Raw genomic sequence first — 264,100 nt, forward strand, 5'->3', positions numbered from 1 at the left:
GGGAAGCCAAGCAGGCAGATTACCTAAGGTCAGGAGTTTGAGACCAGCCTGGCTAACGTGGTGAAACCCCGCCTCTACTAGAAATACAAAATTAGCCAGGCATGGTGGTGCACACCTGTAGTCCCAGCTACTCGGGAGGCTGAGGCACAAGAATCACTTAAGCCTGGGAGGCAGAGGTTGAAGTGAGCCGAGATCGCACCATTGCACTCTAGCCTGGGCCAAAAGAGTAACACTCCATCTCAAAAAAAAAAAAAAAAAAATATATATATATATATATAAAAACAATGTATACCCCATGTATACTGTATATATTATATATGGAAGGGTATTTGTTTTAAATTTCCCTTTCTTTTACAGAAACCTGAAATATCCAGGCATTATATGATTCACTGACAATATCTGAAACCCATCTAGATTTCGCCAGTATACTTGGTAGTCTGTGCAGGAATGTGCTCCAATCTGTGCAAATCCACCCTCATTCCACTGTTTTTCCTATCATTGCTATTCAAAGTCCTATGCCGTGGAAAAGACAGAGGAGGAAATCACATAACTTTTTATGAACATATATATAGATATAAATACAATCTGTGGGTGAGGTGACAAACAGTAGTAGGGGGTCCGGTCTGCATACATAGTAAGAAAATAAAATAAATGTATCTCCCCCTCACCCCATCCTTTAATGTGCAGGATTCTGCTCCAAGGTTCCAAGAGACCAGCTAAAGCAATGAGGTATACAAGAAAAATATTCCCAGCTGACTCATCCAAGCGTCTTCGTGTGGAACTTGAGGATGGAGCTGCAAAGTGCCCTGGACAGAGGTCAGTGTCTAGGAGAACCCATTGATCATATACCAATGAGGCCTTTGGACAGAAGGAGATGTGAGGCTCAGAAGGCGTGTTCCAAGGAGATGCTGATGTAATCAATGTCACATCAATCAATCTATGTTATCACAGAGTTCCTGGCAGGCAGGGCAAGCACTGGGATCTTCTTGCTCCTCCCTTTTTATAGTTGCATATCATCTTCTGGGGAATTTCTACCCCTCTCCCTTGCTGGAGGCTCCTCAGCTGATTCTATTTTTATCTCAAGTCCAAAGGTGGAATTTATCCTTTCAGGGGAATAGTCATTTCTTTTTAAATCTGCAAGGAGGACAAGTAAAAAGGTTATAGTGGATCCCCAAGAACCTACTGCTCATGAAGACAAATGGGACTTTAGACTGCCAAGTGTTCAGAGAGATCTCCTCTTCCTCAGACCATAGATATGTGGAACTCAAACCCTCGACCATGTCTAAATTAAGCCTCCTTTCCCACCCCAATATCCCCTCTCCCTTCCCTATGCTGTTTGGGCGCTGTTTATGGGGGCAGGGAAGAAAGACTTGGTTGCTTGCTTCAATACACAGTGCCCTATAAGGCATAATCTGGCCAGAGTTAAGTGAGACCAAATGGGAAATGGGGCATTTTACTGTTGAATGACAGGCAGAGGCAGAGAGGTCAGCCAAGAAGGCTGACTCCTCATCTCAGTGGTCAGCTTTCTGTGACAAAACCTGCACCTCAGGTTTGGTACAGCCAGTAAAAGTTCTATCCAGTTATCAGATCCTATGCTTCCTAAGCCCTCCTTCCATTTGAAAAGAAAAAAGTTAAAAGAAAATATTAAGAGGCATAACCTTTGTAAGATAGGTATGGAGGAAAATGGGGTTAAAATGTTTGTGACCTTTTTGTGCTATACTGATTGTATTTGCTAGCCTAGAACATGAATTTCTTATAGTATTTTTAATGCTAAATGAGGATTATGTGGACATAAAACTAATACATATTATATATTAATAATAAAACAATCAACATTTATTGAACATGTATGTTGATATGGTTTGGCTGTGTCCCCTCCCCAAATTTCGTCTTGACTTGTAACTCCCACAATTCCCACGTCATGGGGGGAATCCAGTGGGAGGTGACTGAATTATGGGGATGGATATTTCCTGCACTCTTTTCGTGATAGTGAATGAGTCTCACAAGATCTGATAGTTTTAAAAACGAGAGGTTCCCTACACAAGCTCTCTTTGCCTGCTGCCATCCATGTGAGAAGTGACTTGTTCCTCCTTGTCTTCTGCCATGATTGTGAGGCCTCCTAGCCATGTGAAACTGTAAGCTCATTAAACCTCTTTCTCTTATAAATTGCCCAGTCTCAGGTATTTTCTTTATCAACAGCATAAAAACAGACTAATACGTATACTACATAATTCAATCTTCACACAAACTTTATGAAACAGGTGCTCTTATGCCTGTTTTACAGAAGAGGAAACTGAAGCCCAAGGTCATATAGCTGGTAAAAAGCAGAACTGAAATGTGAGTTCAGTCTCTCTGACTACAGAGCCTATGCCCTTTATACTATCCTAAACTGCCTCTCATATAAAAAAAAAAAATGAAGGGAAATGTAATCAAACAAAAATGAAAAATTACCTCTAATCCTATTTTCCAGACAAAACTCTTTTTTTATTTAGATTACCGAATGTCTGAATAAACAAGGATATTTCTTATTTCCACTTAAATGTCGGTCAAAAACTAAGGTTTTGAAAGAAAAGATGAATTAGGACTAGAGATGGTGGAATTGCTGAATTACTCAAAACCTACCAGTCTATCACGCCTGTAATCCCAGCACTTTGGGAGGCCGAGGCAGGTGGATAACCTGATGTCAAGAGTTCGAGACAAGCCTGGCCAACATGGTGAAACCCCATCTCTACTAAAAATACAAAAATTAACTGGGCGTGGCGACAGGCACCTGTAATCCCAGCTACTCGGAAGGCTGAGGCAGGAGAATCACTTGAACCCGGGAGGCGGAGGTTGCAGTGAGCCAAGATTGCCCCACTATACTCCAGCCTGGGCGACAAGAGCAAAACTCTGTTTCAAACAAACAAACAAAACACCTACCAGTGTAATGCAAAAAAAATTATCTCAAGCTTAATCCTACAGGACTACTAACTGAGCTCAAGGATTGGAAGCAGTGAGTTCTGTCTCAAGTCTCCCTGTGTCCTGGCTCCTTGGATGTAGTCCTACATCTCCTTAGATGTAGAATGCAGGCTACCCTTCCAGGGTAAGAATGAATCAGACCTGGGAAAAGGACAGTACTGGAGGATGCTGAGTGAATGAGCCGGACTCCAGCCTGCCATCAAGGAATGACTCTGATCGTTGTCAGCTCCTGCCTTCCAGAGGGCCCTTACCTAGAGGTCCTGATGACTCTCAGTCCATTCCCAGCCCCTTCCTGAGCTCCTTTTGACCAGAGAAGCCAGTGGGCAGCTCGGTTGTGCACAATCTCTTTGCCACGTCAGGTATGTGATTTGTGAGAGTGAGTCCTGGCCAGTTGTGAGAGTTATGGCCCTCCCCTCTCTGACTGCTGCATTTTGATCTCCCCATTGCTGACTGACCACTATATTCCCAGTGGAACTGGAAGCCTGCTCCAGCTCTGTCTCTCTATGCCTTCACCACAGAAGCTCCCCCTACCTCTAACTCTAACAAGATTGGAAATCACCCTTGTGGCTGGGCGCGGTGGCTCATACCTGTAATCCCAGCACTTTGGGGGAGGCTGAGGTGAGCGAATCACGAGGTCAGGAGTTTGAGACCATCCTGGCCAACATGATGAAACCCCATCTCTACTAAAAATACAAAAAATTAGCTGGGCGTGGTGATGAGCGCCTGTAGTCCCAGCTACTCAGGAAGCTGAGGCAGGAGAATCGCTTGAACCCAGGAGGCGGAGGTTGCAGTGAGCCGAGACTGCGACACTGCACTCCAGCCTGGGCGACATAGTGAGACTCCGTCTCAAAAAAAAAAAAATCACCTTTGTTTGTTGTAAATTTACACCTGTCCCATCCCAGGTTACGATGGATGGTGCTCTTTCACTGACTTCAAATTCAGGGTATGATCATTTATTATAAGGTAAGAAGAGCTAATCGCTTAAGATATATGAAATCCCACTGTAAGGACAAGTTTGGTGTGAGCAAAAGTAGTAGGCAAGCTGAGGTACACATGATGCTTCCCTTCTGGGACAAAAAAAGGAATGCAACAGGGCTGGGACTGCCCATTTGGAGGGCACAGGCCTCCAGCTGCTTGCTTTTATAGTAGGAATTTTTAAGTATGTCATGTTATCAAATCAGATTTTTAAAAATACATGTTGCAATGTGTGTTTAAAGTAGCAGATTTTTACAGTAAAAAGCACTACTTTGATTGAAGGTGTCATTTCCCTCCATACCACACCCTCCCAAGTACCCAGTGGGTAAATTAGAATAGAATAGAAATAGAAAAGCTGTGGACAACACCCTGAGGCCATCGGCAGCTGGCAGGACCCAAAGTGGGGGGTGGGGAGGGCAAAGACCTGCCTCGGTCAGATTTCATCCCATTTAAAGTCAGTGGAACTTTTCCTTTGGAGTGACTGTGACAACTATTGGGCCCCATGTTGTTTTATCACATTTTGGCAGAACCCAAAGTAAATCCCTGTCCTTTTAATCCCTTTAGAGACTTGAAAATTTTGCAGTCAGAAAGTCAGGCCCTGCGAATGACTGTGAATGAGATAAAAATGTGATTACAATTCTCTACTTTATCCCAGGTTACAAAGGATGTTGTTCTATGAGAGATTTACTTAGAGAAAAACAGAACTGTTAGTGGCATACCCGGGAGTTTGAGCTTCCGGCAGCAGGAGTTACAATTATGTTTTGCAATGAAGTTTCTAATTGCATCTTCCCCCAAATTGGCCGGTCCAAACACCATTCCTCTTGATCTAGAGGAAATATCAGAATATCAATTAGATCACAGCTAAGAAAAAGGAGCTCAACTAGGATTCTCTGAGATACCGAACAGTATCCCATAGTAACCCAGTAAACTTGAAGGAGCCAACAAAGAACAGAGCACTTTGGGGAAACAACAATGTTAGGTTTGCAAATTTAAAATTCAAATGCACTTAAATCTTTGTTCCCAACTCCAAGACCTACTGTGAAACGCATTTCAACGCTAATCTGATAGAAGAGTGAATTTTCTATGTACCACATTAAAACAAAATACAGTGAAATCCTTTTTAATGCATATGGGGTGAAAGAGTGGCATTCATTACCAAATGTTCTACTAGAATACCCCAAAGGTAAGATATAAAGTAAAATACATTTGCTTTTGGGACACGCCTTCTAAAACGATGCATAGACATTGCTTCCAACCCAAATACTTTTCTGAAAATAACCATCCTCAAAAACAAATACCCGACTAAACCCTAGATCCGTACTCATGGCTCTTTCAAAGCCACTTGCTCTCCGGCAAACTGCTCTAGCTGGGCTTTTTGTGGAAAGACAAGACTATGACACAATGTGTTGGTGGAAGTAAAGTACATATGCTCGATGTAGGTGACAGAGTTACAAATAGAATCAGTATATATAAGGCACCTTTTGAATACTCTATAATCATAACAAATCCCCAGCAGATTCTAAGATCAGTGTTCATCCGTTATCATATCAAAGGCGACCATCATTCTTTGGATGTTGACACAGCACACCACAGAGCAGAGCACACCAGAAACATTTCCCAAGAAACTTTATGAAAGCTAATATTTTATTTTAATGACATGCAGAGTGGAAACAGCACATTTTAAAATCTGAACTCAATTACCGCTCTTAAATACCACGTCTTAAGAAAAAAGAAAAGCAAACTATCACAAAAGGAAACAATAAACTTCGCTTCTAAGGAATGCGGTTTTTCAAAAGGGACGTGGTGTAAAAATGGACTTTTTTCCATCCAAGGATTGAAACATTTATCTCAATTTCCACTTCCTTTTGGCAGAATAACAGTAGCTGCTCTGAAGATGTGCCAAGCTCAGAATGAGGGCTGATGTCAATTTGATCTCAGATCGCCTCTTTGCTCCGAGGCGAGTAGGTGGAGGAAATCTCTCGGGAAGACCAAGTGAACAGACACCCAGGATTAACTTTCCTGGCCACTCAATCGCTCTTACAGAGCACAGCTCTGGTGGTATTTACCCGGCTGCATAAGCTGCCTCTTGTTAACTATTCCTCTCTCTCTGTCCATCTGGTAAGGTACCACTTCAATAAGGTGAAACTGAAGGTGGCCAAAAAGTCAAAGCACTCAGCATTTAGACTGGGATTCTACGATGCCAATAAAGTGAAACAGTGTTATTTTAGTCGTTTACATTGAAGAATGCCTTTTCATAGTCTCTCCAACATGACCCTGTTAGAATATTTCATTCATTTGCTTTCAATACCTGCCATTTCTTTCTCCCAGTAACACACAAAAATCCCCAACTTAGAGATGCAACGCTAAATCTCAGATAAAAGCTGTAAGTTACATGATTTCCCTCTATGAGCTCTGGGAAAGTTAAGACAAAAGAATCAAAATTACTACAAAATGCATATAGCAGGAGTTCGACCACTCCCAGTGCAGGGGAGAATGAAGGGGAGTCGTAGGGAAATTCATTTGCATCTACCCGCTACAGCACGCCTAGAGCCTTGCAGTCTTAGATAACCAGGTTTTAAAAAAAATACAAGTAGCTGTTTTCCAGATTTTTCACAACACAGGAAAAGCAGGTGGTAGCTTGGTTCCACATGCGAGGAAACGCTAATTAGTGCCATCTATACATAGATTTACTAAAGAACATCTCATCATCATTTCATACTTGTCAAATGCCCAAAACTATCAAAGCAGCAAGCTAAAAAACTGTAATCCCAAATGACCAATAACCAAGGCAGAAGGTTAGGGAAAGTTAAGAGACAATAAGCACTTGAAACGATATGAGAATTTCCACCACAAGAATATCTTCTCTTTTGGTAGAGGGTTGTCCTTTCATTGACCCCTTCTCCTCATAGGAAAGTTACCATCTTCACTGAGCCTAAGTTTTCTCATTTGTGAACTGGGATTGAAAATGCTTCCTTTCATTGTTGTTGCAAAAGTTAAAATAAATAACGTGTGAAAGCACTTGCTTAAATCAGTGCTTCCCCAACTTTAATTCACACCGGATCACCTGAGGATCTTGTGGAAGTTCAGATTTTGATTCAGTATGTCTGGGCAGGGTCCTGAGATACTGCATGTCTAACCCTCTTCCCGATGATGCTGACCTTGTTGGTCCATGTCCCGTGCTTCGTGTAGCAAGTGCTTCAGACACGTAAGGCATTCGAAATGTGAGCCCCATGGAACTAATCGGACATAATTCCTCATGAGCATGAGAAAATAGTAGTTCTTGTTATCTTGACCATGAAGGCCAACTGCATCCAAAATTGGGTCACCCCACAAAACCAGGCAGGCCACAACGAAGCCGTCCTATCAGTTTCCAGAGTTACTATCCTTAAGTCATAAAAAAATAAAGTTGCCAGAAGACAGAGTTTCTCAACCCTGGTTGCCCGTGGAATCACATGAGGAACTTAAAAAAAATACAGACATCAGAGCCCTATCTTCAGAGATTCTAATTTGATGCCAATCCTTGGCAATTTTTTTTAAGTTCCCCAGGTGACTTTAATAGAAATTGAGGCCCACTGGCCTATAGCATGCAATTAAATACCTACCTGTCAAGGGGGATAATATAATCTTAGAATTCTAAATGATAGAATATTCAGGTCATATTAAGTGACATATGCCAAGGTCAAAATTTAATAAATGATAGATGGGATATACATAAACTTCGTTCATTATATATGCAAAAAATTTCCACTGCAAAATTATAAAGTACTTTTAGTATAAGATTCCTACTACTAACCCTTAGGCATACAGGGCTACTGAAGAAATAATATTCTTAGCTAAAACACTTTAGCAGAGCTTAAGTGAAAAATAATAAAGTCTTTATGTACCTAAGCGTGGTAACATGGATGCCACAGTCAAATAAATATCATAGGAATTAGATGTGTATGTTCAATACGGATCACCTTTATTTTCTCTAGTTCACCTAGTCCAATTAAATATCTAATACACTTTTAGATGGGCCTCTTTGCATAGAAGCCTACATATTTAGATTAAATCACTCAGTAAAATAACAGAGCACTAAAGCAGTGAATATTTATGAGTTCTTGGGGAGGGAAAGTAAAAATTTCAGATTTTATTGATTGCCCACTTATGTAGTTATATACATATAACTACTACCCAGGGGCCAAGTGTACACAATTATGACAACTAAGAAGTAAAAATGTATGCTGGCAGTTCTCAAGAGTGGTCTCTGGACCAGCAGCATCATAATTCCCTGGGAACTTGTAAGAAATGCAGATTATTTGGCCCTACCCCAAACCTACTGAAGCAGAAACTCTGGGAGTGGGGCCCAGCAATCTGTGTTTTCACAGGCTCTCCTGGTGACTGTGATGTAAACTCTTATTTGAGAACCATTGTTGCCTGCCATATTGATCAGTGTTTAACCCTCACCATCACTTCTTTCTACCCCACCTTTAATACAAGAATACAACCTGAGATCCTTTACTGCCAAGTCTTCCCAAAAGCCTGCTTCTGGGATAAAATTCCATGGGAATTCAAGGGACAGGTTGAGTCATCTCTCTATAGAATTTAAAATTCAGATCTTAATTAAGTCAGATTATCTGATGGTTCATATTTAAACTCCATTGTTTTGTCCTCTCGTAAGATTTGCTGTTACTAAATAGCACACTTTATGCCCTCAGCTTTCATTTTATAAGCATATGATGGAAGATGCTGCCCATGATAAGATGCAATGACTCCATTGTGAAGACAACAAAGGAAACTGTGCTTCGGCTATGACATTGTTCTCACATCAAACCCGCAGAAGCTAAACTTACACATTGGAAACCCAGTCGAATTTGCATTAGTCCTTATAATTTCCATTTATGTGTACAAATCTAACTGCAGATTTAATATCATTTTACATATTTCTGTATTTTCTTTTTACCCCCATTTCCTAACCTATGCTTTTTTATAATCATATTGTTTTTGGTCTATATACATAAGCTACCTAAAAACCTTTCTAGAATCTAGGCAGGGAACATATATGTTTGTAAATTATTTTTAAAACCATTTACTATGTGTTAAATGCAATTTTCTAAATGATAACACATAACTTACTGTTTGACTTCAGGTTTTATAACAGATGGATCTGTCAAATTTTCTCCAACACCTCAAAAGAAGAAACAAAATTCATTTAGCAAATGGAGATTTCATTTTCTTAGAAATTCAAGAAAATAATAATTAAATTCTAATTTCTTAATTTAAAACTCACAGTCACTCTGTAGTAAATCAAACATCATGAGCCCATACTTCACCACTAAGCAATACTGGCATGTAAGAAATTTGGCTGGGCACGGTGGCTCACACCTGTAATCCCAGCTCTTTGGGAGGTGGAGGCAGGCAGATGACCTGAGATTAAGAGTTCAAGACCAGCCTGGCCAACATGGTGAAACCCCATCTCTACTAAAAGTACAAAAATTAGCCAGGTTTGGTGGCGCTTGCCTGTAATCTCAGCTACTTGGGAGGCTGAGGCAGAAGAATCATTTGAACCAGAGAGGCAGAGGTTGCAGTGAGTTGAGATCACGCCACTGCACTCAAGCCTGGGCAGCAGAGCTTAACTCCACCTCAAAGAAAAAAAAAAAAAGCATGTAAAAAAAATCTGTACTTGTACCCCCTAAACATATAACGATATATAAAAACTAAATATAAAAAAATTAAATATTTTAATTCTCAAAAAAATCATGTAAATTAAATGCACTATAAAAATTGTTCAGAAATGTTTGAAAATTTTAGTTAATGCGCTGTTTCCCACAAACCCTCTGTTATAATAAACTTCTAGGCCGTAAATGATTGTTTTAGTGGTGTGTTCACAGTTACTAATAGTGGCATCTGTCATTCATTTACCACTTGCATATATCAGATATTCTAATTTTATTTTCTCTAATTCTCAGCAATTATAAAAGAAAAGTGTTATCCTCATAGCCTCATTTTACATTTTATCCTCATTTACATCAATGAGTACACCGATGTCCAAACCAATTATGTCATCTGTCAGAGGTTGCACAGTCCATACATGGTCATAACAGGATTAACACTGAGCCAAAGTTTGTGTTCCTAACACTGGTCTATGGTCTCCTTGGATGGATTCCATCAGTGCTCAGCAAGGTGCATGGTGCTGCGTGGTTTTGCAGGTACAACCTCTGCTCCATCAAAGAGACACACACTTACACTTTTTTTTTTTTTTTTTTTTGAGATGGAGTTTCGCTTTTGTTGCCCAGGCTGGAGTGCAGTAGCACGATCTCGGCTCATCACAACCTCCGCCTCCGGGGTTCAAGCAATTCTCCTGCCTCAGCCTCCTGAGTAGCTGGACTACAGGCATGTGCCACCATGCCCAGCTAATTTTGTATTTTTAATAGAGACAGGGCTTCTCCATGTTGGTCAAACTGGTCTTGATCTCCCGACCTTAGATGATCTGCCCACCTTGACCTTCCAAAGTGCTGGGATTACAAGCCTGAGCCACCACGCCTGGTCACATACTTATACTTTTATTCTACTCATAAACAGTAGAATAGAAACCGCTAAATTATTGATCTCGGTGATGATTACAACTGTGTATTCAGTTGTGAAAATTCTTTGAGATGTATGCTTATGCTATGTGAATTTTCTAAATGTATATAAGTCTTCAATAAAATTTACCTTTGAAAAAAAGATGACACTAAAGCCTAAAAAGGTAACATAGGTGCAATGTAAAGTTAAAATTTATCAAAACAGGAATCAGCACCTAAAGTGAATATCTTATAAAATACTAGTGGTGAGGAGGCTGATTTCCACTGGTGGAAATGTTCCAAGCCAGCCAGTAAGATTTGGGCACAATCCAGTGATTTCTGAGATCATTCTCTAATCAGCCCTGCTTCTCTTTGCTTGAAAGCAACTAATCTTGTGGGAAGATTATTTTAACATTATATAAAATTTGTAAATTTTAGTGTATTTCTACTTGTTGAGAAAACTCATGTTTTCTAGCCAGTATGTTTTAAAAAGATTTTTGCTATTGTCTGTATGTTTTACAATATACTAAACCTTTCATAAGAAAATGTAATCCTTATAGACTTTTACCGTATGAAACTGACTTCCTTAGAAAAATAACCTAGAGCTTGAAATTGGGTGACCTGGATAGCTCCCTTAATCTCTCTGAACCTCAGTTTTGTCATCTGAAATTGTGAATAATAATGGGCCTTATCTTACAGGGTTACTGAGAGGATTAAATGAACTACTGGACACAAACTGTTTAGCAAAGTGTCTGCCCCTAGGAAGCTGAAAAAATGTTCACTGTTACTCGTATTATTTTTCTCCTATCAAGAACTTCTTGTGAAGTGAAATTTTATTTCCTTACCACTAGTAAAATCACGTTTCTGATTGATTATCTCATTTCCCTAAAGTACTATGTTCCCAGAGGAACAGAACTCCTTATAAGAATGAGGGTAAAGAGTATCCACAAACCTTTATACCCCTAAACCCAATCTGACAGTCCAAAGATTAATATATACATAGTTTGGGGCACACAAATGGCAGAAGGACCTTTCAATGTGTGAAAATAGAGAATAGACCAATAGAGAATAGGCCAGGCACGGTGGCTCACACCTGTAATCCCAGCACTTGGGGAGGCAGAGGCAGGCAGATCTCTTGAGCCCAGGAGTTTGAGACTGGCCTGGCCAACATAGTGAAACCCCATCACTACACATACAAAAATTGGCCAGGTGTGGCAGCACACGCCTGTGGTCCCAGCTACTCGCGAAGCTGAGGTGGAGTATTGTTTGAGCCCAGGAAGGCTGAGGCTGCAGTGAGCCATGATTGTCCGACTGCACTCCAGCCAGCCTTGGCTACGCAGGGAGACCTTGTCCCCCCGCCAAAAAAAAAAAAAAAAAAAAGAAAGAAAGAAAGAAAAAAGAAAAGAAAAGAAGGTAAGGGAAAAGAAGGGAAGAGAAGAGAAAAAAGAAAAGAGAAGGAAAAAGAAAAGAAATGAAAAGAAAAGAAAAAAGAGCAGCCCCAAATACCCAAATACTGACTTCAAGAGAGTAAATGCTCATGTCAGGTAATATGCGGCATGCCTTTATGAGGAACTCAGAGATTGACATTCTGATCCCAACCACCTTTGAGTACATCAATGAACTTGTACATTGGTGGAAAGGAGCTACCTTTTTTGTAGTAGCAGAATTTATGATGATGACGACGTGGATGCCAATGCTGCCGTTCTGGAAACTGCTTTGTTGAATAGAAAATTAATAACTCTAAAACAATATTAATATCTCCAAATTAATGTTGAAAAATACAGTGAGCTAAAAAATGCTATAAACCACTGGAATTTGAAATATAATTGTTTTCAATTTCTGTTGCTGGGAACTAAATGTTGGATTTTAATGATGATGATTCAGGCCCTCACATGTAGGATTTTTTAAGTGGAGAGAGACCAAAAAACTTCAGCATAATTACAAGTGATTGGAAATTGGTCAAGTCTCTCCTTAGAGTACAGTTTCTGGCCTGGTGTGGCAGCTTCTGGGGTTAGTTATTGGTACTCCCTTGGAAGAAAGCAAAGAGGAGAAGAAAAGAAACTGAAAGAATAAACTCCTCAAGTGTTTTACACTCCTTCTCTCTGAAAGCGGTAGGGAACCACAGCACCCCGAGCAGGGCCTTCTTCTATAGAAGCAGAGGCTGCAGTCTCTCGGCAGCACCAACAGGACCACACAGCTAAGGGCAGACTGCCTGCAACTGCAGATCAACCTCCACATTAAAGAGTCACACAGAGACTAATGCTAACAGCAACAATTACTAACATTTACTGAAGGCTGTGTATCAGGAACTTATCTCAATTCTTGCCCTTAACAACTCTGTGGCTTAAGTGCCTAATATTATTTTCCCCATTTACAAATGAGGGAAGTGGGACTCAAAGTGGTTGCTCCGTGTTATGCAGCTAATTCACAGTGGAGCCAGAAGTCAGACTCTGGCATTGCAACTCCAGAGCTCCTCCTCCTAACTGCTGCTGGTGAGCCTCTGTCTCCACTTACACCACCCAGACAAGGTGCATCATCTCTCCAAAGACTAGAAATACAAATAAATTAAAGACAATATAAAACTGAACCAAAAACCATTAAGAGATTTTAAAAATTACATTCTATTTTCCCTTTTCAACCTGGTTTGGATTAAATATAATAATGCACATAAGCCTTTAGCCAAGTGCCTGGCACAAACATAGTAAATATTAGCTAGTAGTAGTAGTGTAACTGTTCATAATTACTATTATAGGATTCACATTCTTCCATAAATCCAGGTCTAACCAATTGACCAAAACTCTCCGATAAGTATCTCAAATTTCATCACACTCATTCTATGATGTCCACTCCTCCCTTCTTTGAAGGTCAGTGTTTTGACATCGTTTATTTGGAGTGGCCTATTTCTGCAATTCACATAATTGCCCAGTAAAAGAATAAAGTTAATTCTCTTTTTCCCTCAAGACTGTCAACACAGCATTTGTTCTGTTTAATGTTACTTCGGATTACTAAGAGACATAAAAATCCCCAAACATAAACATCATTAAACAAAAACCTATTCAAGTGGAATACAAAACACACTGAAGAGTCATCATTAATTCCTTAAAGTTTTTCTTTGGTTGTTTTGTTTTGTGTTTCTGTTTTTCTTTTTTAAACAACTCCACCCAAAACTCAAAGCACAGTCAAACACAGATGAAAACAATCAACCTCTCTCCAATTTGAGCTACAAAAATAGATGCCTTGGGCATCAATGCTCTGGGTTTATATGGATCAAGTACTTGCTGGTTTAAAAGCTGAATCAACTTGGTCATTTTAACTCTGTTTATATTGCTTCCTAAAATATTGGGTTTGAATTGAATTAGAAATATAATTCAACTCTGTGAGCAGCATCAATCTGAAAGGACAGAAGCACTTATATGTCATTTAAAAAATGCACTTGTATGTAGTTTAAAAATTTGTGTCCCATCCTTGAGCATGTGACACAAGTTTCAATCAAAGTGACTTTGCAGTCTTAGCAGACGTGGCTCACGATGCCCCAGGACTGTCTGCTTATCTCTACACTCTCCAACCTCCAAGAACCCAGAACCCGAGAGCTGGGAAAGTCAGACAGGACAAGAAAAAGGCCCAAGTTGTTCAAAGAAACCATAAGATGGTTATACCCTCTACATATGAAACTCTTGAAAGAAATAAAAGAGCAGTGAAAAGAAAAGAACAGGGATGTCTTAAGAATAGCTTAAGTCTGCATCCTGGCTCCCCCTTAAGTAGCTGTGCAACTCTGGGCAAGTCATTAAGGTTTCTGGGCCTAAATTCCCATAATATTTACCTCAAGGTGCTGCTTCTAGGATTAAATGAGGTAACTTCTAGGAAACTTCCTGGACTAAATCTCTTATTTAAAACCAAAGCCCCAGTCAGTGAGCCTAAGGACTAAACTTTGACCTCAATACATATTTTGTTCTGTCCCTGCTAGGAAAGCCTGCTGGAGATACTCTGTTTTGTAACGCAGGATTATAAGTCACATGTGAGGTGTTGATAGTCAGGAGATGTGCTGATCAAAGGCTTCCATTAAATAAGAGTGTGCTGCGTTGCCTCTCTCAGTCTGTGTATTTTCATGAACAGTTATAACAAGGGACACAGCAAAGAGAGCAAGCTAAATTATATATTGCTAAAGCAATAAGCTCAAAATCATGAAAAACACTCAGAATTTAAAAGTTCCTATGCGTATAAATGCATGCCTAAATATTAACATAAGACTAAGGTGAAGTCATAAAACTGAAAAATTTGTTACAAAAATCATTTCTCATTTTGCTCAAAAATTTAGATGTCTTTACATTTTAAACAGATAATCATCTGCCTACATTTTTTCCTCTACCTAAGTGGGAAATAACATAGCAGATTCCATGATTATCACTTTACAATGTCTCGAAATAAATGTGCCCACCTCCCTTCAAAGCTAAACAGAGCAACTCCATATATTACCCATCCTGGCTCTTGCAACATCTCTTTACACTTTGCCTCATGCTTGTTGTATCAAATCCTACATCATCAATCACCTTGCAAATCTAAAACCAGCAGCTCTCCCCGAGTGTACTCATAGGTCCAGTGAGAGAAAGCCAACATCAGCTCCTCCAGGGTGCTTGTGGGGGTGATTTCATCACCGTTGTTGTTGTTGTACTTCCGGAACTCCCCTGTCATATATTTCTCAATGGTCAACCACTGGTTGGCTGAATGGCAGTAGATTAAGAAAACTTCCAGGAACCTGTTAGGGAAAAAGAGGCCATTGATCCCCACAATACAGCAAAAGTGGGACTTACCTTACTGAGCAGTCATCAGCAGGAAAGATTACCTAACCCTGGTATGATGCAGCCTCAATGCACATGCCCTTGCCCTTTCTATGGAAGGGATAGGATGCAAATATTGTTAATTTTTTTTTCCATGCTTACCCATCTCCCTTCACTTTGAGGAAACTTTCCAACTCTTTCATGAGTACCAGACCCAACTTTTCTTGCTGTGCTCTATAAAGTTCCTTGTAAATGAAAGAATGAAGCTTTACTCTAAGTCCAGCACCAAATTATGATCTGTGTCTCAATAAATGAATCCAAGCGTATAAAGACACTCAAGTGAAAGTAACAAGAGTTTATTCTTACAAAATTCCTACTTTTATAAGATATTGGGGGAAGAACCATGCTTACAATAAGAATAATTTTTCTGCCATAATGCCCCTGGACATTAATAATAACACCCAAGATCTGTCTGTTTCCCATAACTGAAATCTTAGTTATAGCCTCTGAATCTCTTTTCCACTCATGTTTATGTCCATTGATCAACACCAAGGTATCTCTGGGGTCTCTAATTCTCCTTTTGTCAGTCTCCGAAATTATGGAAGAAAGAATCCAAAAATAAGATCACGGGGAATTTCCCCATGGATAAGATTTCTCATGAGTAATGGGCTGAGAAGAGATAGACAGAAATTCCTACATAAAATAAAGGGCCAAGATGCCAAGATTTTCTTACCTTGGTGTGTAGGGAATGGTTTGTGGTTTCACTTGGTTGAAGGTATAGATCAATTTTTGAGCAGCTCTTTGTTGTTGAATTTCCTACAAAATAGGGAGCACTGATAAAAATACTGGTTTACTGTGGTACAGCTATGATCATGAAATTAGGACAGGCTACCCAAATGTGATTTTTAGCCTTATTCAACTCCCACCACTGCCTGTCCCAAAAGCAAAAGTCCTACAAAACAATACCACCTCTAAAAAATAATAGGCTCCCCTTTGGGTGGAAGATAACGGCCTCAGATAAGGATGTAACCAGATCTCTTTTCTTTGACCTGTCCCTCTGGGCTATGGGTCTCTGAGTTTCAGACTTACCCTGAGGCAAAGATGAAGCACAGTACTCTCCTGGAAGATTTTATGCCACGTCCGCACAACCTCAGGAAGAAAGGACTTGACAATGAAAACCTGTCCCGGCTTGAGAATGTCATCCTCAGACCAAGTGCTGACGACTCTCATAGCTTTACGGAGGCCCCCATCCATCTCTTCTCGGGACAACACCTGTATCATCGCAGCTCTCCCACGCTGAGACCAAGAGGACACGCTTTTATCAAGGTTTAAAGGGGAACTCTCCTCCAACCTGTAAACAGTTATTTCTTCTCCTGCTGCAAAGAGAAGTGAAGGCAAGGAATTCAGTAAGATTGCCATGTCTGTGACATGGATAGTATCCTAAATATCAATGCAGAATCAGTTCAGTTACCCAAACAACCAGAGGAAGATGGGACTAGCAGGGAACAGAACAGAATAAGGACATGGATCTGGCCATGTTTCCACGTTATTTATTGTCTAGTAGATGTGGGGAAGGGGAGAAGGGACAAGTATCAGAGGATACAAAAGAATTAAGCTGTTCATACTGCAGACTATAACTGGACAAAAGCAAAGTAGTAAGGATATGCTTCTTCTGTTAAAGATAAATCCTTCTAAAGAGACGGTTTAACCTGATGGTGTTGCTCATTATCATCCCCCTAAGGAGCCTAATTAGACATTCTTTTCTAATTGTTCTTCTCGTGACCCATTAATACAGGTTGCATATCCCTTATCCAAAATGCTTAGGACCAGAAGTGTTTCAAATTTCAGGTTTTTTCAGATTTTTGGAATATGTGTGTATACATAATGACATATCTTGGGGATGGGACCCAAGCCCAAACACAAAATTCATTTGTTTCATATACACTTTATACATATAGCCTCATAGTAATGGTATACAGTATTTTTAATAATCTTGTGCATGAAACAAAGTTTCGAAAGTGTCTTGACTCTGACCTGTCACAGGAGGTCAGGTGTGGGAGTTTTCCACTTGTGGCATGACATTAGCACTCAAAAAGTTTCAGACTTTGGAGCATTTTAGATTTCAGATGCATTTCAGCTTGAATTTAATACAAGCTCAACTTGTATTAAAAATATTCTGCATATCTGCTTATGTGTACTCTATGTAGATCTGTGCTTTATATCATTAAAAAAAAACCTTATTTTTTTCTAGGGGTGGTAATACTCCATTGAAAATGCATGGTTTAACTCAGCTGGAGTCAAATAGTACCAACGTCATATCTCAGAGCCTCTCCTTCCTTCCTTTGTGCCTTTGGACAAGTTACTTAAAACCTCAATTTCCCCATCAGAAAAATGGGAATGAAAATACTGTTTTCATTGGGCTGTTGTAAAGGTTAAGTAGGCTAACATGGCCAAAGTGAATTACAACCTCAGATACAAACTCAATCCCACTTAAAGGATTTTAGACACAAAATACTACTTAACTGCTACATAGCTTCCACTTTTAGGCTGTTGAAGAGCGAAAAATTCCTATTGAACCTAAATGCTACCAAGTCAGTGTTTAATGTTTCTTAACAGAGCCACATACTCTATACACAACTTCTGTCCAGTTTCAGCTGGTGTTTCACTTCCCCCTTACACCTTTGCTTCATTTTTTTTTTTTTTATGAACACGGTACTGGTTTACCAAGGAATCCAATCCCTCACTCTTGCATCTAATTCCTCACCAATAAACACATCTAGGTAATGCTCAGTAACAACTTTTCAAACCTTCAAATATTTATTCTTGGTGCCCAGATAAATGCCACTGAAGATCTCTTTGAAATTCTAAATCCTTAGAGGCTTTAGAGCAGAGCTATTGATTTGCAAAGCCAGCCATGGGCCAAATGGAAGGGGAAGGCATCTGCATTAACAGTCAGAAGCCAGGCCGGGTGTGGTGGCTCAAGCCTGTAATCCCAGCACTTTAGGAGGCTGGGCCAGGTGGATCACCTGAGGTTAGGAGTTGAGACCAGCCTGACTAACATGGTGAAACCCCGTCTCTACTAAAAATACAAAAAGTAGCCGGGCATGGTGGTGCATGCCTGTAATCCCAGCTGCATGGGAGGCTGAATCACTCCTGTATCAAGTGATACAGGAGAATCACTTGAACCCAGGAGGCAGAGGTTGCAGTGAACCGAGATCCCGCCATTGCACTCCAGCCTGGGCAACGAGAGCGAAACTCCATCTCAAAAAAAATACAAAAATAAAAATAAAAAAATAAATACAAACAATCAGAAGTCAACCTGGTCTGTGCCCATGTGAACAGTGTGAGAAGAATCAAGCTCAAGGACACTTTGGGGACCCTTGCTATATTGTCAACTTGCTCATGCCTTATCCTGCCAGACAGAGAAATTTTGGTAGGCTTCGCCAGTGTGAGCTTGTTTTTCTTTACTACTCCAGACTTTTAAAATGACATTTGCAGTCTGAGGTAAGAGCAATTAGTGTACACAAAACAAAATAAACAAAAAAAATACACAAAACATTTCTCTTCAGATGCCTGTTGGCTTTCACCATATTGACATTTATCACTTTCTCCTGTGCTTATTATAAATGGTTGGTTTGTTCTTTTCTTCCCTACTTACTTCCAGTCTTGAGTCAGTGAATGCCAGGTGCAATATTATTGCTTTCTTCCCAACTGCTGCTCATTATAGGTCTTATTCCCATAGTATTAGATTTTGTCCCTGAATGCTGGCCATGACAGTTAACAAGAGTTTCCATTTTAGGAAATGAATCTCACTAAACTACAACCATCGACAAAATGAAATGTTCAACTAAAATAATTGCAATGTAGACCTTTGATTCACTCAGATTTTATGCCTCTGTCCTGGCATAACCTCAAGAAGGTAGAAATGCTACTCACCAAACAGTTGGATTGGTGTAAATGGTATGGTCTGAGAAAGCCTCATTAAATTATTCCTTTCAATGGCTGCAAACAAAAACAGATTTTCTATTTTAAGTATGCATCAGTGGGCTGAATTTACAGAAAGCCTCTCCACATCAATATATTCATATAATGCTATTTAATTTCAAAGACCTCTTATTTCTGCCATTATCAAAAATATAATCTACAATACAGTCTAAAAAATAAACCATGCCTTAAACAGGAAAGAAATCCCAATTTTAGAGGCATTTAATGTGAGATTATGTCACATGGTCTGAGGTAGGACTGTCACCTCCACTCTCCTGAATACCAAATCACATACTAATCCATACATACGTGGAACTTTCTTTTAAATGGCATTTTAATCTGTGAACTTTGGTTTTCCTTTCCAAAGCAAATCCAAAGCACAGTGGACTGTGGGGACACCTATTGTTCACTTTGCACAGTTCATCTTCTTTTTCCAGAGAGAGCTGAAGTCCGATTTTAATTAGAAGCGAGTGATCTGCATTTTCCTGTTAAGAGCTATAGCCTAACAGATCAGAGTCAACATGAGTTACAGTATTCCTCACTAGAGACTTTCTTAAGTTGACGGCTGGAGTCAAAATAATAGATTACTGCCGAGCTGAAAGACTCAGTTGTAAGAGCCCGGATTGAGGAGTCTGGAATCCACTGCAAGTCTATTCACCACAAAGGAGAATTCAGGATAAGGCAATCTATTACTAGACCCTGAACAAACAACCTCATATAATTATAATAATTATCGCACCAATAAGTTCTTACTCATGTATTGAGCTTTAGATTTGTAAAAGGCTTACCCATGTATTATCTCGTCCAACGCTGAGAGCAATGACTCCCAAGAAACCACCCAATGGCACCAGTCCAGTTGGTTTTTATATTGCTTTGCATTTCAAAGTGTTTTCCTCTTAATTCTCAACTAGCCCTTTGGCAGACTGTTCCTCAGGAAGGGCAAGTACAATTATTCCCACTTTGAAAGAAAGACAACTGAAGCACTGTGAAGGGATGTTGCTTAAGAGAGTCAAGACCCTTGACATCTTTGTTTAATAACATCTTTGTTGAACTCACTCCGTGGGGTTGGCATTCATTCAGTGATCATACTCACTGAGGCCCCATTGAGGGTACAAAACCCTCCCTCAAGGAACTACTTTCAGGTCTGCCTTTTCCCCAGTCCAAAACATTGAGATCTCTGGTTTGGGGCTGGCTTTGAGCTTGCAAAGAATTTTTAGATCTCAAGGTCATCTTTCGACTTCGCAATCTGGGACTTGAGAATGCAAACATTTTGCAAAAATCCAAATTCTCTTAAATTCTGAAAACTTGTTTTCCCAAGTCAATGGCAAAGTTAGACATTGCAACGTTCTTCCCCTCAAAGCAAACAATAACTTTTCAAGTTGGGAGCCATGTCAGTAACACGGAATTTGTCAGTGTTTCTGTTTACAAATGCAGAAGCACAGACATTTAGCTCAGCTGACATGTCTATGTGCACATGCATCCTACCTGAATAATGATGGTGAGGCTCTTGAGGGCTTTTTAAGGAGGCTGAGATCTCTGAAATTAGAGAGAAGATTGGCATTTTAATTACGTGGCTGGAGATAAATACATGCTTATGAATATACTGCCTTCAAAGTTATTATTGAACAGTTAATCAGAATGGCTTCTCAGTATTCGAAAAAGCTTGCCTAATATCTTTTAACCACATTATTGCGTGTGGCATCCTGACAGCTTCCAATCATCAATGTAATATCTCCAAACATATTTATATAGGGAATTGAAGAAAGACAGGTAATATTAGCCTCAAAGATGTATTTCCTCTGAACCAATTACACCTCTGGGTTGCAGAAGGCACTCAGCTGCCCATCATACTTCACGACATCCCAGAAGCATGATTCTCCGAGCTCCCTACCAAGATGCAGTACCCGTAGAAAGACAGTATTAATACCAAGTTATTAACAGACTACTTCACTGACCTAAAATAACAACAAAATGCTGAAAACACATTAAGAGCTATATAGTGGAAACAAAGAAGAGGGTGGATAATATAGCACCAAGAGATTGGTTACACAAGGACTATGTGTTGGGAACACCTCTTCCAAGTTTAACTCATTCTCTTCTGTCTGCTTCAGTCCTAAATTACAAGGCTCTAGAGAAATCCCTTGCAACAGTTTTGCTATTTCATAAAATCAAAATTAAAGTGGAGAACTTTGGTCTCATGATGGCAACTGCTTTATACCTAGTAGAGTAAGCAGCATAATGAGCCCAATTTTGCACATCTCTCTGGGTTTTTGTTGCTGGATAAGGAAAGGAACGAAAATCACTTCCTTTGGGGAGTGTTGGCAAAAAGTAAGATCAGCAGAAAAGACGGCTCCTTTCTGAAGTCATCAATAAAAACAAAAAGTATTCCACTCCCACTATGGATCATATTAGGCGTGAGAGACATGGGTAAGATGTGGTTCCCACCCTACAGAAAAGCAAATGTATTAGGACAGAGAGACAGGTAACTATAATCACAATACAGTTAAAGTAATATACGTAATCAAGGTATATACAGAGGTTTATGGAACACATTAATTCCACCTGGAAGGTAGGGCCTTCATAAACAGTGTGAAATGCTTAAAGTGTATGGGCATCTGAGTCTGATAAAACTGAGTTTCAGTCTTGGCTTCACTACTTAAGGAGTTGTGAGACCATATTCATATTTACTCATTATACATTTATTGAGTACCTACTATGTGCCAGGCACTGGTCTATGCTCAAGAGGAAGAGCGGTAATTAAAACAGATAAAGTCTCTAGTTACATTCCAGTAAAAGGAAATAGAAAATAAATATATAGTACATATAGTATAGTATTGTGTGTGTGTGTGTGTGTGTGTGTGTGTGTGTGTGTGTGTGTATGCATCAACTTAAGAGTTAGAAAGCATGGGGAATAGGAAAGTTCCTGTTTTATATAGGATGGTTAGGCAAAGCCTCTCTCATAAGGTGAAATTTGAGCACAGAGTTGAAGGAAGAGAGGGGCAGCAATATGAATAAATGAAGACTATTCCAGTGATAGGTAACAGCAAGTGCAAATGTCCTGGGGCAGGTCCATGCTTGTCATGTTTAAGGAGGAGGGTGTACCCACAGTGAAATGCACTGAGAGAAATGAGGTTGGGGGGTGGCTGGAAAGCAGAACAGGGTGTTGTAGACTCTGTTTGGACTTTGCTTTTGCAAAGTGAGGAGGAATGCCATTTAAGCAAGAGGGACTCAGTTCAACTTTCAGTTTAAAAGGATTATTCTGGCTGTTTCTGGAAAAAGACTACTAGAGAGCAATAGTTTGGAGGCCATACTATAATCCAAGGAAGAGATTATGATTGCTTAAAAACGGTGTTATGTGGAAGTAGCAAAACATGATCAAAGTCTTGATATATTTTAAAAGATTTACTGATAGATGGGATGTAGGGATGTGAAAAAATGGAGGACAAGTATTGCAAGACTTTAGCCTCAGGAACTGGGAGGACAGAGTTGCCATTTCCTGAGATGAGAGAGGACAGTGTTGGAACATTTTGTTTGAGACACGTCTTAGACCTCCACACGGAGGTGTTACTATGCGGTCAGTCATATTCTGCAAGGCAGAAATAGTGAATGAAAGAGATCATGCCTATGGGCCTGGAAATTTGAATTGAGATCCAGCTTTCAAGAGCATTGAGGAAAAACTCAGGGGTTTGCAGTCTGTCTTTGGGTAACAGGAAGTCATTGAAGGCTTCTACCTGAGTGATGATTTAGCATTCATAAAGATAATTCTGATAGAAACATAGGAAAGTTTAAAAGGAGACAAACCAATCAGAATGCTAAGACAAACTCAAGGGCAAATGAAAGTATACACTTTTGTTTTGGAAAATAAATAATGGTGGTTTTAAGGTAGGAGCAGTAGGCTAGACCAAACAGATCGCTTTGAAGATGTGGGGGTGGGGAATGGCTGGGGAGGGACGGAGTTAGAAGGCAAGGTTAATAATAGCTAAGAGCAATGGGGTGGGAAGGAGATTGTAAATGACTAAGATTTCCAGCTTGCATGAAGGAACAAGAGGCTCTCAGAAAGACCAAAAGTAAGTCAACAAAGAAGTAGAACAGCCAAAGAAGAGCCTCAAGGAAACATAGAAAAGAGAGGGTGCCATGAAGGAAAAATGGTCAATATCAAATGCCACGAGTTCAGCGAGAACTGAGAAGAGTCAAGAGAGTTAGCAGTTGTAGTGGAGTTTCAGGAAAGTGATAGGGTACACTCCACGGGCTGAAGATCAAATGTTAATTGCTCTTTCAATTAATCTGGAGGTGAAGGGTTGGAGTGGCAGCTTGAAAGCTAGGCAAATCAAGAAAAAGACGATTTGTTTCTTTTGTATAGAAAACAACCTAAATTTGTTAGTAGGCTGAGGAGAAGGAATCAACTGCAAAGCAGGTGGGGGAGTACTGGAAACCCAAGAAAGTGTGATGGAACAAGAATACAGAAGATGAAGGTGCCTTTACATCAAGGAGTCAAGAATATGGAAAGGAGTTTGTAAATTGTAGTCAAGTTTGAGAGTAACTATAGTGGCTTTACCAGGGAGCTATCTCACATGACCTAGTTCTATTTAGCCATGTGGGGCCCCAGATCTTACTAAAACCCTACAGGAAAAGGCACCCATATAACAATCTTATAAATGGCTCTGAATGAGTAATGTGTGAAAAAACAAAAGGACAGTAAGAGTTGGTGAGCAAAATGAGCTCAGTGCTTACACTCTCATTCACACAGAAAATGGGGAAATGACAGTCAGAAACAGGTCATTCAAAAAGTTTTAAACCAGACATCAATCCCAATTTGTCTGAAGAAAGATATTCAAATTTCTACTCTTCTACTGAACTTTCTACATTGCATGGTGGACAAAAATCATAAACACAATTTCAAGAATGACAAAAGTATCAGCAGGACAGTGAACCCCAGCATTAAAAAGATGAAAAAATAAAAAATAAAATGTTTAAATAGAAAAACTTACTGTCAACTCCATTTGAACTTTTCAGCCTGTTTGAAAAAACAATGAAGCTGTTTAGATAATGCTGCCTTAAATCTTACAATTATGAAAAAAGAAGGAAACAGCACGTGAAACAGTAACAACACAGAGTGTATATTTTATACACATGTAAAATACATATACAGTCAAGCACTGCATAATGATGTTTTGGTCAATGACAGACAGCATATATCACAATGGTCCCATAGATTATAATGGAGCTGAAAAATTCCCAACACCTAGTGACATCTTAGCCAACGTAATGTCACAGCGCAATGCATTACTTACGTGTTTGTGATTATGCTGGTGTAAATAAGCCTGCTGTGCTGCCAGTCATATAAAAATAAGTACATGCAACTGTGTACAGCACATATTACTTGATGATCATGATGGATGACTATGTTACTGGTTCATGTATTTATTGTATTATGCTCTTTTTCATTCTTTTAGCATGTACTCCTTCTACTTGTGTGTTTTTTTTTTAAGTTAACTGTAAACAGCCTCTGGCAGGTCCTTCAGGAGGTATCCAGAAGAAGGCATTGTTATCATAGAAGGTGATAGCTCCATGCATGTTATTGCCCTGAAGACCTTCCAGTGGGACAAGATGAGGAGGTAGGAGACAGTGACACTGATGATCCTAATCCTGTGTAGGTCTAGGCTAATGCGTGTATTTGTGTCTTCATATTTTTAAAAACTTTAAGAAGTAAAACTAACTAAATAAATAATTTAAAAACAGAAAATGGCTTCTAGAATAAGGATATAAAAAAAGAAGATATTTTTGTACAGCTGTACAATGGATTTGTGTTTTAAGCTAAGTGTTATTGTAAAAGAGTCAAAAAGATTTTTAAATTTTTTAAAGTTATAAAGTGACAGTAAAGCTAAGGTTAATTGATTATTTAAAAAAGAAAAAAAACTTGTATAAATTTAGTGTAGCCTAAGTGTATGCATAAAGTCTCCGGTCATGTAGAGCAATGTCCGAGGCCTTCACATTCTCTCACCACTCATTCACTCTGACACCCAGAGCAAGCTTCCAGTCCTGCAAGCTCCATTCATTGTAAGCATCCTATACAGGTGTACCATTTTCTATCTTTTATACTGTATTTTTACTGTACCTTTTTTGTGTTTAGATACACAAATACCATAGTTTACAGTAGTCAGTACAGTACCATACTGTACAGGTTTGTAGCCTAGGAACAATAAGCCAGACCATATAGCCTAGGTGTGTAGTAGGCTAGACCATCTAGGTTTGTGTAAATGCACTCTATGATGTTTGTACAAGGATGAAATCACCTAATGACACATTTCTCAGAATGTATCCTGTCGTTAATTGATGCATGACTGTATATATATTTGAAAGAGAAGTATTAGTTACATCAAATCCTTATTGTATCAATAAAGAAATAAGTTTTCAGCGCTGCAAGTGTTTTTATAGAAAAATGAGCACCAGATCTGTATGTAAGTCATTTACTGTGTACACCCTCAGCTAATTGAAAAGCAGTTGTTTTTTAATTAGCTTTGTGATCACACAATATATATAAGATATAACTGTGTTTGTATTCTTCTGGATCAATTAAACTAAAAGGTTCCTGAACTACGCAAAGCAGATGCCGACAAATGAGTCTGTGAATGTCTCTGGACAAGCCTACAAATCAGTTTCATTAGCCCACGTGGCCCCTAAATGTTCACAGGCTGAAATTAGTTCTCTTTAAATTGTTACTTGCCCTGCTCAAATGCACAAGTGGCCACAGGCGAGTCTGAATAAATACATTCAAATAATATCTTCAGTATTTAAGGTCCTTAGGAAAGAAAGTACAATTACGATTATTGTTCAATTTCATGCTGCAATAACCCACTACTCTGCATGAGCACAAACTACTGAACCTTTGGGAGAAGAAAGTCACGTGTCCTTTAAGTCTGGAGGCAGGCTTGCACAGGGTCCATGACAGGAGGCCTAGAGAAAGACCATCTCTAAACAGAGCTGACTGCAAACGGAAAGTCACCTTCTACCTGCTGGGTATCAATCGGCACTTCAACAGAGTAGATGGTTTTGAATTCTACCTGTATGAATAGTTAATTTGATGATGCAACTAGGAAAGTCCAGAAAATACTACAAATAAAATAGGATAATGTTTGCTTGGTTGGTTTACAACTTTCCTTTCTCTAAATATATACTAATAAAATTCCAGGAAGATACTCAAGTCTACAACCACGTGAGTTCTCTATATTCTTTCTCCCTCCATCCAAACTTCCTCTCCCTGTCTGTCTCCACCTTTCTCAGAGTTATTGCTTTGGTGATTAGGATGTTACTGAGAAACCAAAAACAAAAAAGATATGCCTTATAAACTAAAAGGAAAAAAATAATTATTTTAAAAATTAAAGAATAAACGTAATCAGGTGTTCAGTCTAAGTCTGTTTCTTGAAGCAAGACAGATTTATTTCTACTCCTTTAGGCAAATTCACAATCTTATCTATCCAAAAAGATACGATAATCATTATTCCATGTGTGTTTTGACACTGAAAAGGCAAACGTTTAATTTGTTACAGGAGTGTGTGTTTCGTTATATTCTTAAAAGGCACTCAGGTGAGATCTTGTTGCCAGAGACAGGAACACTTGGAGAAGAAATCATTTTCATTCTGCTAACAAAAGAACAATATTGTCATTTGACACACACTTCTTTTTTCTCCCTTTCTGACTAAATTAAACCTTTGTTTCTAACCAAGTTAAAAAAAAAAAAAATAGAAGCCAAAGACTCTCAAAGATAAACATTTAGAAATACTCACAGGGAGTTCCTATTGAGGTTGGTGCTCCTGGAATTCCACAAAGCATTTTTGCTGAGATCCTGAGCAGAAGGAAAGGCCATTACGTGTGTGCTCAACATAATCCCACCCCAAGTTTCTAGGAATGATCTGCCAAACACGCTCCTTGGAGAATCTTTCTTTTTTCTTCATCTACCTGAATATTCTTCTTTTAAAAAACATACTAAACCCAAGCCAGAAAGATGCATAATGTTAGGGCAATGTCAGAGAACTCAGTGTGTTGATGGACTTTAACAGAATGAAATTACCTTTAAGGAGATATCAAAGAGAAAATGTAATATATGAAATTTTTTACAGACCAAACACAGAAAATCAGGACTAAACATACACAGTTAATGAGGATTGAACATACACAATCAGCTAATGACATGGAGAAAAATGAAAGTACAAGTTGACAGACGACACGGATCGTCACATTGTTATGTCTTATGAAAAGATTCTCATCTCAGGTCATGATGATTATTTAAAATAACATTACCTTGGATTTATCTCATTTGATTTCCTACTCAAATTCAATTATTTCCCGAGACCTAGTAAACTCCAGGCATTACTCTAGGTAGCCCTTTTCATAGTTGTTATTTTTGCTGTCCGTTAGCAATAATCTCATAAGGATGGCATTAGTCCCACTTTAGAGATACAGCCAATGAAGCTTGTAGGTTAACTGATATACATAGCTTTGAAACGTAGAAAGTGGCAGAACCAGAATTTGAACACAGGTCCCTGCTTCCAATTATCCTCAAGTATTCTGACATTTTACTTTGAAAATCTTTCACAGATCCTATTCCTACAAGAATATCTAAGGTTGTTAGTATACAGTCATGTCCCAACAGTTCTCAAGTTCAAACAGGTAATATTCAAACAAAGACTTAAAATTAGGTTTCTTGGGTTAAGCTAATTATTCACACTTCCCACATGGCGGATGGCACAAAACAAGGCCCATATTTTTAGACAGCAAGAAAAACAGACTGCAAAACCAGAGAATCTCAGCACTGAAGAAACACTAAGGGTCCTTTACCCCGCAAGGCTTGAATCCCCTCCATCATGCCTGCGAAGAGGTTTGTTCAGCCTATGCTTGACTGATCGCACTAGTGAGGGACTCACTACTTCCAGAAATAAATCATTCCATGCTTGGAAAGCTCCAATTGCTAAAAATTTCTCCTCAGATTGGGCTGAAATCTGTCTCCCAGTAGCTTCTATATGTTGATTCTAGATCTACCTCTTAAAATCATATAGAAAATAGCTTATTTTTCTTCCACACGACAACTTTCATATATTTGAAAACAGTTTCAAAAACTGAATTCTTTCATGCTAAACATCCCCAGGATACATTACTGAGCGGACAGGTAAATTGCATAAAGAAGAATGTCAAAGAAAGAATAACGTGTAGGGGATTGAAAAAATAGAACAGGAATTCAACTGAGCATAGCTTCAAAACAAAGATTAAACAGACTGTCAATAAAAAGTAGAAGCCAGTTAAGGGACATAAAGGTAAACTGGGCATAGTCAAGAGAAGCACTGCATGCTCAAATGTTTTTTTTAACTCCTAAAATATTTTTTACCTCTTGAGACTGCTTTAGATAATCGCTGACTTGTACAGCACATTGCCCAATGTCTTTAGTTTTCGTTTTCTGATGTATGTAAGGTTTTACACCTTGTAAAGAGGAAGAGAAAGATTAGAAAATACATGAAAATGTGTTACATTCAAATCACAGTTCCCAAATAGAAAAATCTGAACACAGTACATTCATTTAAACTTGGATATAGTTTTCTCTTTCTGTTTTTAGCAAGTTTTACCAAGTTTCCTTTATCCTTTTTTTCCTCAAGAGGTTGAAAACTATATATTCTATTTCTATTCTTCTATAGTTACTTTCGCATTTATAACAACTTACACTTCTCTATCGAAGTCGAGAATTAAATGATCCATAAACTGTCCTCTTACAAGACCACACCTTTAGTAATTTTTATATCTACCTTGTCCCTGCACACTATTGCACATGTTTTATTTAAAATATATGAAATTTAATTCCATTCCTAGTCTAATTAGGAGTCCTTCCTTAGCAACTGCATCAAACATCATAGTAGGCTACTTAAAAACAACAACAACAAAAGAATGATACAGGCCAGGTGCCGTGGCTCACGCCTGTCATCCCAACACTTTGGGAGGCCAAGGTGGGTGGATCACCTGAGGTCAGGAGTTCAAGACCAGCCTGACCAACATGGAGAAACCCTGTCTCTACTAAAAATATAAAAAGGAGCCAGGTGTGGTGGCACATAACTGTAATCCCAGCTACTCAGGAGGCTGAGGCAAGAGAATCGCTTGAACCTGGGAGGCAGAGGTTGCAGTGAGCCAAGATTGTACCACTGCTCTCCAGCCTGGGCAACAGAATGAGACTGTCTCAAAAAAAAAAAAAAAAAAAAAAAAGAAAGGAATGCCATCAAATAAACAGATTTAATTTTTAGCCTTTTATTAAAAAGGATGATGAGGATCATTACTGTTATTCTTTTTGTAGCTGGTACCTACAGAGTTACTACATACAGTAGATGCATAATAAATATTTAATGAATACTTGGTTGGATTAATTCTGAGAATAATACTTATTAGGAGTCCTGACTAAAAATAGGAGATAACGGTTGCATTTTTCCCTAATGATTTTGTGCTGGAAAAAAAAAAAAAAAAGTATACAAGAAGTGTAAAAAATACTATTTGAAGGCCAAGTGTAGTAACTGGCACATGCCTGTAATCCTAGTACTTTAGGAAGCCAAGACAGGAGCATTGCTTGAGGACAGGAGTTTGAGACCCGCCTGGGTAACATAGCGAGACCCCCATCTCTACAAAAAATAAACAAAATTAGCCAAGCATGGTGGCACACGCTATAGTCCCAGCTACTCGGGCGGCTGAGGTGGAAGGATCGCTTGAGCCCAGGAGGTCAAGGCTGCAGTGAGCTGTGATCACGTAACTATACTCCAGCTTGGGTGATAGAGCCAGAACCTGTCTTTAAAAAAAAAAAAAAAAAACAGAGAGAGAGAGAAGGCTACCTGACAGGGCATCTGCCTATCCACAAACTGTTATTTTTCAAATTCTTTTTCAATTAATTATTAAGTCAGACACGTTTCAAAAAAATAAGGCTCCCAACTCCGGATGTGGTTCAAGGAAGACAGTGGCCCTCGATACTCACTCAGATTAGCCGGGCACTCGGATCAACCTATTTCCCTAGCCTTACCTCCCCGTCTGATCATCTGACTTAATGAGATTCTTTCCCAGAAACCTCCTGCCATTTGCATCTCTCTACGTTTGAAATTCATTGGAAAGAACTTAAATGATTTAAGAATGATATAAAATATCCTAAACATAAATTATACTATTTATTTAAAAATACCTAATATATATATAATATAAATATATGACATTTATAAATAAAATGAATCTATTTATAATTGGTCCTGGAGTCATGTCTTTAGGTGTGGGATTTGATTTATTCAAACTTATGGTCTCTAGTAAACGGTATGATTAAAGTCAAGGCAAATTAAGCTCTCAAGCTAATCTATAAATCGAGGGGGTGCTGACTAATTTAATTTCTAAATGTCTCTGTCAGCTTAGAGTCCACTTGATTCTCAGTGATTTAACAGACAAGTGAGTATTTTTAACATAAAATCAGGGTTTCTCCACCTTAGCAATGACATTTTGGCCTGGATAATTGTCAGGAGGACCTATCTATCCCGTTCATTGTAAGATGTTTAACAGTATCCCTGTCCTCTACTCACTGGGTGGCAAAAGCATTCCCCCCCATTTTAGTTACGAAACAAAAATATCTCCAGACATTCCCAAGTGTCCTGTGGGGAAAGTGAGGGGAACGTGTAAAATTACCCCTTGGTTGAGAACCATTTACCATACGAACAAGCAGATTTTTAGAAAAGTCTGACAGCATAAATTTCAATACAATGTCTACTTGTACCTTAAGTTTAGTATTTTAAATATTTTTAAAACCTATGACTCCTTAATCACTTAGTCCTTTCTGTTTATTGGTAAAGGTCTCTTATCTAATGTAAGAAGTCCAAAGTTCTGATCATTGCTATCTTTTCTGTTCACAATCCGCCCTCATCTTACCTGTCCAGACTTATTTCACTGTCCAGGCCTAGCCCATAGTATTCATTCTTGGCTGGTTGATCCATCTTCTCTCCTCTACAAGCACCATTATTAAGCTTAAGAGATAATTTCAGTGTCACATGTACTTTAAGAATTTATAAAATTAAACAATCGCCTATCCATAAATCAGACTAAATGAATACTGTCTGGATAAAACACTCTGAGTAAGGTTCAACAGCTTTGAATACAAGACACTATCTAAATCTTAATTTTTCTTTTCTGGAGTCCTTTAGGCAAAAAAAAATTTTGTCCCTTTCATAAAGATTAAAAGCAGAAAAATGCTATTTTCCTTACAGAGTGTAACTACCTTCTCTTTCCCTCATCTCCATGTGAAAGAACAGGAGGGACCGCCAATGGTCTAAAGACTGGACCCTGAGAAAACTCCACCAGGTATTTTGGGATCCAAGAGTGTAGATGTTACATACTTGTCTGACTGCATTTGGACACTGTGAACCAGTTCTTGCTGTACTCCTCCTCGGAGATGCTGTTTTCTCCTGGCTCTGGATTCAACTGGTCACTCTGAGAGCAGGCATTAACTGTTATGATCTGGAGATAAAGACACTTGTTGGAACACAGTGACATTAATTCAAAAGCACAGTGAGTCACACTAATAGAAGAACCATGGTGAAGGGCGGTGTCTGTTAACACTGGCTGCATATTACAATTGCCTGGGAAGTGCTGACAAATCCCATCACTTAGGCTGGCAGGACACAAGCATCCACGTGACTTCTCTTTGCAGTCATGACTGAGAACCCCTGCTCCACACCTTAGTTCTTAATCTTGAGTGCACATCAGAATCACCCAGGGCTTAGGGGCTGGTTTAAGCCACAGGTCACTGGATCCCACCCCTGGAATCTCTAATGCAACAGGTCTGGAAGGAGGGAGAATTTGAATCTCTAATTCCCAGGTGATGCTCATGCTGCTAATAGGAGATCATATTTTGAGAAAATATTTGAATCCAAAGAATTTGTGTTGGAATTCTAGCTCTGTCATTTAGAAGCCATGTGAATTTGGGAAAATCATGTAATGTCTCTAGCCCCTTTTCCTTCATTACTAAAACAATAGATAGCCAATAATATGACTGTTCTATATATTTCCGAGCTGCAGAACAAACGGGGTAAATTGGTAACTCAAAAGCAATAAATAAATAAATGCAAGCTTGAATTACTGAACTTAGTTGCAATTTCTAGTTGAACACTGGACATGTGAACTATTCCAAAAATAAATCTACTTAAGTGCATATTTCTTGGGATTGCAGAAACTCATGGCATTTTCCCTGAAAGAATGGCCTTCCTTATCTCTCCCCTAAAAGGTGCTTTCACATAATTGTCTCAATACTAATCTCGTTGCTTCTGCTTCTCATTCTAAAAAAAGGCTAAGGTTTTTTTTAATGCATCCAGATTATTATTTAGAAAAATAAGTGTAAAATATTTTTAAATAAGGCAGAGCATTAAGATCATGAAAGGTGAATTCTTACAGAATTGCTACTTGAGATCTAAAACTTCCTAATAATATATAAAAAGACTCACTGAATGAAAATAAAAACAACACATCAAAATTTGTAGGAAAGAGCTCAAACAGTGCTTAGAGGGAATTTCATAACACTAAATGACTACATTAGAAAAGAAGGCCGGGCACAGTGGCTCACACCTGTAATCCCAGCACTTTGGGAGGCTGAGGCAGGTGAATAGCTTGAGTTTAGGAGTTTAACAAACAGCCTGGGTAACATGAAGAAACCCCATCTCTACAAAAAAAAAAAAAAAAAAATTAGCCGGGTGTGGTGGCACACCTGTGGGCCCAGGTACTCGAGGGCCTGGGGTGAGAGGATCACTTGAGACTGGGAGACAGAGGTCGCAATGAGCCGAAACGACAACTGCACTCCAGCCCGTGTCAAGAGTGAAACCCTGTCTCAGAAAAAAAAAATTTAAGAAGGAAGTCTCAAATCAATGACCAAAGTTTCTACCTGAACAAACTAGAGGCCAGGCGTGGTGGTTCACACCTGTAATCTCAGTACTTTGGGAGGCCGAGGCAGCAGATCACCTGAGGTCAGGAGTTCGAGACTAGCCTGGCCAAAATGGCAAAACCCCGTCTCTACTGAAAACACAAAAGCTAGCCGAGCATGGTGGTGTGTGCCTATAGTCCCAGCTACTTGGGAGGCTGAGGCAGGAGAATCACTTGAACTCGGGAGGTGGAGGATGCAGTGAGCCAGTATCGTGCCACTGCACTCCAGCCTGCGCTACAGAGAGAGACTTTGTCTGAAAGACAAACAAACAAACAAAAAACCTAGAAAGAGAAGAGCAAAGTTAGACCCAAAGTAAATAGAACAAAAGAAATAATAAAGATAAGAGCAAGCATGAATGAAACAGAAATCAGAGGCTGGGCGTGGTGGCTCATGCCTGTAATCCCAGCACTTTGGGAGGCTGAGGCAGGCGGATCAATTGAGGCCGGCCTGGTCAACGTGTTGAAAACCTGTCTCTACTAAAAATACAAACATCTCTACTAAAAATACAAAACCTGTCTCTACTAAAAATACAAAAACCCGTCTCTACTAAAAAAAGGTGGCACAGGCCTGTAATCCCAGCTACTCAGTAGGCTGAGGCAAAAGAATTGCTTGACCCTGGGAGATAGAGTTTGCAGTGAGCTGAGATTGCGCCACTGCACTCCAGCCTGGGCGACAGAGAAAGACCCTGTCTCAAAAAAAAGGGGTGGGGGGGTGCAGAGGAAGGGAATCAGAGAAAAATCAATGAAAACAAGAGCTGGTTCTTTGAGATGATCAATAAAACAGATAAACCTGTAGCCAGACTGATTATGAAACAATGAGAGAAAATCCAAATTTAAAATGTTAGGAACGGGCCGGCCAGCATGGTGGCTCGCCCCTGTAATCCCAGCACTTGGGAAACCAAGGTGGGCAGGTCACCTGAGGTCAGGAGTTTGAGACCAGGCTGGTCAACATGGTCAAACTCCATCTCTACTAAAAATACAAAAATTAGCCAGGTGTGGTGGTAGGCACCTGTAATCCCAGCTACTTGGGAGGCTGAGGTGGAAGAATCGCTTGAACCTGAGGCAGAGGTTGCAGTAAGCCAAGATCAAGCCATTGCACTCCAGCCTGGGCGACAGAGCAAGATTCCATCTCAAAAATAAATAAACGACTAAACAAAATAAAATGTTAGGAACAAAACAAGTGATGTCACTACCCACAGATCTCAAAGATAATAAATGAATAATAAGAGAAAATTATGAACATTATGCCAATACATTAAACAACTTAAACAAAATGAATAAACTCTTTGACACACACAAAAAAAGCTCATTCAAGAAGAATTACATAACCTAAATAGCTCTATATCTATTACAGAAACTGAATTTGTAGTTAAAAGCTTTCCTACAAAGATGGTTTCATTGGTTAATTCTACCGAATACTTCAGACTGAAATTATATCAATTCCTTACAAATTCACCCAGAAAACTGAAGAGGAGGGAATACTTCCCAAATCACTAAATAAACCAAGCATCATCCTGATACCAAAACCAGACAAAGATATTACAATAAAAGTGAACTAAAGACAACTATCCCTCAGTAATTGATGCAAAAAAACTAATGAAAATTTTAGCAAAATGAAACAATATGGGGAAAAAAAAAAAATCATGACCAAGTGGGATTCATCCCAGCAAGGTAATTTAATATTCTAAGAATTCTAACATTATAAAATTAATTAATGAAATTCACTGTAAAATAACACAATCAAAAGGAGAAATATCTGATCACCTAAGTAGATACAGAAAAAGCGTTTGACAAAGGCTAATATCCATGAATGATAAAAATTCTCTGAAAACTAAAAACAGAAGGAAAGTTTTCAGCCTGATAAAGTGCATCTATAGAAAAACCTCTAACTCACCTCATTCTTAATGGTAAAGGATTAAATGCTTTTCCCCTAAGAACAGATACAGGAAAAGCTATCTGCTTTTATCACTTCTAGTCAATATTATGCCAGAGGTTCTGGTCAGTGTAATCAGGCAAGAAAAGGAAATACAATGTGTCCAGATTGAAAGGAAGAAGTAAAACTATCTATGTTTGTACATAAAATGGTCATGTATATAGAAAATTCTTAAAAAGCTACACAAGAACTACTCAAGTAAGGAAGCTTAGTAAGGTTGCAAAATATAAGACCAGTATCAAAAAACTTCTATATACCACAAACAAATAATCAGATATTAAAATTGTTAACTAATTGCAGTTATAATAAAATAAAAAATATGAAATAGGGATGCATTTAACAAAATATGTGCAAGATCTGTACTCTAAAAACTATAAAATATTACTTCAAGAAATCAAAGAAGACCTAAATGGAGAAATATATCATGTTCGTGAATCAGAAGATTCATTATTGTTAAGATGTCAACTTTCCCCACATTGACATATAGATTTATGGCAATTCCATTCATAATCCCAGCCCACTTCTCTATAAAAATTGACAAGCTGATTCTAAATTTATAAGGAAATGCAAAGAACACAAAATAGCCAAACTTCTTAAAAAAGAAAAAAATTGACCTTTAATATATGACTCAAAAATTATCATAAAGTTGTATTCAAGATAGGATAATATTGGCATAGAGATAGAAATTGATCCATATATATTGTGATCTATATGGTCAACTAATTTTTGACAAGGATGTCAAGGCAACTCAATAGAAAAAAGATATCTTCTATTATTGCTAATATGGTCAAGAACAGAATTGAAAAAGATATCTTTTTACCCAAAAGTAGTAGAAAATTTTGATATTCATATTCAAGAAAGAGGAAAGAAGAAACTCAATTCTTAGCTATCTTCATATACAAAAAATTACCTCAAAATGGACTATAGACCTACATGCAAGAGCTAAAACTATAAAATTCCTAGAAGAAAACATGAGAATAAGTCTTAGTGATCCTGGCAAAAATATTTTAAATGTGATACAAAAATCATAGACTATAACAGAAAAGAATCAAACACTTCATCAAAAAAAATATGACTTCAAAAGACATTTACGAAAATTAAAAGGCAAACCACTGAGACAAAATATTTGCAAAAACGTCTACTCAAAAAAGGATTTGATCATATATTTTAAAATGCTCACAACTTTATAATAAGACAACAACCCAATTTTTTAAATGGGCAAAGATCTGAACAAACATGTCACCAAAAAAGATATACCGCCATGCCCCTCATAACAATATTTCAGCCAATGACAGACCACTAATACAATGGTGGTCCTATAAGATTATAACGGGACTGAAAAATGCCTGTCACCTAGTGACACTACAGCTGTGATAACATGTAGCACATTTTTTAAAAATAAATTTAGTGTAGCCTAAGTGTATAGTGTTTATAAAGTCTACAGTAGTGTACAGTAATGTCCTAGGCCTTTGCATTCACTCACTGCTCACTCACTGACACTCCTAGAGCAACCTCCAAGTCCTGCACGTAAGTGCCCTATGCAGGTGTACCAATTTTTATATTTTATACTGTACTTTTACTGACTCTTTCTATGTTTAGATACGCTTAGATACACAAATACCATTGCGTTACAATTACCTAAAGTGTTGAGTACAGTAACATGCTGTACAAGTTTATAACCTAGGAGCAACAGACTACATGGGACAGCCTAGGCATGTGGTAGCTTAGACCATCTAGGTTTGTGTAAGTACATTCCATGATGTTTGTGCCATGATGAAATCACCTAACGACACCTTTCTCAGAAAGTATCCCCATCATTAAGCAATGCAAGACTGTACAGAAAGCAAATAAACACATGAAAAGATGTCTAGTAGCATTCGTCACTATGGAAATACAAAGGAAATCGTACCATGAGATACCACTACACATTCACTAATATGGCTAAAATTTAAAAGATTGAGTATGCTGAATTGGTGAGTGCTATGATTTGAATGTTTTTTCCTTCCAAAACTCATGTTAAAACTTACTTCCCAGTGGAATCGTATGAAGAGACGGAGCCTTTAAGAGGTGACTGGATCATGAGGGCTCTGGCTCACGAATAGATTAATTCATTCATGAGTTAATGGATTATGGAGGGGATGGGTTATTTATCATGAGAATGGATCTGTTATAAAAGCCTGTTTGGCTCTCTCAGGAGCCCCCCTCGCCATGTGCCACCTAGGATTCTGCAGAGAGTCTCTACCAGCAAGAAGTCCCTACCAGATGTGTTCCCTCCACCTTGGACTACCCGGCCTCCAGAACTGTAAAAATAAACTTCTTTTCTTTATTAACCATGCAGTCTTGGGTTTCTATTATAGCAACACAAAACAAACTAAGATAGTGAGGATGTGGAACAGCTGAAATGCTCACAAATTACTGGTGGGCATGTAAAATATTATGATTACCTTGGAAAGCAGTTTGGAAGTTTCTTCAAAAATTAAAAAACACTTACCATATGACTCTGACATTCCATTCCTAAGTATTTACCAAGGAGAAATTAAAACATATGTCCACAAAAAGACTTGTACACAAATGTTCGTGATAGTTTTTTTGGAATAGCCAAAAATTGAAAACAACCCAAATGTCCTTCAACATGTTAGCAGATAAATAAATTGCAGTATATCCCCTCTAATGACTCTTAAATTTATATCTGGGTGTGATTGTGTACACCTGTAGTCCCAGTTACTTGGAAGGCTGAGGTGGAAGGATTAATTGTGCCTAGTCGTTCAAGATCAGCCTGGACAACATAGCAAGACCCCATCTCTTAAAAAGAGGAACAAATTATATCTTCAAACCTTTCAATACAATGTTATTTTGTGTAGATGACACTTTACAATAAAGATAAATCAAACTAAGACCACTACCTTGACTGCCCAAAACCTAAAAGATGGAATAACAGTACACTTACTGGCACCTGGAGTCCTTGAGTATTCTTCTTTTTCTTTGACAGTCTCCTGTCTTTGGTTAGCATTTTTGCTTTGACCCATGCTCCCTGCCCTATTTCTGAAGAGCTTGAAAGATCTGTAAGGGAAATGGTCTACATGAGAAAGTTGACAACAGTAAGGGGGGGCCATTTTGTTTTACAGAAAAAGCTGACAGAACGGGGAGAATGACAATGTGGTTAAGAGTCATAGATTAAAAAAAAAAAAAAACAAAAACTGGTAGCAATGCAAAGGACTTAATGCTGTTTTTTTAATGTTTATTCCTTACTTTTAATCTTACAGATCTTCATCAATTTCTCCTCCTTATGGAATCTAAAACTATGACTCCTAGCGAAGGGCCTGTCTCTGCGGAGAGGATTGATCCAAAAGGATGTGTTTGGCTGAAGCCATGGTCCCACCTCTGAGCATTCACTACTCTGGGCCGATCTCGTTGAGTTATCAGATAGGGAGCTGCCCTGGGTCTGCTTCTGGTGCTGTTCACTCCGAGTGGAATCACTGTCACAAGTGGAAGGCAAGGAGGTTTGCCATTTTTTCTTGATGCTAAACACACCAGTTTCATCGCCTTCTGAAAATGCCCAGTTTACATATCCACCTTCAGTTTGCATGCTCTTGGCTTGGGAAAGAGGGGAGGTTACTGTCATGGGTTCAGGTGTGCAACTCAAAGTGGGTAGCACTTGCTCCGATTTGTCTTGTCCATCCACTAAGTGAGCAATTGGCTCGTGCTGTTCCTTGGGTTCATCCACTGATGCCTGGTCAGAGACACCTGGGGTCTGCCCAGTCAGATGAACAAGAACCTCAGGATGGATGTCCTGTTCATTTGCCAGCACATCTGTATCTGCTTCCACAGAGGGTCTGGATAGAGGCAAGACAGTTTCTGCTGAAAAAGGAACTCGCTTTAGATTAGAAGGGACCAGAAGAAACTGGCCATACTTTGAGTGTGCTTGCTTGTTAGGAGACCCCCCAGAAGCCACTATACTACTTTCTGTTTTTTGCTTTTCCTGGTCATTTCTTACATTTGCAGCGTCTCTTTTACTGTCTGTAATCTCAAGAAGCGCCCCCCTCTGCACTCTTGGGGGATGCCGGCCTCCAGCCAGGCTCCTCAGCAAAGAAGAGGGCATGCTATAATACTGGCATTTCTTCTCTCCAGCGATCTCCATGCTGCCTAGAACCTCTGCACAGATGACATTGCTCCAGCTGTGGGGAAGTTTTTTGCAAGTAGAATGCTTTCTCTTGGCCAGGAGAGCCTCATCCTCTTGCAAGGTGTCAACAGCAGAAAGGACTTTTAGGGTATCCACAGTCAGGGCAGAGAGATCCTGCAGGTGTCCCACCTGGCTATCCAAAGACAGTAAGGAGTCCTTTATAAAAGACACCTTTTCATTCATTTCTTTCAGTTGGAAGTACATCTCTGTAACCCTAGTGGTGAAGGGAGGGAGAAAACCAACAAGCACATTAAGCCAGTGGGAATTTGCTCTCTTCCTACCCTACTTCCATCCTTAAATGGCTCCTGAGTCTCAGCTGCTTCCCTAGGTTAAGTCTGTCTTTTGCCTTCTTCTTCCCCCAATACATAACTCTCATCTCAGGTGATCTCATCCACTCCTATAATGCCCACTGCTACCCATAGGAGAGGACAAATCACAAATCTACATTTCTAGCCCTTCTTTCTTTTTAATATTTCAGAGCCACATTTCCAGTTCCAGCTAATGATTCCTTCAATTGTGAGCAATCATCCCATTTTTATTCATTAATATATTTATTCATTTACATAACAAATACTTGAATACTTCCTAATAGCAAGCATTGTACAATTTTAATGTGTATAGGAGATCCTGAGGAAGAAAGAAGAATGATAGAAACAGAATCAATAATCAAATATGTAATTAAGAAGAAAAAAACACGGATCTTTAAAATTAAAAAAAAAAAAATCTCTAACTCTACTGTTCAAACAGGCTTCCCAAGTTTCAAACAAAATCCATTTTAGAAGACCTATATTCAGAAAAAGCCTAATGCAAATTTTTAAAGTTGTTTGAATACTTTAACTGAAGATTATGATGTTCATTCACTGATTCATGTAAAAGCAACACAAGGCATCTTCACCTATTCAAATGTAAATATAAGTTGCGAGCAAATTGAATTAAATGTAACAATTAGTTCAGGTGCAATGGCTCAGGCCTGTAATCCTAGCACTGTGGGAGGCGGGTGGATCACTTGAAGTCAAGAGTTTGCGACCAGCCTGGCCAACATGGTAAAACCGCATCTCTACTAAAAATACAAAAATTAGCTTGGCATGGTGGCGGGCACCTATAATCCCTGCTACTCAGGAGACTGAGGCGGAGGTTGCAGTGAGCCCAGATCATGCCACTGTACTCCAGCCTGGGTGACAGAAAAAGACTCCATCTCAAAAAAAAAAAAAAAAAGTAAAGATTAATTTAATTGAGAGATGGTTACTATATGTCTGTACATTTCCTTGTAATTATCTCTGTATATGGATGAGGTTGGTTTTGTATCCCCCAAAAAGGATATGTTGAAGCCTTAACCCCAGAACCATAGAATGTGACCAGATTTGGAAATCAGATATTGATAGAGTAATCAAGTTAAAATGTGATAATCAGGCTGAACCCTAATCCAGTATGACTGGTGTTCTTATCACGTGAAATTCTAACACGGACACACACAGAAGGAAGACGATGTGAAGACACACAGGGAAAAAATGGCCATATGACTGGAGTGATGCATCTACAAGCCAAGGAACACCCACAGTTGCCAGCAAACACCAGAAGCTAGAAGACGCAAGGAAGGATAGCGACACCTTGATTTTGGACTTCTAGCTTCCAGAAGTATGAGACAATAAAGTTCTGTTATCCTAAGACACCCAGTTTTTGGTATTTTGCTGCAGCAGCCCTGGGAAACTAATGCAGCTATCTAAACTTCACTAGCAACGGAATAAATTACAGCATGTATGAGTTGATTACATAAAAAGAAACTTGTATGCGAAAATAGAATACAAAAGTTTAAAACAAAAATACATTGGAAAACTAGTATTCTAATAAATTTAATGAGGCATTGACATCCCTTGATTAAGCAAAAACTTTCATATTTATTGAGGGAAAAAAAATTACCAAGACTCCCAAGGACACGAACAGATGAAAAGATAAAATACAAAAGGTAAGGAAACCCAGTAAAATCGTCAACCTCATTAGGCAATCAGAGATGAAAATTAAGATAATAATGAGTTCATCTATATCATAACAGCATTCGTTTTATTTAAAAAAGAAAAGGTGAAACAATTCCGTGATAGCAAGGATGGAACATAGGGACACAATAAATATAAAGGAAATGTAATCTTACTATGCTAAAACAGACAGATATTTGTTATACTATGAGACAGAATATTATGCAGCCATTAAAAATCATACTCACATTGTTGATAATTATTTTATAAGGCTATTTCTGGTGGTAGAGGCAGGGCTGGGGATGTCTAGTATGTTCGGTATTATGTTTTTAAAATTGGTATAAAATTTTTAAGTTCAGAAATAACAGTTAAAATATATTTACAAAGTATATGTAATTAATTTGAGAAAATATTTTTGATGCGTAAGAGTGGAAAAAAACCAGGATACAAAATAGTATCATTTTAACCGGAAATATGTAGAAGACTAAATTTTAAAAAGCCAAAATTTTCACAGTGAACTCTGGCATATCACATTGTTTTTTTCTTTCTTTTCTTCCCTTGTTCTATTGTTTGGGGGAGAGGAGGTATAGTTTCAGTTTCTCAACAATGAAAATCTTCGATAAACAAGATTAAAGTAAAAAAACAGCGTGGGAGGGAATGTAACCAACTGTGTCATGGCTGACATGACCATTGCAGAAATGAAAAATGATTCCCGCTCTTATCTGGGGGCAGGGAGAAGTCGTGATTATGCCATGAAGAGTTTAACACTCAGCTGTAACAAGTACTTCCCAAAATAGTGTTAGACTTCCCATCTTTAGAACACATCTCAAGTCACAGGGATTGAAAGAAAGATTTTCCACTTCCTCTTTCTGGGACCTTTGTAAATAGAAATTAAAGAATAAAAAGAGTGGCATCTTCCATTTTTATTATATTCTTTGTGAGTAGAACCCTCTTTTTTTGCTTCTGCTATAGAATTCAACTTCTATAACTCAATAGAGGCTTAACAAATGCTTCCTGACCTTCTGGAATCTGCAAAATTAGAACTGGCAAGGATGATGTGGGAAACAGCACAAAATATATGTATACTCCCTTCCAAATACGCTTAATTAGAGCCTCTCCATCCAGTGCACTGTTTCATCTAATTCAAAAACAGTACAGTCTGAACACCAGTAATGGAGACTCATTAAGTTCCATTAGCAGCAGTCACATCGAATGATACAATAGAAACCAGCAACTATTCACAGCCACAGGTAACACGCTACAATAGAAACCTGTTAGACAAATAACCTGGTCACCCTCAAATCAGGTCCCTTGCTTTTATAGGTACTTAATTTCTAAAACTTGATGTCCTGTGAAACATATTTTAATTATATTTGCTGGACCACCAGTGACATTAATTTAATCTAGTCTTTCAGTCATTCTGACACATAAAATTTATCATTTTAGTTTCTTCCATGCAAGGTACAAGGACGGAAGAAAGATGAGAATGGTAATTGTTTTATTATGGGCCTTTAGGCAAGATGCCTTAAAATGAGATAACAGCAAGTACAATTACAGTCATCATGAAAATCACCATATTCACTGAGTGCTCACTATGAGCCAAGCATTTTATAAAGATCTACTTGTACTATTTTATTTAATCCATGTAACAACTCTATAAGTTAGGCATTACTATTATCCTTTCATAGAAAAGAGCTTGGGTCGGCCAGGCACGGTGGCTCATGCCTGTAATCCCGGTACTTTGGGAGGCTGAGGCAGGTGGATCATCTAAGGTCAGGAGTTCAAGACCAGCCTGGCCAATATGGTGAAACCTCGTCTCTACGGGAAAAAAAAAAAAAAAATTAGCCGGGCATGGTGGCAGGCACCTGTAATCCTAGCTACAGGGGAGGCTGAGGCAGGAGAATCTCCTGAACCCAGGGGGCAGAGGTTGCAGTGAGCTGAGATCATGCCATTTGCACTCCAGCCTGGGCAACAAGAGCAAAACTCCGTCTAAAAAAAAAAAAAAGGGTTAGGTCACATAGCCAGAGTCACATGGTCCATGAAAACGTCAGGCATCAAACCCAGACAGGCCAACTCCATATTCAGTGGCACTGACCACCGCCTTCTGGTGCCTCTCAGCAACTCACCTAGGATCTAGGCAAATTCTTTTGGGGATTCCGAGAGTACCATGAAGTACTACATGAACTACACCAACAATTCCCATGCTGGGAGGTGTCACAGATGTTCCTCAGTAAGGTTTCATGGTCATATAGTGGTAGGACCTGCTTAAGCTATAACTCTGTACTGACAAATTACAATGCACATTATGTTACAGTGTTTATACTTTTTAAAACCACAGTATTTCCCAAATATAATGTACCAAGACATGCTTAATGTGGAAAAATACCTAAAAGCATCTTACTCCACAGAACAGAGAAAGGGAAAAGCTGACTTACACTACTGGGATCAAAAAAGAAGTTAGAGTCCCAAATAGGGAAAGTAAGATTTAAAACAGCCTCGTTATGTTCTCTTTTTCCACTGTCACAACTCACTTGATTCTAGGAGGATATAGCAATCTCTTCTTCAGAGGTAGGCTAACATGCAAAATCCTCCGAATCTTCTTCCCCTCCCTCTTCAAACTATTGCTTAGTTACCTCAGGAAATATTCTCCCCTCTTTCCCATACCTCATTTATGAGGTCCCCACAAATGACCTCAACAAAGATGACAGTATAAAAACAGTGCCACTGAGATAGCTCCATCAAGAGGGAAAATGGATTGCATTTTGAAGTTTAATTAGAGCTGCGGGCTCAGATGCAGTAACTCATGACTGTAATCCCAGCACTTTGGGAGACTGAGGCAGATGGGTTGCTTGAGGCCAGGAGTTCAAGACCAGCCTGGGCAGCATTAGCAAGACCCTGCCTCTACAAAAATTAAAAAATTAAAAATTAGCTCAGCATGGTAGCATGTGCCTGTAGTCCTAGCTACTTGGAAGGCTGAGGCAGGAGGATCGTTTGAGCCCAGGAGTTCAAGACTGCATGAGCTCTGATCACTCCACTGTATATCAGCCTGGGCGACAGAGCAAGACTCTACCTAAAACAATAATAATAATAATAATAATAATAAATTAGAGCTTCATAACCAAATTCTAAACCTCTTGGAAGTACCCATAATTTTCAGAAGGTACATATCCATTTAACTTCTAACCCTCTACTCAAATCCCAAGAAAAGAATCCAAGAGAAATACAATGCTTTATGATGGTTAATGTTTTTAGGATTTTATCACTGAATTACTGGTTTATAAATGTCTGGTTCTCAACTTTCACTCTGTGTTCCCTTAGCTTATGATACCACCTTCTTCTAGTTCTCTTTATACACCTCTGAATGGTTATTTATGGTCTTCCTCATGAGTTTCTCTTTCTTTGCCCATCACAGTTGTTGGCGCCTCCCAGAATTTAACTCTCAGCTCACTACGTTCCCTCACTCTTGCTTCCTGGGCATAATCGCTTCCTCTGTCATACTTTCAGTTTCCTACAGTAGGCAGGTGACTCCTACAGTTGACTGTCCCAATAAGCAGATGAGCTCCTCCACTAGTGCAAATGCTCCCCAGGGCCTTCAGATGCACACATCCAAAGCCTCCTGAACATCTCTGGCTACATATACTACAAGAATCCCAGCTCAAGAAATCTAAACCTCGTTGCTTTCTCCTCATACCTCCTGTGCCTTCTTTATCTCGGTGGTGCCAGCTTTTACCTGATTACCCCACTCTGGTCTGAAAGTCGTGCTGGACTCTATGCTCTCCCTTAGCTCCACATCTGATCCTTAACATGGCTAATGAATTGCTCTTTCTAAATGTCATATTCACCCCTTCCTTTCAATCCCACCACCACCAACCTTGGCAAGGCTGTGGACACAGCAGTGCACTGCACTGTTCTCTCAAATGGTCTTCCTGGTTCCCATTCTGACCCCTCAAATCCACACCATTACTGAAGGTAAATCCGTCCATATCTCTGACCACCTAAAATCCTTCCTTAGTTTATAGTTTAGAGTAACCAGCTCTCCACAAACTTATCCCAGTTCGTAATCTTATCTGTTCATTCTCCTTTCCTTAAGGGTTGGAGGGGAATTTGTATTTAAAAAGAAATTATACTCACAATTTTGAGAGGCCCATTTTTACTTAATAATAGATAACTTTCATTGTACCCTTTCTATGAGTCAGCACTCTGCCACACAGTTCATCTATATTATCTCATTTAATCATCACAACATTTCTAAGAGGTAGGGCTATTTCCATGGTTTGTTTATTTGTTTCTTTGTTTGAGACACAGTCTCGTTCTCTTGCCCAGGCTGGAGTGCAGTGGCGCGATTTCAGCTCGCTACAGCCTCCGCCTCCTGGGTTCAAGCGATTGTCCTGCCTCAACCTCCTGAGTAGCTGGGGCTACAGGCAAGTGCCACCACACCCAGCTAATTTTCTTTGTATTTTTAGTAGAGACGGGGTTTTGCCATGTTGGCCAGGCTAGTGTTGAGCTCCTGATGTCAAGGGATTCACCTGCCTTGGCCTCCAAAAGTGTTGGGATTACAGGAGTGGGCCACCTTGCCCGGCCTCCATGTCTATTTTACAAATAAGAAAACGGCCGAGCACGGTGGATTACACCTGTAATCCCAGCATTTGGGAGGCTGAGGTGGGCGGGTCAGGAGATCGAAAGCATCCTGGCTAACACTGTGAAACCCTGTCTCTACTAAAAATGCAAAAAATTACCTGGGTGTGGTGACGCACACCTGTAATCCCAGTTACTCGGGAGGCTGAGGCAGGAGACTCACTTAAACGTGGGAGGCAGAGGTTGCAGTCAGCCGAGATCACGCCACTGCACTCCAGCCTGGCAACAGAGTGAGACTCCATCTCAAAAAAGAAAGTAAAGAAAAAAGAAAACCAAGATTCAAAGGGGTTCAGTAAATTTGCCCATGTCCACATAACTAGTAAGTCCCTGAAGTAGGACTTCATCCCAGCTCCGGAAGCTCCTAATATGGGTCTATGCTTCACACAAAACGGAGAACCAAGCTTGCCTGTTGCAATCAGTGAGCATAGCTATAAAGGGGGGCAGAACGTGTAGAAGAAGGAAAGAGAAATTCATATAACTATGGACTAAAGATATTATGTAGGTGAAATCAAATTTTGTGGGCTCAAACTTTGATACTCAATTTTTTCTCAATATTAAATTTGATCTGAAATTCAATCAGGCACAGAAACACAGATTTATATAAATATGGTACCAAGAGAGAAGTCCAGGTTTATATAAACACGACTTATGCCCATCGTGAACCATTTAGAAAGTTCTTCATGTGATTCAGTTTAACTAAAGCCATATTTAAGGATTCACATCTTTCTATCTGATATATGCACATCAGAAAAAACATGCATAATTAGGTATAATACGTCATAGTCAGTTCCATGTATCTTCAAAAATGAAGGAACACATTTAACTTCTGTCAATTTGCTTCCATTTACAAGAACAATTCTGTGTTTTAAAAAAGTGCACTTCATCACATGTAGCCTTCCGTATTTTCACACAATGCCATGCACCCACAATTCGTAATAAATCCGCAGTAACTCAGATCACATTATAGCTTCCTAATTAATGTTCACTCTCTTCAATACATCTCCTTCTCTTTCCTCAAACCTCTGAATACCCCCCATACCGCCTGCCTCCCTCAAAATCCCACCCACAGGCACACCCAGTCGACGACTTTGCCTCAAGACCTGGGTGCCCCCCAACTCTGTCTGCATTCCCATCTATTCTGGCCATATCGCGTCCCATTCCCCCGCTTTGGGGAAAAGCCGAGACCCTCCATTTTCCCAGCTTCTCAGGGACTTCTCTTCAGCAAATGGCCTCCTCCCTCCTGCTCCTGAGTTTCTCCCTTGCTGGTGGATCATTTCCAGGACCATGTTGTTTCATGTATCGCCACATGAAACAAAAGCCAACGAAAAAACCTCACCAGGTCCCCATATCTCATCATGCTTCCCTGCACAGTAACACTTCTCCCAAAAGCCACCTGTAATTGCAGTCTCTGCTTCTCCTATTCTCTCTTCACCCACTTCAGTGAAGCAGCCGCTAACCCCACTGCACAACCACCTCCGGTCAGACGCCCTGAGACCCCACAACTCCCCATCCAACCAGCACCCTCCGTCTACCTCCTCCTCCCCACTCTGGCTGCATGCGGCCAGACACAACGTGCTGCCTCAGGCGGCTGCGCTTGCTGTTCCTTCCGCCAGGGGCGCTATTCCACCAGACGCCCCTGCCTGGCCCACTGCCTCACTTCCTTCAGGCCTCTACTCCAATCCCTCAGAGCGGCCTTCTAGGACCAGACCATCTAAACAGTCCACTCAACCCCCAGCTCCGCTGGATTTCACACCACCATCATCTCCTATTCTCTCCAACTACTTTATTTTTCTTCATAGGCCTTTTACTGCCTGATATTAAATTACAAATTTTTTGTGTTTCCTTGCTAAGGTTTTGTTCTCCACCCACTTCATTTCTCTCACCACCTACACACATGCACACACACACACGCACACATGAAGGTAAGTCCCATGAGGACAAGGATTATTGTGTCTTATTAACCACTTACTCCTAGTAACTAAAAGAGTGCCTGGAATATAGTAGATGCTCAATAAATATACTTTGATTACATGAATATTCTATGTTATTAAATATTTCAAATTATGAAGAACGCAAATCTCTGGGATTTGAAAGTATATCTTTCTACTCCTTTAGATATTCTAGTAGAATCACGTTTTGGTAGTGGTTTCAGAATGGAAAAGATTTATATATTTTACCTTTCTGATGTCACTCGGATTCGTTCCTCACAACTACAGTTCACAACTTCCATCTTCTCATGGAAGTATTTTTCCACACACTGCTCTTCAAAATCATGAAGTTTTTTCAGATCCTCCTTACTCAGGTAGAGTTCTATAGAAATAAGTATGAAACACAGAAAGAATCATTATTCATCTCAGGGCATGAGTGGCTTTTCTTCCACTTGTATTGAAAATGAGAAACGGTAGCCTGTTGTGATAAAAGTTTGTCACCTTGTCAAACTATTTCTAATATTAATGCAGAAACAGCATCAACAAACAACTGAAAGCCGGGCGCAGTGGCTCACACCTGTAATCCCAACACTTTAGGAGGCTGAGGGGGGTGGATCCCTTGAGCTCAGGAATTAGAAACCAGCCTGGACAACATAGGCAGACTCTCTCTCCACAAAATAATTTAAAAATTAGCTAGGCGCCTGTGGTCCCAGCTATGCAGGAAGTTGAGGAAGGAGGATGGCTTGAGCCTGGGAGGTCAAGGCTGCAGGAGCCGTGATCACGCCACTACACTCCGGCATGGGCTACAAAGCGAGACTCTGTCTCAAAAAAGGAAAAGAAAAGAAAGAACTGGAAACACCAGCCTGGGTCTCTCCTATTCATTCTTTGAAAATGACTCATATGTAGAATTCTTTCTCTTCAATATTTTCACAGGTAGGAATGTTTTCACATTTAACAAAAATTCACTGCATTTCTATGAAAATGGGGAATCTGATTGTCTTCTTTTCTCTCTGCCAACGCTTTCTAAAATTAATTAAATTTTAATTGATTCATATTAGATGTACATATTTTCGAGATACATGTGATAATTTGATACATTCATATAATCAAATCAGGGTAATTGGTGGCACAAGCCTATAGTCACAGCTACTCAGAAGGCTGAAGTAGATCACCTTAAATATTTACCTGTCCTTTAAGATAGAAACATTTGAATTACTCTCTTCTAGCTATTTTGAAACGTATAATCAATTAATTTTAACTGTAGTCAAACTACTGATGGCAGGGCATGGTGGCTCATGCCTGTAATCCCAGCACTTTGGGAGGCTGAAGCAGGTGGATCACTTGAGACCAGGAGTTCAAGACCAGTCTGGCCAACATGGTGAAACCCCACCTCTATCAAAAATACAAAAATTGGGGGTTTCCTTTCTCGGCTTTGGTTTCCTTTCTCTGTCTCTGTATGGGGGAGCTTCCTCCTTCTTATTTGCCTATTAAACTCTCTGCTCCTTAAAACAAACAAACAAAAAAAAATTAGCTGGGTGTGGTGGTCCATGCCTATAATCCCAGCTATTCAGGAGGCTGAGGTGGGAGAAACATTTGAACCCAGGAGGCAGAGGTTACAGTGAGTGGAGATCGCTCCACTGCACTCCAGCCTGGGCAACAGAGCAAGACCCCATCTCTAAAAACAACAACAACAACAACAAAAACCCTACCGAACTATTGAACACTAGGTCTTATTTCTTCTATCAAAGTGCATATTTGTACTCACTAATCAACCTCTCTTCCAACTCTTTTAGCTATTACAATGACAGTAAATAACCAATAGGTTAAATGCAAGATTAGAAGAAGGCAGTCTGTTGAAATTAATCCAGTAAGTATAAGAAAGTTTTACCTTGTTACACGGAGTTTGTGCATACTAAGTCCTTCTACTGAAGAATGAGATATTATTATTACCATTCAATGGCCAATCACGGTTGTATACCTTCTCTGACACAATCATAAATAACTCATTAAAAAGACACATTACTAAGTGATATTATAAGGCTAACGCAATTCTTCATCAAACTCCAGCATTCACATTTGGTCTACTACTTTGGCTTTCACTCCTGCCTAATAGAATAATATACCATCTTTTAAGCAAGTTTATAATACTTAGAAAATATATAAATGAAATGATGCTGCTAAAAGGATTAAATTGGAAAGTTCTCTTTCTTGAATGGTTTTGCTTACATTAGGACAAAAAGAACTAACATGGTTCTCCAGAATTTATTTAAAATGCAATTGTTACATTATTTTCTGAAAAAAATGACAAAAGATCTTAATTTTAAATTGAAAACATGGCTAAAAGTATTATTCAGCTGTAAAATGTATTCACAACTCAGATATACAGTGCTTTCTGATTTAAATGGCAGGAAAAATTTTTTCAGACACTGAAAAGATTAGTTATCTCCCATCCCCTACCCAACTCTAAACTTCTTTCATTGAAGAATCTCCTATGAGCAAGAAACTTCACAGGTGTCATGATGTGAACCTTATGTGGGTCCCTGAGAGCAAACAATCCAGAGTAATTCCAATGACAGGTGCAGCTTGCAGTATGTGGCGCTTTCCTGTAATTGTCCGCAAGGTGGCACTGCTGCCCCTTGTGTAAATGTCTTTACCCTCAATATAAAAGATTAGAAGCAATGTTACGAAAATTCAAGAATGTTCCAGAAAGCTCAGGGTGAATTCATTGTAAACTTTACTCGAGTTTTTATGAAATCATCCTATAAGCACAGACCAAGGTAAACCCAGGAAACGTTCTTTCATGTGGTACTAGGAAGTCTGAGCAAATCCTAGTCAATTCCAGGATTTATCAAGCAATTCACACTCTGCTATTAGGTTGCAATGGTTCTGCAGCCAAAGCGTGGGACATCTCTCTACTAGCAGCCTGAAATTCACAGTATAATTATAAGCCTTCAAGTTAACTTCAGTTATGCTTTGGCTTTCGTACAAAGGCTGAATCTCTTGGTCAGGGAGTGGGGTATGAAAAAGAAAAGAAAAAATCTTCAAAGTGAGTTAGGAGGAGAAAAAATACGTCACAGAGTCACCTACCACCAGCAAAAGCATATCACCCTGTTAATCCCATAATATACTGCAGGGGATGACCTGTCCCCCTAAGAACCCACCTAAACACATAAACAGCCCACTGTCCCTTAGCTGAAACTCCTGGAATCCAGAGTATTTTAGAATTCAGAACTGCTCTTTTCTAGTTTCAGAAAGTTAATACAGTGAATATATCATAAATGAAGTGAAATCCCTAGTTAAGGTTAAAGCAATCCCTAAAATCAAACATATTACTATTTTCTTCAGCAACATCAATGAATATTCATACTCCAAGAAATAAAGAAAATAAATGGCTTCACATCAATTCTTATCAGCCTTTTTTTGCCAAATAAGTTTTTCCTCAATTTATGAAGAAAAAAGGCTTTCAGTTTTCAGAGGTATTTTAGATTTAGGAATTGGGAAAAGGATTGTGTATTTATGCCACCTGCTTCCTGTATTTCTGGGAACTATCTAGAAATGGGCCTGGTACCAACTGTGGAATTGCTTGATAGGAACTACAGAAGATTTGTAAAACCACCAAATGCAATGTTCTCTGACAACAATTAGTATGATAGTCATATCATGCAGTGAAGATCTGGCTAAACAAGATGAATTAGGAAAACCTCAAAATACATAGGCTTATGCTTTGTAAAAACAGAAGTCAGAATCCCTATTTCCGCATCTTGACTCACAGTGTTGCCCAGGCTGAAGTGCAGTGGCTACTCACAGGCACGATCATGGAGCACCCCAGCTTTAAACTTCTGAGCTCAAGCAATTCTTGTGCCTCAGCCTCCTGAGTAGCTAGGACTACAGGCATGCACTACTGCACCCAGTCTCTGAGTTGAGGTTCTTGAAAATAAGAAACATCCATTTCAGAATCACCTCCATGCTCAGTAGATTAGAGAATCAGAGGACCATGACTCTGGTTAATAAGTTAAGCCCAGCTTTGCTTATCTTTTCTCTCAGACCCCAAGGCCTTCTGTAACTCCATTCTGTCTGAATTCCATCTTCCACAACAAGGAGAACAGTACAGGTCACAGGACTACTCTCTAGGAGTTATTCTGATGAGTTCTCTGGTCAGCAGAGAAAACACAGGTTTTCCATGTAACCTAAAGCCTTTACACAATCAAGCAGAGATTCTCTTCCTACCTATTCCTTTCTAAGTATCCATTGATCTTGGCAAAAGGCACTGCGACCTCATAATGAGGTCAATATATTTACTTAGACCCAGGGCATCAGCTGATATTCTATTGTCAGGGAACTCCCAGAGCCCCCCAGTGCCCTGAACTTAACTTATAATACTCCGGTGCATCTTTGCCTTGAATCTGTACTTTTTGCTCTCTTCCTCCTGCCTCACACAGAAAAACTTACTTAATCCAACGTCACCTTCTTCTTGGTCATGAGGAGCTCGATGACAGCACAGGCGGCGGAGGAGAAGGCCCACGTGGCTCAGCAGGATGAGAGGTGGGGGCAGCCAGGGCTTCTCGAGGTAGGTCATGATATAGCGATAGCGGTTGTATTTCCACAGGTTATTTGAAATGGATTCCATATCTAAGTAAACGTTGCTGTAAGATGAAGTAAGGGAGGGACAATGTTTTAATATGAAGTCTTGAAAGGTAACAGATTCTATATTTTCCAACATTTATGATTAGTTCACCTGACATTACCAGCAGTTACCCAACACAAATACTATCCACTGTGTTTACGATTCTTCTTCCACCAAACAAAATATATTAGCTACCTTCTACAATCAAACATGCTAATCAGAATAACAAGCAAAAGGCAGACATTACAATCAGAGAAAAGAAAATGTCAACGTTTTCAGTGTAATGAACAGAAAATCTGTTCTGGAACTCAACACTATTCTCAAGTCACCATCTCTTCTCACATAAAAGCTCTTTTTCAGTCCATAATTCATCGTTTGTGGGAAACAGATTTAATGTTCCTCTGTATCATCGATCTAATGTCAAATGTGAGAACTGCTAGAAAAATCCCAGTTAAAACATGCAAACAGAATGGTGTAAATGAAGAAATGGAAGAAGAATCAATTCATCTTAAATCAAAAAGCAGAGCTTCTATGAAAATCCAGACAAATTATTTAGATTAACTTTACAATAAAAGTAACTCCTTATTGGTAGGTCACTTTGTAGCTGTAACATGGAGATAGAACAGTGAATATTGATATTATAGAACTTGCCATGGGGGTAATGACTGGGGCTACGGTTATTCTGAAACAATAGATCATCCTTAACTACTTAACTTTAAGTATATAATATGATATAAGAGGAACACAGTAAAATGTCCATCTTAATATTGTGCATAAACTAACAAAATTTAGTTTCTTTTTTAAGAAAAAGAGTAGAACTTGAGGAAGGTAGCCAAATTTAGCAAATAAAAACACAGATAACCCTAAACTTGAACAGTGATAAAGGAAAGGAACCAGGATTATCCTGGAGAACACCATCTTTGGGTAAGAATAGAGGTTTCTCAGAATCCATACAGAAGGTGACTGAAACATAGATGACTGGGTTATCTCAGTAGTTCTCAAGCATATTCTCTGAACCAGCAGCGTCAGCATCACCTGAGAACATGTCAGAAATGCACATTTTGGGGTCCTGGTCAATGAGTGAGAAACTCTAGGGTTGCACATGCTATTAATAGTTGTTTCACTCCAACATGACAACAGCCTTCCACCAGCAGGTCGGCGTATTTAATTTTGTTTGTTTGTTTATTTTTGGTTTTTTCAATTATTTTATAAAGAACTGTCTATAACTGGCTCCTGGACAAGTAGTCAGATCTGGGGTTGGTCAGTTTGTGTGGTCTTCAGTGTGTTCATCTCTAACATGAGAAATTTGTCCTATGCGAGGATTTCTTAACTTCTTTTTTGACACTGGACGTTTGTTTCTGTCGTTGTCGTTGGCCAGGAGGCTCAAAAAGAGGCCTTTATTTATCTAGCTCAAAGTATACACTATCAGAGTCTTGTTTGGTACTCCTTCTACTAAAATAGTTCAAATCAATGTTTCTACCACTGTATCAAAAAGTTCTATTCTTTTTTGTCTCCCCACATCAGAGTGGTTGAATAGAAGGTAGAAACAGGCCGAGAGTCCATAGGCTCCCAGCTCTAAACAGTGCCACGGCAGGAAGGGGTGGCTCCGGGTCTCACTGTGGCACCTTCTACAGAAAATAGACGTAGCTGCTGGGCCCGGGGACAGAAACCAGACAATTCAGTCCATCTCCAAAAAGCAGCACAAATACTTTCCCCGCACTGTATGAAAAATACACACCTCTAGCACTCTGCAGTTGCGCATTTAGTTTTCTTTAAGAAAAAAATCAAATTAGTAGTATGTATCCTGTTTCCTCAAGTTTCAAGAAAAAAAAATGAAAGGTCACTTTTTTCTCTTTAAACACTGATGTGTAGCTAGCAACTTGGATAAAAAGGTGCCACCCTACAAAATGTGCTCAGCATGTTCTGATGCCAGGATGGGCTTGGCCGCCTGGGCTGGGGCTAGAAAGGAGACCTCCATCCGTCCCAGTGGAAACGGAAGTCGAGTGTCCATGCTGCATTTGGCTTCAAGATCGAGAATCAGAGCCTTTAAAATGGAGAGGGGGCATCTGAAAGGGCACCCCCACTGGGGGCTTCCAGAGCTAAGGCTCCAGAATGAAGGGGTCGCCCTGCCAGTGACAGAGCTGGGAGTCACTCTGAGCTGCAGCGTCCCCAGGATCCCCTTGTGGGAGGCCCTATCTGACCCTCTCCAGCCCATGGCTCTCTGCAACTGCCACCTGTACTCAGGTATATAGCTTCGTTGCTGCTGGCTTTTAAAATCAGCTATTATATTTGAGATGTGACTGTCACCAACAGAGTTCTCTCCTAAAAAGCCATCCCAGTGCTGTGTTGGCTCAGGGGGCACCGGCTTTGTGCTGCCTCTGTAACAGGCAGGAGAGTTCTCAAAGCAATGTTCCCCTGATCCCTGGACGCCACTGCAGCATTAGGGACAGGATCAGTCCCCTGGAGGGGAAAGGTGGCTTCAAGGCTGTTCTCTGGGCCATTTGCAGGAGATCTGCAGGTACCAGAAGCCTGTACTTATTGCTGCTTTCAGTGGTGGCCAAGCCAACCAGACCCAAACATGAGGCACACGGGCTCCCTGACTTGGCTGCCACTCAAAATTGACCCACACCCCTTGGGCTGCTCTGCAGTTCTTTGGACTCCAAGACCCAGAAGGGCCTCTGCTCAGCTGCCCACTTGGGCAAGACTCACTGGGTACCATGACCAGCAGGCGTTCACCCAACCTCGAGTGTACACCTCTAGTGACTGGGAGCACACCACCTGACCGGGTGACACTCCTTCCCAAAGGACCTTCCCAACGACAGAGGTCCAAAGAGCCTCCTGGTGACACCCACAGCAGGAGCGTCATGCCATCCCATCACCAGCACCCACTTACCTGCCTGGGGCTAAGATGGGGGGTGTGAGCCTTTCCCCTGAGAGCAAACGGGCAAGGAGACACTGGACATTTTTAATAAATAAAAATCTCAGACTACCAGCCTGGGCAACATGGCGAAACCCTGTCTCTACCAAAAATACAAAATTCAGCTGGGCATGATGGCACACACCTGTGGCCCCAGCTACTCAGGAGGCTGAGGTGGGAGGATCGCTTGAACCAGGGAGGCGGAGGTTACAGTGAACTGAGATCACACCATTGCACCACTCCAGCCTGAGTGACAGAGTGAGACCCTGTCTCCCCTCACGCCCCCCCAAAAAACTCAGACCCTTTTATTATTTGATATATAAAAATAGCTATTATAACTAAACACCAGCAAATATTCTAAGTTCCTAAAATGGTTGGGCTAAGAGAACTGATGACTATCATATAACAAGTAGGAAGGTATGTCTTCCCCATGTACAGGTAACAACACAGCAGTCACTTTTTTTTTTTTTTTAAGAATTCTGATTTACTTTGCCTAACTCTCAACCTGTGTCTTCCCTACTTTCATTACTTATACTGCATAAATTGATTTTCTCTTTTCTTATCTTTTTCTCTTTGGTAAGGTAAACAAGGAATCAAATACCTAGCACAGTGTCTGGCATTTAAGAGGCATCTAGAAAATATGAGTTTCTTCCCATTGCTTCACTTGGTTTCTTTTGTCTACAAAACAAATACGTGTCAGGCACTCTTTTCAGTGTTTGAGATAAATTGCTTGCTTCTGAGCAAGACGAGAAGAGGTGAGGAAGTGGGCCATACCGGTAGCTGCAGGAAGAGCATTCTAGGCAGAGGGAATAGCAAGCACAAAGGCACCTGTGTGGTCTGAAAAACTGAGGGGCCAATGTGGTTGGAGAGGAATGGGTCAGGGGAAGAGTAGTGTGATGCATGATTTAGGAAGTGACAGCTGGGCGCAGTGGCTCATGTCTGTAAGCCCAACACTTTGGGAGGCCAAGGCAGGTGGATCACGAGGTCAGGAGTTCGAGACCAGCCTGGCCAACATGGTGAAACCCTGTCTCTGCTAAAAATACAAAAATTAGCCGGGTGTGGTGGCATGCACCTGTAGTCCCAGCTACTGAGGAGGCTGAGGCAGAAGAATCACTTGAACATGGGAGGCAAAGGTTGCAGTGAGCCAAGATCACCTCTGCAGTCCAGCCTGGGCAACAGAGAGACACCACAAAAAAAAAAAAAAAAAAAAAGAAGTGACAGGGGTCATGTGTGGTGGCTCACACCTGTAATCCCAGCACTTTGGGAGGCTGAGGCAGGTGGATCACTTGAGGTCAGGAGTTTGAGACCAGCCTGGTCAACATGGTGAAACTCCATCTCTACTAAAAACATAAAAATTAGCCAGGCGTGGTGGCAGGCACCTGTAATCCCAGATACTTGGGAGGCTGAGGCAGGAGAATTGCTTGAACCCAGGAGGCAGAGGTTGTGATGAGCTGGGGTCACACCACTGCACTCCAGCCTGGGCAACAGAGCAAGACTCCATCTCAGAAAGAAAAAAGAAAGAAAGGAAAAGGAAAGGAAAGGAAAAGAAGAAAGGAAGAGAGAGAGAGAAAGAGAAAACAGAGAACAGGGGAAGCTGGGAGCAAGTGAAGAAAGTATATCAAGAACTCCTTCGCCAACCTGCAATTCCATCACTTGCTATCCTTTCATAATTCGAACTTACTGCCTAATCACAACTCAAGATCTCCTTGCATTTTGATGTTGTTACATTGTACTTTCCCTCCACAGTCAGTCCTCCATATCTGTGGGTTCTGCATCTGTGAATTCAAACAACCACAGATTGAAAATATTTGGGTAAAAGAAAAGGATGATTGTGTCTGTGCTGAACATGCAGAGACATTTTATCTTTGTCATTATTCCCTCAACAATACAGTATAGCAACCATTTACATTGCATTTACACTACATTAGGTACCATAGATAATTTAGAGATGTTTTAAAGTATATAGGAGGATGTGCATAGGTTATATGAAACACTACACCATTTTCTATAAGGGACTGGAGCATCCATAGAATTTAGTATCCGCAGGGGGTCCTGGAACCAGCCCTCCACAGATAACGATGGATGATTGCATTTATTATTTCACCATTTCCCACGCTCTGCGTCCTTCTTACCAGTAGTTTTATGCACATATTTCAAAACAATAATAATAAAACATAGAACACACAAAAATCAAAGGTTACATACTCAAAGTACATGTGAATCTACTCAACATATCTGCTCACATTTCTTATTTAAATAAAATAATCATATTTAATTGAAATAACTTACTTGAAGAAAGCAATCAACAGGTTCACCATGATGATATATTGCACGAAGAGGTAGACAGCTTGCAAGAATGGAGTAAGAAAAGAACCAGGAGGGCAGGATGGCTGGCTTGAACAAACTACAAATAAAGAATTTTAAAAGAATGAGAGATAAGATGAATCACAGTCCTGCCACTCTAGACAAACATTTAGCACATTAACTGCACAGGATACCATAAATTCAAACATTTTTAGATTTAGATGATTGTTTTTCAGATTTATTTTACTCTTGCTAACTACGAAGGCACAATTTCTGCAAGATGGCAAAATCCCATACATACCATCTATGTCTCCAGCATAGACTTCTCCGTATATCATCCAGTATGGCTCAAATACAATATCTCGAGCTAGGCTCCAAGATGGTGGCTCCTTTGGTGAAAGGATGGCCTTGCGTGCCACTCCAAAGCTCAGCAAGACTATGGCCATGATGATCACAATATAGAACATGTTTGCTGTCTGCAAAAGAGCATAGCACAACCAGAATTTTACCACAGATTTGAAGTTCAAAAGAAACCAAACACCAGCAACCATCACAATTATACCTGCAAATAGTAAGATTGTCTAGTCATTGACTAAAACACCCTTGCCCACGAAACAGCTAGACTTTCTTTGGCTAAACTCTTTTGTTTTCTCACACAGTATGTATTTCAAGTCAACGTGGTCTATGGAATAACATAAATGTGCTGAGAGGAGAGAATCTGTTCTTCTTTGTTTAAGCAGTAATGAATTGTGAACACTTTTTGATTAGCTAATATCCAACTTTGCCCCCACTTGAACCAGAGGTTAGGAAAATTAAAAAAAAAAAAAAAAATAGGGTATTGTTGAATTCATCCAAAGGCTCCTTATTCCCAGAATTGTCTTCAGGAATTGATTACAGTCTAAGAAATTGATCAAGCCAGTTTAATTCCATCTATTAAATGTACATCAACTCAATCCATTAGTTTACTGTAACAGAGAGAGCGTTCACCACAATTCCCATCAGTATTTCCAGAGGTGCTCTACGTCTCTTAGCTTCCCTTCCATTAGGCTGGGGCTGTGAAACCTATTCCAACCAGTGGGCTGTGGTCTGATGGTGACTTGGGCACTTCTTGTCCAGAGCAGTTAAAAGCCATTAGACTTTCTCCATCCCTCTTACTCCCTGCCATAGACCTCAGGAGCCAAATGTTCACATAGCTATGTCACAAGACAAAGGGATCTGAGTCACTGCATAGAGGACAGCCCCCATGAGCTCTCACCAAACCTTGCATTAGGCAGAAATACCTTTGTGCTAAGTCACTGAAATATATTGGTTATCTCGGCATAGCTTGTCTCATAAATACTAATGTCACCAAGACAAGAGAAAACCTTTCTGGTCTAAGAGAAAAATGTCAAATAGGAAAAATCTTTGGAGTCCTGGAGGTTGTCTCTTTTGTGTCTTCTTTGTTTGTTTGTCTTAGCACTACCCTTCATTCTCCAGAACTTGCCCCTTCCCTGCCAATAAGTATTCTAGAAGGAAAAGCCAAAGCTGATCTTGAGACACTGTACTTATTAAAGGGTAAGTCTTAGGTCCTTGTGAATAGCCAGATGGAAAAAGCCAGCCAGGCTCAGTAGCTCACGCCTGTAATCCCAGCACTTTGGGAGGCGGAGGTGAGCGGATCACTTGAGGTCAAGAGTTTGAGACTAGCCTGGCCAACATGGTGAAACCTCGTCTCTCCTAAAAAATAAAAAATTAACCGGGCATGGTGGCAAGCACCTGTAGTCCCTACTATAGGCTACTCGGGAGGCTAAGGTAGGAGAATCGCTTGAACACAGGAGGCGGAGGTTCCAGTGAGCGGAGATTGCACCACTGCACTCCATCCTGGACAACAGAGCAAGACTCAATCTCAGAAAAAAAAATAAAAAGAAAAAAGAAAAAGTTGACACAACTGTACGGCAAGCTCAGATGACAGACTGGAGCTAGGTGGCCCAATTTTCAATCCCGGCTCCCCATATATTCCTTTGAGGAATTTACTTAACCTCCATTTCCTTGTATGTAAATGTGTGCAATAATACTACCTGCCTCCTAAAGTTGTTGCTAAGATGAAATGAGTTAATATACACTAAGTACCTAGAACAGTGTGTGGCCTATAGTAAGCACGGTTTAAGAGTGTGATGGTAGGGGAGAGTCAGTGAGCGATAAAAGAATAAACGGATATTTTAGCAGAAAATATCATTGGTAATAGCCTCACATGAATCTGGTCCTCAGGAATTACTGTGCTCAGAGACAGATTTGACTCAATCTCATACCATCTGGCCCTAATCAAAAGGGTAAGCTGAGTGTCCCAATCAACTAAATATGCAATATACTATCCAAAGTCATTTGCTAAATACAAGTTTGTGGTTACATGGAAGGCAGTGGTGACATGATCTTGCTCGCTGTGCTTCTATAAATAATTCCAAAATGGCCAGGCACAATGGCTCATGCCTGTAATCCCAGCACTTTGGGAGGCTGAGGCAGGAGGATCATTTGAGCTCCGGAGTTTGAAACCAGCCTGGGCAACATAGTGAGACCCTGTCTATATAAATAACAAAAAAGAATTAGCTTGGCACGATGGTGTGTGCCTCTGGTCCCAGCTACTCAGGAGGTTGAGGATTTCTTGAGCCTGGGAGGGTGAGGCTGCAGTGACCTGTGATCACACCACTGCACTCCAGTCTAGGTGACAGAGCAAGACCCTGTCTCAATAATGATGATGATAATAATAATAATTTCAAAAGTTAAACTATTGGATATAAACCATGAAGAACCATTAAAAAGAAGCCAGGCATGGTGGTGGATGCCTATAGTCCCAGCTACTCAGGAGGCTGAGATGGGAGGATCCCTTGAGCCCAGCAGTACAAATCTAGCTGGCACCACATAGCATGTTTACAAAGAACACTAGAACAACAGGGTGACTACAGTTAATAATGAATTGTACATTTAAAAATAGCTGAAAGAGTCTATGTGAGTTGTTTGTAACACAAAGGATTAACGCTCGAGGTGATGAAAACCCCATTTACCCTGATGTGATTATTATGCATTGTATGCCTGTATCAAAATATTCCATATACCTCATAAATACATACACCTACTTATGTACCCACAAGAATTCTTTTAAACACAATTTTAAGAAAGAATACCAGGATATAAAACTAGACTGTACTCACCATTTTTGCAATCATGGTCACATATGGACCTGCATGTTGATTCACGGCAAAGAAGTCCAGGAGCCGTGAGAACCAGAATATGATGTCTATGCAGTAGATCAGTCTTCCCGCTGTGTGAAAAGGAGGGTCACCCCATCGAAGGGCGAAGCCAACTGAAAACAGGCCAATGGCCACAGTTTCTGTTAAGTTCCAGTACTCACTAATCCATACCTTCACCTTTTGAGTAAACTTCCCGGGCTCTGAAGTACAGATCTAAAAGAAGGAAGAAGGAAACTTAAAAAAGGAGGTACAACCAAAGAATCCCGTTAATATGATCTTCTTAAATACACAAACTATTCATTTAAAGAGTAATCTAAACCATGCCAAACCTTAAAACACTCGGGGATTTCAGAGACTTAAGTTATCAGTAATGAATTATTTAAACAATGCTATAAAGATATAATTTAATGCATTCAATAATGCTAGATTGTCACTTGAAACCCCAACTGGAACTAAAAAAAAAAATAGAAAGCACTTTTTCTAGCTTTAAATAATCCTGAAATAGCATTAGGAAACACCAAGACATTTTAAAACTCAATATTGCAATGGATCTGTATAGATACGATTTCATTTCAGGAGGCACAGCAGGGTGCAAAGAACACTGGATGGAGCAAGGAATCCTGTAATCCAGTCCGACTACTGCTATTTAGTGAGATTCTACCAAGAATGTGATATTGGGCTGGGTGTGGTGGCATACGCCTGTCATTCCATCACTTTGGGAGGCTGAGGCAGGAGGATCACTTGAGGTCACGAGTTCAAGACCATCCTGGTCAACATTGTGAAACCCTGTCTCTGCTAAAAATACAAAAATTAGCCTGGTGTGGTGGCAGGCACCTGTAATCCCAGCTACTCCGGAGGCTGAGGCAGGAGAATTGCCTGAACCTGGGAGGCACAGGTTGCAGTGAGCCGAGATCTCACCACTGCACTCCAGCCTGGGTGACGGAGCAAGACTCCATCTCAAAAACAAAAACAAAAACAACAACAACAAAAAAAAAGAATGTGATATTGGAACTCACTGAGAAAAGAAAATACATATCACCATATCAGACAAACGGAAATGTAAAATAGTACACCTATTTTCCCTGAAGCATTAAAAAAGTGGTACAATTCAGATAACTATCTGTTTCTCTCTTGACTTATTTTCTATAATCTATAAACTCCACATAGGAATTAGCAGGCAACATAGGTATAATTACAAAGAATATAACTATATAATGTTGGTTATATTACCTCTAGGACAAAATAAATATAGGTAAATACACACACATAGAGACATATATTGACATCTAAAACAGTCTAAGTCATAAATATTTATGATTGCAGTTATAACTTACAGGAATGTTAGTTTTTGGTTTTGGTTTTGTTTTTGTTTGAGACGGAGTCCTGCTGTGTCACCCAGACTGGAGGGCAGTGGCACGATCTCGGCTCACTGCAACCTCCACTTCCTGGATTCAAGCAATTCTCCTGCCTTAGCCTCCCAAGTAGCTGGGATTACAGGCGCGTGCCACCACGCTCGGCTAATTTTTTGTATTTTTAGTAGAGATGGGGTTTCACCATGTTAGCCAAGAGAGTCTTGATCTCCTGACCTCATGATCTGCCTGCCTCAGGTGCTGGGATTACAAGCATGAGCCACCACACCCTGCCCCCACCCCGCTTTTTTTTTAAGTAACTCATTACAAACTAGAAATTTTTACAAGTTTTGTTTTTTCGCTTCTTGGATTATCTGCCTCAGAGAGATTTCCAGCTTCAATTTTCAAAGTGTTTGGTAGGAGCTTTCAAAAGCTATAAACATATTCCTTACATATTGCACAACGTCAGCCATTTATGTCACTCATTAGATGAAATTGATAATATGAAAGTAATGCAAGGCAATAAAAATCAACCCCACCAAAAAAAAAAAAAAAAAACCCTGGGGGAAATCAAATAGTTGGAGGGTTTAATACAATTCTATGGCATCATCTATCCTTTAGGATTGGTAAACACACCAGGATATCTGCTTCAAAGATAACTGCTTCCAAAGTGCACCAACCAACAGAAAGCAGCTGACAAGGATAAAGGGCTGGAATCAAGGATTCTCCCCCAAATAAACTTCTTGCAGCATGTAAGTCAAGGTCAGTGTTTCCTGTCTTCCCCCATCCTTGACGTGTCCATTTTCATCATCAGAGCCAAGGAGTCTTTTAGTGGACACCTGCAGAAGCCGAGGGCATATGTGGAAGATAAAGGTAGATGGCAGAACTCACCCCCCTGACCGCCTCAATAGCACTGGTGAAGATGTAAATGCTAACAAGCCACTCCTGCGCGCTGGGCTGGGGCTGCATCTCCACCAACACGGTGTAAGTGAACAGCATGAGGAATGCCAAATACGCCATCTGTGAGGAGGACACACATTCCCCAGACGTGAGTGAGAGCAAGCATAGAGCACGCCAAGCAGACGCAGATGGAGCAGAAACCCAGGCATGAACTTCAACACAATAACATGAACACATAACTAGGACCACCTTTGGGTTATCGATGACCTAGTATCAAGGAAAGCACAACAATCCATAGTCTTCTAGTCTAGGATTTAGAGGCAGGAATGAAATCACTGTTCTCAGATGCATGGAAGGACACACTGTATTGTTCTGCTGGCTCCTGACTGGCATTTCCAGGACCCTGCACGTCCAACAGGGGCGCTGGCAGGCTAACAGCAAGCCCAGGAGGAATCACAGGCCTTCCCCTCCATCTCAAACACAGAAAGAAAACGTGTGTGAAGCATGCCAGATCTTCAGTGGCAATAGATGCTTATTTTCAAATACAACGAACTGTGGCATTTACCACTGCTGGGAGTTCTATTTTATGTTGATTAAAATGCTGTTTAATACAAAAGTTGTGTCCAACTGTGAGCCCTTTTAATTAAGGACTGTTTGTCAATATTTATATCTTCAGCACTCAGCACTCTGCCTGACACATGGTAGACATTCAATAAATGTTTGTCTAATTACTGTGTATATATATGTATGCCTAGATTTCCAAAGTCTTGAAAGAATTAAGACATAGCGATCACACATATAGATACATAGTGATTAATAGCTTTGTAATCTTATCTAATATTCTTATCTTCTTAAGATATATTCCCAGAAGCAGAATATCTGCCCATGCACATTGAAAACTGTGACAAATATTACTAAATTTTCTGACAGAAAGGCTTTACCAGTTTACACTATTATCAACAATGTATGAGACTTCAGTCCTCTAATAACCTCAGAGACAACACACAGTGCTCACTGATCAACACTTGCATTTAAAAACCTCGTATCGGCTGGACACGGTGGCTCACGCCTATAATTCCAGCCCTTTGGGAGGCCAAGGTGGGCGGATCACCTGAGGTTAGGACTTCGAGACCGGCCTGGCCAACACGGTGAAACCCCGTCTCTACTAAAAATACAAAAAATTAGCTGGGCATGGTGGTGTGCACCTGAAACCCCAGCCACTCAGGAGGCTGAGGTAAGAGAATCTTTTAAACCCAGATGGCCAAGGTTGCAGTGAGCTGAGATTGCGCCATTGCACTCCAGCCTGGGTGACAGAGAGAGACTCCATCTCAAAAAAAAAAAAAAAATCAGTTGAGAGAAAAATGTGTGTGTGTGTGTTCATTCTCATAAAAGCATATTATTTTAACCTTGATCCCTATTTCTCATATATTTTTATCTACCTACATGGGTAACTCTGCTTCTAACTTTAGTTCTGCACAGATAACATAGAGAATAGCTTAAACCATTTCTAACTATATAAGAATGGTATTATTGACAATAGGTGGTCTTTTAGGTAGTCATAATGGATAATAGTGCCTATGATTTAAGGAGGTGTAGAAGAGAAGCATGTAAGAAAGTAAAGGTAAATTTCAGTAATTCTATACTTCTCTTGATTTATATCTCAAAGTCTGAGTATTTTTGATGACTCCTCAAGGACATACTTTAAGTTAATTTGTTCTATCAAGCATTTAAGTATTTTTGTCATTGGTTTCAGCATGGCTAGACAATTGACTCCTTAACTTTTACTCTGAGGTTCAGACCTTAGCCCATTTGTCTGTATATATTTTATTATTTGTATTTTACTATCTCCATACACTGATTCCTTATACTGGACTCATTTACATACATCAATGTTCTCCCCTACATAACTGCAAGCTGCTTGAAGTCAGTATTGATGTTTGGCAATGTCTTCTTCTCACCGCCCCCTCTGCTGCCTAGTATACTATGTCTTAAAGACAGCAGTCAGCTCTCAGTAAAATCAAATTGAATGACCTGAACCTTAGGTTACCCTCAGCCATAACTTTCTTTCTAATATGTATAGTGTACGACTATCTGAATCTGGAAGATTTATAAGCAAAAGACTACAAACAAATTCTATAAGTAGATATTCAGATTGAGAAAGTAGCCCACAATTCCTCTACTTGAGAACAGGTTGGATTCCTAAAGGCTATGTTAAGTCTGTTTACTCATTAGTCCAAAGTGGCATTACACAAAGGCTACAAGCAACCGAAGCACTCACACCTAGGTAAAATTAAGCACTAAACACTCTGGACATTGGCAGTATTGCTTTTGACTCTTTTTGTTTCGTTCCAATTATTAAAAACACCATGGTGAGCAGATCTGGCTGGTTTTGTGCTATTGCTTAGCTTTGTTCCTGTTTCTTAAAGCTCCTGAGCTAGAAATTTCCAAGGGAAGAAACGCCTGAATACGCTTTTCCCAATGGTATGACAATGGTTAAAACTCTCCCAGCACTCCTGTCAGAGTCTTTCGTATATGTTGTTGCATGTTACAAAAATAGCAAAACCTCATTGTTTGAAAGCAGATGTGATTTTTGGAAACAGATAAAAATCATACACAGCTATGTACTTATTCAATAAGTATAGGAAATAAGTGTGTGGTTGGCCAGGTAAATATTTGGAAATACAACACATTTAGATAAATATCCTTTTATAGTCACACTTCAAATGTTTTAGATGTACAAACTCTTGGCCATGAGCTATTTAAGTATAGATAAGCATAAGAAAAATAAATGCTATGGGAGCACATGTTCTCAGGATCTCCTGAGGGCTGTGTCGTGGAAAAAAATATTTAAAAAAAAGAAAAGAAAACTTATGAAATAAATGTGAAAAGCACTCAACACATCTAAAGCATAGTTCATGCTTTCTCTGTCGCTCTACTATCCATAATAGATTTGGTATTTGTTCACACAGTTCAGCTTCTAAAATATTTCATTTTCTCTATATATTTATAAGCATATACTACTGAAGGCAAAAAAAACACTTGCATCATTTTCTATCTATATAACACATTCCTACGAAGAAAATGCTGATTCCATTGCTGATTTTCTAAGAACCCACCCACCTATTGCTTAATTCTACAAACACTGCTGTTAATTTGGTTGTTCTACAGATCTTTGAATGCTCAGTCTCCCTTCAAATGGTAAGGTTTTACCATTTTGTGAATGTGCAACAACATATTTGAGGGACTCTGATAGGAACGCCAAGAGAGTTTTAACCACAGTCACATTGTTAAGAAAAGAATATTCCAGTGTTTCTTTCCATGGAAATTCCTAGCTTAGGAGTTTTTAGAGACAGAAGCAACGTTAACCAGTAGGGCAAAGCCAGCTAGATCTTCCCACAATAACAGTGCTAACTCTTAGCACTCAAAGAGAGAAGAAAATGCTTGTTCTCAAACTCCAAAAAGTAGGCGAGCTCCACCCTAACCTCTCCCTGCCTTCCTCCAGTCTTCTTTGCTACCTACTTTGTCATGCCCTCGCTTTTTTTTAACTAGGTTTCTACATTTTTATTGCAAAGTGGCAAATCAGGCATATTATCAATATCATCACTAGCTATCAACCATCATTCATCCGACATATATTGTTGTAATGAGACCAACCGTATAAAACCAAAACTTGACAATCGGAGCACTGTAGAACTCATAGACTTTCCTGGTCCATGGAAGGTGCTGGGGCCCACTTTCCAAACCAAAATGCTGATTTTCATCCAGTTTCTCATCATGGCCCCTTTCCAAATCATACTCTTTCTATAAAATAAACAAATAATCATTTTCTTGTCAGCAGCTTAACTAAAATAGTGACAAGCATGAACATCCAAAAAATATCATAAATAATATATTAGAAATTAATTGGCTGGGCATGGTGGCTCACACCTGTAATCCCAGCACTTCGGGAGGCCGAAGTGGGCAGATCACCTGAGGTCAGGAGTTCGAGACCAGCCTGGCCAACATGGAGAAACCCTGCCTCTACTAAAAATATAAAAATGAATCGAGTGTGGTGGCACATAACTGTAATCCCAGCTACTTGGGAGGTTGAGGCAGGAGAATCGCTTGAACCTGGGAGGCGGAGGTTGCAGTGAGCCGAGATCATGCCACCGCACTCCAGCCTGGGTGACAGAGCAAGACTCTGTCTCAAAATAATAATAATAATAATAATAATAATAATTGGGCACCCATATGCCAAATTATAATCTTACCTTTGAAGGGAGAGAAAACTATATGTATTGTATAAATTATTGGCCAGGTAAAACATATGAGTTATTTCTGAAGTGCAAGCTGACTCTGTAGTAATCAAACCCAAAGTAAGAGTAGTTCCAAGGATTTAAAAACTGGTCCCTGTTCTCAATCTCTTTTTTTTTTTTTTTGGTGAGATGGAGTCTTGCTCTTGTCACCCAGGCTGGAGTGCAATGGCATGCTCTCGGCTCACTGCAACCTCCGCCTCCCAGGTTCAAGAGATTCTCATACCTCAGCCTCCCAACTGGGCTTACAGTCACCCGCCACCACACCCAGCTAATTTTTGTATGTTTTTAAATTTTGGAACCTAAGGATACTCATAAAATCCCTGTGAAATCAGTAATGAACAATACAATGATTTCCTTAACACATAAGAACAAATTGAGCATCCATTGATGATGCATGGCCATTCCTTGTCATAGGAAATTCAGGTACTGTATTAGTTTTAGGATTCTGACCTTCGATAGCTTCCCCACTGATTTATAGCAGAGGGTCTGTTTGCCTGCAGTTCACGTGCTTTCTGAGCTTCTAGAGTTCCTTGAACACCCTGCAACCATGTGCAAGTATTTGTGTTGTACATGCATTTTTCTGGGGAAAGAATCAGATTTTTCATCAACTACCCAAAAGGTATGTGTCAGTCCAAGGGAATTAACTCATGTAGAGAATTAGCAATGAGTATATGTAAGGCAGAGCAGGAGATGACTGAATGTGACTACACAAACACCCATGCAGAACGAGCTTTCAAAAGAGGAAGGAAAAGAAAAGAAGAGAAGAGAAGAGAAGAGAAGAGAAGAGAAGAGAAGAGAAGAGAAGAGAAGAGAAGAGAAGAGAAGAGAAGAGAAGAGAAGAGGAAAGAAGCACTTACAGGCTGGCTACCTTTTAGAAGCAGCAATATAAGGGTAGCAAAAGGGAAGCAAAAGCGATATCACTCTACTGTATAGATTTCTAGGTGGTTTTAGTTTTTTAATAGGAAATGTGTACTTTTTAATTTTTTAAAGTAATATTAAAAGAAAGGAATGTTCTCTGCTGCCTCTCAAACTAGTCCATTCTTGCAACCTAGCCACAAAAGTTATCTCTTTAATGTCAGACCTGCAAGGTTAGCAAAAATTTTTAAGCCAAGGAATGAATCAAATTTTGCTTGAGCTGTCCATATAATTGCAGAAAAATGTGATGTTTAAGGCCTCGGGCATCTAGATGGGTTATCATCAGTGCCTGATCAATTATTCAATCATTTATTTCACTTTGGGCAGTGGGGTTGGGATTGTGACTTAGAAATGTAGGAATTGGCCCAGTTCCTAGCAGGTTTGAACCAGCCTAGAATTAAAATGGCATAAAACCAATGAGAAAAGTCATCACTTATGAGCTCTTAATGACATCAATACCACATCAGAAAGACCCCAGAAAGCAATTTAAGTAATGACTTTATTATTAAATAACTTCTCTTATTATTTTTCCAGGAGTGTTTCATTAGCTCTTAATTGCTCTTGACACTTTGGAGTGGATTATAAAGTGCTGATGGGGCCTGTCTCTAAGTTGAATTCAAAGACACCAATTGCTATAATGAAGACAACCTGAGAATATAAATTCAGATTTTTTTTTTTTTTTTTTTTTTACTGAGAAGAAGGTAAAGACAAAAACATTTGGCTTGAATAACTTTTATATATATATCTCCCCTTACCCCCACACCCCCGACCACCCCACACTCTTTTTTTCTAATTGTAATCTGATACCAGCAGGTACACAGATTAAAGTTGTAACTACAACAATAAGTCTACTATGATCCATGTCTGTTTTGCATTGTATTGCAGTCATCTTTCCCACTTAATGATGCTCTGATAGAATAGATTTTGTTATACAGCTTTCTTAGTATTTCACTGTGATTTATTAACCTAAGACCAAGCTCATCTTTCCCCTTCTGAACCCACTCCCTCTCCAATTATCCTTGTGTCCCTTCAAGACGGCCTTGTTTAAAAGACCCTCTTCCTCTCCATGTCCATTGCTACTGACCCTGGTTAAAGGACTTACTGTTTCTCACCTGGATGGCTACCTCGGCCTATGTTCCCCCTGCTTCCAGCCAGTCTTCTTGCTAAACCATCCTATGCCCTAGAGGCAGAATAATTTCTCTAATAGTCAGATCATCTCACTACTCTGGCATACACATTCACTGGCTCTCCGTAACCTACAGAATAAAAATCATACTCCTTTACAGGATATACAAGAGTCTATATGATCTAGCCTCAGTCTACTTTCCAGTCATTCCTACAAGTACTCCCAGCTTGTCACATAACCCTCATAACCTAGATTCCAGCCGAACCATACCACTTGTGATGCTTTACATATGCCTTGCCACTTCCCAATTCCATGACCCTGCTTATAGTCTCCTTCTCACTGACATGCTCTTTTCCCTCTCCACATCCTCAAGTCAAGCTCAAACACCACCTCAATCATAAAACTGTCACCAAGCCCTAATCCTCACCTACTGACTCCTAATGGGAAGAGTCTTCTTCTGCTGTTGATTAACCCATTCTGCCATCTTACTATAATTTAGTCCTAAGAAAACTCATGTCATCAAAGGTCATGTTTTCAAGAGGTTATCAGCTAAAAAGATCTAAATTTCACATAGTAAAGTTATTCTGCCTGTAGAAATTTCAATAAGGAGTTTTATAAAACCTCAGTGAGCAAATGCAGTATTTGATGCTATACAGCTTCAGCTCCAGAATAATGGCTTGCTTCTCCAATTACCAGAAATGCCTTCTTTACATTCATTATTACCCACTTTTACCACAAGAAGACAACACAGTGACACTCTAAAGAGCATCTATGTATCACCTGCCTTCAGTCTCCTGCCACAATACACAATGCAAATTACATTCCTCAGCTAATAAATTGTATGACTTAATTAGTGTTATGAAATCTTATCTATCCCATCAAAAGTGCTGCCTCCACCCCTTACACCATGCCTAGAAAAATTCTAAAAACATAGCAGCTTATTAATACTTACTGCTTAAGTTAAATTTAAAGGCAAAAGGAAGATTATTGTTATGATTATAAGCCATTTATAATGAACCGACTTGAAACACTTTTTTTTTTTTTTGAGACGAGTGTCTCGCTCTGTCGCCCAGGCTGGAGTGCAGTGGCGTGATCTCGGCTCACTGCAAGCTCCACCTCCCAGGTTCACGCCATTCTCCTGCCTCAGTCTCCCGAGTAGCTGGGACTACAGGCGCCCACTAGGCCCAGCTAATTTTTTGTATTTTTAGTAGAGACGGGGTTTCACCGTGTTAGCCAGGATGGTCTCGATCTCCTGACCTCGTGATCTGCCCGCCTCGGCCTCCCAAACTGCTGGGGTTACAGGTGTGAACCACCGTGCCCGGCTGAAACACTTTTTCAATACCTGTTTTAATTGAACAATGGTGAAATACTGTGGATATTCTGTCTGATTATAAGCCCCACAGTGGAAGAGGCTGTATCTGCCTTAATTAATTCAGTGTCCACAGAACATCTAGCACATGTAAAGTGGCCACTAACGAGTCATTGAATTAATAAATTGGTATATGGCTATGTCCAAACCACATCTTTGATTTTGGCTTTGAAGTAGAAATAGGATATTTTGCTTAATTGTATATGGGGGTTAATTAGGTCTATTGTACATAGTAAACCTGACCATAGCATAATATGATTAAGATTATACAAGAGAATTAAATGCTTGATTGATTAGTCAGAGGCATTTTAAAATAACATATAACCCCAGGACCATCTGTCATCACTGGCCTGAAATAGAGGCAATGTAACTTTTGTTTAAAAGATGGCTATATAAGTAAACTTTAAGGATGTGTATGTTTGCGTGCAGTCAATACAAAAAAATTCAGTTCATTATGATTTTGCACTAACCACAGAAGCACTCTCTTTGGAACTGCTGGCATTCTGGTCACTGTAATACCACATAAATTGGAAGTCCTGGGACTGGGGAACATGTGACATCTCAGCTTTGCTTTTAAATTCCAATGTCAAAATGGTGGGTGGTAAAATAATGCTTATAATAATCTGTAAAAAAAAAAAAAAAAAAAAAAAAAAAAAGCAAAACAAAGTAGTAGGGACCATAAAAGCACATACTAGACAAATAACAAAATTAAGAATTTCAGTGTATAGAAAATGCCAGACCCATCCCAGTTCAATTTTCATCCTGTTTCTATAAATAATTTTTTCACTCAGCAACTTCAGTTCTAGTGTCTCCCTCAGAAATACTCATGAGTACAAGCATTTGCAGATAAGAATGTTCATTGCAGGACTATTTGTAAAAGCAAAACACTGGTGTCAACCTAAATGTCTATCTAGAGAGGGACAGCTGGTCTGGAATAACCTTTCCTCCTGTGCAACCATTAAAAAGGCAAAGGCAATGTTGAATATAATGAAAAGGTAGCCACGCTACATTGTTAAGTGAAAAAATCAAATTACAGTTATCTCTTGGTATCCAACGGGGATTGGTGCCAGGACACCCCTGACTCCCGACCCCAAGGATACCAAAATCCAAGGCTGCTCAAGTCCCTGGTATAAAATGGTGTTGTTGTATTTCCATATAACCTGTGCACATCCTACCCTATACTTTAAACCATCTCTAGATTACTTATAATACCTAATACAATGTAAATGCTATATAAATAGTTGTTATACTGTATTGACTTTTCATTTGTATAACTTTTAATGTATTGTTATTTATTTGGGGGGTGTTTTTCCAAATATTTTTTATCTGAAGTTGATTAAATCTGCAGATGTGGAACCCATGGATATGAAGAGCCAACTGTATAGAAACATAGAGTGATCCCATTTTTATTAAAAAATAAAAGTAAAAACCTTAGCTATTTATATGCATATATATGCATTTAAAAGTTTAAAAATATGTATACTACACGGTAATTATTTACCTCTAGGAGTAGCAGGACAGGGCAGTGACAAGTATTATTTTTCAGTGAGCACACTGCTTAATGATATTTTAAAGCCATTAAGTACATATTACCACAAAAAACACATTAAAATTTGTTGATATTATAAAATCAAGGATCTAAAAGTATACCATCACCTTCTGTTAAATCCATCTCCCATCACTCATGTGTCTTTTCCCTACTAGTAAAACCCAAGGAAGGTATAGATCCAGACATCCACAAGTTTTTTTCATTATATTGCTATTATTCGTGAATTACTAACAGTCTTTTCAAAAAAATTTTTTAAGTTCAACTTGCATGGCCTTCCAAGGTAAAGAGTTTAAAAGATTTAATAAATGCTCTGATATCAACTTGATGAACATTACCTCTTTCAAGCTAAAAGCAGGCCTTAGTATTCTGGTATTCAGTGACCAAAAAGAAGATTTAACCTGTTTGACATTCATTATTAAGTATGGCAAACTGAAGTCATATCCTTGTCGGCCTTTTTTTTTTTTTCCATGATGAAATTATCTTTTGTCATCCTGTTTTAAAGCTTGATCTCCTGTGAAGATTCTCTGGACTTTCTTCAGTTCTAATAGGATTTTGTGTGTTTGTTTTTTGTCCAGCTGTAGAACCCAAAATACATGCAATCTTGTAGGTCTGGAAAAATTGCAGTTACCATGCCCAGTGGTAATATTGTACTAATTAATCTCTAGTCAACTTCCTGAAGAGGCCCCACATTCTGTTGCCCTTGTCCATTGCAAAACAACTGGCTTATGAGATAGTATTCAACAACATCAGTATCCAATCTCTAAGGGATAAGATGGAGCATTACAATGAGTTTTCCCATCCACATCTCTCTACATGGTTTTCCTACAGTCTTTTTCTACTTGGAATTAGCCTAGCCAGGACATCTTACAATTATTTGCAAACCTGTTTCTAAAATTCACCAACCAAGCACTGATAGAGTAGGACCTAGACACTGCTGAAGAACGTTTACTACAGCTTAGAGACTTTAAGTAGATAGCTCAGCCTTTTTTATTAACTCACTCTATGTTTTGGGGCAAAACATTTAGTCTTACTTCACTTAAGTCTTCTTTTTGGTATGAAGTATATGAAGAACAAGAATTCATTAAGTTCTCAAAAATAAGGATTTCTAGTAAACTAGAGTACATACAGGACACAAACATGAGGAAAACTATTTCTCAAACTACCAGCTATCTATATCTTATCTCACTCCTTGAACGTTGAACTTATGTAGCTAGAGGTGAACTCATTCACATCTCTAATTCCTCAGTTCCAAGGGTGCAATCAAAGCAGATCACTGGAGAACTTCTGAAAACAATTATTGTTTCTGATATTTTCTTTAAAAGGATTTATGTTGAGATCCTTTTTGGTTGACATTTCTCTTCTTTCTAAAATTTCATCAGTGAAAAAATAGTCATTATGTTTGGGACACATCATATTTTTAAGAACTCTAGGAAAAATAAAATTAAAATATAAAATACAGACTTATGTAGTTCTTAATACTCACTCTGTGTCTCATTTTATTTGGTTTCATAAGTATGTGTACTCCTTAGGCTTGGCCATAACCTAAAGCCTTTAGACTTAGGTTTGATGTCAAAGGTAAATGTCCTTAGCAGTCAACTAAATTATTCTTGATAATTTAAGATAACAGATGAGGCTGAGAATTTTGAGATGGTTAGTCATGTGAACAAATGTATTGGAGGGCAGCCTTATGAAACAGTCACTTATTCTCTCAAAAAAAAAAAAAAAAAGAAAGAAAACCATACACACACACACACACACACACACACACACACACACATTGGGTGAGCAGAACAACAGAAGTTATTAATTTTATTTAGTTTATTATCTCTTAGTATTCTTACACTGAAAAAAAATTCACTAAAAAGTCTCATTTACTTTTGTTATAATTATCAGAGGCAATAGCAACTAGTAATAATGAAATCTTACATATGTTTGTCTACGCTTTTAACTTCTTCTAACCACCCTCATCTTTGTGGTGGACAGGGCAGGTACAATTATATCCATTATTCAAAAGGAAACTGTGGCCATGGGAGATAAGTCATCTTCGCAGATTCCTCTGGGGAGACCCCAGATCTTCTGTGAGAATCAAAGATATTAACTGGGATGTGAGGCCGATCTGGCTGTGACATCTGTCACCCCATTGATCGCCAGGGTTGATTCGGCTGATCTGGCCAGCTAGGCAGGTGTCCCCTTCCTGCCTCACCACTCCATGTTCATCCCTCCCAAAGCTGCACGCTCGGGTGGTCGCTCAGTCGCAGAAGACGACCATCCTCGACAGAGGACCAATCTTCTGTCAAGGGTATAGGAGTAGCTGCGCTCCCCTACTAGAATCTCTAAACGAGCTCTCAAAGATACTAACTGGTTTTCCTGAAGACACACTTCTGGAAGAAAATGTAACTCGAGTACAGAATTTTATACAAAACTAACATTAAACTCCATAAAGCAAGTAAAGTAAATTTACCTTTAACCAAGAGTTCTTCCTCATTTTCAGGCGCCCCATCCACATGTCCGTCAGTAGCATTTGGGTACAAGTATGTGAAACAAAGGGTCGTAATCCTCCCGACACGGCCAGTTTCAGGCAGGTCGAATTGCTCCAGTTCCTGAGTTCATACGTCAACAGCGTCATGGCCATGCGCTCATTCTGCTTGAATGCCTTCTCCAACAAGTCCAGAGCCAGCTGGCCAAACTGTCTGCCATGAAGGTGGCAAATGAAGAAAACAAAGGCAGGTGAGAGAGCTGCATTATTAGAAACATTTTAGAACATTTAGAAACATTGTAAAAGATTGGATGTGAGACTCAGAAAATATCAATTCAGAAGGCTTCTTTCAAAAAAAACAAAAAAAAGCCAACAACACCAAACAGCAGATTAATAATCTTAGTTTCCAGAAACTATTTGAAAGGAATTACTGCTCACTAATGAGATTTTTCTCCCTTTCCTGAAGGAACAGAACTAGGAGGTTTACATTGTAGCATACAGAATTTAATTTACACCTGAGCTATTCATGGGGAGTAGCCACTCCACATTATTGGACATAGCTTGGTTTGGGACTTACACATAGGCTTATACATAGCTTGGTTGGGACTCCCTGATAAGATCTAATAAAGTTTTGTTTTTGTTTGTTTTGTTTTGTTTTGTTGCTTTTTTGGACAAAAAACACCATTCAGAACCCAACTAGCAAGTGAGGAAAGCTATGGAATCACTTTTTTAAAAAAAGATTTTATAAAATACCTACATGACTTAAGAAAGCTATAGACCTAGAACTAGAGACACCCTCATGTGATTTTCGAGGAGAATGTTTCTTCTGAAAGGTAGACATTGTCATTCTCTGGAATTTGGGTTTTTTTTTTTTTTTTTTGGTAGAGACAGGGTCTTGCTATGTTGCCCAGGCTGGTCTTGAACTCCTGGCCTCAATCAATCCTCCCATCTTGGTGTCCCAAAGTGCTGAGATTACAGGTGTGAGCCACTACACCCAGCCTGGGAATTTTTTCTTTTTTTTTTTTGATGGAGTCTTGCTCTGTCACCAGGCTGGAGTGCAGTGGCACAATCTCAGCTCTCTGCAACCTCTGCCTCCAGCCTGGGAATTTTTTCTTTTTCTTTTTTGATGGAGTCTTGTCCTGTCGCTAGGCTGGAGTGCAGTGGCACAATCTCAGCTCACTGCAACCTCTGCCTCCAGCCTGGGAATTTTTTAAATCAAAATTATAAATTAGTTTCCATTGATTCTAGCTTTCATTCTTTCTTCACTACTATAACACTTTAGTAACTTAAAAACCAAAAGCATTTTTAACTTCTATTTTCCACCATTACTCTCTGGTTCTTTAACAAAATGCATTTATTTGTTTTCCCTCCTGAGAGATACTTAATGAAAACAATGTCTTACTTTAATTTAGCATCAAAGAGTTCTGAGTTAGGGGGAGTTTTCAAAATCATTAATTGAACATTTCATAGGTAGGAAACTAAAGCCCCGAAATCTGGTCAACTGACTTGTCTAATTAGTCAACAGCTGGACTAGAACTCAAGTCCCCTGACTTGAAGGCCACCTCTCCTTCCTTTACTTCACAAAGCTCCTTAGAATTCTTGAAGACCCTTTTAATAGGAGAGTCCATAAAATGCATGGCAGTAAGTCCATTTGTCCTACAAGTTTAAAGATGAGAGAGATAAAAGTGTCTAACCATTCTAAGAAGTGTTGATGTTTAGTATGAAGTGAAGAGAGAACACTTACTGTGAGTAATTCTTCAACTCTTCTGAGGCATCATCCACCATGTGACTCTCCTTAGCTTCATGGGCCATTGCCCGGTAGAGGATACACGCAATCACTGCTTTAACCGTGGCCTCCTCTCCATGCTGCCAGAAGAACATGGCCATCTTCTGCCTTTTCATCAGCACAGCCCAAACCAGCAGGTCACTGTAAGGGTAAATAAAGCCAGTAGACTCAGGGTCATCTGATACATTTTGTTCTTTTGACTTCTTCCTTGATTTATGAAGGACTACAGACTTTTCCTGTTGGAAAATAAAATAGGAATGAGTTTTCAAATACTCAGATGCATGATGTTTTACCTAATTCAACACAGCAGGTGTCCTACAGATTTTTTTTAAATCACTACTGAAAAAGAGATGGAAACAATAATAAGATTCTACAAGCCAGCAAGCAAAATTTAGATCATAAAAGGTAATCTATTTCTTGTTGCATTTAACAGATCCAGAGTCCCTGAACTGATATATCTTAAGGTCATTTAGCATAACTTAAAGCAGTACCTCTTTAGGATATACCCAGAGTGCTTAATATGAGTTTGAAAGATGGGTGGGTAGGGGGAGATATAACAATACCTGAGAAATGGTTGCATCTTCCTCAAAATAATAACCACAGTGCAGTATGATGAGTGCTGAATTAGAGACTACATGATAACTTTTAATTTCTCAAGGAAATGGGTCAAAATAACATATTGGATACATGAGAATGATGTATTTTTAAAAAGCTCTAACCTCACTTAGCAAATAGATTCATTATCTTTCCTTTGGGAAAACATCTCTAGTGTAGCCAACATGTATTCAAATAGATTGATTTGAAGTTTCTTTTCCTTTAATTCTGATTATCTTTATCAGCAACGGTAACAGGTGATCATGAAATACCATTCTCCACCTGATAAATCCCCACTTACCATGCCACTCTACCTCCTCACGTACTCCTATATCATTTTGTGTGTCTCTATCTCTGGGCTCATCATACTGCACTATGGTTATGACTTTGAGGAAGATGAGACCATTTCTCAGACACCGTTATATCCTCCCCTCCCCACCTACCCTCCAAGTTCAACAAAGCACTCAGTATAATGCCGGGCAAATACTAAAGATTCAATAATTATTCTTTTTAATTTAAGAGGTCATAGCAAAAAATTATAATCCATTTCCTCTATTTCTATAAATAAAAGGAATTCATGTTCATTGATGATGACCAACGGTAATTTTATGAACTACCTCTTTCATACCAGGGGCTATGGAAAGCAAACCTCTTTCAGCTAACATAATAACCATTTGCATGGAAATTCTTGAGCAAAAGCATTTATTCTCAGAGTAAAGTGGGATTGGAGGAGTATGAGACTAGGAGGAATAACAATGTTGTACACACACACACACACTCATCATCATCACCATTATCATGCTGTAATATTAGATTTATGTTAATTTCAAGAAAGCCTCAAAAAGGAAAAATTTTTAAAAAGAAGATGCAAAAGGTCAGTGCAACAGAGAAGTGAAGGAAAAGAAGGAAACAGACTTCACATCCAACTGGCCTTGGGGAACAAGACATCAGAGTATGGTGTTGGGTTAATGATCACATTTTTTAAGTACCATCCCACAGATCACCTGACTGAGTCACTGTCTAGACACAGCAGGGATGGCAACAAGGAAAAGAGGCTAAAGTGCAAGCCCAGAGCATCACTGCGCCTTTGCTCACTGTTGGTACTGGACAGTTGTGTTATGCTTTTGACTCGCACCATCTGTTTATGGCACTTATAAATAGTCCCTCTATTTACACCTCCCTTTCTTTGATGTAAATGAAGAAACAGTCTCGAGTTGTAAAAAAACCATTTTTCTTTCAAGTCTAAAAACAAGTAAATGGTACCTTGAATTTGTATGGCTGTGCAGTTCTAATGAACTGGGAGTGCGGCGTGCTTTCTGCAGACTCATTTCTATTTCCTGAGGAGCGTCTCCGGTGCTGGGAAAGGTTTGGAACAAAGCTGGTCACTCTCTGGCACATGTTATTATTTCATTTTTAACATAAGACAAAATGAGGGGAGAAGATTATAGTGGTCACAATATTTTATTTCTAGACAATAACACAAAACCAAATATAATGTTGTGTCCTACCAAATAGCCATGCCTCTGTCTCTCATCCATGATTAGCACCCAACAAGAGCCTCTAATGATCTCATTGTGCATTCTGTTATTTCCTAACATCTTAGAGAACACACTCTTTTGTTCCCTATTATATATCTGCATTCCTTCACTATGTGGAAATTCCATTAGAATGAATGGATGTTCTCTCCCTGGAACAAGTTCAGAATAAGCAATAAAGATTTACAGTTCTGATAAGAAAAAATTCCCATTCACAAGCAGCTCCAAGGTTAAGGTTAAGACAGAAAGTTATGGAATTTCTCAGGTATTATATAATATCTCCACCGGAACTCCAGTGGCCACGCCCAGCAACAGCACAACTCATTGCCATTAGCATGAAATTTTTATCAACAAGAAACAAAAACAAAAGAAACATTCTTAAAGGGACTAACATAAAATATGATAAAAAGCATAGGCTTTGTTTTTTAAAATGTATTTATTTATTTATTTAGAGACTGGGTCTCACTGTGTTGCCCAGGCTGGTCTCGAATTCCTGGGCTCAAGCAATCCTCCTGCCTTGGCCTCCCAAAGTCTTGGGATTACAGGCGTGAGCCACTATGCCCAACCCAAACTATAGGCTTTGAACTGCTTTATTTAAGTTTCTGATTTGTTGAAAAAACCGAGCATAGAAATGATGAGGTGAAGACTTTTTAAAGGCAACACCCAAATTATTATTACTATTGTAATATAGAATTAATAGTGTCATTATAGTAATTATCATAATGACGATTATTACTAACGATGACTCTGCATCCCCGTGTACTAGGAGCATGGATTTTTCATATATTATTTTATGTAATCCTTCTGACAAATTTATAAAAGGAGCGTTACTATTCCCATTTATAGATGAGGAAACATGCACAGAGAAGTTAAGCTTCATGTTCAAGATTACATAGCGACTAAAGAGCAAAACTAGGAGGCAATCCTAGCCAGATGTCTCTGACTCCAAAATCATGTGCTTGTAACTACTACAGTCTAGTTTAATATGACACACAATCAACTCTGCACTCCACTGAAGACAATCCAAGAAACGGGTGACTTCATACTGGCAGGCCATTTGAAGAAAGGGCACTTAAGGGAACTTCCCTAGCAAGCTCCACACTGAGCTGCACCAACGCCACAGTCAGTCCTCCTACTTGCCACCAGGAATCTCACAGCAATGTCTAAATGAAGTAGCTGACCTCCTTAAGTGTATCCTTATGCCTTTGAAATCTTAATTTTTCTGTGTCAGATTTGGGTTTCCTGTTTTGCTTTTTCATTTCTGAAAGCTAAGCTGGGCTTTCACGTCACTTGACTCTTTATAAAGGATCCCAAGTAGCTTGATATTCTATGCTGTTTATGGGATCTTACCCCAAACTGCCTTTCCAGTCTCCTCCCTTAAAACCATATGACACTGATTCTCCAGCAACAAAGGTCTCCTTGTCACAGCGGAAACATACCTGAATACCCAAAGGCTGTGCCCTTTACTGCTCCTTCTCTTCTCTCAACAAAAATACCCAAAACTACATTTTCTAATCCTCCCCTCATCTTCTAATAAGAATGAGTTTCCTCAGGTTGCTAATCCATAATGGCAATTTCAAGAAATAGGCAGTTTCCTCTGCTAACTACTAACCAACAACTCTAATTTTACATTCCTAGACTCTTCAAACTATCATGGAAAATAAAATATGTATCACTTGTGTTTTTAAGGACAGTCTACACACATCTGTCAATATAATCACTACATGCTTATACCAAGTTTGTTATCTCCAGACTATGGACTGTGATGAGTTTACATATCTAATCTGATTAAGCTTTTGATATCAGTATTTTCAGAAGAAAAAGAAAGAAAAGGAAAAAAAAAGAACTGGTCATTTCTCCCTCTAACCTGCCTCATCACATCACTTCTAAGTCACTCTAGCATGTATTATATACTGTTTTATATTATGGCTAGTTATTCATAAATCAGTTGAAGAGTTTCCAAACTTCTGATCCTTATGCATCCCAGGCCAACACTGCAACACTTAGTACAGTATACTTCACATACAGCAGATAACAAATGTCCATAAATAAATGACCATTTTAGGAGCTATTTTTGTCTGAACGTCCCAGGCCATTTTTCTAAAACAATTCCTAATCATTCTCAATTTTACTTAGGCACTTTTCAATTACTCTACCTTCTGATTTCTGTAGAGGTTGTTGTAGAGGGCTCTGAAATGTTTTCTAGTGTAGCTGCTGCGATATGCTCTACCAATGAGGTATTCTACCACCAATCCAATGTCAATCAAGGTTATTCGGTAGCCTGAGAGAAGAGTATGCTGCAACAAAAACACGCGACGACTTTTAACTTTTAGTTATCTTCTTCCATTTCTCTTGCCATGCCATTAGAACATAATCAAATTCATTGCAAAGAGGTAGACATACCTTTTAAATATCTTTACAAACTGATTAATTTAAGTGACCAGCTATTGATGCAATCTGCCAGTTCAGAAGGAAAAATATCTTAGCCTTATGCTTTCTCATTTCATAGACATTAAATGTGTGCTTCCATCTATGCATGCTCTCTCTCTCTAACTCTTGCTCTCACTCTCCTTATCATGCACACAAACATATATACACACACATTTGAGTAAAATACATTTAAATTTTTTTTATTCCATATGGAGTTCCTAACTGGAAGTAAGAGAAAAACATTAAACAAGTAGAAAAAAAAAAACAAACAAATATGTATATAGAGAGTTTTTTTAACTAGAAATAATATAGCTACTCCAACAGAAGTAAAAATCATAAAGTCTACACTGAATGTGTGTGATCCAAAATCAACACTGGATTAGCTTTTCAGCTTCTCTCTTTGTTGAAATGGATATAACACTTTGCACTGCACTGACTACATCATAGGTAAAACAAGAACATGGGAGGAAGTAGAACAAATGAAAACAAGGAATATAGAATGACAGAGTCAAATTCGATATTAAAACATAAGGCTTAGGCAGCCAGGTTCTTCCTTGAATTGAACTTAATTCAGTATAGACAGTATAGTGCTTTCTATATTTCAGGACATATTTGGGGGTCTTTGTGTCTACAATCCACTTTCCCTATGGTCCAAAATCCCACAAGATATATTACAAGGGTATTGAAGTTGTCAGCGTGCATGTCTGTCTTCCTTTACAGACTGTGTGGAAGGTTCTGTCTTTGTCTACCCAGAGTTTAGCATATGCACTTGGCCGAGCTGAGTAACTATCTGAAACTCTATACAGGCATACCTTAGAGACATTGTGGGTGCAGTTTGAGACCACCACAATAAAGAGAATATTGCAATAAAGCAAAACAAACAAACAAACAAAACCATGAGGCTGTGCCAAGACAAGTGTTATGGTCGGTTGGCAGGAGGGCTGAGTGGTAGATTTCCAAGTATGCGGGTCTTAGTCTAAATGAAAATTATTTTGACTCCTTAAATCGCACTTTACTACCTCTTCATAACTCTTCACTTTTGAACTGCCCATTTACAGTAAATTTTTAAAGGCACACAGAGTGTTGAACAAGGTCTCTGAAATGAAGATTGTGACTAATGTTCACAAAGCTTGGATCAAGAAATAAGGTTATATATGTACGAATTTAAATAATTTAATTTTTCTTTTTTACATTCATAATTTACTTTTTTCAAAGAATGCCAAAAGTAATGCTCTTATTGCTGCTAGTTAGAACATATTTAACCTAGTTCATCACTTTTTTACAGTTTACTGTGGCAGAGTTTAAGAAAAAAATTAAAGAAAATCATTTTCATATTGCACAAATCAATACAAACTAAATTTACATGAGTATGGACACTTTTGCTTACTGCTAATTTGCTAAGGAATAGGCGGGACACGGTGGCTCACGCCTGTAATCCCAGCACTTTGGGAGGCCAAGGCAGGTGAATCACCTGAGGTCAGGAGTTTCAGACCAGCCTGGCCAACATGGTGAAACTCCATCTCTACTAAAAATACAAAAAAGTAGCCGGGCATGGTGGCAGGCGCCTATAATCCCAGCTACTCGGGAGGCTGAGGCAGGAGAATAGCTTGAACCTGAGAGGTGGAGGTTGCAGTGAGCTGAGATTGCACCATTGCACTCCAGCCTGGGCAACAAGAGCAAAACTCCATCTCAAAAAAAAAAAAAAAAGAAAAAATTACCAAGGAAATGTCTTCCTTTCACTCTGACTCCCCCGCCACATCAACATAACCTGAAAGCTCACATGCCTTCTAACAAAATATCAGACTTTGGAAAAATAAGAGAATTTTTAAAATGTGCCTTGGATTTTAACCATAGTGACAAATAAAAAGTACTCCCAATGTTCAGGTGATGTGGATAAAAGTCATTGGTAATGGAAAGACAAGAAACTGAGGTATAAAAGTTTGTTAAAGTTGGCAGGTTTGGGTAACTAATGGGGAATCAAATACTTTAAGTTTGACCTAAATCACAGTTCATTGAGAACACCATGAGCAAAACATGACCAAGAGTATAGAACAGGGAGGGGAGCCACCTGACTGCCTAGAGCAATGCACACTCACAGAAGCAGCTAGAGAGTGCCGGAACTATCACTGACATCAAAAACAATGGAAATCACTTATTAGTCCTCCAATAAGGATAACGCAACCACAGAGTTCTTTACTTCCAGCTGGTATCATCATCATAGGCACCACCATTGTATCGTGGTAAGCTGAAGTCTGGTGAGAAGCATTGCATGTCTCTGATTCATGGCTTTTTATTAGCAAATATCACCTAACTGGTGGATCAAGTTTTTTAAAACATAAAGTAAACTAAGGAAAAAAGTCTAAGAGTGTGGTTTGTTGATGAAATTGTTCAAATCAAGGTAAAGAAGATAGGTAAGTAACAAAACAATCCAAATCTGCATTGTACAAAGCAAAATTCAGTGACTCCTCCAACACAAAGCTAAGGCGATATATAAAGACATGTTCACGCCTTCTTAATTAGGTTACCTGTTTCACATCTTGGACGAGATGGTGCAAGAGTGTGTTAGTAGGTCCTTGTTTCTGAAATAAAGAACAAAAGGAGGAATTATTCTCTTTAATTACCATGTGCTGGGAGGTAAAACCTTTATTTCAGAATGCATAAGTAACTCAGAATACTGAAAGTTTTGTTCAACACTTTTGGTAACGAAGCTTAAGCCAATTAATTCTAAAGGTGTTTTCCAAGAGAAGATGTAATTATATGAAATATTTTTCAAAGCAAGATGCAAATATGTAGATAGTAAAGACTTCATGTGATAAGAGACAGAAATGAATCTTAGGTAATTGATTACCATCCTTTAACATACAATTACAAATCCTATCATACAAGCACATTCTATCAACAAATATTTATTGAAAACTTACTACGTTCAATCAGGGATTCAGACAAATATAAGCACTATTTTCCTGGAGTGTTTATAATAGAAAAGAGTGGCTACTTACACTAAAAAATAACCAACAATATATGTGTGGGTTCAAAAAGAGTTACAAATAATTGGTACTCTATGAACAAATCATTGTGAACTAACTGTAGTAATCAAGAAGACAAGACTTGAATAAATCATTGAAGAAAGAATAAGATTTAAAGGACAACGAAGGCTATTTCGAGAAGTGTGCATGGCTTGAGCAATTGGTGTTTTCACAGTGTGTGAGCCAGGCTAGTTTCAACAAAGGGTTTACATGGGAAAGGTACAGGAACAGTATTTTAATAGTGGCCTTAGGTTGAGATACTTCCAATAACTCAATAAAAGGCAATTTGTTCTTATTCACATTTTAGTCTTTATGTTTTTACTAGGATAAAACAGAATTGGTAAGAATGTTTCTCATTTGGTTGAAGAGTCTGTCTATAAACTATCTTTGTACAAGAACATTCAAAAAGGTAAACAAGTCTTAAGCTGATCAATAAATAATCACCGGGCAAGGTGTCAGACCCCTGGCAACAGAAAGTCACTGGTTCACAGGTAGTAGGAATAATTTACTGACAACAGTATAGGTTTTGAATAAGGAAAGTTTTATTAGAAAGAAAGAATGCTAGAGAAGAGTGCAGAAGGGAGCTTCAGCAAGAGAGAACTGAGCTCATAGCAGTGAATTTTCCTCAGGAGTATTTATGGACCTTAAAGTGGGAGCTTAAGGGTAATTTGAACCATGTTAGCCATGTAGGTAACGATAAATGATTGCATTTGTAGACATTTTGGTGCCTTCATGTCAGGAAGGGTTGCACGACGAGTTTTAACATGCACGCAATTTGAAGATGTATAGAAATTCTAGTTACTTATAAATGTTGGGGAAAGAAGCCTGGAACTAGATCCAGCTTCAGATGGGAAGTCCAATTACTTCTCGCTTCCTCGGATAAGGAGTTTTGCCTTAATGGTTTGCTTGATGATCATTGCTCTTCTCGAATCTGGAGGGAAATGATTGATGAAATGTTCCATACTCACTGTATTATAGAGCTCTTCCAGTCGAGGGATGGTAAGAAAGCAATGGAGGTTCACTCCATATTCTATTAAGAGTTTCACAAAATCCACTCGATCCATCACTAAAGCATCTAACATTGCTTGTTCCAGGGCATCAGGCTTCAGAAAGTACAAATAAGAAATGTAAAGACAATTAAGAAAGTAGAAATAACTAAAGAATTACATGTTTTTGAACTCAAAATTTGAACACAAACACAACAATTTTAAAATAAAGTCCTGCCATCAGTGGGTACAGAAAAAAAAAAGGAAAAAAAATTTAATTACAGTATTACTAGGTCAGGCTCAGGGGCGCACACCTGTAATCCTAGCACTCTTGGAGGCTAAGGCAGGTGGATTGCTTGAGTTTAGGTGTTCCAAACCAGCCTCGGCAACACAGCAAAACCATGTCTCTACCAAAAATACAAAAATTATCCAGGCATAGTGGCATGCACCTGTGGTCCCAACTAATTGGGAGGCTGATGTGGGAGGAACAATTGAGCCCAAGGGGTCAAGGCGGCAGTGAGCCACGAATGCACCACTACACTTCAACCTGGGCAACAGGGCGAGACCCTGTCTTGAATGGATGAATGAATGAATGAATGAATGAATGAATGAATGAATGAGTGAATGAATGAATGGTCTTAGTAAGAAATGTGCAGGACTTCAGTGAAGACATCTTGAATAAATCAAAAAACGTCCCATGTACTTGGATGGGAAAACTGATTATTGTAAAGATTTCAAAGGTTCCCAAATGAACGTACGGGCTTAATGCAATTCTGATAGACATTCAAGGCTTCTTCTTCTTCTTTTGTTTTTGCTACTTGTCATGTGTTCATTTAAACTCTACCTGGCTTCTGGGTACAAATGGCAAGTTGAACACGCTCATCTAATTTTTCTCCCACTCAAAACTTCATTAAAACTACAGTAAAGGGATTTTTGTTATGAAATAAATCTACAAGCACAAGGAGGACAAGAGTGGAGACAAGAATGCAACATTTTGGAAGCTGGAAAGCAATGGTCAAGTCATAATTGACTGAGCAGTCACCAGAAAGCCAAATAGTAGAAGTGGAAAATGTCAAGAGACAAACAGATACTTACTACAGAATTCCAACAGCAACAAAATACATGCATACATGCTGAATCCCTAATGTTGGGGTCTCTCCAGTCATCTTTCCCCTTTGATTCCCATAACACTAGCAACAAGGCTTACACCTTCCAGTCAGGGAATTAGAGGATTGTTTTCTGGTAATGTCACCAATACAAGAGAAAAGACATGAATATGTTGGTATCTGGGCGCCCCTGAACTAAGGGCAGTCAGAACACCCTACTGTGAAACTCAAACCTATAAGCAAGCTCCAACTGCAGGCTCGGAATTTCCAAAGAGCCTTTTATCCACTACACTTTAACAAAAAGACCAAAACCAACCGAATCAAAAAACATCAACTAGCAGGAAGTAGACAATGTAAGAAGAAGAAAACTTCAAAAGAGCTCTCATTAATATCCTCAAAAAGGTAAAAGAAGATATTGTATTCTGGGCTGGGCACAGGGGCTCATGCCTGTAATCCCAGCACTTTGGGAGGCTGAGGAGGGCAGATCACCTGAGGTCAGGAGTTTGAAACCAGCCTGGCCAATATGGTGAAACCCCATCTGTACTAAAAATACAAAAATTAGCCGGGTGTGGTGGCAGGAACCTGTAATCCCAGCTACTTGGGAAGCTGAGGCAGGAGAATTGCTTGAATCTGGGAGGTGGACGTTGCAATAAGCCAAGATTGCACCACTGCACTCCAGCCTGGGCCACAGAACAAGACTCCATCTGGAAAAGAAAATATTGGATTCTGGATGCTAATGAAAAACACAGGGGAGGGTGCAAACAGGAAGCAAATTTGCTCTCACAAATTAATAGACTGCCAGGCACAGAAAGACAAATTTACATGTGCTCACTCATTTGTGGGAGCTGAAATTTAAAACAATTGAATCCATGGAGATGGAGAGCAGAAGGATGGTTATCAGAAGCTAGGAAGAATACTGAGGGGAATAAGGGGGATAATTAATGGGTACCAAAAAATAGTTAGAAAGAATGAACACGATCTAGTATTTGATAGCACAACAGAATGAATATAGTCAATAATAATTTAATTGTACATTTTAAAATAATTAAGGATTATAATTGGATTGTTTGTAACACAAAGGATAAATGCTCGAGGGGATGGATACCTCATTTATCTTGATGTGATTATTATACATTGTATGCCTGTATCAAAATAACCCAGATACCCCATAAATATATACACCCACTATGAACCCACAACAACTAAAAACTAAAAAAAGAAGAAATTAATAGATTCACAGTTTGCTACCAGAAAAAGAGAAGCTTCATAGAAGGCTTAAAAATTAAAGTTGAGGCTCAGACCTGTAATCCCAGAACTTTGAGAAGCTGAGGCAGATGGACTGCTTGAGCCCAGGAGTTCAAGACCAGCCTAGCCAACATGGTAAACCCCCATCTCTACTAAAAATACACAGATTAGCCTGGCGTAGTGGCACACACCTGTGGTCCCAGCTACTCAGGAGGCTGAGGTGGGAGGATTGCTTGTGTGTGGAAGGTGGAGGTTGCAGTGAACTGAGATCATGCCACTGCACTCCAGTCTAGGTAACAGAGTGAGACCCTATCTCAAAAATAAATAAATAAATAAAATTAAAATAAAAAAATAAAGTCGAGCAAAGTTACCAAAGGAAAGATAGGAAACATGGGAGGAAAAAGATAAGACTATTAGAGAAGCAGTCCATAAGGTCCAATATTCAAATAATAGGAATTACAAAAGAGAACAACGGGGGGGTGTGTTACGGGACAGAATAGAATGGAATGCAATGAAAACATATGATTGGCAGGTGGAAATCATGTGCCCAACAAAATGGATACACAGACTCACAACAACACACATCATAACACTGGAAAAGAAAGACTTTTTGTTTTTTTAACTTTCAGAGAGGAAAAAAAAATGGTGACAGAGAATCTGGGGGAAAAAAAAACAGTGTTTACTTCTCAATAGAAATTCTGGGTGCTGCAAGCTAGGCATTCAAATTTCTGTAGTAAAAAATAGTTTAAATCATGAATTAAAATACAGCCAAACATGTAAGTCCTCAAAATATGTATCTCTCATACTCCGTTTCTCAGGAACTTACTGAAACATGTATACCATCAAAATAAATGAGTAAACAAAGAGGAAGGGACATAGAAGACATGCCGTCTAACACGGGAAAGAGGCAAGGGAATCCTCAAGATGATGAGTGTGCATCCCGGCATGACAGCTGCGCACCGGGAGGAGAGGCAACCGGTCCACATTGCAGCCGTGAGGCCCACAAGACAGAAGTGTTGAAAAATTTCTAAAACTGATGAACCAAAATACAGCAATATGACATTATTTAGAAATATGGAGATTTATAAGCATTAGAAAAATCAAAAACGTCCTAAGTACTAGCTCTTGTGATTAGCAGGGCAGAGAACTACCATCTTTTAAAATTGCCTTTTAATATCATTTGATATTTTAAACAATGTGCATGTATTAATTAGCTTGGCCCAGAAATAATATACCTGTCTTATAGCCACAACTATCATTTTTTAAAATGAAATATTAATAGTGATTATCATTAGCATTATGGGCAGTCTTTCTTCTTTTTTATGTTTTCACTAATTTCTAATGTGAGCACTTACTACATTTTAAAGCAGGAAATAAACTTTGAGTTTTAAATAACAAGATAGAAATCTACCCAAAAATCAATTAAAAATCATACGCCAGGCACAGTGGCTCATGCCTGTAATCCTGGCACTTTGGGAGACCAAGGTAGCAAGATCATTTGAGGCCAGGAGCTCAAGACCAGCCTGGGCAATATAGCAAATCATTGTCTCAATAAAATAAAATATATTTTACAAAGAAATTAATTGGGCATGGTGGCATGCGCCCGTGGTCCCGGTTACAGTGAGCTATGATCATACCATTGCATGACATTCTGGGCAACAGAGTGAGCCCTTGTGTCTAAAAGTAAAATAACATAAATAAAATAAAATTAAAACCTTCCATTCTGTCTTTCCCTCAACTTCCCTTTTCAGCTTCAGTTAGATTGCAGAGCCAGGGAAAAAAAAAGAGAAGAAAGTTTTCAGGAAGGCAAAGTCGATGGGAGAAGTGTCTTAGCTATCCCAGCTACAGAGATGCTACCCCACACTTCTACCAAACCAATCAATATCTCCTCTCATTTTCTCTTTTGCCTCTTCCTAACAGACCATCACACAAAATATTTTTTCCAAATAACTTCATTTTCACTATACCTTCCAGTGTTGTTCATAAATCAGGATATGTTTCTTGGCAATGTCCACCCTGTCCCAAGCCATTGCCAGATTTAATTGCTCTGACGCTGATAAATTTGTGCCTAGGGTAAAAGAAAGGAACAATCATATATTCTTTTGAAGATATCTACGCAAGTAGCACAGAGTACTGTGGAACATGAGAAGCGTAAGTGAGGAACAATTGCAACCCCATCCAGATACTCACCCTTCAGCAAAGCTGTTAGGATTGCTAAGTCAAGGTCTTGCTGCTCTTCAGAGTCAGCGTCAAATATGGTAATCTACAACAGTGAAAGACAGAGAGCTATACATTTGGGGAACTACCAAATAAATGCTTTCAAAGAGTACCCGCAGAATTCAGACTGGAGCTAGTGAATTGAGGATAACATTCTTCTTTAAAACCTTTTTTTACTTATAGGATAGAAAACTTTTAAACAGAGTAACAAAGAATTATGGGCACTTGGGGGAAAAATATTAAAAATTCCACATGTACAGAGGAAACATTTATGAAGGAATGTTATTACACTATGTACATGCTACAACAAAAAGAACCTCAATGTTAATTTCCAATGTAAATAAAATCATGTCTCCTTTCAAAGAGATAACAGATGAAATCCTCCATTCACCTAGCCTTAGAAACTAAGACTTTTGCTTTTTTCTTCTCTTTTCTTAATTTTTTGTAGAGACAAGTTCTCACTATATTGCCCAGGCTGGTCTTGAATTCCTGGGCTCAGGCGATCCTCCGGTCTCAGCCTCCCAAAGTGCTGGGATTACAGGTGAGTCACCACGCCCAGCCAGACTTGTTTTTTTATGAGAAATGAATCCTCAAGGGTCTCTCATAAAATAATTAAGGTAATTACAGTGGACCCAATGAGCAAGTACCCTGGGCAACACAGACAGTCTTTGACTCCTTTAAAAACAAGTAAGTTCTTTACTTAGGTTCCAAAGGGTCACCTGCGGGCGCTTAAGGCGCCTGCTCACCCATTCCCACCCTGTGGAGCCTGCTTTCACTTTCAATAAATCTCTGCTTTTGTTGCTTCAAAAAAAAGTGGGGAGGAGTCACCTGATATTAATGACTGTATCTCAGTCTTTTTAAATTAAAATACATTTCATACAGTAGAAGTAGCTGTTTCAATGAAAAAGCCAAGACTGGCAAGACCTGGTTCCAAGTATGCCACTAACAAGCTAGTCCTAGGTAAATATCGTGAGGCTACTGAATCTCAGGCTCCTCATCCATAAAATGAGAGGAACCTGCTGAATAATCTCTAAGGTATCATAAAGATAAAAAACTATGCATCTATAACTTCACACATTGTTTCCTTTCACCTGACACGCCCTCTATGAGCATGAGTAAAATCATCCCTCAATTGTACAACCCAATTCCTATCATCTGCAAGCCCTTTGCTGCCTTCTTTTGCCCTCATTGGTCATTACATTGCTTATTAATTATTCTGCTTGATGGCAGGAAGAGGCAAACACAAGGGCAATCTCTTTAACATGTCCTTTTCTTAACTTACTGATTACTGTGGCAAATAGAAAGTGTAGTAGATAAAGAAGATTTCAACTCTTCTGAAACTCAAGTTTCAGATATATATATATATATTTTTTTCTTTCACTCTTGTTGCCCAGGCTGGAGTGCAATGGTGCGATCTGGGCTCACTGCAACCTCCGCCTCCTGGGTTCAAGCGATTCTCCTGCCTAAGCCTCCCAAGTAGCTGGGATTATAGGCACCCGCCACCATGCCCAGTTAATTTTTGCATTTTTGGTAGAGACAGGGTTTCACCATGTTGGCCAGGCTGGTCTCGAACTTCTGATCTCAGGTGATCCACTCGCCTTGGCCTCCCAAAGTGCTAGGATTACAGGCATGAGCCACCACACCCAGGCAGATCTGTCATTTCTTAGCTGCATGACTGCAAATCCCTTAAATTCTCTAGTCTTCTGCTTCATCATTTCCAAAATGGAAATAAACAACCACTGCCATATTGAAGTTGCTCACAGGGCTATTTCAAATGAAAAGAATATATTTAGAGGCACGCTGCTAATTATAAACATGGTTGCTATTAATGTTGTTATCGAGCCAACTAAAACCCCAAACAGTTTTCCACATAGATTTTGTCATGCTTCCTCTAGCCACAACATTTCAGTTGGTTTTCTTGAGGCCAGGTACTTAAATATTACCAAAATTCTTATACAATTTGGTCCAGCCTTCAGATTCTAGAAAGATCACCTTGAATCATGACATATCTGCATATTTACTGTAATTGTCAGCTTCATTTCATCTGAGTCATTGATATGAATTGATAATCCAGGCTGTGCACAGTGGCTTAAGCCTGTAATCCCAGCACTTTGGGAGGCCGAGACAGGCGGATCGCTTGAGGCCAGGAATTCAAGACCAGCTTGGCCAACACAGTGAAACCCCATCTCTACCAAAACATACAAAAATTAGCCAGGCATGGTGGCGTGCCCCTGTAGACCCAGCTACTTAGGAGGCTGAGGCATGAGAATCACTTGAGCCTGGGAGGTGGAGGTTGCAGCAAGCCAAAATCTCGCCACTGCACTGCAGCCTGGGTGACGGAGTGAGGCCCTGTCTCAAAAATAAAAAAATAAAATAAAAAAAAGAATTGATAATTCATATCATCCAAGTCATTTTGTTCATAGGCTGGGCGTGGTGGCTTATACCTATAATCCTAGCATTTTGGGAGGCCAAGGCAAGAGGATCACTTGAGTCCAGGAATTCAAGGCTGCAGTAAGCTATGACTGCACCACTGCACTCCAGCCTGGGCAAAAGAGCAAGACCCTGTCTTTACCAAATAAATAAATTAATCTTTTTATCACAGTACCCTAAAACACTAAAACACTAAAAACTTTTCCTGAGTCTACATTATGGCAATAGCCCATAGTTTGTGGGTTCCATTTTTTAGCCCAGAGTTTATTCTCACTATTCCCATTGTCCTATACATTCCCAATGATTTCCTGCAGGATTTGCTCAGGATGCTGTGAGGCAGTCATGTAACTCAGCACCATGAAGCTGTGTTCATTGAAGACACAGAGCTGTTCCTTTACCCTCTGAAAATACATCTGTGTAATTTTCACTAAATCTGATAACTTTTCTGGAACACTGTTATACTTAGCGCTTTTTCTGTAGTAGAGTCTAGAATTTGAAGCATGGGGAGTACACACAGCAATGACAGTAAGAAGCCAAGTTTACTCAACTAAGAATCAAATTCTGTAGAGTTAGATATACCCAAAATCAAAATGAAAAAAATCCATATTTTTTATTTTTAATTATTTTAATTTTTAAAATTTTTACTTTAAGTTCTGGGATACATGTGCAGGATGTGCAGGTTTGTTACACAGGTAAATGTGTGCCATGGTGGTTTGCTGCACAGATCAACCCATCACCTAGGTATTAAGACCTGCATACATTAGCTATTTATCCTGATTCTCTCCTTCCCTGCTCCTTCCCTGACAGGCCCCTATGTGTTGTTCCCCTTCCTGTGTCCATCATATTTTTTCTAATTGTGAAAATAAATATTACAATATTTATAAATTAGCAGTTCTTAAGTCAGCTGAATCATCAACTCCTCATACTCACACAATCCCTGTGAACCATACACTCCATTAGAATTTGGAAAAGGTGCTTGGACTGTTTAAGACTAAAGTTGAAAGTGTTCTGAATCATGCAGATGATCTCCTCTTTCACCTGAGGTCGCAGCATCCTGGAAGAGAAATAAATGGTCTTGACACAACCCAGAGAGGGGAATGAGCCGGCAACATCAGTACAAAAAAACACCCCATCAGCTCCCCAGACTGAAAAGGTGACAGTTCTGCCAGGAGAGCAAATGAGGGGGAGCAAACGGAAGCAGGAGCTCAAGAAGAAGGCTGAATTTGAAAGTGAGAATGGAGCCGGGCATGGTGGCTCACACCTGTAATCCCAGCACTTTGGGAAGCCCAGGTGGAAGATCACCTGAGGCCAGGAGTTCGAGGCCAGCCTGGGCAACATAGCAAGACCCTGCCTCTATTTTCACATTTATAAAATAAAGAAAGAAAGTGATAATGGGTTGATCTGCCACATCCTGAAAAGAATATACCCTGAAGTGGAGTTCTGAAGCTGGTAGATTTCCAGTGGCCTGGGAATCTCCAGAAATTATAGGTATTATATTCTCTAAAGGATCTGAAACCCTAAAAGGTTTAATAACCACACATCCAGGGTGATTTTAGAAAAGGGAGAGGAGTGAAAGCAGAGGGAGATGGTAGAGGTGGAAGTGGAGGCAGGAGGGATGAACAGGAAGAGCAATCATAAGCAAAGGCACTCCGGAGAGCTGTGACAGCAGAAGCAGCAGATAACTGTTTACTAAATAAATTAGGGGAGTCAACATTTTAGTTCTTAGGCACCGTACTTATTTATACAGTATAAATATCATGCTTTTGAAATTGAAAGAATCACACTGGATAGAGGGAGGGCAAGAGAAAAAATTATCTTCTTATTTGAAAAGGTGAAAGAATTAAAGCCTGAAATAAGCACGACATATGCTATGAAAATGTGAGGATATAGACCTCCCCAATTTCTGCTATTTCCATCAAGGGTAAATGAATTTGAAGGTGCTCTGGGCCCAACACTGGCCACCTCCCTTACAGAAAGGTCCTTACGGCTGTAATGGCCAATTGCTAGAGCCACACCTCCCTCACTCCCCCTGCAAACACCTTTTCCCAAAGTTCAAGCAAGACTCAAGCTTCCCTTTAAAGGCAGGCCATTCTTCAGCTAAGAAAATAACAACTGGCATCGCTGAAGGGCATTTTGATGTTGAACAACAAACAAGTCACTGAGAAATAAAAACCAGTCTCAACTTCTATAATCCAAGAATATCTGGCCCACATAAATGCACAGCCAAAAGAACTAAAATGGAGGAATAAATAGCCCCTATAGTTTCAAAAAGGAAGAACCAACAACTCACCCTTCATCTGCCAGGTGTTTGTGTGTGAAGGCCAGGAGGTCAGCTGCCCTGCCTGTGCCCTCACACACCACCACCGGGTCCTTGTCCTTGACAGTCTCCCACACTGACAGGATGACGTTGGGACCGCCTTCCACCACCAGCCCCACCACGGGCACGCCTTGTCTTGAGCCTATTCCAGACCACAAACAATACCACACTGTTAGAGAATCCCTATCTCAGCCAGTCGACCATTTTGACTTCCAGACACAAGTCTCTCAATTACCACCTATGTTCATTCCTCGCACTGGCGCCTCTCTCATTTAACCCTGGTTTGCTTAGATCAAGACCAAGCCGAAAACTTGGACTTCAAATAAAATGTGGCATAAATATGGTGAAAGCATCTTCAAGATTTTACCAGGTAAAAAGGTTTTCAATAATTTTTTAAAAAATAGGTATTCCTTAAGAAATTGTAACTTTCCATTATGGGAAACTCTGAAAGTATCTAAAAGTAAACAGAACAATATAATAGATCCCAATGTGTTCATCACTCATCTCCAAAAATGAGCAACCTTAACCAGTTCAATAAACATTTTAATTATTACTTATTTATTTATTTAATATAAGACTAGGTCTCACTCTGTCACCTAGGCTGGAATGCAGTGGTGTAATCACAACTCACTGCAGCCTCGACTTTCTGGGCTCAGGCAATCCTCCTGTCTCAGCCTCCTGAGTAGATGGGACCACAGGTGTGTACCACCACACCTAGCTTTTTTTTTTTTTTTTTTTTTTTTAGTTATTTGTAGAAATGGGGTCTCCCTATGTTGCTCAGGCTGATCTCAAGCTCCTGGTCTCAAGTGATCTTCCTGCCTCAGACTTTCAAAGTCTTGGAATTACAGGTGTGAGCCACCACACCCAGACTCTATAAACTTTTAATGGTGGTTATTTCTATGAACAAGGTAGGATGACAACCCTCAAAGACTTTTGCATTTCCATTTATTCCATTTTTTATTGTTGGAATTTTTTATCATGACTATATATTACCTTTTCTTCTTGCAGACTACGTGACCCAAGGCACTCTCTCTTTCTATATATATATATATATATACACACACATATATATTACTTTATTCAAGTGAGAGAAAGAACAAAAAGGAATAACTGCAGAGTCATTCTTTTAAAAAAGATGTAAGCAAAAAAGCTTACAGAATAATATGCACAGTATTATCCTATGTATATTTTTAAAACAATATACATAGACACGTATTTTATATGTATATGTGCACATACCTGTATGTATAGCATGTTATATAAATGACCAGAAAATTCTGGAAGGATACACATCACGCTATGAACAATGGAAAAGAGAGGGAAAGGTTTAGGAAAATGTTGAAAAGGGACCTTGACTATTTATTCTATAGATTTCTTATTTGCTTTATGTTTCCACACCACACATATATTGATATACTACATTAAAATAACTATATTTTATTTTATTTTCCAAAAGAAGAAAATTTGGCAAGCAATGCCACACTCACCCCTGAGCAAAAGAGGACTTTACTCTGGGTCCCATGTTTTCGGGGGCCCACACTGGCCTTCCTCTGGCCACACCCCTGCCCTCATGGTGAGGCATCTACAGGGTCAAGGGTCAAGAGAAACCTGTGCTCCGTCCCTAGCTTACTAGGATGCCCAAAAAACACCACGTTGCTCAGTACTTCCAAAAATCCAAGGTTTCCAAACTCAAGTCTGGCCTTCCAGATATGTGTCAAGATAAAAGGCTAGGACATATTTTATACAGTTAGCTAGATTTAAGGCATTTAAATCTCTAGACATATAGTATGTGGCCTTCTATGTGTATCCTGTGTCAGGCTCTCAAATGTTAGGGATGGGTCGGTTAGCAACCATCCAAAAACTTCATTCCATCGATTTAGTAGCTTTGACATTCTACTCTTTTTCCGTACACCTCCACCTCATTATTTTCTCCATATCACTAAAAAGCATATCTATGATGTACCAACTAATAGACATAGGGTTTCTCTAAATAGATAGTCTTACAAAAGCCAAATGAAGTGGCAAAAATAGTATGAGGCACAAAAGTAATAGAAGAAAATTTCGATTAATATTGTATTGATTTTGGAATAAAAACACTTGTAAGGGAATTTTTTGTATCTTGTGTAATAAAATGTCATTCAGCCATTAAAATGTACTAAATTATACTCATTGACATGGAAATATGACCATGCTTAGTAGGAAAAACTACAAAAGAAGCATTATGAAATCATCCCAGTTTTTGCTTAAAAGATGTTACTTGTGTGTGTGTGTCTGCATGTGTGTGTAGAAAATTTGTGAAAATATACATATGAAAAGGTTAAGAATGGTTAGTTTTGATGGTGAGATTATGGAAAACTGTCCCTTTCTTCTGTTACATGCTTTCTTTGCGTTACCTGAATGTGGAAGTATATAATACTGTTACCGGCCGGGCGCGGTGGCTCAAGTCTGTAATCCCAGCACTTTGGGAGGCCGAGACGGGCAGATCACAAGGTCAGGAGATCGAGACCATCCTGGCTAACCCGGTGAAACCCCGTCTCTACTAAAATATACAAAAAACTAGCCGGGCGAGGTGGCGGGCGACTGTAGTCCCGGCTACTCGGGAGGCTGAGGTAGGAGAATGGCGTGAACCCGGGAGGCGGAGCTTGCAGTGAGCTGAGATCCAGCCACTGCACTCCAGCCTGGGCAACAGAGCGAGATTCTGTCTCAAAAAAAATAAATAAAAGAATAATAATAATAATAATAATAAATACTTTTACTACTCGAAAAAGAAAAAGAAATCAATATGGGCATTTTTGTGGAAGAGGAAGAGAATTCAATTTCTGTTAGGTACACTTTTTTTTTTAAATTTTTTATGGAATCTCACTCTGTTGCCAAGGTTGGAGTGCAGTGGCACCATCTTAGCTCACTGCAACCTCTGCCTCCTGGGTTCTAGTGATTCTCCTGCCTCAGCCTCCTGAGTATCTGGGATTACAGGCATGTGCCACTACACCGGCTACTTTTTTGTATTTGTAGTAGAGACAGGGTGTTACCATGTTGGCCAGGCTGGTCTTAAACTCCTGACCTCAGGTGATCCATCTGCCTCGGCCTCCCAAAGTGCTGGGATTACAGGTGTGAGCCACCATGCCTGGCTCACTTTTCTTGAAGTAATAACTTATTCCTACAAAATCAAATATATTTATGGCTTTTTCTGAAAAAAAAAAAAATCTTACTGATACACTAGTAAAAATTGGTTTAAAAAGAAAAAAATGTAAAATTCTTGCTGAGAAATCTCGCTAGACAGCTGCCTCTACTGTAAGGTCCCAGGGTGAGGCAGGAATACAATATTGGACTCCAAATTAAAAGTTCCTAGAACAGACATTCCAGGAAAGGGCACTCTTCTCCCTTGAGACTTGGATTATGAAAAGATACAGAGGCATCAGAGCCTATGTTTCCTATCTTGAAATTACATCCTTAGAGTCTTACAAAACAGAAGCTGACATTGGCCATATTTCAAATGGCTGAAAGCCAGCAACTTTATAATGTGAGTCTTTTTTTTTTTTCTTTTTAAAGTATTCTCTGCCAACAACAAGGGTTTGCCAGGGATGCCAAGAAGACTGGCTGAAAAGCAATAAAATAAATCAACCACAGGTTGGGCACGGTGGCTCACACCTGTAATTCCAGCACTTTGGGAGGCCAAGGTAGGCGGATCACTTGAGGTCAGGAGTTCGAGATCAGCCTGGCCAACATGGTGAAATCCTGTCACTACTAAAAACATAAAAAAATTAGCCAGGCATGGTGGCGGGCGCCTGTAATCCCAGCTACTCAGGAGGCTGGGGCAGAAGAATTGCTTGAATCAGGGAGGCAGAGGTTGCAGAGAACTGAGATCACGCCACTACACTCCAGCCTGGGTGGCAGAGCGAGACTCAGTCTCCAGAAAAAACAAAAAAGTCAAATAAATCAACCACATATTTAACTATTTTCATGCCATCAAAAATAAAACCCTTTTTGATCATATCAACAACAAATACAAATATGGTAGCCAACCTCCCTCATAAGCATGTTAGGTATGAAGATCAGCTTGATACATAAGAATTTTGAGTTTCTCGGCCGGGCGCGGTGGCTCAAGCCTGTAATCCCAGCACTTTGGGAGGCCGAGACGGGTGGATCACAAGGTCAGGAGATCGAGACCATCCTGGCTAACATGGTGAAACCCCGTCTCTACTAAAACATACAAAAAACTAGCCGGGCGTGGTGGCGGGCGCCTGTAGTCCCAGCTACTCGGGAGGCTGAGGCAGGAGAATGGCGCGAACCCGGGAGGCGGAGCTTGCAGTGAGCTGAGATCCAGCCACTGCACTCCAGCCTGGGCGACAGAGCGAGACTCCGTCTCAAAAAAAAAAAAAAAAAAAAAAAGAATTTTGAGTTTCTCAAGGGCATGTCTTCTCTTTCTTCCTTGTGTGTGTGTGTGTGTGTGTGTGTGTGTGTATATATATGTGTGTGTGTGTGTGTATATATATATGTATGTGTGTGTGTATAGGTGGCTTCTTGTTTTTGCTGTTTTTATATGGGTTCTCCTTAGAATAATAAATGTTACTAGTTCACTGGAATTGACTCCACAGTCAGCAAAGCCTCCAGATAAATCCTAAGTTTCAAGGTCTTTGAAAGTGGAAATGTCATCCGCTACTATAAGCACACTCAGGGTTGTTGCGTTCACACTAAAATGGGCAATCAGCAGGGAATAAGAAAGACAAAGACTCTTACACCTCTCATGGGGCATACATTATAGCACTGCACAGAACCCCACAATGTAGGTGGTGGGCAAAGGTCAGCAGAGGCAACAGGACATTTCCGGCAATATTTCAGGCCCCCAGTGGATCCTTCTCTATATGGATTCTTCTTCAAGGCCCTTCTCTGACCTCTCTTCCTTCCCTCTGCTCTGCTGGTCTCCCTTCTCCCAGCCATCCCTTCCCCACAGAAAACCACATACCTGATCCTCTCTCCCCTTCTCCTGACTGCATAAGCCTCAGAACCCTTATTCACACTAAGAGTTAAGCGAATGACCACAAATCCCAGAGTCCCTCCTCTCCTTCTACCCCACAACCAGGAAATGATCACTGTACCAAAGGAAGGAGAAAGGAAAGAAATAGACGTTTATTAAAGACACACCATGCACCCAACACAATTCTAGACATCCCTAATACACATCTTCTCAATTGTCACAACAAACATTAGAAGTAGATAGTTCTTTCCATTTTATAAGAAGAACATAGTTTGACAGATGTTAATGCCATTGGCCAAGGTCACAGGCACAAAATGACAGAGCTTCAATCTGTCTGATTTCACTACATTCTGCTGCCTCCAGGGATCAAGGCCAAAAACGAAACGGACTTCCAGTCTTTCATTTTTTCAGCCAATGCTCAAAGGCTGAAGAGGACTTGAGCCTCCTAAAGGCATTCCCGCTCCCTGGCACTTTGTCCCAAAGAAGTATTTTGTGGAAGATTTAATTTGGCACAAGAGGCAGGGGTTCCCTTTCTGGTGCCTTGAACCAAAAGTCTCCAATTTTCCAGGCAGCACTCAGCCCTCCTGCTCTCCGTAAAGAATTTACGCTTCCCTGCCCACTGGTGTATGCTGATTCTGGCACTCCCTTCTCCTCTCCCTCTTCGAGATAAAACTACCAAAATGTCCCTCTTGAAGCACCACTGTGAGCATGACACAAACGTGACACTTTCCAAGGTCCTATTTCTTTTTTTTTTTTTAAGACAGAGTCTCTGTCACCCAGGCTGGAGAGCAGTGGTGTGATCAGCTCACTGTAACCTCTGCCTCCCAGGTTCAAGCGATTCTCCTGCCTCAGCCTCCTGAGTAGCTGGGATTGCAGGCATGCACCACCACACCTGACTAATTTTTGTATTTTCAGCAGAGACGGGGTTTCACCATGTTAGCCAGGCTGGTCTCGACTCCTGACCTCAGGTGATCCACCCGCCTCAACCTCCCAAAGCGCTGGGATTACAGGCGTGAGCCACTGCACCCGGCCCCAAGGTCCCTATTTCTAAAAATCTTGTCAGGTCTTAACCTCTTCCCTGCCTAGGCCACCCCACCCACACATGAAACGTCATCTTCCCTGACCATCAAAGCTCACACCCCTAGTACCCTCAAGCTAGTCTCTTTCATGCTCTTCAGCCATCCCCCTTCCCACATGGCTATCTCCCCTCCTCTCTCCCTCCATCTGTCCAACCCAAATGACTCTTCAAGGATCCACTAAAGTCTTCATCCCTCCAACATCTCCTAAACACTTCTTCCTCTCTCTCAACTGTCACCTACAAGTCTGCACTGTCTTATGTTCTGCTTTCTTCTGGCTGTGGGTTCACTATGTTTACTTAATCCCTCTGGCTGCTCTAAGACAGGGGCCAACTTGGGCCGCTCTACTCTGTGCAAGCGGTAAGTGAGCACCTTGACCACAGTGAACCCATAGCCGGAAGAATGCAGCAATCAGACAGTGCAGACTTGTGGGTGACAGCTGAGAGAGAGGAAGACATTTTTGGGGGGATCATGGAAGGATGAAGACTTTAGTGGATCCTTGAAGAGTCATTCGGGTTGGAGAGATGGAGGGAGAGGAGGGGAGATACCCATGGGGGAAGGGGGGTGGCTAAAAAGCATTAAGGAGACTAGCTGGAGGGGACTAGGGGTGTGAGCTTTGATGGTCACGGAAGACCACGAAAGACCTCAGCAGACTTGTAACCAGACCAGTTGACTGAGCCCCTGTGATACTCACGGCAGTGTATTTTCTGCAGAGAGAGGTACTTCTCCAGGTTCCTTCTGAGCTTCATTTCATTTCCATACTTGCCCACAGTCCCATCATCAGACAGGATGAAGTGAGAATGCATGCTGTTGAGTGTTGTGAGCTTGCTGAGGGGGTTACCCAGAGTCTGGTACAGGCACACCACCTGAGAGACAGCAAGGACAAGGGAGGTTCAGAGCTCTAGATCCCTCCCAAGGCTCACCTGCTCCAAAGGCCTATCTTTATGTGCTAACAGAGTTCCTATCTAGTTCAAAAAGCATTACTTGTGGCCAGGCATGGTGGCTCATGCCTGTAATCCCGGCACTTTGGGAGGCCCAGGTGGGAAGATCACAAGGTCAGGAGATCGAGACCATCCTGGCTAACACGGTGAAACCCTGTCTCTACTAAATATATCAAAAATTGGCCGGGCATGGTGGCAGGTGCCTGTAGTCCCAGCTACTTGGGGAGCTGAAGCAGGAGAATTGCTTGAACCCCAGGAGGCGGAAGTTGCCGTGAGCCGAGATCGCGCCATTGCACTCCAGCCTGAGCAACAGAGCGAGGCTCCATCTCAAAAAGAAAAAAAAAAAGTATTACTTGCAATTTAGAGCAGTGCTTCTCAAACTATCTGTGGTATCAATTTTTTAAATTTCCCATGTTTTAATGGACCAATAGGTGATCCTACTATGAATAACTAATAGACAGCTTGTGGTACATGAGAGTCACAACACAAGTTCAACAATATTGAAACATACCCTGTTCAGCAAGATTAGCCTGCTTTCCAGGTGCTTGAATGACCACAGCATGGTCACATTGCTGACAGTGGTTCTAAATATTTTCTTCTTTTTTATTTATTTATATTTTTTTGAGGCAGAGTCTTGCTCTGTCACCCAGGCTGGATTGCAGTGGTGTGATCTCGGCTTACTGCAACCTCTGCCTCCTGGGTTCAAGCAATTCTCCTGTCACAGCCTCCCAAGTAGCATATGCGCACCTCCATGTCTGGCTAATTTTTGTATTTTTAGTGGAGACAGGGTTTCACTCCTGGTCTTCTTTTTCATTTCTGTGCTTACCTTGTTTCAACCCATTAAAAAACAGTTCAAGAACTGGCACCAGTACATAGACCACACCATTATTCAAAACTACTGTCTTTTAATAGATTTATTCCAGAATAATATTTTGACACTGACTTTTCTCTAGTATTCCAAACAAAATAAAGACTAACAGCCGGCCAGGTGCAGTGGTTCATGCCTGTAATACCAGCACTTTGGGAGGCCGAGGCTGGCAGATCAATTGAGGTTAGGAGTTCAAGACCAGCCTGGCCAACATGGTAAAACCCTGTCTCTACTAAAAATACCAAAATTAGCCAGGCATGGTGGCATGTGCCTGTAGTCCCAGCTACTTGGGAGGCTGAAGCACAAGAATCACTTGAACCTGGAAAGCAGAGCTTGCAGTGAGCTGAGATCTCGCCACTGCACTCCAGCCTGGACGACATAGTGAGACTCCATCTCAAAAAAATACATAAATAAAACAGTAGAACAGCCAACCAGCCAAACAGCATTTCATTCATTATAAAACATCAAAATCTTTATTACATTAATGGACACTTTCTTAAACTGCTCTACTTAGTATTTGCTGTTAGAGGCAAGAGCACAGTATTTAGAGTAAGAAAGCCCAAGTTTAAGTCAAGTCTCTTCTACTTACTAACCTTAACTCTGAGTAATTCTTGCCTTCTTTCTCAGGCTTATTTTCCTCAGCTATAAGTAAGGATGATAATAATGATAATTTTTATTCAGAGGGTTGTTGTGAGGCTTCAAAGAAATAATGGATGCAAAAAGCACTATGAACTTTATAAACATTAGACTTTAAATGTTACCTTTTTAATTTTGAAGCATGACACTGAGGCAAGAAACCAAAAGGAAAATGATTGAGAGATTTAATACATATTTTGTATTTATTTTAAAAAGATTAAAAATAATATAAAATAAAAACTATGAGAAATGCAGCATACTTGACAAACAAAATTGTTACTAGGCTGAATTATAGGATCTTTCAAGGCTAGGCACAGAGAGAGGCTCACGCCTGTAATCCCAACACTTTGGGAGGCCAAGGCATGAGGATCACTTGAGGCCAAGGGTTCAAGACCAGTCTGAGCAACATAGCAAGGCCCCATCTCTAAAAAAAAATTTTTTAAGAGTTAGTTGGGTGTGGTGGTTCATGCATGTAGTACCAACTACTCTGGAGGCTGAGACGGGAGGATCACTTGAGCCCAAGAGTTCAAGGCTGCAGTGAGCTATGATCACGCCATTGTACTCTAGTCTTGGTAACAGAGCAGATTTTGTCTTAAAAAAAAATTGAAGGTTAAGAAGTCTAAAATCCCTGCTTGAAAATGTACAAAAACCATGTGAAGAGATGTTGAACCTCACCAGCAATCATGGAAATGTAAATAAGAAAAATTAGGTATTATTGTATACCTTAACCGAATGGTATTGCTTGAAGAAAACAGAATACTCAGAACTCAGTGGGCATCCACATACCCTGTTGACAAGAATATGAATTGTTTTGTTTTGGGGTTTTTTTGGGTGTTTTTTTTTTTTTTTTTGGTGGTTTTTGTTTTTTGGTTTTGTTGTTGTTGTTGTTGTTGTTTTTAGGCAGGTTCTAATTCTGTCGCCCAGGCTGGAGTGCAGTAGTGCCAATCCGGGCTCACTGCAACCTCTGCCTCCCAGGCTCAAGCAATCCTCCCACCTCAGCCTCCTGAGTAGCTAAGATCACAGGCACACACTGCCATGCTGGCTATTTTTGTTGTTGTTGTTGTTGCTGTTATTGTTGTTGTTTGTTTGTTTGAGACAGCGTCTCATTCTGTTGCCCAGGCTGGAGTGCAGTGGTGCGATCACGGCTCACTGCAGTTTCAACTTCCCAGGTTCAAGCGATCCTTCCACCTCAGCCCCCCCAGTAGCTGAGACTATAGGCGCATACCACCACGCCCAACTAATTTTTGCATTTTTTTTTTTTTGTAGAGACAGGGTTTCACCATGTTCCTCAGGCAAGTCTCAAACTCCTGGGCTCAAGCAATCTGCCAGCCTCAGCCTCGGCCTCCCAGAGTGTTGGGATTATAGGCATGAGCCACCACGCCCGGCAAGAATGTGAATTTTCACCACCTTTCCAGAAGGCAATGTGTCACATTTTAAATGGTTATACAGACTGGTCCGAGCATTCCACTTTGAGAATTACTTCTAGGGAAACAAGCAAGCTAGTATCAAAGATCTACATATCTTATCACAATATTATTATTATTATCCTCAAAAGTGAAAAACAGAACATGACCTAAATGGATAATAATAGAGGAATCGTTGATTCAATACAGTACAGTATGATACTAGTCGACATGAAACATCAAAATGTTTCCTTGGCCTCCAGACGTGCTCTGCTAATACTGGGTCCCACTGGCCAGTCACAGTGGCCGGCGCCTGTAATCCCAACACTTTGGGAAGCTGAGGTGAGTGGATCACGAGGTCATGAATTCAAGACCAGCCTGGCCAACATGGTGAAACCCCATCTTTACCAAAATTACAAAAATTAGCTGGGCATGGTGGCAAGTGCCTATAATCCCAGCTACCTGCGAGGCTGAGGCAGGAGAATTGCTTGAACCTGGGAGGTAGAGGTTGCAGTGAGCCGAAATCGTGCCACCGCACTCCAGCCTGGGCAATAGAGCAAGACTCCATCTCGGGCGAGGCAGGGGGAAAATACCATGTCCCACTAAAAGCAAGCAGCCTTTTCTCTAGGGAACAAAAAACGAGCCTGGAATATTTTTTCCATACTAAAAAGCAGGGAAGTCATGATAGATAATAGAATTGTGTGAAAGGACTGAGGAGACAACTTGGAAACACTCCCCTGGCCAAAATGGGACAATTTGAACATTATTAAGAATAATAACTGTATTGATTAATGGATTGAAATATGACAAATACGTTTAAATTTATGAGTTAAGAAAACTCATCATTCACCTTTCATTATTTTGAAAACTGGCAAATAAAAAGAGTCAAGCATTTATTCAGCCCTTCCTATTCAACTGTACCACAAGGTGATTGGTGAGAAAACATTTATCTATATGGAGTATTTAAGTATTAGAGTGTTAAGTACATACAGCAGGTAAGCTAATAAACAAAGAAGGACATTATCATTAAATGTCAGCATGTTGGAACTCTGTTGAAATAATGAATCTATGCAATGACTGCTAACGTTATAAAAAGAAAGACCACCATATATTACAAGGGAAAGACATACATCCTCCTATAGCATAAACTTACACAGAAAACCTGAACCTGATCATACCTCTCAATCAAACTACCAATTTACAGAAAAGAAGCAAAGAAACATGCTAAACCCTGCTACAAAAGATAAAATCTGGAAAATCCAAGCTGTAGGAAACTCTTCAGAACAAATGACCAGTTTCCTCAATAAATAAATTATACACACATAAAAAAATGAGATGGAGGTAAAATCCATAGATTAAAAGTGACAAAAATAAAAAGTAAGTCATGAGACATATCAACCCATCACAATGTATGAAACTTTTTTGGATAATGAAATCACATCCTTAAATAATGAAGACTTAAGAAATCATGTTTTTGAAAAAAACATTATGAAGCAATGAAAATTTTGACTAGACTGGATAGTGAGTGATACTAAGATATTCCTGCCAATTTTTTAGATATAATAACTTCATTGTGATTATATATTTTTCATTGTTCATATATTTTAGAAATAACTACTGAAATATTTATAGATGAAATTATTGGATGTCTCAAATTTGCTTCAACATAACAAGTGCATCGGCTGAATGGATAAGGGAAGAGGGGAAACAAAACTGGCTATGAGCTGGTAACTGTTGAAGCTGGAGATACATACATAGGAAAGAGTTCACTTTTCTAATTTCTCTACTGCCTAATACATTTGAAGTTTTCCAAAATAAAAGTTAAAACAGGCTGGGTGCGGTGGTTCACATCTGTAATCCCAACACTTTGGGAGGCCGAGGCAGGAGATCATCCAAGGTCAGGAGTTCGAGACCAGGCTGGCCAACATGATGAAATCCCGTCTCTACTAAAAATACAAAAATTAGCCAGGCCTGGTGGTGGGCGCCTGTGATCCCAGCTACTCAGGAGGCTGAGGCAAGAGAATTGCTTGAATCCAGGAGGTGGAGGTTGCAGTGAGCCGAGACTGCGCCGCTGCACTCCAGCCTGGGCAACAGAGCCAGACTCCCTCTCAGAAAAAAAAAAAAAAAAAAAAAAGTTAAAAAACCCATAAGCATGTCTGTATTAACCAACATGGAGAAATAACTATGGCAAATAGGTAAGCTAAAAAAAAAGCAGATTTATAGCAGTCAGTTCTGTTGTTACTATTTTTAAATATACACTTTTTTTTTACTGTACATACACACACATACATAGAAAAAATTCTGAAATGATCCTCACAGAAATATTAACAGTAGTCATCTTTCTTCTTTAGAACATTTTCTTATATCTGATATTTTACCGAAAAATTGTTTTAGTCTTACAAAGAGACTGAGACAAGACCATTCCCTTTAAAAGAATACACAGGATCAAAGAATCAATACACAAGAAGGAAGGAAGCAGAGTAATACAAGATAACAGATAAGAACTAGGAGGGCCAAATTAAGAATGTCCCTTGTTTCACTATGGGCAAACCACTTCAAGAACCTTGACTACGACCTTAAGTGAGACAGAAGTCCTTGAAGGGTTTTGCACAGAGGAATAGCATGATCTGATTTGTATATTTTAAAAGAATCATTCTGGCTACTATGTTGAGACTATGCTGTTAGGAGACAAAGGTAAGAGTAAAGATGGCTATTGCAATCATTCAGGAGACAGATAATGGTGGCTCGGATTCACTCAGTAACAGCAAAGGTAGTGAGAAGAAGAAATCAGATTTTAGATATATTTTTAAGGTGGAACTGATGGATCAAGTTTGAGTTTGAGAAAAAGATCATTCTAGGATTAGTCCACGGCTTTGGCTTGAGCAACTGCAAGGGTGGGACTGTCATCTTCTAAGACAGGGTGAGGGAAGCAGCAGAAAGTCAGGAGTTGGTTGTGAATATATTACATCTGTGATGTTCATTCATTAGACATCCAGGTACAGTGTTAAGTTGGCAATTTGCACACGTGTTCATTTGCTTTTGTTATGAAAGGATTGTCTACTTACATCTTTTCCAATAAGGTCTCTCTGGTTCTCAATGATACCCCAAGGAGGGATTCCAACTGTCCAGATTTTTCTCAAGGAATGAGAGGAATGGGATTTCAAGGCATCCCCAACATGCTTGGACACTCCTATGAACAACCAGTTTAGAAGTCAAACTTTAAGTCACAAATCGTGTAAAACAAAGAGACTGCCAGAAAGAGACAAATAAATAGGCAAGCATATGTGAAGGGCTATTCTTAGGGAGAGTTGTTGGCACAGTGGAATCAGTTTCTGATACTTCGGCTTCCTCTATTCTTTCTGGACACCTATTCCTCTTATCATTACCTCTCTCTACCTGACAATGTTCCTCTGAGCACTTTGGGCAATTTCCGCCTACAACTTCAGATCCAACCCTACTCTTGCCTAAGCAAAATGCTGTGCACTGTCCTTCCTCAGCAAGCCCAGCCCTAACATTATGAATGGTTTATTATTATTATTATTATACTTTAAGCTCTGGGATACCTGTGCACAACGAGCAGGTTTGTTACATATGTATACATGTGCCATGTTGGTTTGCTGCACCCTTTAGCTCATCCTTTACATTAGGTATTTCTCCTAATGCTATCCCTCCCCCAGTACCCCATCCCCTGACATGCCCCAGTGTGTGATGTTCCCTGCCCTGTGTCCAAGTGATCTCATTGTTCAATTCCCACCTATGAGTGAGAACATGCGGTGTTTGGTTTTCTGTTCTTGTGATAGTTTGCTCAGAATGATGGTTTCCAGCTTCCTCCATGTCCCTACAAAGGACATGAACTCACCCCTTTTTATGGCTGCATAGTATTCCATGCTGTATATGTGCCACATTTTCTTAATCCAGTCTATTATTGATGGACATTTTGGTTGGTTCCATGTCTTTGCTATTGTGAATAGTGACACAATAAACACACGTGTGCATGTGTCTTTATAACAGCAAGATTTAAAATCCTTTGGGTATATACCCAGTAATGGAATTGCTGGGTCAAATGGTATTTCTAGTTCTAGATCCTTGAGGAATTGCCACACTGTCTTCCACAATGATTGAACTAGTTTACAGTCCCACCAACAGCGTAAAAGCGTTCCTATTTCTCCACATCCTCTCCAGCACCTGTTGTTTCCTGACTTTTTTAATAATCACCATTCTAACTGGTGTGAGATGGTATCTCATTGTAGTTTTGATTTGCAGTTCTCTGATGGCCAGTGATGATGAGCTTTTTTTCATGTGTCTGTTGGCTGCATAAATGTCTTCTTTTGAAAAGTGTCTGTTCATATCCTTTGCCCACTTTTTGATGGGGTTGTTTGATTTTTTCTTATAAATTTGTTTGAGTTCTTTGTAGATTTTGGATATTAGCCCTTTGTCATATGGGTAGATTGCAAAGATATTCTCCTATTAAGAATGGTGTTTTTTAATCCCTAATCTTACCCAATGTTCCAGCAAAACATCCTGCAGATATATCCCTTGCTCATTAAGGCAAACTAATTTAATAGTTTTATATACACAAATATTTCAAAGCTAATACATTGAGGAGTAATATGTTAATGTTTTCCCTTCTGGAATTAATACTAGTAATTAGTACAGTAACCAACACTTACTGACACACAGTAACATTTCAGTAAGTGTTGGTTACCTTTGTATGTATTCACACTTTAAGTAGGAACTTTTAAAATCTACTTTATAGGCAAAAATTGTGGCAATGAGAGTTTAAATAAATTGTCCAAGGTTGCAGAGCTTTGGACAATTTATTTAGAGCTTAGATTTTGTAGAGATTGGATTCCAATTTAGGCAATCTGACCCTTTTTAAGAATAGACTTTATTTTTTAGAGTAGTTTTGGGTTCACAGCAAAATTGAATGAAAAGTATAGAGAGTTCCCATGCCACATCCTGCTCCCACACAAACACAGCCTCTCCAACTATCAGCATCCCCCCATGAGACTAGTACATCTGTTACAATTGATGATCCTACATTATAGGGTCATGACTAATAGAATATGACTATTCTCCATAGTCCACAGTTTACATTAGGGTTCACTCTTGCTGCTGTACATTCTATGAGTTTTGACAAAGATACAATGATGTATATCCACCATGTTAGTATCACTGCCCTGAAAATATTCTGTGCTCTGCCTACTCATCCCTCTCTCCTCTCAGCTTCTGGCAACTGCTAATCTTTCTACTGTCTCCATAGATTTGCCTTTTCCAGAATGTCACATACTGTAGTTGGAATCATACAGTAAGTAGCCTTTGAGATTGGCTTGATTGGACCTTTAAATAACTATACTGCATTGTAAGAGTTATTCTTCCTATGTGTGGTACTGACCCTATATGTGTCATTAGCACAGAAGGAAAAGTAACCTGCATATGGCATGGATCTGATGCTTAGCAGCTAAATCACTTCCTCTTTCCTGGCATCTTCCCTTCCAACTCAGTTTTTTGAACCTCTCCCAGAGCCATCTCTAGAATCTGGGATCTGGATCACAGGCACACATCAATATCAAGCGTGGAGCCATCCACCCCAGTAGAGATTCCAATTCCATGGTTTGGCATGGTGTGCCAACATTGTTGTTATTGTTTTAAGCACCTTACATGTGATCCTAATACATGTCGTTGGTTGAGACTCTTCATAAAACCCAATCTGACCATGTTATCCCCCATTCATCCTGCTGTTCAAATTCCTTTCAGGGCTCCTTGCTACGTAGAGAATAAGACTTCAGAATGGCACCCAATCTGGCTCCAGTCTCCTGTGCAGTCCCTGTCCCCTGCCACATGGCACACACTCCAGCCAGGAGCTTTATCACTTCTTTCTACACATGCCTTCATCTCTAGCTGTGTGCCTAACCCTGAGCTGCCACTTCTTACTAATGCCACTTCCTACCTTTCCCACAAGACCAATGCCAAGTGCTATATCCTTCCCAAGACTTCCAAGGTGCCCTCAGTTGAAACTAGAATTCATCTCCCTCTTCCTTGCATTCTCAAAACACTTCCTTTGAATCTCAACTATAACCCAGTCAGCATCAATTTCTCACTAGTTGCTTTTTGTCTGTCACAGCCCAACCCATCACTAAATCCGGGGTCCATGTTACTCCTCTTTCATTCCTAACACCTATCCAAATGCTTTTCACATAGTAGATTCTTAAGGCTTGTGGCATTCAATTTAAGTAAATATCAAAGATTCATGCCAAATTATGTTCAACTATGGTTGAGAAGCCTGTCAAGAATAGACAGAAGCTCATAAGCAGAGTTCAAATTTAAACGTGCACGGGAATCCTCTGGGGATGTTGTTAAAATGTAGGTTCTAATTCTGCAGGTCTGGGTTGGGGCCTGAAATAGGCACTTTCAGCAAGCTCTCAGTTGATGGTGATGCTGCTGGTCCAGGGACTAATCCTTAAGCAGCCAAGCCACAGAGGAGCTGTGGTTGAATCAGGTCAGACTGATTGTTTTATGTTGTTGTTTTCTTTTCTTTTTTTTTTTGAGGCAGAGTCTCGCTCTGTCGCCCAGGTTGCAGTGCAGTGGCTCAATCTCGGCTCACTGCAAGCTCCGCCTCCCGGGTTCACGCCATTCTCCTGCCTCAGCCTCCCGAGTAGCTGGGACTACAGGCGGCCGCCACCACGCCCAGCTAATTTTTGGTATTTTTAGTAGAAACGGGGTTTCACCTTGTTAGCTAAGATGGTCTCAATCTCCTGACCTTGTGATCCGCCCGCCTCAGCCTCCCAAAGTGCCAGGATTACAGGTGTGAGTCACCATGCCCGGCCCTTTTTTTTTTTTTTTTTTTTTTTTTTTTAAGACAGGGTCTTGCTTTGCCACCCAGGCTGGGTGCAGTGACATGATCATAACTCACTGCAGCCTTGACCTCCCAGGCTCAAGTAAGCCTCCGACCTCAGCCTCCCCAGTAGCTGGGTCTACAGGTGCACACCACCACATCCAGCTAATTTCTTAATTTTTTAGAGATGGGGTTTTGCCATGTTGCCCAGGCTGGTCTCGAACTCCCAAGTCCAGGTAATTCACTAGCTCTCAGTTTCCCAAAAGGCTGGGAATGAACCACTGCATCTGGCCTGACTATTGTTTAGCGGAGATCCAAGTATTTCTCATTTCCCATTTCTTTTGTTTATATGAAGTATTCCAATCATCTTCACACTACTCTATTTGTGTTCCTTTAGGTTAGCTGGACATAAACTCAATGATCTTTTTAAGGCATTAAGTAAAATGAAGCATGACATACAGTTAGTTATTCAAAGAAAAAGCCTTGCCCAAGCCTGTCTTTTTAATGAACAATGTGAAACTTCCCTACCCACCCACTTTTTTACTGGAAATCAAATAAGAACTATACAATGGACTTAGAATTCTGCCAACTTCAGTTTCTTCCAAGAATGTGAAACAATCTCTACAAAACAGGTACAATAAACTATGCGTTACCTATTTGTGATGGGCCAAATCCCTTGGTTTTATTTTGCTTTGTTTTTTCAGTCATTCACTTCCTTCATTCCTTTTCAGCCAAAAGAAACTTTGTTACGTCAGTACAAGGTGCTAAATACTTAGGCAGATAGATGTTCAGGCCCTGGCCTCTAGTACACAACCAGAAGGAGAGCTAACACACTGACTCATCCTAGCCTGTAAGGCAAAATATCAACATTCTACAAGTGCTACAGGCAGTAAATGCTGTAGAAATTAAAAGACAAAAGTGAGTAGCTCTAGTGGAGATATTCAGGAGGCTGTTTCATGGGTGTGTTGGCATCTTGTGTAGATCTTAAAACATGGGCAAAATTTGATAGGAGACACTGGGCAGGCCATGCCAAACCAAAAGAGAAAAAAGTAAAGGGAAGATAGAAAATCACAGGTTAGGCCGGACACGGTGGCTCACGCCTATAACCCCAGCAGTTTGGGAGGCCAAGGTGGGCAAATCGCCTGAGGTTAGGAGTTCGAGGCCAGCCTGGCCAATATGGCTTCTCTACTACAAATACAAAAATTAGCCGGGCATGGTGACAGGCGCCTGTAATCCCAGCACTTTGGGAGGCTGAGGCAGGAGAATCACTTGAACCCGGGAGGTGGAGGTTACAGTGAGCCAAGATTGCATCATTGCACTCCAGCCTGGGTGACAAGAGTGAGACTTCGTTTCAAAAACAAAAAGAAAGAAAACTACAGGTTAGTAACAAATTGGTAAGAGACAAGAGTTTATGGAATCACTAGTTCTCAATCCTGGCTGACATACTTCAGTAGCTCTGGACAAAAGCCTCTAATTCATCTGGGGAAGAGCCTGTACATCAGTACTTTAAAAGCTCCCCAGGTTGTCCTTCCGTGCAGACAGTTCACACACACTGAATCAAAGAAATACGGTCAGAGCCCACCATATAAAGTTCTTGAATTTCAGATTTCAAAGAGTGTAAAAGAGTCAGTGATTGAGACGGTGAGTGTTTTGGCAATCATGTAGTTAAAAAGAAAAAGTATTTACTCATTCCCAAAACACACAATGCAAGTTTTACCCACATCACTGATTTCCCAAGTCTGAGAAACTGACAATGATTACAAGAGTTTAGCGAAAGTCCAGGCCTACACACACTATGCACTTGCATGGATTCATGTCCCTTCTAGCCTTACTGTAGTTGGGAGCTCAGGAAAGACTATTTTCTTTTCCAGAGGTTTATCTGAAGTTACATTAAAATAGTATATTCTGACAATGGCAAAAACACATTCCAGGAAAAATCTACGATTCTTCTGGGTTTATTTCCTAGTCACTAGGATCTTTCTTCCTCACAGCCCCACGTATCCTAGGAGCACTACAGAGCAGAGATTATGTGGCACACTACCTGATTCACAGTTAGGAGAAAAAAGAGAGAAGAAAGAAAGGAAGGAAGGAAGGAAGAAAGAAAGAAAAAAGGAAGGAAGGAAGGAAGGAAGGAAGGAAGGGAGGAAGGAAGGGGAGAGAGAAAGAAAAAGAAAGAGAGAGAGAGAAAGAAAAAGAGAAAGAAAGAGAAAGGAAAGAAAGAAAGAAACTAAGAACGAAAAGAAAGAAAGAAAGAAAGAAAGAAAGAAAGAAAGAAAGAAAGAAAGAAAGAAAGAAAGAAAGAAAGAAAGAAAGAAAGAAAAGAAAGAAGGGAAAGAGGGAAGGAGGAAGGGAGGGTGGAAGAGAGGGAGGGAGGGAGGGTGGGAGAAAGGGAGGGAGGGAGCTTTACCTGTATTGATGCCTTCAGTTATTATCCACGCTCCTGTTGTCTCTGCAGCTTTAACCAAACCTTGGTTGAAAATCTCTTTAAATTTAGAGGGCATAGTAAAGTTCTGGATGCCCCCATGGACTGAGATCACCAGCTTGGGCAGTTCCATTTTCCACTCTTTCAACATTAAATGTAACAGATGATCCAATTTTGTATCATAAGAAGTTCTAATATACTGCAAGAAAAGCACATGTAGGTGAACAGAACATTGTAAAAAAGATATGCCAGGCACAGAAACAATGAGCACCCAGCAGGGCAACTGAAATGGCCAAAATCTAAAAGGAAGTATGTGGGATCTCTTTAAAGTTCATCTTCATGTAATGGAAATATTTACTTTTAAAAGATCCCACACTCCCATTAAGTTCCTTCTGGGAATTACAGGTCACTGTAGGAAAGCTTCCTCTGGTTTTCAAGGCTGGCCCTCCAATGCTCTCCAGAGAACCTGGGGTGAGGCAGAAATACTTCAAACAGGCAGGGTGCAGTGGCTCATGCTTGTAATTCCGGCACTTTGGGAGGCCGAGGCGGGTGGATCACCTGAGGTCAGGAGTTCAAGATCAGCCTGGCCAACATGGTGAAACCCCGTTTCTACTAAAAATACAAAAAATTAGCCAGGCATGGTGGCACATGCCTGTAATCCCAGCTACCTGGCAGACAGAGGCAGGAGAATTGCTTGAGCCCAGGAGGCGGAGGTTGCAGTGAGCTGAGATCACTCACTCCACGCCACTGCACTCCAGCATAAGTGACAGAGCAGGACTCTGTCTCAAAAAAAAAAAAAAAAGAAAGAAAGAAAGAAAGAAATACTTCAAACAACTGGCCAAAATCACTGTGTCAGCAAACCTTTTCATCAGAAGCTATAACAAATAGGTGAAATGGGATTTTTCATAAATGCTATGGCTTTCCATTTACTTAACCATTTCACATATTTGCATTATTTAAATTAAAATTCAAGAGCATGGACATTTAATTTATTGTAAATTTTACCTTCTGATCATTCCCTTAAAACTGTAAATTTTACCTTTTAACCATTATTCCTCTGAAAACACTCTCGTTCCGAAATACTTTTCACAAAATAGTCATCTCTTTAATAGTCAATGTAAGCAAAAGAAAAGATGAGGGAAATCAAAGCCAGCAGGTAGCCCTAGAATCATTTTTTATTTTACCTAAGATTATATTGCATGGCTGGCTTCCTTCTTCCCGCAAATGCAGATCATTCAAATGACACTGAGATGAATTTGTCTCCCTCGAACTTATGTGAACCAACAGCAAGAGTAAGTCAGATTTATAGGAAGAAGTAAGGATAATAAGAAACCATGAATTATGAAACAAAAACAACCACAGGCAAAGATCTCCACACATGCAAATAGGAATTAACACATGATCCTCCAGAACGTGACAGTAATTTAAAACAATTTCCGATTCATCTTTGAACTTCTTTTTTTTTTTTTTAATTTTTGAGACGAAGTCTCACTCTGTCACACAGGCTGGAGTGCAGTGGTGCAATCTTAGCTCACTGCAACCTCCGCCTCCCAGGTTCAAGTGATTCTCCAGCCTCAGCCTCCTGAGTAGCTGGGATTACAGGCCCGTGCCACCACACCCAGCAAAATTTTGTATTTTTTAGTAGAGACAGGTTTTCGCCATGTTGGCCAGGCTGGTCTCAAACTCCTGACGTCAGGTGATCCACCTGCCTTGGCCTCCCAGAGTTCTGGGATTACAGGCATGAGTCAACGTGCCCAGCGTGAACTTCTTGATACATAATTCCTTTATTCCAAAATTAAAATATTAAAATTTCTGAACATCAGGAATGGTGCAGTTATTGAAAAATGTGAAGGCAGAAATACTTCAAACAGGCAGAAACCTGTTAGTAGAAACCCCATCTCTACCAAAATTACAAAATTAGCCGGTTGTGGTGGTGGGTGCCTGTAGTCCCAGCTGCTCGGGAGGCTGAGGCAGGAGAATCGCTTGAACCCGGGAGGCAGAGGTTGCAGTGAGCCGAGATCCCGCCATTGCACTCCAGCCTAGGCGACAAAAGCAAAACTCCGTCTCAAAAAAAAGAAACCAGCAAAAAAATTTGGGTTATTAGCAAACCTTGGCATGGGAGGTGTGCTCTCCATCTTGGAAATTAATCGTGCCAAAAGTATCTGTTGGACTTTTCATTGTGTGCTTTTCAACAGACCATTGTTCACTTTCTTTACCCTTGGCAGCTGAGATGGTCCAGGAATAATCTATCCCAGCATGGTCTCCAATCAGTCGGCCACAGTAACACCTTAAATTCAAGACCAAAAAAAACTCAACTTCAAAATAGAAAATAGATGCAATGTTTCTATCTTTTTCTAAAGTAATGTATAGATGCCATATGGTTTTTCTTAAAACTTCACATTAAGGTTTATATTAGATTTCTAACATAGGACTGTCTTCTAAGTTTAGAAACACTATTAGTGGGTCTCTCCCTTGGCGGCACATTAGGATAATTTGGGGAATATTTTTTTTTAAACGCAGGAATACCTTGGAGATATTGAAAGTTTGGTTCCAGTCCACTGCAATAAAGTAAATATGGCAATAAAACTGGTCACACAAATAGTTTGGTTTCCCAGTGCATATAGAAGTTATGCTGACACTATACTGTAGTCTATTAAGTGTTCAATAGCATTATGTCTAAAAAACAACGTACATACCTTAATTAAAATAATTTATTGCTAAAAAATGCTACCAACCATCTGAGCCTTCAGTGAGTTGTAATCTATGTGCTGGTGAAGGATCTTGTCTCAATGTTGGTGGTTGCTAACTGATCAGAATGGTGGTTGCTGAAGGTTAAGGTGGCTGGGGCACTATGTCTTAAAATAAGACAACAATGAAGTTTGCCACATTGATTGACTCTTTCTTTCACAAAAGATTTCTCTGTAGCATGTGATGCTGTTTGATAGCATTTTACCCACAGTAGAAGTTATTTCAAAACTGGAGTCAATCCTCTCAAACTCTGCCACTGTTTTATCAATTAGGTTTATGTCATATTCTAAATCCTTTGCTGTCATTTCTACAACAGTCAATCTTCACCAGTAGATTCCATTTCAATGAATCATTTTCTTTGTTCATCCATAAGAAGCAACTCCTCATCTAATCAAGTTTTTTAATGAGATTCAGTCACACCCTTCAAGCTCCAGTTTTGATCCTAGATGTCTTGCTATTTCCAGCACCTTCTATAGTGACTTCCTCCACTAAAGTCTTGAATCTCTCAAAGTCATCCATGAAAGTTGGGATAAACTTCTCCAAAACTCTCATTAATGTTGCATTTTGACCTCCTCCCATGAATCACGAATGTTCTTAATGGCATCTAGAATGGTGAATCCTTTCCAGAAGGTTTTCAATTTACTTTGTCCGGAACCATCAGAGGAATCACTATCTATAGCAGCTAAAGCCATACAAAATATATTTCTTAAATAATAAGAGTTGAAATTCAAAATTATTTCTTGATCCATAGGCTGCAGAATGGGTGTTGTGTTAGCAGGTATGAAAACAACCTTCATCTCCTTGTAATATTTCCGTAAGAGCTCTTGGGTGACCAGGTGTGTGGTCAATGAGCAGAAATATGTTTAAAGGAATCTTTTTTTTTTTAAGCAGTAGATCTCAACAGTGGGCTTAAAATATTCAGTAAACCATACTAAAAACAAATGTACTGATAATCAGGCTTTGTTGTTCCATTTATAGAGCACAAGTAGAGTAAATTCAGCGTAATTATTAAGGGACCTAAAATTTTGGCATGGTAAATGAGGGCTAGCTTTAACACAAAGTCACCAGTACTGGTGCTGATAGACTTGATCGATCCAAGGTTCCTACAAACCTCCAACTCTCTCCTAACAAGAGAGTCAGCCTGTCCTTTGAAGCTTTGAAGCTCTGAAGCCAGACATTGACTTCTCTCTAGCTATGAAAGTCTTACATGGCATCTTCTTCCAACATAAGGCTGTTTGTCTACATTGAACATCTTTGTTTAGTGTAGGTACCTCATCAACAATCTTAGCTAGATCATCTAAATAACTTGCTGCAGCTCCTCTGTTAGCATTTATTGCTTCACCCTGAACTTTTATATTACGGAGACTGCTTTTTTCTTTAAACCTCATGAAGCAACATCTGCTAGGTTCAAACTTTTCTTTTGAAGCTTTCTCACCTCTCTCAGACTTGATAGAATTGAAAAGAGTTAGGACCTTGCTCTGGATTAGTCTTTCATTTAGGGGAATGGTGTGGCTGGTTTGATCTTCTATCCAGACCACTCAAATTTTCTTCACATCAGCAATAAAGCTGTTTCTTTTCTTATCATCTGTGCGTTCACTGGAGTAGCACTTATAGTTTCCATCAAGCACCTTTCCTTTGCATTCACAACTTGGCTAATTGTTTGGCACAAAGGACCTAGCTTTTAGCCTGTCTCAGCTTTCAACATGCCTTCCTCACTAAGCTTAATTATTTCTAGCTTTTGATTTAAACTGAGATATGCGAGACTCTTTATTTCATTTTGTTTCACTAAGTGGCCATTATAGGATTATTAATTGGCCTAATTTCAACATTGTGGCATCTCAAGGTAGAGAGAGGCACAAGGAGAGGGAGAGAGACAGGATCGGTCAGTGGAATAGTCAGAACATATATAACATTTATCTAATTGTTTGCCCCATCTTATATGAGACTCCAAAACAATTATAATAGTGACATCAAAGATCACCGATTAAAGATTGTCATAACAGATACAATAATGATAAGATGAAAAAGTTTGAAACATTGCAAGAATTATTAAAATGTGATGCAAAGACAAGAAATTAGCATGTGCCATTGGAAAAATGGCACTGATAGACTTGCTCAATGCAAGGTTCCCACAAACCTCCACATTATACAAAATGCAGTATCAGTAAAGCACAATGAAGTAACACACATGAGGTATATGCCTGTACTAAAAATCTCTTGCATGCTCATGTTCACAGCAGCATTATTCTGAATATCCACAAAGTGGAAGCAACACAAATGTCCATCAGTGGAGGAGTGGACAAACAAATGTGGTATATAAATACCACGGTATATGATTCAGCCTTAAAAAGGAAGAAAATACTGATATATGCTATAACATGGAAAAACCTTGAAGACATTATGCTAATTAAAAGAAGTCAATCGCAAAAAGATAAACAGGCCAAGTGTAGTGGCTCATGCCTGTAATTCCAGCATGTTGGGAGGGCAAGGTGGGAGGATCGCTTGAGGCCAAGAGTTCATGACCAGCCTGGGCAACACAGCAAAACCCTGTCTCTACAAAAAATATAAAAATTAGCCCGGCGTGGTGGCACAAGTCTGTAATCTCACCTACTAGGGAGGCAGGAAAATCACTTGAGACTGGGAGGCAGAGGCTACAATGACCTGAGATTACATCACTGTACTCCAGCCTGGGCAACAAAGTCAGACTCTGTCTCAAACAAAACAAAAAGTAAAAATAATTTATCATTTTATGCATTATCTACAACGCGTTGAATAAAACTAACAAAAATACAAATATAGAGGGAAAGACTTATAATTTAGATGAGTAAAAAGAGCCTCTCTGACATTTTGGGATGGATGATTTAAAAAAAAATTTACGTAAAAAATAAATAAAAAGAGCCTCTCTAGGAAATCAATTTGACATCAAGAGAGTTCTTATCTCTTCAAAATGAATATCGAGAAGCAGAGAACATTTGTCATTTATTATAAAGAATTGAGTACAGTTCCTACTGTGACTTTCACCTCACCTTGATTAATCAATCAACAGATAAGTTGATTCTGCTTAGCTGCCTGGATATTAAATTTCTGTTCTCTTTAGATTTCTTGTCAATACAAACAAGTCAATTTATGGCCCAGTATATGAATAGACATTTAAGGGGCAAATTGTTTGCTTCTTTTTTTTCCCTATAATTAAAGTTCATTCTCTTCTTAAAGTGAAATTTGTATTTCTAAATTTATGTACCTCCTTTGCAAGAAGGGCCCTATTATATTATTTTAAAGTTCTTGCTATACCTATCTAATTCTCATTTAAAATAATTACATTATTTTCTGGTATGAACTTCAGTGACAAATTTTTAAATGAGAATTAGATAGGTATAGCAGGAACTTTAAAAACTGAAAACATTTTTCTTATTGATTTTTTTTTTGAGACAGAGTCTCACTCTGTTGCCCAGGCTGAAGTGCAGTGGCATGATCTCTGCTCACTGCCCCCTCCACCTCCTGGATTCAAGCAATTCTCCTGCCTCAGCCTCCAAAGTAGCTAGGATTACAGGGGTGTGTCACCATGCCCGGATAACTTTTTTGCATTTTTAGTAGAGACGAGGTTTCACCAGGTTGCCCAGGCTGGTCTTGAACTGCTGACCTCAGGTGATCTACCCACTTCGGCCTTCCAAAGTGCTGGGATTACGGTCGTGAGCCACCACTCCCGGCTATTCTACAATATTTTTCTAAAATGCACACTTTTAAGAAGTTATCTTCATCTATTAAAATCTTCAGACCTGGGTTTGTTTACAAGTTCCAAAAAACTTAGTCATCAATCCTATGAGTCTACAAACCACACGTGGCTCCATGCACTAATCTACCACGACATTATTCCTTTCCTACCTTGAGTATACAGATGAGGTGTCCTGCAAGTTAACAATGGTCTTTTCACGATTATGTGCTACTATGTACCCACCATCAAGTTTTAACCAAAAATGGCTGACAATGTCAAGTATTAGCAAGGACACATTTCTTTTGTAAAAAAGTTTTTAAAAATTAGTATAAGTTTTAACATTCTCGCTTTTTAAAATTTTTACTTTTTAGTTTCAGATAAGTTCTTACTCCGTCACCCAGGCTGGAGTGCAGTGGTGTGACCATGGCTCACTGCAGGCTCGACTTCCCGTGCTCAATCAATCCTTCCACCTCAGCATCCCATGCAGCTGGAATTACAGGCACGGACTATCATATCTGGCTAATTTGGGGTTCTGCCATGTTGCCCAAGCTGGCGTTGAACTCCTGGGCTCCAGCAGTCCTTTTGCCTCGGTCTCTCAAAGTGCTGGGATTTTTAATCATTATTTTAAGATGTTAATTTGCATTCAATATTGTCAAAGGTAGGCTGGTCTGATGGTAGTAGATTATCAGAACTTACTAACATTAGTGTCACTAAAGTTGGTATACAATCCCCCACTGCTAAATTTGACTGGCTTTAAATATATATATATATATATATAGTCATATATATATGTAGTCAAAGAAAAAGTATACTCTAAACCATTATCATTCTTGATTTTAAGGGCCACAAATAACTTCGTGTCTCTGATTAAAGTTATGAAGCCTACACTCAGGAATTCTGAAAATTAGATAAATAATGCAGTTATGAAGCCAGTCTCAAGAAAAAATATATACGTAGTAGTAGTTCCCCCTTATCTTCAGGGCATATGTTCCAAGACCTCCAGTGGGTGCCCAAAACCTCAGATAGTACCAAGCCTAATTGCTGTCAATCAGAACAGGTTTCTGTTCACGTCTTCCACCCACAAATGCAACAACTGTTTCATTTTAACTAAGCACTTATCAAAATTATGGCCCTGTGGCCATAATTTTGCAGCTGAAGGTACAGCAGTAAAACTAGCATGAATTTCTTTTTCCTTCTTCACAATTTCATGGATAGAAGATGGATTCGTACCACAGATATTAGCAACTTCAGCTAACTTTTATTCTTACCTTATTAAGCTGAGAACTTTCACCTTTTCACTTAAAGAACACACTTTATGGCTCTTTGGCACATCCAAATTGCCTGCATCACTATTCTTGCACTTTGGAGCCATTATGAAGGGTTACTTGGATCCAAGTACTGCAACACCAAGATAGTCAACCTGATAACCCTGACAGCTACTAAGCCACTAACAGGTGGGGAGCGTCTGTAGCATGGCTAGGCCGGACAAAGGAATGATTCATGTCCTAGGTTGGACAAAGCATATGGCAAGAGATTTTATCAGGCCACTCAGAATGGCACACAATTTTAAACCTATAAATAGTTTTTTTCTGGGATTTTCCATTTAATATTTTTGGCCCATGAGAAACTGAAACAATGGAAAGTAAAATGGCAGAAAAGGGGGCACTACTCCTTTCAAATTTCTAAACCTTCTTTAATTAAAAATCGCATCCTGGTCCACAGTTTTCCCCAACTGCCCTGCCTCCAGCTGGATGATAATGCCTGCATTGCCTCACCTGAAAGAGTCAGTATTCTTCTTGACAGCTTTTCATTCTAAATTTCAGTGTCTATATTCTGATGCACAATTAATTGCATAAACTACGTAAGGTGCAGTATACATTAGTAAATGTTATATTTAACTTCTATATATCTGCTTATCTGATAACAAATATATCCAGTGAGAAGAAAAAAACGTAAAGAAATCTAGACAGGGCCAGAGCTCAATTTCCAAACTGTTCCAAAGAGATGACAGAGACAAATACATTTGAGTACAAGGTGGAGAAATGTGGCTAGCTGTTATGGACTGAACTGTGTTCCAACAAAATTCATATGCTGAGGCCCTGACCCCAATGTGACTGTATTAATTACCTCCTTAAAGTTAAATTAAGTTAAATTCAGCAGGGCGCGGTGTCTCACGCCTTTCATCCCAGCACTTTGGGAGGCCCAGGGGGGCAGATCACCTGAGGTCAGGAGTTTTAGATCAGCCTGGCCAACATGGTGAAACCTCATCTCTACTAAAAATACAAAAAATTAGCCAGGTGTGGTGGCAGGTGCCTGTAATCCCAGCTACTCGGGAGGCTAACACAGGAGAATCGCTTGAACCCAGGAGGTGGAGGTTGCAGTGAACTGAGATCGCACCATTGCACTCCAGCCTGGGCAATAAGAGTGAGACTTCATCTCAAAAAAAAAAAAAAAAAAAAAGTTAAGTTAAATTAAGTCATAAAGGTGGAGGACTAATTTGATAGAAATGATGTCCTTAGAAGAGGGAGAGATCCCAAGGATGTGTGCACACAGAGGAAAACCATCTGAAGACACAGTAAGAAGGTGGCCATCTGCAAGCCAAGGAGAGACCACAAGAGAAATCAACCCTGCAAACAACCTGGTCTTGGATTTCTGCCCTCCAGAACTGTGAAAAATTCATTTCTGTTGTTTAAACCATCTAGCTTGTCATGGCAGCTCTAGATGACTAAAATCCTAGTTATATATAGAACAGTGGGTTGTACCTGACAAGCAGGGGTACCCATAAACAAGAGCTGAAGCGCAGGCAGCTAGACCATAAACAGGAAGCATCTAGGAAGCGATGTGTCCTGGAGCAAAAGCACTGGACCAGGAAATGGCCAATGCCGTGCTAATCTCTACTCTCCCAAAGCCTCTATTTCTTCAACTGCAGTAATGCAAGCATTGGTTGGACAAGGTGGTCTCTAATGCCTTTCCTTTCCTTTCATTGTGTGACTGAGAACCTGTAGCAATGCTCACTGAGCAGGACCCTGCTCTGAAAGAGCTGATCAGTGGGCTTAGGAAACTTATTGTGCAGCTACTGTACTGAGCAGCATGTCAGGTAGCACATGGTGAGAAGTTACAGGGGAAACAGAAGTGTCTACAACTTACAGTCCCTTCAGAGAACTAGAACAGGGCTGGGCGCAGTTCTATAATGCCAGCACTTTGGGAGGCCGAGGCAGGCGGATCACTTGAGGTCAGGCATTCTAGACCAGCCTGGACAACATGGTGAAACCCCGTCTCTACTAAAAGTACAAAAATCAGCTGGGCGTGGTGGCACGTGCCTGTAATCCCAGTTACTCACAAGGCTGAAGCATGAGAATCACTTGAACCCGGGAGGCGAAGTTATAGTGAGGCGAGATTGGGTCACTGCCCTCCAGCCTGGGCGACAGAGGGAGACTCCGTGTCAAAAAAAAAGATAACCAGAACAAGCACAGGTGATGAAAACTTCGGTATATGCAAAAACCAGCGTAAGGCCAGGCGTGGTGGCTCACACCTGTAATCTCACCACTTTGGGAGGCTGAGATGGGTGGATCACATGAGGTCAGGAGTTCGAGACCAGCCTGGCCAACATGGTAAAACCCTGTCTCCACTAAAAATACAAAAATCATCCAGGTGTGGTGGCACGTGCCTGTAATGCCAGCTTCTTGGGAGGGGGAGGCAGGAGAATTGCTTGAACCTAGGAGGCAGAGGTTGCCGTGAGCAGAGATCGCACCATTGTACTTCAGCCTGGGTAACAAGAGCGAAACTTCGTCTCAAAAAACAAAACAAAACAAAACAAAAAGTCAAAGTAAGAATATTGGGGTTCCATATGGAAAGGTTCTTAACATAAAGGGAGGCACAGTAATCACAAAAGTACAACATATACATAATCAGGATCTACTAGTTAGAATGGTGTCATCCGACCATCTTTTGGGACAAGGGTCACCCTTCAAAATGAAGCAGCATCTATTCAAATACAAGACAAATAATGATTCATCTGCCTGGCTTTTTCCCCGCAGAACATAAATTGAGGTAACCACATCTGGAGAGATAACTCATTATGCTTTTATAAGGTAGTTCTTTAGTGCAAACCAACTTTCAGAGTAAGTATATTTCTATTCTAATTATCTACTTGATTTGAGTTGACATTTTATTCTTTTTTTTCCCCCAGTTCATTAAATTGTAGCAAGGTCCCATAGAAGAAACAGATCTCCAAAATTAAAAAATATATATTTATGTTTGTCCCTTTAATTACAACTTTTGAAGTCTCAAAGAACATATCACCAACAAGTACTAAAAGCTCACTTTATATAAATGTCAATTCCAAGAGGGGGGTAAAAAAAAAAAAAGTTAATTCCCTCTCAAATTGTTTTATAAATTCAGTAAAATACCCATCACTCAGAGCATTTCACAGCCATGTTAAAAACAAAAAGTAAAATTTAAAAAGAAAGAAAAAAAAACATCAAAATCTCAAAATATTTTTCAGGGAACATGACGAGGTGATTCTAAAATTTATATTATGTCGGCCAGGTGCGGTGGCTCATGCCTGTGATCCCAGCACTTTGGGAGGCCAAGGAAGGCAGCCCACTTGAGGTCAGGAGTTCGAGATCACCCTGGCCAACATGGTGAAACCTCATCTCTGCTAAAAATACAAAAAATTAGCCAGGCATGGTGGTGTGCACCTGTAATCCCAGCTACTTGGGAGGCTGAGGCACGAGAATCGCTTGAACCTGGGAGGCAGAGGTTGTGGTGAGCCAAGATTGCACCGCTGCACTCCAGCTTGGGCGACAGAGCTAGACTCTGTCTCAAAAAAAAAAAAAACCCAAAAACAAACAAACAAACAAACATATATATATATATATATAAATAAATAAAATACAATCACTTATTGACAAGGAGATTTAGGATTATTTTAAAGTATTACAATATAGTCCAGGTGCAGTGGCTCACTTATTGACAAGGAGATTTAGGATTATTTTAAAGTATTACAATATAGTCCAGGTGCAGTGGCTCCTTTGGGAGGCTGAGGCAGGAGGATCGCTCAAGGCCAGGAGTTCTAGAATAGCCTGGACAACATAGCAAGAACCCATCTCTATAAAAAACAAAAAACATCAGCCAGGCACAGTGGTACATGCCAGGAGTTAGGTAGCTACTCAGGAGGCTGAGGAGTGGGGATCACTTGAGCCCAAGAGTTTGAGGTTGCAATGAGCTATGATTGCACCACTGCACTTCAGCCTGGGAAACACAGCAAGACCTTGCCTTTAAAAATTAGAATTTTTTTTTTAAAGATAGTATTGCAATGTAGTGGAACTGCTTTTAAAACATACTATTTTAAATAAAATGTTTTCTTTTTCTTTTTGAGACAGGGTCTTGCTGTGTTGCCCAGGCTGAATGTGAACTCCTTGGTTCAAGCTATCCCCCATCCTCAATCTCCTGAGTAGCTAGGACTACAGGCATGTGCCCACCATGCTTGGTTAAAATTTTCTTTCAATAAAATAAAATTTGTATAAACGCATAAAAGTCTTTTGAAAAGTAAAAACAATTTTTTAAAAGATAAATAAAGGATAGGAAACTTGCCCTATCAGATATCAAGACATATATTACAAGACTATAATAATGAAACAGAGCGGCATTTGACAAGTGTAAAAGTAGATCAAAAGTACTGAAAAGAAAGCTCAGAAACAAAGCCATAGACAGACAGAAATGTGGTATATAACACAGACAGCACCAGAAATGAATGAGACTAGGGGAGACTGCTCAGTAACTCGTATTAGGACATTTGGCTCTCCCTATCAAAAAAAATAAAACTAGTCTCAGCTAGGTGCAAAAATGACTAGTTTGTAACTATTTTTAATTTCTGAGAGGTATAAAAGTGGATGCTTTTCCAGTATTTTCACATTTAGTTATCTCTGAAGGTTGTGGGGTTGAGGTTTTATAAGACATTGACAAGGAGAGTTTCTGAAGAATACAGTAGGAGCTGGGGAGAATAAATGAATAAATGAGGTCTTTTCTTTTTATTATATCCTTATTTTGCTTTGCATTTTATTAGGTTCGTGCAACAGTAATTGTGGTTTTCACCATCACTTTCTTTCTTTCTTTTTTTTTTTTGAGACGGCGTCTCCCCTTTTTTTTTTTTTTTTTTTGAGACAGAGTCTCCCTCTGGAGTGCAGTGGCACGATCTCGGCTCACTGAAAGCTCCGCCTCCCGGGTTCACGCCATCCTCCTGTCTCAGCCTCCCGACTAGCTGGGACTACAGGCGCTCGCCACCACGCCCAGCTAATTTTTTGTATTTTCAGTAGAGATGGGGTTTCACCGTGTTAGCCAGGATGGTCTTGATCTTCTGACCTCGTGATCCACTCGCCTGGGTCTCCCAAAGTGCTGGGATTACAGGTGTGAGCCACCGCATCCAGCGTTCACCATTACTTTCAATAGCAAACACCACAATTACGTTTGCACCAATCTAATAGCAAAATTTGAAATAATTACTAAAAGGAAAAAAAAAATTGAAGAAAAAGTGAGAGGTCAGCCAAGTAGAAATTCTTCTTCCAGCAACCTCCTCCTTCTCCTTGTTGTTCCATATCTGTGGATGCTGGTTTCCTCTCCCCATGATTTGCTAAACTGACGATTCCAATTTTTTATTTTATTATTATTATTATTTTTTTTTTTTTCTGAGACAGGGTCTCACTCTGCCACCCAGGCTGGTGCAGTGGCATAATGACAGCTCACTGCAGCTTTGACCTCCCAAGTTCAAGCAATCATCTCACCTCAGCCTTCCAAATAGCTAGATCTACAGGCACACACCAACACGTCCCGCTACAATTTTTTGGGTTTTGTTTTTGCTTTTGTATGTCGAGACAGGGTTTTACCATGTTGTCCAAACTGGTCTCAAATCAGACCTCAAGCAGTCCACCCGCCTTGGCCTCCCAAAATCCTGGAATTACAGGTGTGAGTGACCGTGCCTAGCCCCAAATGTTTTTTTCCAAGAATAAATTTAACTTTGGTTCAATCCATTATATAAACTTCAGACTATGATCAAAATTAAGAAAATTTCATTTCCTTCCACTTACAAAAGAGAAAGGTAAAAACGGTCACGTAGTTTAAAATGCAAATCACTGTTAAAATTTATATTGCACTAAAGAGCTGTTTTTGTCCATAAGTTTAGTATGCATACACAGCACCTGCAAGTCATACATCAATTATAGTCCCGTATGTGCATGCAGCATCTTCATTATCCAAATGTGATCATAAAACTAAAATGTAATGCTTTACAAGTGTTTCCAATGCTTTACAAGTAGAAATTCTTGTCGAAGGGCCTTAGCCAATTTACATGTCTCAGTAATTCAAGTAGTCTATTACGTTTGAATACTCACTCTCCATCAAAAACATCTTTTTAAAACTTCCCTTGGAAAGGTAAATCGTATGCACCATTTACTGAGTCCATTCAAGATATGAGGAAACTGTCCCAGTGAATTTTAAATAGGATGCCTAAAAGCTAAAAGTAATCTTGCTTATCTAAGTCTTACCTGATTAAATTCTGGCAGAACTGGCATGCTGGAGTACACCTAAATTAAAGAAATAAAACCTCTGTTAGTTTGTTGGTGTATTTGAAAACACATTTAATGCTTGTACAGTAAATATCTATTCTTTTGCATGATCTATAAAACAAGGTTTGCTGAAATTCATATATCATGTTCCAAATATTCCATTATGGCATTTACCACATATAATTACTGCAGCAACTATGATCTAATTAATACAACATTCAGTTTAGAACCAAAATACCTCAGTTTAAATCTCAGATAATAATATGTAATGTGTCTAATGGTACCTGGTAGACAGTGTGCGCAATAATGGTAGCTATTATTATTATTAAACTATGAAGATAACAGATTTCTTGAGAATCAAGACAATATATATATGTAAACCACTTTAAAACCATAAAGCACTATCAAATAAGGGACATTTGGTATAATTATAAATAATCCTTTATCTTTCTTTTTTATGATTCAGAAGAACCTTATGGATTTAGGGGTTAGCACTGTGGTCATCAATTATATTTTTGGGCCAGGCACAGTGGCTTATGCCTGTAATCCCAGCACTTTGGGAGGCTGAGGTGGGAGGATTGCTTGAGTTCAGGAGTCCAAGACCAGCCTGGGCAACATAATAAGACCTTGACTCTTATAAAAAAATTCAAAAAATTAGCCCTGTGTGCTGATGTGTGCCTGTGATTCCAGCTACTGGGGAGGCTAAGGTGGGAGGATTGCTTGAGTCCTGGAGGTTGAGGCTTCAGTAAGCCAAGGTCATGCCACTGCACTGCAACGTGGGGGACACAGCAAGATCTTGTCTCAAAATGTGTGTGTGTGTGTGTGTGTGTGTGTGTGTGTGTGTGTGTGTGTGAAGTAGTATTAACAGGGAATTCTAGTTAAAATAATGGAAGAGGCCGGGCGCGGTGGCTCACACCTGTAATCCCAGCACTTTGGGAGGCCGAGGCGGGCGGATCACAAGGTCAGGAGATCGAGACCACGGTGAAACCCCGTCTCTACTAAAAATACAAAAAATTAGCCGGGCGCAGTGGCGGGCGCCTGTAGTCCCAGCTACTCAGGAGGCTGAGGCAGGAGAATGGCGTGAACCCGGGAGGTGGAGCTTGCAGTGAGCCGAGATCGCGCCACTGCACTCCAGCCTGGGCATCTGAGTGAGACTCCGTCTCAAAATTTAAAAAAAAAAAAAAAAAAGGAAGAAAAGGTAATGTTCATAAAATAAGGGTCGCTCTAAGTTATTCAGAAACTAATATTCAGGACTTTTATTTCTTCCTGTCCCAGCCTTTCCGGAATGCCTTTTCTCAGAAGCTTTCTTTCAACAGTAAATTGAATATGAGAAGGAAAAAGATGTTATAATCAAGTGTATCACATTTGTTTCTTATTGGGAGCTACAAAAATAATAAAAGAAAGAAACTTTTATCGATATTTTAAAAAATGAATTATCACCCTCTTCCTGTGCACCGTAATGAAGAAAACCACATAAAAGCTACAATTCTGAGAATTTTACTAGAATCTAAGAAAAAGGCTGGCATAGAAGAAATAGCCATAATCATCCACTAACTTTTATCTACAAACCCACAATATAGAGACTGTTTTTTCACTTGCTAAAGTATACCATGCCTCAGAACATTCGTGGAATTAACAATCATTGATATTCTTCTTCAGTCTATGGGCTAGTAAAAGAGTAATTTCATCACTTTTTTTGAGATTCAAGATTATTGTGAAAATGATTTTGTTATTCACAGACACAAAATGAACCACCTGAATCAATTTGCATTCCAGTCACCACCACACGATGTCATAAAAGATGAAGGGGAAAAACAAGGTTATCTTGGCATACTATAAACTTTTTTTAAGCAGGTAAAATGAGAATTTCCAATCACAAGACTTACAAATCATAGGTAATTCAGTAAGGGTGGGACTAGTAAATATTTAACAAAGGCAAGGAAAACTATTTCAGTCATCTCCAAAGAACTAGAATTTCAAAAACCTTACCATGCTACCTTTGATAAGCACATAGTTATGAGTTCTAAACCTTAAAGGAATAAAAGGACAAATGCTCAAAAATATCTAAAAATAGAGTGGTTCCCTTACTTAAAATATTACTCTTCTATTTTCCTTTTAATTTATTTTTCCAAGGGCAATGTCAATCTTAATTTCACAGACCTGATTACCCAGAGGAATTTTCCATAGCCCTTTCTTCCCCTATCTTTCACTAGTTGCTTTTTTGACCTTCGTTCTACAAGTAGAGCTTCCAAAGCGTTGTCAAGAACTCAGTAGTCAAACTCAAATTATTCCATCTGCTGCCGATTATCTGCTCAATCCAAAAGCCTACGGGCACTCGCTTCGGCAGCACACATACTAAAATTGGAATGATACAGAGAAGATTAGCATGGCCCCTGCTCAAGGATGACATGCAAATTCATAAAGCATTCCATAAAAATAAAGTCTATGGAAGGAAAATGGAACTGAAATTACCTGTTCGTCTAATCTGGGCACAGTGTAATGAAATATACCAGTCACTATTTTCCACAGATACTTTAGTTGGGGATAAGAAACACTCACAATATTTGGAATATTCAGTATTCAGAAAATGTAAATTATTGATTCCAACCCAGTGAAACGGATGTAACACTAGATATTTCTGTAACGTCTATACCCCCATCAAGAGGAACAGAAGCATCAAGTAGAATAAAATCCACGACAATATTAACAGTGACGGCATTGAGAAAAACTTCTTTATACTTCATTAAATTCCTTAAACGGATATTTATCACCGGGCGCAGTGGCTCATGCCTGTAATCCCAGCACTTTGGGAGGCCAAGGTGGGTGGATCACAAGGTCAGGAGATCAAGACCATCCTGGCTAACATGGTGAAACCCCATCTACTAAAAATACAAAACTTAGCCAGGCATGGTGGCAGGCACTTGTAATCCCAGCTACTCGGGAGGCTGAGGCAGGAGAATTGCTTGAACCCGGGAGGTGGAGGTTGCAGGGAGCTGAGATTGAGCCATTGCACTCCAGCCTGGGGGACAAGAGCGAGACTTCGTCTCAAAAAAACGAAAAAAAAAAAAAACCCCGATGTTTATCAAGGGCCTACTATGTGGCAGGCACTGTCACAGACACTGGAGTAAGAGTAAGGTACAAATTAAAAAGGTCCCTGTTCTTCCCAGATTTTCTACAATAATCATGTACTATTTTTATAAAGTGAAAGAAATAAACATTGAAAATTCTAACTTTATAGATATAATGAAACCTTCTAAACAAGTCATATTTCTAAAATTCTAATTTTATAGATATAATCAAATCTTCTAAACAAGTCATATTTCTAAGTTTCTATAAACAGTCCTCCAGGTAGTGTTGCTTTTAAAAGAAGAATGTAATTGAAAATTTTACCTGTGAGGATTTTTTGAGCTGGGTATGACTGTGCTACATTCTCTCTTGTCAAATACTCCTTTAATCCAGGATTTCTGGGACTAAAAAGAAAGTGTCATTATTTTATACTCAATTATGTGACAAAACAATGTAACCATAGTAGTTCGGGCAGGTAAGAAATACTCAAGTATCATGAATGCTAATTAAAATGCCAAGACCAACCCCACACAGGCTAAGCATTTACCAGTTTCTATTACAGATAATATAGGCACAAATAAGCCAAATGTGAACATTAAACGACACACAAAGTGAATATGGCCACAATCCCACTTTGAGTAACCGAAGCCCTACATGAACAAACCCCTAGCAAGGAAGTAAAGATATAACTGATTTATCCTCTTAAATCTGCCAAAAGTCGCTTCTACGTCTTGTACCATAATCCTATGGAATAAATACAAAGCTCCCAAAACTTCAAAATCTTTACCTATCAAGTCCCACCTTGGCTAAGATTTCACAGGAAACTGGAAAGAGTGTCTCTGACTTCAGCAAGATTCAATACACATTCTGCAAGCATAGTTTACCGCTGGCTGTGTTGTTTCAGGTTGCACAGCCTATAACTGCCCCGAAATCCAAGTGAGACACTGATACCTACTCTTCCTCCTAATAAACTCTCTCCCATTCTACAGAATCCATGTCACAGCCAAGCTCCTCCATAAGCTATATTACAAGTCCAGTGGCAGAGGACACTGGATCGACTATACAGCCCAACTACTTATGAGCCTGGCCTCATCCTAATATAAAAATATTTTGGCTCTAAATGGTATAAGAATATGTGTCCTAGCTGGTCACGGTGGCTCACGCCTGTAATCCCAACACTTTTGGGAGGCCGAGGAGGGTGGATCACTTGAAGTCAGGAGTTCGAGACCATACTGGCAAATATGGTGAAACCTCGTCTCTACTAGAAATACAAAAAATTAGCTGGGCATGGTGGCGGGCAACTGTAATCCCACCTACTCGGGAGGCTGAGGCATGAGAATTGCTTGAACCTGGGAGGCAGAGATTGCAGTGAGCCAAGATCGCGCCACTGTACTCCGGCCTGGGTGGCGGAGCGAGACTCTGTCTCAAAAAAAAAAAAAAAAAAAAAAATATATATATATATATATATGTTTCCATATTACTTTATATACACATAGATATTAGAACAGAGATGAAACGAAGGCTTTCTAAAAGGGAGCTTTTTCAAACTCCATGTCAGTGCAGTCCCCACCTCACTCTTATATCTACTCCCATTCTACTGTGGAGGGAAATGCACTAGGCCAGAAAATATGCTACAAATCCAGCTGTGGTACCTCATTATCACACTATCCTCAAAAAAAGTTCAGTGGATCTTGTCCAATATGCACCAATCCTAAACATAAGTGTTCATCACCGAACAGAACTGTAAATAATCGAAGTCCAGACTTTTTAAAGTAAAATAGAAAGGAGAAAAACAGAGATTAGTTGATGGGCTCCTGTGTATTTAAATCTTATCTATAAACGAGGAAAACTTCCCAGATCAAGGCCAGAGTCATCTTAAATCCTTTTATTCTCTTATTCTTTTTGCATGGTCAGCAGCATTTTCTATGTATTAAAAGACATTCACTAAATTGGCAAAACACTAACAACATAAACTTGGGAAAATTCAGAGTCACAGAATTTATTTATTTAGTTAGTTAGTTAGTTTTATTTTTTTGAGACAGAGTCTTGCTCTGTCGCCCAGGCTGGAGTGCAACGGCGCAATTTTGGCTCACTGCAACTTCCACCTCTTGGTTTCAAGTGATTCTCCTGCCTCAGCCTCCTGAGTAGCTGTGATGACAGGTGTGCACCACCATGTCTGGCTAATTTTTGTATTTTTAGTAGCAACAGGGTTTCACCATGTTGGTCAGATTGGTCTCAAACTCCTGATCTCAAGTGGTCTGCCTGCCTTGGCCTCCCAAAGTGCCAGGATAACAGGCGTAGCCACCGTGCCCAGCCCAGAGTCATAGAATTTAAAAGGAACTAAATGAACAGAGAATTCAAAATCTATTTATTTCAACAAGAAATGACACAATCTGGCCGAGCACAGTGGCCCACACCTGTAATCCCCGTACTTTGTGAGGCCGAGGCAGGTGGATCACTTGAGCTCAGGAGTTCCAGACCAGCCTGGACAACATGGTGAAACTGTGTCTCTACAAAATACAGGAATAAAAACAGCCATGTGTGGTGGCATGTGCCTACAATTCTCAGTAACCCAGGAGGCTGAGGTGGGAGGATTGCTTAAGTCCAGGGAAGTCGAGGCTGCAGGGAGCCATAATTGTGCCATTGCACTCCAGCCTGGGCAACAGAGTGAGACCCTGTCACCACAAAAAAAAAAAGAAAGAGAGAGAGAGAAAGAAAAGAAAAGAAAGAAAGAAAACAATATTTTTGAATCAGTCAGCCCTGTCCCCTATTCAAAAACGTTAACAATTTGATTTATTCATTCTCCAAACATTAAATACCTAATTGTTGCAAAGCACTGACAAACTTGTTACAAAAAGTCAATATGTCCTCAAAGAATTCTTCATTCTGAATTTCAAAATACCTGAATCTATGAATTCATTCAACAAGTATTTTGGACAGGCCTCCATGCTGCATGCTGGGACTTCTACTGCAAACCAGACAAAGTTCCTGCTCTCAAGGAAGTTAGAATAAAAAGGAGGAAACAGATAAGAAACTGATATCATTAAACTTTATGTGCACCAATTAACTATTTTTAAATTTTTTAAAAAATTTGTCAAGCCTCTGAGACAAGTTCAAGGCCAATTAACTATTAAAAACAGATGTAAAAAGGGTATCTAATGTAGAAGCCTATATAGACAAAATAGGCAAGCTGTGCTCAACCACTCCCTTCTTTCGAAATGCTGAATGGCAGCTCTGTAGTAGGACTGCCCGAACAAATTATTCAATTTCTTCATGCCTCTTTGTCAATCAAAATGGGGATAATAATAGTACCTCGGCGGGGTGCGGTGGCTCACGCCTGTAATCCCAGCACTTTGGGAGGCTGAGACAGGCAGATCACGAGGTCAGGAGATCGAGACCATCCTGGCTAACACGGTGACACCCCATCTCTACTAAAAATACAAAAAAATTAGCCGAGCGTGGTGGCGGGCGCCTGTAGTCCCAGCTACTCGGGAGGCTGAGGCAGGAGAATGGCGTGAACCCGGAAGGCCGAGCTTGCAGTGAGTTGAGATTGCACCACTGCACTCCAGCCTGGGCGACAGAGCCAGACTCCGTCTCAAAAAACAAACAAAAAAAATAGTACCTCATAGAACCAATGAAAGGATTAGATAAAGGTTTAGAATTATTCCTGGGACTTATCAAGTCTGAATAAAGCTTAGGTGTTATTATTAGTAATATCAAAGGTAAAAATTGGCTTTGGGTTAACAGTCTGAGAACTTAACTTTGATGTATTTTTTTTTTTCATAGAAAAATGCCTCCTGACCTCCAAATTTCCCTCACAGTCGCTCTCATACTACGATTTAATGACCTTTACAGGTTCACATCTTCCCTGGACTCCAGCTCCTATAGGCCCCATGCCAGTCATTTCTATTGCCCCAGGGCCTAACCCAGTGATTGTTGAATAAGCAACAAACATGCTGAAAATAGAACTTCAGGAACCCATGTATACCATTTTCCCTCCAAAGGTGTAAACAGGAAGCCCATGCCATAACAAGAATGTGGAAACTTTCCTCCTTCAACTCCCGGTTATCTTATCTCAAAACTACCAGAAGGGGAAAAAAAGCAGCCTTAGCTTGAAAATGTTTAAAATAATTCTCAGTTTAGAACTTTACTTCCCACCCTGCCAACCTCGTAATAGTTCCTTTGCAATATACTCTCCAGCAGACTTCGGAGAGACCTCCATGTTCAGTTCAACAGAGAACCAAATGTTTGTTGGTTCTGATGGGACAAACAGCCAATGCGCTAGCTTCTGCCACTAGAGCAGCAAATCTGTTGTGGTCGTGGTAGTTGAGAGTAAGGATTTTGACATTTCGGCAGCTATCATGGCAGTCTTCATAGACTGCATGTTTTTGCTTTTTAATTGTTGTAATTTAGGGGAAGGAAAGGCAAAGAAGAAAGAAGGGAAATAGTGTGTTGCTCTCAATTTGCGTCATCCTAAAACATAATCAGGTTTTATATCTAATCTTTGGCCTGAGGTCAGGCTGGGGAATTGCAATGAAATGTTCAAAGACTAATATAGTGAGATGGCGAGGGATCCAAGTCTGAATGTAAAATTCATTTATGTTTCATGTACACCATATATGCATAGCCAAAAGGTAATTTTACACAATTTTTTTAAAAAATTATACATCAAATTGTCCAGGTGTGGTGGCTCATGCCTGTAATCCCAGCACTTTGGGAGGACAAGGCGGGCAAGTCACTTGAGGTCAGGAGTTCGAGACCAGCCTGGCCAACATGGCAAAACCCCATCTCTACTAAAGATACAAAAATTAGCCAGGCATGGTGGCGGGCACCTGTAGTCCCAGTTACGCAGGAGGCTGAGGCCAGGAGTCAGAGGTTGCAGTGAGTTGAGATCATGCCACTGCACTCTAGCCTGGGCGACAGAACAAGATTCTGTCTCCAAATAAATAAATAAGTAGTTTTATGCATGCAACAAAGTTTTTTGTTTTGTTTTGTTTTGTTTTGTTTTCTTGAGACGGAGTTTCTCTCTTGTTTCCCAGACTGGAGAGCAATGGCGCAATCTTGGCTCACTGCAAACTTTGCCTCCTGGTTCAAGCAATTCTCCTGCCTCAGCCTCCTGAGTAGCTGGGATTACAGGCATGCACCACCACACCCGGCTAATTTTTGTATTTTTAATAGAGATGGGGTTTCACCATGTTGGCCAGGCTGGTCTCAAACTCCTGATCTCAGGTGATTCACCCACCTTGGCCTCCCAGAGTGCTGAGATTACAGGCATGAGCCACTGTGTCTGGCTGAAACAAAGTTTTAACTGCATTTCAACTGCCACCTGCCACATGAGGTCAGATGTGAAATTTTCCGCTCATGGCACTCAAAAAGTTTCAGATTTTAGAGCATTTCACATTTCAGATTTTCAGATTAGAGATGTTCAACCTGTATTTCTGCTCTAAGGCTTCTTAGGGTTCCCAGATAAATTCTCTTGGGGTACTCGCTAAGAAGGCATAATTTCACAGGTGTTTCTTAATTTTCAAAACAGTGACCTTTTTTAAAAAAAAAACAAAACATCCACAAGGCTGCATGATTGGAGGTAAAGGGAGACAAAGACAACAGGTCATTTGTTTTCTTTCTACAACTTTTTTGCACCTTAAAAAAAATCTATCATCTAACAACTACTTCTTCAGTGGAACTGATAACTTACTCCCATTTTGATTTCCTGCATTCTCTCTTACACACATCACAGCACTAACAATGTTTACTTGCATTCACTGGGCCATCTCTCTCTCTCTCTTAACCTTATTGTAATCCACGTCAAAAGAGGGCATTATTTTATTTATTTTGGAATCCACAACACTAGAATGGGTCAAATAGATAATATTTTCAGACTCCAGATCAACATTTGTTACTTTCTCTTCAGAGCTCCTCCCTTGAAGCAAGAACCCCTTCAAAGTGCCAGGTAGATGGACTTCAGGATGTACCATCAATCAATCTATTGGCTCAGGGAAACCATCAGTGCAAAGCCAGTCCATCCACTTTCAAGTGTCAGCTCAGGGCCTTCTATCAGGTTCTGTCCAAATTCTGCAAGGATACCTGCCTGACACTTGATCCAAGAGGGACAGTCTCAGAAAAACAGCATCCAAGCTCAAAGTATCTAAAAACCAAGCTCCTGTTCCAACAACACCGCCACAAGGTGTGTTGACTGATTTTCCACTAAATACTCTGTCCAGAAGGCAGAGAACACAAAGTAACCTTACACCTTCATCTCATTTTGCTGGTAAAAGGTGAGCACTATTTAGCTGGTAGTGATGTATTTTTGGTAACATCTCTAAAAATTGAATGTTAACTAAATAATTCACGATTCCGTAAAATGCCATGTCTCCTGGGTAGGTGAGAAATTTTACTAACATTTTCACATATAGTGCTTTGCTAAACAAAGGCATTCAGAACCTTGGAATGAGGTCCGGTGCAGTGGCTCATACCTGAATCCCTGCACTTTGGGAGGCTGAGGTGGGTGCATCACCTGAGGTCAGGAGTTCGAGACCAGCCTGGCCAACATAGTGAAACACTGTCTCTACTAAAAATACAAAAAATTAACCACGCATGGTGGTGGGCGCCTGTAATCCCAGCTACTCAGGAGGCTGAAGCAAGAGAATCGCTTGAACCCAGGAGGTGGAGGTTGCAGTGAGCTGAGATCATGCCACTGCACTCCAGCCTGGGCAACAAAAGAGAAATGCCATCTCAAAAAAAAAAAAAAAAAAACAGAACCTAAGAATGAATTTCTAGATAATATAAACTCATGAGTAAAGGAGTAAAACATTTATAAATCTTCCTTGAGCCAAATGTGGGATTAGAGGAACTCAACAGTAACCTTCCAAGTAGAGTGTATCAGAAAGGTGAAAAGTGAAATTATATCATACCCCTTCCTTTCTCTTTCTAAATTGGTTAAAGCCCTCATTATTTCAGCCCCAAAATCCAATTTCAAAATAGCAGTGAAAGACATCCTTTTCCTCAGTTGTCACTCATGCTTCAGGGTTTAACCAATCTCCTGGGGAATAAAACATGCAAATGAAACATTTGTAATTTCAGATCTTGTTAAATCATTCTGATAAAAAGCGAACAGGAAATGAAAAGGCTCCTTTATGAGTGTTCTTTACAACTGTCCCTTGATAGTAAAATACGGAGATTTAACTGAATGCTGGGCCTATTTGTGGTACAATCACTCTAATCTGGTTAGATTTTCCACCTACATGCACGCAATTCTCTCCAATTTCAAAGCTCCAAAATACTCATAAATTTGCTATCTATGTACAGACATAGTCTTCATTTATGCTCCAAATATCTTGTTAAATTATCCAAAACTTTACTAGTACTACAAGCAAATGAATTACATAGCCTTAAAAAAAGTCTTTTTTGGAGTGGCTCGTGAAACTATGTTTTTATTTTTGTTTTAATACAGAATCTTGCTATGTTGCCCAGGCTGAAGTGCAGTGGCTATTCACAGACATGATCACAGTGCACTGTGGCCTCAAAATCCTAGGCTCAAGTGATCCTCCTGCCTCAGCCCCCTGAGACACTGGGACTACAGATAGGTACCACTATGCCTGGGGAAAATATACTGTTACATAATTGACTTTCAGGAAACTTACCATCCTCTCAGACGATAAAGCCTTTATTAAAAATTACAGGTTTGGCCAGGCGTGGTGGGCTCAAGCCTAGAATCCCAGCACTTTGGGAGGCCAAGGTGGGAGGATCACTTGAGCCCAGGAGATCGAGGCCAGCCTGGACAACATATTGAGATACCATCTCTGCTTCTAATAATAGAAAAAGATATAAATATTTCTAAAAATAAGTTACAGGCTAAATTTTATTTATGACATTCATAGTAAGGTTTATATACACAATGAAGATTATTTGTCTTTTTTTTTCAGTATAGCACAGCAGAAAGAAAACACAACTGGACTTTGCTCTTTCAAATTTGGTGACACTCATATCACATACGTAACTTAGACATATTCAAAAGCTTTGTTAAGAGAATGAGAGAAGGCTAGAAGGTGAAAAATAAGACAGAGAAACCATTTTAATAGTGTGGGCAGACATTCCACAATCAGTAGATTCCACAATCAGTAGATTTTTGTTTGTTTGTTTGTTTGAGACAGTTTTGCTCTTGTTGCCCAGGCTGGAGTGCAATGGCGTGATGTCAGCTCACTGCAACCTTCGCCTCCTGGTTTCAAGCGATTCTCCTGCCTCAGCCTCCCGAGTAGCTGGGATTACAGGCGTGTGCCACCACACCCAGCTAATTTTGTATTTTCAGTGGAGACGGGGTTTCACCATGTTGGCCAGGCTGGTCTCAAACTCTTGACCTCAGGTTATCCAACCATCTCAGTCTCCCAAAGTGCAGGGATTACAGGCATGAGCCACCATGCCTGGCCTCAGAAGTATCTTACATTCAAAAGCAGCAGTTCTGAAACCTCTTAGGCTTAGGATCCCTTCATAATCATAAAAATTACCAAGGACTACAAAAAATATTTTATTTAAATTATGTCTACCAATATTTATCACATAAGAAATTAAAATTGAGACATTTAAAAATATTTACTGGGCCGGGGCAAGGTGGCTCACACCTGTAATCCCAGCACTTTGGGAGGGTGAGGCAGGTGGATTACGAGGTCAGGAAATCAAGACCATCCTGGTTAACATGGTTAACATGGTGAAACGCTGTCTCTACTAAAAATGCAAAAAATTAGCCAGGCGTGGTGGCGGACGCCTGTAGTCCCAGCTACTCAGGAGGCTGAGGCAGGAGAATGGCATGAACCCGGGAGGCAGAGCTTGTAGTGAGCCAAGATCGTGCCACTGCACTCCAGCCTGGGCAACAGAGCGATACTCCGTCTCAAAAAAAAAAAAAAAGAAAAAAAAATTTACTCCTTAGTTCATTTTAACCTGTTACATGTTAACACAAAAATTTTCCAAAAAAGTTCATAAACAGAGCATTGTCTTATATTTTTGCAAATCTCTTTCATGGCTGGCTAAAGATGGCTAGATTCTTATGTTTGCTTCAGGACTCAATCCTTTGCAATACGTGGCTTTGCTTGAAGTATACAAAGAAAATCTGCCTCACAGAGACATGTAGTTGAAAAAGGAGAGCATTTTAATGGCCTTTTTAGATCATTGTGCATTCATCATGTACCCTTGGGAAAACTCCACTGTACACTCATGAGAGAATATGTCAAAAGGGCAAATAGCATCTTAGCACTATTATGAAAATAATTTTGACTCTGAGGACCCTCTGAAAGGGTCTTAGAGACCTCTAAGGGATCACATATAGAGAACTACTGCACGCAAGTGACTGTGTGTAGACACTAGAGTGGAGTCTGTGAGAGCAAGAATATACCATTTCCCAGATGATCTCAGTTCCCACGTGCATATCTTAGTCTGCATACCTCATCTTAATGAGTAGATTCTAGTACTTCAAGATCCCCTGTTTAATCTGGTACTCAAATGAAGAAAGTTCCAACACAAGATAAAATCTTCATGTACTGTATTTTATGCTCAATGAAAGGGACTTTGCAAGGGTAGTTTGGAATGCATTCAATTTCTAAACTTACAGCCAACTTTAATGCCAACCACACCCACGCTCCCGAAGATGTCGTTAAATTCAGTGACCTTGGGAAGCTTGTGAAGTGTGGAACCAGCCCTTTACAATCCATAGGCAGGACACATCCTATCAGTTTATGCACCTCTTTTAAAACATTGAAACCTCGAAAGGAAAAAAACAAATGAAAAGAAAAATTGATACCTCTAAGAAAATGGGTTAATTCATTCATTTAAAAAAAAAAATACTTTGACGGCCAGACGCAGTGGCTCACACCTGTAATCCCAGCACTTTGGGAGGCCAATGTACAGGGTCACCTGAGGTCAGGAGTTCCAGACCAGCCTGGCCAACATGGCAAAACCCCAACTCTATTAAAAACAAAAAAAAATTAGCTGGGCACGGTGGCACAGGCCTGTAATCCCAGCTACTCAGGAGGCTGAGGCAGGAGAATCACTTGAACCCGGGAGACAGAGGTTGCAGTGGGCTGAGATTGTGCCCCTGCACTCCAGCCTGACACAGCGAGACTCTGCAAAAAAAAAAAAAAAAAAAACTTTGACAAATCATATTATTCTAATTAAAATAAATAAAATGAAATAGTGTCCCACCGGGTGCATGGCTCACGCCTCTAATCCCAACACTTTGGGAGGCTGAGGTGGGTGGATCACCTGAGGTCAGGAGTTTGAGACCAGCCTGGCCAACACGATGAAACCCCATCTCTACTAAAAATACAAAAATTATCTGGGCATGGTGGTGCATGCCTGTAATCCCAGCTATTTGGGAGGCTGAGGCAGGAGAATCGTTTGAACCCAGGAGGCGGAGGTTGCAGTGAGCCAAGATCATGCCACTGCACTCCAGCTTGGTCAACAGAGCAAGATTCCGTCTCAAAAAATAAAATAAAATAAAAATAAAAATAAAAATAAAATAAAATAGTGTCCCAAATGCCAACAGCAAATGAGAAGCACTTACGTTAACAAATGGATACTAAGTACGTAGGTCATAAATGTCACGAACGTAGGCAACAGGACACTGGTGAAGGAGAAAGTCCTTCTGCCTGTAGATATTCGAGACGTTTTCATGGAAGACATGGAATTTATGAAAGTTCTTGTACGACAACAAAGGTTTTAAAAGGTGGTGAGGAAGTCCATGGTGGTTAAAAACACAAGAGATTTCAGCCTAGAGGAAAATTTAGAAGAGGTTCACTTTAAGGCAATGATGAAAGCCATGAGGTCACTGAAGGACAGAGAACAGAGAAGATCAAAGAGTCAAGAACTTTCAGAAACATCTAAACAAGGATGCAGAAGAAAGAGTTTGGGGAATAAAGAATAGAGACTTACTAGCCAGGATGGTGGTTTGATACCTGAATTAGGAAAGGGAGAAAGTTTCTCACTTTAGTAAAATGTCTGCATCATTACAAAAGTAGAAAATGTCAAAGAAAAACTGATAAGACATATTTAATACCAAAAAGAAGATAAGGAGAATGGCAATTTTGTCCATGATGAACAAACCAATTTCAAGAGATTCAGGAAAAAGGTTGTAAAACAGAGGAGATAGCTAGTTAGTGTAAGATTCTCTTGGGAGAAGCAATACTAAAAACAAGAGTCAGGGCCAGCCTGTAATCCTAGCACTTTGGGAGGCTGAGGCAGGTGGATCACGAGGTCAGGAGATCAAGACCATCCTGACTAACACGGTGAAACCCCATCACTACTAAAAATACAAAAAATCAGCCAGGCATAGCGGCATGCACCTGTCGTCCCAGCTACTTGGGAGGCAGGAGAATCGCTTGAACGCAGGAGGCAGAGGTTGCAATGAGCCGAGATTATGCCACTGCACTCCAGCCTGGGCAACAGAGTGAGACTCCATTACAAAAAAAAAAAAAAGTCATAAATGAACAATATAAAGCAAAAGCCAGCACTAAAGTAGTCTGTCATATCTGCCACGGCCTGGGTGGGCTAAATGTCTTAGGTGCTTTAGCTAAAGCAATATGAACAATTCTGTGGCTCATCACAATACTATTTATTCCCTCTTCATCAAGGGAGAGCAGGTTCTAATGTTAGTGCCGGAGATCTTTTACATGATGTTTTATAGGCACAGTTTATTTTATGTTGAGAAAACAGGACTTTGTAGACTGAAGGAGAAGTCAACAAAAAGAGAGAGAGTGAAGATGCAATGAGAGAATAGAAATGACTATAGAGATCTCGGAGAGGGGTGGGGAGGGAAGGAAGGAAGGAAATGGTATGGACTGCTGAAGAGGAAGGCTCTGCCTTGAAGTAATCTTATATCTCTGATAGATATCAGAAAGAATGACAAATTTTCCTTCTTGGTGAATTTGCCCAAGACCTTATTATCCATGTTCTATAGAAACTGATAGCCCATTTAGCTCTGAAGTTTGCAAACTTCAGCATCTACTTTTGCTTCTCTTACCCAGAGAGAGAAAGGATGGTAGGAAACACCCATGTGCATTCACAGACCCCCTTTTTATTACCAGTACTTTACAGTATACCAGCACAGTATAGGACATTTCCCAAAGTAGGTTCTATGGATCACAAAGCATATGAAATCCTCTCTCAGTAAAGTATCTGCTAAATTTAAAATAGTTGAAAAAAATAATGAATTCAATTAAATATATAGGGAACACCAGTAGTATCCCATTAGATGCCCCATGGGGAATATAATACTCCTGAAACACAACATTGCAGGGATTTCCCTAATAAGCTACTAACCTAAAAACATGTACCTTTGAATACGTGGGTCTGCAGACATCTACACTAAGGGAATATGAGTTTGGGATAAAGGATAAGAGCAAATGTAATTGGGGACCATGGGCATTCAGTAAATGATGTCAAGCTATAATGAAAGGAAAAAAGAAAGGGAGGAAAAACAAGATAGCACTGTTTTCTTCTGTAGCCTGTAGGTAATCGCTACCAGCAAACTAGAGAAATCTTGCTCTCCCTGGGTGAGTGACCCCAGGAATTGTTAATTTCCAGCCGTCCAGCTATAAAGTTTCATGAACATTCCTTTAGCTGCACTTAGAAATAGGCACTCTACAGGCTGGGCACAGTGGCTCACGCCTGTAATCCCAGCACTTTGGGAGGCCGAGGCGAGCAGATCATAAGGTCAGGAGGTCGAGACCAGCCTGACCAACACGGCAAAACCCCATCTCTACTAAAAATACAAACATTAGCTGGGCATGGTGGTGTGCGCCTGTAATCCCAGCTACTCAGGAGGCTGAGGCAGGAGAATCGCTTGAATTTGGGAGGCTTGAATTCGGGAGGTTGCAGTGAGCCAAGATCGTGCCATGGCACTCCAGCATAGGTGACAGAGTAAGACTCCGTCTCAAAAAAAAAAAAAAAGAAATAGGCATTTCACTTCTATTTTCAAAAAATAATAATTACAGTAGCTTCAAGTAAACCCTCTGTAACTGTGTGCCTATATTGCCACATAGCAAAAAACAAACACAACAGATAGTTACAATGTTATAACTGACAAAGCTGCACTTAGTTCTTATGTAAGTCCTCACTATATCATCCATGGGGTATGCTAAACCAGCTCCTGGCAATTTTTTTCTAATAGATAATATTGCAAATGGTATAAAATCCAGGAGGTACATCAGGTGATACAGGGAAAAGTTAAATTTCCCTCCCACCCCTGTTCCCCAGCCATCCAGTTTCCCCCTCAAAAGTTAACCTCTATTACAGTTTGTTGTGCATTCCTCTAAAGACAGTAAATGTGTTTATAGGTATATCCCCAAAAAATTCTTACACAGATACAGGCAAATTATACATGCTGTTCTGCATCTTGTTTTTTTTCCTGATTAATAATGATATATAATAACCTTATATATAGAATTGCTTCATTTTATGAGGCTGAATAGTATTCCCTAATATGGAAGTCCCATAATTGACTTAGCCAAGCACCTGGTCGTGTATATTTGTTATTTTTCATCTTACACAACATATACACAGCATAGCTTTCATGTTCATGTATATCTTCAGAATATACACCTGCAAGTAAAATTTCTAAGTCAACTCAGATTTCCACATTCCCCTCCATAGAGAGGAACCAATTTACAAGCACAATACATGACCTATGAGCAACTTTTTTTTTTTGAGAGGGGGTCTCACTATATTGCCCAGGCTAATCTTGAACTCCTGGGCTCAAGCAGTCCTCCCACCTTCACCTCCCAAGTATGGGATTACAGGCATGTGCCACCATATCCAACTCAGTAGTAACTTTTGTTTTGTTTTGTTTTGTTTGAGACAGAATTTTGCTCTTTTGCCCAGGCTGGAGTGAAGTGGCACAATCTTGGCTCACTGCAACCTCCACCTCCCGGATTCAAGCAATTCTCCTGCCTCAGCCTCCTGAGTAGCTGGGATTACTGGTGTGCACCACCACTCCCAGCTAATTTTTTTTTTTTTTTTTGAGATGGAGTCTCACTCTTTTGCCCAGGCTGGAGTGCAGTGGCACAATCTCGGCTCACTGCAAGCTCTGCCTCCTGGGTTCATGCAATTCTCCTGCCTCAGCCTCCCGAGTAGCTGGGACTACAGGCACCCGCCACCATGCCTGGCTAATTTTTTGTATTTTTAGTAGAGATGGGGTTTCACCGTGTTAGCCAGGATGGTTTCGATCTCCTGACCTCGTGATCTGCCCGCCCTGGCCTCCCAAAGTGCTGGGATTACAGGCGTGAGCCACCGTGCCCAGCCTAATTTTTGTATTTTTAGTAGAGACAGCGTTCTCCTATGTTGGCCAAGCTGGTCTCAAACTCCTGACCTCAAGTGATCCACCTGCCCCGGCCTCCTAAAATGCTAGGATTACAGGTGTCAGCCACCAGGCCTGGCCGCAACTTTTTAAAAATAGTGACAGGGTCTTGTTATGTTGGCCAGGGTAGCCTTGAACTCCTGGCCTCAAGCAATCATCCTGCCTTGTCCTCCCAAAGTGCTGCAATTACAGGCATGAGCCGCCACGCTCAGCCAACAGTAGCAGTTTTTAAGCATTAAGGAGTACACTGAGATGGGATCTTGCTTTGTTGGCCAGGCTGGTCTCAAACTCCCGGCCTCAAGCAATCCTCCCACTGCAGCCTCCCAAGTGGCTGGGACTGCAAGCATGAGCTGCCATGCCTGTGAGCTCTTTTTGAGACAGAGTTTCTCATTCCTGCTGCCCAAGCTGGAGTGTGGTGGCACGAACTTGGCTTACTGCAACCTCTGCCTCGCGGCGCTCAAGCAATTCTCCTGCCTCATCCTCCCAAGTAGCTGGGACCATAGGTGCACGCCACCGCACACAGCTAATTGTGTGTGTGTGTGTGTGTGTGTGTGTATGTGTTTTGTAGAGATAGGGTTTCCCTGTGTTGGCCAGGCTGATTTCAAACTCCTGAGCTCAAGTGATCTGCCAGCCTCAGCCTCTTAAAGTGCTGGGATTACAGGCATGAACCATTGTGCAGGGCCTGATTCTATCTGTCAAATATCTCTTGTATCTGCCTACCTCTCTGCATCTATATTGCCACTGCCCTAGTTAAAGTCTCCATAAACTCTTGCCTACATTTCCTCCCAGGCCTTTCTGCCTCTAATTTTCTCTTCAATCCATTCTCTATAATAAAGCTTATAATCTTTTAAAATAAATAAAGTGAACAAGTCGTTATCACATAAACCTTCCAAGGGCTCGCCATTATCCTCAAGATAAAGTTGTAAAGTCCTTCACACGCTTTACAGAGCACTGCCTGCCACATCTTGGGTGCTCCAACTCCTACCTAGTCTCTTGCTCCTCCCTGCCTCCATCTCTACATTCTATATATACTGAGCAACTTTGAATTGTCTGAATTCACCTACAGGTATTCTCTACACAGTGTTCTCTCCACCTAGAATACTCTCCACTCTCTTCCTTTCTCCGCCAACTTAGACATCATGCCTCCTAGAAAACTTCTGGAAACTCTCAAGTCTGAATCAAGACCTCCTTCCCCGTGCTCTCTGAGCCTGAGCCTTCTGTGCTTATCCCCTGCACTGTACTGTCATGACCTAGTTAGACCCATTGTACTCTTCATCTCCAAAGACAGGGAACTGTCTGAAGTACAGCCTGAAGAAGATACTGTATTTCATAGGAGAAAAAGAAAATGTGCTCTCCTGGGCAGCACGTATACTAAAATTGGAAAGGAAAATGTTTTGTGGCTGTATAAGCACATACGAGAATTATGATTGTCCAGAAGGGATACACTGTCTGTTTCCCAAAATATATTTGATCAAGGATTTTCTCTGAGGGTATTACAGACTTGTTTGCACAGGATGCAACTTCGGGAGACTCTTTTCTAAGAGATTTCCAACAATTATCAATTAAGAATATCCCCTCCCCTAAATCATTTACCTTAAGATTCTTATCTTTTTTTTTTTTTTTTTGAGACGGAGTCTCGCTCTATCCCCCAGGGTGGAGTGCAGTGGCCAGATCTCAGCTCACTGCAAGCTCCGCCTCCCGGGTTCACGCCATTCTCCTGCCTCAGCCTCCCAAGTAGCTGGGACTACAGGCGCCCACCACCTCGCCCGGCTAGTTTTTTGTATTTTTTTAGGAGAGACGGGGTTTCACCGTGTTAGCCAGGATGGTCTCGATCTCCTGACCTCGTGATCCGCCCGTCTCGGCCTCCCAAAGTGCTGGGATTACAGGCTTGAGCCACCGCGCCCGGCCAAGATTCTTATCTTAATCTTCGAGGCACTCATCTTAAATTATAAAGATTTTTTATCTTAACATTTATAATTTTTAACTTTTTAACAGAAAAAAAAATATTTTAATTTAAAAGATCTTAAAATCTTTGAGACTTTTATTGTAACTTAAAGATTTAGGGTAGGGTACAGACAAGTTTTTTATTTGAAAAAAAAAAACCTCACATTTGAAATAACTGATTCCCCTAAAATTTTAGGAGAAAAAGATGTTTTAATAGAATTAGGGCAGTCCAGGCTGGGCATGGTGGCTCACACCTGTAATCCTAGCACATTGGGAGGCCAAGGCAGGCAGATCACCTGAGGTCAGGAGTTCAAGACCAGCCTGGACAACATGACAAAACCCTGTCTCTACTAAAAATACAAAAATTAGCCAGGCATGGTGGTACATGCCTGTAATTCCAGCTACTCGGAAGGCTGAGGGAGGAGAATCACTTGAACCTAGGAGGCAGAGATTGCCATGAGCCGAGATTGTGCCATTGCACTCTAGCCTGGGCGACAAAGTGAGAATCTGTCTTAAAAAAAAAAAAAAAAGAATGAGAGTTGTCCAGGAAATTGAGACTCAGAAGGCTGTCAGTTGGATACCAAGAATCCTATGAGTTAACAGAGATTGACAGATAGGACACTATCATTTGCTAGGCTGAAATTTCCTAACTTCTCTTTCTTGCTGGAACACATGATATTCAAAGTTCCAGAGTTGTTGTTGAGAGACTGCCTGTGCTTTCAGTGCAATTCAGGAAGGAAAGGAGAGCACAGCTACCCACATCATGCCTTTCTTTAAGTCACTGAGGGGCGCAACTCCAGAACAGATTTCCAAGTTTCCATTTTCACTGGGTTTTGATGCTGAAGATGTTTCTTCGGTATGTAATTTCTTCTGATATTGTAAAGTGAGAATAAATATATTTTATCCATAAGAAAGACTTTGAAATGACCCAAAAAGGCAATCATAAAAGAGGGATTAAACAAAAGCAAAGTAGTTTTTCTTTTTTTTTTTTTCTTTTTTTTTTTTTTTTTTTTTTTTTGAGACGGAGTCTTGCTCTGTAGCCCGGGCTGGAGTGCAGTGGCCGAATCTCAGCTCACTGCAAGCTCCGCCTCCCGGGTTTACGCCATTCTCCTGCCTCAGCCTCCGGAGTAGCTGGGACTACAGGCGCCCGCCACCTCGCCCGGCTAGTTTTTTGTATTTTTAGTAGAGACGGGGTTTCACTGTGTTAGCCAGGATGGTCTCGATCTCCTGACCTCGTGATCCGCCCGTCTCGGCCTCCCAAAGTGCTGGGATTACAGGCTTGAGCCACCGCGCCCGGCCTTTTTCTTTTTTTTTAAGAATATGTCACTTAAATGCTCATAACATTTTGTAATTGTATTTTTTTTTCTTTTCTTTCTTTTTTTTGAGGCAGAGTCTCGCTGTGTCACCCAGGCCAGAGTGTAGTGGTGCAATCTCAGCTTACTGCAACCTCCACCTCCCGAGTTCAAGTGATTCTCCTGCCTCAGCCTCCAGAGTAGCTGGGATTACAGGCATGCACCACCATGCCCAGCTTTTTTTTTTTCTTTTTTTTTTTTTTTTTTTGGTACTTTTAGTAGAGACGGGTTTTGTCATGTTGTCCAAGCTAGTCTTAAACTCCTGACCTCAGGTGATCTGCCCACCTCAGCCTCCCAAAATGCTGGGATTACAGGCATAAGCCACCACGACTGGCCTGTAATTATATTATAAGAAGGAATATTTTATCTTAGCCTCTTCCAGTTGCAAACCCAGACCACCAAATAAGTAAATAATTTTTAAAACCACCATTATCATCTGTGGGTCAGAGAACAAAACTGATAAAACACTGGAATTCAGAGACGTTGGCATGCACCTTACAGCAACTCTTCCTTTCCATTAAACTTGAAGGAGGGCCGGGTGTGGTGGCTCACACCTGTAATCCCAGCGGCTCACACCTGTAATCCCAGCACTTTGGGAGACCGAGGTGGGTGGATCACCTGAGGTCAGGAGTTCGAGACCAGCCTGGCCAGCATGGTGAAACCCCGTCTCTACTAAAAATACAAAAATCAGCCAGGAGTGGTGGCGCATGCCTATAGTTACAACTATTCAGGAGACTGAGGCAGGAGAATTGCTCAAACCTGGAAGGTGGAGGTTGCAGTGAGCCAAGATCGTGCCACTGCACTCCAGCCTGGGCGATTGAGCTTGATTCCATCTGAAAAAAAATAATGAAAAAAAAGAATAAAGATGCAGTCTATAAAGCCTTATGTCAATTCATTATTCCCTCCTAGTTTGCCTTTCTTAAGGCTGTCCTAAAAATTCTTATTTTAGAAATATTTTAAAATTTGAAGACTTTGGACCCCATTCTCTCTATTTGCTTGACCTTGGGGTGAAAGAGCAAAAACTGCCTATTTGGAAGGCTGTTTCTCTGGGCCAGATAAGGACAAAGGCTAAAATTTGTTTTATTTTGTTTTAAAATCCCTCTAAAGCAGACACTAACAGTGGTGACAAAAGTTAGAAAGGATTAACTTAAACAGGCCAAGGATCTGTAAAGTACCCCTTAAACTTAAGCTTATCTAAGAAGAAAATTTTCTTTCCTGGGATTACAAGATTCAACTTGCAAAAACTTCTTGGCCCTTTTTAAGATCAATAAAAGATATCTACATCCCCCAAGAAAAGAAAGGTATTTTCATATTCAAAGGTCAACTTGGTCTGTCATATAATATTAACTGCAAGGTAACTATTTATTTACTTATTTTTGGAGATGGATTTTCGCTGTTGTCACCCAGGCTGGAATGCAATGGCATGATCATGTCTCACTGCAACCTCCGCCTCCCAGGTTCAAGCAATTCTCCTGCCTTAGCTTCCCAAGTAGCTGGGATTACAGGCATGTGTCACCATGCCTGGTCAAATTTTGTATTTTTAGTAGAGACAGGGTTTCATCATGCTGGTCAGGCTGGTCTCAAACTCCTGACCTCAGGTGATCCACCCACCTCGGCCTCCCAGAGTGCTGGGATTACAGGTGTGAGCCACCGCGCCCAGCCGGGGTAACAATTTATTCAGCACTTTCTATGTGCCCACCTGGACAATGTAAAATATTTTGTTTATTAACTCATTTAAATTGCCCAAGAGTACCTGGGTGCAGTTATTAAACTCATTTTATGAAAGAAGATACTGAATCTTAGAGAGGTTGAGTAATTTCCCTAAGGGACACAACAGCTCATAAAAGTGACACCAGGATTCATATATAGGCAGTCTGATTTGAGTTCATTCCCTTAGCAACTTCACTTTACCATCGCTTCCCCACGACACTTGTGCTAATACCAATCCCTGAAGCAGTGTAGTGTTTGAGGGTCGGCCAATCATTTTCCTGAATATCTGATCATCACACAAATCTGGTACATAATAATTATGGGTGAGACCAAGCATATAAAATGCCCTGAAAAACATCTGCCACATAGCAGGTTCTCTGTGAGAAGCCTCAGGCCCTTGCAGATACTGGGAGGGTCATGAACCCTTAGAAACGGTATACTAACTTTTGTGTGGATGTGCACATTTTCCGGGAGACAATCTGAAGCGCTGGATCAAAAATAAGTGCCACACAAAGGATCTAAATAGTTCTCCAAAGAACAAATGTCGAATAAACCCATGAAAAGATACTCAAAATCATTAGTCATAAGGGAAATGCAAAGCCATGTATTCTTCATACCGGCTAGGATGGCTATAATAAAAAAATCAGACAGTACAAAAAATAGGAAGAAACCGGAACTATCGTGGATTGCTGGTGATAATGTAAAATGATACCATTGCTTTGAAACAAACTCTGGCAGTTCCTCAAAAGGCCAAACACAAGAGTTATCATATGACCCAGAAATTCCACTCCTAGGTATTGCCTCAAAAGAAATGAAAACATATGTCTATACAAAAACTTGTATACAAATGTTCATACCAGCATTATTCATAATTGTCAAAAAGTAGAAACAACACAAATATCCATCAACTGATTAATGGACAAATAATATACAATGTAGCCACAGGAAAAAAGCGTCTGGACTCCAGGGGGCCCTGAGACTGACAGGGAGCTACCTAGAGACCGTGTGATGGCATTGCTCCGGAGACGGAGCTCACACTGAGTCCCACACACACTATGAATTCTAAGCAGCTACAGCAAGGTGCCATTTTTACAGCCTAGCCCCCACCAGATTGTATCCTGTCCTGGGTACCAACAGTCCCACATCTCCATACCCCGGGAGTCCCATTGATCTCCCCTGCCCACAGTCCACCTCCACTGTTTGCTGCTGCCTACTGGGCCAAACCATGAGCCATTGGCACTGACCCCACCATGCTCCGTATTGAGGTCACCACACATTTAAAAGTGCCCTGAGGAAAGCCAGCCTCATTTAAAGCCACAATCTGGAGCCAAGCTAGCTTTCCCATGCTGTCTGTTCACAGCTTCTGCCACTGAAACAACTCTGCCCTCCCCAGCAGCAGGGCCACAATGCAGCCACTGCCACCCCAACTCAAGCATTCCCCCACGGGCCTGGGGATCACCTCACCCCTCCTACCACAGCCAGTGGCCACATGCACTATGAGGGGCCTGAGGAGAAGCCCACCCTGTCCAACTCCATCCCACCCAGTGCTGGAGCACACCATCCAGGGGCCTAGGGATCACCTGCCCCAACCACCACAGTTGGCACCTGAGCACTCCTCCCAGAAGCCTGAGAATGGGCTCACCCAACCTGCCACCACCCACCAGTGCTGGCACCCACACACACCACCTGCAGGCCTGGGGAGTGACCCACCTAGCCCATCATAGCCACTTCCAACACCATCATGGATCACTCGGGAACCAGAGGATTGTCTGACTACTGCTACTGTCGTGACTCACCACACCCACTGTCCAAGGGCTCAAGGACACACCTACCTGCCCATCCCACCACTGCCACTGCCAGCACCCAAGAAAGTCACCTGCAGGCCCAAGACTCAGCTCACCTGGCCCACTAACATCAGTGCCAGCATATGCCACCCAGGGGCCCAAGGACTGGCACATTCAGCTCACTGCTATCACCACTGGGGCCCAAGGACTGGCCCATCTTATGTCCCCATCCCCAGCAAAACCTCACCACAGCCTCCACAAACAATCACACCTGAAGCCACTGAGCAAATCTCAGACACTACTGACACTGTTTACAGCTGAAGAAATTATACCGAGACTATACTACTACACACACCCAGAATCAAAGCCAAAGTGCCCAACCTAAACACCACCAAATAAACATCTTCAGAATACAATCCTCCCCTGTGCAAGCAAGTTCAAAAGACTGGAAGAAGCAATGGTTATGCCAGATGCACAGATATCAATGTAAGGACACAAGAAACATGAAAAAGCAAGGAAAAATTATACCTCCTAAGGAACATAATAATTCTCCAGCAATATATTTCAGGGAAGAAATTCATAAAATCGATGAAAAAGAATTCAAAGTAATGACATTAAAGAAGTTCAACCAGGTGTGGTGGCTCATTCCTATAATCTTAGCTACTCGCAAAGCTGATGCAGGAGGATCACTCGACCTCAGGAGTTCAGGAGTTCAATCTGCCATTGAGCTATGATTGTACCACTGGAATCCAGCCTGGGCAACAGAGTGAAACCTCATCTCAAAAAAATTTCTTTTTAATTTTAAAAAGGTTTTATTTAAAAAGCTCAGTGAGATACAAGAGAACTTGGAAATACAATACAAAGAAATCAGAAATTTCAAGAAACAAATGAAAAATTGACCAAAGATGTAAATATCATTAAAAAAGAACCAAAAGAAATTCTAGAATTAATGAATTCTCTGAATGAAATACAAAATATATTAGAAAGCTTCAACAATAGACTCAATCAAGCAGAAAGAATTTGAGAACTTGAAAACAAGTGTGATGAAATAACCCAGTTAATGTGGTGTAATGATTTAAATACATATATATGCATATGATTTATATATATGATTTATATACATATATATAAAACAAGGAACCATTTTATATATATATATTATATATTTTTATATATATATATAAAAATAAAGGAACCATGGATATATATAGGGTTTTACCCATGGTTCCTTCTTAATAACTCCCATATCCTTTCTTTGAGTCTTTTGTTATAATGTCAGGTGTGTTAGGCCTCAGGGGAAGGTCTGAGGAAACAGAATCTCTCTCCTGCCTTTCTTCTCCAATGCAGGATTCTAATCTTTCTGCTCCTTTCTGATTGTGGGCCTTAAGACCTTTCCCAGAGAGGGCCACACCCTATGCCCTGGGAGAAGAAATTCTGACATCATGAAGCTTCCATAAAAACTCAAGAGGACAAGGTTTGGTGAGCTCCTGGATAGCTGAACACATAGAGGTTCTAAAGGGTAATATGCCCAGGGAGGGCATGGAAGCCGTGCACCCCTTCCCCCATACCTAGCCCTGTGCATCTCTTCATCTATATCCTTTATAGTGTCCTCTATAATTAACCAGCAAATGTGTTTCCCTAAGTTCTGTGAGCCACTCCAGCAAATTAATCAAATCCAAAGCGGAGGTCATGGGAACCCCAACTTGAAGACAGTCAGTTAGAATTTCCATCCGAAGGAGACAGGTGTAGTCTTGGGAATGAGTCCCTAATTTGTGTGATCTGGCACTATCTTCAGGTAGATGGTGTCAGAACTGAATTGGAAGACACCTACCTGGTGTCTGCTGCTTGATGTGTGGGGAAAACTTCCACACACATATTTGTCACAGAAGTCCTCTGTGTTGATTGTCGCGGTGTAAAAGTAGAGGAGAAATGAGGATTTTTCCTGACGCAGACAAAAATAAAGAAAAAATAATTTAAAAGAATAAACAAAGTCTACGTGATATATAATGCACCATAAAGAAGCCAAATATTCAAATTTTTGGTGCTCTGAAAAGTGAAGAGAACACAAAAGGAACGGAACACCTATTTAATGAAATAATAACTGAAAACTTCCCAGATCTAGCAAGAGATTTAGACATCCGGAAACAGGAAGATCCGAGATTGCCAAAAAGATACAATTCAAAAAGATCTTTTCCAGAGCACATTATAGTCAAACTGAGAGAATTCTAAATTCTAAAAACAGCAAAAGAAAAATGTCCAGTGATTTACACTGGAACCCCCATCAGACTAACAGCAAATTGCTCAACAGAAACTTTACAAGCCAGGAGAAAATGAACTGATATATTCAAAATACCAAAAAAAAAAAAAAAAAAAAAAAAGCATTGCCATCCAACGATACTATTCCTAGCAATGTTATCCTTCATAAATAAATGAGAAGTGAAGTCTTTCCTAGATAAGCAAAAGCTGAAGAAATTCATCACCACTAAACGAGCCCTATAAGAAATGTTTAAGCAAGTCATGCACATAGAAGCAAAAAGACAATATCTACCATCATGAAAATACACAAAAGTATAAAACCCACTAATAGGGCAAACACACAAATAAGAAAGTGAAAGTGCTTAAATGTTACCACTACAGAATACCACCAAACCACAATGATAAACAATAAGAGAGAAAGAAAAGAACTAAGGATATGCAAAATAAGCAGACATCAATTAATAAAATGACAAGAATAAGTGCTCCCAGATCAATAATAACCGTGAAAGTAAATGGATTAAATTTTCCACTTAAAACATACAGATAGGCTGAATGGATTGGAAAAAAACAATGACCCTGGCCGGGCGTGGTGGCTTGCACCTGTAATCCTAGCACTTTGGGAGGTCCAAATGGGAGGATCACTTGAGGCCAGGAGTTCAAGACCAGCCTGGTCAACATAGCGAGACCCCATCTCTATAAAAAAATTTTTGTTAATTAAAAAAAAGACACAACTATATCCTACCTGTAAGAAATTCATCTCACCTATAAAGACACATATAGACTGAAAGTAAAGGAGTGGAAAAACATATTCCATGCAAACAGAAACCAAACGTGAGCATAAATAACTATACTTATATCAGATGAAACAAACTTTAAGTAAAAAAAAAAGTTAAAAGAGACAAAAAGGTCATTATATAATTACAATTATATAAGGCAATCAATTCAGCAAGAAAGTGTAACAATTCTACACATATATGCACCCAACAAAGCATGCACCCCAATATATAAAGCAAATATTATTTGATCAAAAGGGTCAAAGAGACTCCAACACAGTAACGGTTGGGGACTTCAGCACCCCACTCTGAGCATTAGACAAATTATCTAAACAGAAAATTTAAATTACCCTTAAACCGTACTTTAGACCAAATGGATCTAATAGATATTGACAGAATATCTCATCCAACAGCTCCAGAATACACATTTTTATCAGCATGTGGGACATTCTCCAGAACAGACTATATGGTAAAACACAAAGCACATCTCAACTAATTCTAAAAAATCAAAATCACATCATGTATCTTCTCAGACCACAGATAAAACTAGAAATCAATAATAAGAGGAACTTTGGAAACTGTACAAAAGTATTCTTATAGCTATAGTAACCAAAACAGCATGCTATTGGTATAAAAAGACACATAGACCAATGGAACAAAATAGAGAACACAGAAGTAATTCCACATTTTTACAGCTAACTGAATTTTGACAAAGGCATCAAGAACATACATTGGTTACAGGACACCCTCTTCAATAAATCATGCTGGGAAAACTGGATATTTATATGCAGAAGAATGAAACTGAACTCCTATCTCTCACCATATACAAAAATCAACTCAAGATGCATTAAAAACTTAAATGGAAGACTTCAACTATAAAAATACTAGAAGGAAATATAAGGGAAATGCTTCAGGACATTGATCAAGGCAAAGATTTTGCAGTTAAGACCTCATAAGCACAGACAACAAAAACAAAAGTACACAAATGATTCAGTGCTTCTTATTGGTTGGTTAAAAAGAAAAAAGAGAAACAAAAATACACAAATGAGACCATACTAAACTAAAAAGTTTCTGCACAGTGAAGGAAACAATCAACAAAATGAAGTGACAATCTGTTGAGTTGGAGAAAATATTTGCAAACTATTTATTCAACACGATACTAATATCCAGAACATAAAAAGAACTCAAACAACTCAACAGTAAAAACAAAACAAATAAGCCCATTGAAGAGTGGGCAAAGGACATGAATCAACATTTCTCAAAAGGATACATACAAACAGCCAACATGCGTATGAAAATATGCTCAACATCACTAATCATCAGTAAAATGCAAATCAAAACCACAATGGGATATCATCTCGCTCCAGTTAAAATTGTTATTATAAAGAAGACAAAAAATAACAAATACTGGCAAGGATGCAGAGAAAGGGGACCTTCGTACACTGTTGATAGAAATGTAATTCCTTATGTTATGGAAAACAGTAATGGAGGTTCCTCAAAAAAACTAAAAATGGAATTACCATTCAATCCTGCAATCCCACTACTGAGTATTCATCCAGCTGAAAGCAGATTCAACCACCTATTCGAAGTGTAAGACAAAGCCCTCTACAAAGGAGTCTGTATGAGAATCTTTTTCCGTTTTTGTTTTAATTGTGGTAAAATATACAATGTAAAATTTGCCATCCTCACCATTTTTAAGGGTGTAGCTCAGTTTTGCTAAGTATATTCACATTGTTGTGCAACCAATCTCCAGAACCTTTTCATCTCGAAAAATTGAAACTCTATACCCATTAAACAACTAAACATTTCCCCTCCCCTAGCCCTGCCAACTATAATTCCATTCTTTGTTTGTATGAATTTGATTTCTATAGATGCCTCATAAGTGGAATCATACAGTATTTATCTTTTTGTGATTGGTTTATTTCACTTAGCATTATGTCCTCAAGGTTCATCCATGTTGTAGCATGTGTCAGAATTTCCCTCCAATTTTAAAACTGAATAATATTCCCTTGTGTATATGTGCCATATTTTGTTTATCCATTCAGAAAATCTATTTCTATATCAGTGGTATTGTTCTGTTGATCTGGTGGCACAGCAGGTATTTAGCTCAATTTTTAATTATTGTGATTTTATACCAAGAGAAAAAGAGATGTGATTGTATATTTGCACTCTAGGAAAGGAAAAACAAATTAAAGCTGAAACTGAGCTCAGTTTCATCAAGAAGCATCTCACTATCCCTTTCTATCTCAAAAATAAAAGTTTTGTTCACTGTATATTCCCAGATTCTGGAACACAGCTTGGCACATAACACTCAGTCAGTATTTATGACTGATCATGAAGAGAAAATGCTATACCTATAATCTCGATCACTCCAGTTCATCTGAACATACTATTCAAGAAAGCACTAATGTGTATTGACATGGAAAAATCTCCAGGAACTACTGTTAAGTGAAACAAGTTACAGATCAATATATACAATATGATTCAATTTATGTAAAAACACATGCAAAGCCAGGCATGGTGTCATGTGCCTGTAATCCCAGATACTTGAGAGGTTGAGGTAGGAGGATCCTTTGAGCTCAGGAGTTCAAGACTAGTGTGAGCAACATAGTGAGATTCCATCTCAATAAAATAAAATTAAATTAAAATAAATAGACCAGGTGTAGTGGCTCATGCCTGTAATCCCAGCACTTTCGAAGGCCGAGGCAGGTGGATCACCTGAGGTTGGGAGTTCGAGACCATCCTGACCAACATGGAGAAACCCTGTCTCTACTAAAGTACAAAATTAGCCAGGCATGGTGGCACATGCCTGTAATCCCAGCTACTCAGGAGGCTGAGGCAGGAGAATCGCTTGAACCTGGAAGGCAGAGGTTGCGGTGAGCCAAGATTGTGCCATTGCACTCCAGCCTGGGCAATAAGAGTGAAACTCCATCTCAAAAAATAAAGTAAGTAAATGAATAAAAGCACATGCACAAATCAAAATAATAATTACATATGTATGGCTGGGCGTGGTGGCTCACGCCTGTAATCCCAGCACTCTGGGAGGCCGAGGCGGGCAGATCACGAGGTCAGGAGATCTAGACTATCCTGGATAACAGGGTGAAACCCCATCTCTACTAAAAATACAAAAAAATGAGCCAGGCGTGGTGGTGGGCGCCTATAGTCCCAGCTATTTGGGAGGCTGAGGCAGGAGAATGGCATGAATCCAGGAGACAGAGCTTGCAGTGAGCTGAGATCACGCCACTGCACTCCAGCCTGGGCGACAGAGCAAGACTCCATCTCAAAAATAAATACATACATACATATATACATATGTATATAAAAGCACATCTAAATAATATGTTCCAAATCAACAGTTTGATTACCTCTGGGTCAGAGGGGGAGTGGTTGAGGGGTAGAAAGGGAACTTTCTATTTGTAGTATTTGAATTATTTACAACAAGAAATTATTTTTATATTGTTAGTGACAAAGCTTTTAAGGGAAAAACATCTGGACAATTATTTTCTGTGATACAGAATCAAGGAAAAAATATATTCAATTCTGTTTACCTTACATGTACCTTTTCTTAGAAAGCTACTGGAGAATGTGCTCCATCAAAATGACAGAAGAAATCAAAAAAGACGGCCGGGCGCGGTGGCTCAAGCCTGTAATCCCAGCACTTTGGGAGGCCAAGACGGGCGGATCACGAGGTCAGGAGATCAAGACCATCCTGGCTAACCCGGTGAAACCCCGTCTCTAGTAAAAAAATACAAAAAAATAGCCAGGCGAGGTGGCGGGCGTCTGTAGTCCCAGCTACTTGGGAAGCTGAGGCAGGAGAATGGCATAAACCCGGGAGGCGGAGCTTGCAGTGAGCCGAGATCTGGCCACTGCACACCAGTCTCGGCGACAGAGCGAGACTCCGTCTCAAAAAAAAAAAAAAAAAAAAAAAAGACTAAGGTGTGGGATACAGGAAACAGGAGCCAGCATAACAGAGATGCAAAGTGAATCAATCCCCAAATGATGGTGAAAAGAGGGCCCAAGGTAATAGCTATACATCAAACATCAAGAGCAATCAGCCTGGACTGGCAAAGCAGGTAAGAAAGCTGTGCTAGAAATAAAATTGATTAAAATAACTGTTGAATTGGACATCTTGAGGGAAGATTTAGACAACTGGCAAAGAACTTGTGGTTCAATTGGTGAAAACTTTGCAAACACAGAGAGACAACTCTGGAAAAAACAAAAAAAAAACAAAAAACAAAACAAAACAAAACAAAAAAAAACAAGGAAGGAAGCTCTTAATAGCACGTAGGCAGGCATAATAATGTTGACCTAACTAAATATTGACCTAACCAAAAATTAGGAGATAACTATATTCAGAAGATCTATGGAAGGAACAGGTAGGATACATGCAAGTGATAGTGGCAAGAAAGCAGAAAAGAGTTAAATCCACACATTTCATGCAGGAAAGCCAATGCATGATGACTAAACCTGAAAAACCAAGAAGGAGCAATTATAAGGAATATCTAGAGATACAGACTAATAGTAACTAGTTAAAAGAGATGAACATGATTATTTCTCTTAAAAAGCAGGAAATGATGGAGAGTTCTACTCTTTTTAGATATTAACCCTATGGAATCAATTGATTCTGAACAATGAGAACGTAAAACTTCAATAAAACTAAGAAGTAAAGAAAAAAAAGGCACTACTGAGACTGACATCATAATATCTTACCTAACAGTGATGGATTTTACAGAAAATAGTTGCCATGTAGACTTCTGATGTGTCACAAAGAAACAACTGAGTTACAGGTAGGATTGTCACTTTCAGTTCCAGCATGGTATGATTCTACCAGAAGAATAATGAAAATCACTCAGATTATTTGGGCTGTTTATACTGAAAACTCATGATTTAAAAACACATTGAGGCCAGGCACGGTGGCTCCAGCCCGTAATCTTAGCACTTTGTGAGGCCAAAGAGGATTGCTTGAGCCCAGGAGTTCAAGACCAGACTGGGCACCACAGCGAGACCCTGTCTCAAAAAAATAAAATAAAATAAAAAGTGAGAAATTTGAAAAAGAAGGAAAAAGAGAGAAGCCATATTTCAGGCACAGTATTTACCAAATGCTTGATAGTTTTGGCATAGATGTGCTATCCAAAAAATTAGCTATGATAGAGAATTGTAAATAGGCAAGACCAAAATTTGTGGCAAATTTCAACATATTACACGATCCTTTCCCTTCTCCTCTGGTATAATCATCTCAAATGCTATTCATGCCCTTGTCTATCAAGACAAGTGTAATACTACCAAAGGGTACTGGTCTCCAGTTTTGGCTCAAAAAAACAAAACTTATGCGAACTCCTACCCTAGATGGTCACCACTCCTGGTGGGAAACACAAGAAGCAACCAGATTCTTAAAGTCAAGCCCAGATTCCAGTCTGACCAAAAGAGCTAATGCTTTATCAGTCCTATAAGAATCCAAAGCAGATGACAGTGAAACATCAAAATCCGCACACAGGGGGAAAGAAATTGAATAACTCGTTTCCCACTTTAACAATTAAAGGTGATCATTTCTCCCTAGAACAAATAATCACAATGATGTGTATGACTAGAATATCCATTTTCTCAGTGTCTTTTTTTTTTTTTCTCTCTCTCTCTCTTTTTCTTTTTTACGTTTTCAGTGTCTTAAAGCACTGACCTGAGCTCAAATCTCAAATCTGTTTTCCTCCTTTGGCTTCATTTTCCTCACCTGTAAACCGGCGGGGATAGGAGAGAAAGATACTTGGACTTTACAGGATTACTGCCAGGATGAAATAGTTAAGAATCCCAAACTCTTACAACCTGCTAAATATGTCAGGCATTATTCTAAGTGCAAATGGCACATAGCATTTCATTTCATCTTGAAACTACAAATCGTATTATCCCATTTTCCAGGTGAGAAAGCCGAAGCACAGCTGTTAACTCGCCCAAGATCACAGGTAGTGATGCAGCTGGGATGCTAACTCAGGCTACCTAGCTCCAGAGCATGTGCTAACTCAGGCTACCTAGCTCCAGAGCAGGTTGAAATGAGCTAACGTTTGCTAAGCGGCCTGTACTATTCCTGAAATACAATGTGCTCAATGATACTTATTTTTCATACACAGTGTGAGAAAGTCCACACAAAATAGGCGAGACCGAGGAATGACCAGGATCTCCACTACTCTCCCAAGCGTTGCCAGCCCTCTCCCAGCGGCCAGGAGCACCCTCCCTCTCCAAGCCCCCAGAACTTCCTGTTGCGCCGCATGCCAGCAGTGGAGAGGAGCCAGCGCGGACTCCTGCGGTTGCAAGTTCGGGCGGCGCCGCGTTGGGGAAGGAAGCGGACTGCAGCGGGGCGGGCGTTTACCGTAACCGGCGCTGTCATCGCTCCGGGACTCCGGCACTGGGCGCACCGGGGCGCACGGGGGCGCACGGGGACGCGCAGGGGCGCGGAGGGACGGCGGTCGGGGCACTTCTCCAGCCGCCTCGGAAATCCGCGACCCCCAGCTCGTCAGCGTCCCAGTCTGCGATCCGTGCCCCTGGCTGCTCAGAAATGCGCCTTCTTTCCTCCGGGTTCTCAGCTCAAGCCACCTCCGAACTCCTCTCCCGCCGGCCCGAAGCGGAACCACAGAGCTGCCTCCTCTCCCGGGGTGTTTCCCACCACCCCAAGCTGAAGCCCCGACCCCCCGCTAGGTTTCCGCTCTGACACCACCTCCGCTATGGCCGCATCCCAGCTCTTGAAACCGCGGCTGCGGGACCTGCCCTGTACCTTAGATAGGATAATCATCTTTGGGTGGAGACCAGACAACTTGAACGCCGGTATTTCGTAAATCCTAGCTATTCTAGATCCTCGTTAGATGTAATGTCCCTGGCCCCACCCACTTCTATCTAAGGCCGGGGGCGCAGATCTAGTGAATCACCTAAGGTCCTTGTTCCCCTCCAGTCGAGCAGCCTGAGCTTACCTGCCAGCGCTCCAAGACAGGTTGTTCTTTCATCTTTGATTTGCAGGCCCTGCTCCCAAAGCCCTGTCTGAGCTTTTAACTGTGGAGGCAGAAGCTCTGGGCTCCACCTCCACACGCTGCCTTTTACAGCCCAGTGGATTTGTCACAATACCTTTTGGCTTCAGTTACCTAACTGCCTAGAAAAGAAGGTGACTCCCACCTTCCTTCGATAAAAGAAGAATAATGAGGATCAAATGGAATGGCAACTGTCATCACAGACATCCTTCGTGGTAATGTATTGTTATTGTTGAGTCAGTGTGGGGCGTGAGGATATCAGAGATTTAAGCTAACGCACTGCTTTTACTACCAGTAACTTATTGGGCATGTCAAGCCTCAGTTTATTTATCTATGCAATGGGAATAATAGGGACAAAAATCCAGTTCCCTCACAAGGTTACACTGAACAAAGGAAATCACTTAATGTGCTTCATGTGTGACATACAAATGTTTTCTTATTTGTTTTGTTGTTGTTGTTGTTAATTCCTCTGGATAGGCAGTCTTTCTTTCTTTCTCTCATTCTCTCTTTCTTTCTTTCTTCTTTTTTTAGAGACAGGGTCTTGCTCTGTCGCCCCAGAGTGCAGTGGCAGGATCATGGCTCACTGCATCCTTGAGCTCCCAGGCTCAAGTGATCCTTCCACTTCAGGCTCCAGAGAGTAGCTGGGACTACAGGCACACACCACAGTGCCTGGCTAATTTTATTTATTTATTTAAGAAATGGGGTCTCACTATGTTGCCCAGGCTGGTCTCAAACTCCCGGACTCAAGCGATCTTCGTGCCTCAGCCTTCCAGAGTGCTAGGATTATAGGCATAAGCCACCATGCCTGGGCTAGGCAGTCTTGATTAAGGCTGTAGTCAGTGATTTGGGGTGGATCCCAGTGTGTTGGCAGAGGTGGCACAAAGCACACAGGCAATATGATGCTCACATTATTACAAGTGTAATTAACAATGCTAGTCATTCATCCCTGACAACCGACTTAAAATTAGGGACACCTACTCATTTAGTTTATTATGAATTTTTGCCTGGTGAACTCACATTTGCAGACAGTTTACAGGTTTTTTTCCCTCATTTCTCAATGTGGTTTTAATGAGCATTTATTTGTTTATTGGAAAACTGTAATCTCTCATATCCGTATTGGCATTTTTTGTTGTTTTTCTTTTTGTTGTTGTTGCTGTCATTACTGAGCCAGGGTCTCGCTCTGTCACCCAGGCTGGAGTGCAGTGGCACTATGTCGGCTCACTGCAACCTCCACCTCCTGGGCTCAAGCAGTCCTCCAGCCTCAGCCCCCACAAGTAGCTGGGACTACAGATGCAAGCCACTACACCTGGCTAATTTTTGTAATTTTTGTAGATACAGGGTTTCACCATGTTGTCCAGGCTGGTCTCAAACTTCTGAACTCAAGCAATCGACCCACTTCAGCCTCCCTAAGTGCTGGGATTACAGGCCATGGCCATTTGTTGTTCTTCTAGAAACATACTTAATCTCCTTTCCTCTCCTTAACCCATCTCCTTTAAAGAGTTAATCTGTAAACAGTTAACGGGTTCTGAAAGCGCTTCTAAGGTAAGTAAATCCTTCTCGATCTATGTCTTCTATACAATTTCTTTGTTAGGTCTCTTACAGGGCCAGGGTCAGGGAGTTCTCAGAAATCTGCAGACACACCAAGAAGACAAGCCATTTGGAACCCAAGATTCTTGAGAAGTCTACCATCTTCTAGTTTACCATCTTTGGTAAATCTACATGTTAGGATGATCATTTATTCTTTTCAGATCAAGCTTCAAGGCATTTACTGCGTGAAATACAAGGGCAATTCGAAGTGCTTAAGACCTTGGATGTGCTAGTTTACAAGCTGCCTTTGGTTCCCAAGCTGTATTAGAAACATCTCAGGCATTTGTCAAAAGTGCAGATTCCCAGGCTCCAACCACCCTACCCAGCTCTCTTGTATCAGGATTTCTAGGGTGGGGCCCAGGAATCTGTATCTTTCACAAGCACTTTAATCGATTGTCAAACTTGTATATAAAACTCTTCTCATCCGGGCATGGTGGCTCATGCCTGTAATCCCGGCATTTAGGGAGGCCGAGGCAGGAGAATCACTTGAACTCATGATTTCAAGACCAGCCCGGACAACATGGCAAAACCCCATCTCTACAAAAAAATACAAAAATTATCCAGGCGTGGTGGCTCACACTTGTGGTCCCAACTACTTGGATGGCTGAGGTGAGAGGATTGCTTGAGGAGGTCGGGGCTGCAGTGAGCTATGATGGCACCACTGCACTCCAGACTGGGCAACAGAGTAAGACCATATCTCAAAAAATAAATAAATAAAAATTAAACTATTCTGGGCACAAACACACCTATGCCCAGGGTAGCTGTGAAAATTAAATTTTAAAATATTCATTAGTAGTCTAGTGTGGTTTGATTCAGGCCAGCAAGTATTTCCTGAACATAGACTGTTTGTCAGGCATCATGCTGGGCACCAGGAAAACAAAGATGAATAAGGCATTGTCCAGTCCACAAGGAGCTCAAGTTTATAAGAGGAAGATGAACAATCAAAAATGAAACTGGGAAGAGGCGGAGCAAGAAGGTGGAATAGAAGGCCCCGATCATCCCCTTTGCAGGAACACCAAATTCAGTAACTATGTGCACACAAAAAAAGCACCTTTCTAAGAACCAAAAATCAGGTGAGCACTCACAGTACCTGGTTTTAACTTCATATCACTGGAAGAGTTACTGAAGAGGTAGGAAAGACAGTCTTTTTTATTTTTAACTTTTATTTTAGGTTCAGGGGTACAGTGCAGGTTTGTTTTATAGGTAAAGTCATGTCATGGGGGTTTATTGTACAGATTATTTCGTCATCCAGGTACTAAGCCTAGTACCCAATAGTACTTTTTTGTATCTCCAAATCAACAGTTTGAGTACCTCTGGGTCAGAGGTATCAATAGTTATTTTTTCTGATCCTCTCCCTCATCCCACCTTCCACTCTCAAGGCGGCCCTAGTGTCTGTTCTTCCCTCTTTGTGTCCATGTGTTCTCATCATTTAGCTCACAATGAGCTTGTAAGTGAGGACATGCAGTATTTGGCTTTCTGTTCCTGCATTTGCTAAGGATAATGGCCTCCAGCTCCATCCATTTCTTGCAAAATATACGATCTTGTTCTTTTTTATGGCTGCATAGTATTCCATGGTGTATATGTACCACATTTTTTTAATCCAATCTGCCATTGATGAGATTTAGGTTGATTCTATGTCTTTGCTCTTGCGAATAATGCTGGAGTGAACATGCATGTGCATGTGCCTTTATGGTACAACAATTTATGTTTCTTTGAGTATATACCCAGTAATGGGATTACTGGTTTAGTGGTTGTTCTGTTTTTAGCTCTTTGAGGAACCACCACACTGCTTTCCACAATGGTTGAACTAATTTACACTCCCACCAACAGTCTATAAGAGGAAAGACAGTACTGAGTTGCAGATGCCACCCCTTCCCCACCCATCCACAGCAGCCACTTGGCATGGAGAAATCTGTGTGATTGGGAGAGGGAGAAAGCAGTGGTTGTGAGGCTTTGCATTGAACTCAGTGCTGCCTTGTCACAGCAGAAAGCAAAACGAGGCTGAACTCAGCCAACGCCTGCCCACTGAGAGAACATTTAGACCAGCTCTAGATAGAGAGGAATCATCCATCCGAGCAGTCAGAACTCAAGTTCCAGCAAGCCTCGCCACACCACAGACTGGAGTGCTCTGAGGCTCCAAATATTCTTGAAAGGCAGTTTAGGCCTCAGGAACTGTAAATCCTACTGCTGAGCTGGGCTCAGCAACCAAGTGGACCTGGGGGGTGTGTCACCTACTGAGACACAAGGTAGGACAGCTAAGGGGGGTGCTTGCGCCACCCCTCCCCCAACCCCAGGCAACACAGCTCCTGCCAAAAGAGACCTCCTTCTTCCACTTGAGGAGAGGAGAAGGAAGAGTAAAGAGGGCTTTGTCTTGCACCTTGGATACCAGCTCAAACGCAGTAAGACAGGGCACCGGTCAGAGTCATGAGGCCCCCATTCCAGGCCGGCCCTAGGTCCCAGATGACATTTCCAGACACACCCTGGGCCAGAAAGGAACCCAATCCCTTGAAGGGAGGGACCCAGTCCTGGCAGGAACCATCACTTGCTGGCTAAAGAATCTTTAGGTCCTGAGTAACCAGCAGTGATACCCAGGCAGTAAGCCGTGGGCCTTGGGGGAGACTCGGAGAGGTGCTGGTTTCAGGTGAGATCCAGCACATTCCCACCTGTGTTGACTACAGTGAGAGACTCCGTCTACTTGAGAAAAGCAGAGGGAAAAGTAAAGGGGACTTTGTCTTGCACCTTAGGTACCAGCTAGCCACAGTAGGATAGAGCACCAGGCAGGCTCTTGGGGTCCCTAATTTCAGACCTTGGCTCTTGGACAGCATTTCGGGACCAGTCCTGGACCGGAGGAGAGCCTACTGCCCTGAAGCATGAGTCCCAGGCCTGGCAGCATTCACCACAAGTTGACTTCAGAGACCTTGGGCCGTAAGTGAACACCAGCAGTAACCTGGCAATACTCCTGATGGGCCTGTGGCGGTGGTGGCCGTGGGATGAAGCTCCTCTGCCTGTGGCAAGGTGAAGGAAGAATGAGAAGGACTGTGTCTCGTGGTTTGAGGCCCAGCTCAGCCACAGTAGCATAGAACACCAGGTAAACTTCTAAGGTTTTCAACTCTAGTCTCTAGCTGCCAGACAGCATCTCTGGACCCACCCAAGGCCTGGGGGAATTCACCACCCTGAAAGGAAGGACACAACCCTGGCTGGCTTCACCACCACCTTTACCCAGGACCATGAGTAAACGTAAGCCGTAGCCAGGTAGTGGTTACACTGGGCCTTGGGCAAGACCCAGTGCTGTGCTGGCTTCAGGTCTGACCCAGAGCAGTCCCAGTGGTGGTGGCCATAGGGGTGCTTACATCACCCCACCCCGAGCTCCAGGTAGCTCAGCACAGAGATAGAGAGACTCCCTCTGTTTGGGAGAAAGTAAGGGAAGGTAACAGGAGACTCTGCCTGGTAATCCAGAGAATTCTTCTAGATCTTATCCAAGATTGCCAAGGCAGTAATGTTAGGAGTCTGCAAGAACTATAGCATTACTGGGCTTTGGGTGCCCCCTAATGCAAATACAGCTTAGATTATAACACCCAAATCCTTCTGAATATCTGGAAAGCCTCCCCAATGACAAATGCAAACAAGCCCAGACTGTGAAGACTACAATAAATACCTAACTCTTCAATGCCCAGACACTGACAAATATCATCCACAGGCATCAAGACCATTCAGGAAAACATGACCTCACCAAAATAACTAAGGCTCCAGCGACCAATCCTGGGAAAACAGAGATATGTGACCTTTCAGACAGAGAATTCAAAATAGCTGTTCTGAGAAACCCAAAGATATTCAAGACGATACAGAGAAGTAATTTAGAATTCTGTCACATAAACTTAACAAAGAGATTGAAATAATTTTTGAAAAATCATGGAGTGCAGTAGCTCATTCCTGTAATCCTAACACTTCGAGATGCCAAGATGGGCAGATTGCTTGAGCTCAGGAGTTCGAGACTAGCCTGGGCAACATAACAAAACCCTGTTTCTACAATAAATACAAGAAATTAGCCAGGCATAGTGTGCATGCCTGTAGTCCCAGCTACCCAGGAGGCTGAGGTGGGATATCACCTGACCCTGGGAAGTGAAGGCTGCAGTGAGCTATGATCACACCACTGCACTCCAGCCTAAATGACAACATGAGACCTTGTCTCAAAAAAAAAAAAAAGCAGAAATTGTGGAGTTGAAAATGCAATTGACATACTGAAGAATACTGAAAATCTTGATTTCTTTATTCTTTAACAAACTATCATACCTGTTCAAAATTATAATCTCTTACTTTAAAAGTTACCAAAAATGGGTCGGGCACGGTGGCTCATGCCTGTAATCCCAGCACTTTGGGAGGCTGAGGCGGGCAGATCATGAGGTCAGGAGTTCAAGACCAACCTGGCCAATATGGTGAAACCCCATCTCTACTAAAAAAAAAAAAAAAAAAATGCAAAAATTAGCCGGGTGTGGTGGCGCTCGCCTGTAGTCCCAGCTACTCATGAGGCTGAGGCAGAAGAATCGCTTGAACCCGGGAGGCGAAGGTTGCAGTGAGCTGAGATTGTGCCATTGCACTTCAGCCTGGGTGACAGAGTGAGACTCCATCTCAAAACAAAAAATTAAAATTAAAAAAAAGTTACCAAAAATGGAGGCAAAGTGCTAAGCATTTATATTTAATAGAGCTCAGGAATTTATTTATTTATTTATTTATTTTGAGTCAAGGTCTCGCTCTGTCACCAAGGCTGGAATGCAGAGGTGTGAATACGGGTCACTGCAGCTTCAGCTTCCTGGGCTCATATGATCCCCCAACCTCAGCCTCCCCAGTAGCTGGTACTACAGGCACTCACCACCATGCCTGACTAATTTTTCTTTAATTTTTTGTAGAGATGAGGGGTCTCACCATGTTGCCCAGTCTGGTCTAGAACTCCTATGCTCAAATGATCCTCTCGCCTCAGCCTCCAAAAGTGCTGGGATACAGGCATGAGCCACCACGCCCTACCAGAAATTCTTATTTAAAATTAAAAAAAATTTTAAAAAGCATGAAGAATAAGCAATCTGAAGCACTGTAGTTTTTTTATGGCATTAGTACGCTTAGGCCAGCATGATTGTATCTACAGGGAGAAAAAGGACATATTGCACAGGTATTAGTATCAAATTTCTCTAAAGTATTTTACAAAGTTGTATAGCATAGGGAAATCAAAAACCACAAAAGGAGAAAATGATTACTGCAAATAATGCAACTCATCATCAAGGTAAGCAGAGATTAGAAGACAAACACTCTTATTTGGGCTGTAAACTCTATCTAAATGACACAGAGTAAGTATTTGTAAGTATTTATAGTCTTAGAATCCCATCTAGAACAACAGAGGACCCAGGAAGCCGAATCACTGTTCTGTCAAGCTCAGGACAGAAATGGAAATGGTTCTATGATTATGATCATGGGACCAAGTTCACAATCGGGACCACCAGGAAAGCAAATGTATTTCAGGAAGACATTAGTCAGAGATATCCAGATACTTCCCTTCTTTTTCCCCTTGTTGAGAATGAGCACTTAATACCAGGTCTGGTTCAAGAAGTAGGAGAGCCGGATATTTGTCAGCATTCCCTTAACAGAGGGCAAAGTTTTCAGTATAACTTCTGGAATAGTAATATAATCCCAGGGTTTAAAGGATTTGTGGTCCATAAGGAATTGGGTTCTTTTTCTGACTCTAGCAAGACGCTGTCTGAGGGTGCCAATGGTGACTTTGCATTCCACTGAGGGAAACAAGGAAAGGGCAGAATTGGTTCTGTCTCTACATAGATACTCCTTCTCTGTGAAGTTCCAAATGTGTGCGTGTGTGTCTGCTGCACTCAAAAGGTTCTCCTATGATGCTGCTGGACCTAGCAACAACCTCACCTCTACCTTAAAGGAGCACACTGCTCCATATTCCACCTCCCCACCTTCAACTAGTACTAGAAACTGCTTCCAAAAAGTTGCAAAGTTGCCTGTGTCTCCCTCATTCCAGAAGCATTCTTATTTTTCTTTTGTTTTCTGTTTGTTTATTTATTTGTTTGTTTTGAGACAGAGTCTCACTCTGTCGCCCAGGCTGGAGTGCAGTGGCGCCATCTCGGCTCACTGTAACCTCCGCCTCCCAGGAGATTCAAGTGATTCTCCTGCCTCAGCCTCCGAGGTAGCTGGGATTAGAAGTGGCCTCCACCAAGCTGGGCTCATTTTTCTATTTTTAATAGAGAAGGGGTTTCACCATGTCGGCCAGGCTGGTCTCGAACTCCTGACTTCAGGTGATCTGCCCGCCTCAGCCTCCTGAAGTGCTGGGATTACAGGTGTGAGCCACCAAGCCTGGCCAGCATTCTTATTTTTCTGATTATAAAAGCAAAATGGGCCAGGAAGAAACAAAAAGTAACAAGAGTGAAATTCCATCTCAAAAAAAAAAAAAAAGGCAAAATGCTTCCATGTGGCAGATCATGCCTGTAATGCCAACACTTTACAAGACTGAGGCAGGAGAATTGCTTGAGGCCAGGAGTTCAAGACCAGGGCAACAGTTGAGCCTGGGCAACAAAGCAAGACTCCCATCTCTGCAAAAAAATAAAAAAATAAATAAAATAAAATAGCTGGCATGGTGGTATGCACCTGTAGTCCTAGCTACTCAGGAGGATGAGGCAGGAGGCTCTCAGGAGCCCAGGAGTTCGAGGCTGCAGTGAACTATGATCATGGCACTGTACTCCAGCCTGGACAACAATGCAAGACCGTGTCTCTAGAAGAATAAATAATAAGTACACCTTGGTTGTACAGAACTGGGGAAATTCAAAAGGGTACATGGGAAAGGGAGAAAGAGTGGTCTCTCACCATAGAGGGAGAGAGAAAGTGAATCACTGGTAATTCTACCTCTTCTAGATAACAACTGTCATTATTCTAGTGTATTTCCTTCTAGAAGCACTCTTTTCAGTATTTCTTTGCCCACTTCCCATCAGCTCCCTGTCTTGCACTTTTAATGTCATGTTTTTAATAGAATTGATAGTTAAATGTGTAAATGCTTGGATTGGGAGAAATTTTACTTTGTGATATTAAATGAAATTTATGGGAGGCCATTGGTTTGGACTGAGCTCCTGCACTAGACCTAACAGACCAAACCAAAATTGAGTCGCTCATGCTAAGGTTCCATATCACCAAGCTGAAACTAAGTTGTTTATCCTTCCTTCCAAGAAATTAGCACAGTGAAAGATAATAACCAAATCCCTAAACAAGGCAGTTTTAGTGGGCATGATAAGGATGTTTCTTCTGCTTCATCTTTACAAGGAAAGTCACTTTGTTTTTTGGGTTTTTTGTTTATTTGTTTGTTTTTGAGACAGTTTCTGTCGCTCAGGCTGGAGTGCAGTGGCACAGTCTTGGTTCAGTACAGCCTCTGCCTCCTGGGTTCAAGCAAGTCTCATGCCTCAGCCTCCCGAGTAGCTGGGATTAAAGGCATGGGAGTTCTCACCAAGGCTGGTGTATTTATATATACATTGCATATGTCAACAAATGTTGTTGTTTTTTTCCATAGGCTTTTGGGGGAACAGGTGGTATTTGGTTACATGAGTAAGTTGTTTTTTGTTTTTTTGTTTTTTGAGACAGAGTTTCGCTCTTGTTGCCCAGGCTGGAGTGCAATGGCGCTATCTCAGCTCACCGCAACCTCTCAGGTTCAAGCGATTCTCCTGCCTCAGCCTCCCCATGAGCTGGGATTACAGGCCTGTGCCACCATGCCCGGCTAATTTTGTATTTTTAGTAGAGATGGGGTCTCTCCATGTTGGTCAGGCTGATCTCCAATTGCTGACATCAGGTGATCTGCCTGCCTCGGCCTCCCAAAGTGCTGGGATTACAGGCATGAGCCACCGCGCCTGGTTTAGTAAGTTCTTTAGTGGTGATTTGTGAGGTTTTGGTGCGCCCATCAGCCAAGTAGTATACACTGAACCTGATTTGTAGTATTTTATCCCTCACCCCCAGTCAATATATGTTCTACATACATTGTGACTTAAACCCACAGACATATATAATACTGTCTTGCTTTCTAGCTCTGTTATATGGATACATATGTTGCATCTCCTAAGACTGTAAGCAGTAAGTCTTTATACTTCCTTCCTTTGTACCCTAGGGCACTGAGCATTGCTAACTCCCTGGTAGGTACTCAGAAAATACTATTCAGGTGCCTGAAAAAGTAAGAAATATTAAAGGAAGTAAAGAGATAGTTAAAACACTTGGCCAAGTTGTTTTTTTAAAAAAAAACTCAATATAATCTGGTGCCTAGAAAATATTTACTGGTTCAAGATTACAGTGTAAAGGCTGTAGAAGCCTGTACATCTGTCTCCTTTAATCCTAATTATTATCAGAAACAGGCTGTTATCAACAAAGAAGCACAAAGGTTAGTCACCAGTGTGTTGTTTTAATCCTTGCCATAAAATATCTCTGAGAATTCATCCAGGGAAATGCTGAAAAAGCAGTTTACTAACTCTACCATCCACCCTTCCCCCAGGTAATCTTGTCTGAATCAAAGTGTGAGCAGGTTTGTTTAAGCTGAGAACTTGGGGAGGAAAATGAACAGGTAAATTTTAAACTGTATGCGAAATGCGTACCTTCAAAATGAATGTGCGTGCTATCTCTTTTTTTTCTGAGATGGAGTCTCACTCTGTCACCCAGCCTGGAGTGCAGTAGCATGATCTCGGCTCACTGCAACCTCTGCCTCCCTGGGATTACAGGCGTGTGTCACCATGCCCGGCAAATTTTTGTATTTTTAGTAGACAGAGGGTTTCACCACATTGGTCAGGCTAGTCTCAAACTCCTGACCTCGTGATCCGCCTGCCTTGGCCTCCCAAAGTGCTGGGATTACAGGCATGAGCCACCGCACCCAGCCCGCCTGCTATCTCTATATTGAGACATCTTCTGACTTAATGGAATATATTCTTAGGAAAAAATATCCACTTATTTAAACTGTTATTTGTAAGTTAAAATATATTGGTTCTAGCCTAGAAGTTGAGACTGAATTCTTATCTCATTTGGCCCTATTTGATACAGAATGATCTACAAAATAAAATATTCAGTAAAATAAGCAAAGATCAGAATATATGCATGGTATTGTAATTCTACCATTTATGCTTTTAAAATGAGAGGAAATTTTATACACACACACTTTTAATATTTTACTACGCTCAGGTATTATCTTCAGAAATGTTGTTTTTTATTTTTTATTGTAAAACTAAAACACAGATCCAGAAAAATCCCATAACTCAAATTAATGTCTTAGTGAATTACTGCCAGGTAAATGCTCTTGTAACTATCTACCAGGTCGAGAAATAAAACTGCCAGCCTCCCAGAAGCCTCTCTCCATGTGCCACATCTCAATCACTGTCTTGTCCCTCCCTGAAAAAGTAACAATGATCTTGACTTTTATAGAAATAATTTCCTTCCACTATTCAGACTTTTATACCTTCCTTGAATTTCTTTATGATTTTATCAATCAAGTGTACACTCCTTGCTTCTGGAGTTAGTCTGGACTGTTTTGTTAAAAAAATTGGGGCCAGGTGCAATGGTTCACACCTGTAATCCCAGCACTTTGGGTAGCCGAGGCAGGTGGATCACGAGGTCAGGAGTTCAAGACCAGCCTGGCCAAGATGGTGAAACTCCGTCTGTGCTAAAAACTGCAAAAATTAGCCAGGTGCAGTGGCAAGTGCCTGTAATCCCAGCTACTCGGGAGGCTGAGGCAGGAGAATTGCTTGAACCTTGGCGGCAGAGGTTGCAGTGAGCCGAGATCGCGCCACTGCATTCCAGCCTGGGCAACAGAGTGAGACTCCATCTAAAAAAAAAAAAAAAAAGTTGGTCTTTTCTGTTTCTTTTAATGTCAGGGTTTCCCTCCATCCCTTTTCCTTACACTTTTTCTATTGAATAACCCAAGCCATTTGGCCTATAGAGATTCTCTCCAGTATGGATTTCGCTAATTGCATATTTGGGGAACAGTACAATATGTTCCTCCTACCTGTCTTCCTGCAAGTTGACAACTGAATCCAGAGGCTTCATCAGACATGTTCAGTCTGTTTGGCAAGATCTAGTGGGTGATCTGTTTTTTCATCAGATGGCACTTAATCTCTGGTTTCTGTTGCTTATCATCATCAACAACATTTGATGCTTAGTACCTAGATTCATTAATTTATAGGTGGCTTGTAATAGGAAATTCTAATCCTGTTATGTAATTTTCATTAGCTGAAATAATTTTTTTTTTTTTTTTTTGAGACGGAGTCTCGCTCTGTCGCCCAGACTGGAGTGCAGTGGAGCAATCTCGGCTCACCGCAAGCTCCACCTCTTGGGATCACACCATTCTCCTGCCTCAGCCTCCCGAGTAGCTGGGACTATCGGCACCCACCACCATGCCCAGCTAATTTTTTTGTATTTTTAGTAGAGACGGGGTTTCACCATGTTAGCCAGGATGGTCTCGATCTCCTACCTCATGATCCACCCGCCTCGGCCTCCCAAAGTGCTGGGATTACAGGCGTGAGCCACCGTACCCAGCCAAACATAATTAGCCTCCCCATCGGGGAATCGAACCCTGGTCTCCCACATGACAGGCGGGGATATTCACCACTATACTAATGAGGACCCCCCCCAAACTTTTTTTTTTTTTTTTTTTTTTTTGAGATAGAATCTCACTCTGTCACCCAGGTTCGAGTGCAGTGGTGCGATCAGTCTCGACTCACTGCAACCTCCACCTCCCGGGTTCCAGCGATTCTCCTGCCTCAGCCTCCTGGGTAGCTGGGACTAGACATGCATGCCACCACACCCAGCTAATTTTTTATATATATATTTTTTTTTTACTAGAGACAGGGTTTCACCATGTTAGCCAGGATGGTCTCGCTCTCCTGACCTCGTGATCCACCTACCTCGGCCTCCCAAAGTGCTGGGATTACAGGCATGAGCCACCGTGCCTGGCCCAGCTGAAATAATTTTATAAAGAGAAACTTTTACTCATCTATTGTTTGGTTTTTACTGTTGTTGTTTTGTTTTTTGTTTTTTTGAGCGAAGTCTCACTCTGTTGCCCAGGCTGGAGTGCAGTGGCTCGATCTCGGTTCACTGCAACCTCCGCCTCCTGGGTTCAAGCGATTCTCCTGCCTCAGCCTCCTGGGTAGCTGGGACTACAGGCGCATGCCACCACACCTGGCTAATTTTTTGTATTTTTAGTAGAGACGGGGTGTCACCGTGTTAGCCAGGATGGTCTCAATCTCCTGACTTCGTGATCTGCCCACCTCTGCCTCCCCGAGTGCTGAGATTCCAGGTGTGAGCCACCGTGCCTGGCCCAGCTGAAATAATTTTATAAAGAGAAACTTTTACTCATCTATTCTTTGGTTTTTGCTGTTGCTGTTGTTGTTTTGTTTTTTGTGTTTTTTTTGAGACAAAGTCTCACTCCATTGCCCAGGCTGGAGTGCAATGGCACAATCTCGGCTCACCGCAACCTCCGCCTCCCGAGTTCAAGCGATTCTCTTCCCTCAGCCTCCCAAGTAGCTGGGATTACAGGTGCGTGCCATCCTGCCTAGCTAATTTTTTGTATCTTTACTGGAGATGGGGTTTCACCATGTCGGTCAGTCTGGTCTCGAACTCCTGACCTCGTGATCCGCCTGCCCAAAGTGCTGGGATTACAGGCATGAACCACCGCGCCCAGTCTATTTCCCCAGTTTTTAAGATAATGTATGGTTCTTTGTCATCCTTAGAAGAACAACTTTGTTTGTTTGTTTGTAGAGATGGAGTCTGCTATATTACCCAGGCAGGAATGCAATGGCTATTTACAGGCACAGTCATAGTACACTATAGCCCCAAACCCCTGGGCTCAAATAATCCTCCTTCCTCAACCTCCTGAATAGCTGGGACTATAGGCGCTGACCACCATGCCCAGCTGTTTGTTTGTTTTAAATATTGTTGTGAACTCATAGATTAAAGCATATCTGAAGGGTTTCGGACTGTGAGAGTCAGTTTCCAAGATGGTCCCCAATGACTCCTGTCCACACAGCTTTGTATACTTCCCTCCCACATTGTACAAGCATTGGTCTGTATAGCCAATAAAATGTAGCAGACATGATGCTGTGTCACGTCCGAGATTAGGTGGGCACTCGCTGGACAACTCCCACTTTCTCTCTATACTCACTCTGGGGGAAGCCGTGTTATAAACAGTCACGTGAAGAAGCACACATCATGAGGAACCGAAGTCTCCTGCCAAAAGCTACATAAGGGAGTTTGAAAGCAGATCTTTCAGACCCAGATTCAGATTAATGTATCCCCAGCTCACAGCCTAACTGCTGTGTCATTAGAGACCTTGAGACAGAACCACCAGGTAAGCTGCTCCTGGGTTCCTGATTCTCAGAAACTATGTGATACAATAAATGTGTTGCCTTTAAGCAGCGCTCTACAGTTATTTGTTGTACAGTAATAGATAACTAATTGACAGTCTGTTGCAATTCTCATTGTTATTGAAATGTGATTCGTCCCATCTTTGGTCAGTGGGAGACTTTTCACATTGTCTTCTGAGGCTGGGCGAGGTGGCTGGGCCTGGAGGCCCAGGGGTACTGAGGTCTCAGGAATACAACCTGATGGTGCCTCTTGTCATCCCGAATGGCAGAGCAACTCCCCTCAAAGGAGCATGGAAAGGGTCACTGTGGCAAGGACTTCTCAGAGGTCAAAGAATATGGTGCCATGACATTGACACAGTCAAGAGCTCAGTTCTCAACAATAAAGGACAAGCGAGGTCAACACGTCACCAGCTTTAGGGTCTCACCAGAAGACCTGGCCTGGTTCTGGATGCCAGTGACAAAGAGGGCTGCCCCAGGACCCAGACAGCTGGAGAAGTGGGTGGGGCTGAGTACAAAGGTCTGAGCTGGGTTTGGGTGCAGGCTGGGAAGTGAACAGATTCCAGATTGGGAGCAAGATGGTGCCCCATGGAGAGTCTGGGGAGGTGGCCCTTCCTGGACTTCCCTCCAGTTCCCTGCAACCTATTCAAATTCTGGCAGTCTTCGTGGCACCAGGTTGCGGGAGGAGTGATGTAAGAGAGACAAAGGAACCTGGAGAGAGGAGACAACGGCCCCACTAGGCCACCACAGATAAGAAGAGCAGGAGGCAGCCGCTGGGCGGCAGGATACCCTGGAAGGCGGCCGAGTCAGTACTGGCAAGTGCATGCACTGAGGAAAGCACACCTGTTGGGTGTCTGAGCCATGGCTTAGGTAAGCTCCCATTGTCAGGTCTGGGGTCTCCTGCTGCCTCGCCCTGGCCCACCCTTACCTTGCAAAGCCAGAGCCTCCAGGCTTTCAGATTCCACTCCAGGCTGCGGGAGGAGCTGGCCACCTGTTGGCCCCTTTGAGTCTCTCCTGTTCTCAGTCCACCTGTCACCCCATTGCTTCCTTCTGCTGTGTCCCAAATAGATGATAATAACATTCAGCCTGTGAGCGTTGGTGATTGTAGTTTACAGGCACTCTTTGGTTGGTTGCAGGGGTCGGGGAGCAGGGAAGAGCAAATGTGTGTAGACTAGTACTTCCATTCAGCAGAGAAACCTGATACCTCTTACTCATATTAAATAAACATATGCTTTGTGATCCAGCAATCCCATTCCTGGATCTAGAGCCCAAATAAATTCTCACACTAGATCTTTGAAGGGACACTATGAGGAAGTTCATCATAGTTTGTAGTATAAGGAATTGGAGGTAATATTAATTTCCATCACTGGAGGTGTAAATAGGTACAATGAGTGAATTCACACCAGGGAGTGTATATATTATGTAGCAATTCGAAATAATAGATCTATACCACAGCAATATGTATAGATCCTAAAATCCTTAATGTTTAGTGAAAAAAGTAAAAAGCAGATTAAGATCCATAGCATATGAACATATTTATAAAAATTGTACAAATACCTACTAAAAAAACAAAACTACAGATTTTACAAAACCACATACATGAAGAGGATGCACATTAACCTCATTAGAATGGTTGCTGTGGAAGTAAAAGGGAATGACAATAGAGAATAGAGATAAAGCGGATTATATAAACAAATGAACAAACAGATACATAAATAAAAACAAGAAGAGAAATTGCACAGATAAATGATCATGAAGTGCCCTAAACTCAGAAGTAGTTAACTCGCTTCTCCACATCTGAGTTCCTAATTTAAATATTTTTCCTTAAAACTTGACCTTTTTAGAATACCTCTAACTGCAAAGTGCAAATTATTTTCCCTGTCCTATTAGCATCTTCTCTAATTATTTTCCATTTTCCAACTTCCTTTTTCAGCAGCATTTTCAATCTTATAACATTTTATTCATCTGACTCATTCATTCATTTACTCAGTAAATGCTTAAGTGTTTACTCAAATATTAAGTGTACATAAAGTATTATTCTGGGTACTAAGAGGATATGAGGGAAATGTCTTATGTTCCCTATTTCTGGAAACCTACAACGTAATGGTGGATGCAAAGCATTAACCCATGAAACATTTCAAAATCATCCGAGGCAGCATTGATTCCATGTCTAAAATAAGTGAATGGGCCAGGCTCAGTGGCTCACAACTGTAATCCCAGCACTTTGGGAGGCCGAGGCAGGCAGATCACCTGAGGTCACAAGTTCGAGACCATCCTGGCCAACACGGTGAAACCCCGTCTCTACTAAAAATATAAAAATTAGCCGGGCATGGTGGCAAGTGCCTATAATCCCAGCTACTCAGGAGACTGAGGCAGGAGAATTGCTTGAACCTGGGAGGCAGAGGTTGCAGTGAGCTGACTCCGTCTCAAAAATAAATAATTTTTTAAAACAAGAAGCAGTTGATGGTTACAGGTGAAGGGTGAAGGAATCCAAAAGAAGTGGTTGATGGTTACAAGTAAAGAAATCCAAAAAAAAAAAAGACATCAGTGAAGATTGATGTGGGTAGGCGAGATCTGTCAGAAAGGTCACAATTGCATCAGATCTTATCTAATGGGTAATGTAGATTAGAGAGAGAGAGGAATGGGCATCCCAAGGAGGTGAAATATCTTTTTAAAGACACTGGATTTGAAAAAATAAAAAAAATTTTAAAAAAAAGCACCATCACGAAGCCTAAAATCAGATGGCAGGAGCTGAGTAAGGAAGTAAGGGAAGTAAGATTGAATCAGGCTGGGTGTGGTGGCTCGTGCCTATAATCCCAGCACTTTGGGAGGCCAAGGCAGGAGTTCAAGACCAGCCTGGGAAACATAGTGAGACCCCCATCTCTATTTAAACTTGAAAATATAAATTAAAAAAACAAGATTGAATCAACCTAGAATAAATTATAGAGGACTTGGCAGCTTCACCAAGAAGTCTTGATTTAATCCTGTCAGCAGCAAAAAGCCTCTGGAGGTTCTTCAGTTGGGAACTGAATAATTTTCTGTTATATCCCACATCAAATCTCCTACCAAATATGGCTGAGGACCTCAGTCCTCTTTTCCTCCAGCCGCACAGGGGTACATCTTGTCCCAAGAGGGTCCACTGAACTCCTACTACAAACCCTCTCTCTCTGCTGGCCACCCCACTTTCAGCCTTTTCTCCTTTCACTTCTATACTTCTTCAACTTCGCAGCCTGACTTCATCCCATCATAGTCTAGGTTATGTCTGTTACCTTGGCATCCTGTGCTTACCTCTACCACATTCATTGATTCATTAGTTCACTCATCAAGTATTTATTATTTTGATCCCCTACCGCCTTCTAGGCCCTCTGCCAAGGGTTGAGCTCACAACGGCTCACCACAACCTCCGCCTCCCAGATTCAAGCAATTCTCCTGTCTCACCCCCCGGGTAGCTGGGATTACAGGCACGCACCACCATGCCCAGCTACTTTTCTGTATTTTTAGTAGAAGTGGAGTTTCACCACTTCTACTAAAGTGGTGAGTTAGCCAGGCTGGTCTCAAACTCCTGACCTAAGGTGATCTGCCCGCCTCAGTCTCCGAAAGTGCTGGGATTACAGGCGTGAGCCACTACGCCCGGCCTCCAACTGTCTTCTGTAATCTTCACAATAGAATATGAGCTCATAGTGTCCAACACATTGTAGGTGCTCAATAAAGGTTTATTCAATAGACGAATGTATTGATGCTTGGGAGAATGCTACACATATAGCCACAAGAATTGTCAACAGTCCTGGAATGATAATGACAATCTCATCCCTTCTGAGAATAACTGATCACATAAAAATGTAAATGCTGGGTTATAAGTTGACACACATTTTCTGTGAAGTGCCAGATAGTAAATATTTAGTCTTCACAAGCCATATGGTGTCTGTTCCAACTACTCAGCTACTGGGATACTCGTCTGTACCTTTGTAATGCCAAAGCAGCCACTGACAATAGGTAAACTAATGTGACTGTGTTCCAATGAAATTATATTTACAAAAGCATGCAGGAGGTTGGATTTGGCCCACAGGCCCTAGCTTGCCATCCCCTGTCCTGAATGATGCTACTTTTTGTCAATTTTCAGGACTGCCTTTGTGCCTAGTCCATACTCTATTCTTTAGTCAGGTAAATTGAGTTGCCACAGCCAATATCTGAGTTTATCTTTCAACTCATATCTGATTTTTACAATTGTGGTATTATGAAAAGGTACGTAATTCAGAGCACAACAGACTTGTTTTACTCATTAGTTGACTTTTTGGCAAGTTACTTAGCTTTTTTGAACCTCTATCTTGTGACTGTAAATGAAGATTTTTTTTTAATCCTGTGACGATTGAGACATATATATTGAGAGCTGAATATGATGCCTAGTACACAGTAGGCTGAAAACAAATATCCCTTCCCCTTTGCCCAGTCATGTTCTTTTCCTCCTTTAAATAAATCAGCAGATATTAGTTAAGAATCTACTATATCCAAAGTACAATTTCAGGTACCTTTGAAACTGCTATATATCCTCTCTGATATCTCTTTTGACAGCAGGTTCTTTCCATCTGCCTTCTCCTTAACAGGTAGTACCTATATGGACCTCTTTATAGAGCTAGAGGTGATTAGGTTCTTGCATATATGAATTACTAATATTTGAATGTACTTAGGGGGAGTAGAACAGAAGAGAATGAAATAACCATCTTTATGTTTCACATTTATTGTTTAATGTCACTGAGTTATTGTTAAGTGTCATTGACATTTATTACTTAACTTCCAGATATCCGTTCCTGATATGGCAACTGCCTTGATTTTTATTTGGGGATCCACCTTTCTCCCACCCTTCATCCAACAGTAAAGCTTGACGCTTGAGTCCTAGAAGCTCATAAAAGCAGTACATTAACCTCTCTGGCCATAGTTAGTGTTGACTAGAGTTCATTCACTCCGAGTGAGTGTTATGATTTTGTTTCCTAGGAATGCTGAACAAAGACATTCTCTTTTTTCTGCTGAATTGAAAACAGCAAATAGGGCTTCTGGAGATTCTGGCAGCTATTTTACAACCTCAAGGAGAAAGCTTGTCTGAGAACAGAATAACAGATAACAGACAGACAGAGAGAGAGAGAGATCATTTTGAGCCAGTGTTTAGCTATTTTTCAAGCCACGTGTACCACTGAACTGCTATTTGAGCCAATAAATTCTCTTTTGTTTCTGCTTCTGCCAGACTTAATCAAGTGTTCTGTTACTGGCAATCAAAAAACATCCCAAGTCACTCAGCCTCCTTCCGTCTCCTTCAGAACTAAAGCTAACCACTCATATACACAGAGACTATGTGCCAGAGTCAAGCATCAACCATTCATTCAACAAACATACATTCAGTGCCTATTGGACATAATACATGGTCTCGGAGAGTTACGGCAGTATACCAGCATTAAGAACAGCACAAATGTTTGTAAAAAGAATATCCAGCAAAAAAATAAAAAATAAAAACACATACTCCTACTGTGTATGAGGTCCTCTGCTAGGCATTGGGGACAGAAAGGGTCACAAGACAATCTGTATTCCCCACAGTTGGCCATGATATTGGAAAGATGTCATGCACATAAAAAGATAAGCAGAAATTGGCCAGGCGCGGTGGCTCACGCCTATAATCCCAGCACTTTGGGAGGCCAAGGCGGGCGGATCACCTGAGGTTGGGAGTTGGAGACCAACCTGACCAACATGGAGAAACCCCATCTCTACTAAAGATACAAAATTAGCCAGACGTGGTGGCACATGCCTATAATCCCAGGTATTCAAGAGGCTAATGCAAGATCTTACACAAATGACTTAAACGTATCTTCTAAAATCTATTAGTATAAATTCAGTTTTATTTTTTTAAGATAAATAATCAATAGCTATTTCCACAAAGTCTTCTATGTGCCCAGGATTGTACTATGCCTCAAAGAAAAATAATCTGTATTTTTCTTGAAATAAACATCATCGCAATTGAATGGGCAATAAAAGAACCAGTATTTTTCTAATGAAAGTCCTTTCATTATAACCAAATATAATTTTCCTTTTCAGGAAAGAAAATAATTGAGATATTGATAGAGGCTTTATTTATAAAACTGTCATGAAAAATCTATTTCAAATAGATTTCAAGAAACGAGAAAAAAGTCATTTGCTAAATAGAAACACACAGCCATAAAACAATATTTCTATTTGAACCAGAATTATTTGACATTTAAATCCTGCCTCCAGATGTTCTATCCAGTTTCCAACTTGACTGTTTCCAATAATAAAATTATTTGTCTTTTCGTTCACATAAAATGGTCTCTAGTCTATTTACTGAACAGTCCAACATTACATCAATGCAGAAATACATTCCAATAACAGTTCAATTAACAAAACAAGCTGTTTAATTAATAAAAACTTTTTTTCGAGAAGAAACTGAAGCAATTTTGTCATGCATGCTTCAGTGTGCATTTTAATTTTAGTTTTAGCCTGTGATCACTTAAACACAATTATCAAGCAAATCTAAATGGTTAACTATAATCGCAAGATTATGCTTTGTGCATTTTGTGGTGTATAAAATCTAGCATAACAGAAAATAAACATAAGTAAGAGCAACAAAGATGTTTATTCACTTACCCTCTTCATAACTACAGCCAGGGTAAACTTCGCTCAGCCTTCGGCCATTGAATTTTGTCCTGAATTTTCCATGTACCATACAATCAGATAAACTCCAGCTTGTGGGAGTAACAAATGGAAATAATGCTGTGAAAAGAATTGCTAAACAAATTTCCATGTGCTTAACCTAGAAGGGAGAAACTGCAACATAAACTAAGTTAAAAGTTTTTAACTGTGTTTAAACAGGAGGGGGTGATTTCACTTTTAGCAGGAACTTGTGACTACTATTGCTTAGCAAGGAAATGATTAACACTCCTGTCGTCATCTGTTTGAGCTCTCCAGCTGCAGGAGATCGGCTAAGGGAACCTTATCAATCCTGGGCATGTGTGCTGTGAATACCGTGTCCACTGAGCTGGCAGTTAGCGTCCTAAATTCAACTTCGATGTTAAGTTCTTCTTTCTTTTTTTTTTTTTTTTTTGGATGGAGTTTTGCTCTGCAGCCCAGGCCAGAGTGCAATTGCGCAATCTTGGCTCACTGCAATCTCTGCCTCCACTGCAACCTCCGCCTCCCGGGTTCCAGTAATTCTCCTGCCTCAGCCTCACAAGTAGCTGGGATTACAGGAATATACGACCACGCCTGGCTAACTTTTTGTATTTTTAGCAGAGACGGGGTTTCACCATGTTGGCCAGGCTGGTCTCGAACTCCTGACCTCAAGTAATCCGTCTGCCTTGCAAAGTGCTGGGATTACAGGCATGAGCCACTGTACCTGAGGTCAGGAGTTTGAGACCAGCTTAGCCAACATGGTGAAACTTCGTCTCTACTAAAAATACCAAAAACATTAGACGGGTGTGGTGGTGTGCACCCATAGTCCCAGCTATTCGGGAGGCTGAGGCAGGAGAATCGCTTGAACCCAGGAGGTGGAGGTTGCAGTGAGCCAAGATTGTGCCACTGCACTCCAGTCTGAGCAACAGAGTAAGACTCCATCATAAATAAATAAATACATAAATAAAGATCTAAATTTGAGAACTGACTTTAGGATTCATGCAACCTTTAGCACATTCCTAACCTTCTTGAATGTCAGTATCCATCCCTGCCAAGCAGGAACAATTCCCATTTCACCAAACAAGACCTTCACCTCATGTGGGGCTCATGTGTTGCAGAATATTTCGTTATAAAATATTCTATTTTTACCTTTCATTTCTGAGCCCCACATTAAAAGATGGATTATCACTTACACACTTTTTTCTTAAAATTCCAGAGGTTTATAAGTAACATTAGCAGGATCTCTGTGTTCCCTCAGCCTTGTTTGTCTTCCCAACTATGCTCATTTCTAAAAACTTCAATGCTCTTTTGAATTGCGAGTAAGTACTCTTCTGGAGACCAAGGGTATGAAAAAAAGGGGAAGGACAAATTAATGGGTATACATAACTTGGAGGCACTAAAACCTCATCAAAGGATTATTATTTTTTCTTTAAATGGTTGTTATGAATAGCAATTATTATACTACACCATCAGTTCTTCATAAATGCATCTCAAAGAAAAAAACAAAACAACTCATCCAGGACAGAGGAATGGCAGATTTATTATATTTAGATAAATTTCTGTCTAGCATCCTGTGAACAGCAGCTTGAGATGATATTGTAAATACATGGCTTCTCTTAGGACATACCGTGGAGTTCCACGCCACCAACAGGGTGAAGTGGATTGTGCATTTCCTGCCAAGCAACCAGTGAGAGTCAGAACTGGGTCTAAAATATTGTGCTGTAAAAAGAACTTAAGAGCTAGTTGTCAGTTGTGTTTATTATGCTATTAACTTTTAAACGTCACTTTCCTGATTGCCCTTAGATTGCTGACTTAGAAGTAGATTGATGATTCAGAGTTCTTAGCAGAGACGGGGTTTCACCATGTTGGCCAGGCTGGTCTCGAACTCCTGACCTCAAGTAATCCGTCTGCCTTGCAAAGTGCTGGGATTACAGGCATGAGCCACTGTACCTGAGGTCAGGAGTTTGAGACCAGCTTAGCCAACATGGTGAGATAGTCATCCTTGCTGAGATAGTCACCATGAATTGCCAAGTTAATTTTAAGGAATCAACACGGGGCAGGCGCGGTGGCTCATGCCTGTATTCCCACCACTTTGGGAGGCCAACGCATGCAAATCACTTGAGGCCAGGAGTTCAAGACCATCCTGGCCAACATGATGAAACCCCGTCTCAACTAAAAATACAAAAATTAGCTGGGCATGGTGGTATGTGCCTTTAATCTCAAGAGGCTGAGACATGAGAATCGCTTGAACCTGAAAGGCAGAGGTTGCAGTGAGCTGAGATCACACTACTGCACTCCAGCCTATACAACAGAGCAAGATTCTGTCCCCCGCCCCAGCCCCCACAAAAAAAAGGAAGAAAAAGAAAAAATCAGTGGATCTTTCTTTCCCTACCTCACCTCCCCTCATCAAAGAAAACAAATTTTAACTATTTCAATGTTGTAAAACTATTCTAAGTAAATTCAGCTAGTTCCTGTCTCTACACCCATATACTGTTTTTGTCTGTAGAATATAACAAGTATTCTGGGTCAGTTTCCAATGTTCTAGGCAGCGCCTAAAATGGTGGGCACTAGAAGGAGAAACTGAGGGGTACGACTGACTAGAAGCCCTTAGCATTCATCCCTTCCACAAAGAGACACAAAACAACAAATAAACAACTACATTTTAAGAAAAATAATCAAAGGAGCATGCTGGAATATGTCAAAACAGCAACAGAAACCTTGGTGAGCACAGAAGCTCATGATATCCACATAGAGAATGGAAGGAGGCCCTGGGACCCCACCACCTCATTCTCTAGCCAGGATCAGCCAGGAATCAGGAGGAACTTTTCCCTACAGCACAAAGGTAGGCAAGAGGATCCCAGTAGCTCTCACCAACATCTTGGATACCTACAGTTTTCCCTGTTGGTATCCCCTACAGCCCTCACAGGCCCAGCGGAGGGAGCTGCCTAGAGGCCACATAGCGGCAATCCCCCAGAAAAGAAGCCAACACCGTGCCCCACCCGCGGTGGCCTGCACAGTTACTGCACTAAGTCATCTTGAAACTAGAAATACTGCAGGAGTGTGTCTTGCTCCAGAGTTGAGTAGCCATGGCTCCTTTTCATCCTTGAGGTTAAGGAGCCACTGAATCACCCCAGCCTGGTGGCCTGACATCCCTAAGCCAAGCTGTGAGCAACTGCCAAACCCTTCCTCATGGGGCCATGCAGTGACAGAACTGTTCCATGATCCCTCTGCCACCCTCTGAACTCAGCTGAATCTGTATAGTCCCTCCTGAGGAAATGGTACTTTGGCAGAACAGCTCCATCTACTGAATTCCAGAACCTGAGCTGCTGGGGAAGGGGCATGCCTCAAAGACATAGATCCTGGTGCTGTGAGTTACCTACATCCAATCCTGCCCAGAACACAAACCTACCAAGACCCAGGTGACACAATAGGTCCATGAGACCCTGAGCCTAGGACCCTGGCCTCACAGCCACCCTAAGCACCTTGCACCTAGAACACAGCACCACAGCAGCTGCTTGTAAACAGTGGCAGACGTAATACCAAGAGAGATCCACTTAGCTAAATCTCGCCATTGTGGGGAAAATGAGAATAGGAGAATCCCAAACTTGCCACCAAGGACATTAACAACCTATAGTGATGATAATGATGACCCTACAAAAACTTCTGCAGCCTGGCCTTCTGAGGTTCCCACAGTTGTTAGTGACATTGAATGCAGCTGAAAATCTGCATGGAGACTATACCACGGCATCTACTCATAAACAGAGTCACCACACACTTCCCAACTGACACACTAAGACCCAATTGCAGGTGAAACTCTTCCTCTACAAAAACCACTCTAGAAAGTTGGGAAGAAGTAATTCTTCCACCAGATGCACAGACATCAATTCAGGAACACAAGAAACATAAAAAAGCAAGGAAATGTGACACTACCAAAGGAACATAATAATTCTCTATTAACAGACCCCAATAAAAAGGAAGTCAACAAATTGCTATAAAAGGAACTCAAAGTAATGATCTTAAGGAAAATCAATGTAATACAAGGAAATACAGATAGACAATTCAATGAAATCTGGAAAACAATTCATGGTATGGATGAGAAATTCAGCAAACAGATAGATATCATTAAAAAAAAAAATTCAGAAATCCTGCAACTGAAGAACTCAGTGAATGAAATAAAAATAAAATACAGAGCTTCAGTAGCAGACCTAATCAAGGAGAAGAAAGAATCTCTGAATTTGAAAATAGGTTGTTACTGGGCACGGTGGTTCACACCTGTAATACCAGCACTTTGGGAGACCGAGGTGAGAGGATTACTTGAGCCCAGGAGTTCAAGATCAGCCTGGGCAATATAATGAGACCTCATCTCTAACATAACATAACATAACATAACATAACATAACATAACATAACATAACATAATCCAGTTAGATAATAAAAAAGAAATAAGAGAAAAAGAGAGGGAAGAAAGGCTACTTATAGGACTTATAGGCCACGATTATAAAGTGAACAAATATTTAAATTTTGTATATTCCAGAGGGAGAAAATGTGGGAAAAGCCATAGAAAACCAATTTAAAGAACTAATAGTTGAACACTTCCCAAGTCTAGGGAACAGTATGGATGTCTACATCCAGAAATCTAAAAAGACTCAAATATATTCACTCAAAGGGTCCCCCAACTTGAGATATATTAGTAGTCAGTGGTTAAAAGTCAAAGACAAGGACATAATTCTAAAAACAGCAGTAGAAAAGTGTTAAGTCACATATGAGAGAATTCCCATTCAACTAACGGCAGAATTCTCAGCAGAAACCTTCAGGCCAGGCAATAAAAGAGATATATTCAAAGTATTGAAAGAAAAAAATTGCTACTCATGAATACTATATCCAGCAAAGCTATTCTTCAGAAATTGGGGAGAAATACTCTTTCCCAGATAAGCAAAAACTGAGGGAATTCCTCACCACTAGATTGGCCTTATGACAAATGTTCAAGGGAGGCCTGCATCTAGAAGTAAAAAGATGATAATAGCCATCATAAAAATGTGAAAAAGTATAAAACTCACCAGTAGAGTCGATAAACAAAGGAGAAAGAGAAAAGAATCAAATTTTATCATTGTAGAAAACCACTAAACTGAAATGATAAAAATTAAGAAAGGAAGAAAGAAAGGAAGAATATACATAACAACTAGAAAGCAATTAACAAAATGAAATAAGTATTTACCTGTCAATAATAACCTTGGGCCAGGTACAGTGGCTCATGCCTATAATCCCAGCACTTTGGGAAGCCAAGGTGGGTGAATTGCTTGAGCCTAAGAGTTTGAGACCAGCCTGGAAACAGGGCAAAACCCCATTTCTACTAAAAATACAAAAATTAGCCAGGTATGATAGTGTGTGCCCGTAGTCCCAGCTATACAGGAGACTGAAATGGGAGGATCAATTGAGCCTGAGAGGCAAAGGTTGCAGTGAGTCAAGATTGCACCACTGCACTTCAGCCTGAGTGACAGACTGAGATCCTGTCTCAAAATAATAATAAACAACTTTGAATGGAAGTGGATTGAATTATCCATTTAAAAGATATAGCCTAAGCAAGGTACAGTGTTACATGCCTATAGTCCCAGCTACTTGGGAGGCTAAGGCAGGAGGATGTCTTGAGCCCAGGAGTTTGAGACCAGCTTGGGCAACATAGCAAGATCCTGTCTCTAAATTAATCAAGTAATTAATTTAATAAAAAGATATAGACTGGCTGAATATATTTTTTAAATGACCCAACTGCTTGCGGTCTACAAGAAACTAATTTTTCACTTTTAAACACAAATAGCCTGAAAGTGAAGGGATGAGAAAAAGAAATTCCACACAAACAGAAACCAAAAGCAAGCAGGAATAACTATATTTACATCAGATAAAACAGACTTTAAGTCAAAAATTGTAAAAAGAGGCAAATAAGGTCATTATAATGATAAAGGCATAAATTCAGCAATAGGATATAACAATTGTAAATATATATGACCCAACATTGGAGCACCCACATATAGAAAAGTCAATATTATTATATTTAAAGGGAGGTATAGACTCCAATACACCAATAGTTGGACACTTCAACACCCTACTCTCAACATTTAACAGATTATCTAGACAGAAAAACCAGCAAAAACCATCGGGTTTAAACTGCACTTTAGAACAAATTGACCTAAAAAACATTTATAGAACATTTCATCTGACAGCTGCAGAATACACATTCTTTTCAGTAGCACATGAGACATTCTTTGGGATAGATCATGTTAGGCCACAAAATAAGACTCACCAAATTTAATATGATGAATATCACATCAAGTATTTTTTCTGAGTAGAAAATAATTCTTATTCTTATTGGAATAATACTAGAAACAAGGGAAAGTTTTGAAATGGTACAAACATATAAAAATTAAACATCATGTTTTTGAACAACCAATGGACCAATGAAAACATTAAGAAGGAAATTTTGGCAGGTGTGGTGATTCACACTTGTAATCCCAGCACTTTGAGAGGCTAAGGCAGGAGAATTGCTTGAGTTCTGAAGTTAGAGAATAGCCTGGGAAACATAATGAGACCTCATCTGTACTAAAATTCAAAAAATTTTAGCCAAGTGTGGTGGTGCATGCCTGTAGTCCCAGCTACTTGAAGGGCTGAAGTGGGAGGATCACTTGAGCCTAGGAGGTTGAGGCCACAGTGAGCCCTGATCATGCCACAGCACTCCAGTATGGGTGACAGGGTGCACCTCTGACTCAAAAATAAAAATAAAAATAAGAAGGGGAAAGATTTAAAAGTTTCTTAAATGAAAATAGAAACACAGCCTCCCAAAAGTTATGGGATACAGCAAAAGCAGTATTAGAGAGAAGTTTATAGCAATAAATACCTACACTAAAAAGATTTCAAGTCTGGGTGTGGTAGCTCACACCTGTAATCCCATCACTTTGGGAGACCAAGGCAGGCGGATCTCCTGAGGTCAGGAGTTTGAGACCAGCCTGACCAACACGGAGAAACCCCATCTCTACTAAAAATATAAAAATTAGCTGGGCGTGGTGGCGCATGCCTGTAATCCCAGCTACTAGGGAGGCTGGGGCAGGAGAATTGCTTGAACCTGGAGGCGGAGGTTGCAGTGAATTGAGATCGTGCCACTGTACTCCAGTGTGGGCAACAAGAGTGAAACTCCGTCTCAAAAAAAAAAAATTTCAAATAAGCAATATAAAAATGCATCTCAAGAAACTAGGAAAGCAAGAACAAATCAAACCCAAAATCAGTAGAAGGAAAGCAATAACAAAGATAAGAGCAGTAAAAACAACAATGAAATGAAAAGTTCATTTTTTGAAAAGATAATCAAAACAAACCGTTAGCTGGACTAACCAAGAAAAAAATCCAAATAAATAAAATCAAATATGAAAAAGCAGACATTGCAACTGATACCACAGACATACAAAGATTCATTAGAGACTATTATGAACAACTATATGCCAACAAATTGGAAAACTTAGTGGTAATAGATAAATTCCCAGACATATACAACCTACCAAGATTGAACCAAGAAAAAGTAGGAAACCAGAACAGACAAATAATGAGTAAAAAAATTGAATCAGTAATGAAAAGTCTCCCATAATTAAAACAAAAACAAAAACAAAAACAAAAAACCTAGGGACCTGATGGCTTAACTGCCAGACATTTTAAAAATAGCTATTAATACCAATTATTCTCAAACTCTCCCAGGAAATTGAAGGACAGAGAATTCTTTTTTTTTTTTTTTTTTTTTTTGATAGGGAGTCTCGCTCTGTCGCCCAGGCTGGAGTGCAGTGGGGCGAGCTCAACTCACTGCAAGTTCCGCCTCCCGAGTTCACACCATTCTCCTGTCTCAGCCTCCTGGGTAGCTGGGACTACAGGCGCCCACCACCACGCCCGGCTAATTTTTTGTATTTTTAGTAGAGACGGGGTTTCGCCGTGTTAGCCACGATGGTCTCAATCTCTCGGCCTCGTGATCTGCCTGCCTCGGCTTCCCAAAGTGCTGGGATTACAGGGGTGAGCCACTGTGCCCAGCGAGAATTCTTCTATACTCATTCTACAAGGCCAGCATAACCCTGATACCAAAACCAGATAAGGACACAACAAAAAGAGAAATCTATAGGTCAATATCCCTGGTGAACATAGATTGAAAAAAAAAAAAATCCACAAAAACATACTAGCAAATCAAATCCAGCAGCACATTAAAAAGAGCACTCACCATGGTCAAGTGGGATTTGTCTCAGAGATGCAAGAATGGTCCAACATACACAAATCAAAAAATGTGATACATCACAACAACAGAATGAAGGACAAAAACCACATGATCATGTCAACAAACACAGGAAAGGCATTTGATACAATTCAACATTCCTTCATGATAAAATGTCTTCACCAACTAGGTATAGAAGGAACATACCTCAACACAATAAAAGCCACATGGGACAAACCCTCAGCTAGCTAGCATTACACTAAATGGGGGAAAGCTAAAAGCTTTTCCTCTAAGAACTGGAACAAGAGAAGGATGCCCACTTTCACCACTTTTATTCAACATAGTACTGGAAGTTATAGCCAGAGCAATTAGACAAGAGAAAGAAAAAAAGGGGCTCCAAATTGGATAGGAAGAAGTCATATTTGCATATGTCCCTATCTGCATATGGCATGCTCTTATGTATAGAAAACTCTGAAAGTGCTATCAAAAAACTCTTAGAACTGATAAAGAAATTTAGTAAAGTTTCAGGGTACAAAATAAACATGCAAAAATTAGTAGCATTTGGCTGGGCACAGTGGCTTACTTATGTACTTGGGAGGCCAAGGGAGAAGGATCACTTGAGGCCAGAAGTTTGAGGCCAGGATGGGCAACATCGTGAGATCACATCTCTACAAACAAATTGAAAAATCAGTAGCATATTTATACATCAACAATGAACTACTGGAAAAATAAATCAAGAAAGCAATCCCATTTGTGATAGCTTTAAAAAAAATACCTGGGAATAAATTTAACCAAGGAGGTGAAAAATCTCTATGAGGACAACTGTAAAACACTGTTGAAAGAAATTAAAGAGTTCATAAAAAAAATATGAAGATGCTCCATGTTTATAGATTGAAAGAATTAATGTTATGAAAGTGACCATACTACCAAAAGCGATCTACAGATTCAGTGTAATTCCTATCAAAATACCAATGATATTCTTCACAAGAATAGAAAAAAAAAATCTTGAAATTCAAATGGAATTACAGAAGATCCTGAATAGCCAAAGAAATACCGAGCAGAAGAACAAATCTGGGAGCATCACACTACTTGACTTCAAAATACATTACAAAGGTATAGTAGCCAAAACAGCATAATACTGGCATAAAAACAGACACATAGACCAGTGGAACAAAATTAAAGACACACAAATAAATTTGCATATTTACAGCCAACTGATTTTCGACAAAGGTGCCAAGAACATTCAGTGGTAAAGGATAGTTTCTTCAATAAATGGTGCCAGAAAAACTGGATGCCCATATGCAGAAAAATGAAACTAGATTCCTATCTCTCACCATATACAAAAATGAAATAAAAATGGATTAAACACTTATATAGAAGACCTGAAACTGTGAAACTACTAGAAGAAAACATCGAGGAAATGCTTCAAGACTTTGATCTGGGCAAAGCTTTTTGGGTAAGACCTGAAAAGCATGGCAACAAAAGCAAAAATAGACAAATGGTATTACATCAGGCTAAAAAGCTTATGCACCGCAAAGGAGAGTGAAGAGACAACCTACAGAATGGGAGAAAATGTATGTAAACTATCTATCCAACAAGGGATTAATAACCAGAAAATATAAAGAACTCAACTCATTCGGAAAACAATTCGCTTTAAAAATAGGCAAAAGGTCAGGTTCACTGGCTCACACCTGTGATCCCACGAATTTGGGAGGCCAAAGAGGGAAGACTCTTTGAGCCCAGGGGTTTGAGACCAGCCTAGGCAACATAATGAGGCTTTGTCTCTACTAAAAATTAAAATTAAAAAATTAGCCAGGCATGGTGGCAAGTGCCTGTAGTCCCAGCTACTCAGGAGGCTGAGGTGGGAGGATCACTTGAGCCCAGGAGTTCGAGGTCGCAGTGAGCTGTGATGAAACCACTGTACTCCAACCTGGGCAACAGAGTGAGACTCTGCCTTTTAAATAAATTTTAAAAATTAAAAAAAAATTTAACGGGCAAATGATCTCATAGACATTTCTCAAAAGACATACAAATGGCCAATAGGCATATGAAAAAATGCTCAACATCAATAATCATCAGGGAAATGCAAATCAAAACCACAATGAGATATTATCTCACTCCAATGAAAATAGCTATCATCAAAAATACAAAAAATATGCATTCACTGCAATATCTAAAGTATTAAACTAAAACCAAACAAAAATGACAAAAAATAAACACTGCAGAGAAAGGGGAACCCCCATTCACTGTTGATGGGAAGATAAATTAGTACAGCCACTATGGAAAATAGTATGGAGGTTCCCCAGAAAACTAAAAGTGGGGCCGGGGGTGGTGGCTCACACCTGTAATCCCAGCACTCTGGGAGGCAGAGGCAGGCGGATCATCTGAGGTTGGGAGCTCGACACCAGCCTGGTCAACATGGTGAAACCTTGTCTCTACTAAATATACAAAAAAAAAAAAAAAAGTTAGCTGGGTGTGGTGGTGCATGCCTGTGATCCCAGCTACTAGGGAGGCTGAAGCAGAAGAATCACTTGAACCCGGGAGGCAGGAGGTTGCGGTGAGCCGAGATCTCACCACTGGACTCCAGCCTGGGCAACAGAGCAAGACTCAGTCTCAGAAAAAAAAAAAAAAAAAAAAAAAAAAAAAAAAAAAACCTGGCAATAGATGTATTACATGATCTAGCAATCCACTACTGGGTTATATCCGAAAGAAAGAAAATCAGTATATGGAAGAGATATCTGCACAACCATGTTTATTGCAGCACCATTCACAATAGCCAAATCAAACTAAGTGTCCATCAACAGATTAATTCAGTCATGAATTAATTCATAAAAATGAAATCCTGTCATTTGTCACAATGTGGATGGAATCAGAGGTCATTATATAAGTGAAATGAGCCAGGCAAATATCACTTGTTCTCACTCACATCAGTTTCATTAAAAAGTTGATCTCATGGAGATAGAGAGTAGAATGGTGGTTACCAAAGGCTGGGAAAGGTAGGTGGGGAGAGGGGGAAGAGAGGTCGGTTGGCTGGAAGCAGTGGCTCACACCTGTAATCCCAGCACTTTTTGAAGCCAAGGTGTGAGGATCACTTGAGCTCAAGAGTTTAAGACCAGCCTAGGCAACATGGTGAAACCCCATGCCTACAAAAAAATACAAAAATTAGCTTGGCGTGGTGATGTGTACCTGTAGCCCCAGTTACTCAGCAGGCTGAGGTAGGAGAATCACTTGAGCCCAGGAGGCAGAGGTTCCAGTGAGCCGAGATGGCGCCACTGCACTCCAGCCTGGGCAACAGAGGGAGACCCTGTCACAAACCAAAAAGAAACAAACAAACAAAAAAAGAGCGAGAGAGAGGGAAGTTGGTTAATGGGTACAAAAATACGATTAAATAGAAGAAATACATTCTGGCATTTGTTAACACAGTAAGATGATGAAAGTAATTTATTGTGTGTGTGTATATATATATAATTTTTTTTTTTTTTCTTGAGACAGAGTCTCGCTGTGTTGCCTGGGCTGGAGTGCAGTGGCATGATCTCGGCTCACTGCAAGCTCCACCTCCTAGGTTCACGCCATTCTCCTGCCTCAGCCTCCTGAGTAGCTGGGACTACAGGCGCCTGCCACCACGCCCAGCTAATTTTTTGTATTTTTAGGAGAGACGGAGTTTCACCATGTTAGCCAGGATGGTCTCGATCTCCTGACCTCGTGATCCGCCCACCTCGGCCTCCCAAAGTGCTAGGATCACAGGCATGAGCCACCACGCCCGGCCATTTATTGTGTATATTAAAAGAACAAGAAAGAATATTTGAGATGTTCCTAATACAAAAAAAGTAATAGATGTTTGAGGTGATGTATATCCTAATTACTCTGATTTGAGCAATACACATCAGACGCATGTATCAAAATATCACATGGACCCCAAAATATGTACAATTATTATGTATCAATAAAAATGGGGGTACTTTATAGACATAACTATGTTCTCATTTCTTTTTGTTGGGCTACATCAATTAGCTAAAAAGTTTGAGAAAAGTCACACACACATACACACACACACCCACACACACGAGCTTTCGGTCAACCTCATTGTTCAACATGATAACAGTGTCGGGCACTTTGTAAACACTGAATAATGTTTCCATTACAGTTGTCACTCCGAATCTACAAGGGATAAGTTACAGGAACTCCCACAGATACCAAAATCCTTTTATGCTAAGGTCCTCTATATAAAATGGCATTGTGTTTGCATAAAACCCATGCACATTTGCCCATATACTTTAAATTATTTCTAGATTACTCATAATACCTAATACAATGTAAGTGCTATGTAATAGTTGTTATACTGTATTGTTTTTTATTGTCTTCTTTTTTCTTTTTTTTTTTTAACATTTTCAATCTGTGGTTGGTTAAATCTATGAACAAGGATCCCATGGATATGGAGGGCCAATTTAATTATTCAGTTATCTAAAGGTTGGTGTCTACATAAGCACATGAGAAAAAGCAAAAAAAAAAACCAAAATTTTCTGGAAAGGGAGTTTTCAATTTAGATTTTAAGGGGACCAAGTGTTCTGTGAACACCCTGAAATTGTATGTAAAATATGTGCTTGTGGCCAAGCGTGGTGGCCTACGCCTGTAATCCCAACACTTTGGGAGGCCGAGGCGGGCAGATCACTTGAGGCCAGGAGTTCCAGACCAGCCTGGCCAACATGGTGAAACCCTGTCTCTACCAAAAATGTAAATATTAGCTGGACATGCTGGTGCAAGCCTGTAGTCCCAGCTACTTGGGAGGCTGAGGCAGAAAAATGTCTGGAACCCTGGAGGCGGAGGTTACAGTAAGCTGAGATTGAGCCACTGCACTCCAGCCTGGGTGACAGAGCGAGACTCCATCTCAAAAAACAATACAAAAAAAATTATGTAGTTCCTAGGGATAAGCTTGGGAAGTACACTCTAGACTTGGATTGCATCTTTCAGGGAAAGATTATATATTATCTCCATAATATGGCAAAGATCAATATTAACTATTTTAAGCACAATATTACTCTTCTGCTTTTCGTTTTGTTTTGTTTTTGAGATGGAGTTTCTCTCTTGTTGCCCAGGCTGGAGTGTGACGGCGCGATCTCGGCTCACTGCAACCTCTGCCTCCAGGGTTCAAGTGATTCTCCTGCCTCAGCCTCCGGAGTAGCTGGAATTCCAGGCTTGTGCCACAAAGCCCAGCTAATTTTGTATTTTTAATAGAGGCAGGGTTTCACCATGTTGGTCAGGCTGGTCTCGAACTCCTGGCCTCAGGTGATCTGGCCACCTCAGCCTCCCAAAGTGCTGGGATGAGCTTGGGCATGAGCCACCGCGCCTGGCCTTTTTTTTTTTTTTTTTTTCCAATTACAAACATTATAAGATGACTAGTGTTACAGCATAATAAACACACATGAACAGATGATTGTGGTGCATGTTTAACTGAATCAGAGTCAATTAATGATAGCCATACTCACAGTGTTACAAGGTAATTAGACAGAGAGGATAATAAAATGTAAATGCCTGAAACCTCTGTTACTTTTACATGGTCGAATCAAATATCTCTCTTCATATTTTAATTTTTGTAACAGCTGCAGGTAACTCTAATGCCAATAGTCCTATCTAAGATGATGTCGTCCTCACCCAGACAGGGAAATTGGTGTCAGGGAGCAGAGAAGTCCCAAAGAAAAGAACTCTACATACCTGGTATTTAAGGAGAGAGAAGGAATTCCTTCCAGGTCCAAAAGATTATCCAGGGAGGGCAAAAGATTATCAGGACAGGGAATGAAGGCCTGGAGCTGGCAGACAAAACTTAAAGCAGGGAATGTCTCGTGCTAGCACACTGCTCCAAGCATCCCCGCAACACCTGGGTAACCACAGATCCTTGTGGAACCGGGTATCTGGAGGAGGGTAGGGAATGTTTCTTCTCTTATATCTTCCCTCCCTTCCTAGAGAGACTTCATCAGATTTATCAGCTTCCACCTACCTGCACACACCCAAAATTCCTCCAACAGAAGAGAAAGCAGGTGTGCTCCTCCCCAACACATGCTACAAAGGTGAGAATCTGTATGAAGAGCCTCATCACCATCATTTATTGAACAACTATTAAACATGGGGCACTTGCTTTACCTTCATTTTCTTATTTAATCCTCACAACAACACTATAAGGTAGACACTACGATTATTCCCATTCAATAGGCTGTATCTTCTCAGCTCAAAGTAGTGCAGTTTGGCCGGGCGCGGTGGCTCAAGCCTGTAATCCCAGCACTTTGGGAGGCCGAGACGGGCGGATCACGAGGTCAGGAGATCGAGAGACCATCCCGGCTAACACGGTGAAACCCCGTCTCTACTAAAAAATACAAAAAAACTAGCCGGGCGCGGTGGCGGGCGCCTGTAGTCCCAGCTACTCGGGAGGCTGAGGCAGGAGAATGGCGTAAACCCGGGAGGCGGAGCTTGCAGTGAGCTGAGATCCGGCCACTGTACTCCAGCCTGGGTGACAGAGCAAGACTCCGTCTCAAAAAAAAAAAAAAAAAAAAAAAAAAAAAAGTAGTGCAGTTTGAAGAGAACTACACTAGAGCTCGGTAATTTTTATTACAACGGCTCATCTATAATTTCTTATTTATTTTCCTTTGGTGTAAATCTTTATTTCTTCACTTCTGAACTACTAGACCTGCCTACCTGGTCTCCTATCCTCCATCATGTACATCCAGTTCATCCTCATCCTCCACACAGAGTCACTGAAGCATAAGGTGAGCCAGCCTAGAGGCCTCACCACTGCTGCAAGGGGTTGGAGTAGCCAAAAACAAACACTTTTCTAGCTTAATACAAAAGACTGGGATTGTGAACACTCTAATACTCATGCTTCATTCATATTTTCAGTCAAATTTTCAGGTTTTTAAAAGGGAAAATGTGTTTTGGCATGTTTAATCTTTAGAACACATTGAATATTGTCAAGTACTTACTTAGAACAAATTAAATCTACTATGATTGTGATTATGGTTGAGTGTAACACATGAGTAATTTTTCCTGCCAGGAAAGCTGCTCTAGAAGCCTTCTTATGACTTGGCATCACTGAGTGACATTTGGTCTAATGAGGCCATAAATACAGTCATGTGATGGTCATTTTCTGCAGGCTAGTTTGTTTCATAGCACTATCAGTACTCCACAGTAATGGAGTCATAGGTGGAGTAACACTTGATACACAGCAAAGATGAGCTTTAAAAAAATTATCTTACACTTAATGACCAGCAATTAAAATAATAAAACAAGATCCATAGCAACATTGTGCACAGGTCAGAGAAAATGTGACAAATAAAATGCTCATAATATTTTGTGAAGAAAACAAATAGGAATATGTCTGGTCTCAAGTTTGACTTTTCTCTAGAATTTTCAAATCCTAGAACCATGCATATATCAATATAATATGTTTATGGGGTAAAAACAACAACTAATATGAATCATACATATTAATATATAACTGTGCAGTTGTCAACAAGTGCATGTTCTCAGATAATTACCTAATAGGGTTATCTTGCCTATCTTTCTGGTGGTTGAGACACACCTAAGGGTGAGGATTCTGTGTCCTGATCACCTATCTCTAATGAACCTCTGGCTTTCATTCTAGAAAAAAAAAAATCATTCCTTTTTTTCTTGGAGAAATAAGCCAATAAAAACAAATAAAGAAAAAAGAAAAAAATCATTGTTGAAATACAGAAAAATCATTCTTGAAATCAATAACTTAATTTGACTTTTACTAAGACAAATCTTTCCAATCTTCCTTAATTTCTCTTGAAAGAAATGACATGTCTCCAAGTAGAAATTCTCCCCATGCACCCACCCCCTACCTTGGCTTTAGAGATGCTGCCCTCTCTTCTTTCCTCTCTGACCACTCTTCTGCCTCCTACCATTTCTATAACTTCAATGAGGTGTTGGTCCTAGGTATGTGATAATAGTTTTCTTTCTGTCTTCTCCCTTAATATCTCAAAAACTCTGGTTGCTTCAGTGGACATGTCCAGGCTAACAACTCTAAAATAAATCTGTTATTTCAACCCAGAGACTTCTCCAGCCTGAGAGTCCTATGTGCTAAACATTTGCAACAACCACTGAGTCCAGTTCAATAATTCTAAGCTTGCCTATAATTATTCTCACCAAATTATCTTCCCATTCTCATGTCGCTATTTCTAGCAATGATCCAATTACACACCATCTTACCAAATCTTGAAACTTCAATATCATATTTTATTCAACTCTCTTTCTCATGGTCCCTTCCCACTCACTAGTATATCTTTTCACTGCAACCTCTGCCTCTCAGGTTCAAGCAATTCCCCTGCCTCAGCCTCCCGAGTAGTTGGAATTACAGGCGCCCACCACCACGCCTGGCTAATTTTTGTATTTTCAGTAGAGACAGGGTTTTGCCATGTTGGTCAGGCTGGTCCCGAACTCCTGACCTCAGGTGATCTGCCCGCCTCGACCTCCCAAAGTGCTGGGATTACAGGCATGAGCCACCACACCCGGCCTAGTATATCTACTAATAATCATTGCCAAACTTCAGTGGATTTTTTCCTGCATTAGAAAGGCTTTTCTTGCCAGGCATGGTGATTCACACCTGTAATCCTGTAATCCTAGCACTTTTGGAGGGCGAAGCAGGAGGATCTCTTGAGCCCAGGAGTTCAAGATACAGCCTGGGCAATACAGTGAGACCTTGTCTCCACAAAAACCTTAAAAAATTAGCAGAGCGTGGTGTTACGTGTGGGTGGTCCCAGCTACTGGGGAGGCTGAAACACGAGGATCACTTGCGCCTGGGAGGCGGAGGTTATAGCGAGCCAAGATTGCACCATTGCACTCCAGCCTGAGTGACAGAGATCCTGCCAAAAAAAAAAAGGGCTTTTCTTGCATTCCTTCGTTTTCATTTTTTTTTAATTGCCATTCTAGTTATCTTACTTCTGCCATTCAGTCCAAAATTTCTGGGTTACCATTACTTTCTCCTAGATGGTATCCTTTGTTTTTCTCTATTTTTTTTTGTTTGTTTGTTGTTACCAAATGCAATTTCCTTACAGCACCACTTTGATAGTATCCTTCCTCTGATCCATAAGCCATAAGCTTCAACAACAGTATATCACAGAGGTTTAGACTGGGGCTTCTCACATTTTAACATGTACACAAGTCAGCTGGGGCTCTTTCTAAAATGCAGATTGGGATTCCACTGGCCTGTGGTGAGTCCTGAGGGTCTGCATTCCCAGCTCCATGGAGGTGGGGGAGGCGGGTGATATTGATACTGCTGGCTCATGGACCATGTTTTGAAGATTTATGTCCTTGGTCATGTTCAAGTCTCATCTTCCTCATCTATCAAATGAGGAGAACAATAGCTGATAACAGGCCTCCTGCCCTCACCTTTGCTGTCATTCAGTCTATTCTCAATATAGCAGATAGAATGTTTTTGTTAATATGTAAGTCTGATCACGTCCCTCCTCTGATCAAAGACTCCCAGTGCCTTCATTCTCACTCAGGTAAAGCAAAGTACTTACCTTGGCCTGCAAGGCCTACATGATCTGATCCATCCTTCACCTCCCTGACTGCAACTCCTAGCATCCTCCTTCTTGCTTATTCCACTCCGCCCTCGCTGCCTTCTTTGCTGTTTTTAAAACAACAGCAAGCTTCTTTAGGGTTTCCTCTTGCCTTTTATTATGTCTAAAATGCTCTTCCTCCAGATAGTTGCACGGTATGCTCCCTCACTTCCTTTAAACTTGGACTTGAAGGTCATTTTCTCAATCATATCTTCCTTAGCCATGCTATCTAAAATTGCAAACATCCCTCCTTCACCACCAGGTCCTCACATCCTCTTCCTTGCTTTATTTTTCTTGGTAACATTTATCCATATCTAATACAGCAAATATTTTGCTTAGAGAATATAAGCTCCAGGAGGGCACAGATTCTTGTTTCATTATTCTTACATTTCCGTATGTTTTATTTAGCTGATCCCTCAAGAACTAGAAAAGTGCCTGGTACATAAATAAATATTTGTTAACTGAAAAAAAAATGGAGAATAATACCTACCTCAAATGATTATTATGAGGATAATAAGATAGCACACATAAAGCATTTAACACAGTACTTTAAATAAAAACTAAAATTGTTTGATTCTAATTTAGTTATCTTTCAATAATAAGATAGATAAATACATTGTGGTAAATTCATACTGTAGAATTCTATGAAGCCATGGAAATAAATACTTATATGAATTAATACGGATAAATCTCAGTAACATAATGTTAGGTAAAAGAAGCAATGCAAAATAAAATTATATATATATATATATTTGTGTATGTGTGTGAGTATATGTACATATTTAACACACAAAAACTAATCTAGACCAACGGACATCAGAATATTAGTTACCTTTGTAGGTGGGAGGAGAGACAGAGAATGCACAAAGCTGGCATCTGGGGTGCTGAAATGTTCAATTACTTAATCTGGTGGTGCTTACACAACATTTTCACAGCTTAAGAATTCATTGAATTATATACCCATGATTTGTATACTTTTTGTGCGTATGTTATATTTCAATTAAAATGTTTTCTTTAAAAATGAGAAAATGGTCTTTATGCTAGGAAACACTAAGCATAATTGAGGAGAGAGAAATTAATTGAAAGTTTACGTAATAAATGTCAAAACTACCAGTCTTCTTTTTTTCTTTTTGTTTTCAGATGGAGTCTCACCCTGTCACCCAGGCTGGAGGGCAGTGGTGCTATCTTGGCTCACTGCAACCTCTGCCTCCCGGGTTCAAGCAATCCTCCTGCTTCAGCCTCTCCAGTAGCTGGGACTACAGGTGCGTGCCACCACATCCAGCTAATTTTTTGTATTTTTAGTGGAGACCAGGTTTCACTGTGTTAGTCAGGATGGTCTTGATTTCCTGACCTTATGATCTGCCCGCCTCAGCCTCCCAAAGTGCAGGGATTACAGGTGTGAGCCACCGTGCCTGGCCCAGGCTTCTTTTTACTTGAATCCCAGAACTTAGTCAGCCAGGGCTTTCCCCTCCAGACAAGTTAGGTGATTCTTCTCTGGAGACTTTGACAAACGAGGAGAAAAGACTTGATATTACGGTCGGGCGCTATGGCTCACGCCTATAATCCCAGCACTTTGGGAGACTGAGGTGGGCAGATCACCTGAGGTCAGGAGTTTGAGACTAGCCTAGCCAACATGGTGAAACCCCATCTCTACTAAAAACAGAAAAATTAGCCAGGCACGGTGGCGGGCGCCTGTAATCACAGCTACTCAGGAGGCTGAGGCAGGAGAATTGCTTAAACCCAGGAGGCAGAGGTTGCAGTGAGCTGAGATCTCACCATTGCACTCTAGCCCAGGCAACAGGTGCAAGACTCTGTCTCAAAAAAAAAAAAAAAAAAGAAAAGACTTGATATTAGGGGTTCTTCGACATAAGGCTTAGCAGATCACTCCGTAATGAAGGCTCCAGCTGACAAGCCTCCCACATGCACACAGCATTAATTAGGTTTTGTTTCTTGCTTTCTGTTTTTGTTTTTTTTGACAGTCTCACTCTGTTGCCCAGGCTGGAGTGCTCTAGTGGCGAGATCTCAGCTCAATGCAACCTCTGTCTCCCAGGTCCAGGAGATTCTTGTGCCTCAGCCTCCTGAGTAGCTAGGACTGCAGGCATGCACCACCATGCCCAGCTAATTTTTTTTTTTTTTTGTATTTTTAGTAGAGACAGGGTTTTGCAATGTTGGCCAGGCTGGTCTCGAACTACTGGCCTCAAGTGATCCACCCACCTTGGTCTCCCAAATAATTCGCTTTTTAATGTGCAAATCTTAAATATGCTCAGATAGCCAAAGGCTACTGGATATTTTAGAAAAAATTTAATGTGAAGTAAAGAAGACAAAGCAGGGAGGAAAAAATTGTCAAAAAATAAATCATTCCTGTGAGACTACATCAAACTAAAAAACTTCTGCAAAGGAAGCAATCAACAAAATGAAAAGGTAGCCTATAGATGAGGAGAAAATATGTGTGAACCATATATCTGATGAGTTAATATCCAAAATATATAAGGAACCCACACAACTCAATAGTAAAATAATAATAATAATAATAACAACCTAATTTAAAAATGGGCAAAGATCTGAATAGACATTTCTCCAATGAAGATGTAAAAATGTCCAACAGGTAGGAAAATGCAAATCAAAACCGCAATGAGATATCACTTCACACCTGTTAAGATGGCCATTACCAAAAATACAAAAGATAACAAGTGTTGGTGAGGATGTGGAAAAAAGGGAACGCTTCCACATTGTTGATAAGAATGTAAACTGGTGCAATCACCATAAATAAAATGGTTTCTCAAGAAATTAAAAATAAAATCACCACATGAACCCAGTAATCTCACTTCTAGGTATATATCCAAAGGAAATAAAATCAGCATCTCTGATATAAAATGACACCTAGGAGATATTTACATTCATATGTTCATTGCAGCATTATTCACAATAGTCAAGATATAGGGCCGGGCGTGGTGGCTCACACCTTTAATCCCAGCACTTTGGGAGGCCGAGGCAGGCAGATCACGAGGTCAGGAGTTTGAGACCAGCCTGACCAATATGGTGAAACCCCGTCTCTACTAAAAATACAAAAATTAGACAGGCATGGTGGTGCGTGCCTACAAACCCAGCTACTCGGGAAGCTGCGGCAGGAGAATCGCTTGAACCCGGGAGGTGGAGGTTGCAGCAAGCTAAGATCGCGCCGCTGCACTCCAGCCTGGGTGACAGAGCGAGACTCTGTCTCAAATTTAAAAAAAGATATAGAAATGACTTAAGTATCCATCAATGGATGGATGGTTAAAGAAATTGTGGAATATATACACAATGAAATATTATTCAACCTTTAAAAAAAGATCCTGTCATTTATGACAATGTGGATAAATCTGGAGGATGTTACGCTAAGTGAAATAAGCAGGAGACAGAATAAGATTGCTTGATCTCACTTATACATGGAATCGTTTTTATTTTTATTTTTTTTTTAAAGACAGGATCTCACTCTGTCACCCAGGCTAGAGTGCAGTGGCCTAATCAAAGCTCACTGCAGCTTTGAATTCCTGGGCTCAAGCGACCCTCTAACCTCTCAAGTAGCTGGAACTACAAGAATGCCCCACCGGGCCCCACTTATTTTTAAGTATTTTTGTAGAAACTTGGTCTCACTCTGTTGCCCAGGCTCGTTTCGAACTCCTGTCCTCAAGGGATCCTCTCACTTCTACCTCTCAAAGTGCTAGGATTAGAGGCGTGAGTCACATGCTCAGCCTATGTGGAATCTTTAAAAGAGCTGAATACATAGAAACACAGAGTAGAACGGTGGTTCCCAGGGGCAGAGGAGGTAGAGTGGAAATAGGGTGAGGTCGATTGTTTTGAAAAAACTTCCGAATCTGTTTTTCCTCTGCTCTCCCCCAACAACGATCAACACAGACGAGTTCTGTGACCCCAAAATACGTGGAGATTTCTCCCCACCTGCAAGCAAGCAAGCAAGCATTTCAGCAGCAGACACCAGCTCGGTGTCCTACAATTGAGTTCTGACACAGTCTTCCTGGGGATAGCGTCAGATCCCACAGGTTGAGGGCTCTCTCCGCACGACTGTCCCCTCCTTCCCTCCAGTTACAAGTCCGGGCCTTCGGAACTTCTGACTGACTAGCTTCAAGTTGGAGTTCCTATGAGTCCCTCTTTGACTTAATTTGCTAGAGCGACTCACAGAACTCAGGGAAACACTTACCTTCACCAGTTTATTACAAAGAAGATTTTAAAAGATACATATAAACAGCCAGATGAGAAGATACACAAGGCCAGGTCTGAAAGGGTCCTGAGTGCAAGAGCTCCTGTCCCTGTGGAGTTGGGGTGTGCCACCCTCCCAGCATATGAATGAGTTCTTGTTCACCTTCCTGTTGGCCTCCAAGTGTTCAGCTCCCCGGAAGTTCTCTGAACTCCCGCCTTTGGGCCTATTACGGAGATTTCATTGGTTGTTCATGGTTGAAGCACAAACAATCGTGTCGAAATGTGATTGGATGGCCGGGCGCCGCGGCTCTGGCCTGTAATCCCAGCACTTTGGGAGGCCGAGGCGGGTGGATTGCTTGAGGTGAGTAGTTTGAAAACGGCTTAACATGGTGAAACCCTGTCTCTACTAAAAATACAAAAATTAGCTGGGCATAGTGGCCGGCGCCTGTAATCCCAGCTACTCAGGAGACTGAGGCAGGAGAATCACTTGAACCCAGGAGGCAGAGGTTGTAGTGAGCTGAGACCGCGCCACTGCACTCCAGCCTGGCAACAAAGCAAGACTTAGTCTAAAAAAAAAAAAAGATATGTGATCGGACAAAAAGGGCATGATTTAAACCCAGCAAGCTCTGTCTGTTCAGTTCAGATTCTTCTTGCTCTCCGTGCAGCATTCCTTCCTCCAGAGTATGGAGCAGGACCGTATCTGGAATGAGGGTCTTAGGACCCACAATCGGATTCCAGTGCTGCCTTGGGACTCTAATGAAAAGAGGGCAGGAAAAGGTCAGAGGGAGAGATTCTGTCACTTGAGGCCTGCTTCTGAGTCTTAACAAAAGACTGTAACAAGGGCTATGGGAGTTATGAGCCAGGAACTGTGGATGAAAACATATATACATATTAGGCTGGTGCAAAAGTGATTGCAGTGTTTTGAGTTCTGTGAGCTGTATTTCTCCTGTATTCCCAGTGCTTTGGGAGGCCAAGGTGGGAGGCTCACTTGAGGCCAGGAATTCAAGACTAGCCTGCGCAACATAGCGAGACTCCTGTCTCCACAGATAATGAAAAAATTAGCCAGACATGGTGACTCGCACCTGTAGTCCTAGCTACTCAGCAGGCTGAGGCAGGGGGACTGCTTGAGTCCAGGAGTTCAAGGTTGCAGTGAGCTATGATTGTGCCATTGCACTGTAGCCTGGGTGATGGCGTGACCCTGTCTTACAAAAAATCAATTTAATTAATTAATCTTCCATAAATATATTCCAGAAAGTAGGGCAAAAGACAATAATTTGGAAAATAGATGGAAAAGCTATGAAAACTTGTAGACCAACCCAAGGGTCCTAAGATAGAGAGAAGGGAAAAAACAGAGTCAAGAATATTATCAAGAGATTGACTCAAGAAAATTTCCCAGCATATAAGTCTAAATTCTAAATTGAGCATCCATCACAGTGGATGAAAAGGAATTCAAATTATTGTGAAATTCTACAACAGTGGCAAAAAATAAAAGCCCCTATATGCTTTTGTGATAAAAATGTCATACAAAGCTGAAGAATCAGAAAAGCATTGGATAACTCAGCAGCAATACTGGAAACTAGAAGACAATGGTCCAACGGCATCAAAAGTTTGAGGGAAAATTATTTCCAATGTAGAGTAACACATTCAGCTGGATAATAAAATGCAAAAGTAAATAAAAATATTTTCAGGTGTTCAGAACCTGAAATTTTCCTAACATGCTCATCTCTTAAGAGCTACTAGAGGATTGGCTCCAGAAAAACAATAGAATAAACTGAAAATGGAAAGTATGGTATTCAGGGAACAGGGGAGCCAATATGAGAAAAAAGTAAAAGGAATCCACAGAGTGAGAGGGACAGGAGGCCCCAAAACAAGGGCTGTGCAGTAGGCCTAAGGAGCAGCTAGACAGAATTGAGCAGGCATGGAGAATGTGGGGAGATTTTCTTCAATAAGTTGCAAATGATAAAATACCTGGAGCATATTGAAAATAATTTACTAATCGGGGGGAGGGGGGAGATGGGGCTTGAAATACTAGAAAATACACAGACAACTAAGCAAGTGAAAAAAAAAAAAAACTAAACTAATTCCAGGAAAGGAATAATCATGGTGATATGGGTTGGCTGTGTCCCCACCCAAATCTCATCTTGAATTGATTGTAGTTCCCATAATCCACACATATCGTGGGAGGGACCCAGTGGGAGATAACTGAATCATGGGGGTGGTTACCTCCATGGTGTTCTTGTGAGAGTGAGTGGGTTCTCATAAGATCTGATGGTTTTATAAGGGGTTTTTTTCCCCCTTTTGCTTGGCACTTCTTGCTGCCACCATGTGAAGAAGGACATGTTTGCTTCCCCGTCCACCATGATTGTAAGTTTCCTGAGACCTCCCCAGCTCTCGGGAACTGTGAGTCAATTAAACCTCTTTAAACCTGTCAGTGGAACTGTGAGTCAATTAAACCTCTTTCTTTTATAAATTACCCAGCCTCAGGTATGTCTGTAACAGTGTGAGAACAGACTAATACACATAGTATATTACATTTTCCTTTTCTATGCAGATAAGGAATCATAGTATACCATGTATTCTCCTGTGAGTAGCATTTTCATAATACTGAAAATCCTGAATATGGAACTAGCCAAGGTTACAATATATCTGTGTGGAGAAATGTATGTGTGCATATGTGTAGTGGGGATGGCAAAATGAGCTAAATTCTCAGCTTCCATGGTGAGTTTTCAAAACATAATACCTAAAGCTAACCAAGAAATAACAATAAAAACATATTATTGAGGGATATAGAGCCATAAAATAAAATAATCAGCTGAAGGAATTGAACCTTGAACAAGCCAAGCAACACATATAAAAATGAACTTTAAAAAGCTACATATCTATGGACTGGGCATGGTGGCTCAAGCCTGTAATCCCAGCACTTCGGGAGGCCGAGGCGGGTGGATTACGAGGTCAAGAGATCGAGACAATCCTGGCCAAAATGGTGAAACCCCATCTGTACTAAAAATACAAAAATTAGCCAGGCGTGGTGGCAAGCACCTTTAGTCCCAGCTACTCAGGAGGCTGAGGCAGGAGAATCACTTGAACCTGGGAGGCGGAGGTTGCAGTGAGCCAAGATTGCACCACTGCACCCCAGCCTGGTGACAGAGTGAGACTCCGTCTCAAAAACAAACAAACAAACAAAAAAACAAACAAAAAACTATACAGCAATGAAATCAGCCAGCCAGGAGATGAATTTTTTTAAAATTGTGGGCCAGGCATGGTGGCTTATGTCTGTAACCCCAGCACTTTGGGAGGCTGAGGCAGGTGGATCAGCTGAGGTCAGGAGTTCGAGACCAGCCTAACCAACATGGAGAAACCATATCTTTACTAAAAATACAAAATTAGCCGGGCGTGATGGTGCATGCCTGTAATCCCAGCTAATCAGGAGGCTGAGACAGGAGAATCGTTTGAACCTGGGAGGCGGAGGTTGCAGTGAACTGAGATCGTGCTATTGCACTCCAGCCTAGACACAAGAGCGAAACTCCGTCTCAATAAATAAATAAAATAAAATAAAATAAAATAAAATTGCCTAGAATAAATGGGATATGGCAAAAATATGTTAACAAGCATTTAATCTATTTAAATATGAGAATTATAATTACAGTGGGAATATAAATGTTTTTAAATTGACAGTAAAAATAAGTAACAAAAAATTGGAGAAGGGAAATAGAAAAAAGTATAAGAGTGTTAATGTCCTTGTCTTTTACTTAAGGAAATTAGTCAATATGGTCTAAAACAGAAACACCTAGGTCACAGAGTATCCCTCATGATCATTCCTTTTTAACTTTCGAATAATCTTTTATTAATTAAAATATGTAGTGGTGAAAAAAGAACCACTTTTTTCTGGTGGGGATGTTAATATTGGGGGATACAATGCATGTGTGGGGTTAGGGAGTCCATAGGAAATGTCTGTACCTTCCTCTCAATTTTGTTTAGGACTTCAAGACCAGCCTGGCCAACATGGTGAAACCCCATCTCTACTAAAAATACAAAAAATTAGCCAGGTATGGTGGCATGGTCCTGTAGTCCCAGCTACTTGGGAGGCTGAGGCAGGAGAATGATTTGAACCCAGGAGGAGGAGGTTGCAGTGAGCCGAGATCACGCCACTGTACTCCAGCCTGGGCGACAGAGTAAGACTCTGTCTCAAAAAAAAAAAAAAAAAAAAAAAAAGTGTTTAAAAAAAGAACATCGTAGGAACACTAGAGGGCATTAGAAAATAAATAAATTCAAATTTGAAAGAGAAACATCTGAGGTTTAGCAGTTTCTTCTATTTTACTTTAATTTCTTACCTTCTATTAAATTCAAGTAAAATTGCATATAATACCTTTTATTTTAAGTGGCTTATTGGATGATAAGCCAATAAGCATTTTATAAAATTCTCTCTACCTTTCCTCTATGCATCTAAATATTTCAATTCACCGATCCCTCTGTCCATCAAGAAGTTCTAGATATGATGCTCATCTAGTGTTACTAAACATTACTTCTAAATTACAGTGACATAATAAAATTCTTTTTTGCATATATCTGTGTTGCTTAAATTTTTACAAGTATGTTTCTTTTCAGTAAAGTCAAAGCTCACAAAAGGTCACAAGAGTATGTTAAAACAATACAAGAGTATTCTAAACAACGTCATACTGAACAGGCAAAAACTGGAATCATTCCACTTGAGAACTGGAACAAGACAAGAATCTGTCATCACTCTTATTTCAAGTAGTACTTGAAGTTCTAGCCAGAGCAATAAGGCAAGAGAAAGATAAAAGGCATTCAAATAGGAAAAGAAGTCGAACCATTTCTATTTACGGAAAATGTGATCCTATAGCTAGAAAACCCTGAAGATTCTGCCAAAAGGCTCCTGGAACTGATAAACAACTTCAGTAAAGCTTCAGGATACAAAATCAATGTACAAAATAAATAGCATTTGTATATACCAGTCACGTTCAAGCTGAGAGCCAGATGAAGAATGCAATCCCATTTAAAATAGCCACACACACAAAATGAAATACCTAGGGACACAGCTAACCAAGGAGGTGAAAGATCTCTACAAGGAGAACTAGAAAACACTGCTGAAAGATGTAAAACGTGACATAAACAAGTGGAAAAACACTTCATTTCTAATGAATTGGAAGAATCAGTATTATTAAAATAGCCATAGTGCCCAAAGCAATCTACAAATTCAACACTATTCCTATCAAACTACCAACATCTTTTTGCAGAACAGAAAAAACTATTCTAAAATTCACAAGGAACCAAAACAGGCCCCAAATAACCATAGCAATCCTAAGCAAAAATAACAAAGCTGGAGGCATCACATTGCCCATCTTCAAACTACACTATGAGGATTAGGTAAAGAAAACAGCATGGTACCGGTACAAAAACAGACACATAGACCAATTGAATAGCGTAGGAAACCTAGAAATAAAGCCACAACCATCAGATCTTCGATAAAGCTGACCAAAATAAGCAATGGGGAAAAGACTTCCTATTTTGTAAATGGTGCTGGGATAGCAGGCTAGCTATATGCAGAATGAAACTGGACCCCTACCTTTTACCATATACAAAAATTAAGATAGATTAAGATTTAAATGTAAGACCTCAAACTATAAGAATTCTAGAAAAAAGCATAGGAAACACCATTCTAGACATCAGCCTTGGGAAAGAATTTATGATGACTAAGTCTTCAAAAGCAATTGCAACAAAACCAAAAATTGACAAGTGGAACCTAATTAAACTAAAGAGCTTCTGCACAGCAAAAGAAACTATCAACAGAGTAAACAGACAACCTACAGAATGGAACAAAATATTCACAAACTATGCAGCCAACAATGGTGTCATATCCAGAATCTATAAGGAACTTAAACAACTGAACAAACAAAAACCAAATAATCCCATTTAAAAATGTGCAAAAGCCATGAACAAACACTTCTCAAAAGAAGACACACAAGTGGCCAACAAACATGAAAAAATGCTCCACATCACTAATCATCAGAGAAATTCAAATCAAAACCCCAGTGAGATACCATCTCATGCCAGTCAGTATGGCTATCATTAAAAAGTCAAGGTCAACTGCAGTGGCTCATGCCTGTAGTCCCAGCACTTTGGGAGGCCAAGGCGGGCAGATCACGAGGTCAAGAGATCGAGACCATCCTGGCCAAAATGGTGAAACCCCATCTGTACTAAAAATACAAAAATTAGCCGGGCGTGGTGGCAAGCACCTGTAGTCCCAGCTACTCAGGAGGCTGAGGCAGGAGAATCACTTGAACCCGGGAGGCGGAGGTTGCAGTGAGACAAGATCACGCCACTGCACTCTAGCCTGGTGACACAGAGACTCTGTCTCAAGAGAAAAAAAAAAAAAAAAAAAGTCAAAAAACAGCCTGGCGCAGTGGCTCACGCCTGTAATCCTAGCACTTCAGGAGGCCGAGGTGGGTGGATTGACTGAGCTCAGGAGTTTGAGACCAGCCTGGGCAACATGGCAAAACCCTGTCTCTACTAAAAATACAAAAAATTAGCCAGGCATGGTGGCACATGCCTGTAGTCCCAGCTACTTGGGAGGCTGAGGCACAAGGACTACTTGAACCTGGGGGGTTACAGTGAGCTGAGATTGTGCCACTGCACTCCAGCCTAGGCAACAGAGCGAGACTCTGTCTCCACACACACACACACCAAAAAAAAAATAAAAATAAAAAATAAAAAAAAGTCAAAAAACAACAGATGCTTGACAACGCTGCAGAGAAAAGGGAACGCATATATATTGCTGGTGGGAATGTAAATTAGTTCAGCCAGTGTAGAAAGCAGTTTGGAGATTTCTCAAAGAACTCGGAACTACCAATCAGCCAAGAAATCCCATTAGGGTATATATCCAAAAGAAAACAAATCTGTCTACCAAACACACATGCACTTGCATGTTCTTTGCAGGACTATTAACAGTAGCAAAGACACAGAATCAATCTAGGTGCCCATCAATAGTGAATTGGATAAAGAAAATGTGATACATATATACAATGGAATACCATGCAGCCATAAAAAAGAATGAAATCATATCCTTTGCAGCAACATGGATGCAGCTGGAGGCCATTATTCTAAGGGAATTAATGCAGAAACAGAAAACCAAATACCACATTTTCATTTATAAGTGGGAGCTAAAGACTGAGTACTTACGGATATAAAGATGGCACAATAGAAACTGAGGACTTCTTGGGGCGAGGGTGGGCAAGGGGCAAGGGGCAAGAGTTGAATAACTGTTGGGTTCTATGCTCAGTACCTGGGTGATGGACTCATTTGCACCCCAAACCTCAGCATCATGCAATATACCCAGGTAACCTGCACATGTAGCCCTTGAATCTAAAAAAAAAGTTAAAAGAAAAAAAAGGAATGTTCTAAAAATCATGTGAATTTGGAAAAAAATAAATACAGGTTTAGCCATGTTCATATATTACTTTGATTTAACAAAAAATAATGATGAATTTAAATATATGTGTGTAACTACAGGTAAGAAACAATAAGCTACAATATTAACTGTGGTTGTCTCTGAGAAATGAGATTTTGATTTTTTCTTTTTCTTTTTTTTTTTTTTTTTTTTTTTGAGACGGAGTCTTGCTCTGTCACCCAGGCTGGAGTGCAGTGGCGCGGTGTCGGCTCACTGCAAGCTCCGCCTCCTGGGTTCACGCCATTCTCCCTCCTCAGCCTCCCGAGTAGCTGGGACTACAGGCATCCGCCACTACACCTGGCTAATTTTTTATATTTTCAGTAGAGACGGGGTTTCACCTTTGTAGCCAGGATGGTCTCGATCTCCTGACCTAGTGATCCTCCCGCCTCGGCCTCCCAAAGTGCTGGGATTACAGGCGTGAGCCACCGCACCCGGCCGAGATTTTGATTTTTTTCTATATCTTTTTGTGCCTTTGTAAATTTCCACAATGGGCACATATCATTTAAATAATCATAAAACCGATATTCATTATATAAAAAAATTAATCAATGGATTAGTTAAGTACAGATAGAGAGTTATGTACTAGGTTAACAACTTTGCCTGCTAGACTTTACAACTGCTTGTTTAACAATGGAACACAGTAATGAAAGAATGCCCGGAAAGCTTAGGGTGGGAATGCTTTTAGACACTATTGAATACACCCACACTTTTGCACCTGCAGTTTTACAAGCTCAAATTAGAAAACCTATCATGTTAATAAAAATAAAAATATTGGAGGGAGCGCCCTTCCAGGAGAGGGAGTGGCTGCCATAGTGAGAGGCTGGTGCCGCGGCTCTTTCCCTGCAGTCCTGCCGAGGACGTGTGCGTCACGGGTGCTTCCTTCTTCTGTTCGGGTGGAAAGCTTGGGATGTGGTTAATGCCACCTACAGTTCTCAGAGCCATGCATGGCCAGATCTCACTGCATATTATCAAAAGCACATCAGTGCCAAATAATTGGTCATCTAATGTTAAAACCGCTTAAGGGGCCGGGCGCGGTGGCTCAAGCCTGTAATCCCAGCACTTTGGGAGGCCGAGACGGGTGGATCACGAGGTCAGGAGATCGAGACCATCCTGGCTAACACGGTGAAACCCCGTCTCTACTAAAAATACAAAAAAAAAAAACTAGCCGGGCGAGGTGGCGGGCGCCTGTAGTCCCAGCTACTCGGGAGGCTGAGCCAGGGGGAGAATGGCGTGAACCCGGGAGGCGGAGCTTGCAGTGAGCTGAGATCCAGCCACTGCACTCCAGCCTGGGCGACAGAGCGAGACTCCGTCTCAAAAAAAAAAAAAAATAAATAAAATAAAAAAAATAAAAAATAAAACCGCTTAAGGAAATTTGAAAATACAACATGCAGCACACTGACAATACGTCAAAACTTGGATTTGTTCCTTCCTGATAAAACAGCTGATGGTTTGAATACATCTCAGATCCTGGAAATGGACCAAAAAAAAAAAAATCAAATACTAGCATGCTGTCTCCATTAAATGCTGCTCATTGCCAAGATGAAAAAGCACACCTTCCAACCATGAAATCCTTTGGTACTCACAGGAGCGACTGACAAACCAAATCTATTGGGTTCTAAATTGTTTATAAAAATGTGAAAGAGGCATTTCTCATCTATATCAATGGAAACATTTGTTCCAAAACAAGACTTTCCACAGACCAAGAGACCACTAAAAGCATCCAGGACCAGGCAGCCATCCAGGACCAACCTTCCAGTTCTGTCTGTGAATGAGGTGAAGTGGGGTTGGCCATGGCTCTTGTGTTTGGTGATCATTGCCCACGCTAAACCAGCGTGTGTTGCATGCCAGCCTTACCACCAACATAAGAGAAATGGCAGTCAACTCAGACTTCTTCATCAAGATCTTTGAAGCCTAAAAAATATTCAAAGGGATTCAAAATCTTAATTTTTAAGAATTAATGATACATATAAAAACAAAATACAGGCAATAAAACATGAAAATATAGTTTATAAAAGATTTAGTTATTGGTCTAAGGAAACTGAAAAAGAGGACTAGTACTAAGTCCAGTCTAAGAATGAAACTGTAAAAAAAAAAAAAAAAAAAAAAAAAACAAAACCCACTAGAAAAAAACAGACTAGAAATTCTTCATCAAATTAAAAAATATTGTAACTCTTCAGACAGATAAGCCTTTATTAGCCTGTGGCAACCGTGCATGGAGTGGTGAAATGACACACTAGGGTAGACAGACTCCAAAAACAGCAGGGGAAGAGGGCCTTGCTTTTTTATCCTCTTCAGGTTTAAGGGGGTATTTTTTATTCATCCTTAAGGGGTTTATGGGAGTTTTTCTGCTACAATTTGCATTTCTCCTTTAATAACAATTTAAGGGTCCAAATCAAGCCCTTGGTAACCTTTGTATCTTGCATAATACCTAGAACTGTGCCTTGTACTTAAATGTTTACTAAATTGGAAAGGATTGAAAAGAGGCAAGAGGATCTTTAATGTTGATGACTATCAACATTAAAGATACTTTAAACTTGATGAAGACTTCTGAATCTATCAGAAAACAGGTTAGAATGTCTGCTTTCAAGTCTTGATTCTGAAAAGTAACCCCTGAGCCTGTTTAATTTTGGCTGTGTTTTTATTACAGTGTGGCTGACACCCCTTAGAAAGGTATACATACCTTTACTCATCCTCAGATCCTGAAGCTAGGAATTAGTGAATACGTTTTTGTGTTGGATTCTGGAATGGTTTCAATTCTTGTGTGGTTTCTCTGAACCCAGGATGTGAAGGATGGAAGCATTGTGCAGGTACTACTCCCCCTTTCCTTTTGCTGGAGCTTTGGGGTAACCTGGGAAATTCAGTATTTAAGTGTCTGAGATGACATTGAGCATAAAAACCTGAATTCATGGCAGATCCAAAAAGAAAAAGCTCAACTCATTTTGTTCTTTTGTTACATCTAGCAGCACAGTGCATCAGGTTTCTTAGGAGGGAGCTGATACGGCCAGAGATGTCCCTAGGCTCTGTTCCTTTGGGCCATTCCTTAGACTTGGAAGCAATTTTCCTAAATACCGTTTCTTATTTTTCTTTAGGATTTTTTTTCTACTTCCTTCCAGGAAAGGATTTGAAGTAATTTTCAACATTCAATATAGTTTCAAATGAGATAATAAATACTTTCACATATTAGTCAAAGCAAATAGTTGACACGAACAGAGAAATAACTGTTATAAATTACCTGAAATGAATAATCTAGTTGAACGTTTTGCTTTGAGAAGCCCAGTATTTAAAAGAGGAAGTCCTCCTGGGATTTATTGTTTGCTGTTTATTGTTGTGGGGGAGGACAGAATAAAAACATAAAAATATCTTAAAAGAAATAACTTTTTCCATGACTGAAATTAAGGAGTCAGTTATTTCATGGGTCCTGTTATAGAAGACACTATATAACATGATAGACAATGACTTTAGCTGGAGTTTGGCAAAAAGAAGCCTATGCTGTCTTTCTGAAAGCACAGAAAAATAATAGAAAATCATATGTTTCTGGCTGGGTGGTGGCTCACACCTGTAATCCCAACAGTTTGGGAGGCCGAGGCAGGCGGATTACTTGAGGTCAGGAGTTTGAGACCAGCCTGACCAACATGGTGAAACCCCATCTCTACAAAAATACAAAAATTAGCCAGGCATGGTAGTGGTGTGTGCCTGTAATCCCAGCTTTTCAGGAGGCTGAGGCAGGAGAATCTCTTCAACCCAGGAGGCAGAGGTTGCAGTGAGCCGAGATCATGCCACTGCACTCCAGCCTGGGTGACAGAGCGAGATTCTGTCTCAAAAAGAAGAAGAGGAGGAGGAGGAGGAGGAGGAAGAAGAGGAGGAGGAGGAGGAAGAAGAAGAAGAAGAAGAAGAAGAAGAAGAAGAAGAAGAAGAAGAAGAAGAAGAAGAAGAAGAAGAAGAAGAAGAGGAGGAGGAGGAAGAGGAGGAGGAAGAAGAAGGAGGAGAAGAAGAAGAAGAGGGGAGGAGGAGGAGGAGGGAGAAGAAGGAGAAGAAGAAGAGGAAGAAGAAAAAGAAGAAGAAGAGAAATTTTTGGAACATCCTTTCTTGAAGATTTTACTTTTCATAGAGAAAGCAGTCTTGGCATGGCTAGGTAATATGTCCCCAAATTGAGGGCCACCCCGTTTTCATACAGCCACTATAGTGCTGGTAAACCCTTTATACAACTCTTGACTGAGACAAGGAAAGGACTCTCCTTTATGTCAGAAAGCATGTGGGCTTTGTTTTGTTCCCATGTTTGCACCAAGTTCATCTTTTTAGCTCTGCAGAACACCATGCATCTGGAGTTGGCTGAATGAGGTTTCAGTGACCCTCTCTGTCAAAATTAAATCTTTATCTGTTCTCATTTTCAGAGATCATAAACTGAGATATTCAACCCACATCCCATTGGCTTACAATTCCTAAAAGCAATAGTGCGTGCAGTGGCTCATGCCTATAATTTCAGTGCTTTGGGAGGCTGACGCAGGAGGACCGTTTGAGGCCAGGAGTTGAAGACCAGCCTGGCAACATAGCAAGACTCCCATTTCTAAAAGACTTAAAAAAAAAATTAGCCGAGTGTGGTGGTGCACACCTGTAGTCCTAGCTACTCAAGAGGCTGAGGTGGGAGGATCGCTTGAGCCCAGGGGTTCCAGGCTGCAGTGAGCCATGACTGTACCTAACTCCATCCAGCCTGGGCAACAGAATGAGACCCTGTCACTAAACAAACAAATGAAAAAACAATAATAGCAGCGTTTCTTGTTAATGTCTAGCCTTTGAAGAGAATAGCAGAGGATGGGAAAGGCAGGTCTGAGTAGCATGGAGCCTGACGCTAGGGAGAGAGTTTTCAGGCTAATAGCACAGGGTGTTACAAAATCACTAGTAAATTGTTAACCATTTTTTTGAAAAATGAAATAGAATAGAAAAAAACAGAATACACTGCTCATGATAAAGGTAAATACTGGTTTGTGAAGCTTTTGTGGCAATTATTGGTGTGTGAGCATATATGTGTATATGTACTGTGTATAATGATTCCTTATCATAGGTTGTAGTCAAGAAAACTTACAAGATAAAGCATAATACCGGTAACGTAAAAAAAAAATTAAAAATTAAAATATTGTCTTCAACTTTTAATAAGCATTACAGAATTATGTATTATGTGTTAATGCTCTCTATAATTCTGATAGTTACCATCTTTCATCTAAAGAGCAAGCCAACATATTTTAATGAGTTGATTAAAAATATGAACTATTATATGGAATAAGCTATGAATTCAATTTTTAAAATAAACATAGGACTGTTCAGGTTATCATTTGTTTCTTTAATAAGTCTTGGCAGTTTACACGTTTAAAGAAATTTGTCCACTTGATCTAAGTACTCAAATACTATTTTTAAAATTCTAAATATTAAAAGCAATACTATTTTTAAAATTCTAAGTGTTCAAAAGACTCATTAAGCCTTAGAAATATTCTAATAAAATGTCCAGGAATAATAAAATCTTGGACTGAAAAACAAAATGAGCAGGCAAACAGAAAACAGAATTAGCTTATTATAAGGACAAAATAATAATGTTTATATCTATTACACTTATTCTAGTAGTCCAGAGAGGAATACATGTATTTTTATATACTGTTCTTTTAATATATTGTTAGATTTGTCAATATTTTGTAGAGGATTTTTGTGTTTATGCTCATGAGGGATATTGTATTGATCTATAGTAGTCTTCTTCTTCTCCTTCTCCTTCTTTTTTGAGACAGAGTCTCAAAAAAGCTAGAGTGCAATGGTGCAATTTTGTCTCACTGCAACCTCCGCCTCCCGGGTTCAAGCGATTGTCCTGCCTCGGTCTCCTGAGTAGCTGGGATTACAGGCACACGCCACCATGCCCAGCTAATTTTTGTATTTTTAGTTAGAGACGGGGTTTCACCATTTTGGTCAGACTGGTCTCAAACTCCTGACCTCACGATCCGCCTGCCTCGGCCTCCCAAAGTGCTGGGATTATAGGAGTGAGCCACTGGGCTCGGCTTTCTTCTTCCGTAATATGTTTGTCTGGATTTGGTATCAAAGTAATGCTGGTTCCCCAAAGTGAACTAGAAAGTATTTCCTACTATTTTTCTGAGAAATAGTACATTATTTCTTCCTCAAATGTTTGGTAGAATTTTCCAGTGAAATTATATGAGTGTGGAGTTTTATTGTTAGAAGGTTTTAAGCTATGAATTCAATTTTTAAAATAAACATAGGACTGTTCAAGTTATCTGTTTCTTTAATAAGTCTTGGCAGTTTACACCTTTAAAGAAATTTGTCCACTCAAATTTATAGGAATAAAGTTGTTTGTAATATCTGGGACACCAATGACATGAATGTTGTACATTTTGATATTGTCTTAAAGGTTGATAAGGGTCTGTTCATTTTAAAATCTTTTTTCTTCTTGTTTTCAAATGGTTTTCAAATAATTTCTATTGGCCTATCTTCAAGTTCACTGATTTTTCCTGTCTTCCCAATTCTGCTACTTAGCACATGTACTGCATGTACTGAATCTTTTATATATTGTAATTTTTTCTTCTCAAATTTCCATTTGATTTTGTCTTATAGTTGATTTTTCTGAAAAATAATATCTTTTCATTAAGTTTATTTTCCTTATGGATTATAATTATAATAGCTTTAAAATCTTTGATAATTCTAACATTTGTGTCATCTTGGGTTTGGCATCTGTTGATTGTCTTTTCCCTTGAAAACTAGTCACATTCTCCTAATTCTTTGTGTGTCAAGTATTTTGGATTGTGTCCTGGACATTTTGAATATTATGTTGTGAGAATCTGGGTCTTTTTAAAATCCTCTGGAGAGTATCAATTTTTAAATGAGTAATCAACCCAGTTGGGTTCAGGCTTTAAGTTCTGTCTGTTCTTCTGTGAACAAGGTTCTAACGCTACTTAAGTTCTCAAAGCCTTGGCTATGCTGCCTTGGGAATGTCCCATGCATGTATCACACTCTGGCGTTAGTATGGAGCTTGGGCAGAAGTTTGTATTGCAGTAGAGTTTTCAAAGGCTTCGCTAGGTGGCTTTCAATCTATCTCCTGTATCTGTACCTCAGGGATGAGGCTGGGACCATTGCCAGTTTATACACAGAATGCCATGGGACCCGTAATCCAGTCCTCTCTGCTCCGGAATTCCTCCTTATCTCTCCTGCTCAAAGTAGTCCCCCCTTTCTTAGTCTCCTGGCCGAAGAAGATAGGTTTTTATCAATTTCTGCTGTTCATACTGCCCACTGCAGTTCTGCTAGGTGTTCACTCTTGCTTAAGAGCTGGGAGAGACAGGAAAAAAATGAAACCAGAAAACTGAACTCTACATGAGTTTCTTTGCCCAGTTCGACTTCCATTCCCAATCCAATAATGCTTTCATTTACTTTTCAGAGACTACAAGTGTACTCTAGCCAGAGCTTTTACTTGTTTTTTGTTGTTGCTGTTGTTGTTTGTTTGTTTGTTTGTTTGTATTGAGACTGAATCTTGCTCTGTTGCCCTGGCTGGAGTGCAGTGGTGCAGTCTTGGCTCACTGCAACCACTGCCTCCTGGGTTCAAGTGATTCTCATGCCTCAGCCTCCCAAGTAGCTGGGATTACAAATAGCGCTACCACACCTAGCTAATTTTTGTAAGTTTAGTAGAGACAGAGTTTCACTATGTTAGCCAGGCTGGTCTCGAACTCCTGACCTCAAGTGATCCACCTACCTTGGCCTCCCAAAGTGCTGGGATTACAGGTTTGAGCCACTGTGCCCGGCCACTTTTACTTGTAAGTAGAGAGACACATGGGGTATAGTAACTTACTTGATCAACTCTGAAAGTCCTTTTTTCACACTTACTTTTAAGCATTTTTCTATGCCATTAAAATTTTTAAAAATGCCATCTTATCATTTCATTATATTCCATTATATGTATTTTAATTATGCATCCATTCTCTTAAAACCTTTGTTGTTGTTGTTGTTGTTGTTGTTGTTTTAGACACAGTCTCACGCTGTCATCCAGGCTGGAGTGCTATGGCACAATCACAACTCACTGCATCCCTGACCTTCTAGGCCCAAGTGATCCTCCCACCTCAGCCTCCCCAGTAGCTGGGATCACAGGCATGTGCCACCATACCCAGCTAATTTATTATTATTATTATTGTTATTTTGTAGAGACAGGGTTTCCCTTTGTTGCTCAGGCTGGTCTTAAACTCCTGGGTTCAAGCAATTGTCCCACACTGGCCTCCCAAAGTGCTGGGATTACAGGAGGGAGCCACCATGCCCAGCCCAAAAGCTATTTTTGTTTACTTCTAATATATTACTATTACATATAACACTGTGACATAAATTTGCATCTTGTTTTCTGATTATTTAACATGTATTTTTAGATACAGAATTACTAGTTAGTTCAAAGATCACAAAGATGGGCTGGGTTCAGTGGTTTATGCCTGTAATCTCAGTGTTTGGGGAGGCGGAGGCAGGAGGATTACTTGAGGTCAGGAGTTTGAGACCAATCTGGGCTTATCTACAGAAAAAAAAAAATAGCTGGGCATGGTGGTGCATACCTGTGGTCCTATGGCTACTCAGGAGGCTGAGGCAGGAGGACAGCTTGAGCCCAGGAGTTCCAGGCTGCAGTGAGTTATGATGGGACTACTGCACTCAACCTAGGTAACAGAGTAAGACTGTTTTTGTTTTTGGTTTCCCTTGAGTTGGCCAGACTCTGTCGCTTAAGGGAAAAAAAAAAAAAGTCACAAAGCTGAAATTAAAGCACCAGCTAGTTTGTGTTCTTTTCTGGAGTATCTTAAAAAGAATACACTTTCAAGTTCATTGAGTTTATTGGCTGAATCTAGATCTTTGAAATTGTAGGGCTGAAGTCCCTGTTTCTTTGCTGACAGGCCGCCAGGAATCTCTCAGCTCCTAGAAACCACGCTCAGGTTTTTGTCCCCTGGCTCCTTCCATCTTCAAAGCCAGCAGGGGAATTACTTTCACATCAAATCCCTTGCACACTGTCCCTCTCTCTGTCTTCCTGTCTCTGACCAATCCATCCTTATTGAAAGGGCTCATATGATTAGATTAGACCCACCCGGATAATCTCCCTATCTGAATGTCAACTGGTTTGGAACAGTAATTAGTCCATTCTTGCACTGCTATAAAGAAACACCTGAGACTGGGTAATTTAGAAGGAAAAGAGGTTTAATTGGCTCACAGTTCCACAGGCTGTACAGGAAGCACAGTGGCTTCTGCTATGGGGGAGGCCTCAGGAAGCTTATAGTCATGGCGGAAGGCCATGGCGGAAGGCAAAGGGGGAGTGAATCACTTCACATGGCAGGAGCAGGAGGAAGGAGGCTGGAGGTGCCACACACTTTGAAACAATCAGATATCATGAGAATTCACTATCATCCCCCAAGGGGGATGGTGTTAAACCATGAAACCACCTCCATGATTTAATTACCTCCTACCAGGCCCCACCTCCAGCATTGGGGATTATATTTCAACATGAGATTTGGGTGGGGACACAGATCCAAACAGTATCAGGGTCTTTAATTACATCTGCAAAATTCTTCACAATAATGCCTCAACTAGCATTTGATTAAATAAGTGGATGTTACACCAGGGAATGAGAATCATCCCTTAGAGACCATCTTAGGATTCTGCCACTACAGGGTCACATCAGAAAGACACAAGATACAACAATCAATACATATAAATTGCTAGAGTATTATTGTTTAGGTCTGTGGACTCCAGAGACTCCAATAGCTAAACTTCTTTAAAAGTGACCTTAATCAGAATGTTTGCCTCAGTTCACGTCAGGTATTGCCAGATATCACTAATAGTTATCTGTCAATCATATATCTATCAGAGACGTAGCAAATACACACATTTCAATTACTACAGAGAAGGAAGAGGGCCTGAAATGTTATTTAGTGTTCACTCTGAGTTCCCTACAGCCATCATGTCATTCCATCCCCATTCTGCTCCTAAGATGGATATCAATGTCCTCATTTTCTGAGAATTCCAAGGTTCAAATTGTTTAGTAAATGACAGTGTTGCACAGCTAACACTGATTTCCAGCCATGAAACATGTAAAGTCCACTGTCAATGTTAACCAGTATTCACACAATAAATAATAAAATATATTGAAAAGTGGAGCAAGAAGGAACAAGAGTCAACTCGAAAGGCCTCCAACAGCTAAATCTGGGATCTGTGCCACAAAATGATAGCAATGGTAACTCAGAATAAATTATTGCCCATTAGTCTATATTGATGTCAATAAATACCTGAATAAAGAAATGGGGCAAAAGGAAAGCTCTTCCTTTACAGCAGGGGTCCCCAACCCCTAAGCCACAGGCCACTACAAGTCCATGGCCTGTTAGGACGTGGGTTGGACAGCAGGAGGCGAGTGGTAGGCAAGTGAGCAAACTTCATCCGTATTTATAGCCACTCTCCATCCCTTGCATTACCGCCTGAGCTCTGCTTCCTGTCAAGTTAGCAGCAGCATTACATTCTCATAGGATTGCTAATCCTATCGTGACTGTGCATGCAAGGCATCTTCTAGGTTGCAGGCTCCTTAGGAGTATTTAATGCCTGATTATCTGTCACTGTCTCCCATCACCCCTAGATGGGACCATGTAGTTGAAGGAAAACAACCTCAGGGCTCCCACTGATTCTACATTATAGTGAGTTGTATAATCATTTTATTATATATTACAATGTAATAATAATAAAGTACAAAATAAATATAATGCACTTGAATCATCCCAAAACCATCCCCCACCCCCAGGTCTGTGGAAAAATTGTCTTCCATGAAACTAGTCTCTGGTGCCAGAAAGGTTGTGGACCACTGCTTTACAGAATTCCAATTAATATAGAAGGCATGATAAAAATAGAAAATTTTCCCTGATTATCTCCCTCCACCTTCCGATACACCTCTGTGCATCGTTCCTCTCTGTGTCCATGTATTCTCATCATTTAGCTTCCACTTATAAGTAAGAACATGTGGTATTTGGTTTTCTGTTCCTGTGTTAGTTTGCTAAGGATAGTAGCCTCCAGCTCCTGGATACTAGGCTTCATACCTGGGTGAAATGAAGTAATTCTGTACAACAAACCCCTATGACATGTGTTTACGTATGTAACAAACCTGCACATCCTGCATATGTACCCCTGAAATTAAGTTAAAAAAATTTTTTTTATCAGCATGCAAGAAGAAATAGAGTATCTTTCTTTTTTTTTTCTTTTTTTTTTTTGAGATGGACTGTTGCTGTCGCCCAGGTTGGGGTGCAGTGGCGCGATCTCAGCTCACTGAAACCTCCACTTCCCGGGTTCAAGCAATTCTCCTGCCTCAGCCTCCCAAGTAACTGGGACTACAGGCACACACCACCACATTTGGCTAATTTTTGAGTTTTTAGTAGAGGCAGGGTTTCACCATATTGGTCAGGCTTGTCTCAAACTCCTGACTTCAGGCGATCTACCCACCTCGGCCTCCCAAAGTGCTGGGATTACAGGCGTGAGCTACCATGCCAGGCCAGAACAGAGTATCTTTCTATACTCCTATAGACAAGGATGTTACAAAATTATCATCCTATGAAAAGATAATTAGAGAGTAATCAGCCAAGAGAGGTAAGGAGAGAAAGCATTATAGAGATCTGTCAGGTAGTTAAATAATTTTTAAGTAAGCTATTTTTCTAAATAAAAAAAGAAAAACAGAAAATTACCATTTGACATATACCAGAGCAGTACGGCAGTAAGGCAAGACTCATCAATCCTAAAATTTGTGGGCAGAGTATAAGGAATGGAGTATTTACTGTCTCAAAGTATTTTCCCAGAAGGTAATAATTAATTACAAAAAGGAAAACAGTAACTTTACAAAACAGAAACCTGGCAGACACCATCTTAACCAAGTAATCAACATTATGATTACCGATGAGACAAGCTGAGATTCTTGTGCCTGTTGACATGATGCACGGATATATCAACATCACTTCCACAGAGTTCTTACCGAGACATATTTTTAAGAAACATCAGACAAACCAAAATCGAGGGCCATCCTATGAAATACCTGAACAGTGCTCTTCAAAAGGTACCCAGGTCATGAAAAGCAAAGAAATTCTGAGTTTTTTTAGATTAAAGACCACTAAGGAGATACTGTAACTAAATATAGCATGTGAGCCTGAATTGGATGCTGGGCTAGAAAAAGAATAGGACAATGGTAAAAGTTGAATAGTCTATAAATTTTATAACTTTTCAAGGTTTTTGACATGTATACTTTAAGAGTTATCTGAAGTCATTCTTTCCATGTCCTCATAATCATACAAGATAATTTTATCAATGTTAATTTCCTGATTTTCATAATTGCACTGTGGTAATTTAAGATGTTACATTAGGGAATTGGGGTGAAAAGTTATAAAACATTTAAAAACCTACATTTTACCTCAATTTATCCACAATGAAATTTTGCTGTTACCTTAAGTTTACTTAGTAAACAACTTTTTTAAAGGAATTATTTTAACTCTTTCTCTTTTCAATATATAGATTGCCCCTGACTTGATGGTTTGACAGGATTTTTCAGGTTTACCACAGTGTGAAAGTGATATAAATTCAGTATGTTTGACTAACCATGGGGTTATGTCCTGATAAACCCATCATAAGTTGAAAATATCATAAGCTGAAAGTTTCAATTCCAATTTCTATCCTGAAACTTCTAGAGGCAGTTAAAAACTTTAACTATAGGGAGCATATTTATTCTAATGATTTTTTTAACCTACCTTAACATAAGGTTATTATGAGAACTAAACAAGATGATGCAAGTAAAGTACTTATAACATTGCTTGACAATAAACAGTCTCTCTGAGGTAGATACTATTTATTATTTCTCATTTTACAGGTGAGAAATTCAAGGCTTGGAAATGAAAAATAACTGGCCTAAAGTTACATAGGTAGGAAGTGGCAGTACAAGACTTTGAACCATGTCCGACCACAATGCTATACAGTTTGTCTTCTGTTCTAAAACATTCTTATTAATGTCAACCCATTCTTAAATCCTTCAGTACACACAAAAAAATCAAGTTTTTCTCTTTCCCTCTCAATGGCATTTACCACTTTTCTTGAATTTTGGATCTAATGTCATCAGCAACAAAAAACACAAGCAAGAACCAGTTATTCAATTACAAAACCAACATTCTGGATGCAGTACAAAAGTTAGTTAACTGAATCACTGATACTCACATCACGAATTGCTTACTTTATTTCTTTAACAATGAAATAGTAATAACACAATAATTCAGTTGTAACAAAGCCACCAACAGAGCAAAACAAAAACAAAGCTAATTAAGAAGCATTGCTTCAGCTCAAATTAGTTATCTCCTTTAAACAGGAAAAACGACCATTAGTCTAGTGGTTCTCAACCCTGTCTGCACATGAGAGAAATGGAGGGAAATAGGGCTGGTGCTTAAAAAAATAGTTATATCCAAGACCCACCTTAGAACTATTAAACAAGAATCTCTCAAGAGTGAGGCCCAGGCAAAGATTTTTCAAGTGCTGTCAGTGTTGAGAACTACAGGTCTAAAGTAATAAGGAATAACACCATGCCTCGAAGCAATTGAAAACCAAGAAGTTGATCATATAATAAATTTTTTCCTCTAATCCTGGGAAAAGAGGGGGAAGCAGGCACCGACTCAGTTTTCATTGTTCTTTATCCATCTTCAGTTGCCCATAGTAGAGCTTAACAAACATCAAATATTGGAACTTATGCAAACATGCTACCCAAATTGAAATTCTCACTACTTTACATTTAGAAAGCTCTTTTAAAACAATAGCATTTACAACAATCCCGCCCATCTTAAGTTTGCATAGATGTTCAAGTCAGCTATTTGTTCAACTAACAGAGTCAATAGAATGTATTAGAAAGTACTTTATTAACAAGTTATTATAAAACATTTTATACATATTCATTTTATGTACTACAAATAAACTTTTTGGTGCAGATAGAATATTTGAGTTTTTCCCACGTATTTCTAAAACTGCTAGAATTTCTTTTTATAAGATCAGTACCTTCAATTCTAGAATTTAAACAAAACTTTTTGCTCTAAGAATGCATACATAAAATACTTCCCCAACAACTGTACTCTATCCTTGACAAATCCTTAATAAGAGGTTCAGTAGTAACTGTAGGTATTTAATATCAGAAGAATCTTTCTTCATTTCTCAGGTTTGGAAATATAACTTCAAGTATGGAAAATAACTTTTCCCTTAAGAATACGAGAATTCATTTAGAGACATCTCCTGAAATCAGCCAATCCCACTGCTTCAGCTCCTTACGTCAGGACTCCATGTCAACCTCGGCCCCTTCATTCCTGCCCTGAAGTGTTGCTTCTGTCAGGGTATCTTCATTTAAATCTTCAATGTCTGCCAGATCAATAGGCGGCAAAGGATTCCTCCAGTACTGGAAGGTATTATACTGCCAAAATTCGTCATTGTGCTTTAGAGAAAAAAAAGAGAGAGATGAAAGTGCATCAGTAGCTTAGAAAACAATTTAGGTTTTTTCACAAAACAAATGTGTTTTAAAGGCAAACTCATAGAAGATTTTGTAGTCTTCTATTTTGTATTTTTAACAAATATACATTTTAAATTTTGTCTCATCTAAGTACTTCATGTACTCAATCAAATCTGTGCATTTTAATATTTACAATTTGTGAAAGTATTCGTTAAATTTAAAGGAATTTCCTCCAAGAGCATCTCTTTCCACAGTTTTTCTCCCATTTTTCACCTAAAGAAAATTATCTAAGAACAGTCTTAAAATTTTTTATCTTTCAATAAGGAAAATAAGAATTTATTTTAAAAATACAAACACACACTCCTTATAACTTACTTTTGGTCTTGTTCTTAAGGTTTGGTATTTTAAGAGATTTACTTTACATAGCCCAAAATGTTTTGAACTCTTCCAAAAAGTATTAGGTTATAAACTTGATGAATAGCAAGAAAATGTTAAACTGATCATTTTGTTAAAGATAAAAAAATCAAGTGCTCGATAGCCACATGACCTAGTGGCTACTGTGCTGGATAGCACAGGTCTGTAAGAAAGTCTCATTAGGAAGTTCAGCATCTTCTACGCTGAGCCTTAAAGAATTAAGTTTTGGGGGAATTTCTTAATATTGGGATAAACACATAATAAGTCAAAAGATATCAAGAAAAATTTCACTTTAATAAGAAAATGGGGTTAAAAACAAGGTTCTAGTTCTCTGCCTTTTGGGAAATCTACTGTACAAATTATCTACTTATAAACACGGACCAAAAAAGTATTTTAATTATGTTAGTAAAACCTAGTGACTAAGGGTACACAAACTTTGCCACCAGACAGACCTGGGTTTGCAAGATAACTCCACCGCTCACTAAATCTGATCTTGACTTTATTGATAAAATGGAGGACTGTGGTAAAAATTCAGGCTTGGCATAGTAATTCTCAATATTGCTAGGTATTATATCCCAATAAGCCAATGAATCATTAATCACTGTCTCCTTAAAGCATTTCTGCTTACTTTCTGTTAAGAATATCTAACAGTTGGCTGGGCATGATTACACCTGTAATCCCAGCACTTTGGGAGGCAGAAGCATCGCTTGAGCCCCAGAGTTTGAGACCAGCCCTGGCAACATAGCAAGACTCCATCTCAATTTATTAAAAACAAACAAACAAAAAACTAACAGTTGAGTCAACACTGACAGGGCAGTGAGTCTACATAGTGACACCAACATGAAAAAAATACATGAATATTTAATGAATACCTGATTTTATTTCTCTAGTCAAAAAACATCTGAAACAGGAAATACCCTGAAGTTCCAGGACAGAAATGACGTAACATTATCCTGCCTAGATTGCATTCTTAATGTAGAAAAAAGGTATTTGAGGTAGTATTTCCTAAATGAGGTCCCAAGGGTGAGGGCTGGGACTTAAGCCCTATTCTGAGCACAAAAGAAACCAGGCATTTACTGTATTTAACTGTTTTACGTCTCTGTTTTTGTTATATTCAATTTTCCCTTGGTAATCAGGTATAAAATCCTTAAAACAAAAAGCCTGTCTTTGGAGGCAGGAAGGAAAAACAGAAGCTGGAGAGAGCATGTTTGCAAAAGAGAAGTGGCTCCAGAACAAATCTAACAAAAAGAAGAAACTAGGAGTGTTACTGAGCTTTCCTCAAAAGAGGGCCTGAGGGTGCCTTGCGCCTGTAATTCCAACAATGTGGTAGGCAGAGGCGGGAGGATCACTTGAGCCCAGCCTGGGTAAGATGGCGAAACCCCATCTCTACCAAAAAAAAAAAAAAAAAAATTAGTCCAGCGTGGTATCATGCACTGTAGTCCCAACTACTCAGGAGGCTAAGGTTGCAGTGAGCCGGGATGGTGCCACTGCACTCCAGCCTGGGCATGGGAGCGAGACCCCAAGACTCTTTTTTTAAAAACAACAAAGAGAACAAGGGGACTAGTCTTGGTGAAGAAAGAACCGCTGGAGCCAACCTTTTTCCCTGTCATGTGCTTGCAGCGACTATAGAAGTACAGAGGTGCCAGATCTAGTCACTGCTGCAGGGGAAAAGACAGTTGAGTCTAAGACTCTAAGTAAGCATCACGTTTCAGGCTACTAGAGTACTCTTACTCTTTGCCTACTGTCATTTCCATATTTCCCTCTTATCAACTGTGTGGCATACCATAGACAGTGCATTCTGGTAGGTGACAAGCCTATGCATGAGTGGAGTACTAAAATGGTGTGAAGAGCTTTCAAAAAGTTTTCAAACTACACAGTCCCTAATCTCCTTATCCATTAGGTTTAGAAGATGATCCATCAGTTTTTAGTTGATTTTGAATATCTGAGAGCAATCTGAAAAAAAAGTTTAAATAAGGGTCATGTTTCAATCATAGGGAAAAAAAAAAAAAAAGTCTTTCCCAACTATAAAACTCTCGTTATTTTATTGAATTTTTCACATGAACAAGTCATGCCTAAGAAATTTCATTTCTTTTTTTTTTTTTTTGGAAAGGCATTTGAAAACCCTGACATAAGATACTTAAGAAAACAGAAGAACGTTGGGTGGATGCTATTAGATAGCTGAAGAGAATGTGGTGAATTCTGAGAAACCTGTATTTGGTTCTTCATCTTCCAAGTCCTCTGGTAAGTCATTGCAGGACTGTGAAAAAGCAGTATGAATTCCTAAGTCTAGACCAAAGCTGTCCAATAAATATATAATGCTCTAAAAACATAATTTAAAATTTTCTAGTAGCGGTATTTAAAAAGTAAAAGAAACTTCTGGTATTAAATATATTTTCTTCAATATAGCCAAGTTATTTCATGTGTAATCAATATAAAATTTTGAGCTATTTTATCTTTATTTCTTATTAAATCCACGAAATTTCGTGCATATTTTAAACTTAGAGCACATTCCCATTTGGACTAGTCACGTTTCAAGTGTTCTTACTGGCTAGCGGCTGGGCAGCAGAGATCTAGGCAAATAGAGGCATGCCTAGATCTTCTCAGGATTCTTAGGTGCAGAGATGAGGCAGGCTCATGTCTTGAATAGGAACCCCCCAATGATTTTCATATATGCCTTAAGTCCCAAATTAATTGTCTTTTTTTTTTTTTGGTTTTTGAGACAGAGTCTCACTCTGTTGCCCAGGCTGGAGTGCAGTGGCCCAATCTCAGCTCACTACAACCTCCATCTCCCTGGTTAAAATGATTCTTGTGCCTCATCCTCCCGAGTAGCTGCGATTACTGGTGTGCACCATCACACTCATCTAATTTTTGTATTTTAATAGAGACAGAGTTTCACCCTATTGGCCAGGCTGGTCTCAAACTCCCGACCTCAGGTGATCCAGCCGCCATGGCCTCCCAAAGTCCTGGGATTACAGGCGTGAGACACCACGCCCCACCCCCAAATTAATTTTCAACGTTACTTTTGCCTAGGATCAGATTTAACATTATGAGTTAAAACAAAGCTTTGCCCAAGGTATGGTGGTCCATCCTTTTCTCCAGAAGCTGTCCAACCAGCTTCCAGGACGTCCAATTAATCGACGGCTACCACACTGGTCTCCCTCTAGAAAAAGAATTCTATCCCGAATTCTAGACTAATCATCGTTAAACCCAGGAAGGCCCTCTACACCTCTTGTCTGTCGTTTGTCGTTGGACTGAACCTATCCCTTCACGGTCAGCGTCCTCACAGTGCTCACAGCCTGCCACAACCCACGGTCCCATTTTCCTTTTACAGAGCGCGGCGCTGACGCCGTAAGGCCACTTCTACCGCTCCAGACCACGGTCTGTTTCCCCCTCGCCCAGCCCGGTGCTTTCTGCCCATCGGACTCTCGGGGTGTCTTCTGGCAGTCGGCATCCTCTCCCGGAGCGGTGACCCCTTCCTTCCCCCTCCTCAGGCGTCTTAACCTACACAAGTCATGAGTGGGACCTGGGACGCTCTGTGTGTAAGGGGAAAAGGCAAGCCCCTTCGCCCCTCAGCCCACCCGCCCCCAGCCCCTACCTGGCGCGATGCGACCCCCCAGTCTCCCCGCAGGGGTCCTGCGCGCCCCGCCCCGTCGTCGCCACCGCCCCCCGGGGGCCGGGCGCCCGGGAGCTCCTCCCCCGGCCCCACGGGCGGCGGCGGCAGCAGCGGCGGATCGCCTGTCTCCAGGCTGTGGTCCTCACGCTCCTGTCCGCTCGGGGCGCTGTTGTCCCCGCTGTCACGGCGCTTGCTGGGCGAAGCCGAGGGCTCTGCCATGGTCCCTGCGTCGATTTTGCGCTTTCGGTGCTGCCCGGGGACGCCGAGGGGCTGCCCAGTATGCGCGACCCCGGGCGGCCGGATCCAGAGAGGCGGTGGCGGCGGCTGCTCAGCGAAGTCGCAGAGCAGGAGCCGCTTCCAAGGCACGTGGAACGTCACCGGCTCGGCCGCACGCCGCTTGGCCATGGGCCCAGAGGCTCGGGCGGAGCCCGCCAGGCGCGGGAGACCGAGTGCTGATAGCTGCGGGGGCGAAGAGCGAAGACTAAGCGCGTGAGAAAGGGATAGGCCGAAGTCGGGCGAGGAGGCGGCAGGACGCTGGAGGGGGTGGGGCGGGGCGGCTAGCGCACGAGCTAGGGCTGGGGCTCCGGCTCGGAGGCAGCTCCAGAGCTCAGCCCTCGCCGCCGCCGAGATGCGGCCCGGACGTTGAGAAGCAACCGCGAAGCGGCGGAGATTCGAACCTGCGCACAACGTGCGCGCGCGCACTCTGTCTGGCCAGGCGGAGCCGCTGGTTGGTGGAGGCTCGCGGGGCGCGCTCCCGAGCGCCCTCGCGACCGGAAGTGCGCGCCCGGGGGTAGGCGGGAAGGCGGCGGCGGGATTAATTAAAGACCAGATCGAGCGGCCCGCAGAGGGGCGTGACCTTGTTTCCTCAGGGGTGTGGCGGTGGTCTCACTACTAAGTTCGGTATAGCACGGTACGTTCTAGACCCTCCTATAGGAAATTTAAGGCCTTTAAAATGTGTATTTCCTTCCTCCAGTCAGTGACCACGGGGGCGTCTCCATGAGAGTAAGGCAAAGATATAATAGAGTTCCAGACTATCCTGGGCAACATAGCAAGACCTCGTCTCTACAAAAAATACAAAAATAGGCCAGGTTTGTTGGCCTGCCCCTCCCTATGGTCCCGGCTACTCGGGAGGCCGAGGAGGAAGATTCACTTGAGCCTGGGAGGTGGAGGCTGTAGTGAGCCAGAGATCGCACCGCGACACTCCAGCCTGGGCAACAGAGTGAGACTCTGTATCAAAAATAAAAAAAAAAAAGGAAAGAAAGGATAATACAAACTTTAAGTAAACTAACGTTTAAGAGGCTTCACAATAGATTGTTATTCAAAACAAACGACTGAAGGGAGTCTGTGCTGAGGGAAGTAGTTAAAGCTAGTATACAAAACACACACACAAATCGAAGTGTATGTTTTGCGCAGCTGCTGTGGACGGTGAAGCAGGCACCACATTCCTGGAAGATCTCTTGATTAAAAACTTAGGGAGGAAGTTACAGACAAGATGTGCAGCTCATCCAAAATAGCTGAGTAGTTGGCAAGAACCAAGCCTGAAGCACAGCTGTCCTTTCCAAGTGAAACCTACAATTGTTGGGCTCTTAAATTATGTTGGAAACCTGAGTTCCCTGCTTACTCTGGGTGGTGGTCAGATCAAGATTCCAAGGCCATTACAGCAAAACAGTGTTGTCAGGTGAAGTGAGGTGGAGACAACTGCAGTATATTTACTATTGTTTTTATTTTTTTTTGGTACAGGGTCTCTCTCGGCCACCTAGGTGGAAGTGCAGTGGTGCCATCACGGCTCACTGCAGCCAGGCCCCACTGAGTTCAAGCGATCCTCCTGTCTGGGCCTCCCAAAGTGCTGGGTTTACAGGTGTGAGCCACCGCATCTGGTAGTATTTACTATTTTAATAGTTTGATAAAGACAGTAACCAAGTAAGCAAAAATGGAAAGAAGAAAATAAGACTGTTACCAGTGCTTTGAAGGGAAAAACTATCATCCTCTGTAGAAAAAGTGTGCAAGGAAGATAATTCTATTTTAGTGCTAGGTACTATCTCAGTACTAATTACCCTGTACCTCTGCACCTCAAGGTGGTTGTGAGAGGACAAGTTAATTATTTAGTAATTAAGCACAGAAATGTACCAACTTAGGGTAGTAAGCAATAGCTTTTCTGTTTGGTTTTTACTTTTCTTGTTTGAAATTGATAACCAGTTGGGTGCAGTGGCTCACGCCTGTAATCCCAGCACTTTTGGGAAGACGAGGTGTGCAGATCACCTGAGCCCAGGAGTTCCATACCAGCCTGGCCAACATGGTGAAACCCCATCTCTACAAAAAATACAAAAATTAGCCAGAGGTGGTGCCTTGCACCTGTAGTCCTGGGGAGGCTGAGGTGGGAGGATCGCTTGAACCCTGGAGGCAGAGGCCAAGATTGCACCACTGCAATCCAGCCTGGGTGACAGTGTGAGACCCTGTCTCCAGAAAAAAATAAATTGAAAACCCGTCTGTCTCAAACAGAGGAAGAGTTTTGCCATTTTTAAATGAGCAGGAAAGATCTTAATTGTAGCCATCAGGTGCTGTTTGAAAGGTTTTGAGGGCCCCAAAATAATGAGTATAGTTTAGCTAATGGTTGATTCTTTTGTGTTCCTCTTTACAGACGCTCATTTTTTCAAAATTGTGAAATTTATCATATATGCAAAAGGCTGTATAAAATACACATGTAGTTAAAAGAGTGATAGTAAGACACACAGCATTCTGTTTCAGAAATAGAATACTACCTGTACTAGAACATGACAAGCTGCCTATGCACCCCTTCCCCACTGGCACATACCCTTCCGTTTCCTCACTCCCAGTAATTACTGTTTTGAATGCTGAGTTAATCATTCCTTTGCTTTTTAACTTCTCCATCTGTATGTATATTGTTAAATGACTTTTTTTTTTTTTTTTTTTGGAGACAGGGCTTGCTCTGTTGCCCCAGCTGGAGAGCAGTGATATGATTACAGCTCACTGCAGCCCTGACCTCCCAGGGGCAAGCAATCCTCCCACCTCAGCCACCTGAGTAGCTGAGACTACAGGTGTACATCACCACACCCAGCTAATTTTTAAAATTTTTTTGTAGAGCCAGGGTTTTGCCATGTTGCCCAGACTAGTCTCAAAGTCCTGAATTCAAGCAATCCACCTGCCCTGGCTTCCCAAACAAAGTGTTGGGATTACAGGCATGAGCCACCACGCCCGGCTTAATACATTTTTTGAGACGGGGTCTTGCTGTGTCGCTCAGGCTGGAATGTAGTGGCGTGATCACTGCTTACTGCAGCTTCAAATTCCTGGGTCAAGCAATCCTCCTGCCGCAGCCTCCCAAGTAGCTTGGCCCATGGCTTGTGCCACCACACCCAGCTAATTTTTTATTTTTAGGTCTCACTATGTTGCCCAGGCTTGTTTTGCCAGGTTTTTTTCATTTTTGTTTTTGTTTTGTTTTTGTAAAACAGCTTTACCTAGGTCTAAATGACATACAATAATTTGCATATAAAGTGTACAATTTGACATTCATACACCTGTGAAACCATAAGCACAATCAAGATGATCAAAGTTTTGAGAGCAGTCTTTGACATCTTGTTCTTCAGGAGTGTGACAACTATACTTGGCCCTTTGTTCTTCCGTAATAGCATCCTCTGTAACATTTTGTTACCCTTTTGAAATTTTGGTTATATATATAACTGCATTGAAATTATAGATCAATTTGGGAAGAATTGTTATCTTTACAATACCAAGCTCACTTCCTGTTCAAGAATATAACTATTTAAGTTTTAAAAATATCTGTCAACAAAGTTTTATGTTTCTCACCATAAAGAGCTTGTATCTTTGTTAAGTTTATCCCTAGGCACTTTATAATTTTTGTAGACAATATTTTTAAATAACATTTTCTGAGTTTTTGTTGCTGTTCTGGGTTCTTTTTTAAAGGCCGCAGAAGTAGAATTTGAAATTAGTTTACCGTAAGTTGTAAATAGTACCAGATCCACTTGTTCAAGGAATTTGTCCATTTCATTCATCAAATTTGTTGGAATATTTTCTTAGTTTCTCTTTTTCCCATTTCATTGGCTTCTACTACATTTGGATTTACTTTGCTCTTCTTTCTCTAGCTTCTTCTGATAGCACCTAAGGTCACTGATTTTACTCTTTGTTAATTTCTTTTTGGAGACAGTCACTCTGACTGTAGTGAAGTAGCACGATCTTGGCTCACTGCCGCCTCTGCCTCCCAAGTTCAAGCGATTCTCCTGCCTCAGCCTCCCGCGTAGCTGGGACTACAGGTGCATGCCACCGCACCCGGCCAATTTTTGTATTTTTAGTAGAGATGGGGTTTTACCATGCTAGCCAGGTTGGTCTCAAACTCCTGACTTCAGGTGATCCACCCACCTCGGCCTCCCAAAGTGCTGGGATTACAAGTAGCGTGAGCCACCGAGTCCAGCCGTCTTTGTTAGTTTCTAAAATAAACATTTAAAGCTGTAACTTTCCCTGTAGCACTGCTTTGGCTACATCCTACAAATTTTGGTATGTTGTATTTTTATTATCTTTCAGTTTGAAATACTTTCAAAATTTCTTTTCTTGTTACTCTACCTCCTCCCATCATTATGAATTTCCTTTTAAGTTAACCTATTGGTATTTACTTACCTATACCTCTTTGAATTAATAATGTAGTTGCCGTAAGGACCGTTCATATACATCTTTAGTTTTTCACAGTCTAATTCGAGCTAACATTGTAGCACTTTATGTAAAACATAAACACCTTGCACCCCTCCCCCTGCCCTATCCAAATGCATTTTTTATTGACCTAATAGGGTCTTCTACCTGTTCTACATATCCCATAATTTTGTGGATAATAACTCAGAAATCACTAGTTACAACAAAGCAACGAAGAAGGGAAACTTTTTTTCTTCTTACTGAAAAAGGAATACACTCAAACTTATTCTGCTTATCTTTACACTTGTGTGTTTCAGACTAACTGAAGCCTCACAGCAGCGTAGGGTGGGGAAGTAGTTTAAATTTTTTTAATTGCCAGACCTTTTACATGTCTCATTTGATCCCAAAAACTTTGGGGCAAATTATTGGCAGCTTAACAGATAAACCTCTCCTCTGAGCATCAGATCCATGTGACTTCTCATGAGTCTACCTTAACCACCTTATTTAAAATCGCAACTCACTCTACCTTTCTCCTGACTCTTGATTCCCCTCTTTTCCCCCATAGCATGATTACTTTCTAATCTATTATATATTTCACTTACTTATTACTCTTATTGTCTCCCTTTCTAGAAAGTAAGCTCCTTGAAGGTAGGGTTCTGGTTTGTTTTTTGGGTTTTGTCCCCACTTATATACTCAAAGTGACTAGCATGTTAGGTGCTCAGTAAATATTTGTTGCTTGAATGAGTGTCCATTATTTCCACCTGGGTGTTCCGTAGGCATCTCATATTCCATCCTCCAGTGTCATCAGTCATCTATACAGGTACCCATACCAGAAATATAATTGTATTCTTTAATAATCACATTCACTCAATTTATTCTTTGAATACATATTTTAAGCATCTGCTACAGACCAGACAGAATTTCTAGGCACTGGGATTACAACAGTAAAACAAAAATCCGTACCCCATGACTGTCCAAGGAATCTTGGGGGAGACAGACAATAAATAAGTACATCTATCAGGTGGTGCTGAGGAGAAATAAAAATAAAGCAGGATAAGAGGGATAAGAGGTCAAGATGGGCATCTCTGACAAGACTTTTGGGCCAAGACCTGAGGAAAGTGAGGGGCAAATCATGTGATCCTAGTCAGATGTAATAGCAAGTATGAATGTCCAAAAGTGCAAAATAGCAAAAGCATGAGCAAAGGACAGAAAAAAAAAAAAAAAAAAAAAAGCCAGTGCTGCCGTTTTGTTTTGGGTAGTGTCTGTTTCTTCAAGTTCACTAGTTCCTTCTCTTGTACCTTATCTGCTGTTAACCCCACACACTATTTTTTCATCCTACATGATGTACTTTTCATCTCTAGTTCAATTTGGGTCTTTTTTTCTATCTTCCAAGTCTAGGTAACTTTTTGAACATATGGAATACAGTTACTCTTTTAATGCTCTCTGCTAATTCTAACATCTGTGTCAGTTCTAGTTTGGGTTTCATCTGATCTTTCTCCTCTCTGTGGGTCGTGTTTTCCTGTTTGTCAGCATACCTGGTAGTTTCTGATCAGACACCAGATGTTGTTTTACTTTGTTGGGTGCTAAGTATTTTTGTATTTCAGTAAGTATTCTTGAAATTTATTCTAGGATGCTGTTAAGTACATAGACATAGTTTGACCCATTTGGATCTCGCTTACAAGATTTGTCAAGTGGGACCTGAGCTTTTTTAGTCTAGAGCTAATGATTCCGTATTACCAAGGCAAGACTTCTCTGTACCACACCTAGCGCCCTACACCTTTTGAGGTTTTATAGTCTGGGTGTGGTAACAAACACTCTTCTGGCACTGTGTGGGCCCTGGCTACTGTTCTAATACTTCAGGTGCTTTTTTTCTCTGGCCATGGTTCGCTTTCTCACACATGCGCTGATCAGTAGTACTCTGAAGATTACTCAAGGGGGACTGTCCTCATATCTCCAGTGTTCTATATGCAGCTACCAATGTTTGTATCATATTGGTTATTAAAATCTTAATGTGTGATTGTGTTGGTAAGGCTATGCAGAAACAGGTGCTGTCTTTGTTTTAAAGTGTAAGTTGGTATAACCTTTTAAGAGAGCAATCTGGGCAGGGTACAGTGGCTCACGCCTGTAATCCCAGCACTTTGGGAGGCCGAGCAGGGTGGATCACTTGAGGTCAGGAGTTCGAGACCAGTCTGACCAACATGGTGAAACCCCATCTCTACTAAAAAATACAAAATTAGCCAGGCGTGGGGGCACAGGCCTGTAATCCCAGCTACTTGGGAGACTGAGGCAGGAGAATTGCTTGAACCAGGGAGGTGGAGGTTGTGGTGAGCCAAGATCGCACCATTGCGCTACAGCCTGGGCAGCAATAAGAGCGAAATTCTGTCTCAAAACAAAGAGCAATCTGACAATATCTGTGAAAATTAAAAAATGCATACACACATTCAGAAACTCTAACTCTAGGAACTTATACTCCAGATATCTACTGACAATAGACATAAACAACTGTGTACAGGATTATTACATTGTGGTATAATGCTGCATAGCAGAAGATTGAAAACAACTGAATGTTAGTTATTAGTAAAGTATGGCATATATTATGTATTAATAATTTTAGTATAATCAATATAATATGTATTTTATGTATAATGGAATGCTGTGCTTTTTTTTTTTTTGAGTCAGAGTCTTGCTCTGTCACCCAGGCTGGAGTGCAGTGGTACGATCTCGGTTCACTGCAACCTCTGCCTCCTGGGTTCAAGCAGTTCTCCTGCCTCAGCTTCCCAAATAGCTGGGATTACAGGCATGCACCTCCAGGCCTGATTAATTTTTGTATTTTTAGTAGAGATGGGTTTCACTACTCTACTGTTGGCCAGGCTGGTCTTGTACTCCTGACCTCAGGTGATCTGCCTGCCTCAGCCTCCTAAATTGTTGGGATTACAGGCGTGAGCCATTGTGCCCAGCCTGTGCTTTTTAAATGAAGTAGATTTGTATTTATGGATATAGAATAATTGTCAAAATATAACAAAAAAGGGGCACAATTGACTCTATTGGTACAATATATAGGCATTTCTCAGAGATACTGCATGTTCAGTTCCAGACCAACACAATAAAGCAATTATCATAATAAAGTGAGTCTCACAAATTTTTTGGTTTCCCAGTGCAAATAAAAGTTATGCTGGCCAGGTGTGGTAGCTTATGCCTGTAATCCCAGCACTTTGGGAGGCTGAGGTGGGTGGATCAGTTGAACTCAGGAGTTTGAGACCAGCCTGGGCAACACAGTGAAATCCTGTGTCAACTAAAATACAAAAAAAAAAAAAATTAGCCAGGCGTGGCAGTGTGTGCCTGTAATCCCCACTACTCAGGAGGCTGAGACAGGAGAATTCTTTGAGCCCGGGAGGTGGAGGTTGCAGTGAGCCGAGATCGTGCCATTGCACTCCAGCCTAGGCGACAGAGTGAGACTCCATCCCAAAAAAAAAAAAAAATACAAAAATTAGCTGGGCATGGTGGTGCACACCTGTAGTTTCAGCTACTCAGGAGGCTGAGGCAGGAGGATCGCTTGAACCCCGGAGGTAGAGACTGCAATGAGCCGAGATGGTGCCACTGCACTCCAGCCTGGGCACTAGAGCAAAACCCTGTCTCAAAAAATAAAAAGTGATGCTTACACTATACTATAGTCTATTAAGCATACAATAGCATATCAAAAAAAGTACATACTGTTACTTACAAGTAATTTATTGCTACAAGATGCTAACAGTTATCTGAACCTGCAGTGAGCCATAATCTTTTTGCTCATGGAAGATGTTGCCTCAGTGTTGATAGCTGTTGACTGATCAGGGTGGTGGCTGCTGAAGATTGGAGTGGCTGTGCAATTTCTTAAGACAACAATGAAGTTTGCTGCATCAATTGATTCATCCTTTCACAAAAGTATCTGATGCTGTTTGATAGCATTCTATCCATAGAAGAACTTTTTCAAAACAGGAGTCAGTCCTCAAACCCTACCACTGCTTTATTGACTACATTTAAGTATTATTCTAAATTATTTGTTATGTCAATAGTGTTCACAGCATCTTTATCAGGAATAGATTCCATCAAGAATTTTTTTGCCTAACTATAAGAAGCAACTCTTCACCTTTCAAGTTTTACCATAAGATTGTAGCAGTCGTCACATCTTCACTCATAAGCTTTTCTCATGGCATTCCATTGGGTGCTCAAGAGAGTGTGGGGGCATACATAGCAGGAGGCTGCTGCGATCCCCCCTGGAAAGCACAGATATATAGTATAGCTGCCCCTGAGTTGGGGATAGGCACAAAAACCCACCTGTTTCCCGGTTCATTTTCTGCTATAAACGAAAGCCTTAAGCCACTGATGGAGGGTTAACATTTTCTCAGGGCAGAAAATGCTTTAGTGGGAGGAACAGAGGTAAAACCCCTCTGCCTCAGAAGGAAGGACAAAGGCAAAGATCTTTCATTTAAGGAGAAAAAGTAGAAGCACAAATCTTAATTTAGAGGCGAGAGACAGAAAATAGTTTGGTGCCTAGCATCCTCCACTGATAGTACTACTGGGAGAGGAGTAGGAAATTCCTGCTGAAGACCAGGCATAAATACATGAGGAGCAGGGATAGGAATGCTAAGAAAGACACAATTCTGAGGCCAGGTGCGCAAAGCCTGCGTAAGACTGAGGCTGAGCTAAGACAACAAAGATTCCTTATTGTCTCTACCATGAGCCTAACACAGACTAACAAGAAAATGCAGTCTACCTCTGAGGGAGGGGCAAGAGCATGGAGAGAGAACATCTTGGGAGCAAAGACATACAGAGACAGCTGGAAGGTGGAGAGGGAGCTGGAACATTGAGAAAAATACCCTCTGGCATCCTGTCCCTTAAGCGCACAGGAACAGCTCACTGCTGGAGGAATTTGAAATATGTGATGTGCTGCAGATAACAGTAAGAAAACATAAACTCAACTTCTTACAATACTGACAACTTACCATTCCAGCCTAACAGGCATGCATTTATAACCAGACATAAATACTGTTTACCTCAGTTTCTGTTTTTTTCTACACACAATAAATTAAATTCAATATTATAAGACTCAAGGAAAAAAAAGAAAAAAAAAAAACACCTTGTTAAGAGATAAAGCAATTAATAGAACAAGACTTGGAGTTGACTCATAAAATTTGAATTATCAGTTAAGGACTAACATTAATATACTGTATTGAAGGATATAGTGGAATAGGAGGATAACACATTGATGCCAGGTGTTTTAGCAGAGATGAAAACTATAAAAATATAAATGGAAATGCTAGAAATAAAAAGCATGATATCAGAGATGAAAATCCCTTCAACAGGTTCATTAGTAGAATGGAAATAGCTGAGGAAAGATTCAATGTATTGGAAGATACACTTATTCTGAAACACTGAGAAAAAAATTACAACAACAAAAAAAGCCAGGTGTGGTGGCTCACACCTGTAATCCCAGCACTTTGGGGGGCCAAGATGGGCAGATCACTTAAGGTCAGGAGTTTGAGACCAGCCTGGCCAACATGGCAAAACCCCATCTCTACTAAAAATACAAAAATTAGCCGGGCATGGTGGCAGGTGTCTGGAATCCCAGCTACTCGGGAGGCTGAGGCAGGAGAATTGCTTGAACCGGGGAGGTGGAGGTTGCAGTAAGCTGAGATCCTGCCAGTGCGCTCCAGCCTGGGCACAAGAGTGAAACTCCGCCTCCAAAACAAAAACAATAAAAACAGTGCCCAGGAGCTATGGAATAATAACAAGCAGTCTAACATACATGTAATGAAAGTCTTAGAAGGAGAAGAGAAAACAGGAAATAATATTTTAGAAGATAATGGCAAGGAATTTTTCAGAAATAATAACAAAACATCAAACCACAGATCTAACCAGTTTAGAGAACACCAAGCAGGATAAATACCAAAACCAATTAAAGCAGCCAGAGGAAAAAAACACACTCAGAAGGACAAAGGTAAGAATTATAGCAGAGTACTCATCAAAATAACAGAGTGACATATTTAAAGAAATAAATCAACCCCTAATTTTGTATTCTGTGAATAAATCTTTGAAAAATAAAAGATGAAATAAAGGCTTTTTAGAGGAAAGCTGAAAGAATTCACTGTCAGCAGACCTATGGTAGAAGTGTGATGGCAGATAGAAACTTGGATACATAATGAAGAAATGACTAGTGCTTTATAACAAGTTATCCCCAAACTTAAGTGACTTAAAACAACATTTTCTCAAGTCTGTGGGTTAGAAATTCACCATCAGTTTGGCTGGGTGTTTTAGTGTCGCTCATGTGGTTACAATTATGTGGTTGGCTGGGTGTGTAATTACAGGAAGGCTTGCCTGGGGTGAAGGATCCACTTCCAAACTCATTCAATTCATATGACTCTTTAGAGGAGGCCTAACTTCTTCACCAAGTGGGATTCTCCATAGGGGTATTTCAGTATCTTCATGACATGTCATCTGGCTTCCCCCAGTGCCAGAGATCGGAGACAAAATGGAAGGTGCAATGTCTTTTACGACCTAGCCTTAGAATCACACATTTCTACCACATTCTATTCATTTAGTAAATTACTACAGCGCACACTCAAGGGAATGGGAATTAGGCTGTTCCCAAGGTAGGAGTATTGAAGAATTTGTGGACATATTTTTAAAGCAACCCACACCAGAAAATTATTCAAAAATGACGATAAATATAAAAGTTTTTTGTTAAAGAATTTAGTCTAAAGCAAAAATATTACCACTGTATTCTGGGGTTTATTAAACATATTAAGATGTATGACAATAGCATAAATGATGCAAGAGAAATTGGAAGTATATTGTTGCAAGGTTCTTCTAACTATACGTGAAGTGGTATACTATTTGAAGTTTGTGTAAGTTGAACATGCATATTTTAAAACCTGGAGAAGCCACTGAAACCTTTTTTTAAATAAAGAGCTATAACAAGCCAGTAATGGTGATAAAATCAAGAGAATACTCAATCCAAAAGAAAGTGAGAAAAAAGAAAATGGGACAAGTAGAAAATAGCAAAATGGTGAGATTACATTCAACCATATCCATAATTACATTAAAATATAAACTAATTTCCAATTAAAAGACATCAGATTGAATAAAAAAACAAGACCCATCAGTCTTCAAGATGGCTGACTAGAGGCATCTAGTACTCACCTTCTCCATAAAGAACCAAAATAGTGAATAGATAATCACAGTTGGAATAGGTTATCTAGGAAAGAACACTAAAATTCAACAGAGAAGTGAACAGGAAACACCTAAAACAAGGAAGGAGAGGGAAGTGAGGCAGCCTGCTCAGCTGAGATTGGCTGGGTGCCTGTAGAGACTTCCCAATGAAGGGAAAGGGTTAGGGATAGACCCCCCCAGTAGTCCACATTTTTTTTTTTTTTTTTTTTGAGATGGAGTCTCACTCATCGCCCAGGCTGGAGTGCAGTGGCGCGATCTCGGCTCACTGCAAACTCTGCTTCCCGGATTCACACCATTCTCCTGCCTCAGCCTCCCAAGTAGCTGGGACTACAGGCGCCCGCCACCACGCCCGGGTAATTTTTTGTATTTTTAATAGAGATGGGGTTTCACCGCGTTAGCCAGGATGGTCTCGATCTTCTGACCTCGTGATCCGCCCGTTTCGGCCTTCCAAAGAGCTGGGATTACAGTCGTGAGCCACCGCGCCCGGCCACAGTCCACATTTTTTATTGCAGACTCCTACAATCCTAACCACAGGAAAGCCCCCTCAATCCTTGTGGACCCTGAGACTAACATAGGGAGCTGCTTGAAGACCATGTGATGGTATTGCTCCAGAAAGGGAGTTAAGGCTGAGTCTTGCACACCCTGAGTTCTAAGCAGCTACAGCAGGGTACCATTTTGAGAACCAGCACCTCCATGCGCCACCAGGCAGCCTGGGGACAGGTTTGCCTAGACTGGCACAGTGCCCTACCCAACCAACACCACATATACATCTTCAGGAAAAAGTCCTCCACTATGAAAGCAAATCCAAAAAAATCGGAAGAAGTGACTGTTAGACCAGATGTGCGGAGAAAAATGTAAGGACACAACAAACACGAAAAAGCAGGGAAATATGACACCTTCAAAGGCACACAATAATTCTCCAGCAACAGATTCCAATGAAAAAGAAATTTATGAAGTCCCAGAAAAAGAATTCAAAGTAATGATATTAAAGAAGCTCAGTGAGATAGAAGAGCACACAACAAATACAAAAAATAATGAGAAATTTACCAAAGACATAACAATCATGAGGAAAAACCACCAAATTTTGGAACTGGTGAATTCACTGAATGGAATACAATACACATTTAAAACCTTCAAAAATAGAGTAGATCAAGTAGAACAAAGAATTACAGAACTTGCAGACAGGTCTTTTGAAATAATCCAGTCAGATAAAAACAAAGAAAAAAGAATGAACAAAGCCCACATGACATATGGGACACCATAAAATGACCAATATTCAAATTTTTGGTGTTTCAGAAGGCAAAGAGAAAAGGGATAGAAAATCCATTTAATGAAACAGTAACTGAAAACTTCCCAAGTAAGAGATTTAAAGATCCAATACAGGAAGTTCAGAGGTCCCCAAACAGATGCAATTCAAAGAGATCTTCACGGCACATGGTCGTCAAATGTCAAAGACAGAGAATTGCAAAAACAGCAAGTGAATAATGTCTAGTCACTTACAAGGGATCTCCCAACTGACTAAGCAGAATTCTCAGTGGAAACCTTACAGGCCAGGAAAGAATGGGATGGTATAGACAATGAGCTGAGAAAAAATTCTGCCAGCCAAGGACACTACACCCAGCAAAGTTATCCTTCATAAATGAAGGAGAAGTAGTCTTTCCCAGATAAGCAACAATTGAGGGAATTCATCACACTAGGTGAGCCCTACAAGAAATAAGTTTAAGAGAGTCCTGGAAGGAAAACAATGATGCACACCACCATAAAAACACAAAAATTACAAAACCCACTGGTAGAGCAAAGAGACAAATGAGGAGAAAGGACTCAAACATTACCACTACAGAAAACCACCAAATCACAATAATAAGAGAGAAAGAGAGGAACAAGGGATATATAAAACAAGTAGCTATGAAGTAATAAAATTACAGGAATTAGCTCTCACATATCAATAATAACCTTGAATGTAAACAGATTAAACTTTCCACTTGAAAGTTACAGGATAGCCGAATGGATTAAAAAAAACATGGCCCACCTATAAGCTGCCTAAAATAAACTCATCTCACTTGTAAGAACATATACAGACAAAGTAAAGACATGGAAAAAGAGATTCCAATCAAATGGTAATCAAAAGAAAGCAGGGGTAGCTATACCAATGTTAGATAAAGCAGACTTTAAGTCAAAAACTGTTAAAAGAAACGAAGAAGGTCACTATATAATGAAGGTCACTATATAATGATAAGTGGATCAACACAGCAAGAGGATATAACAATTATATATGTACCCAACATTAGAGCACCCAGATATATAAAGCAAATATTAGATCTAAAGGGAGAGATGCACTGTAACATAGAGTTTGGGACTTCAACATACCACTTTCAGAATTAGACCAACTAGATGGAAAATTAAGAGACATTTACACTGCACTTTAGAACTAATGGACCTAAACAGAACATTTCATCCTACAGCTGTAGAATACACTTTCTCCTCATCAGCAAATGAAGCATTTTCCAGCACAGACCATATGTTAAGCCACAAAACAAGTCTCAACAAATTTTTAAAATAGAAATCATATCAATTATCTTCTCAGACCACAATAGGATAAAATAATAAATAAGTAGCATGGGCTGGGCGCGGTGGCTCATGCCTGTAATCCCGGCACTTTGGGAGGCCGAGGCAGGCGGATCATGAGGTTGGGAGTTCGAGACCAGCCTGGTCGGCATGGTGAAACCCCGTCTCTACTAAAAATACAAAAAATTAGCTAGGCATGGTGGCGCACACCTGTAATCCCAGCCACTTGGGAGGCTCAGGCAGGAGAATTGCTTGAACCCAGGAGGCAGAGGTTGCAGTGAGCTGAGATGGTGCCACTGCACTCCAGCATGGGTGACAGAGTGAGACTCTGTCTCAGAGAAAAAAAAAAAAAAAAAAGTAGCATGAGGAACGTTGGAAACTGTACAAATACATAGATTTGTATGAACATAAATAATATGTTCCTGAATGACCACTGGGTCAGGGAAGGAATTAATAAGGAAATAAAAAGAAAACTTTTTTTGATACAGGATCTCACTCTGTTGCCTAGGCTGCAGGGCAGTGGAACGAACATAGCTCACCACAGCCTCAACCTCCCAGGCTCAAGTGGTCCTCCAGCGTCAACCTCCTTAGTAGCTGGAACCACAGCTGTGTGTCACTATGCCCAGCTAATTTTTAATTTTTTGTAGAGATGGGGTCTTGCCATGTTGCTCAGCCTGGTCTTGACTCCTGGGCTCAAGTGATCATCTTGCCTCAGCTTCCCAAAGTGCTAGGACTATAGGCGTGAGCCACCACACATGGCCAAAAAATCTCTTGAAACAAGTAAAAATTAAAACACAACATATTGGCTGGACATAGTGGCTCATGCCTGTAATCCCAGTTCTTCGGGAGGCTGAGGCAGAAGATCATTTGAGGTCAGTAGTTTAAGATCAGCCTATGCAACACAGCAAGACTCTATCTTTACAAACAACATTTTTTAAATTAGCTGGGCATGGTGGTGTGCACCTGTAGTCCTAGCTACTTGGGAGGCTGAGGCAGGAGGGTCACTTGAGCCCAGGAGTTCAAGGTTAAAGTGAGCTACAATCACATGACTGCACTACAGCCAGAGTGACAGAGCAAGACCCTGTCTCTAAAACAGCAACATAAAAAAGCCTATGAGATACAGCAAAAACAGTCCTAAGAAGGGAGTTTATAGCAATAAACACCTACATCAAAAAAGTAGAAAAATTTCAAACAATCTAATGATGTACTTCAAGGAAATAGGAAGGCAATAAACCAAACCCCAAATTAGTAGAAGTTAAGAAATAATAAAGATCAGAGGAGAACTAAACAAACAGATAAAAGAGTAAGGCACAGTGGTGCAAGGCTGTATACTAGCTAATCTGGAGGCTGAGGAGGGAGGATTGTTTTTGCCCAGGAGTTTGAGACCAGCCGGGGTAACATAGTGAGCCCCCATCTTAAAAAAACAAAACAAAACAAACCTGGCCAGAGTAATCAAACGAGAACGAAGTAAAGGACGTCGAAATTGGAAAAGAGAAAGTCAAACCATAGATGTTCACTGATGATATGATTGTATACCTAGAAAACCCTAAAGACTCATCCAAAAAGCTCCTAGATCTGATAAACAAACTCAGTAAAGTCTCAGGATACAAAATCAGTGTACATAAATCAGTAGCACTGCTATATGCCAACAACAATCAAGCTGAGAATCAAATCAAGAACTCAATCCCTTTTACAATAGCTGCAAAAAATAAAATAAAATAAAATACCTAGGAATATACTTAACCAAGGAGGTGAAAGATGTTTATAAGGAAGACTACAAGACACTGCTGAAAGAAATAATAGATAACACAAATGGAAACACATTCCATGATCGTGGATGGGTAGAATCAATATTGTGAAAATGACTACACTGCCTAAAGCTTTCTACACATTCAATGCAGTTCCCATCAAAATATCATCATCATTCTTCACAGAACTAGAAAAAACTCCTAAAATTTATATAAAACCCGAAATGAGCCTGCACAGCCAAAGCAATACTAAGCAAAAAGAACAAATCTGTAGGCATCACATTACCCAACTTCGACTGTACTCTGTACTGTAAGGCTAAAGTTACCAAAACAGCATGGAACCAGTATAAAAACAGGCACGTAGACCAATGCAACAGAATAGAGAGCACAGAAATAAAACCAAATACTTACACCTAACTGATCATTGATGAAGCACACAAAAACATAAATTGCGGAAGGGATACCCTATTCAATAACTGGTACTGGAAAAATTGGCAAGCCACATGTAGAAGAATGAAACTGGATCCTCATCTCTCACCTTATACAAAAATCAACTTAAGATGGATCAAAGACTTAAATCTAAAACCTGAAACCATAAAAATTGTAGAACATCAGAAAAACTGTTCTGGACATTAGCTTAGGCAAACACTCATGACTAAGGCCCCAAAAGCAAATGCAACAAAAATAAATATAAATAAATGGGACCTAATTAAACTAAAAAGCTTCTGCACAACAAAAGAAATAGCAGAGATAACACACAGTAGGAGAAAATATTTGCAAACTATGCATCTGAAAAAGGACTAATATCCAGAATCTACAATGAATTTGAACAAATCAGCAAGAAAAAAAACAATCTCATCAAAAAGTGGGTAAAAGACACAAATAGACAATTTTCAAAAGAAGATATACAAACAGCCAACAAACATATGAAAAATGCTTAACATCCTTAAGTATCAGAGGAATGCAAATTAAAACCACAATGATACCAACTTACTCCTGCAAGAATAGTCATAATTAAAAAGTCAAAAAACAGTAGATATTGGTGTGGATTTGGTGAAAAGGGCATATTTTTACACTGCTGGTGGGAATGTAAACTAGTACAACCACTATGGAAAACAGTATGGAGATTCCTAAAAGTAGAATTACCATCTGATCCAGCAATCCCACTACTGGGTATCTACTCAAAGGAAAAGAAGTTATTATATGAAAAAGACACATGCACATGCATGTTTATAGTAGCACAGTTCACAATTGCAAACATAATGAACCCAACCTAAGTAACCCACCAACCAACAAGTGGATAAAGAAAATGTGGTATATATACCCCATGGAATACTACTCAGCCACAGAAAGGAATACAATAATGTCTTCTGCAGCAAGTTGAATGGAGCTGGAGGCCATTATTCTAAGTGAGGTAATCAGGAATGGAAAACCAAATATGGCATGTTCTCACTTATAAGTGGGAGCTAAGCTATCAAGATGCAAAGGTAGAAGAATGATATAATGGACTTTGGGGATTCGGAGGGGGCAGTGCGGGATAAAAGACTACATACTGGGATAAAAGCAGTGTACATTGCTTGAGTGATGGGTGTGCCAAAATCTCAGAAATCACCACTGAAGAACTTATCCATGTAACCATGGATACTTTTGGTTACTTTTCCATGTAACCAAAAAACCACCTGTACCCCAAAAACTATTGAAATAAAGAAAAGTTGGCTTTTAAAAGAGGATAAATAAAATGGATACTGTTAGCTAGACTAACCAAGAAAAAAAGAGATTGTATACCTAGAAAACCCTAAAGAAATAGAATAAGATATGAAAAAGGAGACATTACAACTGATACCACAGAAACATAAAAGATTATCAGATATTATTAACAAGTAAACACTAATAAACTGAAAAACCTAGTGGAAATGAATAAATTCCTGAACATATACAACCTACCAATATTGAATTAAAAAGACATAGAAAACCTGAACAGACCAATAACAAGTAATGAAGTTGAAATGGTAATTTAAAAAATCTCCCAACAAAGAAATGTGCAAGACTGGATGGCTTAATTGCCAAATTCTACCGAACTTTCTAAGAACTAACACCAATTCTCCTCAAACTATTCCAAAAAATTAAAGAGAGAATTCTCCATAACTCATTTTACAAGGCCAGCATAACCCTGATACTAAAACCAGACAGAGACTCAACAAAAAAGTACAGGCCAATATCTCTGAAGAACATGCACACAAAACTCCTCAACAAGGCTGGGCGGGTGGCTTACACCTGTAATCTCAGCACTTTGGGAGGCCAAGGTGGGTGGATCACGAGGGCAGGAGATCGAGACCATCCTGGTCAACATGATGAAACCTCGTCTCTACTAAAAATACAAAAATTAGCACCTGTAGTCCCAGCTACTCAGGAGGCTGAGGCAGGAGAATCGCTTGAAGCTGGGAGGTGGAGGTTGCAGTGAGCCAAGATTGCACCACTGCACCACTCCATCCTGGGTGAAAGAGAGATTCCATCTCAAAAAAAAAAAAAAACCTCAACAAATACTAGCAAACTCAATCCAACAACATATCAAGAAGATAATACACCATGATCAACTAAGATTTATCCCAGTGATTCAAGGATGATTCAATGTATGCAAATCAATAAACGTGCTACATCACATCAACAGAATGAAGGACAAATACTGTATGATCATCTCAATAGATACAGAAAAAGGATTTAATAAAATTCAACATCCCTTCATGATAAAAAATCTCAACAAACTAGACATAGAAGAAATGTACGTCAACATAATAAAGGTCATATATGACACACAGTTAACATCATACAGAATGAGGAACAGCTGAATGCTTTTCCGCTAAGAATTGGAACAAGACAGGGATGCCTACTTTCAGCACTCCTAGTCAACACAGTACTGGAAATCCCAGCCAGAGCAATCAGGCGAATGAAAGAAATAAAACGCATCCAGCCAGAACACAATTTATATGCCTTATTGGCTCCATTAAACTTTTTTAAAACTTTAAATAAATAAATAAAAGCAATCCACATTAACAAAGGGGAGGTCAAATTGTACCTCTTTGCGGATGACATAATCTTGTATCTAGAAGAACAACCTAAAGACTCCACCAAAAAATGCTTAGATCTGATGAATAAATTTGGTAAAGTTGTAAGATACAAAATCAGCATACAAAAATCAGTAGTGTTTTTGGTTTTTTAAACTAGAGATGGGGTGTCGCTATGTTGCTTAGGCTGGTCTTGGACTCCTGGGCTCAAGTGATCTCCCCATCTTGGCCTCCCAAAGTGCTGGGATTACAGGCATGAGCCACAGTGCCCGGCCTCAGAAATCAGTAGTGTTTCTACACACCAATAATAAACTAGCTGAGAAAGAAATCAAGAAGGCAATCCCACTTAAAATAGTTTAAAAAAAATTTAAATACCTAGGAATAAATTTAACCAAGGAGGTAAAAGACCTCTACAAGGAAAACTCCCAACCATTGATAAAAGAAACTGAAAAGGACACAAACAAATGGAAAGACATCCCAAGCATGTGGATCGTAAGAATTAATATTATTAAAATGACCATACTGCCCAAAGCATTCTACAGACTGAATACAATCTGTATCAAAATGCCAATGCAATTCTTCACATAAATAGGAAAAAAAAATCCTAAAATTCATATGGGACCAAAAAGAGCCCAAATAGCCAAAGGAATCCAGAGCAAAAAGAGCTTGAGGCATCATACTACTTGACTTCAAAATATATTACAAGCCTATAGTAACCAAGACAGCATGGTATTAGTTTAAAAACAGAAACAGAGACCAGTGGAGCAAAACAAAGAACACAGAAAGAAATCCGTGTATTTATAGCTGACTGATTTTCAACAAAGGTGTGAAGAATATTGGGTAAAGAACACCCTCTTCAATAAATTGTGCTAGAAAAACTGGATATACATATGCAGAAGAATGAAAGAGGACCCCCTACCTCTCACCACAACCAAAAACCAGTTCAAGATGGAGTAAATACTTAAACATAAGTCCTGAAAGCATAAGACTACTAGAAGAAAACATGAGAAACACCAGGACATTGATCTAGGCAAAGATTTTATGGCGCTAGGACGTCAAAAGCACAGGCAACGAAAACAAAATTAGATGAGTGGGACCATACTAAACTAAAAAGCTTCTGCATAGTAAAGGAAACAATAAACAGACTGAAGAGACAGCCTGTTGAATGGGAGAAAATATCTGCAAACTATTTCTCTGACAAGGGACTAATATCCAGAATATATAGGAAGTCCAAGAAGAGTAAAACAACAACAAATAATCTCATTAAAAAGTGGGCAAAGAACATGAACAGACATTTTTTTTTTTACATTTCCGATTTTATTTAAAATATGAACATAGTAGATAGGACAAATACTACATAATAATTGTTTAATAATATAGAAGGTAAATTAATATAGCCAAGGTACTGAGTTTGGAAGAAAGTGTGTGCAGTTACTGGCCTCTTTTCTGTGCGACTCCCTTTCCTTTTTCTGTGTCTTCATATGTATGTAAATATTTCTTTTATTATTATTATACTTTAAGTTCTAGGGTACATGTGCACAACATCCAGGTTTGATACATAGGTATACATGTGCCATGTTGGTTTGCTGCACCCATTAACTCATCATTTACATTAGGCCCTCCCTGAAACCCCTAACCCCCAACAGGCCCTGGTGTGTGATGTTCCCCACCCTGTGCCCAAGTGATCTCATTGTTCAGTTCCCACCTATGAGTGAGAACATGTGGTGTTTGGTTTTCTGTCCTTGTGATAGTTTGCTCAGAATGATGGTTTCCAGCTTCAACCATGTCCCTGCAAAGGATATGAACTCATCCTTTTTTATGGCTGCATAGTATTCCATGGTGTATATGTGCCACATTTTCTTAATCCATTCTATCATTGATGGACATTTGGGTTGGTTTCAAATCTTTACTATTGTGAATAGTGCTACAATAAACAGACATATGTATGTGTCTTTATAGTAGTATGATTTATAATCCTTTTGGTATATACCCAGTAATGGGATTGCTGAGTCAAATGGTAATTCTAGTTCTAGATCCTTGAGGAATCGCTACACTGTCTTCCACAATGGTGGAACTAATTTACACTCCCATCAACAGTGTAAAAGCTTTCCTGTTTCTCCACATCCTCTCCAGCATCTGTTGTTTCTTGACTTTTTAATGATTGCCATTTTAACTGGCACGAGATGGTATCTCATTGTGGTTTTGATTTGCATTTCTCTGATAGCCAGTGATGATGAGCATTTTTTCATGTGTCTGTTGTCTACATAAATGTCTTCTTTTGAGAAGTGTCTGTTCATATCCTTTGCCCACTTTTTGATGGGGTTGTTTTTTTCTTGTAAATTTCTTTGAGTTCTTTGTAGATTCTGGATATTAGCCCTTTGTCAGATGGGTAGATTGCAAAAATTTTCTCCCGTTCTGTAGGTTGCCTGTTCCCTCTGATGGTAGTTTCTTTTGCTGTGCAGAAGCTCTTTAGTTTAATTAGATCCCATTTACCTATTTTGGCCTTTGTTGCCATTGCTTTTGGTGTTTTAGCCATGAAGTCCTTGCCTGTGCCTATGTCCTGAATGGTATTGCCTAGGTTTTCTTCTAGGGATTTTATGGTTTTAGGTCTAACATTTAAGTCTTTAATCCCTCTTGAATTAATTTTTCTGTAAGGTGTAAGGAAGAGATCCAGTTTCAGCTTTCTACACATGGCTAGCCAGTTTTCCCAGCATCATTTATTAAATAGGGAATCCTTCCCCCATTTCTTGTACAGGTCTGTCAAAGATCAGGTGGTTGTAGATGTGTGGCATTACTTCTGAGGCCTCTGTTCTTTTCCAATGTCTATATCTTTGTTTTAGTACTAGTACCATGCTGTTTTGGTTACTGTAGCCTTGTAGTATAGTTTGAAGTCAGGTAGCGTGATGCCTCCAGCTTTGTTCTTTTTGCTTAGGTTTGTCTTGGCAATGCAGGCTCTTTTTTGGTTCCATGTGAACTTTAAAGTAGTTTTTTCCAATTCTGTGAAGACAGTCGTTGGTAGCTTGATGGGGATGCTTGATGGAGATGGAATTGAATCTATAAATTACTTTGAACAGTATGGCCATTTTCACAATATTGATTCTTCCTATCCATGAGCATAGAATATTCTTCCATTTGTTTGTGTCCTCTTTTATTTCATTGAGCAGTGGTTTGTAGTTCTTGAAGAGGTCCTTCACATCCCTTGTAAGTTGGATTCCTAGGTATTTTATTGTTTGTAGCAATTGTGAATAGGAGTTCACTCATGATTTGGCTCTCTGTTTGTTAATGGTGTATAGGAATGCTTGTGATTTTTGCACATTGATTTTGTATCCTGAGACATTGCTGAAGTTGCTTATCAGCTTAAGGAGATTTTGGGCTGAGACAATGGGGTTTTCTAAATATACAACCATGTCATCTGCAAACAGGGACAATTTTACTTCCTCATTTCCTAATTGAACACCCTTTATGTCTTTCTCTTGCCTGATTGCCCTGGCCAGAACTTCCAACATTATGTTTAATAGGAGTGGTGAGAGAGGGCATCCTTGTCTTGTGCAGGTTCTCAAAGGGAATGCTTCCGGTTTTTGCCCATTCAGTATGATACTGGCTGTGGGTTTGTCATAAATAGCCCTTATTATGTTGAGATACGTTCCATGAATACCTAGTTTATTGAGAGTTTTTAGCATGAAGGGCTGTTGAATTTTGTTGAAGGCCTTTTCTGCATCCATTGAGATAATCATGTGGTTTTTGTCATTGGTTCTGTTTTGTGATGGATTACGTTTATTGATTTGCATATGTTGAACCAGCCTTTGCATCCCAGGGATGAAGCCGACTTGATAGTGGCGTATAAGCTTTTTGATGTGCTGCTGGATTCGGTTTGCCAGTATATTATTGAGGATTTTCACGTCGATGTTCATCAGGGATATTGGTCTAAAACTCTCTTTTTTTGTTGTGTCTCTGCCAGGGCTTGGTATCAGGATGAAGTTGGCCTCATAAAATGAGTTAGGGAGGATTCCCTCTTTTTCTATTGATTGGAATAGTTTCAGAAAGGATAGTACTAGCTCCTCTTTGTACCACTGGTAGAATTTGGCTGTGAATCCGTCTGGTCCTGGACTTTTTTTGGTTAGTAGGCTATTAATTATTGCCTCAATTTCAGAGACTGTTATTGGTTTATTCAGAGATTCAACTTCTTCCTGGTTTAGTTTTGGGAGGGTGTATGTGTCCAGGAATTTATCCATTTCTTCTAGATTTTCTAGTTTATTTGCGTAGAGGTATTTATAGTATTCTGATGGTAGTTTGTATTTCTGTGGGATCGGTGGTGATATCCTGTTTATCATTTTTTTATTGCATCTATTTGATTCTTCTCTCTTTTCTTCTTTATTAGTCTTGTTAGCGGTCTGTCATTTTTGTTGATCTTTTCAAAAAACCAGCCCCTAGATTCATTTTTTTTTTTGAAAGATTTTTTGTGTCTCTATCTCTTTCAATTCTGCTCTTAGTTTCTTGCCTTCTGCTAGCTTTTGAATTTGTTTGCTCTTGCTTCTCTAGTTCTTTTAATTGTGATGTTAGGGTGTCGATTTTAGATCTTTCCTGCTTTCTCTTGTGGGCATTTAGTGCTATAAATTTCCCTCTACACACTGCTTTAAATGTGTCCCAGAGATTCTGGTACATTGTGTCTTTGTTCTCATTGGTTTCAAAGAACATCTTTATTTCTGCCTTCATTTTGTTATTTACCCAGTAGTCATTCAGGAGTAAGTTGTTCAGTTTCCATGTAGTTGTGTGGTTTTGAATGAGTTTCTTAATCCTGAGTTCTACTTTGATTGCACTGTGGTCTGAGAGACAGTTTGTTGTGATTTCTGTTCTTTTACATTTGCTGAGGAGTGCTTTACTTCCAATTATATGGTCAATTTTAGAATAAGTGCGATGTGCTAAGAAGAATGTATATTCTGTTTATTTGGGGTGGAGAGTTCTGTAAATGTCTATGAATACACATTTCTTAAAAGAAGACATATAAATGGTCAACAGGAAATGTTCAACATCACTCTTTATCAGAGAAAAATCATAATCATGAGGCGCTGGGCGCGGTGGCTCACGCCTGTAATCCCAGAACTTTGGGAGGCTGAGGTGGGTGGATCACCTGAGGCCAGGAGTTCAAGACCAGCCTGGCCAACATGGTGAAACCCTGTCTCTATTAAAAATACAAGGCGGGGCGCAGTGGCTCACGCCTGTAATCCCAGCACTTTGGGAGGCCGAGGCGGGCAGGTCACGAGGTCAGGAGTTTGAGACCAGCCTGACCAACATGGCGAAACCCCGTCTCTACTAAAAATACACAAATAATTAGCTGGGCGTGGTGGCACGGTGCCTGTAATCCCAGCTACTCAGTAGGCTGAGGCAGGCAGGAGAATCGCTTGAACCCGGGAGGCGGAGGCTGCAGTGGGCTGAGGTCGCACCACTGCACTCCAGCCTGGGTGACAGAGTGAGATTCTTGTCTCAAAAAAATATATACATATATATATAAACTATATATTTTATATAACATGTAATATATTTATATAAGCTATATTATATAAGCTATATAATATAAGCTATATTATATAGAATTATATATAATATAGTTATCTATATTATATATAAGCCATATTATAATCTATATCATATATAGTTATAGTTATAAAATATATAATATAATCTATATATAACTATATTACATATAATTATATATATAATTATAGTTATATATAGATTATATTATAATGTATATTATATAATATATATAATCTAGATTATATGTAATACAGATTACTATATATCATATAGCATTATATATTAATATATATAAACGTATGCTTATATATCATATAAACATATACTATATATCATATATAAGTCAGGCGTGGTGGCGTGCACCTGTAGTCCCAGTTACTTGGAAGGCTGAGGCAGGAGAATCGCTTGAACCCGGGAGGCGGAAGTTGCAGTAAGCTGAGATCGCACCACTGCACTCCGGCCTGTGTGACAGAGCCAGACTCCATCTAAAAACAAAATAAAAAGAGAGCGGCAGAGCAGAGCGTAGCTGTGCGGCGCCAGCGCGGACCGAGCAGGCTGGCAGGCCGCGCGGGCAACTCCAAGGGCGGACCGTGGCGGGTAGCGACTGGCCCGGGGCTGCGGGAGCGGGAGACCGTAGTGGCAGTGACTGCAGGAGGAGCCCAGGAGTCACCGCCGCTGCCTGCGCTCTGCCTTAGGCCATCGCTGCTCCCCACGGGCCTGTGCGGACTCGCCTCCGTGAAGTGTCACGATGTCTGACTGGAAGGCAGTGATCAAGACCGCAGACACGTCTGAGGATATGCAACAGGATGTCATTGACTGCGCCACGCAGGCCATGGAGAAGTACAACATAGAGAAGGACATTGCAGCCTATATCAAGAAGGAATTTGACAAGAAATATAGCCCTACCTGGCACTGTATCGTGGGCCGAAATTTGGCAGCTACGTCACACACAAGACAAAGCACCTCATCTATTTTTACTTGAGTCAAGTTACAATCCTCCTCTTCAAGTCAGGCTAGGTGGCCACAGTGAAGATGTCAGTGGCGGTGGCAGCGATGGCAAGCAGGGGGCGTTGCTAGGACTGTTTTGCACTGGGGCAAATCAGGACATCAGGATGTCTTCTCCAATGGCTGTGCTACTGCATGGACTGTATATTCGTTTTCATGTGTATGTGGCAGTCAACACAACCAAACCTTTCTGTTCAGTTGCCTGGGGAAGAAGGCTGCTTTATATTTGTTTTTCAAGACTTTAAAAATATTTTTTGGTTGTATTGCACTAGGAAAATCTCTCCCACCTCTCCCTTTTCTCTTTTTTTCCCTATACAAAAGAAAAAGCCCTCAACAGACTACGAGGCCAAAAGACTAGGAGGGCTGAGGAAAAGAAATAGGTCTCCAGAGGTGGAACTAAAACTGTGCAGCTGCCTCTTCCTGGCCCAGGTGGATGCTGGGAGGGCCAGGAGGCTGCAGGGGGACTGTGGTGGGACTGTCAAGGAGAAAGGGATAGGAAGGAAGGTGGAGGGATTGATCTAACACCAGGAGAATATTCCACTGAACTGTGATTCTATGGCTTGGGGCAGAGGGTGGGGTGGGGATGCGTTCTTTAGGGCGCCCTGAAATGTGTCTGTGTGTGGTGTGTGGGAGTGGGGAGCAGACTTGTCTTGCTGTCTGTCAGAAATTCTAAGTAAGGGCTGTGTCTTTGTGGATTACCTTCTTTTGTTCTTCCTGCCTGAGATCGTGATAGGAGGATGTTGGGGGTAGGATTAGCTTGAATTTTTTTTTTTTTCCATTACATTTTTCTCCTGTCTGCTCCCTGCTTAGCCCTCCATTTTCTCATTCCTCTGGTGTTCTCTTAGAGCAGCCCCTGTCGTTAGTTGGCTGGCCTTCAAAACTCTCATGTGTAGGGTTGACAATGTAGGGGTAGGGGATCCAGCTTATTCTTTTATTTTCAAGTCCCTTCTTGGGGCTGGTGGGGAGGCAGAATGCCCCTCCCTAAGCCCTTTGTGTGTGCCAAGCTTGCTTTTTGGTGTTGGCAGGGGAGGGGGGATCTCCCCTCCAGTCTCCAGGGTGGTGACTGAGTTTCCTATATCAAACTCTTCAATGGGCACAAAATGGAGTGCTTGATTTTAGGTTTTTTTTTTTATGAATGTCCAAATCTGTTTCTCCCTGCCCTCCCAGACTGTGTGGCCAGTTGAAAGTGTCTGGTTTGTGTTCATCTCTCCCTCATTTCTGGACCAAGGCCCGAGACCCTGCCACATCTCCTATGCTCTGCATCCATGCCTTTTTTGAACATTAAAGGTTGACTGATGTAATAATAATAAATCATCATAATGCGGTCTCGCTTTACATTAGCATAAGTATTGTTAAAAAGCAAAAAATTACAGATGCTGGTGAGGATGTACAGAAAAGGGAACTCAAACTGTTGGTGAAAATGTAAATTAGTTCAGCCACTATGGAAAACAATAGAGAAAAAAACTAAAAATAGAACTACCATACCACCTAGCAATTCTTCTACTGGGCATTTATCCAAAGGAAATCAGTATACCAGAAGGATACATGCACTCCCATGTTTCTGACAGCTCTACTGACAGCAAAGATAAGGAATCAACCTAAGTGACCACGAACAGACAAAGGAAATGTGGTCTACGTACACAATGGAGTACTATTCAGTCATAAAAAAGAATGAAATCATGTCATTTACGGCAACATGGATGGATCTGGAGGACATTAAATAAGCCAGGCAGAGAGAGACAAATACTGCATGTTCTCACTCATATATGGGAGCTAAGAAAGTTGACCTCATGGAGGTAGTGAGTAGAGTGATAGCTATCAGAGGATGGGAAGGGCATATGGGTGGGAGTGGCTATGAAGAGAGGTTGGTTAATGGGTACAAACATACAGTTAAAGTTCTAATGTTTGATACAATGTTGGGTGACTATAGTTAATAGTTAACAACAATGTATTATATATTTCAAAATAACTAGAAGAGAGGACTTGGAATGTTCCTAATATATAGGAATAAATACCCTAAATTGATCATCACATTCTATGCATGTAACAATATCACATGTGCCCTATATAAATATGTACAAATACTATGCATTAATTAAAATTTAAAAAGCAAGACCAAGGTATGTGCTATTAATGAGAAACCCATTTTAAATATTAAGGTAGGTTAAAAGTGAAAAAATAAGGGAAAAATAAACAGTGCATGCAAGTACTGGTAAACTCCAAACAAGGTCTATCAACAGTTTAGTAATAGTATTGTACCAATGTCAACTTCAAGGTTTTAATAATATGGTTAAAATGCTATCTTTGGGGGAAGCTGGATGAGAACAGAACTCTCTGTATTATTTGTGTAATTTTTATGTCTTTACCAGCGTCTAGGAAACTGTAACAGACTAACACATTAGATTATAAATAGGGTAAACTCAAATAGCAGACCTAGCAATTTTGTTGAGAAAGAAAGGATGCTGACAGACATGGATTTCTGGATTAGGAAGGACAAGCATCTGCAGGCCAGTTCAAGAAAATAAGACTCCCAAGATCCAGTAATGAATACTATTGCCCAGTTGGCAGGAGACCCTACTTCTTCCTGTTTATATGTTGAGCTGCTAGAAGCAGGACTGAAATAAGTTACCCAAATAATAACTTCATTGTTGCTCACTCTCTTCGAGGCAGAAAGAAGAAATGTTATGACAACAGAGCAACAAGTCCCATGGTACCAGCTAAAAGGCGGTATGGCTGTGACTGCTGAGGTGGAGAGTCCTCAAAGGTAAATTAATGTTGTCAGGAATGAAGGCTTCGCTATTTGAGCTTTGAGTGACCTGAAGACAGAAGTTAATTTGTTTGAATTGAGCATGGGTGGCCACTTAAAAGTGAGTGAAGGAAATGCCTTGCCTAATATAAAGCCAAACACCTGGTTCCTGTCAACAGTCCAACCTGGCTTATAATGAGGACAGGGCTCTGGGTGCTGGAGCGGTCAAAGCTGGAAGACTGCAGGGCAGAACACCGTGGCGTGAGCATGGACAGAAAAGAAGTTTGGACCATAATCCTGAAAAACAATTCCGAATGCCATAATCTCAAATGTTGAAATACTGAAAGATCAAAATCCCTGAAGTCTAAAAATCCAGAAAATTGCAATCCCAAAATCTCAAAATCTTGAAAATATAACGTAGGGAAAAAAATCTTAAAAATTATCTCAAAAACATTTATTTACATTTTTAAAAGGGGATTTATTTGAGAAACGTAACACAAGAGAACACTTCGTAGGCCACTTCACACAATGAAATAGGAAATAACATTTTTTGCAAGCATAAACACTCAGGCATACTAATGACAACTGCGTGGATATAACAATTATGAGCATTATCCTGGCTAACATGGTGAAACCCCGTCTCTACTAAAAATGCAAAAAACTAGCCGGGCGTGGTGGCGGGCGCCTGTAGTCTCAGCTACTTGGGAGGCTGAGGCGGGAGAATGGCATGAACCCGGGAGGCGGAGCTTGCAGTGAGCCGAGATCACGCCACTGCACTCCAGCCTGGGAGACACAGCGAGACTCTGTCTCAAAAAAAAAAAAAAAAAAAAAAAAAAAAAAAAACAATTATGAGCAGATAAACTGTATTCACAAAGAAATGGGTGAAAAAGCTAAATATATAAAAGCATACACCCAGCTTTATAACCGCAGTCATCTGAAATACTGTGATAGACAACATAAGTCTTCTGACGAGATCAATCAAAAACTTCAATGGGGGGCCGGGCACAGTGGCTTACCCTGTAATCCCAGCACTTTGGGAGGCCGAGGCGGGCAGATCACTTCAGGTCAGGAGTTTGAGACCAGCCTGACCAACATGGTGAAACCCCATCTCTACCAAAAATACAAAAATTAGCCGGGCATGGTGGTAGGCACCTATGATCCCAGCTACTCAGGAGGCTGAGGCAGGAGAATTGCTTGAATCCAGTAGGTGGAGATTACAGTGAGCCGAGATCATGAAAACTGCACTCCAGCTGGGGCAACAGAGCAAGACTCCATCTCAAAAGAAAACAACAACAAAAAAAACAAAAAACAAAACTTGGCTGGGCATGGTGGCTCACGTCTGCAATACCAGCACTTTGGGAGGCCAACATGGGCGGATCACCTAAAGTCAGGAGTTCAAGACCAGCCTGGCCAACATGGTGAAACCCTGTCTCTACAAAAATACAAAATTAGCCAGGTGTGGTGGTGGGTGCCTGTAGTCCCAGCTACTTGAGAGGCTGAGGCAGGAGAATCGCTTGAACCCAGGAGGCAGAAGTTGCAGTGAGCTGAGATGGTGCCACTGCACTCCAGCCTGAGCGACAGAGCAAGACTCTGTTTTAAAAACAAAACAAAACACACACACACACACACACACCAAAAAAACCCTTCAATGGGTCACCACCACATACACAGTAGCCCAAAGAGCCAAGATTCTCAGAAATTTTATATTTGACAAATGCAGACATACAAAGAGTACATCGCTTCCTTTATTGAGGAAGTTTCTACATTTTTACATCCATGCACAATGCTTACACACAGTTAATGCTGTGATAATGTACTTTGTGGTGTCAAATTTCTGATGTCCGAGGCAGCAGCAGAAAATTTGTCCCAGCTCTGAGAGGGACTAATTTGCCTTCTCGGTTCTCTATAGGCCCCTGGCTGAGTGGATGGCCCCTGCCAACATGAGGACAGATCTTTCCCACTTAGTCCACTGAGACTCATATACATGTCTCCCCTAGAAAGACTCTCACAGATACACTGAAAATAATGTCTTACTAGGTTTCTAGTATTCCTTAATCCAGGCAAGTTGCCACCTAAAATTATGTCCCCAAGTCTACTTCTTATCAACTTGGCACCCATACGAATCTCCTTAAACCGTAATTTCCTAGTAAAGACAGTAACAAGGTAATAGTTCTGCCTGTCATGATGCAAGTACACTGCATACAACTGAAAACACATGAATCCCTTCCCCAGAATTTGTCTCACAGAATTTCAAAGATTTTAATCTATTGAAATTTTAGATGTTAGGGACTTTAGACCTTAAAGAGTTCAGGATTTTGACATTCAGGATTATGTATTTTCAGATTATGATCAGCACCAAAGTAAGGGGTCTTAGAAGCTGGACACTCATTGGATGCTGGAGATAGATGGGGGAAGAAGTAGCAGCAGTGCTCAGGCACTGAACCTGGAGACAGTGGTCAATGGAAAAAAACGCTGACAATCAAATTTCTTCCCCACCACCACTGGGAAACATAAAAACACAAGAGAACACTTTGTAGGCCACTTCACACAATGAAATAGGCAATACTATTTTTTTGTAAGCATAAACACTCAGGTATACTAACGACAATTGCGTGGATATAACAATTATGAGCAGATGAACTCTATTCCCCACCACTATCGCTCCTTCTGTCATTGTAGACTAGCTTCCTCTGCCATCTGGAACTCCCAGCTAGGGGATAACCTGATCTTTTGGCATCTGTGCTGTAGCACCTGATGCATGTTAAACTTCTTGGTCTGTGTTCCTACAGGAAAAAAGTCACCTTAATTCAACTGATAGGGTTTGGACAAGGCTTGGAGTGGGGAAGGAAACCTGAAATTGTTAGGGGCCAGGGAGAGTTGAGCTGGCAGTTTGAACAGTCAAAGCTTTAATCACTTACTGAAATAGCAAGAGGTTAAACTAGAGGAAGTGCCAACTCCCTTCTGTCCTATCCCAGCCCCCAAGTTTTTGACGAGGAGCTGGACCCCTCAAAAATAATGTCACCAGGGCTCTTTGGACAGATTCAATATATGTATAATAGAATTCATGGATTTTATGCCTACACTTCTTGGTCTATATCTTACTCCATCTCACTCTCAAGGAATACTACACAGACTGATCCCCCTCCCCGGATGGTCCAGTATAAGTAATATAGGCCTCCAGGAGAAGTTTCAAAGACTTAATGGCTGCCTGAGTACTCAGAGAGGCAACAGCTCAATACCAACAATCGCAACAGCTGCCTGACGCAGCCACCACATACATCTTTATATGTTAACAATAGAAGGCAGCTATTAACCTGCTAAGCTTTTGTTGAAACTTAATGTGATTTAACGTAGCTCTTGTGACTCTTTGGCTTGACATCCCCATTTCGTGGTGGGTCACCTTGGACTTAATGACTAACAAGGTGAAAAGAATCTAACAAGCCTCGCTAGTCAAAGAGAAATAGCATAGCTGGCCTGACCGTGGCAGCTTTTTGTTCCTATGTGAAAAAACGGCAGCTGTCCTTTTGGAGGTAAACTGTATGGCCAACTCCACTGCACAAAGCAATCCCATTGGTTCAGTGGGGCCCTTGACTTAGTTTCCCCTAAATTTCTGGGCCTACTTCACGAATTGTTTGGCTACAATGAAACATAATGGAGTCCAATGAGCTGCTCCTGCTGTTCGTTCAGCTTCAGTGCCAGCTATGTAAAACCAAAAGCAGATGTGGCTGCTCCTCTCAATTACTAGAACTCAAGACAGTCCTGATGGCTCTGGCCAGTACTCTCCCCGATGAACCTCACTATGTTTTAATTAGGTTTGGAGCTGTTGCCAATGACCTGTCAGGTTTGCCACATTAAATCATATAGACTGGCAGATTAAAAACACTTTTCTTTGGCCATCAAACTCAGAGAAATTGCTTAACTTTCCCAACAATTAAGTAAATGAATATTCAAATTAGATAACACTTCTTATACAGACATACCTTGGATATACTACAGACTCAGTTCCAGACCATCATGATAAAGACAGTCACACAAATTTTGGGGTTTCCCAGTGCATATAAAAGTATGTTTACAATATACTGTAGCATATTAAATGTGCAATAGCATTTTGTCTAAAAGAACAATGTACATAATTTTAAAATACTTGATTGCTAAAAAATGCTGACACAGAGACATGACATGAACACATGCTGTTGGAAAATGACACCAATATAGACTTGTTTGATGCAGGGTTGCCACCAACTTTCAATTTGTGTAAAAAAAAAAAAAAAAGTATCTGCAAGGTGCAATAAAGCGAAGTAGAATAAAATGAGGTATGTCTGTACTGACAAAAATGAAAAGCTCAGCAATACCCAGTACTGGCCAGGGAATGGATGTAAGTTACTTTTAAACACTGTTCCTGGCATGTAAATTGGTGCAGTCCCTTCTGAAAGGCAACTTTTAACTGAAAATGCACATATACACTGACTGAAAGATCCCACATCTAAATAGGTATCAAAGAGAAAGAATCAAACATATATAAGAGGGATGTGCTAGCAGGTTAATAAAAGTGGGAGTAACATGCCATTAAATTTTAATTATACCCTCTCCCATTACCTACTATATATTTCATTATAATTCCCAACAAACTTTTGGAATCTGTATCTGTACCTACCATTTTTTACTGTTTTCCCCAGGATTCCATGGAAACCTTTTTCAAAGGGTCACCATAAGATAATTAAAACTAACGTCCTGTTAACAATCCTCATTTTTTCCATCACTAGATAGCAGTTAACACAGACTGAAATTACATTTATGGTAACTGTCTATCATGTGCTTTCATACACACAAAAATATATATATAAGCTCATATGACCTAATAAACTATCTGAAATAGATGGTATCAATCCTTTCTTACAGATGAGGAAACAAGCCAAGAGTGGCTTGCCTGAGATCACAATCATTCAGGAAAATGAACCCAGAAGATCTAAGTGCTCATCCCACTAATGACTGGTCCTG

General features: G+C 40.4%; 3 protein-coding genes, 1 non-coding gene and 2 pseudogenes across 39 annotated transcripts; 4 read left to right on the forward strand and 2 right to left on the reverse strand.

The window, feature by feature from the left end:
- Positions 1–538: 538 nt before the first annotated feature.
- On the reverse strand, positions 539–196,662 carry TRPM6 (transient receptor potential cation channel subfamily M member 6). Of its 35 annotated transcripts, none has more exons than XM_077966218.1 (41): positions 196,537–196,662; positions 182,577–182,674; positions 153,766–153,876; positions 131,131–131,210; positions 127,720–127,758; positions 115,828–116,005; positions 113,704–113,917; positions 107,527–107,651; positions 101,308–101,479; positions 94,536–94,704; positions 93,176–93,299; positions 89,789–89,861; positions 89,566–89,666; positions 85,230–85,364; positions 83,761–83,814; positions 80,962–81,102; positions 78,534–78,659; positions 76,635–76,912; positions 74,876–75,104; positions 71,336–71,488; positions 66,815–66,961; positions 63,152–63,280; positions 60,873–61,124; positions 57,992–58,166; positions 57,676–57,790; positions 52,295–52,488; positions 48,095–48,227; positions 38,382–39,526; positions 38,080–38,192; positions 31,624–31,744; positions 28,614–28,705; positions 27,019–27,077; positions 24,223–24,248; positions 20,720–20,770; positions 19,187–19,252; positions 16,340–16,626; positions 15,984–16,066; positions 15,023–15,228; positions 9,049–9,100; positions 4,653–4,759; positions 539–1,134 (listed from the first exon to the last, which is right to left on the reverse strand). In XM_077966218.1, exons 2-41 carry the CDS (start codon positions 182,583–182,585, stop codon positions 1,001–1,003), a joined length of 6,198 nt encoding a protein of 2,065 aa, XP_077822344.1. In that variant the 5' UTR covers positions 182,586–182,674; positions 196,537–196,662; the 3' UTR covers positions 539–1,000. The 35 variants fall into 35 exon arrangements, with proteins under 35 accessions (XP_077822344.1, XP_077822348.1, XP_077822347.1 ...); XM_077966222.1 differs by lacking the exon at positions 196,537–196,662 and adding an exon at positions 187,813–187,953 and having other exon boundaries at positions 78,534–78,626; XM_077966221.1 differs by lacking the exon at positions 196,537–196,662 and adding an exon at positions 187,813–187,953 and having other exon boundaries at positions 16,340–16,623.
- On the forward strand, positions 130,072–130,178 carry LOC114672964 (U6 spliceosomal RNA). The gene has a single exon (XR_003723478.1). It is a non-coding gene; the product is annotated as a U6 spliceosomal RNA (small nuclear RNA).
- On the forward strand, positions 160,572–167,815 carry LOC144334728 (uncharacterized). The gene is made up of 2 exons (XM_077966249.1): positions 160,572–162,185; positions 166,380–167,815. Exon 1 carries the CDS (start codon positions 161,221–161,223, stop codon positions 161,626–161,628), a length of 408 nt encoding a protein of 135 aa, XP_077822375.1. The 5' UTR covers positions 160,572–161,220; the 3' UTR covers positions 161,629–162,185; positions 166,380–167,815.
- A 16,309-nt stretch (positions 196,663–212,971) lies between the features above and the next one.
- LOC100427143 (required for meiotic nuclear division protein 1 homolog pseudogene) lies at positions 212,972–213,963 on the forward strand (annotated as a pseudogene).
- Positions 213,964–224,907: 10,944 nt separating this feature from the next.
- On the reverse strand, positions 224,908–231,281 carry C15H9orf40 (chromosome 15 C9orf40 homolog). Its single transcript, XM_001098902.5, has 2 exons — positions 230,559–231,281; positions 224,908–226,534 (listed from the first exon to the last, which is right to left on the reverse strand). Exons 1-2 carry the CDS (start codon positions 230,979–230,981, stop codon positions 226,376–226,378), a joined length of 582 nt encoding a protein of 193 aa, XP_001098902.1. The 5' UTR covers positions 230,982–231,281; the 3' UTR covers positions 224,908–226,375.
- A 24,422-nt stretch (positions 231,282–255,703) lies between these two features.
- Positions 255,704–259,948, forward strand: LOC106993791 (dynein light chain 2, cytoplasmic pseudogene; annotated as a pseudogene). The gene has a single exon (XR_013404888.1). The product of XR_013404888.1 is annotated as a dynein light chain 2, cytoplasmic pseudogene (transcript).
- Positions 259,949–264,100: the final 4,152 nt, after the last annotated feature.

Source organism: Macaca mulatta, chromosome 15 (genome assembly GCF_049350105.2).
Source record: "Macaca mulatta isolate MMU2019108-1 chromosome 15, T2T-MMU8v2.0, whole genome shotgun sequence".
Lineage (NCBI taxonomy): Eukaryota > Metazoa > Chordata > Mammalia > Primates > Cercopithecidae > Macaca > Macaca mulatta.

Coding starts and splice junctions, on each gene's coding strand:
- LOC144334728 (XM_077966249.1), top strand. CDS start 161,221: ATGCCAGCAGTGGAGAGGAGCCAGCGCGGACTCCTGCGGTTGCAAGTT.
- TRPM6 (XM_077966218.1), bottom strand. Junction 94,705..101,307: donor TCTGCAGAAAATACACTGCC/GTGAGTATCACA, acceptor GGTCTGGAATAG/GCTCAAGACAAGGCGTGCCC. Junction 19,253..20,719: donor GCCTCACCATCATTATTCAG/GTAGGATGCATG, acceptor TTTTGTTTGCAG/CCATTGAAAGGAATAATTTA.
- C15H9orf40 (XM_001098902.5), bottom strand. CDS start 230,981: ATGGCCAAGCGGCGTGCGGCCGAGCCGGTGACGTTCCACGTGCCTTGG. Junction 226,535..230,558: donor GGGGGGTCGCATCGCGCCAG/GTAGGGGCTGGG, acceptor TTTTCTCTAAAG/CACAATGACGAATTTTGGCA.